General features: G+C 44.9%; 9 protein-coding genes, 2 long non-coding RNA genes and 2 pseudogenes across 70 annotated transcripts in view; 7 read left to right on the forward strand and 6 right to left on the reverse strand.

Annotated features, from left to right (window-relative positions):
* The first annotated feature begins 12,110 nt into the window (after positions 1-12,110).
* CCKBR (cholecystokinin B receptor) lies at positions 12,111-24,527 on the forward strand. Its single transcript, XM_009186736.4, has 5 exons — positions 12,111-12,572; positions 22,088-22,339; positions 22,506-22,755; positions 23,064-23,236; positions 23,426-24,527. The coding sequence occupies exons 1-5, from the start codon at positions 12,422-12,424 to the stop codon at positions 23,950-23,952; spliced, it is 1,353 nt and encodes a 450-aa protein (XP_009185000.1). The 5' UTR covers positions 12,111-12,421; the 3' UTR covers positions 23,953-24,527.
* Positions 24,528-73,816: 49,289 nt separating this feature from the next.
* CAVIN3 (caveolae associated protein 3) lies at positions 73,817-76,352 on the reverse strand. The gene is made up of 2 exons (XM_003910300.5): positions 75,803-76,352; positions 73,817-75,274 (listed from the first exon to the last, which is right to left on the reverse strand). Exons 1-2 carry the CDS (start codon positions 76,184-76,186, stop codon positions 74,867-74,869), a joined length of 792 nt encoding a protein of 263 aa, XP_003910349.1. The 5' UTR covers positions 76,187-76,352; the 3' UTR covers positions 73,817-74,866.
* LOC103877694 lies at positions 75,271-137,492 on the forward strand. 10 transcript variants are annotated; one of them, XR_001894965.2, is made up of 6 exons: positions 75,271-75,407; positions 79,338-79,444; positions 79,650-79,791; positions 133,142-133,306; positions 135,286-136,016; positions 137,002-137,492. It is a non-coding gene; the product is annotated as an uncharacterized LOC103877694 (long non-coding RNA). The 10 variants fall into 10 exon arrangements; XR_002517103.2 differs by lacking the exon at positions 137,002-137,492 and adding an exon at positions 100,467-100,558 and having other exon boundaries at positions 135,286-136,630; XR_002517104.2 differs by lacking the exon at positions 137,002-137,492 and adding an exon at positions 131,453-131,546 and having other exon boundaries at positions 135,286-136,630.
* LOC101013028 lies at positions 121,344-122,809 on the forward strand (annotated as a pseudogene). The gene has a single exon (XR_004177465.1). The product of XR_004177465.1 is annotated as a V-type proton ATPase subunit E 1 pseudogene (transcript).
* A 3,250-nt stretch (positions 137,493-140,742) lies between the features above and the next one.
* Positions 140,743-145,342, forward strand: LOC108581972. The gene is made up of 3 exons (XR_001894976.3): positions 140,743-141,281; positions 142,956-143,136; positions 144,758-145,342. It is a non-coding gene; the product is annotated as an uncharacterized LOC108581972 (long non-coding RNA).
* A 1,417-nt stretch (positions 145,343-146,759) lies between these two features.
* On the forward strand, positions 146,760-151,452 carry SMPD1 (sphingomyelin phosphodiesterase 1). Its single transcript, XM_003910298.2, has 6 exons — positions 146,760-147,364; positions 147,842-148,614; positions 149,675-149,846; positions 150,074-150,150; positions 150,353-150,498; positions 150,655-151,452. Exons 1-6 carry the CDS (start codon positions 147,059-147,061, stop codon positions 151,062-151,064), a joined length of 1,884 nt encoding a protein of 627 aa, XP_003910347.1. The 5' UTR covers positions 146,760-147,058; the 3' UTR covers positions 151,065-151,452.
* A 127-nt stretch (positions 151,453-151,579) lies between these two features.
* APBB1 (amyloid beta precursor protein binding family B member 1) lies at positions 151,580-175,877 on the reverse strand. Of its 9 annotated transcripts, none has more exons than XM_003910296.4 (15): positions 175,210-175,877; positions 166,505-167,236; positions 160,128-160,303; positions 159,972-160,028; positions 159,803-159,888; positions 159,629-159,692; positions 159,035-159,184; positions 158,543-158,670; positions 158,438-158,443; positions 158,038-158,152; positions 157,809-157,893; positions 157,452-157,535; positions 152,547-152,662; positions 152,236-152,412; positions 151,580-152,154 (listed from the first exon to the last, which is right to left on the reverse strand). In XM_003910296.4, exons 2-15 carry the CDS (start codon positions 167,220-167,222, stop codon positions 151,987-151,989), a joined length of 2,130 nt encoding a protein of 709 aa, XP_003910345.1. In that variant the 5' UTR covers positions 167,223-167,236; positions 175,210-175,877; the 3' UTR covers positions 151,580-151,986. The 9 variants fall into 9 exon arrangements, with proteins under 9 accessions (XP_003910345.1, XP_009184991.1, XP_009184992.1 ...); XM_009186727.4 differs by adding an exon at positions 169,683-169,732 and having other exon boundaries at positions 158,038-158,443; positions 175,210-175,282; XM_009186728.3 differs by lacking the exon at positions 158,438-158,443.
* An 11,042-nt stretch (positions 175,878-186,919) lies between these two features.
* Positions 186,920-196,686, reverse strand: HPX (hemopexin). 2 transcript variants are annotated; one of them, XM_003910295.2, is made up of 10 exons: positions 196,508-196,686; positions 196,299-196,357; positions 196,114-196,185; positions 195,812-195,933; positions 194,019-194,172; positions 193,100-193,312; positions 192,706-192,837; positions 187,644-187,774; positions 187,398-187,560; positions 186,920-187,258 (listed from the first exon to the last, which is right to left on the reverse strand). In XM_003910295.2, exons 1-10 carry the CDS (start codon positions 196,588-196,590, stop codon positions 186,999-187,001), a joined length of 1,389 nt encoding a protein of 462 aa, XP_003910344.1. In that variant the 5' UTR covers positions 196,591-196,686; the 3' UTR covers positions 186,920-186,998. The 2 variants fall into 2 exon arrangements, with proteins under 2 accessions (XP_003910344.1, XP_009184989.1); XM_009186725.3 differs by having other exon boundaries at positions 196,329-196,357; positions 196,508-196,672.
* Positions 196,687-204,294: 7,608 nt separating this feature from the next.
* On the reverse strand, positions 204,295-228,897 carry TRIM3 (tripartite motif containing 3). Of its 7 annotated transcripts, none has more exons than XM_003910286.1 (12): positions 228,701-228,897; positions 220,526-220,693; positions 213,709-213,940; positions 213,336-213,487; positions 212,949-213,129; positions 211,945-212,677; positions 211,720-211,823; positions 206,921-207,088; positions 206,541-206,709; positions 206,216-206,286; positions 204,996-205,136; positions 204,295-204,870 (listed from the first exon to the last, which is right to left on the reverse strand). In XM_003910286.1, the coding sequence occupies exons 2-12, from the start codon at positions 220,654-220,656 to the stop codon at positions 204,718-204,720; spliced, it is 2,235 nt and encodes a 744-aa protein (XP_003910335.1). In that variant the 5' UTR covers positions 220,657-220,693; positions 228,701-228,897; the 3' UTR covers positions 204,295-204,717. The 7 variants fall into 7 exon arrangements, with proteins under 7 accessions (XP_003910335.1, XP_009184982.1, XP_003910337.1 ...); XM_009186718.3 differs by having other exon boundaries at positions 213,714-213,940; positions 228,701-228,847; XM_003910288.4 differs by having other exon boundaries at positions 228,675-228,847.
* A 168-nt stretch (positions 228,898-229,065) lies between these two features.
* Positions 229,066-236,357, reverse strand: ARFIP2 (ADP ribosylation factor interacting protein 2). Of its 5 annotated transcripts, none has more exons than XM_017948684.3 (8): positions 236,113-236,219; positions 235,200-235,340; positions 234,853-234,949; positions 234,021-234,139; positions 233,619-233,840; positions 232,921-233,078; positions 232,598-232,772; positions 229,066-229,336 (listed from the first exon to the last, which is right to left on the reverse strand). In XM_017948684.3, the coding sequence occupies exons 2-8, from the start codon at positions 235,296-235,298 to the stop codon at positions 229,295-229,297; spliced, it is 912 nt and encodes a 303-aa protein (XP_017804173.1). In that variant the 5' UTR covers positions 235,299-235,340; positions 236,113-236,219; the 3' UTR covers positions 229,066-229,294. The 5 variants fall into 5 exon arrangements, with proteins under 5 accessions (XP_017804173.1, XP_003910340.1, XP_003910339.2 ...); XM_003910291.2 differs by lacking the exon at positions 229,066-229,336 and adding an exon at positions 231,402-232,151 and having other exon boundaries at positions 235,200-235,300; positions 236,113-236,357; XM_003910290.3 differs by lacking the exon at positions 229,066-229,336 and adding an exon at positions 231,402-232,151.
* Positions 236,321-253,407, forward strand: TIMM10B (translocase of inner mitochondrial membrane 10B). Of its 5 annotated transcripts, XR_002517102.2 has the most exons (5): positions 236,321-236,435; positions 236,637-236,732; positions 236,924-237,168; positions 252,753-252,835; positions 253,292-253,407. XR_002517102.2 is itself a non-coding variant. In XM_003910294.3 (3 exons), exons 1-3 carry the CDS (start codon positions 236,400-236,402, stop codon positions 237,098-237,100), a joined length of 309 nt encoding a protein of 102 aa, XP_003910343.1. In that variant the 5' UTR covers positions 236,321-236,399; the 3' UTR covers positions 237,101-237,934. The 5 variants fall into 5 exon arrangements, 3 of the variants coding, with proteins under 3 accessions (XP_003910343.1, XP_009184987.1, XP_009184988.1); XR_637504.2 differs by lacking the exons at positions 252,753-252,835; positions 253,292-253,407 and adding an exon at positions 237,716-237,934; XM_003910294.3 differs by lacking the exons at positions 252,753-252,835; positions 253,292-253,407 and having other exon boundaries at positions 236,924-237,934.
* The window catches only part of DNHD1 (dynein heavy chain domain 1), a 92,547-nt gene continuing 45,114 nt past the window's right edge, over positions 237,150-284,582 (forward strand). For 22 of the 26 annotated variants that reach the window (XR_002517100.2, XR_002517099.2, XR_002517101.2 and 19 more), the window contains exons 1-11: positions 252,858-253,012; positions 253,292-254,129; positions 257,952-258,125; positions 263,839-264,042; positions 264,121-264,231; positions 266,540-266,696; positions 274,849-275,103; positions 275,215-275,352; positions 275,488-275,539; positions 283,739-284,004; positions 284,095-284,338. Coding sequence is in view for 23 of the 26 variants with exons in the window: in XM_021926152.2 (XP_021781844.2) it covers positions 252,880-253,012; positions 253,292-254,129; positions 257,952-258,125; positions 263,839-264,042; positions 264,121-264,231; positions 266,540-266,696; positions 274,849-275,103; positions 275,215-275,352; positions 275,488-275,539; positions 283,739-284,004; positions 284,095-284,338 (2,572 nt within the window). In the remaining 3 variants the exon portion in view is untranslated. Of the gene's footprint in view, positions 237,169-251,904; positions 252,836-252,857; positions 254,130-257,951; positions 258,126-263,838; positions 264,043-264,120; positions 264,232-266,539; positions 266,697-274,848; positions 275,104-275,214; positions 276,115-280,317; positions 283,474-283,738; positions 284,005-284,094; positions 284,339-284,582 lie in introns of those variants that run through there. The other 4 variants (XM_031653261.1, XM_021926153.2, XM_021926172.2 and 1 more) reach the window with 4 other exon arrangements.
* Positions 242,468-245,439, reverse strand: LOC101010792 (annotated as a pseudogene). The gene is made up of 2 exons (XR_004177468.1): positions 243,499-245,439; positions 242,468-243,152 (listed from the first exon to the last, which is right to left on the reverse strand). The product of XR_004177468.1 is annotated as a voltage-dependent anion-selective channel protein 1-like (transcript).

Here is a 284,582-nt window from a genome sequence, read left to right on the forward strand (position 1 = left end):
CTCAAGAGATCTGCCTGACTCTGTTTCTCAAAGTGCTGGGATTAGAGGTGTGGGCCACCACGCTCAGCCAAGATTTTGTTTTTGAAAAATAGGGCTCCTAGGATTTCACAAATGATGTAGTTAGAGGTAAATTGTACCCAGTTGTCTGTGAGAGCTTAAGAAGAGTGTAAGGAGCAGAAGTTTCTTCTGTGGAGGGGAGATTCCCTAAGACAAGGGAAAGGAATGAGATTCTTGAGAGTTTTGTTGTTGTTGTTGTTGTTTTGTGTTTTTGTGGGGTTTTTTGTTTGTTTGTTTTGTGTGTGTGTGCACGTTGGTTTTTTTTTTTTTTTTCTGCTGCTATAACATATTACCACAAATTTAGCAGCTTAAAACAGTACCCATTTATTCTCACAGTTCTGTAAGTTAGAAATACAAGCACAGTGTCAGTCAACTAGACCTCTGTTCGGGGCCTCCCAATGCTGAAATCAAGGTTTCAGTTGGACTAGGCTGTTACCTGGAGACTGTAGGGAAGAATCTGCCTCCAAGTTCATTCAAGTTGTTAGCAGAATTCCATTGACTGTAGGACAAAGATCTCTGATTCCTTGACACATGGCCCCTTCATCTTCAAGTCAACAAAGGCATATTAAATCTTCCTCATTCTTCAAATCTCTCATTTCCCCCTTCTACTACCAGGCTGAGAAAGATCTCTCCTTTTTAGGGTTCATCCGATTAGAGTAGGTTCACCTAAATAATCCAGAATAATCTCCGTATTTTAAGATCAACTGATTATTAACTAACTTAATTACATTCTCAATGTCCCTTTTCCATAATCCTGGGAATAACATCAGAGGGCAAAATAATAGAAGTCAGAATTCCACCACAGGATTTCTAAGGAAAAAAGCAGCCTAGACTCCATTTTCTATGAGGGCCCAAAATAGGGAACACTAAGAGTTGAGTCTTTGGAAATAACTGGAGAATGATCACTATGCCAGAACAGGTACTGGAGACTCAGAGCAGCACCCCCTAGAAGTGTGCAGGCTTGAACAAGGCACATACCAGCATTACCCTAGAAGTGTGCAAGCTTGAACAAGGCACATACCAGCATTATCAGCATGCTCCAAAGACCAGAGGCCCTGCCCCAGATGTTCTGTTCAACATAAAAGCCCCAGAGACTTTTGTAAGGCCCTAAATTGGGAAAGAGAGTGGGAAGAAAGCCCAAAACACAACTGAGATTAAATCTCCCATATAGTGAAAACAGTATGAAGATTCCTTAAAGAACTGAAAGTGGAACTATCGTTTGATCCAGCAATCTCACTACTGGGTATCTACCCAAAGGAAAATAAGTCATTATATGAAAAAGACACATGCACACACATGTTTGTAGCAGCACAATTCACAATTGCAAAGATATGGAACTGACCTAGATGCCCATCAACCAATAAGTGGATAAAGAAAATGTGGTATGTAAGGCCAGGCAAGGTGGCTTACGGCTGTAATCCCAACTCTTTGGGAGGTGGAGGTGGACAGATTACTTGAGACCAGGAGTGTGAGACCAGCTTGGCCAACATGGTGAAACCCCATCTCTACTAAAAATAAAAAAAAAATAGCTGGGCATGGTGGCACACCTGTAATCCAAGATAATTGGAGGCTGAGGTGAGAACAGCTGAACTCCAGGGAGGCAGTGTGCTGCAGTGGCTGCGACACACCCACTGCAGACCCAGGCCTGGGCGGACAGAAGGGAGACTCTTGTCAAAAAAAAAAAAAAAAAAAAAAAAACAGAGAGAGAGAGAGAGAGAGAAAGAAAGAAAAAGAAAGAAAGAAAGAAAGAAAGAAAGAAAGAAAGAAAGAAAGAAAGAAAGAAAGAAAGAAAGAAAGAAAGAAAGAAAGAAAGAAAGAAAATGTGGTATGTATACACTATGGAAGATTACTCAGCCATAAAAAGGAATGAAATAATGTCTTTGGCAGCTTGGATGGAGCTGAAGACCATTATTCTAAATGAAATGACTCAGGAATAGAAAACTAAATATTGCATGTTCTCACAAGTGGAAGCTAAACTATGAGGATGCATAAAAGTGATATAATCAATTTTGGGGACTCAAGGGGAAGGTTGGGAGGGGGTAAGGGATAAAAGACTATATGTCGGATACAGTGTACACTGCTCAGGTGACGAGTGCACTAAAATCTCAGAAATCACCACTAAGGAACTTAACCATGTAACCAAAAACCTCTTGTACCCCCAAAACTATTGAAATTAAATGATAGGTAGGCAGATAGATAGTTAGATAGATAGATAGATAGATAGATAGATAGATAGATAGATCTTTCATAAAGTAAGTATTTAAAAGTTTAGATGAGAATTATCTGATTTAGAAAATCAAATGTCTAATTTTTTACACACTATTGTGGAATAATTCACAAACTGCTCTACATGTATTATCTGACTTGGTTCTTAAAACAGTGTGAGGAAATTTAAATTATTATATTAATACTATGATGATGATGATGATGCTCATCTTTCCAGATCAGGAATCTGAAGCCCACAGAGCCACTAAAGATATTAGATCTGATTTATTGAGAAGTTTCTTTATGCCAGATCCTGGGTTAAGTGCATTGTCTCAATCCTTACAACTGTATGAGAAAGATGTCATTGTTACCCCATTTTGAAATTAGGAAAGCAAGATTCTGGGATTAGATAACTTGCCCAATATCACAGGGTCCCTAAGTCACAAGGAATGAAGCCCAGGTCTGTCATATTGTTTCTTTTAGCAAAATAAGGAAAGGAATCACCTGATTTGAGGCCAGGGCCAAGCGAGCTCTTCCCTGCTTGAGAATGACTGTCAGGGGTAGTAACTGCAGTAACCAGGGGGAAGAAGCCAGCTGTGCCAGGGAAAGCTTGTGAGTCACTGGCAAGGCTGCCTGCCAGCAAAGATAAAGGACCATCAGCTACTCTGGATAAGAGCTCCCAATTCCAGCCGCAGGGTCTGCACAAAATACAGCTGTGAGAGGAGGGCAGGAGTTGGAGAGTCACTGCTAGATTTCTATAGAGGTGTCAAGACTGTTCTAGGACCTTCCTTCTGAGAGCCCCAGTGCTTCAGGCTTAGCTCTGTTCCCTCCTACAGGACCTGGGGCCTCACTTACTTCTTTCCTTGGGTCATGACCCTTAGGAAACCCCAGTCTGGCTAAGATTTGGGATGTAGACTCCTCCTTGGTGTTCCCAGTTAGCTACACTCCCACAGAATCTTCTTAGACCCACCACACCCCACCCTTTCTTTCTTGGGGTTTGGCTGCTAGCCTCATAAGACAGATGGAAATAAAGTATCAAGCTTGGGAGGAAATCAGATTCCTAGGGAAAGGGGCCTTTCAATCCAGTGGAGTGTTTACTCCTGGTGCAAACACTAGGAGTCAGAAGCAGGAGGCAGGGTGAGAGGATTCTAGTTTGGGCTAAGCTGGAGTTTGGCTTGAGGCTAGGATCAGAGGATGTGGTCAAGCTGGGTTAGAGCTGGGATCAGAGCCATGACCCAAGTCAGGGCAAATGTTAGGCTGGCCTTAAAGTACAACATATAGAAAACAGCATGCATTAGGTGCCAACCAGACTTGTATTTTAGTTCTGAAACATCACTTCCTAGCTGGGGGACTCTCAGCCTCTTCCTCAAAATCTTTCAGGGTTGTTTAGAGAAATGCTGAAGATTTAAAAATCTAAACAAGATAATGAATGTAAACTGCCTACTAGTGCCTAGAAGGTGATAATTTCATAATAATTAACAGTAGCTATGACTATTACTCGTGTCCCTCTAGCAGTTACTGTGTCTTTGAGGGCCCTGGGCACAGGTCCTGCTCTATTTGTTCCAGGCATCTGGCAGGGCCTCCAGGTTACGCAGGCAATACCAGGTCTGGCCAGCAGAGAGCAGAAGGCACTTCCTCCTTCCTTCCTTCCAGCTCCCTCCCAGATTTTAGGATTGCAATGCCTTGAAAACCTTGGAGAATTTCTCAGGGAGAAATGGAATCTTAGGGACAGGCAACAATGTTGGGGAATTATGATCTCAACTGCTCTTGTTTAAGCTTTTGTCACAATGACTGAAATATACCAGTGGTAATGCTGAGAGATGTTACTGAAGAGGATGTACTAATCAGAGCCTAAAGCAGCCCTGTCGCAGGCAGCACCACTGAATAAGTGACTGTGAACATTCAGACTGCCCTCCCCACAGACTGAAAAGTCTTTGTGCTTCTCACTACTAGCTCACATGAACCCTCTCTGTGTCTGTCTCCACCTTTTCAGTTCCCATACCTTGGCCTGTTGTCCTCAGCCTTTTCTTCACCAGTATGTCCAACAGACAGGGTCCCAGAGGCTATTAGCTTATATGCGTTCATGGAAGCTTTCTCTCAGAATGATCTTCTGTTGGCTCTTTTAACCTTTGAGTGAGGCCCTGACCTGGGAGATCTAGGCCTCTCTTGGCCTACCCGTGAGGGTCTACATCTGAAGTCAAGTATCCAGCCAGAGTCAGCCCCTGAATGGGTGCCTCTGCTCTTCCCCAACACAAGCCCCAAGCATCTGAAAGGCCAGTCCTTGTCCTGGTTTCTTTTGTCTGCTCAATAGCCCTGCCTGCTCTGGCTGTAGCCCATCTGCCTTCTCAGCTGGCTCCCTCTGTTTAATCATCCCAAGAGAAGGGCCTCCTGCATGGGCAGGGAATGTGTGGGCAGGAGCTCAGCACAGAAGAAAGTCTGCACATCATAGAAATGCAGAGAACAGAAGGCCTTGAAAGATATGAGGAGAAGGTGGCCTAATCAGACACAGAGGGAGGGCTGAGCCAATGGAGAAAAGGGCAAGCTGGGCACCCCAAAGACTGAACTGTAGCTGATTTCTCTCCTAGCACCAGGCCCTAGCTGTACGTGTGTGCGTCAGAACCAGGAGTGCTGGAGGCAGAGCCTATTACATGACCCTCACACTACTGGGAATGTAAACACTGGGTTTCCTGGTTAAAAGCACTGATATTTTGTGGACCTTGCAAGCTACCTAGAATAAGCAGTACCTTATAAAGCAGCTTATCTGGCACTGTGCATGAGGCACTATGTTCTGCTCTCTTCAGTTGTTTCCCATGAATATTTACTGAAGTTTTATTTAAATGTTCCCCTCTTATCTCAGTTATGATATAGAGTATTCAAAGAAGGATCATGTGCCCACATTTGGGCCAATGTGGCAGTACCATGGGAGATTGAGACTTCCCAAAAGGGAAAGTAAATTGTTCTAGCTACAAGAGTCAAACTAGGTGGCCCAAAATCCCCCTCTAAAAAACCAAAACCAAAACTAAAACCAAATAACGAACAACCTGGGCAGGTGAAGGCTTGAGTTAGAAAGACAGAGTCCCTCAGGATTGAGCCCAAGCCTACTTCAGGACCTCTTGCATGTGCTTCCTTGACCTCTTAGTTTTCTGACTTGTTCCTGGACAAGGGTCCAAGTCTCTTTCATATGGCTTTGCCCATATTGGCTTTGCAATTCCCTCCTTACTCTGATCTAAAGCATCCCTATTTTCCTGCCCTGAGATATCTCATTCTCTCCAAAATCCTGGCTTATCTCTAGCAAAGGAAGTATAGATGTAATTTCATGATTTCGAGAAAAGAGTTCTACCCTTTTAGCACTGCATTTTCATTCCTTTCCCCTCCATCCTCTGTCCCCCCTCCCTTCTTCACTATAGCTATTTCTTGTTTTTTATTTTCCCTTTTACAAAACATCTTGAAATCAATCTACACATGCCATCTCCTAGCCCTCACCTTCCATACCCATCTGCATTTACTTAGAGGGGAGAATATGAGCAAGATACAAAGATAATGAAAACATGGCATCCATAAGGAAAATATAAGATATTTGAGGCTCCTCAAGCCAAGTATGACCATCCAGCTAGAGCCAGTGTTTGGGTATGAGAGTAAAGAAAAGATAGAAAGTAAGTAATGACAGTAATATGGCGAGAAGTCTGAGAAACTGTTGGAGAAAGGGGCATGTATTAGTCAGCTCAGGCTACAAAAACAAGACACCACAGACTAGATGACTTAAACAACAGAAATTATTTTCTCACAGTTCTAGAGCCTAGAAAACCTAGATCAAGGTACCAACACATTCAATTTCTGGTGAGGGCCGCCTACAGACAGCATCCTCACATGGTCTTTCCTCTGTGTGTGGCTTGCAGGGGGAAGGGGTGGGAGGGGATGAGGGAAATGGTGGATGGGAAGATATCTGGTATCTCTTCCCCGTCTTGTAATGACAACAGTTCTAGCCCCACCCTTATAACCTTATTTAACTTTAATTACCTCTTTAAAGGCCCTATCTCCAAATGCAGTAACAAGGGCAGGAGCCAGACCCTTGGAATATAATTTTTTCTTCTCCATGTCCAGCTGAGATTTTATGACTCATTATTTCACACTTGTCCCTTTATTTTGCCATTCCGTTCATCTGGTAAAATTCCAACTTTGGATGAACTGAACCATGAACATTCTCCTTGCTTGCGTCCAACCAGCCGAGCTCTGCTGAGAAGTTGATCCCACTAGAAATTCGTAGTCATCAACCCTTAAGTGAGCCCTCAGTATTTTCCTATTATCTCACTACATTCCTCAGGTCTCCTTTCCCTTCTCCCATTATATATTGTTTTCTTAAACCATCTTGACTACTACAAATTTTCATCACACACACACACATGCACACACGGGCACACGCGCACACACACACACACACACACACACACCACTCTCTGATAACCAGATCTCCAACTTCATAGCAAAAATAAAAACTATCAGACAGCAGCTCCCTACCAAACCTACAAACAACTGTCTTGTTAAGATGTAGGTTAGGTTGCCATGACGGTAGAGAAAAAAATTGTAAGAACTTAAGACTGTAGTTTCTTTTTCATGCAGAAGAACCAGGGATGATAAAATGGATTGAGAGTATAGGAGACCCAGACTCCTTCCATTTTGTCATTCTGCCATCCCTAATATGTTACCCTTACTACAGGATTGAAGGTGGCTTGCTTTCCTATTTACATTCCTATTGCCCTCCCATAGGGGCAGAGAGGAAGAGAAGGTCCATTTCTCTCCTTTAAGGCCTTGATGTGGAAGCTGCATATATCACTTCTACCTACAGATACTACCTAGTCATAATGTGCATTTTTTGCACTTCCTACATCTAGGAAATGTAGCTGTTATTTTGTTGGCCATAGCTTATTTTCATCTATAATCATCTTCTACTAATTTCCTCTTACAGTTGAGTCTCTACTGCAATCAAAAGCTAGGATCCTCCACTTCCACTCTGGATTGCATACATCCCTGACTCCTCAGGAACCTTGCATTATTAATTAACCATTCTCTCTCTCCTGTATCTTCAGTCTTTTTATATATTGGAGTAATTCCATCTGCCAAAAAAAAAAAAAAAGAAAGAGAAAGAAAGAGAGAGAGAGAGAAAGAGAAAGAGAGAAAGTTAGTTCAAGTCCTCCCATCTTAAAAAAAAAAAATCTTTCATTTGACATCCTCCTGCAGCTCTATCCCCTTTCCTTAATAACTACATTTCTTAAAAACTTACCTAAAGTCATTTACTCCCCTTCCTCCCATCACATTCAGTTTTCAGGACACCTACCCTGCCTTCTGCCTCAACAACCTCACTAAAATGGCTCCAAGGTTGCCAAAGATCTCCAGGTCACTAATTTTGGACCACTTTTCTCATTCCTCATTTTGCTTACCCAGGAGCAGCATTTGAATGAGTTCACCAGTTTCTTTTTGCACCTCTTCTCTTTTAGCTTTTATGATGCTTCACTCTCTGGGTTTCCTCCTGTCCCTCTGTTTACTCTTTCTTGATGTATTTTGCAGGCTCATCTTTCTCTATCCAGTCTTTAAATAATGACCTCTGAAAGTCTGACTTGATACTTCACTTGTTCTTATTCTACACACTCTAATTCTGTGGTTTGCATTACTTCCTATACAATCTGTATATTTAGCTTCCTAATGGAATTCTACTTAGATATCTAATAGACATCTGAAACTTAATATGTCCAAAACAGAACAGATTTAATGGTGGGAGTTTCTCTCTGCTAGTTACTATTTTCTCTATGAAGTTGGAGTCTAGGTTCAGAGTGAATAATGCTGTGTGTGTGTGTGTGTGTGTGTGTATGTGTCAGGGTGGGAGAAGAAATCAGAGATTTTATGAGACAAGAAAATTTGAAAACAATATTGTGTAAAATGAGAGAAAGAAGGTAATCAGAGAAATCTGGTAAGACATCTACTCATCCTAAGCAGCACAGTATGAACAACTGAATTCTGATTTCCAAAATCCCTGACTTTGAATTCTGGCTCTTTCACCTAGTAGCTTTCTGGCTTTGGGCAGGTTACTTAAACTCTCTCTAAGCCACAGTTTTTTCATCTAAAATATTAATCAACAATATTGGACCTAAATTCATGGTTCTTCATGAGGATTAAATGTGCTTAAAGGTAATGTGCCTTGAACATAGTAGGTGATCATCAAATAGTTTATATTGAGTTACCAAAACCTTATTCATTTTTTATCTCATCCTTCTTTCTCACCCTCCACATGCAAATTATCTTTAAATTCTGTTTCTACCTCCTAAATAGGTCTTAGATCAATCTTTTCCACTACATCCATGACTTTAGGTTAAGCCACTACCATCTCTCACCCAAATTACTGTCATGGACTCCCAGTTGGTCCCACCTTTTAAGTTGCTCTCCACACTAGCTCCACTGCAATCTTTCCAAATCTTTCTAAATCTTAACAAATTTCCAATGCTCCCAGTTCTTCCTTGCATGGCTTGCAAGAATCTGCATTTGCTGCCTCATTAGATAAAAGGTGTATGATTTGTCTATTGCTGTTGTAATAAATTACCATGAATGTAGTGGCTAAAAACAACACCCATTTATTAGCTCACAGATCTATTGGCCAGAGGTCTACACAGTGTGGCTGGGTTCTCTGCTCAGGGTATCAAAAATCAAGGTTTCAGCCAGACTGAATTCTCTTCTACAGACTCGGGGGAGGGTTCAGGTCTCTGTTCTTTTGCTGGCTGTCAGCTAGAGACTGCTGTCAACTAGAGGTCACTCTCAGGACTTGCCCTGTGCCCTCCTTAACCCTCAGGCCAGAAAACAGCCACCTGCATTCCTTGCCCATTATCCGTCTTCAAGTTATCAACAGTGTGTTGAATTCCTCTCATTCTTCCAATCTCTTTGATTTCCTCTTCTGCTACTAGCCAGAAAAAAGAACCCTTGGCTTTTAAAGAACTCATGTGAGTTGGTTAGGATTAGCCAGATAATCTTTCTATCTTGAGATCAACTGATTAGTAGAATTAACTCCATCTGCAAAATCCCTTTTGCCATATAACGTAATTGTGGAAGTAGTATCTCATCATATGCACAGGTCCATCCACACACAAAAGATTATATAAGGGTGAGAGTCATTGGGGGTCATCTTCTAATTCTGCCTACCCAAAGAGAGGAAGTCAGGGGAAATATCCCTGAATAATTGTAGCTTGAGCTGAGATCAGATGGATGAGTAAGTGTTAATTAGGTAAGGAAGGAAAGAAGAAGCTTCCAGAGAGCATATGGAAAAGCTATGCAACTGGAGGACATATAGCAAAAATTAAAAATAAAAAAAGAAAAAGAAAAGAGAAAAAAAGAGGGAGTGACCAAAAAAGGCCAGTGTGTCTACAGTGGAGAGAAAAAGAATCAGTGACTCATAGTGATTTGAAATAATGTGGCTAGAGAGGTAAGTGGGAGCCAGGCCACATAGGCTTTCTAGATTCTGTTAAAATGTTTTCTCTATCCCAAAAGCAAAGGTCAAAAGAGTGGGGTAGTCAGATTTGTATTCTAAGCATAGTACATGGGCTAAAGATGAAGGATAGATGTAAAGAGGCATCAGTAAAATATGGTGGCCCACTTAGGAAGCTAGGAGTGTGGTTCAAGAGTAGGGTAATATCAGTGGACATATAAGCAGACAGATTCAAGGAACACTCAGTAGCTAAAATGAACAGGACTTTGTGATTGATTCAATATGGGAGGGATGTAGTTATGTTCCCCAGGAAGCAGACTCTCAAACAAAGATTACTGTGGAGGATGTTTACTAAGGAGTACTCTTGGAGTTAACACCTGTGCAAGAGAGAGGATGAAAATAGGATTGGGCAAAAGGAGAAGCTGAGCAGTAATTCAGACCCAGCAAAGACCTCAGTCAACCCTATGAAGAGCTCTGGGGATGTGAGCATCTTTCAGAGTTGTCCACCACTGGGTTGAGGGGACTAAACTTTTATACCTCTGCGCTGATTGGTCATTGGATATAGAATGCCCAAGAAAGGGAGCATAACCTTGGATGAGCTGGCTTTCTTCTGCTTAGGCAACTCCTGAAGGGTTCTGACAGCTGAGGGCCATCTTTTAGCAGCACTCTCCGCAACTGGAAAATAAATCCTTCATTTTTGAAGAGAGTTCTGGGCTTTGCATCACAGCATCCAGCACAGGGGTGAAGGATCATAGGGGAGTAAGGCATCAATAATAATTCCTAAATTTCTGATATGTACATCCCGATGGGTGCACTTAACGGCCGTACATTACAATCATTGGCTTACTTGGGAAAATCCCCACTAGAGTAGGTGCTACTCAGGGGCAAACTATATTGGACAACTAGTGCACACCCCTAGAACTGGCATAGTTTGCTAAATAAGTGAATGTTCATCTACTTCTATTTTCACTCCCCTCTCCCTTACGTCCTTTGCTCCCTTCACTCCTCATCGTACTGCCATCCAATGTGGGAAAACTTGAGCAGGTTATCTGAGGCCTCACCTGCGCTGGAGTTGAACAAATAGGAAATCAAGCTCGTCTGGTCCAGGCTCTCTGATGGGCAAGACAGGCAGTGCCAGGAGGAAGGGAAGGAGGGGCAGTTGACGACATCTCAGGCATAAACTGTCTTTCAACTCTCTCTCAATGCTTCAGCCCCTATAAACTCAGAGCTGGCTGAACCAGGTCCTCTCCAAAAGATTGATTGGATAAAGGCCTGCTGAATCCCCCATAAAGCCAGACTCCATTCTCTAATTTGCTCTTCCACTGATGCCCGCCCCCCACCTCTTACAGCTACTGCTGGGGGTCAAAAGACAGAATTTCACATCGTATTGGAGTTCATCTGGAATCTGAAGAATGGATAGGAATCTGGAGATAGGAATCTGGGGAAGAAAAGGAATGGATAGGAGAATGCATAAGGAGCAGGGCTGAAATAGTAGAAGAGGCAAATCCTGCCCTGAGAAGATGAACCCAGTTCAGTCCTGCACCCTTCAGCCCTGTTCCCGCTGCACCCCAGTGACCCAGTCCCCTTCCAGCCCCCACTCGTGGGAACCTGACACCCTACACAGGCAGCTCTGCCTGCACTGAGAGTAAACAGGGAGCCGTTAGCGTGTCGGGTGGGCGTGGGCGCTGCCTGGAGACGGTGGAGAAAGCCAACCGTCTCCCCCTCTTTTGTCTGCGCTGGGCCGGCGTTAGAATTATATCCCATCTTCACGTTACTCGGGTTTATCCTTGTCAGCTCTTGCCACCACCCCCAACTGCCCTCAACACCCAAGTCAGAAGCTGCCTCCCGGGAGCCCTTTCCCCTGGCAAGCCTCCCCTGGAGCCAAATCCCGGCCCCACCCCCACTCCCGCCCAGCTGTGGAGGGCTCCTTGGGAACCTTAAGTGGAAGCCTGAGTGTTGAGCCTCCGATAGGAGGTGAAGGTTGCGGAGACAGATGCAGGAGCTACCCTAGTCCCGCAGCGAGGAGCTGCAGGGAACTACGGTAGCAATAGTGTCACGGTCACTGCGGTCACTGCAACACAGTACCGTAAATGCGGCTCTAGGTGCAGACTAAAGCATCCGCGCCTCAGCAGGTGACGCACGCAGACCCGGTCTCCAACGCCACCTCCACGTTCCCTGATACACCAGAGAAAGATGTTGGATCCGTGGCAGCCGTCTCTACCCAACGCCTCCTACCCTCCCTTCCCCAAAACCTCCCGCTACGCTGCCAACACTCTTGTCTTCTCTCTCTCTCTCTCTCTCTCTCTCTCTCTCTGTCATTCCGGGGAATCGAGGGTGGGGGCGGGTGATAAAGAGAGGTGGGCAGGAGAGAAATCTCTAAGAGGAGACAGGACAGATCTAGGGAGGGGGCGAGCCTGGAGGACAGTCGCACAGGGAGGGGCAGAACTCCCGAGCCCGGGAGGGGGTGCACAGTCACCTGGTGGGACAGAGGCTGGCGGAGGGACGGGAACCGAGGCGGGGTGAGCCGCGGGAGAGTGGAAGGGCAGGCGCCTGGGCTGGGGGCGGAGACAGGCGGGGCAGGGAGGCGGGGAAGGAGGGCGGTGGGAGCCTGAGCCCATCGCAGCGTGAGCAGGTGGAGCCGCGGTGGGAGCCCGCCAGGCCGAGCAGAGCAAGGCGGCGGGCTCCGCGGGGGCCATGGAGCTGCTAAAGCTGAATCGGAGCGTGCAGGGAACCGGACCCGGGCCGGGGGCTTCCCTGTGCCGCCCGGCGGCGCCTCTCCTCAACAGCAGCAGTGTGGGCAACCTCAGCTGCGAGCCCCCTCGCATTCGCGGAGCCGGGACACGAGGTGGGTGCCCCACTCATCCCCCTCCACAAGCTCTTTCTCACTGTACCCCAGAACACTAATAGAGTCCCCCCACGAGCTCCACACTATCTCCTCAAACGCCCACACCGTGCCCCTCAGCCCCCAAACAGCTCCTCTCACGCCTTCACCCCCACAGCTCACAGGTTCATAGCTTCACACCACCTGGTCGGAACTCCTTCACATCCTGGTCCCCTGATTACACCCAGAGCCGCTGCTTGCCCCAAAGCACAGCCCCTTCCCCAACACGCAGCCCCTCCTAGACACCAGTTAGAAGGCGAGGAGCTCCTCTTGCCAACCCTGCAGATCTCCTTTTCCCTCTTACATCCAGTTCACAAAGCCACAACAGAGAAGGGAAGGAAGAAAGGAAGGCAGGATTGGGAAAAGAAGGGGGCTGGTTGAGGGAGGGAGCACTCTGGAAAGCTTGAATGGGAAACCGAAGATGTGATCACATCTGACACCTAAGCCCCCAGGCATCCCAAAAAAAGATCCTCAAATCTGATTTAGGCTGGACACTAGGAGATGCCCCTTAAAACTGCCTGTCTCCATTTCACTCCTCAAACCCCTCTGCCTCCCTAGTTGGAGCTTTCAAGGCTCTGTGCCCTCTCTCTTTGTCTGCAAGTAATGTCTCCAGCTATCTTCCAAGCTCCCTCTTCAGCCCTAGGCTAGGTGCTGGGGGTACAAGGCAAACTAGACCCAGTCTGGTCCCTCATGACCCATAGCCAAGTGCAGAGAGAAAAAAGCAAATGGAAAAATCACAGACACAGTGGAAATCCCATGAAAAGGTTTAAACTGTGGGCACCAAAAGAACTTCACAGAGGCTAGAATCTTGGAGCTGGGTCTTGAAGTTGAGTGGGCAGAAAAGGAAGGAGTGGGATTCTAGTGAAGGAAATAAATTTTTCTAAACTTGAGAAGGGAAAGTTGGAATAAATTGTAATCCAAGTATTTACCCCATGAAATAATCTATGCTTTCTCAGCCCATTTGTTACACACTCACACTTGGATTTGTCATTCAGCCAATATTTATTGAACCAGAGATTGTGCTAGGCAGTGGGAATGTAAGTTGAACAAAACTGACACAATTCCTACTTCACAGAGCTCAAAGCTTAATGGGTGAGACAGACAAGCAGGGGATAGAAGCACAAAGTGGAAGAGCCTTGATAGGGAAAAGATAGTGGGAACACAAGTGGAGCACCTCTAGCCCAGCCTAACCTCCGTGAGAATTAAGGTTGGCCTCTTAAGGAAATGAGATACAGAGTGAAAAAAATTAGGGAGATTGGCTCTAAGCTTCCTGTTGGAAAAAAAAAAGTATATATATATATATGTGTGTGTGTGTGTGTGTGTGTGTGTATGAGAGTCAGTCAAGTAAACAGGCAGAAGAGGCAGAAAGCATCCCAAATAAAAGATGTATAAAAAGCTCCAAGTTTGAATTCATGGCACTTTTATCCACTGTGACATAGTTTTGAGTGGCTACAACATATATCTTAAGAAGGGAATAATGAACAGGCTGGAGACCAGCCTAGAAAGTTTGCAGAGAGCCTACTAGACCTGACCATGGAATGTGGACTTTATCCTGAGGGCAATAGGAACTACTAAAAGATTCAGTAGCACTACCAGGATTAGTTCTATAATGTGGAGAATGGATTGGAAGACATGAGATGGAAGGCAGGGGGGTACTTTAGAAGGTTACTATATTACACTGGTTTAGGTGAAAGATGATGCTAGCTGAGACTACGGTAATGGCAAGGGGGACAGAGAGAGGTGTATAGATTTGAGAGCCTTTTCTGGAAATAGAATCAACAGATTAGAAGCAGAGAGGATGGAAGAGGTCAAGGGATGACATTCAGATTTCTAACTTGGACAATTGAATGGATATTGGTGCTATAGCAATTGTATACAATGAGCAAGATAACAAAACAGCAGAAATAGGTTTGGAAGAAGGAATTATGAATTCAGTTTGGAACCCATTGAGTCTAAATGTTAGTGGGACATCCAGGTGAGGTTACCTAGTAAGCTATTGAATCCAGGGGTCTGGAACTTACAGGAGAGGTCTGAGGTGGAAATACAGACTTGAAGGTATTTGCCTACAGGAGGTAGAAGCCATGAGAATAGTTAAAATCATAATATTTTGTATAGAACGAGAAGAAAATAAGTCCTGGGTCAAGACTCTGCATAAGACCATTATTTAAAACCCAGGCAGAGAAAGGAGAATTTATGAAGGAGATTCAGATGAAACCGTCAGAAAGGCAGGAGCTATGCCCTTCCAGAAAGCAAGAAAAAGAGAGTTTCAAGCAGGTTGGGGTAAGTGATGTCAAATGCTATTGATGTAAGTTAGATAAATAAAAAACAAGACAGTCAGAACAGCATCTTTCAGATTCAGTAACAAGAAAATATTTAGGAGTTGTAGGTATTGAGGCTTGACTATAGTAAGTTGAAGATTGGGCTGGTGGGAGAGGGAGTTATGAGAAGTGAACCAGGGTATATAGCCAAAACTTTCAAATGTTTGGTAAGAGAGAGAGAAAGAGAGAGAGAGAGAGAGAGAGAGAAAAGCAGGATATTGCCAAAAATAGCATGAGATTGAGGCAGCTGGGTTGGGGTAGGGGGGCGGGTATATGTGTAGGTTTGTTGTGTGTGTGCGCACACATTTTAAAACAAGAGCTTTTAAAAGTGTTTGATGTTGATTGGGCCAAGAGAGGAAGATTGAAGGTGCAGATAAGAAAGGGGATAGTCAATAGAGAAGAGTCCCTGTGAAAGCGGGATGTGAAGCAATTCAGAGCACAGGTGCAAAAATTCGCCTCACTTATCTAAATGCTTCTCACACATTCGGATGTTACCCAGCCAGTCAGATGTTACACACAGAGACCCTGTCAGCCACACTCACTCAGATATTACCCCACAGATGCATATGTTACCCAGGTTCACTCCAATGTTACCAATAGAAATTTGGATGTTACCACTTTATTCTTCTTATATAATCCATGCAGACTTGAGTATTACCCATGTTCACTCAGATAGTACCCACAGAAAGACAAATGTTACCACACTCACTTTAATATTGTCCAAAGTCATTTTGGTGTTACCCATCCATCAAACACTACTCACTTTCATTTTATTATTATCCACACACAATCAGATATTATCTATGCTCACTTAAGTAAGCTTTCCCCAGATACTACCCATAAAATTACAAATATTACTCTCACAGATAATATTACAGATAATACCCACAAAGGCTTAAATATTACTTACATTCACTCAGGTGCTCAGTTATTTCACTTATTCAGATTAACATCTTTTTTTTTTTTTTTTTTTTTTTTTTTGAGACAGTCTCCCTCTGTTGCCCAGGCTGGGGTGCAGTAGCATGATCATGGATCACTGCAGCCTTGACCTCCACAGGCTCAGGTGATCCTCCCACCTCAACCCCCTGAGTAGCTGGAACTACAGGCATGTGCCACCACAAGTGGCTAATTTTTTGTATTTTTTGTAGAGATAGGGTTTTTCCATGTTACCCAGGCTGGTCTCTAAATGCTTGACTTAACAGATCTGCCAACCTCAGCCTTCCAAAGTGCTGGGATTACAGATATGAGCCACCATGTCTGGCCCAGATTAACATCTTAATTTAGTTTAACATGCTAACATCTATCCATACTCAAATACTACCCATACATACTTGGATATTACTTCTGCTCAGTCAGCAATTTCTATCATTATCTGGATATTCCACTATTCACAAGTAGACCTCTGAATGTAATCTATGCTTCCTGAAGATGTTACCTACAAAATGTTATCTACAGAGAGTTGAATATTAACCTTTGCTCTTTCAAATGTTACTACACTTACTCGGATATTATCTAAACTTAAATGTAAGTCATATTCAATCGGATATTACCTATAAGCATGTAGCTGTTACCATTCTCCAGTTATTTCGTGACTTTCACCTACCCATATACTATTTCAAAGACTAAAGTATGCCCAACACTCACTCTGATATTACCTACACACCCTTGTATATTACTTCTGCCCCCTCAGTACCCACTATGTGGATTCCCCCATTCACCCAGCCACTACCCACAGTCAGTTGCATGTGATCCCTGCTTATCATAAAGACAAGGGTATTACTTTGATGCCTGTGTGCATGGGTGAACAGATCAAACATGCCAGTAGAATGCAGAATTTGAGGCATCAGCAGCTTCAGTGTTCTGTGGAGTTTTTCCTTAGAAAGGCTTGGTTTTCATTTTATGTCACATTGTCTGGATTTTTGTGCTCATACTTCTCTGCCATTATCTAGACAGAACAAATACCGATCTTCTAAACACCAGGAGAAGAACTGAACTGTCCCAGTCTTCTGAGTCCCCTGGTCTGATGCCAGTTTTCCTCTCATCCCCAGGAAGATGATGAGATGATGCTCATGGGTAGACTATCAAGGCACTTGTGGATGTACTCCAGTAGGTGCTATCTCCCATCCTTCTGCCCATGCCTGTTTTCTAGTCACTGAAGCCACTGTCATCACTCATATTCCACCATGCAAACACACATCAATACACACACACACACACACACACACACACACGCATGCAAGTCTAATTCTGATTTATTTTGTGCATGACTTTTTAAACTAATAGATTATTTTTAGAGCAGTTTTAAGTTTACAAAAAGTACAGAGTGCCCATACACACACAAACACACATATACACAGAATTTACCCCATTATTAACAGCTTACATTAGTGTGGTACATTTGTCACAATTTATAAGCCAATATCAATACATTATTCACTAAATTCTAGAGTTTACATTAGGGTTCACTTTTTTGTGTTGTATGGTTTTGACAAATGTATAATGGCATGTATCAACCATTACAGTATCATACAGAATAGTTTCACTGCCCTAAAAATCCCCTGTGCTTCACCTATTTATCCCTCGCTCTGTCTCCCCAAACTCCTGGCTCTAAAATTGCTTTAAATTAGAATTTTTCACATTTCCAAACTGTTCAACAGCAAAGACCTGTGGAGACAGTGGTGGCTGGAAATAAGATAATAGCTAGGAATGTCCGGTAAAACAGCAAAACACTGCACAGTTGCTGGTCATTTTTACCGGGACTTTGTCTTCTACATTTCAGGAGTCCCCAAGCATATTGCGAACTTTATAAGGGTGAGATTTAGCTACATCTTTATGGTCCATCACAATTAGCCAAGCTCAAGGGCACACACATGGGACATATCAGCTGGATGAATGAATGAGAAATTGCTTCTTATACTTCACAGTACTGTACCAATTAGAGGTGTGGCAATTGCATCAATAATTAGTTGAAGAAAGACATCCACAGGCAGATGTAAGCAAGATAATGGACCTAGAAAGATTAAAGAGGTGGAGGCTGGGGGTGGGAGGACAATAGATTTGGAGGAGAAACAGTGAGTCCAAGATAAACCACAGCTCTTTTCTGAGTCCAAGGACCTCCCTGACAGAGGCCTCCCTCCTAAAGGTGTTTTATTCTCCACCATACACACTTATTACCGTCAAATTTTGTCACCTATAAGCCTTCCATAATCCTGCCTTACAGAGAGAGGCCCAGCTTCTAAAGGAAATATAGATGGTTTGCATATAAAAAACAAAAGCTATGCATCTGAAATCATAGCCTCTCACTGACCCCCACAAGGACCTTCCAACATGTGTCTCCAAAAAGACAGAGGCAAAGAAGAAGAAGAGAGGGCATGCTGGAGCACCTCTGCAGAGATGAGAGATGGATGAGGAGGGGGAAAGCAGGTGCACGTCTGTCTTGAAAGACAGAATCATCCAAGATTCATTAACAAGTCATTGTGTTGACTGCCTCCTTTGTGCTAGGGATGACAAGTGCTAGGGATATACTGGAGAGTGAGATGGACCTTGCCCCTGTCCTCAAGAAGCTCCTAGTCTAGTGGGGAAGACAGAGAATTACATACATACTAATGCAGTGAGAAATGACATGGTTGAGTAGAGAGAGAGGGAAAAAGAGGCATTTAGACTGAGATTTGATTAAGAAGGAGGCAGTATGGGTTGGGTGCGGTGGCTTAAACCTGTAATCCCAGCACTTTGGGAGGCCAAGGCAGGCGATCACCTGAAGTCAGGAGTTTGAGACCAGCCCTACCAACATGGAGAAACTCATCTCTACTAAAAATACAAAATTAGCCGGGCGTGGTGGTACATGCCTGTAATTCCAGCTACTCAGGAGGCTGAGGCAGGAGAATCGCTTGAACCCAGGAGGCAGAGGTTGCGGTGAGCCGAGATCATGCCATTGCACTCCAGCCTGGGCAACAAGAGCAAAACTCTGTCTCAAAAACAAAAACAAACAAACAAACAAAAAAACAAGGAGGCAGTATGATGAATGACAGAGCACTGCAGGAACAAACAGTAGGAGGCAAAGCACTTTAGGGATCAGGGACTTGGCTTCTATTCTGATTCAGCCCCTTATCAGGTGTGTGGTCTTGAGCAAAGAATGTTACTGTGGAGCTCAGTTTGGAAGATTTTATAAATAGCATTTATTTGATGCCTACAATTTCTAAATAAATTGGTTTTTGTTATGAGAAAATACAGTCATGCATTAACTAATGATGGGGATACCTTCTGAGAAATGCATCATTAGGTGATTTCATTGTGTAAATATCACAGAGAGTACTCACACAAACCTAGATGGCATAACCTACTACATACCCAGGCTATATGGTATAGCCTATTGCTCCCAGGCTACAAACCTATACAGTATATTACTGTGCTGAATATTGTAGGGAAGAGTAACACAATATTATGTATTTGTGTATCTAAACATAGAAAAGGTACAGTGAAAATACAGTATAAAAGATAAACCATCATACCCCTGTATAGGGCACGTACCATAAATGGAACTTGCAGGAGTAGACGTTGCTCTGGGTAAGTCAGTGAGTGGGTGGCGAGTGAATGTAAAGGCCTAGGACATTACGGTACACTTCTGTAGACTTTATAAACACTGGATGCTTAGGCTGCACTAAATTTATTTTTCAAAATTTCCTTATTTAATAATAAATTAACCTTAGCACACTGTAACTTTGTACTTTATAAACTTTATGACTCTTTTGTAATAACACAGTGTAAAACAAAAAACACATTGTATGGCTATACAAAAATATTTTCTTTTTTTATACTCTTATCCTTTAAGCTTTTTTCTGTTTTTAACTTAAAAAAAAAAAAAAAAAAAAAAAAAAAAAACCTTTCTGTTAAAACCAAGACACAAACACACACATTGGCCTACACAGGGACAGGATAAATATTGCCATCTTCCACCTCCACATCTTGTCCCACTGGAAGGTCATCAGGGCAACACCACACATGGAGCTGTCATCTCCTATAGTAACAGTGCTTTATTCTGGAATACATCTTAAAGGACCTGCCTGAGGCTGTTTTATAGTTAACTTTTTAAAAAAATAAGTAAGAGTATACTCTAAAATAATGATTGAAAGTATAATGTAGTAAATACATCAACCAGTCACACAGTCATTTATTATCACTATCAAGTATCATGTACATCATTGTATGTGCTAGACTTTTACATGACTGACAGCACAGTAGGTTTGTTTATACCAGTATCCCCATAAGCACATACATAATGCATTATGCTGCAATGTTACAATAACATAGTTAGGTGACAGAAATTTTTCAGCTCCATCATAATCTTTTGTTATTGTTGTTTTGGGTTTTATCTGAGACAGAGTCTCACTTTGTTGTGCAGGCTGGAGTGCAGTGGCACTATTACGGCTCACTGCAGCCTCGAACTCCTGGATTCAAGCAATCTTTCTGCCTCAAACTCCTGAGTAGCTATGACTATAGGCATGTGTTACCACACCCAGCTAATTTTTTATGTTTTGTAGAGATGGGGTTTTGCTATGTTGCTCAGGCTGATCTCAAGCTCCTGGCCTCAAGTGATCCTCCCGCCTTGGCCTCCCAAAGTGCTGGGATTACAAATATGAGCCACTGCACTCAGCTATTCATTATAATCTTATGAGACCACCATCGTATACGAAATTTGTCATTTACCAAAACATCTTTATTCAGTGCATGGCTATAGTTTTCAATTTGGGAGCTAAAATGAGGGTCAAAGTATAGGGCTCTGGAAGAGAGGACTGCAGCTTTGAGCCCTTTCTTCTCTGCAATCTAGGAGGCTCTGTCCCCTGCCCTCTCTACCTTCGAGCTCTAATCCCTCTCATGCTGAGGTCATAGGTATGTGATTCAGTCCTTTTCAATCCAATTTGATTTTATCTAAATCTGCTTGGTTGTGACATAGTGGTCCAAAGATTAATCCATCTTTTAGTAGACAATGGCACAAAAGAATGGGGTCAGCCTCCCAGCTCCTCTGCCTCACACAGGTGTCCCTCCTATGAGCTCTGACAGCATATTTTATATCCTTCAGCCTCATTCCTTATCACATCTGTTTATGTATCTGAATTTACTTCCCCACTGTGAGTTCTCAAATGGCAGGGAGCTTGTCGTGTTCATCTCTTTGTCCCCAGTGCCTAGCACAAAGGGAGTCCTCTGTAAATGTTTATAGAGTGAGAATGAATGTTTGGAGAGAATTAAAATACAAGGCAGAAGTAAAACAGGCTTTAACAGTTGTGTAAGAAACAGGCATGGGTCAGAGAAAGGGGAGAGTAATACCAAATGAGGTATCCGGAAGGGCCTTACAGAAGAAGTAGCAGTCACTTTGAGTCTTGACCAACAAGGGATGAATAGGAATTCACCAGATACAGAAAATAAGCTTGTCATGAGGGGTGGAAATTGTGAGGAGGGTTGGTGAAAGAGTATTCCGGTCTGAGAAACTAGCTTGAGCAGGAAGAGAGTCACAAGTGCAAATGATGCATTCAAGAAACTGTGTCATCCAGTGGCTTGCTTAAATGGCTGCAGTGCAGGGAGGGGATAGGGGAGAAAGAGATCCCTTCTGGGAAGATCTTGATGACATTCTGAGGGGTTGCAGACAGTAGAGAATAAGCGAAGGATTTTTTTTGCTTTTGCCTTTAGAGAATAAAGACATGATCTGATGTGATTTAAAAGGCAGTGGGTTATCAACAGTGTAAAATACTCTAGAGAGGTCAAATAGAATAGGCTAAGAAAGGACCTTTGAATTTAGCAGTTAAAGATTAGTGTACTTGGGAAGAAGTATGCAGCGATAGGGTACAGAATATTGTATTGTAATAGATTGAAGAGCAAATGAGAAGACACAAATATCCTCTTAAGAAGTTTGGCTGCAAAGAGAAAGATTTGGAACAAACGTTGAGAAGAGGCAGGCTTTCTTAAGGAAGGGCAGAGTTGGGCCAATTTAACCAAACCTCAAGGGGTTAGAAGGCTAAAGGATTCAAGTTCACCATTTACTGAGCAGTTCCTGGGTGGGGAATGTAGGCATCTGGCTGGGTAATGAGGGTTGGGGATAAGAGGGAAGGAGGAGGGTTTGGCTGAATGAGGGCTGACCACCTACTGCCACCTCTCCCTTTTCTTACCCAGAATTGGAGCTGGCCATTAGAATCACTCTTTACGCAGTGATCTTCCTGATGAGCGTTGGAGGAAACGTGCTCATCATCGTGGTCCTGGGACTGAGCCGCCGCCTGAGGACCGTCACCAATGCCTTCCTACTCTCACTGGCAGTCAGCGACCTCCTGCTGGCTGTGGCTTGCATGCCCTTCACCCTCCTGCCCAATCTCATGGGCACATTCATCTTTGGCACAGTTATCTGCAAGGCGGTTTCCTACTTCATGGGTGGGTGAGACAACCACGCACCCCCATTTGCCATTCTCCCCTCCTAAAGCTCTTGTGGATGTAGGGGTCCTCCCCAGTTGGCAGGGAGGGGTGTGAGGAAGTCCCACTGATGGTTGTGCAGCGCAAGTTTCCTAGGTGACTCCCTCCTGTCTCTTCCCTTGCTTAGGGGTGTCTGTGAGCGTGTCCACGCTAAGCCTCGTGGCCATAGCACTGGAGCGGTACAGCGCCATCTGCCGACCACTGCAGGCACGAGTATGGCAGACGCGCTCCCACGCGGCTCGCGTGATCGTAGCCACGTGGCTGCTGTCCGGACTACTCATGGTGCCCTACCCCGTGTACACCGTCGTGCAACCAGTGGGCCCTCGTGTGCTACAGTGCGTGCATCGCTGGCCCAGTGCACGGGTCCGCCAGACCTGGTGAGCTTACCCACAAATTATCCTAGGAATTCCTTTGTCACCCCTATTAGATGATTACGACCATTGCCCAGAATCTTCCTCCAGCTGCCCGGAGAATTACCACGCCAATTCCTATTCCGCATCCACCACCCTGGAGTTCCAGTTTGGGTCTCTTCTGCAGTTCTCTCTCCCTTCCCAGTGGCACCCCCAAATCCTACTCCTATTTCAGGTACCTGGCCACAGCCCTAGAAACACCAGTCCTTGGCTTTTTCTCCATCTGTGATTATAGCTGGACAGAAACCCGAGTGATCTGTCTGTCTTGCCTTCAGGTCCGTACTGCTGCTCCTGCTCTTGTTCTTCATCCCGGGTGTGGTTATGGCCGTGGCCTATGGGCTTATCTCTCGCGAGCTCTACTTAGGGCTTCGCTTTGACGGTGACAGTGACAGCGGGAGCCAAAGCAGGGTCCGAAGCCAAGGCAGGCTGCCAGGTGGGGCTGGACCAGGTGAGCAAAATCTGGAAGAGGCGGAGCTTTGGAGGGCGACAGGGCCTGCTGGAGTGGGTGGGGCTAAAATGGAGGTGAGAAAAAAGCTGGAAATGGGGTTACGGCTGGGAGCGGAGGTCAGGTGGGGACTGGGCTGGAAACTGGGAGGACTCTTGCCTTTTTCTCTGACCGCCCACCCTCTGTGCTCAGGTGCTATTCACCAGAACGGGCGTTGCCGGTCTGAGACTGGCGCGGTTGGCGAAGACAGTGATGGCTGCTATGTGCAACTTCCGCGTTCCCGGCCTGCACTGGAGCTGTCGGCGCTGACGGCTCCTGGGCCCGGCTCCCGGCCCACCCAGGCCAAGCTGCTGGCTAAGAAGCGCGTGGTGCGAATGTTGCTGGTGATCGTTGTGCTTTTTTTTCTGTGTTGGTTGCCAGTTTATAGTGCCAACACGTGGCGCGCCTTTGATGGCCTGGGTGCACACAGAGCACTCTCAGGTGCTCCTATCTCCTTCATTCACTTGCTGAGCTATGCCTCGGCCTGTGTCAACCCCCTGGTCTACTGCTTCATGCACCGTCGCTTTCGCCAGGCCTGCCTGGAAACGTGCGCTCGCTGCTGCCCCCGGCCTCCACGAGCTCGCCCCAGGCCTCTTCCCGATGAGGACCCTCCCACTCCATCCATTGCTTCGCTGTCCAGGCTTAGCTACACTACCATCAGCACACTGGGCCCTGGATGAGGAGTAGAGGGGCCGTGGGGGCTGAGGCAGGGCAAATGACAAGTACTGACCCTTCCAGACACACAAAACACAAACCACAACTGACGCAGGAGACCGGCACCCAAAGCATGGACTAACCCCAAAGCACAGGAAAAGGTAGGTTATGTGACACAAAAGGAACAAGAATGGAGCAGTACACATGAAAGGAGGCATGCCTCTGATACAGGACTGAGCCTGGCCCATAGAAACATGACACTGACAGACACAGCGTCCCTAGCAGTGAACTATTTCTACACAGTGGGAACTCCGACAAGTGCTGACCTGCCTCTCACACACAGATTAATGGCACTGATTGTTTTAGAGACTATGGAGCCTGGCACAGGACTGACTCTGGGATGCTCCTAGTTTGAGCTCACAATGCCCTTTCCCAATCAGTACTGAAAATACCATCAGGCCTAATCTCATACCTCTGACCAACAGACCATTCTGCACTGAAAACGTTCTTCATTCCTTTCCAGTTAAGGACCATGGCCCTGCCCTCTCCTTCCTTACCCAAACTGTTCAAGAGATAATAAATTATTTGGCTTCCTCCTGAACTTCCTTTCTGGATTCTTTTGGGGCAGGTGAGGAGGCAAGGATTTTGCAGTATCCTTCTGTCAGTTCTCTCCCACTGTTGCACACCACTGTGCACAACCCCTTGCCAGAAAGCCCAGCCTCTGAGGCTCAATGTGACTGTGCATATTCTTTCTGGATTTTCATCCTCTACCTACATTCCAGTGTTGCAGTAACTGTGAATGGGGATGGAAAATGGCATATCCGTGACGTATCATGATTCCTGATCACATTATCCCAAAGTGGTGCCACTGTTAAGATACTATATTAATGGATACTTGTTAAATTTTTATGAAAAGATAAAAGAAGAAGCACTGTATAGTAAGACTAAGTTTATTCAGTGTGTGTGTAAAACACCAGAGATCAGACCATGACAAGTATACAGAAGTTAATTAAAGAGTAGGGATTTTTTACTGTACTCTTTTCTCCAGTGTCAAAATCTGGCCAAGATTCTGCCAAATGGAAGCACTCTTAGCAGCTACAACAAAAAAGAACTGAATAGGAGTCTGAGAACCTAGTCTCCCTTTTACTACAAGAATGATCTAGCCCGAGACAGGCAAAAACCAGCAATATCACCTCTCCACACACAATGACAAATGAGGAAGAACAGGAACTGAGGACCTCACTAAGGAGACATACATGGATAATCAGAGGCATAGTATATTGGAGGAGGGGTCTTTTGATGCTTCATCTTGTAACCGATAGGGGAAACTGAGGCCCAGAGCAGGAAGGTAAGCTGCCCAAGGTCATACAGTAAGTTAGAGCAAGATAAAATAATGGTGTTGAAGTAGACACTGGGCTGGAGATGGGAAAAAGACCCACCCATGAGGAGCAGAAACAAGTTTTGTGGGACCTAAAGTTTATAAAATTGGGTGCTCTTTTTTTAAGAAAGAAAAAGAACACAAAGTTACAGATACAAGATTACTGAGACCCTGACCAGGGCCTTGAAAGGGGCCTGTGCAAGTGATAAGCCCTCAGTTTTAGGCCTCATTCACTTCACAGCCAATATGCCCTAAAATACACCCACTAACTACCCTGGAGAAGGCTGCATGGAGTAGAGGACAGTGAGAAAGGAGAGTGGTTCTTCTGTTTATCAGTGCTGAGGTTGCTCCCATCCCTCATTTCTACAGGATTCTGGGCTGCAAGAGGCAGGAAGAAGGAAGAAAAGGAGGGAGAAGGCGTTCCAAGCTGTCAGCTATGACAGGGATGGTTAAAAATAGAATCCCAGCTGGTCTGTGGAGCCGCAGGCAGATATTGGGCCTTTCTCTCTCATGCCACCTTCTCTGTGAGGTGGGAGTAGGCTGGCCCATAGGCTCCCTAGCACTCCACCATCCATTCTAAAGACTGCCTGGGGCTGTTGCCCCCTCTAGCTGGAGCCTGGGCTCCAGATGACCACGAAATGTCAGCCGGGAGCTGGGTAGGGGAGGGCTGGGTCTACAGAATACTTGTACCTCCATCACCCCACTTCATGCCCTATTCAGCTGTCAGATATGGACTCTTAAGCTCCTTCCATCTATTTTCCATTTCTAGGAATCTGATAAAACATATCAGGTCTAGATTTAATATCACTGTCCCAATGAAGTCCTACTTTGTCATTCTGGCAAAGTTTGTATGCTCATATTGTACTTACTGCTTTCTCTCTTTTGCCATAGTCATGTGTGTTCCTACCTAATTTCTCCTATCAGCCTGGGAGCAGCATCGTGTAGTAGGAAGATGACTGAGCCTGGTTGGGTGATAGAGGAGGGTAGTGGTAAGATCTAATTCTATGTGATAGGCACTTTATATACACTGATTCATTTCATTCTCTGAATACTTCCACAGAACATTTCTCCTCATTCAAAAGACAAATAAAGTGAAGCTAAGAAAGCTTAAGGGAGTTATACGAGGTCCTACAGCCAGAATACAGCCAAGAATTGAGCTTCGGTATCTGACTTCAAAGCTTTTTCTCTTGCCATTATAGTGTGTTGCCCTCTTTCAAGTCTTTCCAGTCCTAGGTGTGTCTTTTAAAAGTTGTGTGATTTTTTGCACATTATCTAAATGAGTTTTAGGCTCAGGTGTAAAATGGTAATATTATATTAACCTTACACTGCCATTTTGAAAATTAAGTAAAATCATGCATACAAAGTGCTTATCATTGTATCAGGCACATAGCATAAAAAGAGTTAGTTGCATCAGGAGTGGGAGGAAGCAAAAGCACCAGGAAACAAGGCCTTCTGTAGACAGGTAGCCACCCATAATTGAATGGGACAGAACTCTGGGTACAAGGGGAGGCTCAGAGCTTGTTATGAGATGATATTAGAAAGTGATATGTGTAGGCAAATAAATGGTAGGAAAAAAAAAGAAAGTGTTGTACAGTGGAATAAAACTAGAAATCAAAAACAAGAAAAATTTTGGAAACTATACAAACACATGGAAATTAAATAATATGTTCCTGAATGACAGTTGATCAATGAAGAAATTAAGAAAAAAATGAAAACTTCCTTGAAACAAATGATGATGATAATGAAAATACAACATACCAAAACCTATAGCATACAGCAAAAGCAGTACTAACAGAGAAGTTTATAGCTTACCTAGTCAAAAAAGAAGAAAAACTTCAAATAGACAGCCTAATGATAATTTTAAAGAACTAGAAAAGCAAGAACAAATCAAACCCAAAATTAGCAGAAGAAAAGAAATAATAAATATCAGACCAGAACTAAGTGAATTTGAAATGAAGAAAAACATCAAAAGATCAATGAAACAAAAGGTTGGCCTTTTGAACTTTTTGAACTTTTGATAAACTTTTAACTAGAATAAGAAAAAAGAGAGAAGACCCAAATATATAAAAGCAGACATGAAAAAGGAACATTATGACTGATACTGCAGAAATTCAAAGAATCATTACTGACGACTGTGAACAACTATATGCCAATAAATTGGAAAATCTAGATGAAATAAATTCCTAGACACATAAAATCTACCAAGATTGAACCAGAAAGAAATCCAAAACCTGGCCGGGCACAGAGGCTCACGCCTGTAATCCCAGCACTTTGGGAGGCCGAGGCAGGCAGATCACCTGAGGTAGGGAGTTCAAGACCAGCCTAATCAACATGGAGAAACCCCATCTCTACTAAAAATACAAAAATTAGCCAGGCGTGGTGGTGCATGCCTGTAATCCTAGCTACTCGTGAGGCTGAGGCAGGAGAATCGCTTGAACCCGTGAAGCGGAGGTTGCAGTGAGCCAAGATCGTGCCATTGCACTCCAGCCTGGGCAACAAGAGCGAAACTCTGTCTCAAGAAAAATAAAATAAAATAAAATAAATCCAAAACCTGAATAGACTAAAAACGAGTAATTACATTGAAGCCATAATAAAAAGTCTCCCAGAAAAGAAAAGCACGAGACCCAATAGCTTCACTGCTTAATTCTACTACACATTTAAAGAATGAATACCAATTCTACTCAAACTATTCCAAAAAATAGAGGAGAGAATACTTCCAAACTCATTCTATGAGGCAAGTATTACCCCAATACCAAAACCAGACAAAGATACATCATAAAAGAAAACTTCCAACAGACACATGAAAAAATGCTCATCATCACCCACCATCAGAGAAATGCAAATCAAAACCACAATGGGATACTATCTCACACCAGTTAGAATGGCAATCATTAAAAAAATCAGGAAACAACAGGTACTGGAGAGGATGTGGAGAAATAGGAACACTTTTACACTGTTGGTGGGACTGTAAACTAGTTCAACCATTGTGGAAAACAGTGTGCCGATTCCTCAAGGATCTAGAACTAGAAATACCATTTGACCCAGCTATCCCATTACTGGGTATATACCCAAAGGATTATAAGTCATGCTGCTATAAAGACACATGCACACGTATGTTTATTGCGGCACTATTCACAATAGCAAAGACTTGGAACCAACCCAAGGCAGGGGACAAGGGATTAATAACCAGAATATATAAAGAGCTCAAACAACTTTATAGGAAAAAATCTAATAATCTGATCAAAAAATGGGTAAAAAATTTGAATAGACATTTCTCAAAATGTACACATGGCAAACAGGCACAAAAAAGGTGCTCAATATCACTGATCATCAGAGAAATGCAAATCAAAACTACAATGAGATATCATTTCACACCAGTTAAAATGGTTTTTATGCAAAAGATAGGCAATAACAAATGCTGGCGACAATGTCGAGGAAAGGGAACCCTCATACACTGTTGGTGGGAATGTAAATTAGTAAGTCACTGTGGATAACATTTTGGAGATTCCTCAAAAGACTGAAATAGAGCTACCACAGGATTCAACAATCTCACTCCTAGGTATGTACCCAAAAGAAATGAAATCAGAGGGGCCCAGCTCGGTGGCTCATGCCTGTAATCCCAGCACTTTGGGAGGCCAAGGCAGATGGATCACCTGAGGTCAGGAGTTCGAGACCACCCTGACCAACAAGGTGAAACCCCATCTCTACTAAAAATACAAAAATTAACCGGGCATGGTGGCGTGTGCCTGTAATCCCAGCTACTCAGGAGGCTGAGACAGGAGAATCGCTTCAACCTGGGAGGCAGAGGTTGCAGTGAGCCGAGATCACGCCACTGCACTCCAGCCTGGGCGAAGGAGCAAGACTTAGTCTCAAAAAAAAAAAAAAAGACATGAAATCAGAGATATCTGCACTCCCATGTTTATTGCAGCACTATTCACAGCTAAGATTTGGAAGCAACCTAAGTGTCCATCAACAGATGAATGGATAAAGAAAATGTAGTACATATACACAATAGAGTACTACTATTCAGCCATAAAAAGGAATGAGATCACGTGATGATCATGTCATTTACAACAACACTGATGGATGGTCATTATGTTGAGTGAAATAAACCAGGCACAGAAAGACAAACTTCGCATGGTCTCACTTATTTGTGGGAGCTAAAATTTAAAACAATTGAACTCATTGAGATAGAGAGTAGAAGGATGGTTACCAGAGGCTGCAAAGGGTAATGGGGGAGCGGAGGGGAAGTGAGAATGGTTAATAAGTACCAAAAAAATTTAGAATGAATAAGACACAGTATTTGGAGCACAACAGGGTGACTATAGTCAAAAATAATTTAATTATACATTTGAAAATAACTTAGAGTATTCAATCACTTGTAACAAAAAAGATAAATGCTTGAGGTGATAGATACCCCATTTATTCTTAAGTGATTATTACACATTGCATCCCTGTATCAAAATATATACACCTACTATGTACCCACAAAAATTAAAAATTAAAAAATTTTTAAGTGGTGGAGTCAGGATTTGAACCCAGGTCTGCCTAATCCCAAAGGCCGTGCTCTTTTCACTATATATTCTGACTCTGCCTAGAGTGATCATTCAGGGCTGGAAAGAAATGAACTGGTTTTGCTCAAGACTCTTCCCTCAGCCCAATGTAGAAGAAAAGAGGTTTAAGTCTATAACTCTGCAAACTTCAATCCCTCAGCAAACACCAGGTGTACCGTCCTGGCAGGGAAGTCCTCGTCTTGTTTATGGATTAACAAGACGGGGAGTAGCCATACTGGAAATCTCACTCACAACCTTCTAAGAAAGCAGGTTTCTTGCTAAGATTCAGAAACTCTGGGTGATATGGGGACAAACCAAAGAAAGGGAAGTGTCACAGTAAACATACACAGGATGAACCTTAGGCCAGAAGATGGCACCTCTCACAGACACCTCCAACAAGAGTCTTGAATGACCACACACTAATAGCTAATAACGGTTAGTTATTATATGTTTGACTAGTAGGGAACAAGAGACACTTTATGGAAAAACTTCGTTCCTTCAAGCTATCTATAGGAGAGAGCAGGTGGGAGGGAAGGCAAGAAAGTAGAAGGGGTGGGGAGAAACCAGGTACCATTTGGGGTCTAAACTTTGTTGCTGAGACACACTGCCTAGAGCTGGGACCTCCTAGAGACTGTAACCCGTACTACAGATGCTAGCCATCCTTTGACTGCTTCCTGCTCTCTGAGCCTCATTCACTGCCTCTCAACCCTAAGAAGCACTTGGTCAGCCAGACTCTTGTTTCATCACTAGCAACATGCACAAAGATTAGCACTTCCATCTCAATAGGGCCCAATCGTTTGGAAACAAAATGCTAACCCAGCCATATAGCCACATCTTCAGGGCAGGAAATAGTTAACCAATTAGGCCCATTGACGTAGTACCTTGTCTTAATCAGTTTTGGGCACCAGAACCCTAATTGGGCATATAAGCAGTGAGAGATAAGACATGGAGGGCTCTTGAAAAATGTACATTTGAATGATAAGGCTGGTTTGAGTGATAAGGCTATCCAATTTTCCAGGTTGAAATAAGCAGGCTTTGAGTAATGTGGGAGAGGCAGAAACCTGAGACATTCCCTGCTAGGATATGTGATCCCAAGTATAGTTCAAGAGACAGAGCTATAACACTGAATGTGGGCAAGTAGGAGTAGGTGGAAAGGCGCCATCTGAAGTGGGGCAGATCCCTCCAGGTGGAATCCAGCTTGTGGGAAGGGGGAGAAAATCTCTTTATTGCCTAAAACCAGAGATAAGTCCTTGGTCCTTACAAATTTAGCAGTATCAGTCCTCCCTGAAATAATGGGGTCGTGCTTTGGGGCATTTGAAGGCCAGCCCCCAGGTTGCCCAGATATGTGGACCTGCGGTTCAATTCAACCCAGAAAACGCAAGAACAAAAGCAATGGGGTGGTTGACTCAGGAAACTTTAAGCATGGAATTTTTAGCTACTACAGTTGGAGAGGTGGTGAACTCTCACATATGTCAGGAAGCAGCTGCACCCACCAACTTGGGAAGGTAATACATGTCACATCAAAACTAGACAGCAAATGTGGGGATCTGGCCAGAGGAAACCAATATGCAGCTACAGTGTAGGGAGCTAACACCAGTGTCAAGGTATGAACACTGGTCTGTCTCATTGGCAGAAGGCTCTAGGACCCAGTCTACTCCAATGCCACTTGCTAACTGTGGAAAGACTAGCTCTGACTGGTTATTTTTCCTTTCTTAGCCTCAGTTTCCCTCATCTGTCTGACATCTCTGGCCTGTAGACATTTCATGGCTTGCTATGTAGTTGTGAGGGTTATGGGAGATGGACTATCTGTCTCTCCTGGAAAATGTATAACCTTAGGAAGACTGGTAGAGACTCAAGCACTGAGACAATTCTGGCACCTACACCCATATGTAATTCAAAGTAAAAATGATACTGAAGTGTAACATCCATGCAATGAAGTTCAATAAACTTCTGCCTTTCCCATGATGAGTACTTCAGACTAATTTTCTGAAATTTCAAACACTGATTTACTTATTTTATTAGTCATAGATGCACATAGTTTAAAAAGTCTACTAGTTCTACAGTATTAAGACAAATAGTAGTCCCAGCCCCTTGCCTTATGCCTTGCTCTACCCCAATTCCTCTCTCCCAGAAGGAATCACTTTCCAACCTTTTATCCATTTTTTTAAAATTTATCTCCATGTATTTGTAAAACATGTGAATATTACTTCTCATTTGTTTCTATTTGGTATTAGTATCTATTGATTACACACCATGGAAGACGAAGGTTTAACTCTCATTCCTACCACCAGGCCACCACACATTTTACTATCCTCTTTCCTCCAAATTTAATCGTATTGTAACTTTTGTTATGTGACAACCAGGCACCCCAAGAGGGCCACCAATGAGTCTCCCACCTCCTTGTATTCATACCCCTATGTCATGCCATCCCACTTTAATAGGGCTGAGCTGTGTAATCAGTAAAATGTCTAAATATTTAATAAAGACAGAATTCAACCCTGCACTTGGATGACCTAGCCTCATTCAACTCACCTTAATCCCTGCCTGATATATCTTGTTTTTAATATTTTGATACTTTGTTTACCATGGATTTTTTGCATTACTTCCAATTTTTTAAGTATTCATTAAAATGTTCTTTATATTGATTACCAAGGATTTTTTTATGATCGTTAAATTGTGCACCCAAGGCAAACACCTAAATCACTTTGCCTTAGTCCAGCCCTAACAAATTCTAGTAGCTTCTTGAGAAAGGGTGCAAATTTACCTTCTCGAGAATGTAAATTTACCTTCTCGAGAAGGTAAATTTTTGATACCTTGCATGTCTGAATAGGTCTAACTCTACATTAGCACTGGATTCATAGTTCAGCTGACTATACAATTCCAGGGTGAAATATTTTCCCAATTTTGGATCTTGTGAGATCCAGAGTTATTTGACTTCTGATCCTTTGCTTTGCTTAACGACCAGTATACACTTGTAGTCAATTGTGAAATTTTGTTGGTTATACAGGTCAACCCTATTCAAAGTGGGATGGGGTAGTTTAACAATAGAAGACTAAAAGCTAATTGGAAGTTCTGACCAGTGACTGGAGCTTGTCAACTTGGAGCTTCATTATAGGGTGCTCTAGTTGGGCTGTTTGTTGGGTAACTCCAGATATATAGACCTTTAGGTCTTTCTTCTTGGACTGGTCAGATCTCCTAGGGAAAACTTCTCCAATTTCCTGTGTAGAGAATAAATGCCTTGGTTCTAGCATTTGGGGAGCAGTGGGAGAAGTAGACTGAGGAGTGGGGTTGACTGACCAGGCATTTAATGTGCATATGTGTACTTAAGCTTCTAGTTGGTTTATGGCATCCCTGCTCTCAACTATGCCTGCAGGGCCCTGTATTTTACCTTCTTCAGACAGGAGATCATCAGTTGTCTGTTTGTTGAAAGAAGCAGTAGAGAGTTAGGGCTAGGACCTTGAATTCTACCTTCTTCTCAAAAGCTTTCAAACAATCTCATTTTTCTTCCACTCCCATTTCCAGAAATACCTTGAACCACCAATTCCCAGGTCTCTTGAGGGATCTATCATTTAATCATGATCGTTCTTTGCTCATCCTATACTGTTAGGATTCTGTTTACATGGGACTACTAAGAAAGTAGCCACCTGCCCATCTATTTCTCAGTTCCCAAAATTTTATGATCTCTTCTTTTTCTCTCAGTATCTGAGAATTTATACCTCTAAAAAAATAGCCCCTTTAGCCTGGGTGCGGTGGCTCATACCTGTAATCCTAGCACTTTGGGAGGCCGAGGCAGGTGGATCACCTGAAGTCAGGAGTTTGAGACTAGCCTGGCCAACATGGTGAAACCCCGTCTTCCCTAAAACTACAAATCTTAGCCAGTTGTGGTGGCGCATGTCTATAATCCCAGCTACTCAGGAGGCTCAGGCAGGAGAATCGCTTGAACCCAGGAGGCAGAGGTTGTTGTGAGTCGAGATCCTGCCACTGCACTCTAACCCGGGAGACACAGCAAGACTCCCTCTTAAAAAAAAAATAAATAAATAAAATAAAACCAGTTGTTTTTTATAAAAAGAGAGCATGGGCAAGAAGGATACTCCCACAGATGGATACTGAATCTTGCCTGCTGGGTCCTTGCCTTGTCAGACTGCCTTCCAGTAAGTGTCTTAAGCATAGGGCCTGAAGGAAGGACCTACACAAGACAGATCAAGAGAAGATGCAAAGACGCAATGCACACCCAAGGAAGGCAGTTCAGTGCAAGATCCCGAGATGCGAGACATGCAAAACTTTGGGTTCCCGTGGGTACTGACCTATAGGTTGCCTTTCCTTGGCAAGCCCCAAGGAAGCCAAGGATGTTCCTTCTCAGGTCCCTCTCCACACCCCTGGAACCCCCATCCACATGCTGAAGGCTGTGCGCTGCTAAGAGCTTTGCACTTCTGGTGTCTGACTATGAGAATCTGAATGATGCATAGAAATGGCTAAGGCCAGCATCAGCTGAGAGGAGGGAAAGAGGCCAACATGCAGTAGTGTCTCAGGCTGAAATGGGCATTCAGGACAAGGAGGTGGGAGAGAGGAGAGGAATAAGTGCAAAGAAGAGTCTCTGGGCTAGGAGGAGGAAGGGCTGGGGGAAAGCCTGTCAGGGCAATGGGAGCAAGGAGGGGTAATGAGAGGAAGGGGACCAGGATGAGGGTAACGGGCAGTTTGAGTGAGTGATCAAAAGGGAGTGGGAAATAGATGGGCAAGAAAGAGAAAGAGGAAAATGAAATCGAAGATGAACATTTGTCTTGGGGAAAAGAAAGAACTTTGGAGGAAAACCAGTGTGCCCACTTACTCCAGCAGGGAGTAAGACATGGTGTTGCTGTGGAACCCAGAAGTAGCAGGTTGCCTGGGTAAGGCTTGATTCTAGTATGCATTAATGATGGGGTAGGGCTCTCAGCAGCCTGGCCGACATTACTGTAACTTTTGGGTTTCCCATGATCTGGCAAATGCAAGTAGCTATACTAATTCCATCTTCTAGTCAGATAACAACCTTTTTTTTTTTTTCTTTTTTCTTTTTCTGAGACTGAGTCTCCCCCTATCACCCAGGCTGGAGTGCAGTGGCACAATCTCAGCTCACTATACCCTCCGCCTCCCAGGCTCAAGCGATTCTCTTGACTCAGCCTCCAGAGTAGCTGGGATTACAGGCACCCGCCACCATGCCCAGATAAATTTTGTGTTTTCAGCAGAGACAGGGTTTCACCATGTTGGCCAAGAAGGTCTTGAACTCCTGACCTCAAGTGAGCCGCCCACCTCAGCCTTCCAAAGTGCTAGGATTAACAGGCGTGAGCCACTGCACCCAGCAGATAATAACATTTTCTAAGTGCTTTCCCTTGTTCTCATCTGGTCCCTGCAATACTTAACCAGTGTGATGAGATGGTCCTGTTATCCCCATTTTACAGGGAAAGAAATTAAGACTCAGGTGAAACAACTTGCTCAGAGTCATAGATCAAGTACGTGACTGAACAGAAACAACAGGTTGGTTGTGATTTTTATCAAAACCATTATTGACCAGTCTGGGATTATAGGCTGCGGTGGCTCAAGTCTGTAATCCCAGCACTTTGGGAGGCCAAGGCAGGCGGATCACCCGAGGAGAGGAGTTCAAGAGCAGCCTGGCAAACCTGGTGAAACCCCGTCTCTACTAAAAATACAAAAATTAACCGGGCATGGTGGCAGGAGTGTGTAATCTCGGCTGCTCGGGAGGCTGAGCCAGGACAATTACTTGAACCTGGAGGGCAGATGTTGCAGTGAGCCGGGGTCACACCACTGCACTCCAGCCTGGGCCACAGAGTGAGACTCTGTCTCAAAATAATAATAATTATTATTATAGCAGGAAGTGACTCAGTGACAAGAAGTAACACACAGGTGATGATGGGCTGAGCCCACCAAAAAATATCCCCACCCTCAAAAACCATTCCTTCTTTGTCCATACAGTCTACGAAGGCAGATGCTTCTCACCTTAGACCTCATGTCTTCAGGTCCCTCTGTAGCAGCTCTGAGAGTCCTCAGTGTAGAGCCCCATGTCAAGCATTCCCTCAGCGAAAATAACAATCAGTTTAGTAATTTGGGAGCCATCAGGAACTCATTCATGGCTTAGATGTCAAATATGTGCAAGTGAAATTACTGTTCCTTGTTCTTCGGGAGTGAGGTGGTATTACACACCTTTGTCCTATCTCTTAGGCTGCTTTGCTTGCCCTATTGTTTTAGAAGGTGATTCGCCTTTTTTCTGGTTGGTGTGCAAGACCCATATAACTTAGGTGGTCTTTTGAGCTATTGATTCTGAACACTAGGGATTCCAAAACTTTTGATTGGTGGGAAGGAGTCAGCTACCTGAAGGTCTAGGGGAAGAGTTTTCCAGGCAGATGGAACAGAGACAGAAAGGCTCTAGGGCAAGAGTAATCTTGCCCTAGAGTTCAGGAAACAAAAGTCTGGTGAGGCTGAAACACAGGGAGCAGTGGGAAAATGGCATGACAAGGCCGGATGCAGTGGCTTACACCTGTGATCTCAGCACTTTGGGAAGCTAAAGTGGGCAGATCACATGAGGCCAGAAGTTTCAGAGGAGGCTGGCCAACATGGTGAAATTCTGTCTCTCCTAAAAATAGAAAAATTAGCCAGGCATAGCGGCACCTTCTTGTAGTCTCGGCTACTTAGGAGGCTGAGGCACAAGAATCGCTTGAACCTGGGAGGTGGAGGTTGCAGTGAGCTGAGATGGTGTCACTGCATTCCAGCCTGGGTGCTCTGTCTCAAAAAAAAAAAAAAAATGAGGTCAGAGAGGAAGGTGGTGTTCAACTCTGGGGTCCTTGCAATGTAGGATATGAAATCTGGGCAGGGATGGGCTGCCAGAAGAAATGGGAATGTCCCCTTTGGAGTCCCCAATTTAATATTACAGAATGGCAGAGAAAGTGAGACTGAGGAAACCCATTCCAACCATGCTAAGCCTCCTAAACAAAGAAGGAATTAGGTGGGTGATAGGGAGGAAACACAAAGACCACCAGTGTGCAACACAAAACCCAAGTGGCCTAAATAACTTTGTTAAGCACCACACCAACTTCTCCAACTTAGAGAACAAGGGTGGTTTGAGAGGATATTTGAGACATAATCCTGATTTAAAGCTGCAGATTGTCCCAGGTGATTTCCCTCTAGAGGATGCCTCTGGAGCGGTACCTTCCCATTATTTTTGTATGTTTGTTTGTTTTGGGTTTTGTTTGTTTGTTTGTTTGGTTGGTTTGGTTTATTTTTGAGACGGAGTTTTGCTCTTGTTGCCCAGGCTGGAGTGCAGTGGCATGATCTCGGCTCACTGCAACCTCTGCCTCCTGGGTTCAAGCCATTCTCCTGCCTCAGCCTCCTGAGTATCTGGGATTATAGTCACCTGCCACCATGCACAGCTTATTTTTTTTGTATTTCTAGTAGAGATGGGGTTTCACCATGTTGGCCAGGCTGATCTCGAACTCCCAACCTCTGGTGATCCACCCACCTCAGCATCCCAAAGTGCTGGGATTACAGGCGTGAGCCACCATGACCAGCCGCATTGTTCTCTTAATAGAAAAATGGGAAACATTTTATTGGTGGCAGTACGTGAAAGTTTATTACACAGTAGCTCAGGACTTGTTCTCTAAAAACATGTAGCTAGAATATATAGGATTTTAACATGTTGCCTGATGGTAAGTATGGTTGAAACAAAGGCTAAAGTCCTGAAAGGCAAAACAAACAAACAAACAAAATACTGAAAGGTAACACTACCCTGTAGATCTCAGTTGTGTCACTTGAGAGAAAATGAGGATGTTAAACTCTTAGGTGTTTGTTTTTAGAGGGCTTATTTGAAAATTATTTATGTCTTCCTTCTGGGGTTTCTGTATACTGTTGCCACTTTAGATGAAGCCGCCATCATCTCTCAACTGTATTACTGTAATATTAATAACTAACTTATCTTTCTGCTTCCATGCTTGCATCCTTACATGTGTTCTCCAAACAGCAGTCTCAGTGAATCATCTAAAAACTACTAAACAAGTTTTTAGAACTTCTAAAGCCCTAAAATCAGGACTTCTTTTTCCTAGTAAGTGGTTAGCTAAGTTACTTAGATCAACTCTCCTGCTGAAAATAATTTTAAAAAGAAAAACTGGACAAAATATGAGAAATGTTTTCTTAAAATCAATAAGGAGATGACAAAAAAATAAGGAATTATCATTTCAAAAAGTGAAGGGAAAGCTTAGAGGGTTTGTAAACCATGGAAATCACTTTTGCCCTGAAGGCACTTGCATATTCTCCCATTTCTAATATTTGACACCATCACTCAGGGTCTCAGTGTACAGAAATCAAAGCCAGGGGCTGGCAAAGTAGGAAGTTTCATAGAAGACTGTGGTGGACAGGCTCTAAGCTCCCTCTACCTCAAGTGTCTGGAAAGGGACCAGTGACTTTCATGTCACTGACAGAAAGTGGCAAAGTGATGGGGTGTCACTCCCAGGGTAGTTATGTTATAAAAGACTGGGTCTTGTTAGTAAACTCTCTCTCCATTGCAAGCTGTGAAGAAGGAAGCTGTTGTAAAGTAAGTGGCCATATTGAAGCAGCCCACATGGCAAGGAACTTAGGGCAGCTTCTAGCAAGAAATTAAAGTTGCAGACTCAAGACACCCTATTGTCAGAGGCATTTGAACCAGAGCAACTCCATCTTGAATAGGAGCTGGGTAAAATAAGGCTGAGACCTGCTAGGCTGCATTCCCAGATGGTTAAGATATTCTAAGTCACAGGATGAGTTAGGAGGTTAGCACAAAACACAGGTCATAAAGACCTTGCTGATAAAACAGGTTGCAGTAAAGAAGCCAGCTAAAACCCACCAAAAGCAAAATAGTGACGAGAGTGACCTCTGGTCATCCTCACTGCTACACTCCCACCAGTACCATGAGTTTATAAATTACCCTATATGGTCTAAAAAGAGGAGGCATGGAAAATCTACCTCTTGTTATATCATCAAGAAATAACCATAAAAATGGCAACCCCCTGCCCTCAGGGCTGCTCTGTAGAGTAGCCATTCTTCGATTCTACTTTCCTAATCAACTTGCTTTCACTTTACTCTGTGGACTCGCCCTGAATTATTTCTTGTGCAAGATCCAAGAACCCTCTCTTGGGGTCTGAATCAGGACCCCTTTCCTGTAACATCTTTTCTGACAACCACAGAAGGGAATACAGTGTGGAAACCCCCAACCCAAAGGGTAACTTTGGGTAAGTGGTCGGGTCCTGTAGCATCTTTCTCATGAACTACAGAAGGTACGAAACTGAGGAGACCCACCAACCCAAAGGAAATAGAGCGCAGTACTGATTGGACGACTTTGGGTAAGTGGTAGAGTACTCAGGTAAAGAATGGGATTGGGTTAGAGGCCCAACTTAGGCTACTTAAAGTCTCTCCCAGAACAGAATGAGTTAGAGGCCCCTCTTAATAAAAGGCAAGGGTGCTTGACTGACCTTGGGTTAGAGGCCCAACTTAGGAGGGTTAGAGTCCCTCCTAAGATTTAGGGGGTTAGAGGCCCCTCTCAGTAAAGTCCCTCTCCTCTAAGAATGGGTTTGGTATTATGGGATATTAACTGCTATTTTCTTTGGATCAATCTGCCTTGCACTCTTTGCTGACGGCTGTGAGTGACAGAATTAGGCACATACAGGATTATGGGACATGGAGAGCTTTTTGCTTCCTAAAAGGGGAAACTTGAGAGCTGGTGGGACTGCTGGAAAAGATCTCTTCACTACCAACAAGCGGCTGCCTGAACTTTTCAGGGTCGCTGCAATGGGTGGGTCTTTCTCTGGCCTCCCTGAGAGCCTCGCCTTCCCCACCCTGCCACAAGCAATGCTTTCCTTTCTCTCCTTTCTCTTTATTTTCTATTACTCAGGGTGACCATCTTACCCAGAGAACACATGTTGAAACTCCTGGTCGGAAGTTGGATTTACAATGATAGGGGCAAGTTTGAGCCTTGCCAGTTTGCTACTGGGTGCTAAGCAGAGTGGTTAATGTCTATGTTTTGTCACACATATTTTGCTCAGACCAGAACGGAAAAAGATAATTTTCCTTTGTGTTGCATCTTGGTCCCCAGGGCTGTGGTGCAGCCAGACAGGTCACTAGGGACACTCAGAGAAAGGGAACCCAGAAACCTGGCATGCCAGCAAAAGGGTAAGAATTTTTTACCAGTCAGACTCCTGACCTCTCTCTATTTTTTGTTTGTTTGTTTGTTTTGGGTGTGTGTGTGTTTTCCCTCTGGTCAGTCATGTCCTTGGGAGCCTGACCTTGTAACCATGTGGCTGTGCTTTCCCTTTTCACAATGGTGGTCCAAGTTTAGGGTGCAATTCCTGGCTTAGGGATGACTCCTTTATCTTCTGTCTCTCTGTGTATTTGCATGTGTTGTGTGTGTGACATTTACATCTAAAAGAGCTTTGATTAATTGATTTAATAATAATAAAAGCTTAAATCAAATATTTTGTCAGAAAAGTAAAAAGTATAATGCCTTTTAGTTCATGTGACTTAAGTAATCTTCGGAAAATAGAGACTTTTTAAAGATTATTGGTAAAATAAAAATATCTTTAAAAATATAAACATTTGGTCTAAATTACACAGATTAGATATTAAGTTTGCTAAAGCCTTTAAGGTCATAAACTGCTTCTTTGACGTTTAAAAATTGTTCAATTTCAATGAGATCACTTGCACACAGGAAGGGGAACATCACACACCAGGGCCTCTTGTGGCAAGCGGGGAGGGAAGGGATAGCATTAGGAGATATACCTAATGTAAATGACGAGTTAATGGGTGCAGCACACCAACATTGCACATGTATACGTATGTAACAAACCTGCACGTTGTGCACATGTACCCTAGAACTTAAAGTATAATAATAATAATAATAATAATAATAATAATAATAATTGTTCAATTTACCTACCTTGGAGACATTAGATTCTAGGTAAGGCCTGAACACATGTAGAGTTAGCCATGTCCCCTAGCTATACTGGAGGGTCAGCTCTTAGCTGCACTTCTGCCTAGTGTGTCCTAGGCTAGGCTCCACACCTAGTACATCATTAAAATCCCAAACTTACCAAGGTTTTCACCAAAAATAAAAGTTGCCGAGAGTTAACACTATAACGTGTAATTGAGACTACTGAGGAAACAGTTCTACGTGCAAGGCATGTAAAAAAAAAAAAGTAAAAGGTGTTTTTGGTAAAAGATTATAAGAAGGCATAGGAATGTGGATTTTTGGCCTAAGTTTAAAGGGGCAAAGGATTGTTTTAAGTTAAATAGAATAAAGCTAACGGTTTGAAGAAGTTATGGAAAGTTTGTAAAGAATTAATTGTAAAATAAATTCTGTGTGTAAACTTGTTGGCTAAAGTTAAAGTGGCATTATTCAGTTTTTCTGTAAACTGAACATTGGAACAAAAGCACAACAGGTTTTTCTTAGAGCAAAAACCTGCTTATAATCTGCTCTTTAACAAAAATTTTTAAGGGTTAGTAAAGGTTTATGAGAATCTTACTTTATGGCCAAACATTAAAAATTGGTAGATTTGTCTGTAAGGTTTTATTAAGAACTGGGTTTGACATCAATAATGCCCTAATGCAGCAGTGACATTTGACTTTTTTGGCATAAAAATCATACAGGAAGCATTGTTAAATATAAAATAGTGTTTGGCTTTCTTTGGGCCGTGTTTGCATAAATGTGTTATTGGTATGTGTTCCAAAATTATTTTAAAACTCCTGTAATTCTTATAGGACTTAGCGTATGATTGTTACATAAAATCATTGTGTGCCACAAAGGTAATCAAAATTTCCTAGTCAATTTTGGCTTTAATAGTGGCTGTCCTAAAACTTTTTGTCATCCACAAAATAATTGTATTCTTGTTTTGTTCCTCTTAAGAAGGTGGTTTACAATCAGCTATAGAGCTATACAGGTGTTCTTAAATGTAGGTTTTCTGATAACTTCGGAGATTGTGACATCAGAACAGAGGGAAAAAACTTTCAGAACTCTCATAGAGAGCTGAAATGTTCATGAATATCAAAAAAAAGTTAACTGCATAGACTAAATTAGTCTGAAGTATCTTCTAAACTTTTTGCTTAAAACATTGCTAATCCTTTGTTTTGTTTTTCAGAGTCAAGAAAACTTTTCTTTTGAGCTATTTACAGCTTTTAGCAATTGAGTAAAGTATACTCCTCTGAACAAAATTTGGAGCATATTTGTTTCTCTCTACCTGATTTCTGCAAAATTTGAAAACTAGTTGTGAATATTCTTAAGTTATGGCAATATATGTATTTGCATAAGTGCAATAAGAATGTTTACTTTTGCAACAGGACACAATTGGAGAAATTGGTTATTTTACCAACACTTTGACTGAAATGGTGTGCTTTTCTTTAAGGAATCAGACCTGACTTGTAAAGCCAATAAACGCCCCTTGGGGAATTCGCCTCAGACCTTGCCTACAACAGTCCCCATACAGGGTTTCTGACCTGTGGTAAGTAAAGAATGTCACTTTCTAACAGGTCCAGAAGCACCAGGTTATCTTGCGACCCCAAGAGGAGAGGAATTTACTCAACTCATAGGTATTTGAGGGTACGAACCCATGGAAGGGCTCGGCTCTAAAAAAGTCTTATGTAAGATTCCTTCTATGGAACAGAGTTCCATCAAAGCCAGTGCAAAAATAGCTTATGTAAAAAACTAATTATTTTTGCTGCACTTTATACAAGTAATCAGGCCAAGCACAACAAAGCAAATTGGTCTTACCATAATTTATCTTTCATAAAAATGGGAAACTGGAGAGAGAAATTATGTTTCAGGAACTATGGTACACTGGTTATTAAATTCTAGTCTCATCAGTTGTTTTTAAGTTTGTTTCTGCAGTTTAGGCTAACCCTGCTTATTCCCGTGAACCAACCAATAATCTCTGACTGTTGCTCAGAAGAAACAAAAGGGATGGGTAATGTGAAAATCTGAATCAGTATTCTAATTCTGGGCATGTACTGGAACCATCTAGCAATTCTATATTAGCTTGGTTCCAAAAGTTGCGCAATTCATAGAAAGCCTTCTAATTTAGTTTACTTAGGATAGTTTTACTATTTTGCTTTACTGTTGTGGAATATCTTGCTGTTTTACTCTTTGTGTAGGAACGTAGGATAAGCTTACTGAACATTTTCTTAAACTAAATACTTATTAATCTGCGAGATATCACCTTTTCTCAGAACTCAAAGTTATGATTGGCCCTCGCCATACCAATGCTTTCTGATTGAGCTCCTCTCTACCCTAAACACAAGAGGCTGTAATAGCGAGGCAGGAATATCATCACCCCTATTCAGGTGAAGAAGTTACAAAAGATGGATCATCATCCCTCTGCAACCTTAGGATTAAGGGTTCATTTATAAAAGGGAAGAGGGACATGTCAGAGGCATGTGAATCAAAGCAACTCCATCTTGAATAGGAGCTGGGTAAAATAAGGCTGAGACCTACTAGACTGCATTCCCAGGCAGTTAAGGCATTCTAAGTCATAGGATGAGTTAGGAGGTTAGCACAAAATACAGGTCATAAAGACGTTGCTGATAAAACAGATTGCAGTAAAGAAGCCAGCTAAAACCCACCAAAAGCAAGATAGTGACGAGAGTGATCTCTGGTCATCCTCACTGCTACACTCCCACCAGCACCAATGACAGTTTACAAATGCCATGGCAACATGAGGAAGTTATGCTATATGGTCTAAAAAGGGAAGTCATGAATAATCCACCCCTTGTTTAGCATATCATCAAGAAATAACCATAAAAATGGGCAACCAGCAGCCCTGGGGCTTCTCTTTCTATGGAGTAGTCATTCTTTTATTCTTCTGTTTTCTTAATAAACTTACTTTCACTTTACTCTGTGGACTCACCCTGAATTATTTCTTGTGCGAGATCCAAGGACCTTCTCTTGGGGTCTGAATCAGGACCCCTTTTCTGTAACACTATGAATTCCAGCAAATACAAAAGAAATGCACACATAGAGCCATCATAGTGAAAATAAAGAAAACCAAAGAAAAAGAGAAAAACTTAAAAGCTGCTAGGGAAAAAATATAAATTATGTTTAAATAGAGGTATGTAACATGTGAGAGGCACTCTATTTGTTGAGTGAATAAAGAATCGCACTGCATTTGGGAACTTTTCTGCTTACTTGCCCTAAAACTCGTATCACTTGACCTCTTTGAAACTCAATCTCCTAATCTGCAAAATGCAAAAACAATACCTACTTTATGAGCACAATTGTGAGGATTAAATTTGTATCGAGTTTTATATAAAGCACCTAATAGTTCCTACTATAATTTAGGTACTCTTGATCTATGCAGATTCTTTCCCTAACAGGTTTTTGAGTTGTGCAAATTTACAGTCCAGTCTAGGTCTCCAGGCCAGGTTTCTTCTCAGTTCCAAACAGTCATCTTGAAATACCTACATATCTACCACATATTTCCTTCCAGTACAAAGGGCAGGAAGCTTCAGCAAAAGCAGTTTTATTGCAATAACAACTGCTCAGCCACAGCATGGGAAAAAAAAAGTCAATGAACAAATACCTAGCTTAGAGTACACCTGATAATTCCCTGACTTAAAATGTACTCAGCAGTACTTTAGAAATTTTTATTATGGTAAGAATTAACTGAGGGACTTGTTAGTAATACACTTTCTGATTCTCTTCTCTGAAGAATCTGATTCATTAGGTTTAAGGCAAAGCCCAGGAATCTGACTTTTTAACAAACATCCGAGTGACTCTTACCTTTGTGGAATATTGGGAATACGGTTAGGAGGTGAGGATTACAAAGTTGGTCACACCACTGATCAATCTGAGTGAACAAATATTCCCCACTATAGGAAAGGAGAGGAGAAACTGCAGGCAAGGGGCTAGATCTGGGAAGATGAATGTAACATGGTCCATACCTAGACAGGTTCACTCACTTTTGGAAGGCACAGATGTACAGGAAATAAAATTTTAAGTCAAGCCAACTATGATCTCCTTGTATGGGCAATAATGAGCAAAATAGAGGTTTTGACTGTGGGGGTCTGAGAAAGCTTTGTGGAGGAACTACCTTCTGAGCCAGACTGCTCTCTACAGCTCTAAAATTCTTTCCAGGTGAATATGAAAAGAGAGTCAAATTCCAGGAATGACAAGGAGCTCTGAGCAAAGGAAGAAAGGTAGAAAATGCCAGAGCTGGTTTGAGTAAAAACAAAAAAATAAATGAACTATTTCTTCCACACCCGAAGAGAAAATGCTATGCTAAGTGGATGGAGAGGTAGAAAAGGGCCAGGTGGAAATGAGTGGACAGTTTGAAAATTCGTTGCAGAGGTCTGACCATATTGCAGGAGAGAAGGGGTGGGTGAGAAGAGAACGTGGACCCTGAAAAATCTACTGAGACCAGGAGGCCCTGAGACAGGCGAAGCCCAAGGTCAGTTCCTGCCTCAGGAACCCCAAGCCCCACACTTTCAAGGGTCACTTTCTGACTGCATAACTGACCAACAAATTCTGAGACTTTAGCTTCAAAATGCCAAAATCCTCTGCTAATTCATTCCAGTAGTAGGGACCCTGTAAGTCCCCTCCCAAAACTTTCAACACTTCTCTGCCTGCTCTAACCCCTGCCTACTGATCCAGCATCTTGCACTTGTTCAAAAGTCCTGTTTGTTCTGTGGAAGGAAAAAATAGAACGGGAGGCAGGTTTTCCCAATGCAGTTCCCAGCTTGACTTTTCCCTTTGGCTTAGTGATTTGGGGGTCCCGAGATTTACTTTCCTTTTACAATTCCTACATCAGCAATGATTTCTCTCTTTTCATTAGCAATTTCTTCTTTTCCCCTCCTCTTCATTTGACTAATTTATTATACTCCTTTTTCAGGTCTCTGTTTAAATATTTCTTACTGAAAGAAGCCTTTCCTTCTCCTTTAGTCTAAACTGTCCTCCACCTGTTACCTGTTACGTCCTTCTAATTTTTCATCAGAGCATGTACAAATATTTAAGATTACATGCTTATTTTTGTTTGTGGCTCTCTCTTTTCACACAGTAAACTTTGGGACCTATCTGTGTCCTTCACCACCCTCTACTTGGTACCTAGCCCAGAGCCCACTCGCACCATTAATATTTGTTTTAAAGAGAGAGGAAGGAGGAAATTGTGACCTTAATAACTCTTAGCCCACAGCCTCGGCATACTCCCTTCTCAGGACCCTCTGAATTCTCAAGAGCCTCTTGCGTTTCCTGTCTTCTTCTCTAGAGTGTGTGCCTGGGTTCAAATCCTGGTGTTAATATTCACTAGCTGTGTTACACTGGATAAGTGGTCTATACTGTTTAAATCTCAGTTTTCTGAGGTAATAGCAGTTGCCTCGTAGGGTTATTCGGAGGATTATGAGAAAATCTATGTGAAACATCTAACAGAGTACCTGGAAAATTATTAATAAAGATTAGCTGCCATTATTATTGTTGTTAATAACTGGCAATCTCTAAGATTCAATGTACATATATATGAGAAAGTTCTCATTATATATATATAAATCTGTGTATCTTTATATATATATACACATATAATACATATACATATAATGCATATGTATATATACTTATGTATATAAAGAGTTCTTATAAATCAATAAGAAAATACAAGCACAATAGGAAAATGAGCAAACATTATAAACATGCAAATTCACAGAAAGAAATATGTTTAAAAATTGTAATGTTATTATCAAAGTAGAAAGAAGAGATGGAGTATAGTCTGACTCTCAGATACTCCCATCACTTTCCTCCTACAGTTCCTCCAACTAGTGTTGGGGAAGAAGGAAAAGAGAAAGGCAGTGTCCCCTTTCTTGGCCAGGTGATGCTGTGCTCCCTTCTCTGTGGGTGGTTACTGCTTCGCTGGCTAACACGGACTGGCGTGATGGCCTCTGCGAGGCAGGTGTCCAGATGCTGGCACTTCTGGAGCATATATGTGGTTATTTGGAGGTCAGGTATTTGTCTAATTCTTCTCATGCCCCTTTATAATACCTCCCACCAGAAATATATTTGTAGGAATCTTCAGTGATGTCTCTGTATGCCTTCCATGAGATCCCTTGTATGCGCTCCCTTGTATGCAGTCTCAGCAAGATCTCTGTTCCATTCCTTGGAGTACTTCAACTGCCCTGGGACACTGCTGTCACTACCACCAGGGTTTCACTACTCTAGAGCTGTGAAGTTTTCCTTCAAATGCAGAGGGAACACCCCTCCTCCCCCCAACTCTATACCACAGAGATTCAAAATAAACAAGGTGGTGCATTTATTGTAAGGGAATTCTGCAATAGACTCCTCCAAGGAGATTTGGTGGCTGAAGAATCTAAAGGTATTCTCCTGGAAGTAGTCCCAGAGCATGGCCCTGGGGGAGAGCACTGGAGCTTACATTGCTCAATTCCACCTTCATTCCCCTCTTTTTTTTTTTAAATCTTTTCCTCAATTTATTTCCTTCTTAAAAAGATTATTTAGCAGGGTGATCCCCTGGGAAGTTGTGAGAAATGAAGGCTCTCAAGCCCATCCCAGACCTTCTCAATCAGAGTCTGTACTTTAACAACACCCCTAGATCATTCCCGTACAGATTACAGTTTGAAAAGTACTGATATATAGGACAGAATTTTCGGATTCTCCCACCCCAGTTATTCATATTTAAGTTCATTTTTAGCCTCACGGCTCCATTTCCCTGCCTTTGGCCTATGGTCTTCACTGCCAGTAAGGACTCCTTGGCTAATCAGCTAGTCAGCCTATTGGGTCTACCACAGTAGTGCTGCAGGGAATCCATTTGGGCAGCATTATGTCTGTTCATTTTGAAGCAATGTTGCTATCATCTGCACCAGTAACTACATAATACCCTCTTCTTCAGGTGTGTTTTAAGATATTTCAGCTGGGTGCAGTGGCTCGTTCCTGTAATCCCAGCACTTTGGGAGGCCAAGACGGGCAAATCATAAGGTCAGGAAATCAAGACCATCCTGGCCAACATGATAAAACCCAGTCTCTACTAAAATACAAAAAGTTAGCCAGGAGTAGTGGCACATGCCTGTAGTCCCAGTTACTCAGGAGGCTGAGGCAGGGGAATCGCTTGAACCCGGGAGGCGGAGGTTGCAGTGAGCCAAGATTGTGCCTCTGCACTCCAGCCTGGTGACAGAACAAGACTCCATGTCAGAAAAAAAAAAGATATTTTAATATATTATACAGAAGGAATTGATTATTATGCACCTGCTTGTTAGCAAATGCACACAAACACTCACTGTACTTAGAAATAAAGAGCAAAGCTTACACTGAAATCACATATGCACATGGTCCTTAAACATAATTCTTTCATCAGCTCATAACTTATATCAAAGATTGGTAAGGACAGCACCACTCTCAGCAGAGAGGTGGGAAAGGGCTCTAGCTGGTGTCTACCTGCCACTCTAAGGTGCAAAGCCTCTAGAATTCACTCAGAGGTCCTTTGGCGTGCTTCCTAGGACATAACTCTCAGAAAATACAAAGACCTGCCTTGTAAGGTTTTAGAATTCATTGTTTCCTCTGTCTAGTTTGCTTTCTCTATGGTTTTGACCAGCTGAATGAGCCAGCATTGGGGTATTATTTTTCTCCTCTAAAAAGCCCTTATCTCCAGAACTTTCTGTCTGATAAATCCCATGATGTAGTAAAAATTTGAAGCCAATGCCTGTAATCCCAGCACTTTGAGAGGCCAAGGTGGGCAGATCACTTGAGGTCAGGAGCTCAAGATCAGCCTGGCCAATATGGTGAAACCCATCTCTACTAAAAATACAAAAACTAGCCAGGTGTGGCAGCACGTGCTTATAATCCCAGCTACTCAGGAGGCTGAGATGAGAGAATTGCTTGAACCCAGGAGGCAGTTGTTGCAGGGAGCTAAGCTTGCTCCATTGCATTCCAGCCTGGGAGACAGAGTGAGACTTCACATCAAAAAGAAAAAAAAATGAAGCCAATGTTAGAAAGCTCAAGTCAGAAAGTTATTTTGCAGCTTGATTGTTTTGTCCTTTGTAGTTGACAAATTTCTCAGAGACTGCAGGGTATTTTTCTGATTCAAATATCCTCAGGATAAAAGTTTCTCAAGTCCTGTTTAGTGACCTAAGAGGTATAGTAGTTTGTTCACTAGAGGTTAGGAAAGAGAGTCCGTTCTCTTTGGAGCAAACTTGTATAACCATATTATGTTAAAAGGGTAGTGCTATGGTCTGAGTGTGGCTCCCAAAAACGCATGAAGGAAACTTAATCACCATTGTGATAGATTAAGCGGTGGAATCTTCAAGAGATGATTAGGCCATAAAAGTTCTTCTCTTAAAGGTAGATTAACGCTGTTGTTGCAGGAGTGGGTTCCTTAGTTGGCCCTCATTTGCTCTCTCTCTCTCTCACCCTGTCTTTGCCCTTCCAACATGGGTTAACACAGCAAGAAGGCCCTCACCAGAAGCTGGCCCCTCGATCTTGGACTTTCCAGCCTCCCAAACTCTGAGCCAATAAATTTCTCTTCATTATAATTTACCCAGTCTGTGATATTCTGTTATAGCAGCACAAAAAAGACTAAAACAGGTGGCATTTGATAGGATGCAATCATAAGGCAACTTTATTTTTTAACCTGCTCCCTCTGCTCATGGGCTAGTTTCTTCCTTGCCTCTTAGTAAACCTCAGGTAGGTGGGTTCCTGTACCTTCTCCAGACACTCAGAAAAATTAAAAAGTCCTCCAGTCATTTTTAGTCATGAAACGGTCTCATTTCAGTAGCTGAAAGGTCCAGTCTCATATAATAGTCAAAACTCTGAACTTTATTTAAGACAAATTTTTCTTCTTTCTCTCCTTCCCCAGCCCAAGCCAATTCAGGCTGGAAGCTGAATTCACTCAAAGGTTCATTCAGGAAGCCTGAACTGAAGAGACAGAGGCAGGGCCAGGGGCAGGGGTCGGGGTGTGGGTAGGCATTGGCACAGCTAGCTTCTTTATTTTCCAACCTAATCCTTCTACTTCTCCTCCCCTACTCTCTCTAGGGTACGGATCTGATAGGGTTTGGGGTAGAGGCGGGAGAAGGCAACAGCGAGAAAGGAGAAAAGACCTTAGTTCAGGGGAACAGTAGTACTTGGTGGTAGTGTTCCATGATCTTCACGGATGCTTAGTGTGGACTCCTCACACCGGGCACTTATGTGCGGCCCTTGCAGATGACTCCACTGAACACATTGGTCTGTAACAGCCCCTCCTGCTGGCCACTTGTTCCATAGGTTTCTGCGTTTGATTCTAACCACCTGCTGCCTAGCACCCTTTAGGAGGAAGCCGACTTACTAAAGTGAGATCTGCTGGAAAACAACCTTCACGTTTATTTTTCCCCTTCCCCTTCTGGTTCACAAGAAATACACTCTCCAGCCCTACTTTTAATCTTTGCCTTTGCCTTTAATCTTCTCCAGCATGGGTCAAAGACCAGTCACTTTGGCCCTGTCAGTTCTACAGACATTGTTTTCCAGCTTTTCCAGCTGATCTTTTAAAGCCCCATCTCATGAGACTCAGGGTGAGGAGGATCTCACCACCTCCAGTCTACCACAAGGTGAGGAGGTGGAGGAAAAAGTGCCACAGTGCCTCAACTTTTTTTATCCAGAGTCTCTCTTCCGGAGTTCCTTTTTTTTTTTTTTTTGGACGGAATCTTGCTCTGTTGCCCAGGCTGGAGTGCAATGGCACAACCTCAGCTCATTGCAACCTCTGCTTCCCAGGTTCAAGCAATTCTCCTGCCTCAGCCTCCTGAGTAGTGGGATTACAGGCGCCTGCCATGACCCCCCGCTAATTTTTGTATTTTAATTAGTAGAGTCAGGGTTTCACCATGTTGGCCAGGCTCATCTCAAACTCTTGACCTCAAGTGATTCGCCTGCCTAGGCCTCCCAAAGTGCTGCGATTACAAGCATGAGCCACCGTGCCTGGCCACTTCATCAGTTCTTCAACCTCAAACCATGAGGGATTGAGGAATGGATGTTGACCCGTAGTTCACAAAACCTTTGCTGGTCTGGCGTTGGTGGTCCAACACTCCACCTTGAAGCAGGGGACTTGCCACCTTCATTATTTACTTTGCTTCTGGGCTTCAGCTGCATCTAAGACAGACAGAACTCATTTTAATGTCATGTCATACTTTCTATAGCTCCACATTGCACCCATAAAGGTTCATTTTAAAGCTCTCAGAGAAGGGAGCATCTCCACCTTTTCCAAGCACTATTTTAGACATGTGAATGATAGACTGCCTTCTTTTTTTCTTTCTGTCCTTATTAACAGTTTATTACAGTATTTTTATGATGATTTCTCTTTTCCTTTTTTTACATTGAGAAATAAAGTTGAACAATTCACCGTGACTCTGAGTCAGAAAAAAAATTTTATTTAGGAACTGCAGAGAAGTAGAAGCCTGCTGTTTTTCTTGTAGAAACAGTTCAAGAAAATCCCTTTAGATTTGTGAGTGGCTTTTTTGTTTTGTTTTGCTTTGCTTTGCTTTGCTTTTTACATTGGAAACTAAACTTAGGGAGATTTTAAACAAATTCATGTTTTAAAAAATTATTTTTAGTTCTTCACATCTGGATTTTAAAAACATGGAAAGAGGGTTGATTTTTTTCCCCATTTTGTGTGGCCTGACTGGTGATATTGTGAGTGCTAGGAAAGGGTGCCTGTCCTGATTGGATGAAAGTCGTGGGGCTGGTTGGGGTTGGAGAAGAGTTGTAAACAGAATCCTAGAGTAGTGTACTGGGGCTTGGAAGTGACTAGATTACAGGCAGGCCCAGTTAGGACCATATCTTTCTAACACTGAAAATGGCATCAGCATCCCAACCTTAATGATAACCTTATGTAGAGTAGATTTTAAGCTTCAATAAAGCCATGCATTGTCAATAGCCCACCCTTCCTATTATCTGTTTCTATGGGAACTCGTTTACAACTCTAGGCTGTAAATAACAGCAATGCAAAACACTATTCCCTCTTACCTCCCTAACCCAGCCCACCTCCAAATAAAAATGAGTCTGGGTTCAATTTACACATGCATCTTTGCTATTTTTGTAATTTTAATTTTTCTCTTTACTAATTTTGTGTTTTGGTTTTGGTTCATTTGTAGCCAATAATCATTAGCAGCAGCAATGATTGAGAATTGGGTTTCATAGTCTGACCATTTGATGATCTCTATAAATAGATGAATGACTTAGAGAGATATATTCTCTTTTGTGTGGGAGAAAATGGAGAATCTGGATTATTAGCTCTTTTTGTTTGTCTATTTGTCTACTTTGAGCCCAAATGAATTAAGAATCCTGGGCTCACTGGGAAGGAGAACAAATCTTTCATACTGAGACTGGTGAGTTTTGGGGTTTCTGTATTACCATTAACCCATGATGGAATTTTTAATAGAAGTATAAGCTTTCTTTATTTGTCTCTGTCTGTGTGTCCATAATTTAGAAAGATCTTTACCTTTCACTGCGTAAGTATGTGAAATTTTCCTACCTCTAGATAATACTAATGAATTAGATTATCAATCTCTTTTTAAAGAGGCTCTTTTCTGATTGGCTGATAGAGATAAATAAGCACTTATATAAAAAGAATATTCTTAAAATTCCCAGAAAATAATGGATTTGAACTTCTAATACTTTAAATATGCTGCATTTAAAAAATTTCCTTATCTCCTTTTTTAATATGCTTCATTACAGACACAATGACCAAGGTACATTTCTTGGTACTCTTCTGTGTCCAGGTGACTGCAATACAGCTAAACAGCTTTTCTGATGTGATAGCCTCTGCCAGTTTAGTTAGAAACTGTGCTATATGAATCAAGTCCATCTGTAGGAAACTATCTTCATACAGATGAAGCATTCCTAGTCCAGTTCTAAATAAAAATTTCTTCCTGTCTCTGCAAAACATCTCAGACTGGATAGAACAGATCAAGTAGAGTAGTGATTTATGATACAGTGTGAAGATCCTATCTATTAAGTATGTGTCTGGTGTAAGGCCATAAGACTTGAAGAAACAGCTTGAAGAAATTGCCTTCAGAGAATACTTCAAATGTTGCAAAATATCTTAACATGTTGCTGTGATCCACACAGAAGATCAACTAGCATGGCTTATTTATGAGACCTTTGCAAATGTAATGAAGGTATTGGTCTCTTCCAAATTGAGAATGAGCATTACCACAATGACATGCATCCTTGGACATAACTATCATCAGGCCTGTAACAAATATGCTGCTACCATACTATGTAAAATATCATGAAATGGCCGCTCTTCAAAAAGATGTAGGTAGAGAGATGGCAATGCATAGGATCCATCCAGCTTAATTCCAGACCAGCACCAGGATCACCAACGGGTACACCTTCTCTATCAGAGAGAATGGTGTGCTCAGAGAGAACTTGTTTCACCAGAGTTTTTTCACCACTCCTTTCCTCTTGAGAGGAATAGTTCATAAAGGTCAGGAATGATAATGCATTCATTCCCTACAGTTAGACTACAAATTTGCCCAGGAACACTAGGGGGCAACCTCTGCACCACAATTCACCTTTTCTCCTGCTATGCCTTATTTTTCACTGGTCCAAATACCACTGCAACTGGCAATATTCTCTTCCTGTTTAAATTACTTTTTTCTTCCTTTCCTTCTTTCTTTTTTTTCTTTCATTCTTTCTTTTTTTCTTCTTTGTTTTTTTTCTTTCTTTCCTTCTTTCTTTTTTCTTTCTTTCCTTCTCTCTCTCTCTTTCTTTCTTTTGACTGCTTTAATTTCCTGATTTTGAGACTGAGTCACAGTCCCACATTTTTGTTGGTGACCTAAAGCTTCTTCTAATGATTTGACAAGAAGATTTCCTTGGAGTGGGCAAAGATTTCTTAAACATAACATAAAAGCAGTAATCAGTCATATGATGGCTCATACCTGGAAATCAGAGTACAGGTAAAAATGGCTCAGATTCAAAATTCTTATGTCTTGAAGCCTGACATGGTGGTTTACAGGTCCTTCTGTTTGTGCTTCATATTCTTGCTAAATGATTTTTGAAACTTTTCTAAAGACAATCTCTGGGGTAAACTTTACCAAATAATTTGTTACCAGGAACACGAGGAGCAACTGGTGAGCCTCTTTTGTCCTTTTTGGAAAAGGTTTGAGATAAGCAGGGGCAGGTAGTGGTGGGCTCATCTCCAAACAGTTGTGAGAGTTAGCATTAAGGTAGTAAAAGCCGTGCCCGCCAACCTCACCCTACCTCATCCTCCCCAGTCCTCTCTGCCCAGGTGGCAGGGAGCGCACCCTCTGCTGACAAACACACCAGCGGTTCCAAGTCCCCAGTCTTTGGCATCAGTGGCCACCAGGCTACAGCTCTGTGAACAGCGACTGCAGAGGAGCTTCCTGCCAGCCCAGGGAAGCCATAGCCTGCACATGATCAGCCCTTTTTAGGGAACTAAGGTTGATTTGATGGAGCCAGTGCTGGCAAAGCTCTCCAAGGAAAAGTATCTTGGTACCTGGATTTATCCAGGATCCAGACTTGGTGGTGGTAAGGGAGGTCACTTTCGTGGCAGGCCAAGATCCCAGTGTTTTGGTACCAAGAGCTGGCCCCAGTGGCTCAGGCCACAATCCCAGCACTTGGGTGGCCGGGCGGGTGGATCACCTGAGGTCAAGAGTTAGAGACCAGCCTAGCCAACATGGCGAAACCCCATCTCACTGCACAAAACTATTCATGCAGAAGGAAATCTGTAATCCCCTGGGCTACTAGGAGACTGGAGACAGGAGAACTGTCAAAGCCCAGATGGAGGCTCTGAAATGAGAGACCACACCCACTACACTCCAGCCTGGGTGACAAGACCCACATCAAAACAGAAAGAAAGAGAAAAGAGAGAAAGAGAGAAAGAGAGAAGGGAAAGAAAGAAAGAAGGAAGGAAAGAAGGAAGGAAGGAAGGAAGGAAGGAAGGAAGGAAGGAAGGAAGGGAGGGAGGGAGGGAGGGAGGAAGAGAGATAGAAGGAGGAAGGAAGGAAGGAAGCAAGGAAGGGAGGGAGGGAGGAAGAGAGATAGAAAGGAAGGAAGGAAGGAAGAAAGAGAGAGAGAAAGAAAGAAAGAAAGAAAGAAAGAAAGAAAGAAAGAAAGAAAGAAAGAAAGAAAGAAAGAAAAAGAAAGAAAGAAAGAAAGAAAGAAAGAAAGAAAGAAAGAGATCCAAGAAGAAAGAAATTAGGCCAAAATGTATAGATACTACAGATGAAATCTTATGGAGAAATTTCCTTGGACTTACCTTCTTAGCTTCAGGATAGCAAATGAATAGAAGCTTGTAAAAGATCAAGCTGAAATTTCTTAGAGAACTTCCAGCGGAACAAACTTAAAGAAGGCCCAAAGGCCCATATGGTTAACATTCTTGCTGCACCTGTTTAAAGAACCAGGCCAAATCTAATAAGACCATACTCATTTTGTCATCAGAAGTCTTTGAGGTTCTTTGTAATAAAAAGTGGAAGGACTATAAGGAAAAAATTGTGCTTAAATTGAAAATTGTGTGTTGTCATTCCAGAGCACTCCTGACTTGTCCGATTCCAGTTCTGCGGGAGTTGTTTTGCAGCTCTATAAAGTGTAGATAACTGGCAGCAATGCTAAATCATTCTTGTCCATAGACACGCAAATGGATTCCGTCCAGTGAAAAAGCAACAACAACAAAAAAACCCATCTGGCTCTATTTGCACAGTCATTTTAATATTCCTGATCTATAAATGTGTCTGTCCTTGGGATTATCCTTTCACCTGGTTGTAATACTTCACTGGTTTCCTCGTGAATGCGTTAAATAAAACCTTTAACTCATGTTTATTCTCATATCTATAGAAGAGTACTGATCTTACCTGTTTATGAAAATTATCTTTTAATACCTACTTAGAACTAAATTATCATTTAATGGCTTGTCCCCATCTTTGCTTTAGCCACAGAGGCCTAGAGACTTTAAGACAAAGCATCAGAGACTTCTGAGGCAGCCCAATCTGGCGACCTTCCCAGCAACCTAGCGCAGAAACTTTCTAGAAGCTTTCTGATGACAGCCCTGTTCAGAAGCACTTGCTGTTTTTTCTGTTCTATTGACTGAAGTGTCCTGACACTTTTTTGGCAGACATTGTAACGTGCTGAGAAGTTGTACCTGGTATCTCATCATCAAAATGGAAATTTCAAAAGGCTGTCCTGAGTAGCCCCTGAGATTGTGCACCCCACTTTAGAGATGGCTAATATATCCTATTGTCAATGCATAGATGATGGTATGATAATGGCTTGCTGGAAAAATGCTGAGGATACTTGCCCAGTTCAGGAAAAAAGCCTGCCTCTTTCACCACGGCATATACCCTCCTGGGTCTTTATGGCTTGCTTGAATGTGTGTAGGACCATCGTCATTATTAAAACATGTATTCCTAACAGCCGAGAGTGAGACCTTTGCTTAGGACAGTTAATAAACAAACCCAGAAGTTAATGCTACCTTGGGAACATGTCAAGTTTCTGAGTCATAAAGCCCCAAGTTAGTAGCTGGAAAGTCCATCATCAAGGTTAAGGGCATTCCCCAGAATGCTGGAATGATTTTGACAATTTGAAAAACTTTGTTTAATTATTGCTCATGGAAGAAACATCCACGAACATCTTTGTTTAGCAGAGGACTTCCATGACAGGTGAGTCAAAGTAAGTAACAAGAACAAAACAAGCCAGGCGAGGTGGCTCACGCCTGTAAACCCAGCACTTTGGGAGGCTGAGACGGGCAGATCACCTGAGGTCAGGAGTTCGAGAACACCCTGGCCAACATGGCAATACCCCATCTCTATTAAAAATACAAAAAAATTAGCCAGGCCTGGTGGCACTTACCTGTAATCCCAGCTACTCGGGAGGCTGAGGCTCCAGAATCACTTGAACCCAGGAGGCGGAGGTTTCAGTGAGCTGAGATTGGCCACTGCACTCCAGCCTAGGTGACAGAGCAAGACTCTGACTCCAAAAAAAAAAAAAAAAAAAAAAAAAGAACAAAACAAATCAAAAAGTTTTACCACAAGTGTGTCATTGTTAACGGTTTGATATATAGCCTGTCATGACTCAGTCCTTTGTTTCTGGATCATCTAATTTAGGACAAAGCTATTTTGAGCTAGGGAAAAGAAATTTCTGGAAAATTGAGAAAATCCAGTGTTAGTAAAGGAAGGCTCCTTTGCAGTACATATTGTTTTCATGAGAAGGATTTTTCCCTAAATCCTCTGACCCTAGGTCTTATGCCTCTCAAGTGAGTTACCTGACTTGAAAGGGGAACTGGGTGTGTGTGGCCCAGCCCTGTCCTCCTGCCCTCTTTCTCTCCCTCTGGGAATCTTCCTATCTACAGAGCGGTAGTGCTGATGCCTGCTTGACTCTGGTTTTTCAGGTCAGACTATAACTTGGCAAATCTCTAATACCAGAGGAGTTCAGGATTGGGAATTCTACTGTTGCCACATACTTCTATTCCAGCTTTATTAGGGAACAGAGATAGCATCTAACTGTTCCCATTTAGGGAACAGTTAGATGCTGTCTAACACCTCAATATTTATTATCAGTGTTTCTGTGGAAAATTGGCTGGGGGCTTTTACTTCTGGCAGTCATCATACAGGGAGTTACAGTGTCACTTACAGGATATCAAATTAGAAAACAGCTGTGGAAAATTATGTGAAAACCCAATTTCCATGGACACTGTGGACATGGTGATTGTGGATGTGTAATGAACAGGGCCCATGATAAGAATGTAATTGAACAATGCTTTTCCATGTTCAACACATGCAGAATCTCAGAATCCTTTACATTATTCTCAATGTATCTTGCCAGAACAAGAGAAACCATATCATAAATGTGAATTCTAAATATATAGCTCTTTTTAAAATCTACCATGACTAATTATAACTGTTGGCTCAACAGATGTACCCCCATTCCATCACCCTTCTTTTTGGAAACAGAATACCACTAAGAGCCACTACAAGATATCCTTTTGATAGGTCTAAAAAGTCCTTCTGCTGACAAGTACCACCTGAGAATGAGTCTTCACACCTGCTTGGCAGGCTGTGCACATCTCAAATATTCAGGGAAGCACGGAGGAAGGGGTATGGCCCTCCAGGGTGCTGCTGTCAAGCACTGTAGCAGAGTAACCTACTGGAATTACTTGTAAAACCATCCCCACAAAAGCAAAAATCCATGTGCTGCTTCTTGTCATTTCAGAGGCAATAGTTAAGTTGTACACATAGAAAAGACCCATATTCAGGGATGTCGCTTCCTGACCATTTTTGTTCTTTTTTGCAACTGTGCTACCCAAATAAGCAATGAGCAATATACTAGAAACCTGAGGCTGTCCACATGGCGAGATCTGATCCGAGTTCCATTGCAATGTTGCTCAAAGGTGGTTTGTTTTGCAGGGTTGTAGTCTCTTACAGCCAGAGGGGGATGGAGGAGAACAACCACAACTCAAAGGCAGCCCTGGTTCCTTTGATCACTGCAAAGCCATCTAGGAAGTAGCTCCTGACAGACCCTTGCCTCCCTGGAAGGCATGGCCTGCTAGATAACCCCTCAACTGCGGGCCAAATAGCACAGTATTTGGATGGAGAGGAGGCTTCATTAGAGGGGTGATAGAGGCAGCTCTCTTTCTGGTAAAAATTAAAACTCATATAGGGCCATAAGGATGAATGGCAGCATAACATACTGAAAGAGTGAAATAAAACACAGCGTCTTGTGTTTTATTTTCCTTACCTGCTCAGGGTTGTTGTTTTGAGAGCTGGCCCAGGACCCACATAATGTTGGCTCAGAGCCATATTAAAAGATGTGAGGAGTCTCCCCTTATTTCCCAGAAAAGCCTTAGCTTTTGTAAGCTTCAGGGAAGATTAAAGAGTCCATGAAGTAGCTGTTTAAGGTTTTGCTCATATGCCCAACAGCTTCCCACTGTAGATCGTGTTAGCCACCTCTATCCCCAAACCCTGACCTCGGATAATCGAAGTCCACAGGACATGACATGTTGATACCCGTTACCTGACCAGAAAAATGCTTTCTTTGTCCTCTGTTTAACTCTATTCTTTGTTTTTTTCTTTTTCTTTTTTGAGATGGAGTCTTGCTCTAGCACCGAGGCTGGAGTGCAGTGGCATAATCTCGGCTCACTGCAACCTCTGCCTCCCAGGTTCAAGCGGCTCTCCTGCCTCAGTCTCCCAAGTAGCTGGGATTACAGGTGCCCACCACCTTGCCCAGCTAATTTTTGTATTTTTAGTAGAGATGTGGTTTCACCATGTTGGCCAGACTTGTCTCAAACCCCTGATCTCAGGTGATCCGCCCACCTCAGCCTCCCAAAATGCTGGATTTACAAGCATGAGCCACCGTGCCCAGCCTACCTCTATTCTTTCTAATAGTTCTTGTTAACTTTGATAACATGTCTGCAATAAGCTCTGAATTACTGTAATGTTTGAAATGTACACTGGGAAAGTTCCTATATACAACTCAACTGCCATCCATACCATGAGAATAGTGATTTGTTTGGCTCTTCTCCAACCCATTCGAGTTGAACAAAATATTCAAGACTTGCTTCTGGTTTTTTCAGGAGTCTCTGAATATCCCCTCTTGACCACCTTCTGGGGTATTAAATTAAACAGAAACAAAATTTATGGAAATATTCAACAGCCCTAATGATCTATAAGCATTTGCCAGTGCTTAATCTGTCCCAGAGGTATATCTGCCTCCTCAAATCATTCTTAAGAGGCTCCAGGTACCACCCAGCTTCTCCTAAGCATTTTAGTCCTTTTTCCTGTCACAGAAGCCTTCTCTGCCCCCTCCACTTTGTCCTGCCTGAGCTGAACAAATCACCAAACCAGGCACTATGGACTGCGACTTGGCTGTACAGGTGCCCTTTCCATAACAATGATGTTCTTGACAGGCATGACTCTTAAGTGGACATGAGTCTCCGGGACTTTAAATCCTCCTTGTTACTTTCAGACAAACTGCTGACAAGCCCGGTCAGCATGCACTGACCTGAATGCCCTTTTCTACATCATTAAACCCCTTTTTAACTTTCCGCTGTGGTGATGATGTGTATCTACACTGGATCCACACTATGTTTCTTCCCCCTTTCTGTTTAATCACACCTAAATCAAAAGCAGAAAATCATAGTTAAAGCTAATTTGTATGCATATTAAATATTAAAATCCATATTAAAATTAATGACATGTTGTTATGGTGAGACCCCTTAATAACACTACCATGTGACAATTTTCTATTTTCGCTTACTATTGCTACTAACTTCGTGTTGGTATCAGTTGTTCCTCCACAGGTGAAAAGTACATTTGATAGCAGCATGTATATGTAAATAATTTACAAATGACACAATTTTTATAATTATTTTTAAAAATTAAAAACCCTCTAAAAAACTAATTTTTAAGATATCTCTGAAAAATATGTATACCCTTACCCTTTTGTATCTTACCCAAAAAATTACTTTTTGCAAATAATCTTATATGCTTTCACTCCCCTTTATTTTGCTTTACTGGTGGCTCTGATGGTGTATGTTCACTGGTGCCTTTTTGGGGGAACACTCCAGAACCCTGTTCTACCACAGACACAGAAAGATGCTCTGATAATGAGTACTGGTATTTTGGAAAATAAAACAAAAAACAAAATCTCACCACACCCCTGTGAAAATATTTCTACACATTCCTGGAGTTTGTCTGATGTAATATCATTGGCAAGGTAGAAGGTCATCCTAAATTAACTTTGCATCTTTTTCCATTATGCACCATATGAAGAAGCATGAATTGTAGAGTCTTCACAACAGAAATAGCTTGTTCTATATTACAGGACTCCAGATTGAGGGATTCATCTTGACTAACAATATTGTTACATTAATGCTTCAACACAGTCTCTTATATTGAGTACTGTAGAGAAAAAGGCATAGAATAAGTTTATTACTAAGAAATAAATAATTATTACTAAGAAAAAAATAAGAAACCCAACTTTCTCTTTACCAAACAATTTACCTGGAATTACAACCTGTATCATTGCAGTGCTTTTACGAATTCTAGGCAATATCTTCTCTCTAACTTAAAAAATAAGTAAAACTTAAAAAGAAAGAAAGAAAGAAAAACAAGTGATAAAACTTAAAGCTTCCCCATCTCACCCTTCATCACATGCTAGGAGAATATCTTTCACCAATTCTTAACTATAGATACCCAAGTAAGAAATAGTCTGTTTAACGATCACATCAGGGATCAATCAAATGTTGAGGTATACCAACCTCGGCAATATTGACATTTTGGATAGGCTAATTATTTGTTGTAAGGTACTATCATGTGCATTGTAAGATGATTAATAGCATCCCTGATGTCCATCTACTAGGTGCCAGTTGTGACGCTAAAAAGTGTCTCCAGACATTGGTAAATGTCCCCCCTGGGGTGGGTGGTGGAGGGGATGCCTGCAGTTGAGAACAATTGGTCTAGAGAAAAGACGGCAATTGACCTAGTTTAGATGGAGTGCATAATGCTGGGTCAGTTAGCTGTGAATCAAGGAGCAAGGATTAGTAAAGTACAGCATAATTCTATTTGAATCTATGTGGCTGCTCCTTCAAGCAGTGCTGAAAAGTCAATCTGCTGAGTGTTCACTACACTGTGGAGATTCCCTCTAGGGTTTGGCTTTTGTAGCTTTGCTCTTTGTTGAAGTCATGCTATGGTCTGATTGTTTGTGTTGCCCTAAAACTCATATGTTGAAATCTTAACAGACAAGGTGATGATATTACAAGGTGGCACCTTTGGGAGGTGACTAGAGATTAGATCATGAGAATTAAAGGGATTAATGTCCTTATAAGAGAGGCCTAAGAGAGAGTCCGCAGCCCTTCTACCATGTGAAGACAGAGAGAAAAAGCACCATCTGTGAACCAGAGGGCAGACCCTTACCAGATGCTGGATCTGCCAGCATCTTGATTTTGGACTTCCCAGTCTCCAGAACTATAAGAAATAAATTTCTGTTGTTTATAAGCTACTCAGTTTATTGTATTTTCTTATAGTAGCCACAACAGACTAAAGCATGCTATTAAGCTTTTTAATTTATTATATTTATTTTTAATTTTTGTCTGTAGTTATTTCTTATTTGTTTTTGAAGTTTTTCCCCTGTTTTAGGTATTTCTATTATACTCACAGTTTTAGTATTCTGCCGTCTTCAAGTAAGCTTTAAGTTGATTTTTGTCCAATCTGAGTTAGAATGTTGTTTTTTTCTATTTAGCTCCCTCTCATTAGTATAACCTGAAATTTGCTAGGTAAAATGTGTGAGTTTTATTATGTCTGTATTTCAGGAAGAAATAAAAGGTGGATAGTCATGACTGTATATTTGAGGCTTACTTGTTTATAAACCTTGGAAGTCTGCAGCCAAGTTAGCAGCTAGTCGAAAAGGATTAGAAGAACAAACCCCTCACCATCATAAAGTTCAATGTATTTAACAGTCTGGCTGGGTAATTAATGCTTAAATGTCAAAATGAGTCTGCTTGAAGTATTCTTTTAGATACCCCAACCTACTGACCTAGAGAAAAGATCAAGATTTCAGCCTTTCCCTTGAGAGAAATGTTCCAAGCCGAGTTTGAGAAACTCAGAAGAGAAATCCTAAAACATGAGAAATTTCTTCTGAGATAGACTGCTTGAAAGAGCTGAGAGCTTTCAGAGACATTGTGAGATCAGCAAGATTTCCCCTTTGAAATCTTGCATTCATCCCCAAACCTAGTTGGAGCAAGGGCAGAGAGGCCGCACTCTGTAGCAGAATATCAAAGCACTGGCAATGGTAGAATGGGAGAAAGCTTGAAGAACACAGACTCCTAGTGACAGAGCAAATTGCTTCCAGGAAAGTAAGCAGAGCATTCTGGGTGGCAGTGACAGTGTGACAGCAGTCGTCTCAGAGTTGGGTGCAGTCAGGAACTTGCATCTATCAAAGTACATGAGGGACATCTACTTGTGCCTAGTAGAAAACAGTTCTTAGGCACCAATTCCCAACAAAAATGGAGGTACTAACACCTACCAGCAAACAGGCAATTATGAAAGAAGGATGATAAGCTCAGCCTGTTTTGGATGGACTGGGAATTAATGTATTTCCATCACTAATTGGTGATTTGGGGAGAAACAGAGGCTACAGAGGTAGATTTTATGGTTCAAAGAGGACACATCAATTCCATTTCTTTTACCTAAGGCATACTTTTGGAAGGAGCTTCTTCTTACTCAGAGAAGAGGAGAAGGGATGTTATGTTATATACCAAGGGCCCATTATGAAATGGAACAAGCATTTTATGACTTCTGAATATACATGTAGCATTGTGAAGTTCTGAAAGATAAACTCAATACGTCCTTACCCTCAGGGAGCTTACAATACAGTGAAGAATGGAACAATTGCACAAACACAGTATATAAAACACAGTATATAAAAAGTCATACAAGAATGCCACTTTGACTAAAAGGAAGAGAAGTTCATATGTTTTTAAAAATCAGGAATAGCATTCTGACCAACTGAGCATATAAAATAGATTCAAGTATAAACATTTAAGAGATAATTTCAAGAGCCCATATGAGAGTCAATGAGATTCTATGCTAGGATAGTGGCAATGAAACAGAAATGAAAGAATGGATTTGTGAAATGTATACCTAGTATCTTCAAGATTGGTTGACTAATTGCATATGGGAGATAATTGAGATGGGGAGAAAGGAAGCACTGGGAATTGGGGCAATGGAGATACGGTTAGCTGAAGTAAGGAAGAAAAAGGGAAATCAGATGGAAGATGGCAAGCTTGTTTTTGAGTTGCTGCTGTAAATACAAGACACCGAATATACAAAAAGCTGGTGATTATATAGGCTGGTACACTGCATGCATAAGAAGTTGGTGATTACATAGAGTGTTGTCACCTCACCTTATTTTCTCCTGGTTAGGACTCCTGTCTTTTGATTCTGTCTGTTCACAGTCACACCCCTGGTTTAAAGATACTCTGAGAAGCATAAGTATGTATGCCTTGAAAGCCAGTGCTTAGGACTCATGCCATCACCACTGCCTATACCCTGTCACCTCTTTATTTAGCCTTAGCTCCCTATGAGTAACTCAAACGCCTACGGTTTTATTTTCCTGCATGTGTTGGCGCTGATGTAATTGGGATGAGCCAGCTCAGCTGGAATGGAGGAGTACGCCATTACGAAGCTCTGTCAGGGGAGGAATGATTGACTGCAGCAACTCAGGAACTGTCTCTCTCTCTCTTTCTTTCTTTCTTTTTTTTTTTTTTTCCTTGCTTCTCAGCACAGTCCTGATGTGGATGCTGGAAGGATAAAATTTACAGTCTCAAGACACAATTCTCTATAAATCAAATGAAGGATTTTTACTAAATTGAGTCTCTTCAACTCTCTGAATTCTCCGTATGTCAGCATAGAATGTGCTTCAATCTTCCTTTCGCTACTACTTTATGCTCATAAATTTCATTTTCACTTCTGACAGCTTTTATTTGCTTGAGTCTATTTTTCAATGTTGCTGAACATTTTTGATGTTTCCTCTTCACTGTTTATAAAAGGAACATGTACTCATTGTAAACATAACTTGATTTGGAAGTTAAGAAAAAATATAAAGAAGAGAGTATGTGACCTAAACTCTCACCACTATTACCATTTTGATCCAGTCTTTTCCCTCTTATGTACATTTTAATTTTAAAACATAGTTGGAATCATACTATGTAAATTATTTTGTTTTCTGGTATTTGTAACCATTATATTATTAGAATTTTCTCACATTATTAAAATTAGTTTAAATCATTTTTGATAGCTGCATGAAATTTTATTATTGCAGATGTTGTATTTTTCTTTATGATATTAGCTCCTATGCTGATTGCCTAACTCTTTACGGTAAAAATTTCCTGGGCTATGCATGTGTCTATACATAGCAAAAAGAGAAAAATGAAACAGTGAAAACCAAAATGATACAAAGAAAAAAAGACATAATTTTTTTTTTTTTTGAGACAGAGCTTCACTCTTGTTGCCCAGGCTGGAGTGCAATGGTGCAACCTCTGCTCACTGCAACCTCCACCTCCCAGGTTCATGGGATTCTCCTGCCTCAGCCTCCAGAGGAGCTGAGACTACAGGCATGCACAACCATGCCAAGCTAATTTTTTAAAATATATTTTTAGTAGAGACAGAGTTTCACTATATTGGCCAGGCTGGTCTCAAACTCCTGACTTCAGGTGATCCACTCGCCTTGGCCTCCCAAAGTGCTGGGATTATAGGTGTGAGCTACCACATCCGTCATGTTCTATACATTTTAAAAACAAATTCTATCAAATTAAAGAAGTAATAGTTTCTACTTTATGTAAAATGTTCCTGCACATTTTACATAAAGTTGGCATGTAAAATGTCAACTTTAAAATGGAGAAGATCTGAAATAATGAGGAATCTTAATTTAGCAAAGAAATTGGATAGAAGACAAGATTTTGGATATGAAAGAGGGTGACAATGGAGATAGGTATATTCTCCAAATTCACCAACCATCTCTAAAGGAATGGCAAATAAAAGACTGGAAACAAGTCAAAACATTGAAATTGTAAGTATTTATTCCTTTGCTGGTTGTAAATTGATAATTTGAACTATGATATTCTGTTTGAAATGTAAATGTTTAATCTTTCCATCCATGGTGGAAAAGAATGTCTTCCAGAAGTGGGGAGTAAGGGGACAGGAGATGTATTCTGACCTCAAAATTATGTGACAGTGTTTCCAAAATATATTTGCTTGAACAGATGTCCTCTAAGCAAATGTTATAAAATACTCAATTGGGGACATGAAATTTCCATTCATAAGCATAAGAAACTTATTTTTGAAACTTATTTTTGCTTATTTCCATAGATTATTGGGGCACCAGTGGTGTTTTGTTACATGAGTAAGTTCTTTAGCAGTGATTTGTGAGATTTTGGTGCACCCATCACCCAAGTAGTATAAACTGCAACCTATTTGTAGTCTTTTTTCCCTCGTCCCCTTCCCTCCCTGTCCCTCTGAGTTCCCAAAGTTCATTGTGTCATTCTTAGGCCTTGCATCCTCATAGCTTACCTTCCACTTATAAGTGAGAAATACGATGTTTGATTTTCCATTCCTGAGTTACCTCACTTAGAATAATAGTCTCCAATCGCATCCAGATCTCTGCAAATGCCATTGACTCATTCATTTTTATGGCTGAGCAGTATTCCATCATATGTATATGTATATGTATATGTATATGTATATGTATATATGTGTGTGTGATATATATATATCACACAGTTTCTTTATCCACTTGTTGATTGATGGGCATTTGGGTTGGTGCCACGTTTTTGCAATTGCAAATTGTGCTGCTATAAACATGCATGTGGAAGTATCTTTTTTGTATAATGACTTCTTTTCCTCTGGGTAGATACCTAGTAGTGGAATTGATGAATCAAATGGTGGTTCTTTAAGGAATCACCACACTGTTTTCCATAGTGGTTGTACGTACTAGTTTACATTCCCACCAGTAATATAGATGTGTTCCCTGTTCACTGTATCCACACCAACATCTATTATTTTTTGATATTTTTATTATGGCCACTCTTGCAGGAGTAAGGTGGGATTGCATTGTGAAACTTATTTTTTGAAGAGCGTGTTTTGACCAGAATAAATACGCGAATTACACCTGTAAGAAGTTGAAAAATTATAAATCTTATCAGCTTCTGGTTAAATGTGTGATTTGTCTGTGAAGATATTTTTAAAAAAAAAACTATGAACTTTGTTTACTCCAGAATGATCTGTGGTTTTCAAGTATACTGAAGTAAGAAGGACTCTATTTGAGGAAAGTAAACTACCACCATGAGTTAAAACATGTCTAAAGCCACGGCTTTTTATTTTTTTTATTTTTTTCCAGAATGGATTTTCCAAGAAACTTCACTTTCAGGGATAAGTAAGATCTTGACAGGCTGAATTAAGCAACATATCAAGGAGGGAAAAAAGATACCTAAAATGAACTATATCACATATTGTTTCTAGTGGGAGAAATGAGCATAGAGGGAGTCTTTTGAGCCAGTTTTGCCTTGAGACAATGCTTCAGAATCAAGAAGGGGAAGAATCTATCACAGTTCCCATTTTAGTAAAGTTTCTGCATGAGATTTCTTAAGTTAATCTGTATAATTTTAAGTTTGGCAACTTTTATACTAAATGTTTTGTTTCAAATACAAAAATATAGCAGTAAAAGTATATAATGTAATATAATATGATATAATATAGTAAAAAACATAGTATCTCTCAGTTTGGACATTTCCTTATTAGATGCTGCTAATTAAAATAGAAAAATGTTTACTGGTGAAATAAGCTGTGTCTGGACCTTAATTTTTAAAGATGGCCACATGTTTTATCTCTGGCTTATATAATCATGCAAATTATTACAAAAAATGCATTTGGGGAATATGGGAAGGTCATATTTTAACCTATGCAAAGAGTGTTACCCTGGATGAGGTTATATTTTCCTTTAATTTTCAGAGAGATTTTTGTTATGCTCAGATGATGCTGAAACCCTGTTTGGATCTATATTCTATAAAATCAATTTTAAGTTTCTTAAACAATAGGAGGAGAGAAAATGATACATATTTATTATACTACACACAATATTTGCTATACCCATGCATTCTTATGCATTTTTACCATGTTATAGAATATATCAGTTCTCCCTAAAGCCCAAAATGGGTGTCCTTTTATAATATGCTTGGATAAAGTAAAATTACGTTTTTAAAAATGAAATAACAAGTTTCTAATGTTTTAAACAAGAATACAATAAGCAAATGGTTTGATCTGAGAATATCTAATATTGTCTTATCAAAGATTGTGAAAGGATGTTGTACTAAAGTAAACAATAGTTGCTCTGACAAAAGAAAAATAACTTGAAAGAGTTAAAGTAAGTAAGAATTTGAAGTTAAATAAAAACATCAGAATAAGGCTGGATGCGGTGGCTCACACCTGTAATCCCAACACTTTGGGAGGCCTAAGCAGGCAGATCTCTTGAGGGCAGGAGTTCAAGACCAGTCAATATGTAAAAACTTAGTCTCTACTAAAAATAAAAAAAACTAGCAGGGTGTCCTGGTAGGCACCTGTAATCCCAGCTACTTGGGAGGCTGAGGCAGGAGAACCGCTTGAACCTGGGAGGCGGAGGTTGCAATGAGCCGAGATCGTACCACTCCACTCCAGCCAGGGTGACAGAGTGAGACTCTGTCTCAATTAAAAAGAAAAAAAAATCAGAATAAACTCATGACTCTAATAGACTCTGATTGTCATAAGAACATTTCAAGCAGCTGTTGATGTCACCCTGCCTGCAAGGGAAGCATGGGAAACAATCTACTCGATAATCAGACTTGGGTCTCTTATACTGGTTTGTCACAGAAGGTATCACCAGATAAGTTGGGCCAAATATTAGAAAATCAAGGCAAGACTGGAATAGACTGTTGTAACAAGAAAAAAAGAATACCTTCACAGATGATTCAAGTATTTAAGAAAAAAACAGACAAAAAAGCTTAGTCTGTTTTGTGCTGCTATAACAGAATACCTGAGATTCAGTACTTTATAAAGAACAGAAATTTATTTCTCACAGTTCTGGAGTCTAGAAAGTCCAAGATCAAGGTTCTGGCATCTATTGAGGACCTTCTTGTTATGTCCCCACATGATGGAAGGCAGAAAGGGGTCAACCCACTCCCACAAGCACTTTTTATAGCAGCAAATCCATTCATGAGGACTGTGAAAATTGTCAAAATCAAAATGGAGTCACTTGTGTTAAAAACCCTGACAAAGAGGGCTGAGGAAGGCTATGAAGGAGGGATTCTTGTGCATGAATTCTTGATATCACAAAAGACTTTGCAAAACCACAGCCTGCACAAAAGCCATCACAACCTTACACATTTAAAAAAAAAAAAAAAAAATGCTTCTGGCCAGGCACGGTGGCTCATGCCTGTAATCCCAGCGCTTTGGGAGGCCGAGGCGAGCGGATCACCTGAGGTCAGGAGTTCGAGACCAGCCTGACCAACATGGAGAAATCCCATCCCTACTAAAAATACAAAATTAACTAGGCATGGTGGTGCATGCCTGTAATCCCAGCTACTCAGGAGGCTGAGGCAGAAGAATTGCTTGAACCCGGGAGGTGGAGGTTGCATGAGCTAAGATCGCACCATTGCACTCCAGTCTGGGCAAAAGGGCGAAACTCCATCTCAAAATAATAATAATAATAATAATGCTTCTGGGAGGACATCTGCCTAGCGACTCTCTGTCCAATCTTGGGCTGGCACCACCTTTGTTATTAATCCTTGTAGTCAAGAATAATTATCTCAAAACAATTATATAATCCTCCTCATTTTTCCTTTAAAAACCTTTGTCTTCCTTTATATCCCTGAATATACACATAATTTACTGTGGCAAACGTACATATTCCCATTGTAATGCCTATTCCCAAATAAACATCATTTTCTTCTAGAAAGTCTTCCTTTCCATTTGTCAAAAAAAAAAAAAACACGTTGAAAGGAGCTCCCATATACCAAGAAGTGACAGGTAAGCATAAGGAGAAAACCTACCAGCCAGCAATTGATACCAATTGAGTCTTTTAAAAGAGCCATAAATTCATAACTATTCTAAAAATGAGAGGTGGGAGAAGGGAAAACATACTAAAAAGTAAGATATGTATCTTTCAAATTAGCTTTATAAAATTATGAAATAATGATCAAGTTACCTGAATCAAACATTCAGAGCATTGGTCAACACAGATGTTAACAATTTCAAATGGCAAGCAAACATAATAAGAAGGGCACATTTATAATCTTTTCAGTTCAAGAGTATTAAAATACATTTTGACTAGCCAGATTTAGAGATATCTAAAAATTAGGGCAAAACAAGTAGACTGTTGGGTAAAGTGGGTAAAGAAATAAAGAATAAAACACGCATGTAAATACATAAATAATACAAGAAGTAATAATGATATCATAAAATTAATGCTACATTTAAAAAAAACCACATTACTTTAGAATGGTCTAGTCCTTGAGTCTCTGAGAAATAAAAGGAGTTGTTTAAATTGGGTTGGACTGCTCTGTCTTCATTCTGTGTTGGAGAGAGGAAGATCTATAGAGGTCTAGAAACAATATGACTCATAATATGGGATCATCTCAAACCTATCTTCTCTAATAAACCAGACTTCCTAACAAAATATCCATGCTTAAGACACAGGTGATGGATTAAATAAAATAGCTATCAGAATAATTAAGCTCAATCTTATAGGACTGGGGGTAGGGGAAGATTGTTGGACTCTTGTTTCAAAATGACTGAATAAAGACTGTGTTTTCCACCATCATGTTAAAAATAATTCTAAAACAGAAAAGAGGATCATGAATGCAAACTCTGTCTGTCTCTGATGAAACTAAGATACATCTGAAACCACAAGGATAGATGTCAAGACAGTACAGAACACTTTAGTGTTGGAAATGCTTGTGGAATAGACAGCATTCAAGTTCTATTCAATGCTGAGGTTGTATGAGTCCTCTGCTCACAATAAAGGAAAATCAAAAGGACCTCTAGTCCTTAACTAGGGAAGAAGTTTCTACCAGGAATGTATATATTTTTGCCCATGTAAGAGGCATGTCACAGCAAAAGGTGGGCATATTAGATTAGATTATCCTGCCCATTACTTTTATCCAGTTTCTACTATTCTATTGCATTATACATAGTTTAAGATCTTACTTTGGCTTCCCATGTAGACTTTGTTGAAGGATGACAAATGTTTTGAATAGCTAGCTAGACTATTCCAGTCACTTGGCCATTAGATTTCTTACGGAAATTAATGAATCCAGAAATCAAATTAATCAGTGTTTTCTGAGTGCAGTTATTGCAGATCAGTCTAATCTTGCTGGAATGCATGATAAATTTGTGTTTCTGGCCTGAAGAGTTGAGAGCCAAAGTGAATTTTAATGATCCACTAATGTGCCTTCTGCCTGCTTAAACAGCTGCCTAAATGCCACACATGCTGGATGACAAGTTGGTATTCTGTATCATTGTCTCTACTTCCTTTATTTTACTTTTTTAAAGGCAAAGTCTCATTCTGTCACCCAGGTTGGAGTATAGTGCCGCAATCATAACTCACTGCAACCTTAAAATCCTGGGCTCAAGCAATCTTCCCACCTCAGCCTCCCAAGTAGCTAGAACTACAGGTGTGCCCCCAAGCCCAGCTAGTTTTTTTTTTTTTTAAGTTTTCTGTAGAGACAGGGTTTCACCATGTTACCCAGGATGGTCTTGAACTCCTGGCCTAAAGCTATCCACCTACCTCAGCCTCCCAAAAGGCTAGGATTACAGGCATAAGTCACTGCACCTGGCCATTTATTTTTAACAATATTAATAATAATAACCAGCAGTGATCATGGAGAACACAATATAACAAAATGAGCTATTAAGAAATTTAACTAATTTTGTTTTAACTTGATTTTATTATTTGCTGCTATAGACAACTCAGGAAGAAATAAAAAGTAATATTCCCTTCCCTTGCGAAATTAGTCAAGCCTTTGGGTTTCTAGGGGTCAAGATGTTTTATATGGAAAATGCACATTTAGGTTCTTAATTCTGATTGTGGGTTGAACAGGGAAAATCGAGTAGACTTCCAGGAATTTTGAAAAAAAAGGATTTATTTTTCCTTGGGGACAGAGAACTGAGCCTGCTCATACCAGTCCCATTGAGACGGCCACACCTTGAAAGGGGCACAGTCTTGAGCACCAGGTTTGGGAGCCTGCAGGAGAAGTGCTAAATTTCCCCAGACCAAAGGGAGCTACTGCAGAGCCACCCTCCATGGAAGGACCCCTGCCCCCCACACCTTCTCTACCCCTAACTGTCCCCAACATATTGCTGGACAGGCTGACCTTGGGGTAATTAGACGAGGCACCAACTAGGACACTGGCTCCCCGACACTGACATCGTGTGGTCATAAGCAGCAAGGGCAGCAGAGATATGCAAAGGCTGAGAGATGGTGTGAGCCCCATAGTACTGCACAATCTCGAAAATGGGAAGACAACTAAAATTACTAATAATCAACTTCCCAACAGCATGGCAGGCAGGTGGGGGCTTAAACTCTTCTTATTGAATCCATGAAAATAAAAATGTGACACCACTTGAACTCAAGTGTCAAGGAGTAACTCATACATGTAACTCTGGTCCCAATATTAATCCCCAATGTCCTTATCTAAACAACACCCCCACAAACCCTTATCTGTATCCTTAGTCTGTTTTCTTTTTCTTCAGAGCTCAAAACCAGAACGCCCTTGTGGTTCATGTGTTTACTTGTTTTTATCTGGTTTACATGTTTACTTATTTATTACCTGTCTCTTCCTACTGGAATTTGACTCTATAGAGGTATGGATCTTGTCTTTTTTATGTGTCACTGTATCCTCAGATTTTATTTTATTTACTTTATTTGTTTATTATTTATTTTATTTTTTGAGACAGACTGTCACCCTCTTGCCCAGGGTGGAGTGCAGTGGTGCAATCTGCAGACTCTGCCCCCCAGACTTAATCAATTCTCATGCCTCAGCCTACCAAGTAGCTGAGACTACAGGTGTGCACCACCACACCTGGCTAACTACTTGTGTATTTTCAGTACAGACAGGGTTTCGCCATGTTGACCAGGCTGGTCTCAAACTCCTGGACTTAAGCAATCTGCCGGTCTCAGCCTCCCAGAGTGCTGGGATTACAGATGTGAGCCATCATGCCTGGTAGTATCCTTAGATTTAAAATAGTACCTGGAAGACCCTAAGAGTTCAGTAAGTACTTGTTGAATGAGTGGACAAATGAATTATATACCTGAAGCTTATGGAGCAAAAATGATACCTCAGCACTGCTATGCACTTGATTTATGTCACTTAATCTTTGCAACAGCCCAAGTAGGGGGCTATAATTATCTCATTTGATAGATAATAGAACAGAGAACCCAAACTACCCACCACTGAGCTCTACTGCCCCTCACCATTCCTGATTTCCATCTCACTATTTACCATTTCCAAGAACAATTCCTTATATATCTCCCACTTTTCCTCCTTCAGCTTGGGTCATGCCCCTTCCCCATTTGCTCTCAAAATAGCTTACATGTAACTATCATTCATTACAATTGGTGATGGTATCTCCCTCTAAATCCTGAGCTCCCTGAGGTGTTCATGAGACCTAGCATAGGGCCTCGAACAAAGTAGGTATTAAAAATGTTGTTATAAGATAGTGACTGAATGAAGGAGTATATGACCGTGCTCCTCATCCTTAACCAACCCAGTCCCACTTCTAGCTTTTTATTTTTTTCCTTCCTTTTTTTTTTTTTTTTTTTTTTGAAACGTGGTCTCGCTCTGTCGCCCAGGCTGGAGTGCAATGGCTTACCTGCAACCTCTGCCTCCTGGGCTCGAGTGATCCTCCCACCTCAGCCCCCCAAGTAGCTGGGACTACGAGCACAAGTCACCACATCCAGCTAAATTTTGTATTTTATGTAGAAATGGGGTTTCATCAACTTGCCAAGGGTGGATTCAAGCTCTGGAGGTCAAGTCCTCCACCCACCTTGGCCTCCCAAAGTGCTAAGATTACAGGCATGAGCCACCGCGCCCAGCCCCTTCTGTGATATTCTTGCTTTACTGCTGCAGGGAACTCTCCTCAGCCCCTCAAGAAGGTCTACCCTGTGCCAGACACAGTACTTAGTGTGGGAAATACAGAAATGAATAAAACTGTCCCTACTGCAAGGAAGCCACAATCTAGTAGAGTGGAGTGGGGGCATAACCACAAACCCTCACAATCAGTGCAGTTAGCACTAGAAGTGTGCAAGTGGTGCTTTGAGAGAAGGAAGAGAAACACCTGGCCCTGAAATAGGTGTGCTTCTCTAAGTTTGGCAGGACAGCAGGGATGAGAGTCAGAGCACAGAGCTCAGTGTGACTCAATGGTAGCATGAGGGGAAGTGGTGAGAGATGAGGCTACAAAAATAGGCAGGGACCAGATCACAAAGGGTCTTTATTCTGAAGATAATGGGGAAGCACTGAAATATTTGAATCAAGACAATGATGTGATGAGATTGGCAGTTCAAACACTGGTCAAGTGAAAGTCCTGAAATAAGGCAGCTGCTGTATTAGAAAAGTGGACAGATTGCAGAGGTAAAATCAATAGAATAGCTGTTTCCATGTGGGAGGGGGATGAGAGAAAGTCCTTGAGCCAACAAGGACTCCCAAGTTTCTCTGTGGATGACGGTACCATTCATTGGTAAAGAAAACACAAGAGGGGGAAATATTCTGAACCATACCTAGTAGGGCCTGCCACATAGTAGGTGTTCAATAAATGGCTATTGAATGAAATGGAATTTAAAAGGTAGAAGATACTTGCTACTTTTGAAGTACTTTTCAACTGCAGCTCAAGACAGGGGTATGGGGTGTATGCAGCTGGTAGGGGAGGCCTAGGCATGAATGTCAGCCGAAAAGTACCCAGAGTAAAAAAAGGGCCAAGAAAGGAATACTGGAAAACCCAAGTTTTAGGAGGTGCTAAAGGAAGAAAAGACTAAGAGGAAAACCATTAGTTGACACTTAGTAAGCAACTACAGAAAGGACTGTACTCGATGCTTTAAAAAAAAAAATTGCAACTGTGTGTTCCCATGAGGAAAGTTTAAAGAGCAAGCGGTCAGAAGGATATTTCTATATGTCACTGGAGTCTAGAACCCAGGACTCCGTGGAAACTGGAGAAATCGTACAATGATTCCAGGTTCCAACATTTGTCTTATTCCTTGTAAATGCCTTCCCACATCCAACTGCTTCCCCATCCCTTCTCACGGAGTCTGGTTCGGGTGAAATTACTTTTATTGATGGTGAGGGCAAGCAGGTGTGAGTGGCTGCACCTCTTTCAGAGGACACAGGACTGTGCTTAAGGAAGGGAGGGCCAGAGCGCCCGCCTTGGTGGATGCAGGATTCGCTCCTTATTAGGGCGTGAGTGCTACATTCTGAAAGGATTTATTTTAGGACAAGGCACAAGCACAGGGGAGACAGGCAACACCAGCCCTCAGGCTGCACTCTCTATTTGGAGCGGAACTTCTTTGGCAGCCCCAGGTCTCCTGGGATCTTCCTCGGTGTCCTGCGGAGGCTCTGGCTCCAGCACCAACATGGGCTCCAGCTCAGGCTGAGCTTCCAGCTGGGCTTCAGCGCTCCGGCCAGGCCCAAGACGAGGCGGCTTGACCGGGGTGGGCGGTGGCGCTGCAGGGCCTTTCCGGCCCGAAAGGGCCCTTCGGAGGCTCTGTACCTTCTGCAATCCGGTGCGCCGCAGCCGCTGGGCCCTGGACTCCACCGGCTCCTCGTCCGAGCTCTCTCCAACTTCGGCCTCCAGCTGCTCTGGGCCCAGCTCGGACTGGTCCTCCGGGCCCAAGGGCTCTGGTGCCTTCTGGAAAGCGCTGGCTGGGACTTCACCCTCCTCCTGCATATGACGGACACAGCACTGATCCTGGCAGCTCCTTACCCCCAGCAACCCGAAACTGACGCCTTAATTACACAAGGGAAACCTTTTAACTCTGCAGCCAGAGTCTGGGGGTAAAGGCAGGCGTGGGAAGGTAAGGGGAGGGAAAGCTGCGTGCGAACTGCAAAACTTTGTAAAGTAGGTGAGGCCTGGTGAGGGGCGAGAGGAGGATGGTGCCCACAGTCACGGAATGCCCTTTCAACCACCGTTATTTTAGGGATTGACTGGGACTTAGGCCAAATTCTGCGGACGTGGCCTGAGCTAGAGCTGGGCGGGCTTGGATTGGCCAGGCGGGGCTCAGGCGTGAGAGGGAGGGATGGGGCTGGGTCTTGGGAAATGGGTGCGGCTCTGCGAGTCTGTTCCACAGCAACAGACGGCGGGAGGGGTCAGGAATGTGGGTGTGGTAGGTGGATGGAAGCGGGGAGCCCCCAGCTGGTGGCCCAAAGGCCGGCAAAGGCCCCGGACTGGGGACCATTTGAGGTCACTGACCTTGAAGAGCAGAACGTGGAGCTTCCCGCGCGCCACCAGCAGCCCATGGTTGGCCTCCAGCCGCTGCACCTGGGCTGCGCGGCGCACCGCGCGCTCTTGGGCGGCGTTGGCGTGCGAGCTTACGCGCTCCGCCTTGGCCAGCAGCTGCGCCAAGGTGTTGCTGGTGGTGTCGTGGCTGCGACTCAAAGCGCCCAGGCCGCTCTGGATGCGGCGCACGGACCCTGCCAGGCCTCCCTGCCTTCGAGCCAGGCCTCCCTGCCGCTCCCGCAGCGTCTCCAGCATGGAGGCCAGCTTCTCCAGCAGGGTCACCACCGTCACGGCGTGCACGGGACCCCCAGCCGGCGCCTCGGGCACAGGCCCCGGCTCCAACGCACTCTCCCTCATGATCCCTGACCGCTCAGCTCCGTCTGCCTGAAACCGCTGGCTGCACTACAGTCTGGGGCTGCCTTTCCCTGGCTCCTCCCCAGCTCCAGCTGTGACTCAGGCAGGCGGAGTTGGCCTTCTGGGGCAGCGGGAGGGCGCAAGGGCGTGGGGATGTCGGCAGCGGGGTCTCTTGAAAGCGTTTCGCCTTCCGCTGCCCCGCCCCGGGGTACTGGGAAGCATGTTGGCCCCAAATCGGCCCCCTGCAAACCCTCTCACTGTGAGTTTGAGTTACCCTCCTCCGCTCCAGTTCCCTGGTGTGCCTGTTTCTGGTCTCTCCGCTGCAAAGGGCGAGTTACGGAAATTTTTATTTCATGCATAGTTTCTAGTGGGCGCAGAAACTATGTTGGCACGGCAAGAGGGGCCTCAGTCGCCGTCCACTTTCGGCCTCCCACACCGCTGAAGATTGTATTTTCGTGGCTCCCAGGCTGGACACAGGCGACAGGGAGGCCCTGGAACATTCTGCTTACAGATCGCGAACTGTCAAGGCCCGAGGCCCCGCTTTGTGACTGGACAGGCTGCTCATTGTGGGCTGGCGGGCGGGGCATCCTCTGGTGTTTCCCTAATAGTCATCACCAGGGTTTAGCCGCAGGCTTCGTTTCCTGCTTCTCTATTTCGTCCTCTTGGGTAGAATTATCCTGTTTCTTTTCTCTAGCTCTCTGCCCTCTCCTTCTTTAAATCTCAGCCGCCCCTCGCTCCAGCACCCAAGCTTGGGGGATAAGCAGGACACCTCCTCACCTCTTCTTTTAAAACCCTTAAAAGGGTTAGAGTGAGCACTGGTCTTTGCTTTGATAGAGGTTACTTGGGCTCCTGCCTGACTTTCTTTTTTTTTTTTTTTTTTTTTGGTTTGTTTCTTGTGTTCTGTGGAACTGCGGAGAGTAAAGATAAATTGCTGCTACAGAGAGGGAGAGAGTGGGCGTGGAGGATCCAGTTAATGATGTGGATTGTGAATTTCTAATGTCAGCAGTTCGAAAAATCCCATGCCTTAGCCAGACGCCCTGGCTCACGCCTGTAATTCCAGCATTTTGGGAGGGCGAGGGGTGAGGATCACGTGAGGCAAGGAGTTCGAGACCAGCCTAGGCAACATGGCAAAACCCGTCTCTACTAAAAATACAGAAATTAGCAGGGCGTTGTGACACACGCCTGTAATCCCAGCTACTCGGGAGGGCTGAGGCAGGAGAATCGTTTGAACCTGGGAGGCAGAGGTTGCAGTGAGCCGAGATCGCTCCACTGCTCTACAGCCTGGAGAACAGAGCAAGACTCCATCTCAAAAAAAAGGAAAAAAAGAAAGAAAAAAGAAAAGAAAATCCCATGCCTTGTTTGTAGCAATACTTGGCAAACCGTCTCACAAATGCAAGTAATCCATTAATCCTAATGATCTCTCTCCCTCTTCCTCTTCTCACTGAACCTGTGAGGGCCACTTGATAACAACTGTGGAAGAAACTTGTGTCACTCTGGAAATAGTTACATGGGCCTAAAGTGCCACAGACGGTGGGCAGCTAACGCCAGAAATCTGGTGATGCTAAGTTGATGGCTGGCTTCTACCAGGCCGTAAGCCTAAGTGCCCCCCCACCCCCGCCCGGCTTAATACAAGAGAAAATAAACTCTCTTGGGAATCTGATGGGAATCACCAATCACCATCTCTTCCAGTGAAACTACATTTACCCAGAGAGATCCATCAGGGATGTACCAGTTAAAATGCTTTCAGACTGAGGGAACAAAAACTCATTTCAAACAGTACTTAGTAACAGGAAACTCAATTCAAATATAATTGAAAAAGACCATTGGTAGAGTGGTGATTAAGTGTGAGTCATTCACAGCTCCAAATCTGGTTCTCTGCAGTTCTCTCAACTGCTCAACTATGAGCCCCATCCCGCACCTCTCACACTCCCCTATGTCCCCCACACACCCCCTACCCCTGTGTATGTGCCCACATACACACAGGTGTCAGCTTCATTCCAGGCCTCACAACTCTGCACAAGATCTAAAAGAAAAAGGGGACTATCTTAAATATTAGGACATTTATTTTCCAGAAGCCTCCCAGAATTTTTACACTTGCCTTCCATTGGGTTACATGGCTTTTCCAAATCCATATTCTATGGCTACAAAAATGACATGCATTGATAGGTTTAGATGTATGTTCCCTAACCAATCTCTGACAAGAAATCTAATAATTGCCTTTTGACAAGTTAGATCAATTCTGAAGTAGAGTAGATTCAGCTTTTCCAGGAGTATTAGGGTGGTATGGGAGGAAAAGTGGGTATCTGTACAAAAATCTGGGTACTACTAGGAATGGATATTAAATTACAGGACGCCTATGAAAGAATCACCAGCCTTGATGAGTGGGGCTAAGGAAGTTCAGTGCATTTGGAAGTAAGAAGTACTTGGATAGATACTTGGATAGATTGGGATAGTTTTTGTTTGTTTGTTTGTTTGTTTGTTTTCAGACCAAGTCTCGCTCTGTCGCCCAGGCTGGAGTGCAAAGGTGCGATCTTGGCTCACTGCAACCTCCACCTCCCGGGTTCAAGCAATTCCCCTGCCTCAGCCTCCTGAGTAGCTGGGATTACAGGCATGTGTGACCAGGCCCAACTAATTTTTGTATTTTTAGTAGAGACGGGATTTCACCATGTTGGTCAGGCTCTTCTTGAATTCCTGACCCCGTGATCCACCCATCTCGGCCTCCCAAAGTGCTGGGATTACAGGTGTAAGCCACCACACCCAGCGTAGATAGATATTTTTTTAAAACCTGGTAACAAAGTGGCATTGTTGTCTGGAGTAAATACCCAAGATTTGTTGTCTCACAGCTATGGAAAAGTAGGACATGGACACACAAAGAGTGAGGTTCAGTGCAGAAGTTGAACAGACAAAAGAAAAAGAAGAGCTCTCTGCAGCAGAGATGGGTCCCAGAGAAATGGGTTACTGGTTCCGCAGTGGAATGCAAGGGATTTTATAGGTGACTTTAAGGAGGCAGTATGTCATTTATATAGGGCACAAAAGATTGGTTGGACCAGGTGTGCCATTTGCATAGAGCACGAAAAACTGGTTAGGGCTAGGTATGCCATTTGTATAGGGCACAAAAAGATGACCATCCCCACCCTAATCTTTTATTTTGCAGATGGGTTCTCTACCTGGCCAGTACCATGTTGCCTGTTTCTTTTCTGTACATGTGGTGACAAAGAAAAGGGAAGATGAGCCTCCATGTTGAACATACCTGGCCCCCAGGTAACCCTTTTCTATTGATACAGGTGCCGGCATTCACTCCTGCAAGCTTCCAACTTGCTTATCTATGTTTGCAGCTTGATTTTTCAGGCTGTTCTTTGTTAGAAAATAAATGATTTGGGGGCTGTTTTTTGTTAAAAGGGAAATTTTGCTGAGGACTCTTTTACCCTCACTATCTGCCTAAATAATTTTTTTCCATCTCCTGTAGCACTAACTCCCTCTCTGGGTATGTGGAACAAGGACGACCTTAAACTTAACAATAGAACCAATGATGGTCTACCGGTCTCCCCAAAGCCCCAAGTTTAAAAGCCATATGAACTGGCTGATAGTGGAAAATGGAAGCCCATGAGGTAAGTAAAAATAACTTGGGGCCAGCTAGAAGAATGCCTGAGTCAATAAAGCAGAGATTGATAGAAATTGTAGTAGAGTGATCTTGATTATAGAGTATCAAAGGAAGAGCTGTATTACAGTTTCCAAAAAGGGTAAGAAAAGAAGAAAACAAAGATGTAGAATGATGCCCTCTGTTCAAAAATAAATTTAGGAACCTTAAAATTTTAAAGGGTTTATTTGAGCTAAGAACAATTCATAAATTAGGCAGCACTCAAGGCCAAAAGAGGTTTAGAGAGCTCAGCTGTAGCAGTGTGGGCAGTGAGCTTTTATAGGCTGAACATGGAAGTAAGACAAAGAAAATATATTTGATTCATTAATACGGAAATTCCTTAGTTAGAGGTTAGCTGGTGGTTTCTGATTGGTAAGGTCCCTAGTTTTCTTTTACTTTTTACATTGGGCTTTGGTTTGCTTATGTAGGAATCAAATGTGGTGGAGCCATCTCAGCCTGAGGGCCTCCCAATTGAAAATCTTTTTAACACCTCTAAGGCAGTTGTCTTAAAAATTTCTATTCTCAGCCAGGTGCAGTGGCTCGCACCTGTCATCCCAGCACTTTGGGAGGCCGGGGCGGGCGGATCACCTGAGGTCAGGAGTTTGAGACCAGCCTGACCAACATGGAGAAACCCCGTCTCTACTAAAAATACAAAATTAGCCAGAGATGGTGGCACATGCCTGCAATCCCAGCTACTCGGGAGGCTGAGGTGGGAGAATTGCTTGAACCTGGGAGGTAGAGGTTGTGGTGAGCCAAGATTTCACCATTGCACTCCAACCTGGGCAAAAGAGTGAAATGCTGCCTCAAAAAAAAAAAAAAAAAAAATTCTATTCTGTAAACTAGAGGTGTGGCTGGTGGCATCTACTCTCTCATACCCCATGGTATGGACATGAAAAGCAGAAGCTTATTGTCACAGGTTGCTTGTGTCCCCAAAAAGATATATTTAAGTCCTAACCCCTGGTGCCTATGAATATGACCTTACTTCGAAATAGAGTCTTGCAAATATAATTAAGATGAGGCCATAATGAAGTAGAATAGGCCCTTAATCCAATACAACTGGTGTCCTTATAAGAGAGGGAAGAAATATACAGGGAGAACACCATGTGACAACAGAGGCAGAGATGAGAGTTATGCTGCCACAAACCAAGGAATGTTCCAGAAACCAAAAGAGGCAAGGGAGGATCCTTCCCTAGGAGCTTCAGAAGGAACATGTGCCTGCCAACACCTTGATTTCAGGCTTCTGCCCTCCAAAACCATGATAGAATAAGTTTCTGGGGTTTTTGGTGGTGGTGGTGGTGGTGGTGGTGGTGGTGGTGGTGGTGGTGGTGGTGTTTGAGACAGAGTCTCACTCTTGTCACCCAGACTGCAGTGCAATGGCATGATCTCGGCTCACTGCAACCTCTACCTCCCGAGTTTGAGTGATTCTCCTGCCTTAGCCTCCTGAAGAGCTGGGACTACAGGTGCTCACTACCACACCCAGCTAGTTTTTGTATTTGTAGTAAAGACGAGATGGGGTTTCACCATGTTGACCAGGCTGATCTCAAACTCCTGACCTCCAGTGATCCACCTGCCTCGGCCTCCCAAAATGCTAGGATTACAGGTATAAGCCACTGCACCTGGCAAATTTCTGTTGTTTTAAGCCACCTAGTTTGTGACTTTTTTTGTTTTGGTAGCTCTGGAAAACTAATAACAACTTTGATTAATCAACATCAGTATTACAGTATCTCATTACCCAGGATGCCCCTGCAAATGACTTCTCCAATTATGTGAAAGTATTAGATTCTCTGTAGGAAATGTTAATAAAACCTGAACACTCCCAGTAGAACATAGACAATTAAACCAGTAGTTGGCCAGATATCTTGCAACAATTAGTGGAATACTATGGCAGTTGAGCTAACAACTGCTTTAAAAAACTAAAAGGTATTACCCATCCTGCTTGTCAAGGGTTCCATTTATATACTGGCCCACCCCGTCCCCAGAGCACAGCATACTATGAGGAAGAGTTGGCTGTACTAAGGAGAAAAAAATCCACTACACCTTTCATTAGACCTGGGGCTGCCTGAAATATATCTACCTAACAAACATCTGCTTAAGGGTGGCCCTCTGTCTCTACCTATTCAAGAACAACTTGGTGCTCCTTTTACTTTAAGGAAATCTCTGAAAAAGACAGATCAGATTGTAGTGTCTTAGATGGTATCATTCTGCATCTTTGTTTTCGTTCTTCTTTCAGTTGCCTGGTGCCCCACTATATGAAGTTGCCAAGATCCCCTAAAAACAAAAGTGACAAAGGCACTACCGTTCTTAACATCATACCCAAGAGGATGAGTCTGTGCCACTGGGTTCAGAGAGCATCCACCAGAAATCCAGCAGACAGGGATTACCTAGAATAGTAGTGCTTAAACTCACTCACGACAGGTAGTGAAACACGTGTAACACCTCCTGCTGCAACAAAGAAGAGGGAGGTGTTACAGTCAGCAAATGCTTCACCTTGGAATTTTCACACACTCTGTATCTTGGGTCATCCAAAAGGCTGCATACTTTCAATAGGATTGAGAGGAGCCTTGGTGACTAACCCTGGCAAGAAGCCACAGTATGGTCAATTCTAGCCTTTGGGTCCTATGATTCAGAAAGAAAAATGAGACCATGGAGTCTCTGTGATTTCTACCTCTTCCACCAAGATGATTTGTCAAGGAGGGAGGGGGGCAGATCCTATAAGGGAAAATATAGCATAAGTATTTAGGATGTTTGACTAAGGAATGCTTTTAGCAGCTGAGAATTACACTGCTTTTGAAAAACAATTGCTGGCTGATTACTGGAGGGGAGTAACAGTGCTAGTGAAGAGACTCAACAGAGGTCGGTGAGTGGTTTTGTGAGTTGGAACCCTTTGTCTCACATAGCAATGTAACTTAACAGTCTTTGATTATTAAATAGAAAAATCAAAATCTAAGAAAGGATGAGAGATATCTATGTGAGCTCATTATAAAAGACACATCCCTGACCAGGACCCTCACTTTCATTTGCCCGGAAAAACTGATGCATCCTCTGGGCACTAACCTTTAAATCAAAAGTAACAATGTGAGGCACAGATAGAACCACTCATTTAACAGGCAGTGGGCCTCAGTAGACAGGCACCACCTTCCACCCTTTGTCATAGACATCCTGTCTACGGAAGAGGTAAGGTTATTCCACACAATGAGGGAGCTCTGTGTCACTGGCAGTTACAATAGCTATAAGTTTGAGGCATCAGGAAGTGAATTTGTACTGACTCCAGAAATTAAAATATCCAAATGGATGGAAGATCTTGGAATGGTATATTATGACCAGTAGGCTTAGGGATGCCTTTTATAGCAAGAATCAGGCACATTATTCACTCAAATGACTATTTTTGTATCTCATATTTTAGTGTGTTGAATAGTGTCTTAGTCCATTTTCCGTTGCTATAAACTGAATACCATGGGCTGGGTAATTTATAAAGAACAGAGATTTATTTAGCTCATGGTTCTGGAGGCTGGGAAGTCTGACAGCTTGGTGCTGGCATCTGGTGAAAGCCTTTTTGCTTCATCATAGCATGGTGAAGGCATCATATGGCGAGAGGACAGGAGTGTGCATGTCAGCTCAGGCCTCTTCTTCTTATAAAGCCACCAGTCCTATTTTGGGAACCCCACCGTGTTGACTTTATCTAATCCTAAGTACCTCCCAAAGGCCCCACTTCCAATCAACATATGAATTTGGAGATTAAGTTTCCACCACATGAAATTTGGTGGACACATTTAAACAATAGCAAATAGTGTCCCCCCAAAAGATATGTCTAAGCCCTAACCCCTAGTACCTGTGAATATGACCTTTGCAGATATAACTATATCTTTGCAGATATAATTAAGTTAAGGATCTTGAGATGAGAGCATTCTAAATCAAATGCCTGGTGTACTTATAAGTAGAGGAGAAGCCACAGAGACACAAAAAAGATAATACTATGAAAATGAAGGAAGAGATTGGAGGGCAGCCACAAGCCAAGGAATACCAAGGATCAGAAACTAAGAGAGAGGCATAGAGTGGATTCTCCCTCAGAACCTTCCAGAGTGAGTGGCTCTACCATACTGATATTGTACTTCTGCCTTCTTGGGCTTTGACAAAATACACTTCTGTTGTTTTAAACCATTTAATTTGTAGTAACTTGTTATGGCAGACCTAGAAAACTAGAGCATATATAGACACCTACCAAAAAGATTAGGGATAGAAAAAACAATTTAAAAGCAAGTAAATCCATCAATATGTCATGGATGTTTGTTTTAGCCAAGGCACACTGGGTGCATCAGAGCACTAGACACCTGAGATGAGAACTAGGTTGGCTGAAGTTCACATTTTGAAGTATGTAATTACTGCTGGAGCCAATTGTCAGGATGTAGGAGTTTGGGCTCCTTCAGCAAAAATGCCCTGGGACATTCCAAGATGCAAAAAAAAAAAAAAAAAAAAAAAAAAGTCTGGAACTACTAAATAGACTCTATTGAATCTCTTTCTGTAATCTGAGGAATTCAATGGGCTCTGCCAGCAGGGAAGCCTTGCCTGGGTTTGAGTTTGCTTTCTTAGGCAAATCACTGAGAAGCCACCATCAAAGGACTGCAGCCCTCCACCTTGAGCTAATATGGTATTTCTCAACTAAAGCCTCTAATCCAGGAATATATTTTACCACCCATATGATAAAGGACAGGGCAGATCGTTGGGGGATGATGTGCCCTACCTCTCACCTGGATTGAGAGAGAGAGAATAAACCACTGAGGAGGGGCTTGGCCATAATTCCATATTCAGTAATTCCAGATGGGTAGTCACTTGCAGACTATTGTATATAACTAGAGCCCTGCAATTACTTTTATCTTAGCACAGACATCCCCCTTTGTATTTGGTGCTGAGTCCAAGGAAAAAGAAGTCATTTTTAGCCATCCAGTATCTACCACAACTGGGAAATAATTTAATTTTTATAAGATTTAGGCACTATATTAGTTAAATGGTATTTACTATGAGATTTTGTTTGAAGAATAACTATCATTTGTTTACTGTCTAAAGAATAGATAGTTGCTAATCAATTCAACAAAGGAAGGGAAAGAAGTGAGTCTACCCTAGGCAAAGAACAGCATTGTCTCTTCCACCCCATGCCACTTTAGGGCAATTGACATGGTTTAGCACTATCGCACAACACAATTTACCCTACCGAATATTTCTCATCTTCTTTGGATTCAGTGGATTTTAGAAGCAGGATAGAAAACTGCTCAGAACCAGACCATATGTACAACAATCCACTTACTAAGCCAGCCAGGGAGGGCAGTAGAGAAGAAAGAGTTAAAATGTTTTAATAGGTCTAAAAGCTTACTCACTTAATCAAAAGGTGAGAATGATTCCTGAGACTAGTAGACTTGTTCTTAAGAATGGTACTTCAACTTTTTGGCATTGAGACCCCCATCTGGTTAAGTGTGATCATATCACAATAATCCATTGAGTCGCCCAGAGATAGTATACTGTGCAAAATCAATATACTGCCTGCTATTCAACTTGCCTGTCTGTAGGAACTGCAGCTTAATCACGACTCCTTTTTATTGTGTGGATTTGGATGAAGGAAATATTAATTGTCATAGGTAGGATTAGGGTTTAAGATACTCTTTTTGTCACCAAGTGGCATTTAAGTCACATAATGAATGGGCTAAAAAGCAGTAAGCAAGGCATTCCTGCCCGTAAAGAATGCAGAAGACTGCTGTAGTGCCTGGACCTGGCAAAAGATACTAGAAGGGAAGAACTGACCTTGGAGTCAGGTCTCCAACCACGTAGATCTGTCAGAGATTGATTTGGTTGGGAAGCTAATGTAGGAGGAGGAGTGCTGTAAGTAGCTGAAACGATGTAATTGATGTGGGCTAAAGATGATTGAGACAACGAAGAAAGAAAGAGAAGGAAGAAAGGAAGGAAGGGAGGGAGGTGAGCAAGGAGAGGAAGGAGAGAGAGACAGAAAAGAGAAGAAAAAGAAAAGAAAGAAAAATTACTCATATATACTTCCACACGAAAACTTATAAAATATATTGAGGCGACCATATACTTATACAGCTCCATCTATAATGGGAAAATTTAGGAGACAGAAAATCATGGTGTTTGGATTGTACTGTACTTTCAAAGGCTGAAACGTGAATCCTCAAAGGAAAAATAGAAATTACTCTTGAACTTGTTGGGATTTGAAGTTTCCTCAGGAAATCAGATTAGAGGACTACCTGGTGAAGCCTGGAGGACCTATCAAAAAAAAAAGGAAGCTTGGATCTTTGCAAGGTTAGAAGAACAAATGGGATCCAGAAAAAAGACTGGTCATATTCAGTGGCTAAGAGCATTGGAGAAGGCCTGTGGAATCTCAGCAGGTCAGGTCCATGACTCATGAGTAGACACCTGTGTTTCTACTGCCTGGTGCCATAATCATAAACAATGTGAGCAGGGGCAAATAAGATCCTAGTTCAGTACTATTCACTATAAATATAATGTATGTAAGTTAAAATTTTCCAGTAGCCATATTAAAAAAAATTTTTAATGAAATTAACTTTTAAAAAATATTTTATTTAACTCAATATATCCATCATATTGCCATTTTAACATGTAATCATATTTTTAAGTATTAATTATGCATTTTATATTCTTTTAGGTCTCTGAAATCTGATGTATATTTTATATTTATAGAACATCTCAATTTGCATATTCAATGTTCATTAGAAATGATGGCTCTCTGTTTAGACTTTGATAAAAGAAAAACTTCAGCCAAATTAAGTTTAAAGGAGTTTAATTGAGCAATGAATGATTTGCGAATTAGGCAGGTGCCAGAATCACAGCAGATTCACAGAGACTCTAGGGGTGCCTCGTGGTCAGAAAAAAACTTATACACAAAAAGGGTAAAGTGACATACAGGAATCAGAAGTGAGGTACAGAACCAGTGAGATTGGTTACAGCTCGACATTTGCCTTATTTTAATGCCATTTGAATATTCAGTAGTCTATGAGTGGTTGAAGTATGGCCCCTGCGATTAGCCAACACTCAGCTATTGTTACAGGTGCACACCACTAAGTTAGGTTTTCAATTTTATCTATTAAGCTAGGTTACAGTTCATCTACAAAGACTCAAATATAGAAGTACAGAGTCCTTCTCAGGCCATATTTAGTTTGCTTAACAACTTCGTAAAATGAAAAAGTAGATTTACATACCCAAGTTGTTCCAATATACTTAAAAGTTTCCAATAACTGAATCAAGTATATGTTTCTAAATTTAAATTTAAACTAATTAAAATTGAATTATGTGGGATATGGGATGAGAGAGAAAATCAAGAGTTAATCTCTGCAGGAATCTGGGCCTAAGGTTCCCTTATTTGACTGATGTTTGTATTTTCTTATTTTGGTAAAAATTGACTCCCGTGTAGATAGTAGAGTGACAGAGGAGGAGCCCAATCCCACATAGATATAAAAGGTGGAAGCCGGCACGGTGTCTCATGCCTATAATCCCAGTACTTCGGGAAGCCAAGGAAGGTGGATCACCTAAGGTCAGGAGTTCAAGACCAACCTGGTCAACATGGTGAAACCCTGTCTCTACAAAAACACAAAAGTTAGCTGGTCATGATAGCAAGTGCCTGTAATCCCAGCTCCTCAGGAGGCTGAGGTGGGAAAATCACCTGAACCCAGGAGACAGAGGTTGCAGTGAGCAGAGATCATACCATTGCACTCCAGCCTGGGCAACAAAGCAAGACACCATCTCAAAAAAAAAAAAAAATAGAAAAGAAAAGAAAAAAAAGAAAAGGCGGAATTAATGTCCCAAGCCTCTAAATTTCTTTAGAAAAAAGAGATAGTGCTCCATCAAACTGAGCACATTGCTGCCTCAGGCAGCTGGGCACTGAGAAAGTGCTCTCTGGTCTAGAGTCACCAACTCACATCACAGAGCTTGAACCAGTTGCTAATCAGTTCTTGAAGGTGGGGGAGGAGATAAAACGTGACCCTGCAGTCACTCCCCTCACCATCCAGCCTAGCTTTCTGGACCTCTAGATCCTTTCACCCTCCTCTGTGCCACCTATTTGCTGATTCCACCTTTTTATATATGCAGTCGATCCTCATTATTCATGGATTCAGTATTTGCAAATTTGCCTACTTACAAAAATGTATTTGTAACCCCAAAATCAACACTCAGGAGTTTTTGTGGTCATTTGCAGACATACACAAAGGGGACAAAAATATGAGTTGCTCAACAGGGAACATTCCCAAATGACGTCCAGTAAGGCAACAAACCCTTCTTGTTTCAGCACTGGTATGGTAAATATTAATACATTTTTTTTTCACGATCTATGTAGTGCTATGTTTTCAATTTTTGTGCTTTTTGTTGGTAATTTCACTGTTTACAGTGGCCCCCAAGAGTAGTGTTGAAGTACTGTCTGTTGCACCTGAGCACAGGCTGTGGTGTCTTAACAGAGAAAATACATGGGTTAGGTAGGCTTTGTGCAGACATGAGCTATGATGCTGTCAGCTCGGAGTTCAATGTTAAAAACCCAATAATATATATTAAATAAGGTGTTTTTAAACAGAAACACACATAAAACAAGGTTATGTATTGATTGGTTGATGAAACTGTTGTGACTATGGCTTACAGGAACCTAACTCCGCATTTTCCCCAAAAGAAATGGTTCAGTGGTCACTAATTTGGTGTTCTCAGCAATTTTATAGATTATAACTACATCAGATAATGAAAATTGACTCTTTATATGTAATTCTATATATAGAGAGAAAATTTTATATATATACACTAAAATTTTATATATATATAGAATTACATACATATATATATAATTTTAGTATAATTTTCTGTTTTTTCGACTTATAACCCAAGTATTACCTAGGTCTCCCTTTGTTCCCTAGAAATCTAAGTTTGGACCCTACCAATTCTATTGCCTTTGAAAATCTAAAGTTCTCCAGGACAGGTAGAAGCTGCTCTACTTCTCCAGGAGAACAGCCAAGAGTGAGCCAAGATCACGCCACTGCACTCTAGCCTGGGTGACAAAGCAGGACCCTGTCAATGAATAAATAAATAAATAATCCTGGAGATATTTGCTAATTCCTGAACTCTATTTAAAAAATCTACTGCCTTCCACCTCCTTCTCACGCTGGCCCTGGAGGGTAGCTGCTCTAGTGATTTCTAACAGAATTTATTTTTGTTAGGCAATTGTAAGCCTTTCACGTGTATTAATTAAATTAATCCTCACAATGACCATCTGAGATAGGCAATATTACTATCCCACTTCACAGTGAGGAGATGGGGAAACAAAGAGATTAGATTACTTGCCAAGATCACACTACTGATAAATAGCAGGGCTGGAATCCAACCCCGGCATCTGCTCCTTAGGCAAACAAACCATGTTACCAAAAATATCACAGCAGCTAGAGAAGCAATCTGAATCCAGTGAATTTGGAATTGTTGAAAAAAAAACATTCACTACCACATAACTATTTGCATATAGCTTCACATACTCTTTGAATTTATTTCTTTCACTTGCTACCCAGTGAAGGAATCAGGAGGATCAGAAAGGAAGAGGAACGTGCACAAAGACCATAACTCTAAGTGGCAGCATCAGGGTTTGAGCCTGGTCCAAATTAAACTTCATCTCCATTTCCCATAGGAAGAAATGGAGGACAGGAGGGGCCAAACAAGTTACAGTTTCATCCCTCCAGAGGGCCAATAGAGTATTTTGCACGAAGTTGAAGCTAAACATGTATTATGTCCTGTCTCTGGACTGAATGACTAGATGCTACTCGGCTCCTCAACTAGAAGAAGCCTGGGACCTTGACCACACTAATGCTCATGACAGGGGATTTGCAGGTGACTAGAGGTACCAGATTTAACAAATAAAAATATAGGGTGTCCAGTTAAATTTTAGTGTAAGATAAGCAACGAATACCTTTTCTAGTATTAGTGTGTCCCATGCAATATACTAGAAATGCTATTCATTATTCATGTTAAATTTAATTTTAATGGGGCATCCTGTATTTTACGTGTCAATCCAACCCATGACCTCAGCAGACACTGTAGAAAAACAAAAGGAGAATTAAGGAGATAAGTGAAACAGAAGGTGAGCTGAAAAGAGGCACTGTGTGAATTTGAGGGTCCAGTAGGAGCTGACTTGTAGGTACTTGGTCTGTTTTGATGCCCACAACAACCTTGGGGAAGGGGCAGAATAGCAGAGGGGTAAGCTTTCTGCCCCTCCAGGTTCTGTAGGATACCAGGGCTTCTATCGGCACCCCTATGTTCAAATCCTGGCTGTACCCTCCATGGTTGTACACACTCTGGATAATTCACTTAATTTAAACCTTGCTGCTTTTATAAAACGGATAAACAAAAAGTTAATAGTGACATTCATCACACTGATGTCCCTCAATGAATTATCAATATGTTTTTCTTTCCCATCTATATTCTTTCTTTATTGAACTCTATTATTTTTGATCCTGGTTTAGAGTAAGCATTATGCCCTTACAAGAGTGAAATGAAATTTTTAAAAATAATTTTTTAATGTTTTCTGAGTGCTGAGTGTTTTCAACGATCATGCATGACTGGCAGCAAAGAGGAACTAGGATGGTTTCAATAAGGAGCAACAAGTCCTGAGCACACGCAGAGAACTGGCTGTGAATCCTGTTTCTGCCACTCACCATTTACTTGTTGGGTAACCTTAGCCACTTCATTTATCCTCTCTGATCTTCAGGCCTACCTCATTTCCTCCCCAAAGAGATGGTGGGTAAGAGAGAACTTCGCAAAATGCTGCCAGAGCATAAATAGGTCTTATGACTATGTAGCAGAAAAATGGGACCTCAAAGAGGAGAGAGACTTGCAGAGTGGGGTATTGCTGCCATTCTTTGAATAGCAGCTGAAAATATTTCCCCAAATTCTCCCCATCTGGTCAGGATACCCCACAGCCTTTTACTAAGATGGTGTCTTCATCTAGCCTCAGCCCAGCTGCAGTACCTTTGTGGAACTCCCACCACTGATGCTCAAGAGGAGAGTGTAAGTTCAAGAGGGGTAAGCTGTCTATCCACCCGCTCATCCGCAGTCCCTCAGACAAGCATGCAGATATATGCTTTGGTTGTTTGGTTGGTTGGTTTTGTTTTGCAACAGGGTCTTGCCCTGTTGCTCAACTGGAGTGCAGTGGTGCAATCACAGCTCACTGCAGCCTCAACCTCCCAGACTCAAGTGGTCCTCCCACCTCAGTCTCCCAAGTAGCTAGGACTACAGGCACATGCCACCACGCCTGGCTAATTTTTCAGTTTTTCGTACAGACAGGATCTTACTATGTTGCCTAGTCTGGTCTCTAACTCCTGGGCTCAAACAATCCTCCCACCTTGGCCTCCCAAAGTGCTGGGATTACAGGGGTGAGCCACCGCACCCAGCCCAAGCATGCTTTTAGATTGTGCTCTCTAAAAATTAATGTTTGTTCCTGGGAGCAATGGATGAGCTAATATAACAAGTCTATTAATCAAATGAACTGACATAATTCCTACTAACACATGTAGGAATATTGAAAAGGAAATTCAGCCAGGAAGATCTAAATCCACAACAAAGTGCAAGCTATTATATTATCACATTGAAAAACACAATCCAGCCACCTGAAACAAGCAGTGTAACCCAAAAGCCATTTTCTTAAATTTGTCTAAGGGTTTCTCCAGCCCTACACTGTCCAATATGATAGCCACTAGCCACATGTGGCTGTTTGGTTTTAAATTTTCATTAATTAGAATTAAATAAAATGTAAAACTTAATCCTCAGCTACATTATCCGTATTTCAAGTGCTTAGCAGACATATGTGGCAAGTGGCTACAATATTGGATGCATCCCTCTCCTCAGTACAATCCCACAGGGTGCGTGTGGTCCCCAAACTCCTTCCCAAACTTCCAAGATGCCAAGTATAAATACACAGGCTTCTCTGAGAGATGAGAAGAAAGAAATAAGGAAATCTTTCATTTAGCCAAAAAGCCATGTCTTGACAAGAAAAGATCAATATAAATAAAGTTACAGGGCAATTAATGGAGAAGTGATCTCTTCCATCAGCATTTGGACCATTTAAAGTCGATACAAAAGGATATAGAAGACTAGTTTCTGAAACAGCCCCATGTTTTAGGACCTGGATCAGGACTTTCAAAAATATATACTTTTTTTTTAACTTTTATTTTAAGTTCAGGGATACAAGTGCAGGTTTGTTACAAAGGTAAATTTGTGTCTGGGGGGTTTGTTGTACAGATTATTTCATTACCCAGGTATTAAGCCTAGTAACCATTAGTTATTTTTCCTAATCTTCTCCCTTCTCCCACCTTCCACTTTCTGAAAGGCCCCAGTGTCTGCTGTTCCCCTCTATGTGTTCATGTGTTCTTATCATTTAGCACCCACTTCGAACATGCAGTATTTGGTTTTTTATATCCTTAGGATGCGAAAGGATAATGGCCTCCAGTTCCATCCATGTCCCTGCAAAGGACATCATCTTGTTCTTTTTTATGGCTGCATAGTATTCCATGGTGTATATACCTTTTAATGTAGATTACCTTGATTACAGGAACAATATTGTTACAGATTTTATCATTTTTGAGAAAGTATAATGAAAATTGTGTCTAACAAAGTAATAAGATTCCTTTCTGTCTATACGGTGAAAATGCTCAGGATGTTCACTACAGCCTGCCTCACCCTGGAAAAGGGATGTGAGGATAATGAGAAAGATGAGTATGTTCAGTGTGGAGCATGCAAATTTGCATGAAAAGTAAATGTAACCTTGTGCCTAACTATGACTGGTTCCCAGAGATATTTTAGTTCTCAGTTTTAATAACGTGTCTAGCACAGAAAAGCCTAGAACATAAAAGAGTCCAATACAAATTTACTGATTTAAGAAAAAATAATGTTTGTTTTGCTAAGAAAGGTAAAGCACCAATAAGAAATGAATCATACTTGCAGTGAGATAGATAGATAGATAGATAGATAGATAGATAGATAGATAGATAGAAAAAATAAGTTAAATTTAAAGTCAAATAAAAATCCAATGTCAATTGGATAAGAAATTGATGTTTAAGTCTAAAAAGTAAAGCTTGTCTTTATTTTGTCCATATTTTATTTAATTTTATTTGTGATAGGGTCTTGCCTGCTCTGGAATCCAGATAGGAGTACAATGGTGCTACCATGTCTCACTGTAGCCTCAACCACCTGGGTTCAAGTGATTCTCCTGCCTCACCCTTCCAAGTAACTAGAATCACAGGCATGTGCCACTATGCCCAACTAATTTTTAAATTTTTTTTGTAGAGATGTGGCCTCTCCATGTTGCCCTGGGCTCAAGCGACCTTCCTGCTTCTGCCTCCCAAAGTTCTGGGACTACAGGCGTGAGCCACCTCACCTTGCCTGTCTTTCTCTTTTAATCCATTTCATGTTGTTTATGCTTTTTTTTTTTTTTTTTTCTGAGATGGAGTCTCACTGTGTCTCCCAGGCTGGAGTGCAGTGGCACAATCAGGGCTCACTGCAACCTCCGCCTCCCAGGTTCAAGTGATTGTCCTACCTCAGCCTCCCAAGTAGCTGGGATTACAGGTGTGTGCCACCATGCGTGGGTAATTTTTGCATTTTTAGTAGAGACAGGGTTTCACCATGTTGGCCAGGCTGGTCTCGAACTCCTGACTTCAGGTGATCCGCCCTCCTCGGCCTCCCAAAGTGCTGGGATTACAGGCATGGGCCACAGCGCCCAGCCTGTTTATGCTTTTAACCAGTATCTACACTGGTTACAGTTTCTTTACCAAGTGAACTGACTCAAACTTTCATTCATACCCAAAGAGTCTGAACCCTTCATGAATTAGCCTAGAATGGTGTCAGTGTTTTAATTAGCCTTTGCCACCAGGCATGGCAGTATAAGAAGTCATGCCACCAGCTCTCTCACTTTCTAATTATATTCCCCCAGGCCCCTATCATAATGGACCTTGGTCAGGTGCCACTTTTTTGCAATGAAAAAAAGTCTAGTCAAGCTAGCTAGGCCTTCCTGGGATGAGAGAATCTTCACCACTCTGGACCATGCCAAAATGCTGAGGACAGTAGCCACATTCTTTTGAGGCTCTATTGCTTGCAAACCTACTTCTCAAAATCCATTTATTTTCTAGACAGAGATCAGTTGGTTGCAAAGAATAGAAATTATCTCAGGTAACTTAAGTGAAGGAGGGTTTATTGTAAGAGAATTGGCGGCCACCCCAGCTCCCAAAGTAGACTGTTGAAACAATTTATTGAGTCTGGAGCCTTTCCTGAATTAACAAAAGGGAGGATCCATTAAAGGATAATACAGCTTATTTATTATTTCAATAGCTTCCCAGGCAAAGCAGGAAAGAAACCAGACCTCTTTTCTGAACAATAATGGCGCCTACTAACTCTGGGGAAAAGGTAAGATACCTTCTAATTGAGGAAATATATCCTTTTTCAATATGAGTCTAGATTGTACTCTTTAAAAATTAATGTTTGTTCCTGGGAGCAGTGCATGAGCTAATATAACAATTCTATTGATCAAATGAACTGACATAGTTCCTCCTCACACATGTGGGAATACTGAAAAGGAAATTCAGCCAGGAAGATCTAAATCCACAACAAACTGCAATCTTAGAGTCTTTTCTTCCTTCCCCACCCCCAGCCCACTTCTATACATAGAATTTTGCAAGGCTTGGATAAAAGTAGGCATCATTTTTATCTGGTTAAAGTCCTGGGGACCCTACCTCTAATTTGCACACTCAGACCAAGACACTTTGGTAAGGTAAGAATGGTAAATTTGGAGAGAAAGAAAGAGCCAAGAAGTGAGATCCCTCCTTGTGGATAGGTGTGGGGTTTTCCCAACCAAATCGATGGAGTTCCTAATAAATAAAATTTTAAAAGGAGGCCCATGGAGAAGGAAAAGTTGTGCATCTAAAGGCCAGAGAGCTTGTGAAGGATCTGGATACACAGGTAACATCTTGAAGTAAAGAGTCTAAGGAGTGTTTAATACCCTCTTTGTGGAATCCTCTTAGAATTGCCTCTTTGGTAGGAAGAGCCATGCATGAGACCATGCAGAAATGGAAAAAGATGTCCTGCTGTATCGGGATAATTAATCCTTTTAAAGGAATTAATTTTTTTAAGTTGACTAGCATGGAGAGGCCATCTCTACAAAAAAACATGCTATAAAGACACACATACTGCGTATATTTTGGCTGCAGCTTTCTTCACAATAGCAAAGACTTGGAATGAACCCAAATGCTCCATCAGTAGCCAGGCCTATGGATATTAGAAGAAAATGTACCACCATGGGAATACTACTACAGCCCATAAAAGAGGATGATTTGTATGTCTATGGGACGTATGGATGTTCCAGCTAGAACCATCATTCCTCAGCAAACCATCAGGAGCAGAAAACCAAACCTGCATGTTCTCTCCGGTAGGAACTGAACAATGAGATCACTTAGACTCAGGAGGAACACTCCACACACACACCCAGGGCCTATCTAACTGGGATTGCATTAGGAGTTACTCTGTTCTAAATGGCAAGTTGATGGAGTGCTGGCAGGTTGATTGCAGCATAACATGGCACAAGTATACATATAACAAACCTGCACATTTTGCATATACCCTAGAGACTTAAAGTATAATAAAATTTTAAAAATCTTAAAAAAAAAAATTTAAAACTAGACTAGGCATGATGGCATGCCTGTGATTCTAATGCTTAGCCCAGGTAGAGGCCAGGAATCCCATGGGCCCCAGGTAGTTAGAGGCTACAGTGGAACATAGGTAGCACCATTGTAGCCTCCTACTGGATTCCAGAACTAGAAATGAAGACCCTATCACAAATAGAATTAAAATAAAATATAGACCAAAATAAAAGAAGACAAACATTTTGCTTTTAGACTTAGGCTTATCAATTTCTTATCAATTGGCTGGATTTTCTTGACTAAGTTGCCTTATTTTCCTATCCTATCCTATCCTATCTATCTATATCTATCTATCTATCCTCACTGCAAGTAGTTCATTTCTTATTAGTTAGCTACCTTTTCTTAGCCAAAGAATAGACATTATTTTTTCTTAAAATCCAGTACATATTTGGACTCTTTTTATGACTTCTAGGCTTGCTGAATACGTTAATAAAACTGAACTAAAGATATCTCTGGGAACCAGTCACTTAGTTAGGCTGGGGTTACATTTGCTATTTTAGGTGCATGCTCCACACTAAGACATACTCATCACTCTCATTATCCTCCATCCACTTTTCAGGGTGGGGAGGCCCAGGCTGTAGTGAACATCCTAGGCATTTCACGTATAGACAGAGAGAAAGGGATATTGCTTTTATTTAGACCTGAATTTTCATTATACTTTCTCTGAGTAGTAAATCTATAGCAATGTATTTCACATGTAATCAAGGTAATCTACCATTCGAGTGCTTGCACCATGGGATGCTAACAGCCATAAAAGAACAAGATGATATCCTTTGGGGACATGGATGGAACTGGAGGCCATTATCAGCCTAGCAGCATGCAGTGAAACCCCATCTCTACACCTAAAAAGTACAAAATTCAGCCAGGTGGCAGGCATCCGTAATCCCAGCCTTAGCTACTTGGGAGGCTGGGCAGGAGGAGTCAGCAGAGCCAGGAGAGGCGGAGGAGTTGTAATGAGCCAAGATAGTGCCACTGCACTCAGCCTGGGGAGACAGAGAAGACTCAAATCTCAAAACAGAAACAAAGGAAACAAAAAATTAACAGTCAGCCTTGCTTCTCCAAGATTGGGTTAGAGCCAGAACCACTCTCCCACACCACGGCAAGCCCACTTGACTTGCAAATTATTCCTAGCAGCCTGCCTTGCTGTATAAGAGGCTGCCATAAATATAAATCCCTGGCTGGGTGGCTCCTTATATAATCAATAATAATTTAGAGGCCAGGCAGGAGAGTCCTTGAACCCAGGAGTTCTGGCAGACCAGCCCCTGAACAACATGTAGACCCTCATCTCTACTAGAAATTTTTAAAAGTTAAGCTGGGTGTGCTGGCATAGACCTAGTTCCAGCTAAGCAACCCAGGGCTGAGAGGAGGATGCACACCAGGACTGGAGTCAGGAGGAGGGCTGCAGTGGGCATGATCCGCCACTACCTCCAGCTGTAGAGTAAGACCCACCTCTAAAGGAATAAAAGAAGAAATAAGAGTAGAAAAAATGAATTGGCCCAAAAGAAAGAAATTTTCACCACATGTGGCCAGGCGGACTCAGACTCCTGGCCTCAGGTGATCCCGCCTGCCTCCAGCCTCCCAAAGTGCTGGGATTACAGGTGTGAGCCACCATACCTGGCCTCATAGTTTAATTCCTTGATCAATAAAGACAGGGAACATCTAACTGGTAGCCTTGGGTCAGATCTAATAAGCTATTGCCCAGGGGTAATGGACTGAGATGAAAGTGGTAGGTATAGTCCACTCTTACAGGATCTGTGGTCCAGGTAGGTGCAGAAGTTTGTCTAATCAAAGTAGCAAGCCTATTTATTCTCAGTGGTTGTGGGAGGATTTAAGGGCACTGATAAATAATACCCCAATTTCTTGTTCTAGTTCTCAACCAACTGAGAAATAAAGTAAAAGAATAAGGTAATAAGAGGCCAGGCACAGTGGAGGTTGCAATGAGCCAGGATCACGCCATTGCACTCCAGCCTGGGCAACAGAGCAAGACTGTCTCAAAAAAAAAAAATAAAATAAGGTAATAAGAGATCAAAACCACAATGTTACTGATAAAATTCATATTGACGAATGTGGCTATATCATTTAGCAAATGGGTCGCTTGATTCTGAATACCAGAATTAGGGAGACTAACCCACCCACTCACAGATGGTATACAAAAATTACAGCTTCCCCCTTGGTTTATGTAGAGGAATCAATATTGACCCTGAGTTGATTATTGTTAAAGTGGGTAATGGGTACGTGAATCTTTATACCATTGTCTCTTCTATTTAAGTACTCTGCATTTAATAACTTTTGGGAGTAAATCCAATCGTGCACTTATATCTTCCCCCAATGCTCTGAGAGAGAGATATCAGAAACATTCTTTTCTTTCTGCAAAGTGTAGAAATTTGCAATGATGCCACTTCAGTCATTAGGCCTTGTTGAAGGGATTTTTAATTCCCATCCAGCCTGCTCAAATTTTCCTATACAGTTCAATACACTGATTGAGCCCCAAGTTCTGGCATCCCAGTGTACCCCAGTGGTATGCCTGTTGTGTTGTAGCTTCCAAGACTATAGCGCTCTGATGCGTTGGGATGGCAGTAGGCAGCATTTTTCAGTCCTGTTACCTATGTGGCTGCTACCACTGCATCCTGTTAAATAATGTCTTCAACCCAAGAAACCTGCTTCCTAGAGAAATTTCTCTCTATCTCTGCATTTGTTCCCACTAGAGAATGACCACCACCAGATTCCTGAACTGAAAATGCTGTTGACACTTTGGAAACTCGGACCCCTATTAATAGGGTGACCAACTATCCTGGTTTACCTTAAATGCAGGATTTTCAATGCTAAAACCAGAAAAACCAGGATGGTTGGTCATCCACCTCAGGCCTAATAAATACCAGTCAATAATTCAGCCATGGGCTTCCTTAAGATACTGTCTTTTCTTGACTGTTGAATAGTCTAAGACTTGAGTAGCAGCTCTTTCTGCTACTGGACACTTGTTTTACTACCCTATTTCTCTAGATTTTATTTCATGGCTAGTAATTAAGACATAAAATCAATGGGTTCTGGTTATGCCAAAGCCCTCACTCTTCGAAAGTGCGCATCCAGAGTTGGATAATCCCACACAGAAGGTGTTCTCTCAACAGACCAGCATCCAACCTAAACCTAGAATGCATCATTTTTCTTCCTAGTCCCACATTAATACTTCTTATCTCTGCCTTGGCCGGTCCCTGATTTATAAATGCTAGACCCCTTGTGGCCTACCACTCTGGGACACAGAGTCGCCAAGCCTCCACATAGCAGAGATGCAGCCCTTCTAATGGCTGTTATCTAGAGCTCCTAGTGATGCATTTAGTACTTTACAATAATCTTTCTGGTCTTCCCCTCAACCCCATTAAGTGTTTCTTAACTGAAGCATATCTATGTCCCATCTTTAAGGAAAGTCCTATTTTGCTCATGCTGCAAGTTTCCCTCATGCTCTCCCTCCCTCCCTCCCTTTCTCTGTCTCTCTCTCCACCCCAATTTTGAGATGCTGCACCTTAATAGTTTTCTATACCTAGATCCTTTTTGAAGGAGTAATTTCAGCCAGCACTGAAATCTACACTTTTTTTATCTTGTTAGATTTACTTAGGACCTAATGACTGTTTCTGAGCTAATAATAATTCCATCAGCTTATATTTTCTGATACTCTCTTTAAGAGCAATTACATCTAGTTGCATCTCCTTTTCCTTTTTTATTCATGTATCTTAGTCTTCTCAAGATATAATGAGAGTAGCACTTGAGCCTGAGATAAGCCATAAGAATTCCAGGATAGTCTCTCCATAGTTCCCTTTCTTGGATAAAGTCATTTCAAAACATCTTAGTGGGTCAGATTTGGAGCAGCCTACTTACAATGGTGAATACCACAACTGATAAATAATTGTTCTGCATCCTGCCCACATCTAAAAGATTCAGGTGTCTTTTACAGATACAGGACTCTCCTTTCTCTTTGTTTCTCTTCTCTCTCTTCTCCTTGATTGAAGCATTACTTCAGCTGTCCCTGCTTACTAAGGCACTGCAGCTCACCAGCATCTTCATAGCCCTCACGTGGCTCATGCACATATCCTAGCTCTGATACCTTTGTAGTTCAAGAATAATCTACAGCACATTACACCCAAAGCTCTCACTTTTGCTATAGTTGTGCCTTTACAGAGCCATCCTCAAACCCTGCCCACAGTGGCATCTGGCTAAGGCCTACCCTTTTGAATATTAAGGACACCCACATGCACCTTGACAGAGACATTTTGGCTGAAGGCAGACAAGACCCATCTACTGCTCCCCTAAGTTCAGCCCAGAGCCTGGCTCATATTAAAAACAGATCCTCACCTGTGGATAAAGTTCCAAGACTTGTGAGGTCCCACCAAGGTGAAAGTCCCACCTGAGGTCAGGCATGGTGACTCATACCTGTAATCCCAGCACTTTGGGAGGCCGAGGAGGGTGGATCACTTGAGGTCAGGAGTTCGAGACCAACCTGACCAATATGGTGAAACCCTGTCTCTATTAAAAATACAAAAATTAGTCAGGCGTGATGGCACACACCTGTAGTCCCAGCTACTTGGGAGGCTGAGGCAGGAGAATTGCTTGAACTCAGGTGGAGGTTGCAGTGAGCCAAGATCGTGCCACTGCCCTCCAGCCTGGGCGACAGAGCCAGACTCCATCACAAAAAAAAAAAAAAAAAAGTTCCCCCCTGGCCAGCAATGAAAATCTGAAACTTCCTGCCCAGCTACAACTGATAAAAACCAATTACATCCATTAAAAGAGCCTTCTGGCTTACTAAAAGCTTCCACAAAACCACTGCAATCACAAATGTATGCTTGCTCAAGTCCAAACCCAAAACTGACTTCACCAAAAGCCTCTTAACGTATTAGCTGGGTCTCCAAATTTCACTCCCTGTTTATTTTTTAAGGCTCCTGGTCCAGTGAATGAGATGTTGAAGTTGTGTGGATCCTCAATAAACGGCACATCTTTCCCTCTCCTGAGTTCAACACCAGTTAAAAGGTAGAAGCCAATAATCATTTCTATGACTGACAAAGTTAATACTAGAAAGAGGGTTTATGTCACTGGATAAGATAACTTTCTAATAGTGAATCCCAGAAATAAAGAGAGGTTTGCCTACACGGCTGTAGATCATACTGGAAAACTGAGATCTACCAATGGGGCAAGCCCCTTTAGAATGTCCTTCGAAGTGCATGCTTTCCAGGTCAACCTGGATCCCAAAGAGACAGTTGGGAAAGCTGAAGCTTGTTCTTCCCAAATGTATCAGTTACCTAAGTCATTGACTTCTCTTCTGGAGAGGGAGGCTAGCATTGTTACTCTAAAGAGCTCCCTCCACATGAAATGAACAATTGAGAGAAGAAAAGCACTTTTCTCCAGTTGTAGTCAAAATTAACCATCCTAATGGATAAAGAAAATGTGGGATATATTCAGCCCTTATAAAGAAGGAAATCCTTTCATTTGTGACAATATGGAGAAACCTGGAAAACATCATGTGAAGTAAAACCAGCCAGAAAGACAAATACTGCATGATTTCAGAAATATGTAGAACCTTTAAAAAATCAAACTTATGGAAGCAGAGAGTAGAATAGAAGTTACCAGTGGCTGGGGCTGGGAGTTGGGGCGATGGGCGAGTAGAGATATTGGGGAGACACTGATCAAAAGGCACAAAAGTTTCCTCCAGTTAAACAGGAAGAATCAGCTCAGAAGATTTATTGTACAATATGATGGCCATAGTTAGTAACAACATATTATACATTTGAAAATTGCTAAGAGAGTAGATTATGCTTTCTCACCACAGAAAAAATGTAAGTACTTGAGTTAATTGATATATTAATTAGCTCAATTTAACCATTCTACAGTATATTCATGTATCAAAACATGTTGTACACTAAAAAATCTATACAATTTATATTAGTCAACTTAAAAATTAATTTTTTAAAAAGATTAATTATCCTAGATAACAGCAGGACATCTTTTTTCCATTTCTGCATGTGGCATGAGAAATGTGAAATGACCAGATTCCAATTTCCAATATAATGGGATCATTATTACAGACCCCTAGTGAAACTATCTCTCACCTTGCTTTGGTTTTGTTGTTTTGTTTTGTTTTGTTTTGTTTCTGTTTTTGTTTCACTTTGAACCCTAAGGTGCTAAATACTTTGGTAGTAAAAGAATCTTGGTTAGAGAAAGACAGCATTTTGAGAATGATTATTGAAGTATAATTATGAGTGGTGATGCTCCCATCTCCAACTCTTAATCCCTGGGCCTTTTTATTCTGACTTGGAGACATGAATATATGAATCCGGCAGAGAGCATAAATCATCAACAGCAAGACAAGATGCCTAACTCACAAGAAATTGTCCCCCAGCTAGAGTCAAAGCTGAACAGTCATTTCTCTGTAATGCCAGCAACTTCTGTCTGATGGGGTCTATATTAGCTTCCTAGAGCTGCCATAAGAACGTGCCACAAAATTAGTGACTTAAAACAACAGAAACATATTCATTTGTTATATCATGGTTCTAGAAGCTAGAAGCCCAAGGTCTCAGCAAGGCACTCTCTCCAAAGGCTTGGGAGAGAATCATTCTTTACCTCTGATAGCTCCCAGCAATCCTTGTCATTCCTTGGCATGTAACTGCACCACTTCAATCTCTGTCCTCATCTTCACAGGTCCTTCTTTCCTCTGTATCTGAGAGTTTTCAAATCTTTCTCTCTTTATAGAGACACCAATCATTGAGTTTAGGGTCCTCTGTAATCCAGTCTGACCTTATTTTAATTTGATTACACCTGCAAAGACCCTATTTTTAAATAAGGTCCTCTTCAAAGGTACCAGGGTTAGGACTTCAACATATCTTTTTGCAGAACACAATTCAACCCACTGTAGGTCCCATAATGAAATCAATGAATGGCATGGACATTGGTTCTTTGTCTTCTTTTTCTATGAAAAATTTCTTGACAGAGCTGTGATACATTAATTACAACAATGGGCCCTGGCTGAGTGCAGCGGCTCACACCTGTAATCCCAGCACTTTGGGAGGCTGAGGTGGGTGGATCACAAGATCAGGAGATCGAGACCATCCTGGCTAACATGGTGAAACCCCGTCTCTACTAAAAATAAAAAAAAAAATTAGCTGGACGTGGTGGTGGGCACCTGTAGTCCCAGCTGCTCAGGAGGCTGAGGCAGGAGAATGGCGTGAACCCGGGAGGCGGAGCTTGCAGTGAGCAGAGCTTGCGCCACTGTACTCCATCCTGGGCAACAGAGTGAGACTCAGTCTCAAAAAATAAAATAAAATAAAATAAAACATCCTATGCTTCCCCTGCCTCCCCTGTATCCATACTCTTTGAAATGTGACTTTTCAATCCTTCCATCAAGAAAGTCTATTTCCTCACACACTGAATCTAGACTGGTCTTATGGTTTGCTTTGGCCAATAGAATGCAGCAGAAGTGTCATCATGCTAGTTCTAAATGTAAGCTTCAAACTTCTGGTCTCTCTTTTGGAGCCCTGACCCTGCCATGTAAATAAGGCCAGGGTAGCTTGATACTTGATAAGACACATGTCCCAGTCTCCCATGTCACCCAGCCATCAGCCAGCCAACCACCAGACATGTGAATGAGGTCATCCTAGACCAGTCAACCTGCAGCTGATCAACCTGGCGACCCACAGATTCATGAGCAATAATATATGGTTACTGTTTTAAGCCACTATGTTTTGGGATGGTTTATTATGCAGCATTAAATAACTGATAACAGGATATAAAAGTATACATGATTCCATGACAATACATAAGACTTTCAGTAAGTTCACAGATGTCAGTGCTGGCAGGAGTGTGACAAAGGGAGAAGAAACACCCAAATTCAGAAAAAGTGTCTATTCCAATGAGGACAAATGTCTGTCACCTATGTAATAAAACATGTCTAAAAACAATCTAGCTGGTACCATTAGCTGGCTGATCCCATTAAATTATGGTCTCATAATATGGATTAAGAGTTTGTCACTGTTAATTGGCAATTTGCGTATTTGGCTGTGGCAGTAGCCAAATAAGACACAGCCAAGAGAATTCTATTATGAGCCAAAACCTAGTTAACATCCCTAATCTCACTGCCAGTTTATTCATTAATCCATTGGGCAAAAACTGGGAAGGTTAGGGAAGAAGACTTGATTGATGTATCAGATGCGTCCTTTGGTCCCAACCCACATCTTGGCTTATCTTTTTCTCCAGCTAGTTGATCAGGAAGCAGGATGGCAACTAACTTCCTGTAGAGGGAATCTGTCAGCAGTTGGACTCAGCTTCACCTTTTGCCTAGGGCACACTGCTGCATACACAACCTCAAAATGTGAGGCAGCTAACACCCCAGAGGTAACCCTTGACTAAGGAGGGGTAAGGCCAGGAGATACACAAATGCAGGCCAGGCATGGTGGCTGTGCCTATAATCCCAGGACTTTGGGAGGCAGAGGTAGGAGGATCACTTAAGTCTGGTAATTCAAAATTACAGTGAGCTATGGTCACTGCACTCCGGCCTAGGCGACAGAGCAGGAGGACTTTGTCTAAATAAATAAATAAATAAATAAATAAATAAATAAATAAATGGAACATCTTACACTTATTCTCAGAAGATCCAACAGATAGAGCTCAGTTGCTCACAAAAGTGATTAACTCCAATATATGCCTTGCATTAGCTCTTCGCAGTCTGACAAAATCACCAGACACCACCCAGAAATCAGTGTAAACCTGTCCCCAGGATATGTGTTATTCCAGGCAGTATGGAAGTTGGGCTCCCCTTCCCTCTGGCCATTTCTATCTGGTGGCTGTGTCCCATGCAGAGCTGTCTGCACATCAGGCTTGAGTCTTCTCTTCTGTCAACAGGGCCTGGCTGGAAATTGAGAGAGGGTGGCATGAGCTCTCATTCATTTTAGTGGCTGCATAATATTCCATTATAAGGAATATTTAATCACATTTTATGAACTAATTCATGGTATTTTTGTTGCTACAACAAAACTGCTATGAATACCCCTCAAGTAGCCCCTCCGTCACCTCAAAAAACGTATATAAGCCAGTGGAAGAAATTGACGTTAAGCTAGTAATTATGAAAATAGTGACTTAATTATAATTGTGATCTATGCTATGAAAGAAAAGTACTAAATGCTGTGACAGTACATTGTACATAGACCTAACCTCAAGGACTTGAGGGTGAGTCATAAAATCTACCCTAAGGAAACGACATTCGAAAGACAAGTATAAGTTAATAAGGTCAGTGGGTAGGAGGGAGGTGCAGATGAGGCGGAAGGAGCCAGCATGTGTGAAGGTGTCAGTTGGAATGTGCATCAGCAGGGCAGTACACATACAAGTGCACACAGGCAAGAAAGATTAGCCCTTTGGGGAGTTGTCAGCGGTGCAGCACGTATACAAGTGCACACAGACGAGAAAGGTTAGCCCCTTGGGGAGTTGTCAGCAGTGTACCACATATAAAAGTGCACACAGGCAGGAAAAGTTAGCCCTTTGGGGAGTTGCCAGCAGTCCTGCCTGCCTGATTTTTAGAATGAGGTGGAGAAAGGTTGATGCAACTGTGAAGTACACAATAGGGGGCCACTGGAGGATTTTAAGGAAGGATTTCCTAAATCTCACTCTGGAGGGGAAGCTGGAGACAGAAAAGGCTTAACATAGGAAAACCAGGCAGGGGACAGAACTAGCTGTGTGGCCTTAGACAAATCACGTAGCCTCTCTGAGCTCCAGTTGCCTCATCTGAAAACAGGGGTAATAATTCCTACCTTAGAGAGTGCTGTTACGATTATTGAGATAAAGTATTACAAATGTTAAATGTTTAGTAAACGTTAATATTTATTATTTTTCTACATTCCTCGTTCTCCCTTACTTTTCACATCTACTTTGACACAAAATCCTGCTCATCCTTCCTCCTAAACACCCCTCAGATCTGTTTTCTTTTCCGTAACATCCTTCTTTATTTAACTCTCATAAATTCTAACTTGGTTGCCTAGTTGGGTTTCTGCCTGCAGTCTATCCCTCCTCTAATTACAACTTGGCTACCAAAGTAATTAAACAGAAACCAGAATATTTCAGCTGCCTGTTGAAAATTCTCCTGATTCTTCATCTGTTTAAGGACTATGACCAAAGCCCTAAATACGGGTATAAGATTCTTAATGATCTTCCCCCATATCTATATGTCATTCCTCTTCCTCACCATCCTCCCAGCCCACCTCTATAGTGTTCTCTATTTCCTAGATGCTTTGGATCGCATGGAGATCCCTTGACACCCCAGGCTCTCTCACACACCTCACATCCTTACTCACACCTTTGCTCCTGCCCCAGATACTTCCCCTCATGTGTGCCTCACAAACAAAATCCCTGTTCATGCTTTGAGACCCTGTTTCAATGTTACCTCTTCCTCCTCACACGTTCACAACCTCCTCAAACTGCATATTCAGACCTTCCCTGGGCCTCCAAAGCATTGTGCATATCCTTGTTCTTCAGTCCTTATCACATTTATTGTAATTATTTTATGTATATTAATTTTCACCTCCGACACTATGAGCTTCTAAAAATAGTGACCTTGCTTAATCACCCTTGTATCCTCAGCACCTAACTCAAATTCTATCATATATTGGATGTACACTTGCTGAAAAAAAAAACAAAAAACATATGAATGAATCCAACATAAAAAGTAAGAGTGTATTTGGAACTAGTTGGTCTGTGATATCAGGACTTGGCCTCTAGGTGGCTGTGCTTATGGGATCTAAGCCACCAAGCCTGGTTCTCCAGGGAATCTGGTCAGAGGGGCAACTAATTTCCTCTCTCTCTGACGTCTCACCTGCTTGCACCTGGGCCCCATCTTGGGACCTAAGCCAGCTGCCCCCTCCACATGTGAGGTTGCAGTGCCATCTACTGGTATCTAGAAGACCTGCAGGTCAGACCGAAGGAGGAAGAGAAAGGAAGAATTAAGGACCACTGTGGTTTAACCCGGCCATGAAATCTCAGCTACCAGATCCCACATTGGGCAGTTTGTCCCACCTATGTGAGCCCATACTTGCTGGGGAAAGCACCTCATTTATACTTCCCGTTGACTGAATACCCTCAGTTGTCTCAGTGTCCAGAGCCCTTTCTTCAACCCTCTGAGAGCCAGGGCCCCCACCCTCAGTTTTGTCAGGAGTTGGTCACCCTAACTCAGTGACACAAACGTCCTCCTTGGCCTTCTCAGTAATAGAGTCTCTCACTCAGGAACCACTGATCAGGACCCTCTCCTTCAGGCTTTAGTGACCAGATGCCTCCACCCAGGCCCTTAGCAAGTAGGGCCCTTGACTCAGACCCCTCAGTGATCAGGTACTTTTCCACAGGTCCCCAATGACCAGAGCATCTTGTTTAGGCTCCTCGGGGACCAAAGCTCACCCTCACCCCAGTCAGTAACTAGGGACCTTCTCTGAGACACCTCAACAATGGTGCCCCAGCTCAGCCCCCTCAGTGACCAGGGGTCTCCTTCACAGGCCTCCCAGGGACCCTCACTCAGTCCCCTCAGTAACCAGGGTCCTCACTGAGCCCATCAATGATCGGGGTCCTCACTCTGCTTCTCCGTGAGCTAAGGACATGTTTCTCTAGTTTTCATTCAAGTTTCATTGACAGGAATCCTCCCTCAGACCCCTTATCAGGGATGGATTCTTCAATAAGCTGATAAGAAAGAGCTATGACATTATGAAAGCAGAAACCACAAAACAGGAAAAAAAAAGTTTTTTAAGAATTCAGGATTTGCAGCTGGGCACGGTGGCTCACCCTTGTAATCCCAGCACTTTGGGAGGCTGAGGTGGGCAGATCACAAGGTCAGGAGATCATGACCATCCTGGCTAACATGGTGAAACCCCATCTCTACTAAAAATACAAAATATTAGCCAGGCATGGTGGCACGCGCTCGTGGTCCCAGCTACTCGGGAGGCTGAGGCAGGAGAAAGGCGTGAACCCGGGAGGCAGAGGTTACAGTGAGCCAGGATCACGCCACTGCACTCCAGCCTGGGCGACAGAGCGAGACTTCGTCTCAAAAAAAAAAAAAAAAGAATTCAATATTTGCAAAAGACCATCAATATGACCATCGTAGGATACATTTTATTAACTGTCTTTGTACTTATTTTATGGCTTATACCATTTTGTTTTGAATAACATGTAGAAACCAAGCATAATCTTTAATGTGCTTAGACCTTTAACAGTCTTGATCAGCCTCATTCCTCAGGGACCCTGACCTAAGAGCTAAGAGCTGCATGACCAAAGGTCTTTAATTAAGGTCTAGTGAGCATAACAAGAACTGGGCAGGTTCCCTCAGGCCACGCAACTGTCTTCTGCTTCCCTCTGCTCCCCTGAGAAGCTGTTGGAGCCTCTCATCTCCAAGGCTCTGCCTTCTGCTCCATCCCTATGCCCTTTGTCCAGAGAGGGGCCACAACTGCGCCCGGGTCTCATGAGGAGGTGTGGGCCCTGCTGGGCTAATTGATGCAATCCCAGGGTTGTCCCCAAAAAGGCCGGCTTTGACCACCCCAGCCCCAGCCCACATACATCGGGGTGATTAGCAATAACCCTCCAAAATGTTTCTGCCACGCAGTAATCCACATGAACAGTGTAACATAAACAAACCAGCTTCCACTTTTACTCCACATCCTCTGGGAACTTAGTACAGGGTCTAAGGTAAATACAAATTACAGGAAAATTTGGTGGGCCAGATATAGGAAACTGTGATTCACCATCCCTATTCCTGTTCCCCCTATTCCCAGAGCCATTTTTTCCTCTTTGTTTTAACTCATGCTGGGCTCCCTGCACTTGATGGAGCTGCCCATGGAGTTCCTTTAAACATTAACCACTATTCTTGTTTACCAACTGCCCCTAAGGCCTGTTTTTCCCTCTACAAACAGAACCTTCAGCATTAAGGCCTTTTTTCAGAAAAAAAAACAAAACCCTCCCATTTATCAAAAGTATAACAAGTCAGCCAATGCGTTCATTCATTCATTCATTCATTCATTCACTCTTACCACACAACTTTATTGACCTCCGCTGTGTATTGAGCCTTGTGCAAAGTGTTGGGGAAACAACAGTGTATAAAATAGAATTCATCACTTTGCGAGGCCAGGGTGGGTAGCTCACAGGGTCAGCAGTTCAAGACCAGCCTGGCCAACATGGTGAAACTCCGTCTCTACTAAAAATGCAAAAAGTTGGCCAGGCGTGGTGGTGAACGCCTGTAACCCCAGCTACTTGGGAGGATGAGGCAGAGAATTGCTTGAACCCAGGAAGCAGAGGTTGCAGTGAGCCGAGATCATGCCACTGCACTCAAGCTTGGGCGACAGAGTGAGACTCTGTCTAAAAAAAATAGAATTCATGTCCTTGTGAAACTCACCTCCAATTAGGAGACACAGCTGTTAGACAAACTGTATGATTATTTATTTAATAGAAAATATGATACATAGCCAGACGCGGTGGCTCATGCCTATAATCCCAGCACTTTGGGAGGCCGAGGCGGATGGATCACCTGAAGTCAGGAGTTTGAGACCAGCCTGACCAACAAGGTGAAACCCCATCTCTACTAAAAATACAAAAAAAAAAAAAAATTAGCCAGGCATGGTGGCATGTGCCTATAGTCCCAGTTACTCAGGAGACTTAAGACAGGAGAGTTGCTTGAATCCCGGAGGCGGAGGTTGCGGTGAGTCAAGATTGTGCCACTGCACTCTACTGTAGCCTGGGCTATGGAACAAGACTGTGTCAAAAAAGAGAGAGAGAGAGAGAAAGAAAAGAAGAAAGAAAATGTGATATATACTACAAAGGAGATGGACTTACTATTTGTCTAGGCCTGCACTACGTGCTCTGGGTGCTATAAAATAAGTGGATAAGGCATAAATCTACTGTCAAATATTCAAAATCGACGTGGAGAGCCAACCCAGAGCTCCTGCTAGGGAAGGGAGAGTTAAGAGAAACCTCTCAGTCTCCAGTTCTTGAGACTATCTCAAAGACTCTTAAGGACTGGAAAAGACAAAAGTCTTGAGTAAAGACGTCCAGAAAACAGGGCCAAGGTGTCAGGGTTGACATATTGGACTAGCACAAACAGTTCAAACAAGAAGGCAAACTGTGTTTAGAAGATGTTGCAGAGTGCTGCTGGTGGGCTGGCCAGAGATTAGAAGACAGGAAAGGCAGAATTTCTTAGAGTCAGAGCAAGGGGCATACAAGCTTCACGGCAAAGTGGGCTTGTTCCCTCATTTGTTTAATCATTGATTAATGTCATTTGTTTAACCTCTTGATTAATGTCAGGCACTGTGCTGGACACTAAAGAGACAGTAATTAACAGAAAAGTTTATTTGTGAAAACAGACATAGGCAGGGCACAGTGGCTCACGCCTGTAATCCCAGCACTTTGGGAGGCTGAGGCAGGTGGATCATGAGGTCAGGAGATTGAGACCATCCTGGTTAACACGGTGAAACCCCATCTCTACTAAAAATTACAAAAAAAAAAATTAGCCGGGTGTGGTGGCAGGTGCCTATAGTCCCAGCTTCTCGGGAGGCTGAGGCAGGAGAATGGCGTGAACCCGGGAGGCGGAGCTTGCAGTGAGCCGAGATTGCACCACTGCACTCCAGCCTGGGCAACAGAGCAAGACCCCATCTCAAAAAAAAAAAAAAAAACCAGACGTGTAAACAGATACACAATAAGCCCCAATAACTGCAATTAAAAATAGATGCATGAGGCTTAACAGTGACACACTACTAAGTTACCCCTATAATAATGTCCCCCTCACTGGGGAGAAGAGGGAGTGGCATCACAACCAGCTCTCAGGAATTGCTTCTCCAAAACCTGTGCTACACATGCACCCAGCAGCGGTGGGAAGATTGCTAACACACCAATTGTCATGTCATTTTCAAGTCATTGTATTGCATTGAAATGTAATAGTTATTTTTGCCATTGGCTTTGATTTCCTGCCAAAATTCTTCCAGGGTTTCGATAAAATTGGGTTTAACCTTTGAGAGTGTGTATGAATATGGATGTCATCCATTGTGTGTGGGTGGTGGAGAAAAGATTGAGAATGGCCGCCATGCACGGCTGAGGATGAGTCACAATCTTTAGACCAGAAAGGGAGCTGAGTGGGAGGCCTGGCAGGAGAAAGTTGCAAGAGTGAATCGGGGCTTTTGGCCCTGAGGCAATAACGATGTCAAGACATCTCTCCAATGTGGCCTCCCAGTGAGATGTCCTGATCTAGCCAGGCCTGGAACCTAGTGGAGAGGCACCAGAAAGCCCAGTGCCAGGGTCTCCTTATTGTGTGATCCGAATCCTGTGCTTTGGAAATTTGACGTAGGTGAGCTATTTATATCTTATGTTTTCTCTTCCTCTGTTCTTCAGAAAAACTTTCATAAAATGCCATCTATATCAGTACTTTCTTCATTAACTATGTATTGCTTGTTTAATTTTTTAAAGCTATAGATTCACAGTAATACAGTATAAAGAAAAGACCCTAAAATGAAAATGCCAGTTCAAACTGTTCAGAGGAATCAAAGTTTTGTTCACATTCCTGGGAAAGCTGTTAAAAAGGAACAGCCCAACTCCAATTAGAGGTTGGGGACAAGGCTGGGCAAGCAGTTAGTTTTGAAGTCAGAAAACTCTCAGACTGCTGGGGAAAGAGGTGGGGATAGGGGTGGGAAGCTTAAGGCCCTTGCCCTGCTCCCCACTGCTGCAGAATCCTCCTTCCAGAACTCCCCTCTGCCAGACTTCCCTAAGTTCCACAGTGGTATGCTTCTATAAGTAAAGCTGCTTCCATTACTGAGAGATTATGGTGGCCCAGGAGACACTTAGAATCCAGTTCTAGGCCTCAGAAGCTCTGTAAAGTCAGGGAACACAGAGGAGGTCAGTAGGCAGGGGAGGCCCCACTAATGTGAGCATCTCTAGCCTCCGTCTCTTTAAAGTCTGTCTTCAAGAACAAGCCTACACTCTATCTCCCCTGCAAAATTCTCCCTGACTCTTTGGCCACCACTGACCTCTCCTTCTTGGAGTTCTTTAATTATGAAGATTAAGCACCATTTTATGTCTTTCTTCTTTTGGAAAATCATCTGATCATGTATTTTGCCTGCTATTCACTGCCTCAGTGTATTCTTTTGAAGTCAGTTTATGGGAGTTCTTGATGCAGCTGACTGCAAATATTTCCCTAGTTTGCCTTTTTTATTGTGCTTAACTTTTATTTTTTGACGTGCTAAAGTTTAAAATACTTCCATAGCCAAGTCAGTTAATCTTTTCCTTTGTGATCACTTCTACTGCTTCTAAGATGGAAACATTACTTCCTTCCAGAGATTTGATAAATATTTTGGTGTTTCTGGGAATTTTTTTTTTAAAGCTCTTTAGTTCATCTGGAAAGTACTTGGTATACAATGTGAGAAGAGGATCTAGGCTGATCTGATGGTAACCAGTTTTCCCAGAACTTTATATTGAATAAATTTCTTGGCCGGGTGCGGTGGTTCACACCTCTAATCCCAGCACTTTGGGAGTCTGAAGTGGACAGATCACCTGAGGTCAGGAATTCAAGATGAGCCGGGCCAACATGGTGAAACCCAGTCTCTACTAAAAATACAAAAAATTAGCCAGGCGTGGTGGCAAGTGCCTGTAATCCCAGCTATTTCAGAGGCTGAGGCAGGAGAATTGCTTGAACCCGGGAGGCAGAGGTTGCGGCGAGCCGAGGTCACACCATGGCACTCCAGCATGGGCAACAAGAGCGAAACTCCATTTCAAAAAAATGTTATTCTTTTCCAATGACTTTTTTTTTTTTTTTTTTTGACAGGATCTTGCTCTGTCACCCAGGGTAGAGAGGAGTGGCACAAACACCATTCATTGCAGCCTCAGCCTCCTCGAACTGAAGTAATCCTCCCATGTAGCTGGGACCACAAGTGCACACCCCCACACCCAGCTAATATATATTTTTTTTTTTTTGTAGAGATAGGGATCTCCCTGTGTTGCCCAGGCTGATCTCAAACTCGTGGACTCAAGCGATCCTCCCACCTTGGCCTCCCAAAGCATTGGGATTACAGGCGTGAGCCACTGCACCTGTCCCCCAAGGACTTTTTATTCCATTTTTATGGTATATTGAATTCATATATATCAGATCTATCTTTTTTCCAGGCAACCTATTCAGCTCCAAGAAAAGATTATTTGACACCTGACTGTGCATTGTTTATTACTGTCTGTTAACTACACTCAAAATATTTTAAAGAAAAAATCACATACTTTACTTCCAATTATTCATCCAACAACGGTTTACTGAATGTTGACTTTGGGCCAGACACTGGCTAGGTGCTGGAAATAGAGTGGAAAATAAGACATGCATGGTTTTTGCTGTTACTATACTCATAATCAAATAGCAATAATGATAGACTACAGAAAGTGTTTAGCAGCAAACGCATCTTAGAGGTGATGGGAGGGAAGTGTTGAGAAACCCACTGGAGGCTTCCATCTGACACCTGAAGGATGAGTGGCACTAATGCAAAGAGAAGGAAGCTGACAGAATCCAGGATGTGATGAGACCTAGGCCAGGCACCTCCTACTAGGACCTTGATTACAGCTTTATGAAACCAATGGAACCTGGAGGAAAAGAAGCAGTTAAAGATAAGAAAACTGATCACCCCACAAGGACTGCCCTGAGCAGAAAGGGGGAGCTCCTACTTCATGCCAGACATCATGCCAACACTTGCATATAACTCTCAGTTCATCCTCAGAATCCTCCTTGGGGTTACTTTATTTACTCCACTGTACAGTCACTGGGAGACTAAGACCAGAGTGTTTACCTTCTCCGCTTGCTGGAGTCCCAAATCATAATGTGGGCAGGATGAAGCCCTGAAGCATGAACACATCCACCTTGTCCTGTTCCCTTCCTCCCTCCTCGGGGGGAGTTTGCTATCCCTGAACCTTTGTGCTTCCGGATCTCATGTCGTGCAATCTTAGACGTAAGTCTAAAAGACAACGTTGACTCACCAGAGTCATTGGACTGGCAGGGGCCTAGGTCAGACTGTGGAATCTCCAGAGCCAACTTTGTCTTTTCAAATTATAAGTTCTCGGCACCTGGTTTCTGAGGTCACCCACTTGGCCCTCTTCCAAGTGTACTTCCCTACTTTTCTTTCCTTACTATTCTAAAGCTTTTTAATACACTTCCACTGCTGCTCTGAAATTTGCGTTGGTCCTTTATTCTGCCTTATGCTCCTCAGTCGAATTCTTTCTTCTTTCTTTCTTTCTTTCTTTCTTTCTTTTTTTTTTTTTTAGATACAGTTTTGCCTCTTGTTGCCCAGGCTGGAGTGCAATGGCGCAATCTCGGCTCACCTCAACCTCTGCCTCCTGGGTTCAAGCGATTCTCCTGCCTCGGCCTCCTGAGTAGCTGGGATTATAGGCATGCGCTACCATGCCCGGCTAATTTTGTATTTTTAGTAGAGATGGGGCATCTCCATTTTGATCAGGCTGGTCTCAAACTCCTGACCTAACATGGTCCTCCCACCTCAGTCTCCCAAAGTGTTGGGATTACAGGCGTGAGCCACCGTGCCTGGCTGAATTCTTTCTTCTACGGAGGCAAGAATTGAGGTTGCTGCAGACGGGTACAGATTCGCTGCCAGTAACTCAGATACCTGCCACTGCTAACATATTTGGTGCTGACTGGCTCAGATATGTTCCCTCGTGGTAAGAGATCTCTATGCCTCACCTTCTTCAGCTTGGAGGCATCTGATCCGTGTGTGTGGTTTTTCTTCTCCTCTCTAAAAATAAGAAAAGAAAAAGAAAAAAATTCTAAGTTCTCTACCCACATTTGTAGCTCAATGAGCTCATAAATAATCATCAGGACCTGCTGGTTGTTGCAGGTATTTACAACAAAACTTCAAAAAATGCACACAAATGCACACTTGCAGGATCACCATCTTACTAGGTATCTTTTGGGACTGCATTCCAAAAGCTTCCCATTTCCATTACTGTGTTCCATGGCTAAGACCCATCCACATGACCACCACCTTTGCTTCCTCCGCACCCCTGTGCTCTAGTTGTAAATGCCAGTTGCTTCCCACCCCTCACTTCCCTGCCACACCACCGTATATATGACAGGTAGCCATTTTATACCAGCACTACTCAAGGTGTGGCCTACAGGCCAGTATCCACCTACAAGTTATTTGTTCCCATGAGAAAGTAAGTTCAGAAATGGAGAGTAAGCATTTGAAATGTTTATAGCAATTTGACAGAATAATTATTTATCATTTAATCTAATAACAAAAAGTACACCTAATGCCATATGGTATCCTGAATTAGATTCTGAAACCAAAAAAGGACATTAGTGGAAAAACTGCTGAAATCTGAAGAGAGTCTGTAGTTTAGTGAATAGTACCATGCCATTGCTAATGTATTAGTTTTGATAAATGTACCACAGTTATCTAAGATAGTAACATTAGGGGAAATTGAATGAAGGGCACACAGTAACTGTCCACTCTCTGCAACTTTTCTGCAAATCTAAAATTATTGCAAAATAAAAAGTTTATTTTTACAAACTGGGTTCATATTTTGTGTCTTTTTAAATTTTTTTCTTTTATTTTTTTTTCTTTTTGAGACAAAGTCTCCCTCTTGTCCCTCAAACTGGAGTGCAATGGTGCGATCTCGGCTCACTGCAACCTCCGCCTCCCCGGTTCAAGCGATTCTCCTGCCTCAACCTCCTGAGTAGCTGGGATTACAGGCGCCCACCACCACACCTGGCTAATTTTTGTATTTTTAGTAGAGATGGGGCTTCATCATGTTGGCCAGGCTGGTCTCAAACTCCTGATCTCAGGTTATCCGCCCGCCTCGGCCTCCCAAAGTGCTGGGATTACAGGCATGAGCCACCACGCTGGCCAAATTTTGTTTTTCTAGCAATTTAATTGCATTTTACAAAAATGTCAATCTGCAATGGATTTGAAATGCAAATTTTTAGAATAAAATTGGTCTTGTCACTATGGATAGTTTGAGAATCACTGCTTTGTACACTCTGTATCCCCCACGGGGCTTGTCACCATAATTGCTTTGAATTCTGATCACTAATACTTGTTGATGACGGCCAGACCCGCAGGTGTGAGTTTTGGAATCAGTTACTGCACACTGTGGATAAAGTCACAGCCCAGGGCCCTGTCAACCCTCAATACAGGGACATTTCAGGACTCTGTTGTATACTCAATACTGCCATATCCCAGGGCCCTGTCACATCCTAGCTGTCACACACCAGATGCTATCACAGCTCAGGGCCAAGCAGGGGCTGTCACAAGCCCCTGGGAAGTGCCAGCATATAAAGATTGACAGGACAGGCCCTGGGTTGTTTTGTACATGGAGGTTCCTGGGACGTGCCATTATTTGAGGGATGCCAGAGCCCCACTCTGTGTCTATATCTGGGGTATGACAAGGCCCTGGACTGTGACATGGTTCTGGAATGTGGCCACACCCTGTGAGTGAGGTATTGAGTTCTGGGCTATGACAAGTTCTGACTGTGCCGGAGTGCAGACTCTTAATTCCTTCTGGAATACTGAGAGTGCCGGGAAATGACAGCTTAATGTTCAGGGTACATCTTAATTTGTCTTGGATCTGTGGTGTGACAGGGACAGCTGCATTCATCCTGGAGTGAAAGTGTATCTGGGTATGTTGGGCCACATTTGCATTAAAGTTTGTTCTGAGCTCTGGAGCTATTGACCAAGCCCGTCCTGCCTTCTGAGGTATGGAAGACACTGAGGCCTTCTAACCCATGGCACAGCATTCTCTGCTTTCAGGGGGTCTGCCTTGGGCCATCACCCCAGAGAGTTTGATCAAGGTCTGTCTTACCACACCCCCTCCCAAATTCTTGCAGCTCCCAAAGCTGCTGGAGGCAGCACCTGAGCTTGTCTCCACTGAGTTTATTCACACCAAGGACTGCCTGCAGCCTGCCCACTTCTCATCATGCGAGGCCACAGTGCCATCTGCTGGCTATTGCGAGCCATGCTGGTCAGGTTGGGAGGGCACAGGAGAATGCTGGGCTGACAAGGAGCACTGAGAAGCCCTCCCCACCTCAGTTCAGGAATAACAGGAGTGGCCTTTCCCTTAAGCCCCCACTGACCAGAGCCCCTCATTCAGGCTTCAGTCGCCAGAGCCCCCCGCTCAAGTCCTTTAGTGACCACAGCCTCTAGATCAGTCTCCTCAGGAATCAGGGCCCCTCATGTAGCCCCCAGTCCCACCCCCGAGTGACCAGGGCCCCTAGGTCATGCGCGCAGTGACCAGGGCCTCTCTCTAAGGCTCTGTAGTGACCAGAACCCCTCATTCAAGCTCACTTAGGCTTGGCTTCACAATCAGGTCATTCAATGACCGGGACCTACAGCTCTTGACTCCCAAAGACCAGAGCCTCTCTCAGACGCCCACGACCAAGTCCCTTCAGTGATCTACAGTCCTCTCCTTTAGGACCCTCTGTGCCTAGGTAACTAAAGACCATTACTCAGTGGACATAAGGAGTGGTGTTTGTGGGGGCTCTTTGATCCCCAAGAGCTGGATAGGTCCCATCTGTTTCCTCCGTTTATCGTCCCCCTCCCACTGGTCTCCAGAGAGGCCTCTGGTCATCGGGGCTTTGCATTTTGTTTTGCCTGTGCTCCTGGGTCCCCCTTCAGACATGGCCACAGCTGTGCCCAGGTCTCATAACAAAGGTGGTCTGTTGAGTTAATTAATCCCATCCCAGGAACTGTGGCCCGAGAAGACTAGATTCTATAGCATGACAGCCCACCTGTGCCTTGCATCTGCTGGTCCTCTAACAACAGACCACACACCCCTGTGCCATCTCGCCACCTCCCATAGGCAGGCCTCCCATCACATCTATCTCAGGCCATATTACTCAAAGGCCAAATGCTTCCAGTCCCAGCATCCCACCAGTCCCTGGCACCTGTCCCAGATACCAAGTGTGACTTTTCCCATTTTCCTTTTCTTCCAGACCCGAGCCCAATCCAGGTCCTACCCTTCTCAGCCCCCATCCCATTTGGGCTCATTTACTTATTCAAACAAATATCAAATGAGCATCTACATATTAGGATTCCAGATAGGGGTGTGGGGTCAGTGTGCAGGGATGGCAGCATAGAAGAGACATTTTGGTTGAGACTTGAAGGATGAATAGGCATTTGCCAAACAGTCAAAGGATAGGAAATTATTTGAGGAAGAAGAAACTGCATATACTTCACAAACGTACAGAGGACCCTGGTCACCCATGTGGTTGGAGCACAAAGTGAAAAGTGGGGAGAGTGGGAGAAGAGAGACTTGAATAGGGAAGCAGAGAACAACAGATGGAAGATCTTGTAGCTGAGCTAAGAAGTATGAATTTTTTCCCCCTAGGATGGAAAAACACAGAAGTTTTTTCAAACTTCCAAGTAGGAAGTTATGATTTCAAAAAAAAAAAGAAAACAAAAAAGAAAAGAAGCCTTTTTCTAATTAGAAAGGTCAGGTTAGTGGCATTGTGGAAGATGGATTGGGCAGGGGCAAAAGTAGACCCAGGGAAACTAGTCAGTCTAGCCAGTCAGCCAGCAAGCATTTCTTAAGTTCTGTAGCAGGTTAAATAGTTGCTTCTCCCACCCCAAAAGTTATGCCCACGTCCCAGAACCCGTGAATGTGACCTTATTTGGAAAATAGAATTTTGAAGATGTAATCAAGTTAAGGATCTCAGGGTCCTTGATTATCTGATGGGCCTTAAATCCAAAGGCAAATGTCCTTATAAGAAACACACGCAAGAGAAGGCCACTGAAGACAGAGGCAGAGATTGCAGTGATGCAGCCACAAGCCAAGGAATACCTGGAACTATCAGAAGCAGAAAGAGCAGATTCTCCCTTGAAGCCTTCAGAGGGAGTGTGGCCCTGCTGACATCTTAATTTCAAACCTCTGATCTCCAGAACTACGAGAATAAATTTATGTTGCCTTATGCCACGAAGTTTGTGGTAATTTTTTACAACAGCTCTAGGAAACTAATACACATGCCGACCAGGTACTGTGGTAGACACTGGGTGTATCATAATGAACACAGTATATATATTTCCTGCCCTCTTGAATCTTAACAGCAAGCAAATTTATTCATTAATTCGCTCAACAAATAATTATTTGGCACCTGTAATATTCCAACCACTGTTCTAGCTACTTGGGTTACACTGGTGAACAGTCTCTACTTTTGTGCAGTTCATTCCTAGTGGAAGAGACAGACAGCAAACAAGTAAAAAATAGAAGAGAAGAGAACAAATGAATAGAAACAGTAAAATAGAACAGAAGAGAGTAGAATAGAAACACTAGAACAGAAAAGAACTAAACAGAGCATATTAGAGTAGAACAAAATAGAATGGAATAGGAGTAGGGATAAGTGACCTAAAGAAAAATAAAACTGGGTAAGGACAGGGTGAGGTCCTGCTCCTCAGGTTTGCTTCCAGAGCTCCTCCTGCTTGGCTCTGAATTGTTGGGGAGCTGATCTCTGCAGGCTGCATTTCCCAGGCTCCTGTTAGCTGGTGGACTTTAACCATTCAGAGCAACTGGTAGGAGATTGGCAGTAAGAATCAAGCAGCCTGCCAGGATTTTTCACCACCTTGTCCTCTGCCTCCACTGTGACTGCATCTCATTTAAGCCTCCATTGCTGAATAGGTCACTTCTACACAGTGACCTTGTTCCTGGAAAAAAATCTCTTCTCTGTCCCTCCAACCTAGGGGTGGTCGCAACTTGTCTTGGTTACTAGTCTCTGGGTCGCCTCACTCTCCTGGTTGGAGTCTCTGCCTTTTCAATCACCCATGTAGCCAGTTCTTTGTATTAAACTTTATCTTATGAAAATGCACAGTGTAGTTCCTGTTTTCCTAGTAGGACCCTAATCAACACAGAAGGGAGGTAGGGTGCTATTTTCAAATCTGTGGTCAGAAAAGATCCATTGAGCAGAAGCATAAATAATGTGAAGGGGTGAGGCATGGGATAAAGATCTGGGAGGAAGAGGATTCCAGGGAGAGGGAAGAGCAAATGTGAAGGCCATAAAAGGGAAATATTTGAGTGTGTTCAAACAGCAATAAGCATGCATTCCACGTACCAGGGCAGGAACCAGAGGAGCTGGGGTTGGTGCGGTAGGCAGGGCCACCTCTCTGCTCAAGGCCTTCAGATCAGTCCCAGCAATGGCCTTCTCATTGACTGCCTGACTTCAGTCTCTCGTTGACTGCCTGACTTCAGTTCTTACTACTCCTTCCATTCCCCACTCCACTCCGGCCACTGTCATTTCCTTGCTCTTCCTCAGCACTGCCCAGATGTGCTCCCACCACAACACCTTGCACGTGTTGTTCCTTCTGTCTGGAATATTTTCTCTCAGATATCCACAAAGCTTACTTTCTCATCTCCTTCAAATCTTTGCCCAAATATAGTCTTCTTTTCCTTTTTTTTAGATGGAGTCTCACTCTGTCACCTAGACTGGAGTACAGTGGCATGATCTCGGCTCACTGCAACCTCCGCCTCCTGGGTTCAAGAAGTCCTCTGCCTCAAGCTCCCAAGTAGCTGGGATTACAAGCACCCACCACCACACCCGGGTAATTTTTTGTATTTTTAGTAGAGACGGGGCTTCACCATCTTGGGCAGGCTGGTCTTGAACTCCTGACCTTGTGATCCACCGGCCTCAGCCTCTCAAAGTGCTGGGATTACAGGTGTGAGCTACCGCACCTGGCCACCCAAATATAGTCTTCTTAATGAGACATCCCATAATCACCCTGCTTCAAATTGCACACCCACCCCAGCTCTCCCCAACCCCTTTCATTGTTAATTTTCCTTCATGGCACTGTTTGCTGTTTTGTAAACTCTATGACAGCAGGGATTTTTGAATACTTAGTTTCAAAACATTGATGTATCCCCATCACTAATGTATCCCTCAATACCTGGAACAGTGCCTGGAGCACTGTAGATCTCTATACTAATTTGTAGAATTAATTAATTAATTTTCATCAAGGGAATGAAGCAATCTGATATACAATTTCAAAAGAGAAGAGTGGGCTATGGGAAATCGACTGTGGGGTTGGGGGCAATGGTGAAAGCAGGGGAAACCAGTCAGGATAACTTGTAGAAATCTAAGATAGAGATGGTAGTAACTTAAGCTAAGACAATAGCTACAGAGGTGATCAGAGGTAAGATTTAGGATAGGTTTTAGAGAAGAAACAGACATGACTTGATAATTAATAAAATGTAGGGGTAAAGGGAGATGAAGTGTCAAAGATGACTCCAAGAGCTGGGTGCAGTGGTATGTGCCTGTAGTCCTAGCTACTCAGGAGGCTGAGGCAGGAGGATCCCTTGTGCCCAGGAGTTTGAGACCAGTCTGGGAAAGACAGCAAGACCCTACCTAACAAAAAAAAAAAAAAAGAAAAGAAAAAATGGTTTAAAGAAAAAAAAGAATTTAAAAAAAAAAAAAAAATTTTTTTTTTTTTAAATTTAATGACTCGGCCGGGCGCGGTGGCTCAAGCCTGTAATCCCAGCACTTTGGGAGGCCGAGGCGGGTGGATCACGAGGTCAGGAGATCGAGACCATCCTGGCTAACATGGTGAAACCCCGTCTCTACTAAAAATACAAAAAACTAGCCGGGCGTGGTGGCGGGCGACTGTAGTCCCAGCTACTCGGAGGCTGAGGCAGGAGAATGGCGTGAACCTGGGAGGCGGAGCTTGCAGTGAGCCGAGATCGCGCCACTGCACTCCAGCCTGGGTGACACAGCGCGAGACTCCGTCTCAAAAATAAATAAATAAATAAATAAATAAAAATAAATTTAATGACTCCAAGTGTCTGGTATGCCAAGGCACCTATCCCTAGTTAGGAAAGACTGGAGCAGTGTCAAAATCAGAATGAAAGATCGAAAGTTCCATTTTGGACATAGCTAAGTTAGAGATGTCTGAGCTCAGAAGAGAGGCATGAAATGAAAATATAAATCTGAAATTCATCAATATATTAAAAGTATCTGAGAAAGGAAACCGAGATCTGCACAGGGCTTCCCTTTGCCCATTCATCTCCCCTCACCCTTTAAACGTAAACTGGAGCCTGCTGCTCACCGACCTAGCATTGCTCTCGCCACGACTCTCAGCGATGCTGACGTGCAAAAGCAGATAAAGCATATGATGGCTTTCATTGAACAAGAAGCCAATGAGAAAGCAGAAGAAATAGATGCAAAGGCAGAAGAAGAGTTCAACATAGAGAAAGGTTGGCTTGTGCAAACCCAAAGACTAAAGATTATGGAATATTATGAGAAGAAAGAGAAACAGAATGAGCAGCAGAAGAAAATCCAGATGTCCAATTTGATGAATTAAGCGAGACTCAAAGTCCTCAGAGCGAGAGATGACCTTATCACAGACCTACTAAATGAAGCAAAACAGAGACTCAGCAAGGTGGTAAAAGATACAACCAGGTACCAAGCGCTCCTGGATGGACTGGTTCTCCAGGGTTTGTACCAGTTGCTGGAGCCCCGAACAATTGTTCATTGCAGGAAACAAGATTTCCCTCTCGTAAAGGCTGCAGTGCAGAAGGCAATCCCTATGTACAAAATTGCCACCAAAAACGATGTTGATGTCCAAATTGACCAGGAGTCCTACCTGCCTGAAGACATAGCTGGTGGAGTTGAGATCTATAATGGGGATCGTAAAATAAAGGTTTCCAACACCCTAGAAAGCCGGCTGGATCTCATAGCCCAGCAGATGATGCCAGAAGTCCGGGAAGCCTTGTTTGGTGCAAATGCCAACAGGAAGTTTTTGGACTAAGCCTTCAGGAGGTGGAGCTCATCCTCAGCTCTCCTGCTATGATGTGGAAGCTTCTGATATTTGAAGAAACACGAATGTCTCTGTAGCTTCCTCTTTACTGCCCCAGTATTGCTCTGTATTTATCAGTGATGCCCCTCTTGTCACTCATGCCTTGCCTAATTGTTCACAGTGGTGGAAAGCTTCATGTAATATGATCAGGACCCACCTCCAGTTCATCTGAAAGTAACACAGTGTCCAGTTGGTTCTCCAGCACTAGGGGAAGGGGCAGATGGTGGTCACATGGGCTTCCTGGGTCTCCACTCTCCGTCTGGCCTAGAGGTGATGTGTTTGGTGTTTGGCTCTGCAGTCCCCACTGTTGAGGCTTAAGGTGCGTGTGGCGCACCACTCCTTCCAGCAGTAGTCACTTTACTGTTACCTGTTTAGGCCTAGAAGTTTTCCCTCATCTGTAAATGTGATTTAAAATCTAAGCCATGAATATGCTTTATTTATTAAAAGAGTTACATGGAAAAAAAAAAAAAAAGTATCTGAGGCTGGGAGTGGCTATGGTCATCTGGCCCTAAGGAGATGTAAAGATGCCAGATTCTGTATTAAGTTGATCAGAAGATCCTCAAATGTGCAGCAGATATTCCTTGTCACTTTATGGACAACTGGATTCGTCTTAAGTTTTTTCTCTTGGTCAAAAGTGAATCGCAGCTGGGTGTGGTAGCTCACACCTGTAATCCCAGCACCTTAGGAGGCCAAGGCAGGCAGATCATTTGAACTCAGAATTCAAGACCAGCCTGGGCAACATGGTGAAGCCCTCTTTCTATTTAAAAAAAAAAAAAAAAAAATTATCTGGGCATGATGGCACATGCCTGTAATCCCAGCTACTCGGGAGGTTGAGATGGGAGGATGGCTTGAGCCTAGGAGGTGGAGGTTGCAGTGAGCCAAGATGATGCCACTGCACTCCAGCTTGGGCAACAGAGAGTCAGACCCTGTCTCAAAAAACAATAATAATAATTTAAAGTTTTTTTTTAAAAAAAAGTGAATCCCTGGCCAGGCAAGGAGGCTCATGCCTGTAATCCCAGCACTTTGGGAGGCCGAGGCGGGTGGATCACCTAAGGTTGGGAGTTCGAGACCAGCCTGACCAACATGGAGAAACCCCATCTCTACTAAAAATACAAAATTAGCTGGCACAGTGGTGCATGCCTGTAATCCCAGCTACTTGGGAGGCTGAGGCAGGAGAATCCCTTGAACCCGGGAGGCAGAGGTTGTGGTGAGCTGAGATCCTACCATTGCACTCTAGCCTGGGCAACAAGAGCATAACTCTGTCTCAAAAAAAGGAAAAAAAAAAAGTGAATCCCTACATTCCAGTGTGGCCCTTAGACCTTTCAAACAGGGTTTCTGCCCAGCCCCACCTCTGAGCAGATCCCTGCTCTGGAGTGACGTCTGCAACATTTTCTAAGAAATGATGCTTGGAACCAGCTGGGGCCAGCAGAGCTTCCCGGTGGGACACCTCAAGTCTGAATGAAGATCCATGTGAGCCACAATTTCTATTTTTTTTCTTCTTCAGAAGAAAGCACAGTTGGCTGGACACTGTGGCTCATGCCCATAATCCTAGCACTTTGGGAGGCCGAGGTGGGTGAACTGCCTGAGCTTAGGCATTCAAGACCAGCCTGGGCAACATGGCAAAACCCTGTCTCTACTAAAAATACAAAAATTAGTAGGACATGGTAACCCATGCCCGTAGTCCCAGCTACTTGGGAGGCTGAGACAAGAGAATCACTTGAACCTGGGAGCCAGAGGTTACAGTGAGCCGAGTTCATGCCACTGCACTCCAGCCTGGGTGACAGAGTGAGACCCTGTCTCAAAAAAATAAATAAATAAATAAATGAAGTAGAAGAAGAAAGCACAGGATTTTTCTCTTGGAGCATAGAAGGTCTTTCTAGGTATGACACAACACATAACCCATAAAAGGAAAAGTCAGGATTTTGACAATGTAAAATAAAAATTCCACATTGAATCTATAAATTACCTTGGGCAGTATGGCCATTTTCACGATATTGATTCTTCCTATCCATGAGCATGGTATGTTCTTCCATTTGTTTATGTCCTCTTTTATTTCACTGAGCAGTGGTTTGTAGTTCTCCTTGAAGAGGTCCTTTACATCCCTTGTAAGTTGGATCCTAGGTATTTTATTCTCTTTGAAGCAATTGTGAATGGAAGTTCATTCATGGTTTGGCTCTCTGTTTTTCTGTTACTGGTGTATAAGAATGCTTGTGATTTTTGCACATTAATTTTGTATCCTGAGACTTTGCTGAAATTTCTTATCAGCTTAAGGAGATTTGGGGCTGAGACAATGGGGTTTTCTAAATATACATAGATTCAATGCCATCCTCATCAAGCTAGCAATGAGTTTCTTCACAGAATTGGAAAAAAAACTGCTTTAACGTTCATATGGAACCAAAAAAGAGCCCACATCTCCAAGACAATCCTAAGTCAAAAGAACAAAGCTGGAGGCATCACGCTACCTGACTTCAAACTATACTACAAGGCTACAGTAACCAAAACAGCATGGTACTGCTACCAAAACAGAGATATAGACCAATGGAACAGAACAGAGCCCTCAGAAATAATACCACACATCTACAGCCATCTGATCTTTGATAAACCTGAGAAAAACAAGAAATGGGGAAAGGATTCCCTATTTAATAAATGGTGCTGGGAAAATTGGCTAGCCATAAGTAGAAAGCTGAAACTGGATCCTTTCCTCACTCCTTATACGAAAATTAATTCAAGATGGATTAGAGAATTAAATGTTAGACCTAATACCATAAAAACCCTAGAAGAAAATCTAGGTAATACCATTCAGGACATAGGCATGGGCAAGGACTTCAAGTCTAAAACACCAAAAGCAACGGCAACAAAAGCCAAAATTGACAAATGGGATCTAATTAAACTAAAGAGCTTCTGCACAGCAAAAGAAACTACCATCAGAGTGAATAGGCAACCTACAGAATGGGAGAAAATTTTTGCAATCTACTCATCTGACAAAGGGCTAATATCCAGAACCTACAAAGGACTCAAACAAATTTACAAGAAAAAAACAAACAACCCCATCAAAAAGTGGGCAAAGGATATGAGCAGACATTTCTTTTTTTTTTTTTTTTTTTTTTGAGACTGAGTCTGGCTCTGTCGCCCAGGCTGGAGTGCGGTGGCCGGATCTCAGCTCACTGCAAGCTCCGCCTCCCGGGTTCACGCCATTCTCCTGCCTCAGCCTCCCGAGTAGCTGGGACCACAGGCGCCCGCCACTTCGCCCGGCTAGTTTTTTTTGTATTTTTTAGTAGAGACGGGGTTTCACCGTGTTAGCCAGGATGGTCTCGATCTCCTGACCTCGTGATCCGCCCGTCTCGGCCTCCCAAAGTGCTGGGATTACAGGCTTGAGCCACCGCGCCCGGCTTGCAGACATTTCTTAAAAGAGGACATTCATACAGCCAACAGACACATGAAAAAATGTTCATCATCACTGGCCATCAGAGAAATGCAAATCAAAACCACAATGAGATACCATCTCACACCAGTTAGAATGGCAATCATTAAAAAGTCAGGAAACAACAGGTGCTGGAGAGGATGTGGAGAAATAGGAACACTTTTACACTGTTGGTGGGATTGTAAACTAGTTCAACCATTATGGAAAACAGTATGGCGATTCCTCAAGGATCTAGAACTAGAAGTACCATATGACCCAGCAATCCCATTACTGGGTATATACCCAAAGGATTATAAATCATGCTGCTATAAAGACAAATGCACATGTATGTTTATTGCGGCACTATTCACAATAGCAAAGACTTAGAATCAACCCAAATGTCCATCAGTGACAGACTGGATTAAGAAAATGTGGCACATATACACCATGGAATACTATGCAGCCATAAAAAAGGATGAGTTTGTGTCCTTTGTAGGGACATAGATGCAGCTGGAAACCATCATTCTCAGCAAACTATTGCAAGAACAGAAAACCAAACACCGCATGTTCTCGCTCATAGGTGGGAACTGAACAATGAGATCACTTGGACTCGGGAAGGGGAACATCACACACTGGGGCCTATCATGGGGAGGGGGGAGGGGAGAGGGATTGCACTGGGAGTTATACCTGATGTAAATGACGAGTTGATGGGTGCTGACGAGTTGATGGGTGCAGCACACCAACATGGCACAAGTATACATATGTAACAAACCTGCACGTTATGCACATGTACCCTAGAACTTAAAGTATTAAAAAAAAAAAAAAAATCCACATTACAAAACCTACCATAAGCAAAATGCAAAAGACAGAAAATCAAACTGGAAAAAAATTAAAACTCTTACTAGTGACAAATTTATGTTGTTGAAAGAAAAACTTCAGCCAAATTAAATTTAAAAGAGTGTAATTGAGCAATGAATGATTCATGAATCAGGCAGCCTCTAGAATCAAACAGATTCAGAGAGACTGTAGGGGTTCCTCATGGTCAGAACAAATTTATAGACAAAAAAAGTAAAGTAATATACAAAAATCGGAAATGAGGTACAGAAACAGCTGGATAGGTTACAGGTTGGCCTTTGCCTTATTTGAACACAGTCTGAACACTCAGCAGTCTATGAGTGGTTGAAGTATGACTGCTGGGATTGGCCAAGACTCAGCTATCATTACAGATGCATAGTCTTAAATTAGGTTTTCAATCTTGTGTGCCTATTAAGCTATGTTACGATTTGTCAATGATGATTCAAATATAGAAGTATGGAATCTTTCTCAGGCCATATTTAGTTTGCTTTAACAATCTAAAAACTAAGACTGAGATGTCGGAGAAACCAAGAGAAGAAAGTGTCAAAGACGATGAGAACAATCAAATGCATCCCATTCTGCTGACAGATCGAGAAGAAAGAGACTGAAAAGGGCCCCTTAGATATATTTATGTGGAAGTCATAAGGTGCCTCAGCCGTTTTAATAGATTGGTGGTGGTCAAAATGCAAGGAAATGGGAATAGCATGTGCAGGACATTCTTTCGAGATACTCTGTTAAACAGAGCAGAGAAACACTGGTAGTGAAGGATATTGGGTTAGGTCTAGTAAGAAGCTTGCATTTGTTTTGTGTTGATTTGCCTTATTTTGACTTTTAATGATAGAATCTTGATGGGATTTTCAAATTGAGCAAGAGAGGTTGAAAATGTCAGAAACAGTGTGGCTAAGACTGTCTTTGTCCTCTAATAGCCATTCTCTCATCTTCTATGGTAGTAGAGTCTGTGAATTTCAGCAGAGTAAATTACCTCCTGGAACAAAAATGACATTTCTTCACTTCCCTTGCAGTAGAATAATGTGTCCAAGTTCTAGCCATGGAAATAAAGGCAGAAATGTCTTGTGCAACTTCTAGGAAGTGTCCTTAAAGGCAAGGGCTCTCTTTTTCCTGCTGGCAAGAGTGTAGATATGATGGCTGGAGCATGAGCCAGAAGATGGAAGCCACATTTTGGGGATGGTGGAAGCCACATTTTGGGGATGGTGGGCAAGATCAAAGCAGCCTGGTTTCCTGCTGATCACAGTGTTGTCATGCAAGTCCTGCATGGGCTGTGTCTATGTGAGGGAGGAATAAATGTTGACCTCCTTTAAAGCTGCTGTTATTTTCAGTTTTTTGTCACTGATGACCTAATATTAACTAGGAGAGGGCCAGGCGAGGTGGCTCACGCCTGTAGTCTCAGCACTTTGGGAGGTCGAGGCAGGTGGATCACCTGAGGTCAGGAGTTTGAGACCAGCTTGACCAACATGGTGAAACCCCCGTCTGTACTAAAAATACAAAAATCAGCCAGGTGTAGTGGTGCGCACCTGTAGTCCCAGCTTCTCAGAAGGCTGAGGCAAGAGAATCGCGTGAGCCTGAGAGGTGGAGGTTGCAGTGAGCCGAGATTGTGGCACTGTACTCCATCCAGCCTGGGTGACAGAGCAAGACTCCATCTCAAAAAAAAAAAAAAAAATTCAACTAGGAGAGGGGGAATAACTAAGATAATCAGATCCCTGAGAGATAGAAGAATATAAATGTATCAGCCCTTTGTAAGAGGGATGTTTCATCAACTGGGACCTGGGCTCGACTACTTGCCAGCTGTGTGATCTTAGGCAAGCTATATAACTTCTCTGCACCTGTATTTCATCATCTGTAAAATATTAGGATATAAGAGAAGGGGAAAGGGAGAGGATGGCTACAGATGCAAGCAGGGTTTTAATCTGTTGTAACAAAGACAAGGGAATGTCTGTCTGGATGGCTTCTAAATTATCTCTAAAATAGAAGGCAAAATCAATAAGTCAAAGTGGGTGGTGTGAGGGCAGAGGATGCAGAGAATATTAAAAGATCTACAAAGTTATGAAAAAGTTATTGTAGAAAAAGAGCAAGCTGACTAGAGAAACATGGAAAAATTACCAGGCAGCACTGAGGAACCATGTGAGTCTGGGGATCATGAATTTATCATTATATCACTTTTTCTAGCTATAGAATTTACTGTAACAATTTTAGCTATTCTGGTTCAGAAGAAGAAAATAAAAGTGATTGGGATCATTTGAGATTGAAGTTCAGCCAGATGAAAATGACAGAGGAGAGGGGAACGCAGGAGCTGAGCGTATCTGCGAAGGAATTACTATAATGTTAGATTACAAAGTATTATTTTAAATGGCAGAAAGCCAGGAGCAGGTGGGTAAACAGAGAGAAAAGGAGGATAGATTGGATGCATTGATGAAGTCAGAGAGCTATTGCATTGGGGGGGGTGCCCATCCATCACACCACCCATGCACTCATGTGCACACAAATGTGCATGCACAACCACATATATTGGTTTCCTAGTTGAATTTCTATTTGGAAGCTGAAAAATATCCCCCCAAGGATTAGCTTCTTCATAGAATAGAGATGGGGTAAAATAAAATGTATAACTGTCTAGTTTTCAGGACTAGATTTCACCCTTGTTCAGCCTACCCAAGAACGGGGCTGAGACACTTCCTTCCACATTACACTCCCCTTCCTGTGTGTCAAAGATCTGATGGCTTCAGTGGAGCTTACAAGTATCCTAAGTCATTTTAAATGAATTTCCACATGAGACAGTGTGATTGGAGTGTGGCAAGATCTCAGGACACAGATAGGTGACCTTCATCCTATGTAAGATGTAGGCAGCTGCGATGGAGAGCCTTCTCCCAGGAATGACTGGAAGATCATCTGTCAACACTGGTGACATTGGGTGTTCATGTGACTGTTGACAGGAGGTCTGCAGGGGACAGCTTCTGTGCTGCTTCCTCATGCTGGCTGATGGGGGGAGGCAAGTATGTTATTCTTGCCCCTATCCTCTCCTGAGCTGGAGTCTCCTGTAGGGCAGGGCCTTTCCTACTAACAGGTATATCCCCAGCTTCTTGGTCTGAGCCTGACACAGAACAGTGTGTGTGTTGGCAGGGGTGGGTGGGAATAAATGGATGATTCCCTGACTATAGATAGAGCTAAGTTATTGTCATTAAGTAAATACTCCCTACATCTTCCACAGGGCAGGGTGGTGAGGGGCAGTTTTTAAAATTTAACTTTTCCTTCGGCCTCCACCTCACTGTAACCATAGATTTCCTCTCTCCTGACAATGGACAGTGTGGACAAGGCATGGAACACTGGGGAAGTTATCAGCTAGACCTCATTAAATCAATGATAGTCAATACAGATAAAGCATCTACTATGTGTAAGACTGTAGATACTGTATAGTTGGTGATGAAATATAAGATGCAACTTTAAAAGTTTGCCTCAGGGCCGGGCGCGGTGGCTCAAGCCTGTAATCCCAGCACTTTGGGAGGCCGAGACAGGCGGATCACGAGGTCAGGAGATCGAGACTAGCCTGGCTAACACGGTGAAACCCCGTCTCTATTAAAAAAATACAAAAAACTAGCCGGGCGAGGTGGCGGGCGCCTGTAGTCCCAGCTACTGGGGAGGCTGAGGCAGGAGAATGGCGTAGACCTGGGAGGCGGAGCTTGCAGTGAGCTGAGATCCGGCCACTGCACTCCAGCCTGGGCGACAGAGCGAGACTCCGTCTCAAAAAAAAAAAAAAAAAAGAAAAAAGTTTGCCTCAGGTACTAAAAGTCTTCCTCTGTCTTATCTGTTGATCTAAGTACTATCTCATTGTATCTTCACAACCTTATATTATCTCTTATCTCCATGTCACACAGAAAGAAATTGAAGCTCAAAAACTGATGTGCTTTGTCCAGGTCACACAACTAATAAGTGGCAGAACAAGGATTCTAATCCAGATAGCTTGAGTTTAAATTGCAGCCCCTTGGCTGGGCGTGGTGTCTCATGCCTGTAATCCCAGCACTTTGGGAGGCTGAGGCAGGTGGATCACCTGAGGTCAGGAGTTTGAGACAAACCTGGCTAACACAGTGAAACTCTGTCTCTACTAAAAATACAAAAAATTAGCCAGGCGTGGTGGTGGACGCCTGTAATCCCAGCTACTCCGGAGGCTGAGGCAGGAGAATGGTGTGAACCCAGGAGGTGGAGCTTGCAGTGAGCCGAGATTGCACCACTGCACTCCAGCCTGGGCGACAGAGTGAGACTCCATCTCGATAAATAAATAAATAAATAAATAAATAAATAAATAAATAAATAAATATAAACAAATAAATTGCAGCCCCTACTATTGGGGGTTCTACATACACTGCGTTGGAATTGCCTGACAAGAGAAAATTTCTTCCGGATTTCGGCTCTTAAATGTATAGATTACTAGCTTTCCAGTAATCCCTAAAATTTCCACAAGAGGGAGACCTTTCCCCATCAGTGCTAGACTGCTGTCTGGAATTTCGAATTCCATTTGCAGTTTCACAGCTCAAGAATTGGCTGGCCACTTGTACAGATTATTTGTACAGGTTTCCTGACACAACAAAATGTAGATACCCTAAGCGAATGCCTGTTTAAATTACTCCAAATTAACTAGGAAGTTCTCTGTCCCAACCAGGCAGCCCGTTTTTTCCCTCTGCCAGTCACTCTCCAAGCCAGGCACTCAGTTCGCCACAGAGGCAGGGCCTATATAAGCTTTAGATCTTTAAATACCTTTCCCTCCCCAAGTTCTAGTCATTATCCAATAGCCTAGAAGCCTCCACAATAGGTTTCAGAAGTTCTAAAACGTTGTCTCACCTTTCCCACTACCAGCCCTGCAGAAAACTTTGTTCATAATGAATTTTTCCACCTCCTGGACCTCAACCATCACTACTATCCAAGGGCTTACAGAGTGTCTGAGCAACAGGTATGGAATCCTATCATGTCATACCAGGAACCACTTCTCAGCAAAAGAGGTCTAAAGTGGGCATATGACTATTGTATCCACTGGTCACATTACAGCAGACCACCTAGAAACTGCCAGCCTAACACAGTGATAGAATCAGCTGGTAGATGCACAGCTGAAGCACAAACATGGAAGTAATTCCTAGAGAGGAGGAGGTGCCATCTTCTAGCATGCAGTATACACTTTAAACCAACAACCTGGTGTTCTGTTCCCAAAAGGTAAAACATAAGGGTTCAGAACCAAAGAGAGAAAGCAGGTATGGCCCTGTTCACCATCACTCCTAGTAATCTACGTGGGAAATTTGTGATTTCTGCCCCTACAACTCTAGGCTCTGCTGCTTTATAGGCTCTGATTCCCAATGGGGAAATGTATCCAGCAGGGGAATGGGTTATGGTTGTTGCCTAGGAACTGTGGGTTCCTGCGTGCAGAGGCCAGCAGGCAAGAAGAGGCATGATCATAGTGGCTGTAGAGTTGATCCTGATTTGACAATCAGGATCCTGATTGTTGATCCTGATAATACAACTGTTAGAAAATGGAGACATGGGGGATATGCTTGGCAGCCAGCTGGCCCACTTGGGTGCCTCTTGGTAGTCCCTGCCCTATTTTGATGGTAAAAAGACAAGTGCAGCAGCATGGCTTGAGAACAGCATGGATACTGGGGCTCAGACCCCCCAGGGAGAAAGTTTGCATCACACCATCAGGTAAGCCACTGAAATCAGCAGAGATGCTCACTAAGGGTGAAGGAAAGCTAAAATGAATAAAAGAAGAAAATGATGAGTATCAGTTGCTGTCCTGAGAGAGGCTTCAGAGAGCTATAATTCTTTCCACTATCTTTCTTCTAACTTCCACCATGAAGAGAGACTCATTAGCATGCTAGAGGAGCTGTTCCAGACTTCTGTGAAATGAATCCAAGTGGCACAAGAGGTAGTCTGTGGTGGACACTGTGATGTGCCACATGACCTCCCTTCAGGAACAAAGGGCTTATTGCCCCATGTAAACCAAAAATAAAAATCTAAGCCCCCTGACCGACTGATAGACTCCCCTGTCTGCCAAAGACATTCCAATCTAAACCAGAAAATCTAGTTCAGGCCATGATCGAAAGTGGGGATTGGACATGCCTCATCATACTCTCCTCTCTTCAGAATTGGGAACAAGTGACCAGCATTAACATTTAAAAAGATCTGGCCAGGTGCAGTGGCTCACGCCTGTAATCCCAGCACTTTGGGAGGCCGAGGTAGGTGGATCACGAGGTCAGGAGTTCAAGACCAGCCTGGCCAACATGGTGAAACCCCATCTCTACTAAAAATACAAAAATTAGCTGGGCGTTGTGGCGGATGCCTGTAATCCCAGCCACTTGGGAGGCCGAGGCAGAGAATTGCTTGAACCCGGGAGGCGAAGGTTGCAGTGAGCCGAGATCACACCACTGTACTCCAGCCTGGGCAACAGAGCAAGACTCCATCTCAAAAAATAAAATATAAAATAATAAATAATAAATAAATAAAAGATCTTAATGGGGAAAACCTACATTCTGTCGACAATCCTTTTTTTTCCTCCAGGTCTCTCCTCTGATCCAGAAGAAAATTAAGAGTCTGACACCTGTTTAAGTCCGATAACAGCTCTGATGCCTGCTACATGGAGGTTTCATCTGCAAGATAAAATCTTGGTCTCCAGGTCGGGCTTGGTGGCTCATGCCTGTAATCCCAGAACTTTGGGAGGCTGAGGTAGGTGGATCACCTGAGGTCGGGGGCTCGAGACTGGCCTGGCCAACATGGCGAAACCCTGTCTTTACTAAAAATACAAAAATTAGCCAGATGTGGTGGCAGGCGCCTGTAATCCCAGCTACAGGAGAATTGCTTGAACCCAGGAGGCGGAGGTTGCAGTAAGCCAAGATCGTACTACTGCACTCCACCGAGCAAGACTCTGTCTCAAAAAACAAAACAGAACAAGAACAAACAAACAAACAAAAATCTTGGTCTCCACAACACCTCCTTATCTTAACCTAGACATGCTTTTCATTTTTTATTTTTTTATTTTTTTTTTTTGAGATGGAGTTTTGCTCTTGTCACCCAGGCTGGAGTGCAATGGCCTGACCTTGGCTCACTGCAACCTCCACCTCCCGGGTTCAAGCGATTCCCCTTCCTCAGACTCCTGAGTAGCTGGGATTACAGGCAGCTGCCACCATGCCTGGCTAATTTTTTGTATTTTTAGTAGAGACGGGGCTTTACCATGTTGGCCAGGCCAGTCTCGAACTCTTGACCTCAGGTGATCCACCTGCCTCAGCCTCCCAAAGTGCTGGGATTACAGGCGTGAGCTGCCATACCCTGCCGACATTCCTTTCTATTGATTCCAGCTCTTTAGATAATAACTCTTTTCAACCAACTGCCCATCAGAAAATCTTTAAATCTATCTATGGCCGGGCGCGGTGGCTCAAGCCTGTAATCCCAGCACTTTGGGAGGCCGAGATGGGCGGATCACGAGGTCAGGAGATCGAGACCATCCTGGCGAACACGGTGAAACCCCGTCTCTACTAAAAAATACAAAAAAACTAGCCGGGCGAGGTGGCGGGCGCCTGTAGTCCCAGCTACTCCGGAGGCTGAGGCAGGAGAATGGCGGGAACCCGGGAGGCGGAGCTTGCAGTGAGCTGAGATCCGGCCACAGCACTCCAGCCTGGGTGACAGAGCAAGACTCCGTCTCACCAAAAAAAAAAAAAAAAAAAAAAAAAAAAAAATCTATCTATGACCTGGAGGCTCCTCTCCCCGACTCCCCCAACCTCCACTGCTTCCAGTTGTCTCGCTTTTCTGGACCAAACCAATGTACATTTTACATGTATTGATTGGCCTCTTACGTCTCCCTAAAAGATGTAAAACCAAGCTGTAACCTGACCACCTTGGGCACATGCTGTGCGTGTGCTCTCAGGGTCTCCTGGGGCTGTATCACAGGCCATTAGTCGCTCACTTTTGGCTCAGAATAAATCTCTTCAAGTATTTTACAAAGTTTGCCTCTTTTCATCAACATCCAGCTGTGCAACTGCCTTTTCAAACATTATAGCTGAGGAAATTATGACAGTAAAAGAGATCTGACCTAACTGACTCCACCTTGCTTCTAACCTCCAAGCTGCCCTTGTTCATTCCGGGGCGTAAACCGAACTAACCTTGGGAAGGAATTTAGTTTATAGCTTAATTTTTTTTTTTTCAGATGGAGTTTTGCCCAGGGTGGAATGCAATAGCTTAATCTTGGCTCTCTGCAACCTCCACCTCCCGGGTTCAGGTGATTCTCCTGCCTCCGCCTCCTGAGTAGCTGGGATTACAGGCACCTGCCACCACACACAGCTGATTTTTGTATTTTTAGTAGAGAAGGGGTTTCACCATGTTGGCCAGGCTGGTCTTGAACTCCTGACTTCAGGTGATCCAACCACCTCCACCTCCCATATAGTGCTGGGATTATAGGCGTGAGAGCCACCACACCAGGCCTTATAGCTTAACTTTTAAACAAAGATGGTAATAGCCTTTTCCTGAAATAAGGCCCCTTCTTGCCTGAACCAAACTGCCTTTGTAGGACTAACAAATTAGCTACAAGATTAGAAATTACAGTTTAGGAGCCAGGCAGCGTTCAGCTGCAAGAGTCTGACCCTCCCCAAATTGCTCCTGGAAATAATATCACTGTTGTAAAACCTAAGATTAGTGCTTGAGATATTTTCCAGATCCTGCATTCTGAGGCACCAGCTGATACCACCCAGACCAGTAACCTGGCTCAGCCAACTCTGCAATCCCAACTAGGAACAGAAGACAGCAAGAAAAACTCACTTTGACACCCTATGATTTCATCTCCAACCTGACGAATCAGCACTTCCCACTTCATGAGCCCCTACCCACCAAATTATCCTAAAACACTCTGATCCCTGAGTTCTTGGGGAGACTGATTTGAGTAATAATAAAACTCCAGTTCCTGGTACAGCCGGCTAATTACTCTCTCTATTGCAATTCTTATCTTGATAGATTGGTTCTGTCTCTGCAGCAGACAAGGAGAACCTGTTGGGCAATTACAGCTGCTCAGAATGGTCTCAACAGAAAGTCATCAGCCCCCTACAGGGATTTTCCTAAATGAAACAAACTCTCTCATCCCATTTCAGGACAACTCTGAAGGGTCATCCCAACTTCAGTGCTCCTATGGGGTCCAACAAGACCTCTCTGAGACAGCATCACAGATCGACTTGCCCATTTACCCAAGTCTGCTTTCTTCCCTTTCCTTTCATAGGTGTTCATTTCAAGAGCACTTTCTAATACAATTCTCTCACATTAATCTCTGTCTTAGAACCTGATTCCTAGAGAACAGTGTCATTCATGTTGAGGGAAAAGGGACTTTTGATCATCTATCCAGAAGGATAAGGGCGTGTGATATGGCAGCAAGTGATGGTTCCATCAAAAACAACAGGTATGAAAACATTGTATAAAAGAGGATGTGATCAAGAAAGATGTTATTGTTATTGGGTATGTGCTAAGGTCTTGGAGATCAATAAAATTTGGACCCTGGGGTCATCAGTGTCCTCCATAAGGAAGGACAGACAGAGTGAATCTCTGTCCTGAATCTACTGTCCTGAATGGACAGTAACATTGAAGGAGAATGAGGCAACTTGAAATCCCTGACAGGGAAATGGGAGATTATGTTTCATAGCAAATTTACCAGGCTCTTTCATGCCTTGTATTTTGTTCTTGACATCCCTCCTCCCTCTTTTTCCTACTGCCAAAATTCGAATGCTTGAAGATTATAGATCCAAGCCTACAGTTGTGAAAAAGAAGTAGCTATCAGGAAGGAAAAGCCTTTTCCTCTATCCTTTTAGGTTCAGTGGCTGGGGCCTGTAAATTAAATTGACAAAAGACAAATTTACAGGAGAAAAGGGTTTATTCGTATGCACAGGGGAACCACAAAAGAAGTAGCTGGCTCATCAAATGGTTGAAATTAGCCGGGTGTAGTGGTTTATGCCTGTAATCCCAGCTACTTGGAAGGCTGAGGCAGGACAATCACTTGAACCCAGGAGGCAGAGGTTGCAGTGAACTGAGATCACACCATTGCACTCCAACCTGACTGAACAAGAGTGAAACTCTGTCTCAAAAAAGAAGGAAGGAAGGAAGGAAGGAAGGAAGGAAGGAAGGAAGGAAGGAAGGAAGGAAGGAAGGAAGGAAGGGCAGGCTTACACATCTAACTTAGTAGGAGAAGTGGAAAGGGGAGAAAGTTCTAGGGGAGAAAAAGGTTTCTTAAGGAAAGACAAAAGAGTTTTTAAAAGAACAAACGTCAGACCAGAAAGTGTGTGATACTGTGGTCTATGCCAGCATGAGTGGTCTTTCTGTCTTCTTCAGAGTCATTAAACTCCCCCGGAAAGGGTATTTATGTTGAGTTTACTCTTGGTCTCCCTCCTCAGAGTGGAAGCCTTGCTGAAGAGGACATGTATGGCAGTCTTCATTTCTGATAAAAGAAAAATAGCTCAGACCACTCTGAACTATTTGAGGTATGCAAAATTTATCAGGCCCAGAGAGACATGAGTATGGGACTTCAGTCATACACTCCACCCCTTACCCCCACGCTTGTTCCCACAAAACCAAGAATTGGGGTGCAATTGTTTGTTCTTAGTCAGACATGCCTCACCCTTTATCTTCACATTCCTGGGATTTGTGATACAAAGAACAAGGTATAGTCAATCAATAGCTTATGTTATTTTTATGTAAATTCTTGGTGAACAACTTAGTGTCTAGGAAAAGAGTGAAACTCTGTAAAATATTTGAAGAGATTTATTTTGAGGCAAATGAGTGAACACGGCCCGTGACACAGCCCACAGGAGGTCCTGAGAACATGTGCCCAAGGTGATCAGGGTGCAGTTTGGTTTTATACATTTTAGGGATGTATGAGACACATCAATCAAATAAATTTGAGAAATACACTGGTTTGGTCCAGAAAGGTGGGACAATTTGAAGTGGTGAGGTGGGGGAGGGGGGGCTTCCAGGCTATAGGGAAATTTAAACATTTTCTGGTTGACAATTGGTTGAGTTTGTCTGAAGACCTGGGATCAATAGAAAGGAAATGTTCAGGTTAAGATAAAAGATTGTGGAGACCAAGGTTCTTTGAAGTCTCACAGTGGCTGCCCTTAGAGACAACAGTTGATAATGTTTCCTATTCAGATCTTTAAAAGGTGCTAGACTCTCAGTTAATCTCTTCAGGATTGGGAGGGCCCGGAAGAAAAAGATCTATCTGTGTTATTAGACATTCTTTACAGATGTAAATTTTCCCCCATTAAGGACAACTTTGCAGGGCCATTTCAAAGTGGCCAGGGGAGGTGGCTCATTCCTGTAATCCTAGCACTTTGGGAGGCCAAGGCAGGCGGATTACCTGAGGTCAGTAGTTCGAGACCAGCCTGGCCAACATGGCAAAACCCCATCTTTATTAACAATACAAAACTTAGCCGGCTGTGGTGGTGGGTGCCTATAAACCCAGCTATTTGGGAGGCTGAGGCAGGAGAATCCCTTCAACCCAGGAGGGGTAGGTTGCAGGAAGCCGAGATCACCCCATTGCACTCCAGCCTGGGCAACAAGAGTGAAACTCCATCCCGCCCCATGACCAAAAAAAAAAAAAAATATATATATATATATATATATATATATATATATATATATGGCAAAGAAACAAGTTTTGGGGTAAATATTTTTATTTTCTTCTTTGTCATGTAATTTTATGCTACAGTCAGACTGAAAAGTCAGTCACAATATATAGGGTCAAATAAAACCCATCTGATGAGAATTTATGGTTTGTAGGGCATGACTACTCAGACCCTTTCAATAGCAATTTGGGCAAGATAAGAAAAAATCAGAGGTTAGTCCTCATTAGGAATTGCCTCTTCTTTAAAAACCCACTTGTGACTTCTGCTAATTGGGAGCATATACTCAGGGCAACTTGAATCTTCGCTTCCAAGTGCAGTCTTCAAACTTGGCCCAAATAAACTCTCTACAAATAAGGGAGGAGACCACCCCTCATATTCTCTTATGCCCAGTTTCTGCCTCCAAAGAAAGAAGAAGTAAAAACTAAAAGGCAGAAACGAAATCCACAAGCAGACAGCCCAGCACCACACCCTGGGCCTGGTAGTTAAAGATCACCCCTGACCTAATCAGTTATGTTATCTATAGATTACAGACATTGCATAGAAAAGCACTGTGAAAATCCCTGTCCTGTTCTGTTCCATTCTAATTACCAATGCAGGCAGCCCCCAGTCACGAACCCCCTGCTTGCTCAATCGATCACGACCCTCTCAAGTAGAGCCCTTTAGAGTTGTGAGCCCTTAAAAGGGACAGGAATTGCTCACTCCGGGAGCTTGGTTGTTGGAGATGTGAGTCTTGCCAAAGTTCCCAACTGAATAAAGCCCTTCCTTCTTTAACTCGGTGTCTGAGGGGTTTTGTCTGCGGCTTGTCCTGCTACACTTACATTAAGTTTGCCTTAGATTTTTCCCTTTAGGTCGACATTTCCCAGAAGTTTTAATCAGATGAAGAAAGCTCTCAGAAGGTTTATTTCTGCATCTATTGAATCTGAAATATCTTCAGCTTAAAATAATTGTTATACCAACTCTGGTGTTCTGAATGGATCCCCACACAGCAAAGAATAGAGCCAGAATGTTGCATTTGTGAAAGGAAAATAAAAACTCAGGACCCCAGTTCACTATGCCAAAAGGAAAAAAATAAACTGAAAACTGAATAATGTAAAAAGCTGCCTTTCCTTTTGTTCCTAAGCAGATAGCTATAGAAAAAAAGTTAAATATTTACAAAATTAGCTGGGTATGGTGGCACATGCCTGTAATCCCAGCTACTCAGGAGGCTAAGTCAGGAGAACCACTTGAACCCGGGAGGCGGAGGTTGTGGTGAGCCGAGATTGCACCATTGCACTCCAGCCTGGGCAACAACAGTGAAAACTGTGTCTCAAACAAAACAAAACAACAAAAACAAAAAACAAAAGGTTAAATGTCTCCACATCATATTTACTTTATCTTATGTAAAGTGCCAGACAAATACATAATTGAGTATTTCCCTACCTGCTCCTTTTCTCTTGAGACATGTGGATTACCATACCCTTCCTCTTTCCCTCCAGTTCACTTTTCCCCTTTAAATATTGAAGCCCTCAAAATCATCTTTGGAGAAAGCCATAGGCCACAGACTGTTTCTGTGATTCCGTGTTTATTTCTTCCAGCCATGTCCTTAACCTTGGCAAAATAAACTTCTAAATTGAGACCTGTCTCAGACATGTTTTGATTGACACATTCAAATTCCAGTTCCAGCATTTACTAGCTAGCTGTGGGATCTTGAGCCACTTACTTAATCTTACTTTCCTTCTCTGTAAAATGGGGATAATTATACTCCCGACTTTGTTGTTAGGATTAAGTTAATGCAGAGTCCTCAGAAAAGTACCTGTAGAGGGTTATTTGGGCCAAGGGCCAAGGTTGAGGACTGCAACCCAGGGCACACTTGCAAGTTGTCTCAGGGGAGTGCTCTGGACAACAAAAGAGGGGCTCACATTTGTAAAGAATAAAAAGATGAATTAGGAAAGGAAGTGATTACAAAAGTTGTTCATCAGGAATTCTCATTGTTTACAGAAATAACACTGGTTATACATTGGTTAGTGCTTGGCTATACATTGTTGAACTATCAGGTGTATGGCATTTGATGGCTACTTAGCATAGCAGGTGGTTTCAAAAGATAATTACTTAGCTCAAAGAAGAGGGAGAGTGACTGTTGTTACATTTTAAATGCGTCTCTGGGCCTGATAGTTTAAAGGGGCTCATCTTCCTCAGATAAAATGGTTTTTGTTTTGTTTTGTTTTTTACATAGTACATAATCTTCAAAATGCATGGTAATGATTACTGTGAGTACTCTATCTGAGATGATGTCCCCAAAACTGGGGGGAAAAAAACACTTGTAGAAAATTATCAAAGGAAAGAACTGACAGGACTTGATAGCTCTGAGGATCCCTCAGAAGCACTTGCCAAACAACTTAGGGTTTAATTGCTGTTCTGCCACTTAACTTCTTTGTGCTTCATCCTATCTGTAAGAAGGGGTAATAATAGTAGTTGTAGTTGTTAGGCAGGAATCTAGACCCAACATGGCGGCATTACCTGGTGTAGCAGGCCTTTTGTTAAAGACTCCCTTCACCCTTGTACACACCCGCAGACTTACATGCGTCAGAGTTCCGGCTGGGCAGTCACACTCCTCCATGACCTGCAGCTCACCTGCATTCCACAAGTTGGTAAACAGCCGTTTCGGTTGACAGTTTCCAAAGACCCCTTCCTCATGACCCTTACTCAACTCCTGCCCTAGTAGTTTCAAGACCCCCCAGGCCCTGTTTGCACAACCAGCTTCCCTACCTCTCAGGCTATAAGAAGCCCCTACCCTCCTCCCTCAGTGCGACTTCCTCGGCCCGCACCTTTGGACCGAGGAACCTCACCCACGAGTCCTAATAAAGGCCATTCTCACTGCCATTTGCCTTTTGTCTTCGTTTCCGGTTTGGCTCCAGCCTCAGTTTACCTTTACATTTGGTGCCGAAACCCGGGAGGAGACCCCCTCCCCGGACCCCTGCCGGGTCGGGCAGGCTCTCCTCTCCCCGAGCCGGGATCCCCTCCTCAAGCCTGGAGCCGTCTCACCAAATTTGACTCAATCCGATCACTGCTGGGTAAGTTTTTCCCCCGTCCTGAAGGCTCCCTCCAGGAGTCCCTGTCCGAAATGCGCGGCCACGTCAGGGGCTCTCTCCGGTCAGCTGTGACCTCAGTATTGGGGACTAGGAGACGTCCAACCTCCCCGGAAGCCACCGTACCCCGCACTCTGCGTGGCAGTGGGAGGACGTGCCCATTGCCTCCGGACTGCCCGCCTTGAGACCATGGGAACTACCCAGTCCAAACCAAACCGAAAATCTCCTCTGGGGTGCCTCTTGGCGAATCTCCAGACTTTAAGTCTCAGCCAAGACATAAAACGAAAGCAGCTCATTTTCGTCTGTACAATAGCATGGCCACAATATAAACTGGATAATCAGTCTCAGTGGCCTGCAGAAGGCACTCTAGACTTTAACATTCTCACAGATCTGACCAACTTCTGCAAGAGACTAAGCAAATGGTACAAGATACCCTATGTTCAGGCATTTTGGGACTTGTGTTCTCGCCCAGATCTCTGCGCCCAGTGCTCGTTAGCTCAAGTTCTGCTCACAAAGTCTCTTCCCTCAAGCAAGGAGAGGGATGATTCCTCCTCTTTTTCTGAGCCTCCTGACACCCTATCCCGGCCACCCCTCCGGTCTCCTGCCCAACCTCCTCCTTACCCTGACCCACTGTTATCCCCATCCTCGTCAACACTTCCCCACCCTTCTCCCCTTCCTGTGCCCTTACCAAACCCGACAGATTCTGTCTCCCCTACCTCCACCTCCTCCTCTTCCTCGCCTGTATCAGCCCATACTCGGTCCAGGACCTACCTCCTGTGTCCCTTATGAGAAGTGGCAGGCGCCAAAGGAATAGTCTTGGTCCATGTGCCGTTTTCATTGGCAGACTTGTCTAAGGTTGAGGAGCATGCAGGCTCCTTTTCGGCCAATCCTACTCATTATATCAAAGAGTTTAGGTATCTATGCCAGGCATATGATCTCACCCAGCACGACCTTCATGTCGTTATGACTTCAACCCTGTCTCCTGAGGAGCAGGAATGCATCCTAGCGGCAGCCAGGCAGCATGGTAACCAGGTTCATTTAATTGACCCTGCCATGCCAGTCGGCACCGAGGCAGTGCCCTCGGCTGAGCCCAACTGGGACTACCAGGTAGGGCAGGCAGGATGCCGCCACTGAGACATGATGGTTCAGTGCCTTCTTGCTGGCATGCAGGCAGCCTCTAACAAATCAGTCAACATTAAAAAACTAAAGGAGGTAGTCCAAGGCGCAGATGAAAATCCGGCTGTTTTTCTTAACCAGCTGACTGAGGCACTTATTCAGTACACCCACCTTGACCCTGCCTCCCCTGCAGGAGGAACCATCTTGGCCTCATATTTCATTTCTCAGTCGGCCCCTGATATCCAAGCAGAGGAAGGCCCTCAAACTCCCATCCAGGGCTTAGTCAAACTGGCCTTCAAGGTCTACAACTCCAGGGAGGAAGCAGCTGAGGCCCAATGACAGGCCACGCTAAAACAGAAGGTACAGCTCCAAACCCAGGCCTTGGTAGCAGCCCTGAGACCGGCCGGCTCCAGGAGCTCCCAGAAAGGAGGTACTACCCAAGCGCCACCTGGTGCCTGCTTCAAGTGTGGCAACGATGGCCACTGGGCCAGGCAGTTCCCTAACCCAAAGGAGCCAACTCGCCCCTGTCCAAACTGTTGGCAGATGGGCCACTGGAAGTCAGACTGCCCCGACCTAAGGACGGTAGCTGTGCCTCCACGTGACGACCCTCCTCCAGGTATTGGAGGCGCCTTCCAGCTTCTCAACACCGATGAAGATTGAAGAGGCCCAGACTTGGGGACCCCTCGCACTCTCACTGAGCCCAGGGTTATGCTCCAGGTAGCAGGTAAGTCCATATCCTTCCTTATGGACGCGGAGGCTACCTACTCTGTTTTGCCTTCCTTCAGTGGCCCCAGCCATCCCTCCACTGTCACAGTCATGGGAATTGACGGCACTCCCTCCACCTACCGCCAGACTCCTCCTCTGTCTTGCCACCTGGATGGCTCCCTCTTCTCGCACTCATTTCTTATCATTCCTTCATGCCCAGTCCCCTTGTTAGGACGAGATCTCCTCTCCAAGCTAGGGGCCTCAGTTCACTTCCGACCCAACCCCTCCCCACACCTCACATTCCTCTTCCCCCTTCTCTCACCTGACAAACCCTGCCAGGCTGACCCCCCACTCCCGTTTCCAGTCCCCATTAACCCTAAGGCGCAGGACACCTCCACCCCGATCATTGCTCAGCACCACACTCTGGTCCGCATCCGGCTAAAAGACCCTTCCAAGTTCCCCTCTAGACCCCAGTTCCCTATCTCCCTTGAACACCGACAGGGACTAAAACCTATCATTACACGCCTGCTCTGACAACACATTCTAGTTCCCACCAACTCACCATGCAATACTCCTATCCTGCCTGTATGGAAAAGCTCTGGGGCCTATCGCCTCATGCAGGACCTACGCCTCATCAATGAAGCAGTAGTCCCTACCTTTCCAGTTGATCCTAATCTATATACACTCCTCTCGCGCATTCCCCCTGACACCACTCATTTCACTGTTTTTGACCTGAAAGCTGCCTTCTTTACCATCCCTCTACACCCAGACTGCCACTTTCTGTTTGCCTTCACATGGGAGGACCCAGACACTCATATTTCTTCCCAGTTGACCTGGACTGTCTTGCCTCAAGGGTTCTGAGATAGCCCCCAATTTTTCGGACAGGCACTGGCACAGGACATCCTCCTCTGCCCCCTAACCCATAGCACCATTCTACAATACATAGATGATCTATTACTATGTAGTCCTTCCTGGGAGTGCTCCCTTGCAGACACTACTACACTTCTAAATTTTCTAGGCGACTGAGTTTATCGGGTTACCCCGGCTAAGGCTCAACTTTGCACCCCTTCTGTCACCTACCTAGGCATACTACTCACACCCACTACAAAAAGCCTTACAGCAGATAGAATAAGCCTCATTAAAACTCTCCAGCCTCCTCAGGATGCGGAAGAGATCTTGTCCTTCCTAGGACTGGTAGGGTATTTCAGGCATTGGATTCCCAACTTCGGGATCCTAGCCAAGCCCCTCTACCAGGCTGCCAGGGAGACACCCACCAGACCACTGTCCGACCCCTCCTTGGTTGCCAACTCTTTCAAGAAGCTTCAGGATTGTCTCCTTTCTGCCCCTGCTCTCTCTCTCCCCAACCCCCTTCAGCCCTTTCATCTATTCACCGAGGAGCGCCAGAAGGTAGCCACTGGGCTCCTAGCCCAGCCGGTTGGATCCACATACCAGGCTGTGGCCTATCTCTCCAAGCAGTTAGATCCCACAGTCCAGGGCTGGCAACCTTGTCTGCAAGCCCTGGCGGCTGCCACAGAACTTACCCAAGAGGCCCTCACTTAGGTGGTGGCAGTCGTCTGTGGCCGGTTAAGTCCTACCCTTTCTAAGCCCCTTACTAATCATTGGCTTCTTGCTACTCATAGCTCCCTGTGTCCTCCACTTCATCCAGGACCACATGAAAGAAGTCTCCCAGGTCACTTTCAATCAGATGCTGCTCCACCCCTATACCCGAGTTCCGACCTCCGAAAAACCCCACGACGACCCATACCAGCAGGAAGCAGCCAGATGAACACGTCGCCTCACTTTCTTATTAGAAAGAGGTCGGAATGTTAGGCAGGAATCTAGACTCAACATGGCAGCATTACCCGGTGTAGCAGGCCTTTTGTTAAAGACTCCCTTCACCCTTGTACACACCCGCAGACTTACATGCGTCAGAGTTCCGGCTGGGCAGTCACACTCCTCCATGACCTGCAGCTCACTTGCATTCCACAAGTTGGTAAACAGCCGTTTCGGTTGACAGTTTCCAAAGACCCCTTCCTCATGACCCTTACTCAACTCCTGCCCTAGTAGTTTCAAGACCCCCCAGGCCCTGTTTGCACAACCAGCTTCCCTACCTCTCAGGTTATAAGAAGCCCCTACCCTCCTCCCTCAGCGTGACTTCCTCGGCCCGCACCTTTGGACCGAGGAACCTCACCCACGAGTCCTAATAAAGGCTATTCTCACTGCCATTTGCCTTGTGTCTTCGTTCTTGGTTCGGCTCCAGCCTCAGTTTACCCTTACAGTAGTGACCAAGGGAAACTTCCCCTTCGCCCTCTGAAATTCTGCTGAAAAATCAACCCACAAAAAACGGATTAATTGAAGAAAAGGCATACAAATTTTATTAATGTGTCCACGGGCAACCACAGAGTGACTACCCACTTCCCACCTGAGTTCAGAAGCTTATGTGCCATCCAGGCAAAGCAGGTTATGGGAGTGAGGGGAAGAGGAATTCTGCTGAGGGAGAAGGAATGGATCAGGGAACACATTAACTAGTAGGTGGTCATGTGAAAGGGTCTGTTCAGGTGTGATTATATTTTTGATTTTATTTATTTTATTTTTTTATTTTTTTATTTTTTGAGACGGAGTCTCGCTCTGTCGCCCAGGCTGGAGTGCAGTGGCCGGATCTCAGCTCACGGCAAGCTCCGCCTCCCGGGTTTACGCCATTCTCCTGCCTCAGCCTCCCGAGTAGCTGGGACTACAGGCACCCGCCACCTCACCCGGCTAGTTTTTTGTATTTTTTTTAGTAGAGAGGGGGTTTCACCGTGTTAGCCAGGATGGTCTCGATCTCCTGACCTCGTGATCCACCCATCTCGGCCTCCCAAAGTGCTGGGATTACAGGCTTGAGCCACCGCGCCCGGCCCATATTTTTGGTTTTATAGGGAGGGGAAGAAAAAAACAATTGTTCCTTTTGATGGGTCTGGACGCTAGGTAAAGGCTTTGGGAGAAAGGGGGCGGGTGTAGGAATGTCAGAGAGACCTTGAGGCTTAACTTAGTAAGTCAAACCACCACATTTTGGGTATGGATTTCTGGGCCCCAATATAATAGGTACTTCTTAGCGCTGTTGTGAGAATTGAAGATTATTAATTATAAAGTGCCTAGATTGGTGCTTGGCACATCGTAAACAACTCCATAAATGCTCGCTTTTACCGTCATGGATACACGGAGGTGGGAGACCCAACTGGGTTCCAGCTCATGTTATTGGTCCCCATGGCTATATGGTCTTTACGGCTTCCTAGTCTCTTCACCATCTCTAAGGTTTGGTTTCCTCATCTGAATCAAAGGTGAATGATTCTCAGGGTGACTCAAGGGTGCTGGTGCCAGTGGCAGAGCATGGGAAATCGAGGGAAGGCACCTTCCTGTCAGAGGCAACACACCCAGTGGGAGGATCCTGCCGGCCCTGCTCTCTCCTACCCTCCTTACCCCAGCTAAATGCCGGGGTCGGTCTGGCAGCTATTCTGGGAATCTGAGCGTGGATTCGGACAAAGGAGGCGTCTTTCACCAACCACATCACATGGAGCCCCAAAGCACAAGCACGGCCTCCCCCGGCTGTGACCTCAAGGCCGAGCCCCTGGTGACCTCAGGGAGAGTCCCCACCCCCACCGCCCTTGCGCCCTGGGGCAGGGCGGGGGGCGTGGAGAGGGGGCGGAATCGGGGCGGTCCCGGGAGCGCCCAGCCCGCTCCGCCTCCGCAGCGTTGACAGCTGCCCGCCGCCGGGAGATCAGCTGTTGGAGATCAGAGGAAGAGGAAGGGGCGGAGCTGCTTTGCGGCCGGCCGCGAAGCAGTCAGCCGACTACAGAGAAGGGTAATGGGGTGTCCTCAGCGCCGCCTGGGGCCCTGAGGGCCAGCTAGGGTCCAGGCCGGTGGGGACGGGACAAACGAACTAGCCCCGTGTAGGAAGCCTGACAATGCCCCGCTACGGAGCATCACCGCGCCAGAGTCGCCCCAGGTCCGGCCGGGAGCAGGGACAAGACAGAACCTTCGGAGCCCCCCGACTCCTTTGGATGGGCCTAGTACTGGTGCTGGCGCTGGCTCTGGCTCTGTCTGACTCTCTGGTTCTCTGGGCGCCGGCAGAGGCTCATCCTCTTCCTCCCCAAGGCCATCCTGCCAGGTTACATCGCATAGTGCCCCGTCTCCGAGATGTCTTTGGGTGGGGGAACCTCACCTGCCCAGTCTGCAAAGGTCTATTCACCGCCATCAACCTTGGGCTGAAGGTGAGCGCTGAAGGGGTTGCAGTGGAGGAGGCCGAAGGGAGTGCTGGGGCTGGGGGCTGGGGCTGATGCTGGTGCCCTGGGGTCAGAATGCATCCCTGATGGAGAGGGTGGCATCTACAATCCGTCACTGAGTTTGCTCCCCTTTGGGGACACCTATGGCTACATGCCACCACCACCCCATTGTGACCTTTGTGAAGTAAGAAAATACTGCAGACAGTGCCTGAGAAAGTCAGCTTGTCAAGCAAAGGCCTCATGCCACAGGCTGCTGAGCTAAAGAGGAAGTGATGGCCTGGTGCTGCCTGAGTTAGAGGGTAATATCTGGAAGGCAAAGGTGTGCACTGAGCTTTCTTCACCATGGTGCACTGAGTCCTGCCCAGCCCCAGTTTGGAAATGGAAGCCCAAGGGGTGTTGGCCAGGGGTTGGCCTGGTTCCTCTGCTCTGCCTCTGATTTCTCACCATGTGCTCCTCCCACTGCAGAAGGAACCCAATGTGGCTCGCGTGGGTTCCATGGCCATCAAGCTGTGCAATCTGCTGAAGATAGCACCACCTGCCGTGTGCCAATCCATTGTCCAGCTCTTTGAGGATGACATGGTGGAGGTGTGGAGACGCTCAGTGCTGAGCCCATCTGAGGCCTGCGGCCTGCTCCTGGGCTCCACCTGTGGGCACTGGGACATTTTCTCATCTTGGAACATCTCTTTGCCTACTGTGCCGAAGCCGCCCCCCAAACCCCCTAGCCCCCCAGCCCCAGGTGCCCCTGTCAGCCGCGTCCTCTTCCTCACTGACCTGCACTGGGATCATGACTACCTGGAGGGCATGGACCCTGACTGTGCCGACCCACTGTGTTGCCGCCAGGGTTCTGGCCTGCCGCCCGCGTCCCGGCCAGGTGCTGGATACTGGGGCGAATACAGCAAGTGTGACCTGCCCCTGAGGACCCTGGAAAGCCTGTTGAGTGGGCTGGGCCCAGCCGGCCCTTTTGATATGGTGTACTGGACAGGAGACATCCCTGCACATGATGTCTGGCACCAGACTCGTCAGGACCAGCTGCGGGCCCTGACCACCGTCACAGCACTTGTGAGGAAGTTCCTGGGGCCAGTGCCAGTGTACCCTGCTGTGGGCAACCACGAGAGCACACCCGTCAATAGCTTCCCTCCCCCCTTCATTGAGGGCAACCACTCCTCCCGCTGGCTCTACGAAGCGATGGCCAAGGCTTGGGAGCCCTGGCTGCCTGCTGAAGCCCTGCGCACCCTCAGGTACTTATCATCCCTGGAAACCCAGGAAGGGAAAAAAGGGTGAATGAAAGTGAAGGGAGAAGGGAACCTGGGGCATTGTCTCTGATTGCTCTAGCATGAGTCCTTAGTGCTCTTCACTCAGCTCCCCTAATCTGACTCCATCTTCCCTTTCTACTCTTTTGCCACACCAGGCTACTTTTTTTTTTTTTATAGTTTAGTTTTTGTAGAGACAAGATCTTGCTATGTTGCCCAGGCTGGTCTCAAACACCTAACCTCAAGCAATCCTCCCGCCTCGGCCTCCCAAAGTGCTGGGACTACAGACGTCAGCTACTGCTCCCGGCCCTCCTTTTTTTTGGGGGGGAGCAGGGATGGAGTCTTGCTCTGTCACCCACGCTGGAGTGCAGTGGCACGATCTCAACTCACTACACCCTCCACCTCCCAGGTTCAAGCAATTCTCCTGCCTCAGCCTCCCAAGTACCTGAGACTACAGGTGCGTGCCACCACGCCCTAATTTTCGTATTTTTAGTAGAGATGGGGTTTCACCATGTTGGCCAGGATGGTTGTGATCTCCTGACCTCGTGATCTGCCCACCTCAGCCTCCCAAAGTGCTGGGATTACAGGCATGAACCACCGCACCCAGCCTTCCAGCCCTCCCTTTCTACTCTTATCTCTAGCCACCCTCCTTCAAAGGTCCCTCCTTCAAAGGTCTGGCAGCATAACCTCTCCATGCCTCAGCTGCGTCTTTGCTCATGTTGGCCCTCTGGAATTGATTTCCCCTTTATTAACTGCTGCAATTTTTCTCACCTTATCCATCTCATGTCATCTTCCCTCTGTGTGGCCCTTGCTTCCCATTCTAGCTCACTCTTATCCCTCCACCATACTCCTGGAGTCCTCTGCCCTCGGAGCCTTTCTTTTGTGTCACACAGACCCAATAATTAGAACTGTTTGGTCTCCAGCTAGACTGTGAGCTCTTTGCAGGTGGGGAAGATGTCATGTATGCTTTTACCCTCCACCCAAATGCCCAGCACAGGAGGAACAGGATTGGAACAAATGTTGACCTCTCATGTTTACTTTGTTTCAGAATTGGGGGGTTCTATGCTCTTTCCCCATACCCCGGTCTCCGCCTCATCTCTCTCAATATGAATTTTTGTTCCCGTGAGAACTTCTGGCTCTTGATCAACTCCACGGATCCCGCAGGACAGCTCCAGTGGCTGGTGGGGGAGCTTCAGGCTGCTGAGGATCGAGGAGACAAAGTGAGGGGGAGTGGTGGGAACACAGTGGTGCTGGGGGACAAGCAGGCTTCTGTCGAGCTGGAGCACCTCTGGGCAGAGAAGTTTGATTTTCCTGGCATTCCCAACAAGTGTTCCCTGGGGGTTCAGCTCATGGTCACTGTTGAAAGCCTTCATTCAGTCCCCCTCTCTAGCCAGGGCTGCCTGGACCCCTGGATGCCCTGATTACCATCCTTAACTCTCCCTGCTAGGTGCATATAATTGGCCACATTCCCCCAGGGCACTGTCTGAAGAGCTGGAGCTGGAATTATTACCGAATTGTAGCCAGGTAGGAGGGAGATGAGGGTGGGAGTAGGGACAGGGTGAGTGTCTGAAGGCTGAAGATTCCCTTGAGCATCTCACCATCCCTGTTGTCCCATGGAGTGGGGAGACTCCTTCCTAGAACAGGTTGGAGAAAGAGGGCATCCTATCTCCCCAGATCTCTTCCTACCCCTCCCTAGAATCTTCTGAATGTAGTATTTTCTGGCCAGGTATGAGAACACCCTGGCTGCTCAGTTCTTTGGCCACACTCATGTGGATGAATTTGAGGTCTTCTATGATGAAGAGACTCTGAGCCGGCCGCTGGCTGTAGCCTTCCTAGCACCCAGTGCAACTACCTACATCGGCCTTAATCCTGGTGAGTGAGGCAGAAGGGAGCCTCCTTTATCCTGGAGTTGGTGGGATAGAGGAAGGAGGTTGGAGCCAGAGCCTGCAAAGCATGGGCAGGATGTGTGGCCCCTCCCTGGAGTTGCCCTTGCTCCTTTCCCCTCCAGTCAGTCCCGCTTCCTTGCAGGTTACCGTGTGTACCAAATAGATGGAAACTACTCCGGGAGCTCTCACATAGTCTTGGACCATGAGACTTACATCCTGAATCTGACCCAGGCGAACACACCGGGAGCTATACCGCACTGGCAGCTTCTCTACAGGGCTCGAGAAACCTATGGGCTGCCCAACACACTGCCTACCGCTTGGCACAACCTGGTATATCGCATGCGGGGCGACATGCAACTCTTCCAGACCTTCTGGTTTCTCTACCATAAGGGCCACCCGCCCTCAGAGCCCTGTGGCACGCCCTGCCGTCTGGCTACTCTTTGTGCCCAGCTCTCTGCCCGTGCTGACAGCCCTGCTCTGTGCCGCCACCTGATGCTAGATGGGAGCCTCCCAGAGGCCCAGAGCCTGTGGCCAAGGCCACTGTTTTGCTAGGGCCCCAGGGCCCACATTTGGGAAAGTTCTTGATGTAGGAAAGGATGAAAAAGCCCAAATGCTGCTGTGGTTCAACCAAGCAAGGTCATCCAGTGGAAGAACCAGTCCCTGGGCCCCAAGGATGCCGGGGAAACAGGACCTTATCCTTTCTTGGAGCTGGTTTAGCTGGATATGGGAGGGGGTTTGGCTGCCTGTGCCCAGGAGCTAAACTGCCTTGAGGCTGCTGTCCTTTCACAGCCATGGAATAGAGGCCTAAGTTGACACCGCCCTGGCAGGCAAGACAGGAACTGTTGCCCCAGGCCTGTGCTGCCCAGCCAGGAACCCTGTACTGCTGCTGCGACCTGATCCCGCCAGTCTGTTAAAATAAAGATAAGAGACTTGGACTCTAGACCCCTGTGTGACTGTACCAATTTCTTCCTTCAAGCAGGCAGGGCAAGGAGATCTTTGGGGCAAGATCATAACTGAGGCACAGGGTAATGGGGTTGATGGTGTGGTACAGGCATAGATGGCACACAGCAGTGCAGACAGACTTTATTAGTGATATCAATACAGTAGAGGTGCCCACGGAGCAAAGGGAAGGGACCCATGCCTGGACCAGTCCCTTCCTCCTGCCCCTGCTGGGTCCCAGGAGTATGAGGCCTGGCCTGGGCCAGTTCCTCCTGTTCCACCTGAAACACATGGGGATGGAGAGCCAGGGCTGGCCTTGCTTCCTGCTCCTCTTGTTACCACACCAGTGTTATGACTTCCTTGAAGGGATTAGATCTCTCCCTCCCCAGCTCCTAGGCAGGGAACCCTAGCTACTGGGGAGGGGCATATTTGGGAGGCCTAAGGCCTAGGAATAGCCTCTAGACCCCTACCTGACCCACACCCTGTAGTTCCCTGGGGCCCGACACAAGCAGGTGGAGGGAAGGCAGAGGCTTCTTCATGGGGTATGGGTCCCCAGCCGTTTGGGCTTCAGGGAGCCCCACAGCGACTGAACACCCCTGCGGACAGTCCACCCTACACGCCGTGCCACGGACTCAGCAGGGGGTGCTGGGAGGCAGGAAGTGGAGGCCTGGGAACGGGCATCCAGACACTTCTGGTAGCGAAGCTGTGGAGGCAAGCGGGGCAGTCACTCTCCAGCCTGCCTCACATGGGGCCACGCCACCACCACACCACCCTACCGGCTTACCATGCACGCAGCCTGCACAGCCTCTGAGAGGCTGGCAGCATTGGGCTCGCACCAAAACATGTGGCAGCAGAAGGAGGCTGGGCCGGCAGCCATGATGAATGCAAATGTGTGGACATCTCTGCCCACGGCCAGGAAGGAGAGGAAACGCACCCGACACTCTCCCAGCACTGCCTCTGTCTGCATGGAGGGAACTCAGTTAAAAAGGAACACCACCCCACACTGTGTTCCACATCCATCTTAGCAGCTCTTCCCTTCACCCCGTCTCCCCTCCATGGCAAGGCAAAGCCACGACTTCTACCCCAGCTCTTTACCTGCTGGTGCAAGATGGTGAGGGTAGCAGGAGCCACACTGACATGACTTGGGGTCCACTGCTCACGGCTGCTGGAGGACAGGACTGACTCGAGGGCCCCATTAATCACATCTACCCCTAGAACATATGGACACAAGACATCACTAACGGTAGAGAGAGGATACCCCAGCTCTACCCTAGAACTCTAGTTCCACCCAGTCAAACCCAGGGCCTTTGCCCCATCCCCACTTTGCCAGCCTACATCTTGGACAATGCTGTCCAAGTATCCCTTCCCTGGGTCCCCTGGGCTCAGTAACTGGACATTTTCCTACTTTTTAAAATCTTGAATCCTAGGCTGGTTATTTTCACTGGCTCTGCCTATTCCTCCACACTTGTGAACCGACTGACCTCCCAAAGTTCTGACTTCCCCAAATCGTGCTCTCTCAGCGCTCATCACACTCAGACACCACATTGCTTCACACCACAATAACTCCCAAGTCAGCCCCTACAGGCCAGTCCTCTCCCAAGACCCAATTATTTTTTAAGATAATCTATTTGAGGAGTGATTACTCTGTATCACACTGTGCTAAGTCATCACAGTGTATTACCTCATTTGTGCCCGCACAACAACTTCACAACAGATTTCCATTTTACAAATAAGGAAACGGTAGAGATAGGCAACATGCCTTAGGTCACATCAAGGAATGGAGACCTGAGCTCAGGCAGTCTGATTCCAGAGCCTGGGTTCTTAGCCATGCCTTTCTCCTACCTCTTCTCTATATTACTAGTTTTCAGAACTACAAGGGCTTTCAAGATCTTAGGTTCTACTCAAGAATGTCTATAATGTGCTCAAGGGCCAAGGAACCCAAAGTTCCTGACTTTTAGATCAATCAGGTTTCCCTTATAATGCATGTTCTCCCCCACCTCAAACTGCTGTTAAACATTTCCCCTCATGGATCCCACTTTTGCTTGCACTCAGCAAAGCACCAAGGCAGGAGCACATGGTGTGGTGAAGGCATCAGTTCTAGTCCCCACACTTATAAGCTGCCCATGTGATCTACTGTCTCTGCACAATGCCAGTGCAAAAGGCATATGCCTCTGTGGTCCAGTCCCAGGCCCTCTGCCCCTTTTAGTGCCTCTCAGCTCCCACTAGGAGCGGACCATGTGGACTCTTTGTGGGCAGAGGACAAATGTCTTCCTTGAATGTCTTCTCCCATCTTGGCCTTGCTCATCTTACTTCTGGCTGCAGCAAGGCCAAACTGCTCCCAAAAGCATGCGAGTCTTCCAAAAACTGGCCTCTCCAGAGCTGTCAAGCCTCATATTTTACTGCTCCCTGAGCTTCAGATGATTTGTGTAGCATTACTATTAACAACCAATCTTGGCAAATGGCCTGTAAGGCAGATGGGGAATACAAAACAAGAGAAGAGAATGTCCTTGAGGGACACAGACTGCAACTGAGGGAAAAGCCTCTGTCTTGACTGCCCTTTCCCCGCTGGACTGAGAAACTCCAGACTGTCATCCTTCAGGGCTCCGACTAGGTGTTCTCTAGGAAGCCATCCCTGCTGCAGGGCAGGGAGAAGACAACTCTGAGACAACTCTTACCACAACATCTTGTAACTGCTGGCAAACTTTTTTCCACACTGGGCTTTGGCCATCTCAAGAACAGAAATGGAATTTAATTAATCCCTCTGTCCCCAATTCTAACACAGCGCTTATCTGCTGAAGAAATTCCAGATGCATGAGCAAGTCACTCTCAAGGCAACATGAGCAAATGCACCCAAACTGGTAAAACCAAGTGTCACAGAAGTGGATGGGCCAGGTCATATTGCAGAGCGCTTCAAAAGCCAGGCAGAGGGGTGTGATGTTTATGACATTTAGGCCAGGGCAACTGGAAATCTCAAAGTTCAGTTGTGTGAAAGGGACATCAAAGTCAAACTGCTGAGTAGATGGGGCTGTGGGAAGTGGAGCCCGGCCTCAGAGTCTTAGGAGGTTTGGCAGGGAAGCAGTGAAAGCAGTGGAGCAAGGTATGGAAAAAGGCGGTCAGATTTGATAGCAACACAGGACTAAAACCTACACCGTGACCTTGACCTCCAGCCCCACATGCAATCCCCCTTATCCTGGTGTGCTTTTCTTTTTTCTTTTCTTTTTTTTTGTATCAGTTGTTGCCTTCTAATATACTCCATGGTTTACTCATTTTATTGTCTGTCTCTCCTTGCTAGAATGTAAGCTAAATAAAAGCAGGGATCTTTGTCACTTTTGTTCATCAATGTATGGCAAGAAGCTAGAATAGTGCCTGACACACATCAGGCACTCATTACCACTTGTTGAATGAATGAATGATTAATGAACGAATACTGCAGCTTCTGGAGGGGCTAATGTTAAAAAAGGAGGTTAAAAAGGAGCATAAGATAAAGCAGGAAGTAAGTTTAGAGGCCACTTGTCCAAAAGTGTGGAGCTGATGGAGCAGTCAAGGGTCACAGGCAGTTGATCTGGCATAGGGAGGACCTGAGTCAAGTGGTAGATGCAAAGAAGCACATATGGGAATGGGGGTAACAACCGGAAGAGCCAACAAGGGTTTAGAAGTTGAGGATGAGAAGGAGGAAAGCAAAGGCATAAGGGTCAGCATGCTTTTCTCAACTCTAGCTCCAAGTCTTTGGCAGTGCCACTGAATCCAAATGAAATATCCACTCCACTCTGCAAATCCAAGCCTTCCTTCAAAACCTCAGTTCAATCCCCACCTTTTCTAAGAAGGGTCCCCTCTTTCAATGTAAGATTTTGGACATGAAAGTCAGCACGGTATGAGGGAAAGTGCAGAGAATTAAAGATGACCGGGGTTTGACTCCTAGGTCTAGCTTTCCTGGCCATGTAATCTGAAGCTAGTCTCATTTATTCATTAATTCATTTTTTAAATTCATTCATCAAAAATCTGTTGAGTTCCTCCTATGTGTCTTTTGACATGATACGCCACCACTTCTTCAAGTAGTCTCTTTTCTTCTTCCTGCCTCTCTCCTGTTGTCACTATCATTGGCAGTTTCATCCTCCACCCATCCACTGAATGTTGGAGGGCCTCAAGGCTATGACTAGCCTCATTTCCCTTCTCACTTCAGGATGCCGACTTTCCAGGGTCAAGCTACTCTACATCCATGGCTTTGATTACCTCTACAACCCAATAATGCCAAAACTTCTATCTCCAGCCCAGACCTCTCCTCTCAGCTCCAGATCTGTGAATCTAGCTGCCAACCTGACTTTGCCTCAGTTTCCCCAAAGGCACCTCAAACTCAGCATGTCCAAACGTTAGCTTACAATCTCCACACTCAAATTGGCCTCTTCTAACATCTGCCACCTTGAAAGAAAGAATCCACTATCCAGAAGGTCCAACAGCTAGGAACCTAGCAGTCACCCTTAATGCCTCTGTCCCTCACCCACACTGAACCAATCACCGAGGCCTGTTGACTATACCTGTCTAAACAGCTCTGGAATCCACGCACTCCTCCTCAGCTCCATTGTTGTCCAAGATACTCTCATTACTGGCCAGGACTACTGCAACGGCCTCCTAACTGAGCTGCTCACATCCACCTCCACCCGCCTAACAGTCCCCTCCATGAAATAGCCAAAGTGAGCTTTCAAAATTCAAATCTGATTAAGGCAAGTGCACTCTTGAAGACTTCAATAACTCCTTGCTGCTCTTAGGATGAAGAAAAAATCATTAACATAATCCCTGAGATCCCTGACCTGGCAGCCTGGCCACTGCCCGGCTCTCAGCCTCATCTTGCATTGGCTTTCTTTCAGTACCTTGGAAGTGCCAGAGTGCCACCCACTGTAGATCCTGATCTTCCCCCATCCTACCCCCACCTCCATTCCACTTGACTGCATTCACTTCTATTCATTTTTTGGATTTCAGTTCAAACGTCACTTTCACAGGGAAGTCTTTTATGACCCCAGACTAGATGAAATTCCTCTGTTCTATCTTGCTACTTTCTCTCAATGAATAACTCACAATTTGTGTGATTATTTTATTAATTCCTGGTTTTTTTCTACCACAACCTTCTATAACCTCTATGAAAATGGGACTGTGGCCACTGTTCTCCCAGCGCCTAGTCCAGGGCCTGCCACATGGTAAGCTTCAAAGGTATTTGTTAAGTGAATGAACAAATAAATAGCAGATACTATGACAGCACTGAAATATAAGAGTTAACCAGATCAGGCCAGGCACAGTGGCTCAAGTCTGTAATCCCAGCACTCTCAGAAGCCGAGGTGGGCGGATCACTTGAGGTCAGGAGTTCAAGACCAGCCCTGGCCAACACAGTGAAACCCTATCTCCACTAAACATACAAAAATTAACCAGGCCTGGTGGCGGGAGCCTGTAATTCCAGCTACTCAGGAGGCTGAGGCAGAAGAATTGCTTGAACCCGGGAGGCGGAGGTTGCAGTGAGCTGAGATCATGCCACTGCACTCCAACCTGGGGGACAGAGCAAGACTTGTCTTTAAAAAAAAAAAAAATTATTTGCAACAATAACGTATGTGACAATTATGCTCACTGTTTCCTTCTCCTGATACTTCCAGCCCACAGCTCGTGCTATAACACTTAATCCAGCTACAGGCTGCTGTCTGGTGTTTCCAGTCATCTAATAGCTGCCTCCCAATCCCACCAAAGCTTTTCCATGGGATGAAGGAGTGGGGTCTCCCTCTGTGCCTGGTTCAGCACCACTCATGTGGCTGATGCTCAGCGAAGGCATGCTGACTGCTGCTATAAGCAGGACAGTGAATATAGCTAGGACAGAAGTACAGGGAGGTGGGATGCATTTTAAAGGGTAGGGAGACATGAAGCATGAGGAAGGTCTGGTAGAAGAAGTATTGGAAGGCAGAGGGTAGGGGCAGAGCTTTAGGATCAAGGTAGCAGCCCCTGGGTACAGAAGGACACACATACCAACAGGTTTAGCAACAGGTACATTCCCCAGGTAATAGACTTGGAACTTCTGGACCAACTCATTCTTAGGCGCTGGGAATTCCACTATGGGAAAGAACAGAAGGTTGATCATGGTGGGAGACCTTGCTCACCCCCAGTCCCCACCAGCAGGGCATAAGCTAGACACTTGCCCAGCCGAGGTCCTACTTCCATCTCGTCCCTTGCCTCCCTTTAACCGGAGTCCCTCCACTTATTGGAGTATTCAGTCTTCATGTGTTCATTTTTCTATCAGCGCTGTCCAGGAGCTCATGCCTTTCCTTGAGTCGCCCACCTTTGCCAACAAATCTGAGCTAGACCTAGAGGGGTTTTGACACTGACCTTGGAAAGGGACATCCACAAGTTTAGAGTGGTCCAGGGAGAGTCCATTTACCAAGCAGCGGGCATTACGCCGTTCGGCCATGATCTGAGGAAGGAAGGGAGGCGAGGAGCCAGGGAGAATCTATTAGAGCCTCATTGCCCTGGGGCACCCCCACCCTACTCAGTAACCCCACCCACACCCTTGTAGAGTGAAGGTGGCAGCTAGTCCAGGGAGTGGAGGGGGCCGTGCCTTAGAGCAGATCTCATGCAGGCTGGTGGCGATGTTCTTGGCGGGTGCCTCACAGCGAAACACGTGGCACTTGAGCATCTGGGTCAGCTTATCACGAGCTACGTAGGCAAAGTCCCTGTTGGGGGAGGGGCACCTCAGTGTCTCCCAGTACCATCCAGTGCCAAGCCTGGTCCCCACCCCACCCACGTCCTCCCTGCCCGTCACAGCTCCTCCAGGGCTTCTGCCCACAGCTGGTCCCCCATAGGTGCTGTCTTCTGGAGGGAGGGTAGACAGGCAAGCATGCTGAGGTGGAAGGTAATGGTGGAGCATAGCAGGTTGGAAGGGGCAGGGCAGAAGAGGGGAGCTTGGGTGCTTCCAGGCATCTGGTCCAGGTGCAGGAGGGGGAAAATAGGCATAGTACCTCTCTCTGGGTCCAGCAGCACAAGAGAGGCAAAGAACAGAGTTAGAGAGGAGGACTCTGATGCTAGATGAACTCCCACCCTGGAATCCCAGGCCCTGTTCCCACCTTCCACTGTCCCGCCCAACGCCCCACACACGGATGCTGATGATGGGTTGGGCGTGCAGCAGTGCCTGGCTCTGTGGCTCCACTAGCTTTAGCGTCTCGTCCTCCAGCTGTAGTAGCAGATCCTTTCCCTGCAGGCCCAGAAGCAGGCACTCAGTGGGACTCCAGCCGGGAAGGTAGCTGATCTCTGACTCCTGCAGCTCAGGGGATGTTACCCACAGCTCTGGGGCCCCTGCTTTGGTGTCAGACCACCCGCCCTGCAGGCCTCACTCTAGTGGAGGTCACGTGTCATCTCTCACATCGACTCCACTGTTGTTAGGCTACCATCTCGCAAGGTCCTAGCCTGGGGTCACTCATCCATCCCACAGGGCTGCCACTTACGGAGGGCCAATATGCCCCTTTCCCAGCCTGCTTGTGGGCAGGTCAGACCTCCCATCTCTCATAATTCCCTTCACACTCTCTCATAGTACCACCCCTGCTGGCTCAGGTCCTTACTTCCCCCCAGCCCCCAGACATGGGGTCATGCAGGTTGTTTTTGTGGTAAGAGAGCTGACGGATGCAATTGTTGACTGCCACACTGCTGCGTCCAGGGGCCAGCTCCTCCTCGGTCATCTCTACCCAGCCTAGGGAGCGCACGGCGAAACACTGCCAGACACAGAAGAGGGGCAGGAGGCAGAGGATCGGAGTCAAAACTGGAGAGCCCTCAGCACAGGACACACCAGAGTTCCTGAATACAGAGTATGGCAGGAGGCAGGGTGTTCTGAACTAAGACGGAGAAGCTCCCCAAACAGGATGTGGTTAGGGAGAGGGGGATGTGGTGAGGGTGAGGGAGATGTCATATGAGACCCTGGCTAGTACAAAAAAGCACCTGAACCAAGACTACGAGGGCCCCCAACCTGTCTGTTGGGCTGGTTGATTTAAAAATTGGAAGTGCCTCCAGCTCACTCACAGGGCTCTTTGCTGAGACTGGAAGAATTCCTAACTCAGGACCTGGGGGACTGCACTGAGACCCCTCAGAGCACAATATTAGCAGCTGTCCTACACACAAGAGGGCCCTGGTCTCAGAATGGGTGTCAGTCTTGAACAAACCTTTATCCCTGGGTTGGTAGTCCGTGGGGGTAGCTTCTCCTCCTCTTGGGGCAATGGCTCTGGGCTGGAGGCAGATGGTAATACTTGGCACAGGGCCCCCATAAATGGAGCTGTCCCAAGGCCCCTTCCAGACAGATCTATCCCACTGCCAGCCCACTGCATCTGGCAGCTCACCTGAGGCTCTGAGCTGGGAAGGTCAATGTCCCCTCTTCAGGTTCCTTCAGTCCCAGCTCCATTGGGGTCTCATCACTGGGTTCATCCTTGGGAAGGGGATTGAGGAATCAGGATCAAAGTGATGCACCTCCTCCAGCTATCCCATGGTAAAGCAGGTCCCCTTACTCACCTTCCAAAACTCTCCATCCTCAAAGCCTTCTCCGTGAGCAAAACCTGTCCAGGTGAGCTAGGAGGAGGGAAGGGAGTAGTGAGCGAGTGTCCTATCCTACTCCAGCAGCACATACTCCCTCCCCTGGCCCAAAACCAACAGGCCTGTGAGCCTCACCTGGGACTCCTCGTGGGGGCTGCTCCCTTGTGAGGGGGAGGCCCGGCCTGGGGGTTCCCACTGGGTGGTCCCTGTTGGGATGTGCCAGTAATAGGTCCCTGAGGTGTCCTGGACCCTCATCCATCCAGCCGGCAGGTCGGAATCCGTCTCGAAGGCGTTAGGGTTCCAGAAGGAATCTGCCAGGTGGGAGGCTTGGTGAGGGTCAGCCTTCCTAAAGAGCAGACAGTTGGTGCCTATGCCCGGTCCCCTCTGAGACTCCATGGTTGAGAAGGGGTGGAGGAAAAGCTGTACCACAACACAATTCCTGCTTCTGCCTAGAGCCTATAGTCTGGAGTCACCACATGTGGGGCCACCAGTAGGGGACATGGCTCAGGTCTCCTCCTGGGCCCTGTTGGTGGCTAATGTGGCCACACTGTGGAAAGGAGGAAGGCAGGGAAGGAGGAAGGAACGGAGCAAGGAAGGTTGGGTGACCCCAATTAACCTCCTTTCATACATATCTCTATCTCAGTGAACACAAAGGGGAACACTTTTTAGCTCCTGCACACATACATGTACACACAGACACACAACACATACAAGCCCTACCACACACCTGTGCAGCCACAAACACCAGGGTATGCAACACAGAAAATGCCAGCACAGATGGCAGGTATCACACACAGGTGCACATGTACGTGCATGGGCAAACAGACACACCAACCTTAGCCATACACTTATGCTGACACCACAGAGGCATGCACATGCAGCTAAACATATGAGCCCCTGCCACACAAGTGTGCAGATACCACACCACAGTGGCACCTGACACATGTGTGGGTACCATACATACAGGTGGACCCACACTCAGACACACGGCATACATCAAACCCTGCCAAATGTGTGCAGACACCACAGACGCTCACTTCCTGACCCTTGCTGCACACAGTTGCAAGCAAACATGTCATGCACATACACACATACCTCGCATCTGTGTCATACACCCTTGTCTGCCAACAGAGCCACACCACTCCATCCCTGTAACCCGCTCATGCGTCCTCTAACTCTTCTTTCCCTGTCAGCCCCACCCCACATGATGCCCAACCTCGTGCTGCCCCTCACCTGGGCTGCTGTCCTGCAGGATGATGGCCAGGAAAAAGTCCTGGGAGAACGTGGCGCTCATTCCCGGCCCCTCCTGCCTCCACCCTCCCTCCTCAAAGCCCCTCCAGCCCAGCCAGCTGGGGCTCACAGCCTGGTGCTGGGCTGCAGAGAAAAACTCATCCCGCCCCCTTCTCACCAGGGCAGAGCGTCTGCCAGGCAAGATCCTCCCCCGCTTGAAGCTTGCTAGGGAGGGGCCAGGACCACCATGCTAGGGAATCTCCTTGAGGGGGTGGGGAAGGGAGGAGAAAGGGAGGTTCATGAGACCCCAGCCCCTCCTGCTCACACCTCTTCTTCCTCACCCTGGCTCCCCTCCCCCAATCCTGAACCTCCATCCCATCCTCCAGTGGTTATCTCAGTGCCTAAGCCAAGCCCAGTCTTAGGGATACCAGGAGACTCAGCCCCTCAGGAATACCCCAGCTGCCTGGGGCCCTGCAGAGCCTATAGCTCTCAGCATAAATAGGGTGTGGTTTCAAGGCCTTCGGGGATCCTGCCCCTGTCCAGAACCTGCACAGCAGTTTGAACCCAAGGGTGGGCTTTGAGCTCCTGAGCCCCAGCAAGCTTGAGGCTGGGCTTGGGGCTTCCCAGCACCACCCCCCACCCCTCACCTGCCAGGGCCCAGCTAGGCTGCAGCGTCTCCTCGGCAACCGCAGCACCAGGACCGGCTGGGAGCGCCCAGACTGCTGACGTGCTTCCCGTTACCAGGGAAACCAGGAATCCTGACTGGTCCAAGAGGCAGCACTAAGGGACAGGCAGTCCCAAGACCCCGGCTGCTGGGCAACCAGACACAGCAGGGCTGGAAGTGGGCGTGGTTACTCCAAGGTGGCTGCACACCTGATGAGTTATTCAGGCAGGGTGCTTCACCATCCTCAGCTTCCAAATGACGTGGGCCCACAGACACCCAAAGAGGAGTGGCTCTTGCCCATCCACCTTCTAGGCAGCCATCACCGCCTCTCCCCGCCCCCACTTCCCCCTAACTCACACCCTATGGAATAAGGTTTTCAATAGGCACCTGAAACTTAACTGAGGCTCAGGGAATACCTGCTGTTCCCCAGAGACCCTCCATTGCCTCGGGACTCTCCTGCTAAAACCTTCCAGAAACACCACACCTAAGGCCTCCATGCCCTCCACAGCCACAGTCTGCTTCAGGAGGGCTGGACACTTCTGGAATCTGGGGACCAGTTCACCATCTCCTGACTGAGTGACACACACCAATCCATCTGCCATCCCTGACAGCCTGCACCTTCCTGCTTCAAAGAGCTTCATCCTTCCGATCTGTCCTGGAAGGGCAGCTTCTCCCCGCTTGGCCATCTGGGAGGCCCTTCTGGAGCTTGGCACATCTCCCTCCAAGCACAGCCCACCCAGGCCTTTGCTTTCACATACATGCATTTATTCCAGAACGTACACCTTCACTCCTGCATCGATTCATGCAGACACTTACACATAAAATATATTAAATGTTCACATATCATTCCTTCCTTCCTTCATTCATTCATCCACAAATGCCTTTAGTGGCAAAGCCAGGTGTACTCACTTGCTCAGGAATCAGTGATTGACTTAATGCTCTCCCCTTCTCTCCACCCCACATAACTAACATAGCCCAGGCTACTAGCATTTTTTTACCTGGATCATTGCAAAAACATCATTAACTGGTCTTTCTCTTCCTGTCTGGTCTCCTCCAATCTCAGCTGCACACTACAGCCCAAATGATTCTTCTGAGATGCTAAACTAATCAAGTAATTTTCCAACTTAATCCTCTTAATTGTTTTGCACTGCCCTCAGGATAAAGTCCAAATTCCTCCCCAGGTTTTATGTGTTGTCATGAACCCCTGTCTGCCTCTCAGCCTTACCTCTGGCCACTCCCCTTCTCTCTCTTGGCTTGGGACACGCCCCTTGTCCTCTTCCAGCCCACCTCCCTTTCTCTCGATTTTCACCTGGCTATCACCTACCTCTCCTTCAGACATCAGTATACAGGTCCCTTTAAAACTTACCCATTGCCCTCTCCCCCACCACTCTCACAGGCAGGGTCAGGGGCCCCTCCTGGACTTCCCCAGCCCCAGAGAGCTCATCGCACTGAACATAACCTCCTGTTTCTTTCTTTGTCTCCTCACCAGGCTGTGAAGGCCAGGAGGGCAAAAACATCTTTGCCTCACAGTATACATTTCCAGCATTTAGGACAAGGCCTGGAGCAGAGTATGAATTCAACACAGGTAGTAAAGTTTATTCATTTATCATTCATTTAATTCATGAATTCATGCATTTATGCATTCAATCCATAGCTCTATGAATATCCTACAATACGAAGGAGAAAATAATTTTTGCTCAATTCTAGCCTCATTTCTGCAGAAGCACAAACCTTTTCTGCAGCCCTCTTGGTCACAGCAACACAGTCATAAAAGAGTAATCAGTGAGTTGGCCCCTTTCCTGGGCTGGCCCCCACCTCTATCCTCAATTCACAAAGTCTCCACCAGTGCAAGATCCTTGAGAATCCTCTTGCCCCTCCAACATCCTTGCCGAGGTCACTGCCCAGCAAACCCATCCCAGCTCTTCAGCAATACTATCCTCCTATTCCTAGAAGCTTCATAGGTTATTCATAGTTGCAGCCACTACAGTGACCATCCCAGGGGCGACTGAGCAACTAGGCCTCTATCTGGTCACTGACTCATACCTCCTAGTCTTGCAAACTTGCAACCTACAACCTGCAGACTGATGCAAGCCTCAGACAGATTGTGTGTGGCCTGCACCATGCTTTTTAAAAAATAGAATTTGTCGTTAACATTTAGAAATTGGGCTATTTTACACCAATATCTAGTTTTCAGTTCCCCTTTAACTGGCTGCATTGAGACTACATTTTTCCTCACCCCAATACCACATGTAATCAGCTGGAGTGCAGGAGGGGCTGTTCCTTTTAAAAGGAGTTGAGGCAATGACTGCCAAAGGCCACTAACATCATGAAAAGAGAGGCAATCAGACTTTGCCTTTGGTAGAAGTCTTTAAAATACCACCTATGAAATATTCTTGCAAAAGCAAAACACAAAAATGCTCAAATCTGAATCTGATCAAGGCTCTAGAACTAACTACCAATTTACAGGAAATCCAGGGGAAGAGGAGCATGGTAAATACCACCACAGGAGAGAGTCTGAAAAATCCAGACCATAGAAAACCCAGGACAAACAACATGATTCTTCAGTTAAAAAACAAAAGCAAAACTGCAAGCAAAAAACAAATAGACAGGGGGAACTTGATCAAACGAAACTTTAAGAGATAAATCAGGCCAGACATGGTGGCTCACGCCTGTAAGCCTCGTGCTTTGGGAAGCCAAGGTAGGAGGATTGTTTGAGAACAGGAGCTCACAACCAGCCTGGGCAACACAGTGAGACACTGCCTCTACTTTTTTTTTTTTTTTTTTTTGAGATGGAGTCTCACTCTTATTGCCCAGGCTGGAGTGTAATGGCTCAATCTCGGCTCACCATGACCTCCGCCTCCCATGTTCAAGTGACTCTCCTGCCTCAGCCTCCCGAGTAGCTGGGATTACAGGCGCCTGCCACCATGCCCAGCTAATTTTGTATTTTTAGTAGAGATGGGGTTTCACCATGTTGGCCAGGCTGGTTGTGAACTCCTGGGCTCAAGCAATCTGCCCACCTGAGCCTTCCAAAGTGCTGGGATTACAGGTGTGAGCCACTGTGCCCAGCCTCAATCCAGCCTTTTTAAAAACATAAATATCAACTGGATATTTAATGATACTAAGAGATTATTATTAAATTTCTGTAGGTACATTGATATTATGGTGGGTTTTTCTTAAGAGTTTTATCTTTCAGAAATGCAAAAGTAAACTTTGTTGTTGTTGTTGTTGAAAAAGGGTCTCTGCCATCCAGGCTGGAGTGCAGTGGCACAACCATGGCTCACTGTAGCCTCGACTTTCTCGGGCTCGGGTGATCCTCTCAGGTCAGTCACCTGAGGAGCTGAGACCACAGCTGCTGATGCCACCACTCCCAGCTAACTTCTTTGTATTTTTTATAGAGGCGGGGTTTTGCCATGTTGCCCAGACTGGTCCTGAACTGTTGGGCTTAAGCAATCTGACCATTTTAGCCTTCCAATATGCTGGGTTACAGGTGTGAGCCACTGCACCCAGCTGTAAACATTTATAAATAAAAGTATTTGCTTCAGAATAACCTACGCTAGGCCTAGGAATGGAAGACAGCATGTAGGTAGCAAGATTAGTTATGTATTGATAATTGGTAAAACTGGGTCATGGGTAAATCAGGCTCATTATTCTTTTCTCTCTACTTTTGTATATGTTTGAAAATGTCCAGAATGAGTTTTTCGAACGGGGATGGTGTGCAGCCCTAGGCTCATTTGAACTGCATGTTCTCTACAAAGATTGCACAGTTTGGGGTATGGGTATGGTGTTCGCTGCCTGGTGAGGATGGGGATCTTTCCTAATCTTTCTTAGACCCCCATCTACAGAACTCCAGGGTTGTGACTATAGCCCATTATCTCCATCCTTTGTTCCTCAGCTTTTCCTGTATTCTCTACATGACATTAGAAAATGTGGAGACTCGGCTGATTTAAATGGGACATATTTAATTATTAAGCCCTGGAATCCTAGTATCTACTCTCCTCCCCCTACCCAAAGGGTTTTCTTTTCTAACTTTTAGTCAATATCCTACTCCTGACAGCAGCTCCCCACAGACGTGACCTGTTAAAACGGGGCAGACTGTCCCAAGTGCACCTAAGTGCACTGTGCTCTGTGCTGTGGTGGCAGTGTAACACAGGGCCAAGGGCTCAGACCTGGACTCAGACCTGGTCTAGATCTCAGCTCTATTGTAATCTCAGCCTGTCTGTGGTCTTGAGAAAGCTACTAAACCTCTCTGGGTCTCTTTTTTGTTATCTGTAATATGGGGATAATCATAGTATTTACCTCACAGCTTTACTGTGAGGATAAAGCCTGAAAATGCTGAGTAGAGGGCCAGTTACCTAGTCAGTGCCCAGTAAACAAATTAGTCCACTTATCAACCATGGTGGCATGCATAATGAACAGATCCATCCATCCAGGCATGCATGATGGTCAGATCTACCAGAATGTCCAAGCACTCTCTGAACGAGAAAGCCTGGACATGGCCTGTTGTGGCCTCAGGACATGGGCTTTCAGCTCACATCAGGCTGGCACTGGCCTCTATATGAGAGGCCTAACCTCTGCCCTCACACCCTCCCACATGCCCATGTCAAGCTCCACAAGGTACCTGTGTCCTCTGGGGAGCCATAGGAGGGGCTGCCCTGGGATAAGGTAGCCCAGCTTGAGTCCTCGTCACTGGCCGCACTGTTCCGCATGCCAAACAGCAGGCTGGCACTCTTGCTGTGTTCCCGGGGGCCATCTGTAAGGGTTTGGGGCCTGGGAGGGGCCTCCACACTCTCCAGGGGCTCAGGCAGCCCAGGGGGAGAAGATAAGTCCTCCTCCTCCTCTTCATCATCATCCTCCTCCTCCTCCTCAGCCTCCCCTGCCGCCTTCTCCTCTCCCTCATCTGGCCCCTGCTCTTGAGTGCTGATGATCAGGCCAGGTCCTCGTAGGCCTCGGTTGGCCGCGTTGTGGGCTGAGAGCTCCAGCTCAGAGTACAGGTGTATCAGGCCTTTGGGGCCCAAGGGTGCCATCTCAGGCTCCTGGCTGGCCTCCTCTGCCAAGGTCAAGGTCACATTGCGGTTCTGGTCACGGTGGGCCGTGGCGGCCCGCCGGAGTTGGTTCTGGCCCTCTTTTAGCCACTTGGCATTGGCAGGGCCTGGTTCAGGCCCACCACCCTCCCCCATGGCGCTACGCAGGTCCTTGGGTCCCACAGCTGTGGCCTGCAGCTTGGCGTTGAGTAGCTGGTTATGGGCAGCGTGCAGAGGCAGGGGTAGGCTCAGTGTGGGGCCTCCGTGGCTGTTGGCATTAATGGCCGACTGGCTCAGTGATGATGGAACAGACATGGCCTTGGCAGCTCCTGTGGGGTGGGGAAGGGAGATGCTGTTGAGCCTCTGGTCCAGAACAGCAGCATCACTGCTTCTGCCCCAGGGCTACGCCCTGTGCCTCCTCATCTCCCTGCACTAAGCAGGCTAGCACCCATGGCTCTCTATCCTATGAGAATGACTGGGCTCATCTTCTGTCCCAGCACTATCGTCCCCATCACAGGCCAGGCCCAGGTCTGAGGCTCAACCCATCCCTATATCCCCTGCCCTGAGCTTTCTGGGATGGCACAGCTGGTGCCTGCTCCGCCCTCGATCCCACCAGCAGGGCCTCCACACAATGGCTCTCTGTGCCTCCCCACCCCCCAGCTCATCCACCCGGGGCTTACTGTGCCAGGAACACCACTAGAGTGGGACTGGCTCGTGTGTTTTGGACACTGATCACTGACTGCCCCTCTCCTGCTGCACTTCCATCCCAAGCCCCACCACTGTAAGCTCCTCCGGCTGTGTTCCTATTCCCATAAGTCACTCAGCTCAACCAGGCCCCAAGCCCACCCCATACTAGGGACTGTGAGGACAGGAGGAAATAAGCTGCAGAACCAGCCCTACAGGGCATGGCACAGGAAGGCAGGTCACAGAGGGAGGGTGCTCGGCTGCAATTCACGGCTCCGCTGGCCAGATGAAGCTACATCTTGGTGACAATTTCCATGAAGTAGCTCCCCTTGGGCACCGGTCCCTCTGCCAGCCCTTATAATGCCCTGTCCTGGATCACTATGGGAGCCTTTCCCCTGGGCCCTTCAGCCTTTCAGATCTTTGCTTTTTGGGGTTTTTGTTTGTTTGTTTGTTTTTGTTTTTGAGATGGAGTCTTGCTTTTGTCACCCAGGCTGGAGTGCAATGGCAGGATCTCAGCTCACTGCAACCTCTGCCTCCCGGGTTCAAGTGATTCTCCTGCCTCAGCCTCCTGAGTAGCTGTGATTACAGGTGCCGACCACCACGCCCAGCTAATTTTTGTATTTTCAGTAGAGATGGGGTTTCACCATGTTGGTCAGGCTGATCTCAAACTCTGACCTCGTGATCCGCCCGCCTCGGCCTCCCAAAGTGCTGGGATTACAGGCGTGCGCCACTGCGCCCGGCCCAGCCTTTCAGATCTTTGACCAAATGTCACAGCCTCAGTGAAGCCTTCCCTGAACACTCATTTTAAAACCACAGGCTACCTCAGTCCCTCCTCAGCAATCCCTAACTCTTCCCCAGCGCCTGTCACCATCTGACAAGCCAATTTGTTATTTACTTTGTCTAATGATTGTCTCCTCAAGACTACAATTTATAATCTCCGTGTTGGTGAGGATTTTGCCTTTTTGGTTAAATACAGTATGCCTAGTGCCTAGTGTAGTCTTGGCACAGAGCAGGACCTCTATTAATATTTGTTGAATGAATGTATGAATCAGTCCCCATTTCCTCCAGGCTTCGCTTTGGCCTCTCCTCTGCCAGTGTCAGAAAACACTTTGGTTATGTTACTGAGCCTCATGGTGCCCCACACAAACTCCACCTGCCTTTCAGGGAAGTGGACGCCCTGTTCTACAAGGCCAGCTCCCCTCCCGACACCTCCCTCTGCCTCCTCACAGCCCTTTGTGGCTCAGCTTCTCGCAATCGTTTGAGTTCCAACTATCCTTCCAGCCTGCCGCCCAGGGACCCACCCTTGGCCCCATTCCATCCTCCCCACTCTCCCTGACCTTCCAGCTGCTCTGCTGCTCTCCTTCCCGGACCCCCACAAGAAAGTACTCTCACCCTGGAACCTCACCAGCCCCCGATTTCAGTTATTTCTCCCTGACCAACCACTGCCCACTTCTCTCTCATCCTGAGCCCTCCATGCAAGCCGTCCTTCAGACAGCCCCTACCACATTACTCTCTCCTCCCTCGATGGCCTCACTGATTCTCTCTTCCTACCCGACCCTTCCACCAACACACAATTCTCCCTCACTGACTGTCCCAACAAACACTGCACCGCGCTCTTTCTAATTCCCACTGTACAGACCTTTCTCCTTGATGTCTTATCTGAGAGTTCCCTATCTCCCTGTTCCTCCACTAAGGAGTTCTTTCTTTCCCCGACTCCCCACTACCTCCCTTCCCTCTGTGTCCTCAGCACTGAGCAGAGGTGTTGCAGCTGCCTGAGCAAGGCTTGCCCATCTCTCCAGGCGCAGTGCGCCCAGGCTGGAGTGCAATGGCATGGTCTTGGCTCACTGCAACCTCTGCCTCCTGGGTTCAAGTGATTCTCCTGCCTCAGCCTCCTGGGTAGCTGGGATTACAGGTGCCCACCACCACGCCCAGCTAATTTCTGTATTTTTTTTTTTTTTATAGTAGAGATAGGGTTTCACCATGTTGGCCAGGCTAGTCTCAAACTCCTGACCTCAGGTGATCCACCCGCCTCAGTCTCCCAAAGTGCTAGGATTACAGGCTTGAGACACTAAGCCCAGCCCCATAGCTCACCTTTCTATGTCTCTAGTTCCTCAGACCCTAGTGCGATGCTGCCCATACATCTGTAAAATGAAAAAGGTTTATGTGCATGTGTCTGCCTCACGTGTAGCTGTTGATCTGCTCAGTGTGACTCCTCCTGGCCAATGAGAAAACTCATGGCCACTGGAATAAATGAAGAAAAAAATAGACAGCTCTGCCTCCTCCCAGAACCACAGTAATCTTCCAAAAATGGAAACCAGATTGTGTCACTCCCTGGTTCAGAAAATTAGAGGGCTCACCACTGCCTTTCGGATAATGTCTGCACTCGTTAGCAGAACACCCAGGAGCCCCCTTGAGCCAACCTCTATAACCTGTCAGACCTCTCCCCACCTCCTACCTCCTTTATACCTTATACTCCAGCCACAGGCAGTGTGGCAGATTCTGGAACATGTCGCACACTCTTAAAGCCCTGGGTCTTTGTTTATACTGCTCCCTCGGCCTGGAATTCTGTCTCCCCTTGTGAAAACCTCTGCTTGTATTTCAAAACTAACCTCAGCAGTCACAGCTCCTAAGCAGTCTTTCCTGTTCTCTCCCCACCATCAAGTGACTATTCTCTCCTTCGTGTCTCACAACATCCAGGACCACATTCGATCAGAATATCTGAGACGGTGTCTTATTCTATTTCACATTCCCATTATCAAAGAGAGTGTGCTGTGTGCCGCCACAGACTGGGCTGTCGCGCAGAAGGAACGAAAGGATGAATGGGACAGACACAGGGGCTGAGAGGATCTAGGAAGCTCAGAACTGGCTGGGAATAAATACCTAGAAAGGCTGTGGGGCCCAATGGGCTGGAGAGGAGCAAAGGGGCGTTTGGGAGGGTGTCAGATAATGCCAAAGGGTCCCTGAGAGGGAAGTAAGATGGGACAGGAATCCCGGAGAGGTGAGGGCTGAGATCTAGGAAAAGGGAGTGAGGCAGGTAGCTTAAACCAACATCTTGGCTCAGACACTGTTCAAGAGTGGCATCTCCATGGGTTTCAGGAAGTAGAAGACTCCATGACTCTGCCATGCTCGGAGGACCTTAAGGATGGCAAACTCTTCTCTGAAGCAGTGGTGTACAGAGCCAGGTTTCTCAAAGGTCAGGCAGAGACTGACCTCCTTGGCATTAGGAGTTATGATCTGAAAAGGGTGCGTGCGCTGTAAGGCTGAAACAGTGAAGAGCCAAGTTGACTTCAGGGCAGCCCTGCCAATCTGGTCACCAGGCCAGGAAGTATTAGAGGAGGAACGGGGAAACTGTTTAAGTGCTGAAGCTTTAGCATCTAGCCTGAGGTGGTGTGGTCACCAACACCCCACTGCTCGAGGTCAAAAAGATGACCTCAGTCCAATTTTTTTAGAGAAGGAACATAACCTAATATCTCCCCTCTCATTGGAGTTACCAAAGGATGCAAAGAGCCAAATGGGTTCTGGCTCAAGGCAGGGAGCTGGGCCGGGGCCTCAGGGCAGGAACTGAAAGAAGTAGCCACTAAGCCTGAAGATCCTGGTATCAGACCACAGGGGTTGGGGTTAAGTCTTGCTCCAAATCAGAAGTTGTTCAATCTGACAGCTTACCATATGCCAGGCACTGTGCTAGACACAGGGGAGAGTGATGAATAAAAAAGAAATAGTTCTTCCTCTGGAGGAGTTCTCAGTTTAGGGGGAAACAGTCATTGAACAACTTGTTACAACGCAGTGTAATGGCAACATCTAGAACAGTGCCTGGCACCCATAGCATTCCCTATTTGTTGACTGAATATCACGAAGGAGGAAGAGGAGGGCATTACAGGAACCTGGGGCTTGCTATAGCCAAGACATCAGCGAAGGCCTGCCTGAGACTAGGACATAACTCTCTGTGGGCCACCCCTCTCAGAGGATGATCTCCCCTCTTAATTCACAGAGGAAAGGGAAGCCATCCAACTGGGGAACATCCTCAAACATAAAAACCTAACCAAACTTCAGCACCTATCCCTTTCTTTCCTTCCCAAAACCAACTGCTTCACCTATCATTTGGATTCTTCCTATGATACCTTTCCAGGAATTTTATACCACTGTTTATCTATTTTCTCCTCTATATAATCAACCTCTCCTTCTCAATAGGATCCACTATCTCCCAACTTGACCTGACGTTCCTCCAGAGCCACTCACTGCTCTTTCCTCCCTCATACAGGCAAACTTCCTGATAGAGTTGTCTCTACTCACTGTTGCTACTTCCTCACCTCCCACTCACTCCTCAACCCTTTCCAAACCTGCTTCCAGTCCCAACACGACTCAGAAACAGCTCCAAGGTCAACATGACCCCTGTGTCATTCAATCCAACAGACACAGTCCTCATCTTGGTTGTCCTCCCAGCAGCATCTGACCCCATGAATCTCTCATCCAGCCTCTATCCGTGGCCTCCACACTCTCATCTCCACACTCCTCATCTCATCTCATCTTTTACACTTCTTGTTATTGTTTGCTGGGTTCCTAGACTCTTCTGCTGGCTCATCTTCCTCTATTGGCCATTACATGCTGGAGTTTCTTATGGCTTATTCTCATGCCCTTTCCTCTTTCTTATCCTATAATCAGTATAAATATTCATTCATGCCCACAGGTTCAGTTATACACTGATGATTTCCCAAGTCAAATCTCCATTTCAGACCCCTCACCTGAGCTCCAGACAAGTACATTAAACTTTCTACTCAACATCTCCACTTGGATGTCTCAAGCTAATATACCCACTCGTGTTTCCCACTCCCACACACTAACTGGTCATCTTTCAGGATCCTGGCTCATGGAATGATACAATCCATCCTATTCTGTGAATCTGAAGTAGGGGTACATCTTGACATGTCCTTCTCTAGCACTTGCTATGTTCAGTCCATCCCTAAGTACTGATGATTGCCTCTCTGAGAAAAATTTCTGAACTGCATCAACTCTCCCCATCCACTACAACCAAGGACAAAGACCTTAAGACAAAATTCTTCTTTTTTTTTTTTTTTTTTTTTTTTTGAGGTGGAATCCTGCTGTGTCACCTAGGCTATAGTGCAGTGGCAAGATCTCAGTTCACTGCAACCTCTGCCTCCCGGGTTCAAGCGATTCTCCTGCCTCAGCCTCCTGAGTAGCTGGGATTACAGGCACACACCACTATGCCCAGCTAATTTTTGTGTACTTTTAGTAGAGATGGGGTTTCGCCATGTTGGCCAGGCTGGTCTTGAACCTGACCTCAGGTGATCTGCCCGCCCCGGCCTCCTAAAGTGCTGGGATTACAGGCGTGAGCCATCGTGCCTGGCCCTTAAGACAAAATTCTTTTTTTTTTTTTTTTTTTTGAGACGGAGTCTGGCTCTGTCCCCCAGGTTGGAGTGCAGTGGCACGATCTCGGCTCACTGCAAGCTCTGCCTCGCGGGTTCACGCCATTCTCCTGCCTCAGCCTCCTGAGTAGCTGGGACTACAGGCGCCCGCCAACACACCCCGCTAATTTTTTGTATTTTTAGTAGAGACGGGGTTTCACCGTGGTCTGGATCTCCTGACCTTGTGATCCGCCCACCTCGGCCTCCCAAAGTGCTGGGATTACAGGCGTGAGCCACCGCACCCAGCCAAGACAAAATTCTTAAATGGCCTAAATTTCCTGCTCAGTCTGGCGCCTGCCTTCCTCCTCCCTGCCCCTGGCTTTGGTCACTCTGCTCTGCAGCCTCAGTAACCTTCTTCTGATTCCTGAAAGACATCATGTGTTTTCCTTCTACAAGGTGTTTGCACATGATTTCCATGCTGCCTGGGACCTCTTCTCCTACTCTCTAAGCTGAATCAACTTCTACTCACCCACTATATTTTAGTTTAAACATCACATTCTCAGAGAAGCTGACCTCAACCCTCTCTCCTTATCCTCATGACCAGTTTAGCTGCTGCTCTTGTGCGTTCTCAAGGCACCATACTGCTTTTCTTCATGGTATATATTACATTCATAATGTTATTCTTATTTGATTTTTCTCCTAGATTGTCAGCTCCAAGGACTCAGTCTCTTTTGCTCACAGTTGTATCTTCAGGACGTACGTAACACAGTGCCTGGCATATATTAGGTGCCCAAATCATATGTGTTGCATGAATAAGTGAGTGGAAGCATTTTTTAAAGGATCACTCTGGGTGCTGTGTTGAGAATAGTTAAAGGGAGGTAGGCAAGAGGGTATGCTATTAAAGTAGTCAAGGAAAAAAAAAAGGTGGTGGCCCAGATTAACTTTGGTGGCAGTGGGGAAAGAATGAAATGAATGGATTTGAGAAATATTCAGGCAGTGGTGACAGAACTTGGTGAAATGAGATGCAGAGGGTGAGAGAGGGGTTAATCTCAAGTCTTGCTCATGACTCCACATTGGCAAATAGCCATTTCTGAGATATGAAGAAAGAACAGATTTGGAAGTAGGGTACAGAGAAAACCAGGGAAGATAATTTAGCTTGGAATCTATAGGTTTGGAATTCCTGTTTGTCTTTCAAGGAGATGTCAAGAGAGCAGCTGAATATATGAGTCTGGATTTCAGGAAAGAAGTCTGGGCTGGATATATAAATTTGAGAATCGTTAGCATATATATGAAATTTGAAGCTTTGAGAGTGAATAAAATATCTGGGGAGAAAGAACAGAGAATGAGAGAAGACAGCTCAGGACAGAGCCAAGAGCCTCACCAGCATCTAAAGAGAGTAGGAGAGGAAGCAAATGAGATTGAGAAGAGCAGACAATGCTGTAGGGCAGAAAGCAGGAAAACGCTTCAATGAGAGTGAGTTGACATACCCCACCGAACACTACTCAAAGGTAAATGAGATAACAGTGTCTACTGGAGTTCTCCACAAGGAGGTCTCCGGTGACCTTGTCCTGGACAGTTTCAGTAGGTGTCAGGGACACAGAGTGGAGTGATTTTAAGAATGAATGGGAAGTAAGGAAGACAGCAAGCGTAGACTCTGAAGGGTGGAGAGAGCTGAGACTATAGCTGGAGGGGCTCAGAATGCAAGAGATACACAGGCGGATACAAAACAGGTTAGGAATTGGCAGTGGGAAAACTGCTCCTACTGAGTATTCCTGCCAGTGCTAGGCCTCCTGGTTGAGCTGTGGACACAGCCGCCCCAGGGCACACCCCTCGGTCGCCGAGGGCAACAGAATGCGGCTTGACAGATCCAGGGCCCGGGACCCCTGCTGGAATCGGCGCGGCCTGCCAGCCCACTCCACTCCACGTCCCCTTCCCGGCCCTGGGCCTCCCCTCCCCCAATCCCCACCGCCCCTGGTTTCTCGTCCTCCATACCCGCCCCTAGTCACCCTGAGGGGCAGGAGGTAAAGGGCAGCGGAGGGGGCAGTGTGAGGGCCCGAGTGGACCCTGCAATGGTGGGTATGAGGGGACGCTCCGCAGGCGCGCGGTGAGACGGCAGCCCGGGGATGGGGGATGGGGGATGGGGGATGGGGCCGGCCGGGGGACCCGGGCTACCGCGGGGTAGGGGCTGCACGGTCCGCCGGCCGCTGGGGATGGGGACGCAGCGACCCGGGCTGGGCCGGGGCAGGGACAGCTCCTACCTGCGCGGCGAGGCCCGGGCCCAGATGACGAAGGTGGCTCAGGCTGCAGGGTTCGGGCTCCGCCGCGGCTTCTCCATCACAACATCCCCCGCCCAGGAGCGCGCGGGCCGCGGGGCCGCGCCCCGAGCGGCGGAGGCGCGCGCGGGGGGATGGGGAGGGGCGCCATCTTGGGGCGGGCGCGGGAGCTAGCTCGGCGGGCGCGGCACTTGCCGCAGCTTCCTGGGGGCCTCACCCTGTAGGAGACCCTAGGACCTCGGCGAGCCCCGCGTTCCAGCCCTTCCAGCAGACATCCCTGCAGCCGATTTCCTGGGACCCCCGCCTAGCGCGGCGCCATCCTCCACTACGATTCCACAGACTCACCCTGAGCGCCCCGCAGGGCCCTGGCCCCGCACCCCCGCCGGGAGACGCGCAGACTGGGCTGGAGCCCGAATGGCGGTGGCGGTGGCGGTGCGGGGCCGCTGCCGCGCCGGGAGGGATTCCGGGGAGGCAGCCTGCTCCGCTCCTGCTGCACCGCTACCCGACGTCCTGGTGGGCAGGCTCTGAGGACACAGCGTTGCTGATAATAATAGCTCGTATTTATTGACCACTTACGCCGTGCGGGTCTCGGTGTTAAACCGTTGACGCGCGTTAATCTTCACATCAGCCCTGTAAAATCACCAGAATTATTATCCTCATTTTTCAGAGGCTGATGCTAAGATTAAGACAGGTAAAGCGATTTGCCCGCAGTAACAATTAGTGATGAATTTGGACTGTAACTCCGATGTTTCTTGACACTGAAATACCTCTGCTGCTGAACATAAAGCTGATATCAAGGCCTGGAAAATATCAAGAATACATTGCTCCCCCGTAGAAATTCACAAGGAAGGGGATATTGTGAATGAAAAGTGTAAAGATGTAAGGAAAAATGGTGGGGTACTATATTTACTACAGGCCCTCCCTGGATAGTGGGATATATCCCAGTGGTCAGATCAGTGACCCAGAGGCCATCAAGGATAATGAGAGGTTATATTACCATCCAGAAAGCCCTACATGCTAATCCCTCTAAGGTGCCTAAAACTAAAGATGTCCAAATCTGAGTTCGTTCTTTTTCTTTCTTTCAAGGCAGGGTCTCACTCTATCACCCAGTGGCAAGATCATGGCTCTCTGAAGCCTCAACCTCCAGGGTTCATGTGATCCTCCCACCCCAGCCCCCAGAGTACCTGGACCACAGGCATGTGCCACCGCGCCTGGCTTTTTGTATTTTAGTAGAGATGGGGGTCTCACTATGTTCCCCAGGCTGGTCTGGAACTCCTGTGCTCAAGCGATCCTCCCACCTCGGCCTCCCAAAATGCTGAGTTTACAGGCGTCAGACACCGTACCTAGCGTGAATTCATTGTTTCATCCCCCTTCGTTAGTCTTCTAAGGAGTTTCACTGGGGTGAAAAAGAACCCTCTTCAACACACACACACACGACACAACACACATCCCACACTGGACACAGCTCCATTCCATCCATTCCAATGAATGACACCAACTACTGGTGGCTTCCCAAGCCGGAAGCTTCAAAGTAATCTTTGAATATACTTTTATTTTACTTGAGGTAAATATAAATGTTTTAACTTTTTATTCTGGAAAATTTCCAATGTATACTAAAGTAGACAGAACAATATAATGAACCCTCATATACCTATCGTTCAGTTTCAACAATTATCAACTCACAGCCAATAGTTTATAATGATTTGACAAATGCCTATGATATATGAACTGTGTATCAGGTCCCAAGCCAGGCACTAGGGATCCAAAGACGAATCAGATTTGACTGCATCTCACCTGGAGGAGATGACATCTGACCTGAGTTGTTGTAAGATGAAGAATTACCCAGAAAAACAAAGGTGTCTTCATTCATTCATTCATTTTCTTCCAGCAAATAATTACTATGTGTGAGGTACTGTCCTTGGTGCTAGCAACCGGTCAAGAAACAAGATAGTTCCGTCTCTCATATAGCTTGAAATTTAACAGGGGAAAGAGACATTAAACATGTAATTAGGAATGTGATGAGTATCTTGAAGGAGATGTACAGGGAGCTATGTGAGTGGGTTTAATTTGGCCTGGGAAGTTTAGGAGGCTATCATAGGAAGTGACAATTCAGTGAGGGAAAGGGATGAAGGGTCAGCCAGGAGAAGAGAAAAGTATTCCAAGTAGCAGGAGAAGTACAGGAAGGTCAGTATGGGTGTTGATATAGTTTGGATATTTGCCCCTGATCAAATCTCATGTTGAATTATAATCCCTAGTGCTGGAGGTGGGGCCTGGTGGGAGGTGTTCAGGTCATAGGGGCAGACCACTCATGGCTTGGTGCTGTCTTCCCCATGATGAGTGAGTTCCTGTGAGATCTGTTATCTAAAAGCGTGTGGCATGTCCAGGCGCGGTGGTTCAGGCCTGTAATCCCAGAACTTTGGGAGGCCAAGGAGGGCGGATCAACTGAGGTCAGGAGTTCGAGACCATCCTGGTCAACATGGTGAAACCCCATCTCTACTAAAAACACAAAAAAATTAGCCAGGCATGGTGGCGGGCACCTGTAGTCCCAGCTACTTGGGAGGCTGAGGCAGGAGAATTACTTTAACCCAGGAGGCGGAGGTTACAGTGAACTGAGATAACACCACTGCACTCCAGTCTGGGCATCTCAAATAAATGAATAGTGTATGGCACCTCTACCCTCACACTCTGTTGCTTCTGATCAGCCCATGTGGGATGCCTGTTCCCACTTTGCTTTCTGCCATGAGTAAAAACTCCCCTGGAAGCCGAGCAGATGCTGGTGCCATGTTTCCTGTATAACCTGCAGAACTGTGAGCTGATTAAACCTCTTTTCTTTATAAATTACCCAGTCTCAGGTATTTCTTTATAGCAACACAAGAACAGCCTAATGCAGGTGTGATAGTGGAGAATGGCATAAGATGAAATAGGAAGGTGGGAAAGTACCAGATCAAGGAGGGCCTTGTATGCTGGGCTAAGGGTTTGACCTTTATTTTAAGGGCAATGGAAAATCATGGAAGGGTTTGAAGCAGGAGAGGGGCATGTTCACACTCGCATTTTAGAAGATCGCTTTCAGCTCCTGAGGAAGAATAGACAGGAGGAAAGCAAAATTGAAAGAATGTAGACCAGTTAGGAAGCAAGAGACCAGGTTAAAGATGATGATGGCTTGGACTCTAGTGGTGGGACTAGGGATGGAGAAAATTGCATAGGTTTAATAAATATTCAAGAGGTAGAATTCCCAGAAATCAGTGATCAATTGGTTGATTAGCTATGGAATTGTAGAGAAAAAAATGATATCCAGATTTATTTTTGATAAAATAAAAAAAAATCCAGAAGTATCACCCGTTTACAGATAGCATGCCAAAATATTTGTCTTCCCAATCTCATTGAGCAGGAAGGCTGCAGTATTCAGGGAAATCTCTTCAGGTAAGAAGGACACAGATTGCATGATGAGGTTGAAGGGAGGAGTCTAATTAGCTAGGGATGCCCATGTGCAGTTCACATGGGCATCTTCTTCCTTATGTATTTGACCCACAGGCAGTCTTACTGAATTCTTGATCTCCTCTGAGGTCTGCAAAGTCTCCTGACCAATGGGGAATCAACCTGTGCCTTTCACCCATCCTTTCTCTACTATAATCTCTTCCCTGTTCTGATGCTTTCTGTGGTGTGGGAGCAACCAATGAATAGCCTGTGAGCCACTTCAGATGCTGCATATAGTTCTGACCAATGTGGGTTCCTCTGAGGCAGCAGTTTTGAAAATTATTACTTTGGACCTATCAGGAAAAAATTGAATTATAAGCAAATCCATCTAGAGTCACTTACCAAGAGTAGTGGCTTTATGCTATTTGGTTTGGTAGTCTAGCTAAGTAGCATTACTAGACAGTTGGCACCCAAGTCACCTATATGAAAGTATAGAGCTTTCATCTCTATTAAAAGTAAAGACACTTCTGGAATGAAGGCAGCGTTATCCTCCACTATATATAAATACTGCTTTGGTATTGTAATTTTTCTTATGATTGATCTGACACACCTCTTTTCTTCTTGATGGTGGTTTTCATTTGGAACATGTATAAGGAATAAAGTCTTCCCAAATCCTACATGAAGTGGAATTCCTCAGTCAAATTCAAGACCTGGCAAAAATTTTCTCAATCCAATACCCTTCTTCATCAGAACTATTCTTTTGTTTGTTTGTTATGAAGAGATGGAGGTCTCACTGTGTTGCCCCAGCAGGTCAGGAACTCCTGCACTCAAGCAATCCTCCCACTGTGGTCTCACAAAGTGCTGGGATTACAGGGGTGAGCAACCAAGCCTGGTTCAACAGGACTATTCCAACAACTACCTAGAAGAGTATAGAGTGAGAAGAGAAAAGGACTGAGAACTGAATTCTGGAATGCCAGTGTTTAGGAGCCAGCACAGAAAAAGACAGTCAAAAAGAAACCTGAGAATTAGCAGAAGGGTAAAAGAAGAATCAGGAAAGAGTAATGTCATGGGAGAAATCCAAGAGAGGAAAGATTTTCAAGGGTGAAGAAGTGGTCAACAACATCAAATGCAGAAAATATTTCCAATAAGGTCAAGGCAAAAAAAAAAAGGTATCCTTTGAATTTGGCAACATGGAGGTTATGGATCCCCATGATTTGATCTGTATTAGCAGAAAATGGAGGCAGAAGCCACAATGCAATGAATTGAGCAAATGGAAAATGAGAAAGTAGAACAAATAAGTGCAGAGCCCCCTTTTGAGAAATTTGGAAGAAAGAATAGACAGTAGTTGCAAAGGGATGTGAGATTCTCCTACATGAATCCTTGAAACAAAAAAAAGATTCAGTTTTTGCAGTGTGGACGTTCCTCAAAAAACTAAAAATAGAGCTACTATATGATCCAGCAATCCCACTGGTGGGTATATATCCAAAGGAACTGAAATCAGTATGTTGAAGGGATATCTGCATGCTCATGTTTATTGTAGCATTATTTACAATATCCAAGACATGGTATCAACTTAAGTGTCCATCAATGGATGAATGGATAAAGAAAATGTGATTATAGACACAATGGAATACTATTCCATCCTTTAAAAGTGGGGATATCCTGTATTTGTGACAACATGGATAAACTTGGAGGACATTATATTAAATGAAATAATCTAGACACAGAAAGACAAATGCTACATGATCTCATTTATATGTGGAATCTAATGAAGTTGAACTCATAGAAGTAGACAGTAGAATAGTGGTTGCCAGGGGCGTGGGGGTGTGGGAGGGGCAGGGGTGGAAGGGAATGGGGAGCTGTTGATTAAAGGGTACAATGTTCCAGGTAGACAGGAGGAATAAGTTTCGAGATCTATTGAACAACAAAAAGGCTAAAGTCAATAGCAATGTATTGTATATTTCAAAATAACAAGAGAATAAATTTCGAATGTCTCACCATAAAATATTGTAGGTAGGTGAGGTGAAGGATATGTTAATTAGCTTAATTAATCATTCCACATTGCATACATATATCAAAACATCACATTGTACCCCATAAATATATATTATGATTTCCAATCAAAAATAGTATTGATAATAAAAAAAGGAAATTGAAAAATAAAATGAAATTTTCTAGTAAAATGAATCTCTCAGGTAAAAGAAAATATTCCGTTTTGTCTTTTTAATAAAAAGATAGTAGAGACTTGAACATTGGGTGTAAACTACTAAAAGATATCAGTAGATATGATGAATCTGAAAAAAAAGAAAAAGATGAGAGATCAGGGGATCCTGGAGGAGATGAGAGAGGGTAGGATCAAGGGCTCACGTAGGAGAATTGGACACCTTACCTTCACAGACTGAAGGGAGAGGGGTGAGCATAGGGGTGCATGTAGGGCAAAAGGTGGGAGTAGCAGAGGTTGAGGTATTTAATACCTAGCGATATCTCTTTTTTTTTTTGAGACAGAGTCTCACCCTTTCACCGAGGTTGGAGTGCAGTGCACAGCCCTGGTTCACTGCAATCTCTGCCTCCCAGGTTCAAACGATTTTCCTGCCTCAGCCTCCTGAGTAGCTGGGATTACAGGTGCCTGCCAGCACGCCTGGCTAATTTTTGTATTTTTAGTAGAGACAGGGTTTCACCGTGTTGATCAGGCTGGTCTCAAACTGCTGACCTTGTGATCCGCCCATCTTGGCCTCCCAAAGTGCTGGGATTACAGGCGTGAGCCACCACACCAGGCTGATATCAATACTTTTAAACTCTTTAGCTGAGGAGGAGAAGGAGGGTTGGAAGGGGAACAAGAAAACCTTCACAAGGTAAGTATTATCCCATCATGAACATCTGTTGTTGCCATTATTATCTGCCCAGTAACCCTTCCCCCTTTTACTGGTAATAGCACATCTGTTGTCTTTGGAGACCCATCCCCTCCCCACTCTTTGTCCATGTGGTTCAGATGGGAATCATTGCAGTCCCACAACCCACTTCAGTGGTACATTCCTAACCCAGGATTGGCCTATCTAAGTTAAAGTGATCAATTCAGAGATAGGCACATGACAAAATTTGAGCCAGTGAAAAATCAGATCCAGGAATTTTCCTGGAACTATTCGGCAAGAGGTGCTGATAGAACATAAGCCTGAGGGACAACTTGTCACAAGGAAGGATGAACTTTCCTAAGAATGAAGCTAACTCAAAGAAAGCAAAGCAAGGGATGGAGACAGGTGCCTAACAGTATCAATTTAACCTGTAGATTTACCTTTTCCATGAAGTCGAAATCTGCCCATAGATTTTTTTTAGCTCTTTAAATCAATAGAGCAATTTTTGCTTACATCACTTTAAGTTGGATTTTTTTTTTTTTTTTTTTTAACAGCGTCTCGCCTTGTCGGCCAGGCTGGAATGCAGTGGCGCAATCTAGGCTCACTGCAACCTCTGCCTTCTAGGTTCAACTGATTCTCCTGCCTCAGTTACCCAAGTAGCTGGGATTACAGATGCCTGCACTACACCCAGCTAATTTTTTGTATTTTTAGTAGAGACAGGGTTTCATCATGTTGGCCAGGTTGGTCTCCAACTCCTGACCTCAAGTAATCCACCCGCCTTGGCCTCCCAAGGTACAGGGATTACAGGCATGAGCCACTGCGCCCGGCCTAAGTTGGGTTTTATTACATGCAACCAAGAGTTATAATGCATGTGAATACACATAGCAGATATTGTCTATTGGTGCTCATTCCCACGGAAGATTTTCTATAATCTTCTCCGCACCGCCAGGGCTGGAAATCTGAAAAACACATTTCTCAGACTCCCTTGTCAGCTTGGCTCCAATTAGGTCTGAAGGGAAGAGAAAGGAAAAAGCCCTTCTGTTTCTGGCAATGCCTCTGGCACCATCAGCAGCAGTGGTTCCTGCCTAGCGAAAGTGGAGGTGGTTGCGTAGCATCAGCAATACAAACCCCAATAGCATCAGTAGCTGGTGCAGATTCATGGGCTCCAGCTTCTGGATCTTTGGATGATAACTTTTCTCCTATTTGCTCCTCTAAATCCAGATTGGTAGTAGCTTCCAGATTTTGGGGTAACTGCTTTCCCTGGTTATGGTCTCCAAACCTTCTTACAACTTTGTAACAAACTCCTTGCATTAAATCTTTCTCTACTTAGATTTTTAGAGCGGTTTCTGTATTCTTATTGAACACTGATTGATACAACATACATTCTTATTTGCATACTCATATATATCACACACACACAAGAAGCTGAGTGGTTAAAGTTCTCAAATCTAAGCAGTAAGTGGCTTGGCTGGGATTGGAGCTCAGACATGTCTGATTCTAAAGTTCTCAAACTTTCTCTGACCTACAGTTGGTTTTTGTTGTTGATTTCTTTTTTTTTTTTTTTTTTAATAGCTAGATGAAATAGAGGTTAAAGGGGGAAAAGAAATAAAAGTATTGTCAAGAAAGTTGTTCAAATAATTATAATTGTTTTTAATAGAGACAGTTTTCCTCTGTCACCCGGGCTGGAATGCAGTGATGCAATCGTAGCTCACTGTGGCCTCAAACTCCTGGGTTCAAGTGATCCTCCTGCCTCAGCCTCCTAAGTAGCTGGGACTACAGGCACATACTACCACACCCTGCGAATTATTTTTACTGTTTGTAGAGACCAGAGTCTTGCTTTGTTTCCCAGGCTGGTCTCAAACTCCTGGCCTCAAGTGATCCTCCCAATTTGGTCTCCCAGAGCATTGGGATTAGGCATAAGCCACTGCACCTGGCCCAGATAATCAATGTTGATGTCTAATTTGGGTAGGAGAAAAATAGCTTTTAGGGAATGGAAGACTGTGAGAGTAACAAAGTCAAAGAGCAGGAATGTGGGAGTGAAGTGAGGGAGGCACAAGGATAAGGGGCTGCACTCACAAGAGAGATATTGGAATTTAACGAATTTCTTCAACAGGTGGAGCAATTGTGAGTGATGAATAGGGTTAAAGTTGTGGCTGTAGTAATTGGGTAGCTGGTGTGGGGACATCAGTCTGCAAAGCCTTCAGCAACTGAGAGAACACAGGAGGCTTGTAGATGATGGCCATTGGAATAGTAGGGAGAATGATATGGCTTGTATCCAAGAAGCTGAAGGAGAAGGAATTTGACAGCACAAAAAGGGGGAAAATGGTGCAGATGTGCTAATACAGCTTCCCATCTACTGGGGCAGCTACAGGGGAAGAAAGAGGGGCCCTGGGGTACAACCTTTTCTCAAGGCTGGAGGTAAAGACATAGAGATGTTTGTACCCATGGAGTATGTAAAGGACATAGGGAAGCTTGTTAGGTATGGAGTATGACTCTGAAAAAGTACCATGGAAAATCAGGGAAGAAGAGGCATGATGATGAGCCGGGAAAAGGGGCCATAGAGCAGTTTGGAAATGAGGTTCTGCTCTCTCTCACCTTCATATCCAATCCATTGGCAAGTCCTATAGATTGTGTCTTCTAAATATTTTTGATCTGCCCACTACTCTTCACCATTGCCATGTGTCCAGGCCCCATGATCTACCAGATTAGCCATAGCACCAACCTCCACAATGGTCTGCCCGTATCTGCTGGGGTCTTTTTTCACCCAGTATCCACTCTGCAGCAATCAGAGATATCTTTCTCAAATGTAACTCTCATCACCTCACCTTCTTCCTTCTTGTCTAAAATCCCTCAGTAGGTCTCTATTGCTCCCAAAATAGACAATATCCACGCTTCCTAGACTGCCATGGAAGGCCTCCTGTGAACTGGCATGTTCCTGCCTCCCTCTTCAGTCTCATCTCACCAGTCCCTCACACATCCCCTGTACTCCAGCCCTGTGGGGCGGGTTGCAGTTTGCACTCCTTGTTGTCCCTTCTCTCCTTTCCTCTGCTCACAATGCTCCCTGGTATGGTAATGCATAGTAGGCAGTGAATATATATTTGCTAAAGGAATTGCATAAATTTTACTCATCTTTAAAAATTAAACTAAGTGTTTATCACATATGAAGCCTTTCTCCTTTCCTAACCCCTTCTTCATCCTAAGTATTGCTGGCTCCACTCTCCTTTGTATATTGAGTCTTCCATCTTAGTGTCTATCTCACTTTATTGCATTTACTCGATGCTTTGTCTGTGTTCCCCTCCTGACTGTGATAGAGTGGCAGATTATTGATGGTAGAATGGCACAATGCTCTGCACATAGGAGATGCTAAATGAGTGAATGAAAGAAGTATAAGTTGGACCTTTTTATGGTCTGAATATTGGCATATCCCCCAAATTCATATGTTGGAACCAAATGTCACTAATGTGATAGCATTAGGAGGGGGAGACTTTGGGAAGTGATTAAGTCACATGGGTTTCAACCTCATGAAAGGGATTAGTGTCCTTATAAAAGAGCCCAAAGGGAGCTGCTTGTCCCTTTTCCACCATGTGAGAATACAGCAAAAAGGTGCCATCTTTGAAGCAGAACAAGCACTCAACAGACACTGAACCTGCTGGAGCCTTGATCTTGGACTTTCCAGCCTCTAGAATTGTGAACAATAAATTCCTATTGCTGATAGATTATCCACTCTAAGGTACTCTGTCATAGCAGCCTAAATTGACTCAAACAAACCATTTCTGGGAGTTCTCTGGAGAGAAGCTAGAGGATTCCCTGCAAGAGAACAGGTGGGAGGAGAGGAGAAAGGGGAGACTTAGTACTCCTGCCTCCATAAACAAAAGGAAGTTAATCTTGGGTATCAGAGTTGCTGGATAACTGTTTAGACACCTCTAGGCTCCCTGGCATGATGCAGCAGTGGCCCCAAGTGCAGTACATGAACTTGATAAGGCCCAGACCTGAAACTCTGGCCTTGTCTCCACCCCTTAGACTAGCAGCCAACCCCATGAGGGTAGCCATCCAAGACACCATTAGGAAAGAAAAGTAAAGCTCAAGATGCTCCTAAGGAGTAGACCCACAACTCAGCTGCTTGGCCCCTAACCTCTGTTCTCAGCTCCAGTCAATTTCCTAGTCAGACCTAATCTGAGACACTGTCCCCCAGCTCCCAGCCCTTCAGGCTGGAGCCACTCTATAGCCTGGCCTCCCAGTACAAAGCCTTGTGTAACAGTCAGAGCTTGTTAGCTTCTACTCTACCCACCAAAGTCCTACAGAGCAAAGGGCTGACAGGTTGGGAGGGGCTGACCCTAGATCACATGAGGCCATGAGCCACAGTCTAGGTCTACGTCCAGAGCCCCTTCCCAAGAGAGTTCAAGGGATGGGTTTGAGTCTATATTCATTGTCACTGGAAGGTGGGTGGCATTCTATCTATTTTATAGGAAAGGAAAATGAGGCTAGGACATGGAAGCTCAGAGTAAGGGCCCTCTGCTGGAATCTCAGGCTAATATTTGAGCCTGAAACAAGCCAGCCTCCAACCTCAGCTGGGTTGTAAAGGCAGTGGAGGAATAGGGTCTTGTCTGAGACATAGCTACCTATAGTCTAGGCCCAATCCCCAGTTAAATCGTTGTCAGCAAATTTGGAACCCAAAGCCTTCACCAGTTTATGACCAGAAAATAACCAAGCACTGCAACCTCCTTGCAGGTGACATTTGCTGGTCTAGATGGTGCAGATACCCAGGAGGCTAATTGGGTAGGCCAGATTCTCTGTGCCAGCAAAGCTCCTGAGGCTCCAGCAAGACTCCCAGGGGCCGTGCTCTGCAAATGTGCTTCATGGTGCCAGGTCCCTAAATCATTATTTCTCCTCTCTCTCCAGCTTGCCTCTGACACACAGCTGGTGTATTTCTGTTTCCCCGCTTCAACTTCATTCCACTTGTCATCCCTAACTCATGGCAACCCAAGCCATGAGTGGTGTTACTTGAATCACCTAGAACTACAATTTGAGGTCCCCCAGATTGGAGCTCCTCCCCTACAACTATGAGCCAATCCTCTTTGCACATGCTTAGTTGCCCCAGGCCCTGTTGTTTCTGATGCCTTGCAGCTGGGTTGTGGTCATCTATTAGCAAGCTGAGTCAGAGTCCTAGCTCCACCTCTTACTTGCTGTATAAACTCAGCTGTTCCTCCTCCTACTCTGGTTCTCTTTCCTCCCACTATGTGTAGATAGTCTGCAAAAAGCCAGTTTATGATCCGGACCTAAGAATCATCTGTGCAGAGATGAGGTTTGCCCTTTAGTCCTCCCCTTCCTTGTTTCTCACAACCTTGTTTGAGCTCAAGAGCCTCAAAGGAGAAGTTGCTAACTTTTCAACTCAAAGAAAGACGTAAGATTGTTTCACAACCAAGGTCCCTTGATTCAAGCGAAGAAGCAATCTGTCTTTATTATGAGGAACTGGGGAGGTGAGGCCAGGCCAGATTCATGTCAGAAGGCCCCTCAGTGAGTGCAGCCCAGGAGACTGGTCACTTTCTGGGGCTGCGGAGGGGACTTGGCTGCATTCAGTTTCTCCACATCACTGTAACAGTACAAATTGGGACCATGGATGAGGTACAAGCCGGGACCATTGGCAGAACATGAGTTAGGGCCAAGGGACTTTTCCACACACAAGGCTCCGTCCACCTTCTCATGGGGCCAAGGAAGCTCTGTCCACGTGGCTTGAGCTCCTGACTTCAGGTCCAGCCACCACAGCCGCCGTCCTGGGGAGAAGGCACCAAACATAGCATGGCTTCCATGTCATGGGGATCCTGACCTAGGCCTTCTCATGCCCTGGTGGGGATCTATGCCACAGACAGGTAGCAGAACAAGCTGCCCCCTAAGCACCCAGAAGCCCCTCACCTGCCATGATATGGAGCCGAGAAGACCCAGGGCAGACAAAGGCGGCATCCACAGAGTCCAGGATAATCCCATGAGGACTCCCGACTTCCTTCTCCAGCCGCTTTGGATAACCGCTTACTAGGGTATAGCCTCCCTTTGTCAGGAAGACATATACCTGAGTGCCCTGGAGGACAAAGGACAGTAATCGATACAGAGTTGGATATGCTTGTCCCAGTCTCCACCTCAAGCCTCTCCCCCAATACACACCTGGACCAGATAGAGTTTTTCTTCCCAGGAAAAGGCAGCATCCACTGTTGAAGGACCCTGGGGCCACTGATGAGCAATGGGCCAGCTATGCCAGCCATCCCGGCTGGTGTCCAGACGCCAGTAGTGGGTCCCTGTAGAATACCATAGGTTGCTCTAGGGCAGCTGGCAGAAGCCCAGGCAGAGAAGAGGCTAGTGATGATTGCAGAAATGAGTCATGAGAGGGAGAGAATGCATCCAGAGACCAAGATGGAAGAGGCCAGGTAAGAAGGAGAAATAGAGCAAGACTTGGTCAGTAATGTTGGGCACTGTGGCCTGGTTGGAACTGGAATCAGCAGGTACCTGAAAGAAAGGCAAGTGTGAAGAACAGTGGCTAAGTTTCCAGGTAAGGCCAACATCATGGGGTTGGCGGGCACTCCCTAAGGATCTCAGGTGTCCATGTGCAGAGATGCGGTTATAGATAATGAGATACAGTATCCAAAAGTTAAAAAGGAAGCACTGCTTCTGCTGAATGTTCTCACTCTGGCTGTGTTCTCCAGTCCCTCCCTGTGAGGTGGTGGGAGAGTGAGGGAGTAGCTGGGCTAGCACCCCATTTTTCTACTCCTCTTTCACAACAACGTATTAAGGAATTATCTAGGCTCCCATTTATCTTTTTTCCTCAATCCTCTTCTATTACACTTCCGTTTCCCTCAACCATTGAAATTGTTCTTGTCCAGGTTGCTAGTATTCTCCAGTTTGCCAGATCTCATGGTCAATTCTCTGTTTTCATCTGACCCCACCTCTCAGGAGCACTTGACTGCTCACTACTTCCTTCTCCTGTAAATGTCTTTTTCTGGAACTTGGCTTCTATGACACCAGGCTCTCCCAGTATCCCTCTTATCTTTTTTGACTACTCTTTTCTTCAACCTGATATCTAAATATTGCAATCCCCTAGTTTGGGCCTCTTCTCTTCTCTCTCTACCCTCACTTCCTTGGCAATCTCACCTAGTCCAGGGGCTTTAAATGCCATCTATGTGCTGATGACTTCCAATCTGTTCTTACCAGCTCTGACTGACCTCCCCTTTGAGCTTTAGGTTCCAAATCAGTGCCAATAGGCACCCAAAACCTAATATGTCCAAACTGATTTCTGCTCCCAACACACACACTCCCTAGTCCTCCCCAATTTTAGAAAACAAAGCCACCAACCTCTCAGTTGCCGAGTCTGCAAAAGCTGAGTCATTCTTGAAACGTCTTTTCCCTTCCCTACTCTGACTGATATCATTTATTTATTTATTTATTTAGAGACAGAGTTTCGCTCTTGTCCCCAGGCTAGAGTGCAATGGCGCAATCTTGACTCACTGCAACCTCCACCTCCCAAGTTCAAGCGATTCTCCTGCCTCAGCCTCCCAAGTAGGCTGAGATTACAGGCATGTGCCACCATTCCCAGCTAATTTTGTATTTTTAGTAGAGATGAGGTTTCACCATGTTGTTCAGGCTGGTCTCGAACTCCTGACCTCAGGTGATCCACTCGCCTTGGCCTCCCAAAGTGCTAGGATTACAGGCGTGAGCCACTGCACCTGGCCTATCCTATCTATTAGTTAATGCTGTCAGCTCTACCTCCAAAATATATCATGCTGACTCCTCACTACCTCTGTTGCTATCATCCTAGTCTAAGCTGTCATCACCTCTAATTTGGACAACTGCAGGAATTGCTAGCTGGATTCCTTGCTTACATGATTGTACCTTTATCGCTTATATTCGGCAAAAAGTTAGAGTGATCTATTATAAAAAATGAGTTAGAATATGCCACAGCCCTGTTCAAGACCTTCTGATGATGCCCTTTTATGGTTGAAAACCCTTACCAGGTCTAGGTAACCTGGCCACTGCCTTCCCTGCTCTTTCAAGTCACCCACCTGTTCTTTCTCTGTGTTCCAGCTTCACCAGGCTTCCGTCTTGCTTCCTTGAAGTATGTGCTGCTCACCCTCCCTAAAATGCTTTTCCTCCAGCACATTGTGTGGCTAATTCCTTCTCATCACTGAAGTCTCAGCTCAAAAATTATTTCTTCAGAAGAGGGCCCTCATTCTCCTCACCTCTATGCCACTATCCTGTCTTATTTTCTTTACAATCCTTAATATTACCTAAAAGTATTCTCTTTCTTCCTTTCTCTTTGTTATTGTCCTCTCACTTTAGCAGACCCTATCAGGGCAGGCATCTCATCTGCCATGTTGACTACTGTATCTCAGTGCCTAGGACAATGCCCACTACTTACCAGATACTCAACAATATTTGTTGAGTAAACACCTAGCGTTCTTGCTGCAACCACAAGTTCTCTTATTAGCTGTGTACTGAGTATATAGTGTTGACTGACATATCCACCTCCCCTGGGAGGTTTCCCACTGAAATTACCCTGCTCAGGAACTGTATTTATTTTATTTTATTTTATTTTATTTTATTTTGAGACAGGGTCTCAATCTGTCACCCGGGCTGGATTGCAGAGGCGCAGTCATGGTTCACTGCAATCTCTGCCTCCCACACTCAAGCAATCCTCCTACCTCAGCCTGCTGAATAGCTGGGACTACCATACATGCCACCACACCTGGCTAATTTTTTGTATTTTTAGTAGAGATGAGATTTCACCATGTTGCCCAGGCTGGTCTAGAACTCCTGGACTCAAGTGATCTGCCTGCCTCGGTCTCCCACAGTGCTGGAATTATAGGCGTGAGCCACCACACCTGGCCCAGGGGCCCTATTTTGAGAACCAGAGCTATGCTGCTTTGTGCAGTGAAGTAAGTGATGAGTCCCCAATCCATTAATGTAGCCAATACATAGGCTGGCAATCAACCACTTTAATGTGGTGTGGTCTGAAAATATGGACTGGGCCATTCAGATTCCCTTTCTGGAAATCTTACTAGGAAAAAAGACAACTGAGGGAGGTATCAGTTGGATCTGAGACTGAAAGATCATGAAGTAGTGAGAAGGTGGAAAGAACATGATGGTCCATGTGCAAGCCAAAGTTGTGAAGAAGCAAAGAGAATACATAAATACCTATGAGGGGCCAGGCACGGTTACTTATGCCTGTAATCTTAGCACTGTGGAAGGCCGAGGCAGGCGGATCACCTGAGGTCAGGAGTTCGAGACCAGCCTGACCAACACAGTGAAACCCCATCTCTACTAAAAATGCAAAAATTAGCTGGGATGGAGGTACGCGCCTGTAGTCCCAGCTATTTGGGAGGCTGAGGCAGTAGAATCGCTTGAATCCAGGAGGCAGAGGTTGCAGTGAACCAAGATTGTGCCATTGCACTCCAGTCTGGGCGACAGAGTGAGACTCCATCTCAAACAACAGCAACAACTACAACTACAACAACAACAACAACAACAACAAAACTATGAGGCAGAGAAAGAAAAAAGATTTACCATGCTGTAGCTGGGTCATGTTCGTGTTTTTACCAAGATAGTGCATTCTCACCTCAGGTAGGAATATATATATATATATATGGATTTTTTTGTTTTGTTTTTGTTTTGTTTTGTTTTTTGAGACAGGGTCTCACTCTGTCACACAGCCTGGAGTGCAGTAGCACGATCATGGCTCACTGAAGCCTCGAAGTGGATGGGACTATAGGAACGCACTACCACACCCAACTAATTTTTATATTTTTTGTAGAGATGAGGTTTTGCCATGTTGCCCAGGCTGGTCTCGAACTCCTAAGCTCAAGTCGCTCAAGCGATCCACTCACCTCAGCCTCCCAAAGTGCTAGGATTACAGGCGTAAGCCACCATGCCCGGCCTGGGTATATTTAATATAAGGTGTTCTCTCTATGCTGTGTGTTCTCTCAACAGCAATGGAACATACATGACATTTTTCATTTAGGAGTTCGATAGCATTCTCATTATGGCCACATGGCCTTGAAGTTCTGTGATCTCTAAATGGCTTGGTGTCTCTCTCTATTTCTGTGTGTTTCCTGTGGCCCTGCTTTCACAAGCTCTCACTCACTCTCTCTCTTTCTGAATTTCACGTTGTCGGTGTGTCCTCCCGATGGGTTCTCACCATGGCTGCATGTTCTCTTGATACTTATATGTTCTTACTATGGCATATGTTCTCAGTTTAATGTTGTATTTTCACTACAGGTGTGTGTTTCACCTTAGCTGTATGTTCTTATTATAGTGTGCAATCCTGCTGTGGAGATTTATTTGCTCTCCATGTGGTTATGTATTTTTCAACAGAACTTGATAGTCGTAACTGATCAAATTTGTCCAAGGGTCAGAGGCCAGAAAATTTTTGTGTGAAAAAATATTTTCACTATTTTATATTTTTACCACTGTCCTAATTATACATACATCTTAGGTTGGATATTAATGTGCTTGCTCACTCCTCTTGGGGATATTCTCAACTGTGCAGCATCACTATTTACAGCCTGACTGAACTCAGAACAACCCCTAGGTATTATTAGATGGTTTTTACCATCTAATACCATTGATGCCACAAGTCAAGGGAGGGGTATCTCCATTGGCTACTCAGAGGAGAAACCTCCACAGGCTAGTGAAGCCAGCTTCTAAAGGTCTAAAGTACCCAACACTTATCAGCTGGTTCTCAGCAAGGAGAACATCTCATCCCCAGGCAGTGAGATGCCCAGGGGTCTGGACATAGGAACCAGGAACCTGGAACAAGATGCAGTTCTGAAGATAAACAGGGGGAGTCAGAGGACTCAGAAAGATATGCAAGAACAAAGGGAGGCAAGGAGGTACAGAGACACATAGAAGTCCAGGGAGCAAGGGAGAGCCAGAAGGCTTAGCAGGGCATTGAGCAAGGAGAACACAAGGAGTCACAGGGGCCCAGAGAGGTCCACAGACGGCACAGCCATAGGAGGAGATGGTAGACAGGTGGATGAAGTTAGGGGCTTGGGCAATGACAGAAATGATTGAGAAATATGCCTCAGAGATAAGGGATACAGAAGGGCATGCAGAAGGATGGGGACAGAGGGGACAAAATAAGTGACACAGTGATGACAATGGAGAAATGTGTCAAGGATGGGAGATACAAGTAAAAGAGATGTGAGAGCACACTGGGAGAGTTGGGGGCATCTCTCACCACTGAAGGCATAGGTGGCACCATGGTTGTCAGACATCAGTGCAGACAAGACTAGATGTGGGCTACAGCGCATATATTCAGGGCTATGGTGGGTACCATTCCCATGGCCAGTCCCATTCCTGTGTCCATGGCCTGGAGAGAGAAATGGGTGAGGAGAACACAGAAGGAGGCCAGAGGTCAGAGTGAGGTCTAAGGTGGAAGAGATGGCTGGGGTTAGTGGGGTGTGGGTTTCCCCATATGAGGGCAATGGGAAAATCCAGAATGGAAATGGGGCTGCATTAAGGGTCAAGGTGTTGCAACATGGAGTTAAGGTGAGAGCTAGGACACATGAGATCCACAAGCTCAGGGAAGGTGGATGAATTCTGACAGGTCTCAAGTGCTAGGACTTTCTCACCTCTGCCAGGGCAGGGCATGAAGTAGTCTCGGACATCCAGCGGGTACCTGGGAGGCACCTCTCCCGTGACAGGGTTGAAGCGCAGGAATTGGTTACCCTGGAAGCAGTAGTAGCGGCCCAGCCATCTCAGGGCAGAGGAGCAGTTCCCAACAGCTGACCAGTAACGCTTCTTCATAGTTCCCGTAGCCAAGTCCCAGAACCACTTGTGGTCACCTTTGTCCAATCAATCAACAGGCATTCGGTAAGACCGGGTTATACCCTCCTTTGTGCTTTCTCTGGGTCCCAGGATGGGCCAGATAATGGTACTGACCACATGGACCTTACAACCATCAGAGAGACAGCTAAAGGAGGGTGATCATACACCAAAATTCAGCAGCAAAGCGCACAGGATCAGTTCAGCAAAGGCAGTGGGGAGACTCAGGGAAAAGTTCCCAGGGAAGATGATACTTCAACTGAAATCTGAAATAGGAGTTAAAAGGCATACAACAAGGAGAGATGGAACCCCAGAGAGAGGAAAGATTCCAAAGCAGGAAGGAAACTGAGTGTACAGAAAATAGCGTAGGGTTTCTGGAGCTTAGTGTTAAGATAAAGGTATGATAAAAGTCAAAGCTGAAGGGCCAGTAGGGATTTGGCCATGGAGAGCCTTGTATGTAAGACTAAGGAGGGTAGATTTGTCTTAAGGGTCATGGGGAACCACGAGGGACTATTCACACAGAATTACACCCAGTTACCTTCACCAGAATGACTTCCTCTCCTTCCCTCACTTGACCTCTAGACCATAGGTGGCGTCTCTATTTCCCTTCCTTAAAAAGCCACATAGTGGCTCCACTACCACCATCACTACCACCATCACCATCACTACTGGCATCGCTACCAACCCACCACTACTCCAGGTTCTTGGATTCCAGCCTGGACTAACCTTGGAAGAAGAGGATGCCTTCAGCTTGACATTCTCCACGGTGACATTCCACAGCTGCATCCAGTGGGGATGGGATTCCAGGAAATTTATCTTGGAGCAACTTTGGGTATCCTTTCTCCTTCTTTTCAGGAGGGTATACCCAGACTTTGTCCCCCTGCATTCAAAAGTACTTTTTGACTGTATATCCCCAGACACTGCCACTCTGCATGTACATACATTTTTTATGTATTGTGCTTATACAATATCCTCCTGTGGCCCCACACATTCTCAGTCCATCTGTGGACAGCAATGTTCTGTCCTTTTGCACAATACACACCCTCAGTTTGTGCAAATCCAGTCACTATTACTATAACACACACACCTCTAGCTCTGTACCCAGATACTCCTGTGGCACATTTATCTGCAACACCATCAGTGTTGACAAACATATCCACAAATGTTCATCCCGCAATCATCTATACATTAGTACATTCATTTCTTCATTCATTCATTCATTCATTCAAGAAACAGTCACTGAATAACTACTATATGCCAGGCATTGTGAGAGGCACTGAGGATGACAAGACTCTGTCTTTCACTTCGGGAAGTTCACTGTACAAAAGCAGAAAGGACTTCTACAATCCTAGCCATGCAACGACCAAGGTGTAGTGTAAAGAGCGCACTGAGAATATAAAGGGAGTGCCTAAGTCTGCCTAGAGAACTTGTGGAAGGTTTCACACCACAGAGGAAGCATTGGGCCCAAGAGCTGAAAAATCAGCAGGAATTTTCCAGGTTGACAAGTGAGGAAAGGGTGTTACCAGCAGAGGGAGCAGCATGCAGAGCCCAAACATGAGGAAGCAATGTGCTCCAACTTCATGTAGATTTGTATGGCTGGCACACAGTGAATGTGGCCGGGGAAGAGATAAACCTGAGAAGATAACCAAGGCCCAGATCATGAGACCCTGTGTGCACTTGGTTTGTAGTAATCAGGCACATTTTGGGGTCATTTACTGAAACAGAAAACACAGGAGGAAAGGTTGGTTTGTAAAGAAGATGCAAAGCTTCGTTTGGGGGATGCTGAATTTTAGGTGCCTGTGGAACATATAATTGGAAAGAGATGTCTGGAGTTCAGAAGGTAGATCTAGATCCAGTGTCCATAGCATAGATATTCCTCAGAGCCATGGTGATGATTGAGATCACTGAGGGAAGGTATATGGAAAGGCTAGGATGGATCCCCAAGGAACATTAGGGAACTGGCTGAGAAAGAATGAGACATTTGAAAAGAGAGAGAAAAGAGGCAGAAGGGAAAACAAAGCCAACAGTCAGGACTTCCCCAACCACATAGCACCTTTGGCAAGGTAGGAGAAGGCACCCCTTCCTCTGAGCAGACACAGCCTGAGTCACATGGGACTTCGCGAGTACAGCAGACTGGATTTCATGCTCCATATGCTCTTCTGGCCAGGTGCCATTGTGTTGGGAACAATTTGCCCTGCCCTTTGAAGAGGACTTGATACAGGGTCATGGAAGGCAAGGGAAGAAATTGCCAGGGAAAAAAGGATGGCCAGCAGTGTGAAGTACAGCAGAGTGGTGTAGAACTAAGACTAGGACTGAAGAATAGCCACTGGATGGTGTAACTGCCAAGCCCACATGCATGCACACTCCCTTAGCCTGAGCTTTTACAGGAAAGGAGGGCACATGGGAAAGAAATCTGCTACCTATTGCTATGGGCTCCATGCCAAGGCCATTTGGGGGAAGGGTCCCCAGTGTCGATTCTAGCCCTCTCCAGCCTGGCCCTGATTTTGGCCCAGCAGTACCTTGATCAGAAAGACACTCTTGTGACCATGACGGAATGCAGCATCCACAGGGCTGGTGAAATTCTTCCATGTCTCTGAGATTAACTCGCGGGCCCATTTGTGACTCTTCCACACAAACTCCCCTGAAAAAACCCACACTCACTGAAGGGCCCAGTGAGAAAACTTTGACCTACTGAGATAGCTTGAGAGAAGCTGTCAGTGATACCCTCAGATAATTCCTAAGACCTCCCACAGACAGGGACACCCTTCATGAAGGAGAATAAGTCTAAGATCCTAAATACCCCAACCTCAGTCCCTCCTACCTTTAAAAAACAGCATGGTTCCATTGTCATCCAGGGTGGTAGCATCAAAGCTCCAGCCATCTGAGCAGCGTTCTGGGGCGGAGGTAGGGAGATGGCAAAGTAAAAAACAAACAAACAAACAGAAGGTGATAAAATGCAGAGACACAACCAAACAGATAGATAGACTTTGGGAGTCAGGGCCTCACCAGTCACGTCTGGGTCTGGCTTGGTCTCACCTTCAGCAACATTCCCATGGGCACTAGTCCTAGGGAGAACAAGATAGATATATGGGTCCATTGGGATTGATTCCTTTCCCATAGCTCCTGACCCTAAATTTGACTGAGGCCTAAAAACTGGCCCTACCTTACCCCAGCCCAGAACTCAATCCTTCACTTCTAGTCCCAGCTTTACTCACGGAGGAAGAGGGTTGGCAATGGCCAGAGACCAGCACAGGCTCCACAACCCCAGTGCAACGGGTGCTCCCAGTGCCCTAGCCATGCTGAGCTGCAGAGGCCACAGGACAGCTCTGGGTGACCAGTTGAATTCTCTATATAGAGTTGGCAGCAGCACCACCCCCACCTCCAACTCCACTGGGAATGAGCTGTCTCCCAGGACTAAGCCAATATTGGCTGATTACATCACTGCAAATAAGGTCAGGGTCTGGACAGAAATCTGAATCCAATACTCCCTTTTCCCGGCAGCTACCCCCCAACCCCCTTCAGCAACTTTCAAGCAGTGACTGGGTTACACTGCTGATGTCCAGCTGTGACTCTCACACTGGCAATGGGTCCAGGTGCCCATAAGAAGCGAGTAGACTGAGGATCACCTTTTATGACTGAGTTTATCTCCACAATGGGGGAGGTGAGAAAAGGAGGGAACTAATGTTTCTCTGTACTGTGTCAAGCCCTGCTCTAAGGCAGCTAGAGACAGCAATACTTACTACATTTAGTAACCATACACACAGATAAACTCACTTAGAAATACTCAGAGAACAACTTTTTCCAAGCTTCATCAGGGGCCTTTCTGGGGCATGCTCAAGCCTCTTCAGCTTTACCCTTGGGCTAGTGAGTCTGGGGACAATAATGTCTCACTGTTGTCTAATGTCCAAGCCCCATGCCCAGCCTCTCACCTTCCCTGACTGGCAAAGAGCTTTGCAAAAAGTGCCTGGAAGTGAAGCGTTGACAGTAATGAGACAGGAAGAGGAGGTGTCTCTCTTCCAGAGAGTACCACCACTACTAGTAATTAGTCTTTCTTGGTAGTTTCCACCTTGGGGGAAAACACTTTATTTACTCAACACAGAACAAATAGAACTGTAACTGGGGTTTCACAATATTTATAACTGACTCCTGCTTAAATGCTACCTTCTCAATGAAGCCTTTCTTGATCACGTTATCTAGCCATTTCAGACCCTTGCTTGTTTTATTTCACTTACTAAAACTTGAAATTCTTTCATCTGTCTACTTATCTGGTGATGGTTTTTGTTGCTTTGCTTTGTTTTGCCTGTCTTGTTTACCATTATATATCCCTGACTCCTAAAATAGTGCCTGGCATATAATAGTTGTTCCAGAAATATTTGTTGAATGAAAAAAATGCAAAAATGCATTTCAAGTACTGAGTAGTGTTGCTAGTGTTACAGTCAAATTTCTGACAATTTTCCCCCGTCTAGGGTAGGAGAATATTAGGAATTGGGGGTAGGTTATGGTAGTAGGCATAATGAGATCTAAGAGTCACAGACGCCCTTTATCTGACAGTCATGTTTCTCTCTCCAGTGTCTCAGCCCCACATCCATCTCTTCCTGGGATCTCACCTGCTATCCTCAGTACTTCCTGGGCCCACTCCCAAAGCTGACCCATTTCTATGTGAGATTTGCCTACTGAGTCAGAAAAGAATTATGGGCAGACTCAGCTATGGGTCAGGATGAGGTTCCAGGACCCCTGCTCCCTAGCCAAGGCTTAAAGAGCCCTGATCCCTCACAAATGGCTCCATACCCCTGACAGTCCCATATATAATCTTACCAAAAGTCTCAGATCCCTTTTCTACTCTGCAAAGTTTCCTTCCAACAGGAAAACAAGGATTCCGGCACCTCTGGAACAACATGTCACCAGGCCTCTACCATTAGGCTCGATGTCCTCTCATGACTTACGAATGAAAATGTGCTGTGAACATCATTCCCTCCTCATAGGTCAGTGGGCAAGGCTGGACTCTCTGAGTCCTTGGCAGCCTGGGCAATGCCATCATTGCTACAGCCAATGTCTCACACTCACCTTCTCCCCATTGCAGGGTATGTCTTGTTTCTGGGTGTTAGGCAATGGGAGCCACTATTCCAAGACTCCCCCTTACCTTTTCTTTCCCTCTCAGCCTCTGAAACCTTATATTCTCCCTCCTGAGCACTCCGTAACCCTCCATCAGGAATTTTCTCAACAACTTGTCTCCAGCTGTCAGAACCCTGCCTGAATCCTACAGATTTTGCTGGGCCTGCCTGGGGAGAGGGAAGCTTTCACCCCAAGAAACAAACACCCCACAGAAAACCCATAGTGAGAGACTTCAATAGTCCTATTAGCAGGGTCTTGCACTGACTTGCCAGTCCAGGGGTGCAGTCTCCTTCTGGCCTAACAGGGCTGGTCTGAGGGCATATAGCACATATACTGGATAATCATTTTTCAGCTTGACCCCTTCCCCACATGGCCCTGGTCCCTCTCACAGCACGCCTGGTCCATCTATCCCAGAATACTACTTTATGGTCCCTTTTCGCTGCTGCTTCCTAATTCACCTGTGTACCCCAGAATGGCTTAGATACCATTACTGGAACTTCCTGCTCCACCCAGGGACTAGGCCAGCAGAGTCATCTGCACTGCAGGCAATCCAGGTTGAAGTTCAACTTTTGGGCAGGAGTTGAAAGTAGAAGATCGAACGCATGTGGGAACCCAGAGCTGTGAATATGTTGGCTACCCCGGTGTTGGTCACAGGGTACAAGCCAAGACTTCTCGGGGTACTCAAGACTCAGCAGCCTTGCTTCTCTTCCCTTCACTACAGGAGGCCCCTTCTGTGGGTCCTGAGTCCTTCCCAGGCTTCCTGCCTGGGCTGAGGAAACAAGCTTGTGGGTACTTGGGTCTGAGCACCCCCTGGAGGCCACAGGAATCAGTGCACTCCCGCCCTTCAACTAGAGCCCAGAGCCCAGGAGTTTTTCCTCTCTGAAACTGGCCTCCATAGCCTTCGTCCCTCACTCCTCTCAGCCCTGTCTGTGCAGCCTTAGTGGCATGCACCCTTCTATGCTTCTTTCCCTTCCTCTGCAAACCTTGCTTCCCAGAATGGATTTGGGGACCCTAATGTCTTGCTTCTCTGGGAACTCGAGCCCAGAGAAATTCAACCATCTCTTTTCCTGTGTAGTCTTCTCAATCCTCCTAACCAGCAGCTTTTTGACTTCTCCCAGAAGGGGTCTGAACATGAATCTGCAAATGTCTTCATGGACAGAGCTTCCTCCTGCGTTGCCAAGAGCCATAAGCTGGACACTGACCTACTATCCCTTGGAATGGCTATGTCCGTGTCCAGCCTGCTCTGCTGTTGATGAGTTCTATGACCTTAGCCATTTCTCCTGGGTCCACTGAGTGCTAGGTGTGCTGGGCCTGAAGCCTGTGAGTGTATACTCCAGGGAGCAGGAATTGAATGTCCTCTTTCCTCAGTGGTAGGAGGCTTAGGGATAAAGCTCCAGGCAGCCAAAGAGCTTGCTAATCCCAGCTGACCCCTCCAACATAAACATTTCCTCTTGCTCAGTCTATAATGGGCCTTCTGAATAGTCCATTCTTGCTTCTCTATCAATAAATAGTAATAATTTGCTCATATCTATTGGATACACATGTCTGGCATTTGATATGAATGATATCATATAATTCATATCATAGCTATTGGTTTGAATGTTTTTGTCCCCTCCAAATTCATGTGTTGGAAGCTTAATTCCCAATGTGCCAGTGTTTGGAGGTGGCGACTCATGAGAGGTGTTTAGGTCATGAGAGCTTTGCCTGATTAATGGATTAATGCTGCTATAAAAAGGGCTTTCAGAAGTGGATTCTCTCTCTTCTGCTTTTCTGCCACGTGATGAACAGCATTTGTCTCCTCCAGAGGATGCAGCATTCAAAATGCCATCGTAGAAACAGAGACCAGGCCCTCACCACACACCAAACCTGCTGGGCACTTCGATCTTGGAATTCCCAGCCTCCAGAACTGTGAGAAATACATTTTTGTTCACTTTAAATCACCAGTCATGGGCATTTTGTTATAGCAGCACAAACAGACAAAGGTCATACTATTAGTCCCATTTTATGAACAAGGAAGCCAATATTAGGTATCTTAGCCACATCACATTGCTAGCAATTGGCAGAGCCATGATTTAAACCCTGGGTGCCTGACTCCTAGGGGTGTGTTCCTACAAGGATAGGGTGTTCTTAGCAAGGGGTTTGCTGGTAAATATTTAACAACTGCTCTCTAGAGGGGAAAAAGCACTGATTTGTAACATTTGCTGATTTTTGTGATATAAATACTCCTACCATGGCCAACTTTAAGCTACCAACAAGACATCACCAAATGTAGAGTTGGGAAGGGATGTACAGTAACACACTGCATGCAATATTCCTACCATATAGATATAAATAATCATAAGAGCACAGGGGATAGTAAAATAATTAGGAAGTAATTAGTTTTAAGTACCGATTATCCTCGGTTTTAATAGAATGTATTTCAGTGTATATAGTTTGATTTTAAATAATAGCTGTGTTTTAACAACCAGCTCTCAAAATTCTAAATTTGACAATCAGCTCTCATAAGCCAGCTCCAGCACCCCAGTCTACCATGCTGCCTTTGTGTACAGGACAAGGATCCTACCTGCTTTAGTCACTGCTATATCTTCCGCACTGCGAACAATGCCTGAAATACTGTATGTATTTAATAAATATTTAATCCTGTTATTCCTACTTCCTAATTATACATAAAATCTGTCCATTTCTCTCTGCCTCTTTAGTAATACGAACACCATCTTTTCTTGTCTGACAATTGAAATAGCTCTTCTACAACACATTCTTTATAACAACCACAGTGATCTTTAAAACTGTATCTGAAATCACCTTATGCTCCTGCTGAAAATGTTTTCTTGAAGTCAGTTGTAATTTTTTTTTTTTTTTTTTTTTTTTTTTTTGAGACAGAGTCTTGCTCTGTCACCCAGGCTGGAGTATAGTGGCACAATCTCGGCTCACTGCAACCACTGTCTCCTGGGTTCAGGCAATTCTCCTGCTTCAGCCTCCCAAGTAGCTGGGACTATAGGCGCATGCCACCACACCTGGCTAATTTTTTGTAGAGATGGGGTTTCACTGTATTAGCCAGGATGGTCTTGATCTCCTGACCTTGTGATCTGCCCATCTTGGCCTCCCAAAGTGCTGGGATTACAGGCGTGAGCCACTATACCCGGCCTAAGTCAGTTGTAATTCTAATGTATACACAGTCTTCAAGAGGAACAGTTTAGAGATGCTGTTTTCTGATTTTCATTCTCAATTCTCTTCCTACCCCACAGAATCACTGTCCAGTTTAAAGTTTGTTTCACAGGGCATCCCTTTCATCCTTATCACTTAAACTTTTTGGTGGTTTACTGTTATACTCCAAACCAAATCCAAGCTCTTTACCTTAAATGATCCAAGGCAGGCCTAGTTCTCCAAACTTGTTCCTTTCCTCTCTCCCTCCAACCTCCTTCCTCTCTAGCCACTCCTGGCCTCCTTTCAGATTCTCAAACACATCAAGATCTCAACCCCTCAGGACCTTTGTACCTGTTTTTCCTTTGTCTGAAAATCTCTATCACCTCTTCTTAACACAGCTAGTTCCCTACCCACCCGCTCCAGCCCTACAGGTCACTGCTTAAAGAGGCCTTCCTTATTCACTCTACTTAACACTATATTCTCTATCATTGTATTCTATTCATTTCCTTCACAGCTTGAACTCAAATTGTTATTACACATTTAGTTCCTTGTTGCTTACTTGTCTCTCTTCTCCACTAAGAGTATAAGCTTAATAAGGGCAGGGACCATTTCTCTGTATTCCCAAGGCCCATTACTCTGACTAATAGTAAGTACTCAACAAATACTTGTTCAATAAATAAATGAACCTGCAGACCACAAATGGCCATAGGGCTGTTCTGATCACCAGACAGCCCTAAATGAGCAAAGTGTGAACGCTTGCAGGACTACAACATTCTGACAGCAGGGGCTTTGCTGTGCCCCCCAAATCTGTGACAATCATTCAAGACCTGGCCTCCACTGTCAGGCACTACTTTCATCTACTTGGCCCCAAGGCCTGAATTGGAAAGAAAATGCCCACCACGGCTGGATTTAGAAGGAACATAATGACTCCACCTTGATGTACCTTTTCCATGGCATAGGAAGACTACCTAATCTGAATCTATGGAAATCAGCCCTAGCAGCCTGTTCTTAGGCTAGTAGAAAAGCCATTTGTAGCATCCCACCCAAGGAAGGTCACCCTTACCGCCTTTTTATTCCCCTGCTACTTTTAGGTGTTCACAATGTAAACATGTGAGAGGTTGAGAGCTGGAAGCTTTGAGTTTCCATTCTGTATTACTGCTGGTGCCTTGCTCAAGATAGGGGTGCAGAAAAATAGAGCATCACCTGAGAGCTCTCGGGGAGGACTCCACTGGTGCTGAGCGACTGATAATTGAGCACACCATCTCTGCTGGCCAGGGCATGGGCTTAGGCAATTCCACTCATAATCAGAGCCAGAAGGGCAGACTCCATCAGAGCACCTGCACTAAATTCTTCAGGGAGCTCATCTGTCCCTCCACCTATCTATCAGGTTTCTTTCGTGTGTGTGTGTGTGTGTGTGTGTGTGTGTGTGTGTGTGTTTTGAGGTAGAGTTTTGCTCTTGTTGCCCAGGCTGAAGTACAGTGGCATGGTCTCAGCTCACTGTAACCTATGCCTCCCAGGTTCAAGCGATTCTCCTGCCTCAGCCTCCCAAGTAGCTGGGATTACAGGCACCCACCACCACGCCTGGCTAATTCTTATATTTTTAGTAGAGACGGGGTTTCACCATGTTGGCCAGGCTGGTCGCCAACTCCTGACCTCAGGTGATCCATCCACTTCAGCCTCCCAGAGTGCTGGGATTACAGGTGTGAGCCACTGTGCCTGGCCTATGTATCAGGTTTCAGCTAGTGGGGCAGAGAGGACCAGGGAAGTAAATATAACCAAGATTTCCATATAGTCCAAATGGGACCCCCTTGATCTCTACAAAGCCCCCATGGTCTTAGACAGATCCATGGATAGTCCCTCTTATCCTAGCCCCAGGAATTGTGCTATGCCAGATCGATGTCTTGATCTTTTCCATGACCTCTCATGATCTACCTTCCCAGATCCAACATTCCCCAAATCTTGTTGAGTGCTTTCTCTGCCAGCCATCATGCTAGGTACAAGGGGCACAAGGGTGAACAAGGTGCTATAACTTACCAGTTAGGAGTATGACAGCTACAGATTCAAATCTGGGCTCTGCTCTTCATCAACAGTATGACCTATTTCTGTGAGCTTCAGTCTTTTGTAGAGAGAAATCATAGTACCTACTTGCCAAATCATCACTGACTGCTGCTTTCAATTCTCTCCAGAGATGGCAGCAAAACCCTGGCAGACTAGAGCTCAGGGGAGAATGTGAGGACCCTCATTCCACTGCAGGGAAGGGGCAGCAATCTTGGAAAGGTGAGAAAGCGGATACATCAGGGCTCCAGGGATTCAGGGATGACTTTTAAAATTAGCCATGGAGTCTCCTACACATAGCTACACCTGGGCTAACCTCAATTCCCTTACCCAGACTTGGACTTCAAAGTTGCTTTCATACCGTGAAACTGTTCTCTCTGCACTTACTGGCTGTGTGCTGGGCAGAGGTCATTCCCTCCCCCTACAACCCCACAATTCCTCCCAGCCCCAGGGCAGACAGGCAAAGGACTTGCCTACTTCTGTAGGGCCTGGGGATGGGGATATGGCAGGTGGCTCAGGGTCCCATGGGTTCACCCTTTCTTGCTCCTCTCTATGCAAGTTTCAAAACATCAGAATCTGCTTGGGAAGCTGGGTCCCTTGCCTGCCTGCTTGCCCACCTTTTAGTCCAGAGCTAGTCCCACCATCCCATCTCTTCACTGCAGCCCTGCCCCACAAGAACCCAGCAAAAACATCTTGGTGAAGACATTTATTTAATATGGGGGCGGGTGGGGTATTGCTGTCTCTGTCAGTGTGTATAGGGTGGTAGGGAGACAACTAGAGGGACTTCTGTCCTGGAGTAGGAGGCTGTTCTGGCCCCAGGCTGGGGGATGGGGAGCAGACTGAGAGGGGAGGGGAGGTGTGTAAGAAAGGTAGGGTGAAGCTCTGCACACATCCCCGGGACCACAGTCCCGGCTCACCCAGTCACCAAAGCAAGAACCGAATAAATAAAGTGCAACCGTGGGGCTGGGGGTAGGAGAGGGAGGGCACCGGGCGCACCCACGCCCACAGCCCACATTCAGTGCTGCCAGGTCTGGCCCACCTCCCAGCCAGACCCTCTTTTGTCCAATCACCCCAGTGTCTGTCCCTCCACAAGCCAGGCAGGGCCTCTGTGCAGCTACTGGAGGTAGCGATAGGCTTTAAAGCAGTGGTTGCCAGCATCAGCCACCACCACGTGGCCATCCGAGGTCAGTGCCAGGCCCTGTGGACCATACAGTGGTTCTGCAGATGTGTTGATATAGGACAGGAAGGAGCCAGAGCTGTCGAATACCTGGGGAAGGAGTGGAGAACGGAGGGAGAGGCAAGATCAGGCAGATGAGAGTCTGTTTTGGGGGAATGGGCATATGGGACACAGCAGGAAACCTCCCCCTCATGTCATTCCCAGGCCTTACTCACCTGGATGCGGCTGTTGCCCCAGTCAGCCACAATGATGTTTCCATTGGAGTCCACAGCTACTCCTGTGGGGGCGTTGAACTGCCCATTGCCTTCGCCATGGGAGCCAAACTTGAAGAGGAACTCTCCATCGGCACTGTACACCTGGCGGGGGAAGGGGCTAGGGACTGGGGACCTGGCCTCAGGCCTTGGAGGAGGACAGGGTGAAGTCCCAGGGCTGAGGACCCCCACCCAGATCTACAGCTAAGCCCAAATCTGCTTCATAGACTTCACATCCATGTGCCCTACTGCCTACTGGACAACTCTTGCTGATGTCTGTTGGGAATATCAAATCTAACAGCTCATTTTCTCTGGGAAATCAGTTCTCTCAGTTCTCTATCTCAATGACTCGTGCCACCCAGCTGGCCATGAGTCACTCTTGACTCCAATTTCCTCTCTGCTTGATAAGCCAATGAATTAACACAACCCTTAATTCCATCTCAAATCCCCCTCTCAAATCTACACCCTACGCATACACTGTCACGTCTTTCTCATGGTCCAGGCTCACATCATTTCTCATCTGGATCACTGCAAAAGATTGATCTTCCTGCCTCAGTCTTGCCTCAGCCTGAGTGATCTAAGACACCCAGGACTGCATCACTCCCCTGCCTGCAATACTGTGACTCCCCATAGCTCTTGGGAGGAAAGCAAGCCCCTTAAGGGGGCACACAAGCCTCACCCTCAGCTTTCACGGTCCGCTCCTCAAGTTGAGTCTGAACTACTTGTGATTTCTCAAACACACTATCAAGGTTCCCACCTCCATTCTTGGCTCTTCCTGTGTCTCAAACACTCTCGTCCTCCTCTGCCTTCCATTTAATTCCCACTTGTGCTTGAGGTCCTCCTCAGATAGTCTTTCCTGAATCATACATTTCAGTATCCCTTCCCACAGTTCCCTGTACCTTCCTATCACAGAATCTGTTACATCATATTGTAACTTTTTGGTTACCTTTTTCTCTTCCCTACTAGACTATACTCAAGAAGACACAGAATACATTTGCTTTGTGCATCACTGTATCTCCAGCTTCTAGCATACTGCCTGGGACAAAGCAGCCATGCCATAAATGTGTAAATGTGTATTGTTTGAGTGAATGATCTCAAGGGGAAAAGGAGGAGGTAAAATAGGAGTCTTGTGGAAGAGAAAAGGATGTTGGGACAGTGGTCACGGAGGGAGGGAGGACACTGACCTTCACTGAATGGTTATGGAAGTCCGTTACTACAATCTCATTCTTGTTGTTCACAGCCACAAAATGGGGCCCTGAAAATACAAAGTGGTCTTCAGGGCAGTAAGCTGGGACACCGAGTGGGATGGGGAAGAGTATCTGGGAAGATAAAGCTAGGGTGTTAGGAGAGGGGTGCGGTCTCTAGGACTGAGATGACAGGGCTAAAGTATAGGGAAGTGGGATCTCCAGAGCCAAGATATAAGAGGAGAGGGCCTTTAGAACTGGAGTATCTAGTGGAGGTCTCTGGAACAGGGGTATCAGCATAAATCTTGGAGCTGTCCCCCCTTACCTGCAAAGTGGCGGTCAGTGGCCCCACGGCCCCCAAAACGGCCAACTAGTTTGCCATTGGGCTGGAAGGTAAAGACGCAGCAAGACTTGTTGTCGACCACAATGATATGTCCATTCCGGTCTACGGCCACTCCCTTGGGGCCCATGAGGCGGCCAGCTCCAATCTTGGTCTGGAGGAAGAGAATATCCATAAGAGGTTTTATTCTGACTAGTGGGGATAGTAGTCCTAACCCAGCATCAAAGCAGAACCTTGGGCTGGGGAAAGAACAGTGAGGAGGAGGAGGTAGGTTTGGATCAGTCCAGACCCTGACCACCAAGAGGCACTAGACTGGTCAGTTCAGCTGGACACCAGGGTAAGTAAAGTGACAGCAGGCCTCTCACCTTGAACTTGCCCTCAGGGGAGAAGATGCTGACCCAACGGTTGTCATAGTCTGCCACAATAATGTCTCCATTGGTGTCCACTGCCACACCTGTTGGGCGCTGCAGCTGCCCAGGTGAGCGTCCTCGGACCCCAAAACGGAACTTGAACTGGCCCTCATTGGAGAAAACCTGGAGCAGAGGAGCAAGGGAAGGGAGCAGGTAGGAGGGGTGACACTGTGGGCACAGACAGAAGGGAGCAGGATCTTGAGGGAGGAGACCCCCCCACCACCATTTATTCAGTCATTCAACAAGCACTTACTGACAAAAATCAAACATGGCAGCAGGTCTGGGGGAATGCAACAGAGATGTGAATGGGGTTGTGAGAACATGAAGGGATGAAGGGGAATGGTGAAAAAAGGCTCCAAGAGAAGAAGATATCTCAACAAATAGCCTAATAAGGATGCCACATAAACCAAATTCGGCCAGAAAAGGAAAAGGAAAGGCATTCGAGCAGAGTGAGCAGATTGTAAAAGGCACAAAGTCAAGTATGAGCACCACTTGAGGACCTGTCCAGTGTGGCTGGACTGCAGGGAGGACCCAGGTGAACAAAAGAAGGAATTATGTTTTATCCTGGGTGTAATGAGGAGTCTCTAAACATTTCCAGGCATAGCAGTGACAAGATCAATTTTGCTTTTAAGAAAGAACATTCTGGCTGTAGGGAGGAGTCAAGCTGCCCAGTCAGAGGCTGTTGCAGTATTCCAGTTGAGAAATGATGATGGCTTGGACCAAGGAAATTGGCTGGAGGGAAGCAGATGGACTCAAGACACATGTAGGAGGTAGACTCATGAGACTTAGTAGCAGACTGGAATGGGGTAGGTGAGAGAGGAGAATGTATACAAGAATTAGTTCATTCAGGCTATGAGGCTGACAAGGAAATCTTCCTCCTAGACAGAGTGAACCTTTCAACCTCTCCCTTCTCCAACCTTCTCCACTTTAGCTGCCCAATATGCTCGGGTCTCCCTGTCCCAAAAGCACCTCCTTTAATCCTCCTTCCCGCTTTAGCTAAGCTTTCTGGCTTTTCCTTCATAGTCAAAACATTACTTACTACGTAAGTCTCATACACTATGCTTTGTTATAGGCTCTGGGGACACAAGATGAACGAGAGCCAGGAGCGGCCTTGGAGAACTCAAGTTCTGGGCATTGGCCTTGCTCTTGGATTCAAACCTGTGCCTTCCTTAATGGACTGGTCTCCCCGTCCCTGCCCCAGCCCAACCCCGTGTCTTAGTCCTGCAGGGCTGTTTAAACTGGTACCACCAACATGCGTCCCTTTCTTCTAATGTGGGTCTTCTACTAAGCTCTTCTCTGGCTGACCAGCACAGCTCTTGGGTTCTGCAGTGGTCCCCTGTGGCAGGACAGCACTCATCAGTATGAGAAGGGAGATACCAAGAGCTCCACAAGCTAAATAGAAGTGAGGGGGACTAAAAGGTACAGGTTCAGCAGTGAGGTAATGCCCCTCCAGTTTGAGCAGCTCAGGTTCTGGCCCAGTACTGATGAGGCTTGGGGATGTCTTGTTCTTCCAGTCCAATTCTATCCCACCCCTGACACCTGGCCAACTCTTACTCATCTTTCCATTCTTAGAATTTCCAGGTCACTTGTTCAGAGAAGACTTTAATGACCACCCTCCACCCTACCAAATCAATATGCACACATCAACTTAGGTCACCTTTACAGCTCTCTTCATAATAATTATCATTTTGCAGCTAAATAACTGTTAAATATCAGTGTCCCCTTCTAAGGATGTAAGCCTCGCATGGCATAGGGACTGCATCTGTTTTGTTTGCTGCTGCATTTGCAGTACTGATATGGCATTTGGCACATAGTAGACATTCAACAATGAATGAACTCCCCAGCTCAATCTCAGACCTGAACTGGACATCTCCACTTGAATGTTGCATAGCTATCTCAAACATCTGCAAAAGCGAATTCATCAACTTAAACCTGGGCCTGCTCCTGAACCGCAACACCATCTACCCAGTCCACAAAGTCCTGCCATTCTTGATATTTGACGACTCAGCAAAATCTGCCATTCTTGCTTCCTTAATATCTCTAGAATCTGCTGGTGTCCTAGTTTGGTCCTTAACATCTCTCTCCTATACCAAGGTATCTGAAAGTAGATCCCTGACTTCAGGGATCTCACAGTCTAGTGGGGGAGAAAGACTTAAACCAAAAAAAAAACAAAACAAAATCAGACAAAAACAAAAACAAACCAGTGATTCCAATAAAGTATGAAAAGTACAGCAGCAAAAGTCTGAGGGAACTGAGAAGAATGTGATTTAACATTCTGCCTAAGGGAATGAGGGAATTTTCACAGAAGAGCTGATAAAACTGGGAGCTTACACAATTACACAAGGACATAATATATACAAATCAAATCATTCACTCAGAATCACAAAATGTTTTTTGTCTTCTGTCAGCTGATGCTGTTTCCACTCAATGAGGGGGTCTGCCTCATCCTCCAACATAGAAGGGTCCAAAAGAGAAAACGGTCATGTCGTGAGGATCCCAATCCCCATGTACTGAGAGGAGGGGGGGCGGGGGTCAGACCTCATCAGGGAGCCCAGCCCATGCCAGCCCTAAGGACTCCAGAGTAAGAGAAGCAGAAACTCAACTTAGAAATCTGAGCCAGGCTCCTAGCAGTGGCGACACAGAGGACAGGTGGAAGTAGAAGCAAGAGGAGGACTGCCATAGAAGTAGCAGGTGTTTGGAAGAGAGTGGAGCTATACCAGGTGTTCCCTCTCGATTCCCCACTCTGAAACAATGGGGAGGCCAGGTGCAGTGGCTCATGCCTGTAATCCCAGCACTTTCAGACACCAAGGCAGGAGGATAGCTTGAGCCTAGGAGCTCCAGATCAGCCCAAACAATATAGTGAGACCCTGTCTCTACTAAAAATAAAAATAAAATAAAATAAATTAGCCAGGTATAGTGGCATGCGCCTGTAGTCCCAGCTGCTTCGGAGGCTGAGGTAGGAGGATCACTTGAGCACAGGAGGTCAAGGCTACAGTGAGCTGTAATCATAGCACTGCACTCTAGCCTGGGCAACAGAGACCCTGTCTCAAACAAACAAACAAACAAAAAATAATGAGGAAGCTCAGCCCCCTCACCAGGACAGACAAAGTGGCACTTATCTGTGCATGTGAGCAGGGAGCACACCTGTGTGTGTGCACAACAGAGAAGGGGTCCCAAATCTCAACTTTTATGCCAGGAAGCATTCCTAGGGAGTTGGAAAGGAGCTGGAAGGTGTCACTGAGTAGGGACTCAGCACCACCTCATTACTCCCCTGCAATCCCCTCCTCACTATTCAGGCTGGACCCAAATGCCTTTTGTGCTGCACAGGGCCTCACCATTCCTCTGCTCTTAGAAATAGGGTAGGAGTAAAGGCAGACTGGACAGAACTGGCAATATGGCCACAGAAGAGTCCCTGGCACTTTTAGACTGTTAGGTGAAAAGCAGGGGTCAGGGAGTAGCCATCACTGAGGGAAAGGACCTTAGTACAGCTGAATCAGTGATATGAGTACTCAAGCAGGGTCAGAAAGTTTAAACGTATAGGTGTTGAGAAGTAAGGATCTTCAGCGAAAAGTTTTGCTACCCAGTAAAATGTTTCGAAGAAGTAAAGTGCATGGTAGTTAGAAACAATCCCCTATAGGATAAAATAAAAATTCCACACTCCATCTCCAAAACCATTTACAATCTGACCTCAGCTACCCCCGGCTTCTAATAGTAATCTACCTCTAAGCCTGCTGGGCTCCTTCCAGTTCCCTGAACCACCTCCTCCAGCTCTTTCCCACCTGCTTGCCTTTGTTTACAGCCTCCACCTGGATGATGATCTTTTTAACAATAGCTAACATCAGAAGTTTCACTAGATGTCAAGTACAGTACATCATTTAACACTCCCCACAACCCTATCAGATATACTTTTCCTAATTTTACACATGAGTTAACTGAAGCTCAAAGAGGTCATGTGACTTGTTAGTATGTGACACAGCTAGATTTCAAGCTCAGGTGTCTGGTTTCAAAACCTGAGCTTTTAACTGCTCTGCTGTGTCAACTACCCTGGTACCCACTGTACTAGGCTCTGAGTTTTTACTACAAGAAACAGAGAGAGAAAAAGGCACATTTCTTGGCTTTGAAAAGGAGCTCACAGTGCAGCAGAAACCATGTCCATTCGGTGTGATGTATGCTATAATCAGCTGTATGAGGTTATGGGAGAGGCAGTGGGAGGAACACCTGTGAGGTTATGCTACAACTTCTAGCCACTGAAAGATACCCGCTTTGGCCAAGATACCCCCATGTGACTGTCTAGCCAACCTGATAAGTGCAGAGACTCCAGACAGACTACATACATTCAGGAGTCAGGTAAGCATGTTGGAAGACAGCAAGGGAGGGCAGGCCTGCATCCTGGCCACCAGGAGAAAAAGGGAGAAAGTAAGAGGCTCAAGGAGAGGCAGAAGGGAAGGAGGAATGAGCCAGATCTTTGCAGTCCAGGAGCTGACCTGGCCTAAGCCATGGCCTACAAAGGTGAGGCTACAAGCATAGTAAACTCTGGTTTCTGACTGAAGGTGCTGGTTACAGTTGTGGCCTATGGGAACGGGGTGGCCGGTGGGTGCATAAGGGGTGATCCTTTGATTCACCGCTGTTAAGGAATGGTACTATCTGCAGGGTTCCATCTTTCCAGGAGGTGACCTGTACATTCCATCTTTTCAGGAGGCTGTAGCTTGAAAACCCTTATTTTGGTGGTGGAGTCGAGCAGTAAAGGTGCTTACCTGAATACACTGGTTGTTGCTGTCTGCTACCACGATGCGGCCGCTGCTGGCTGCGGACACACCTTGTAAATTGGTGAATTCACCTTTCTCCCTTCCACGACTGCCTGTGGGAAGGGATGGGAGTGAAAACAAAAGAATTCACTCAGACGTCATTTTGAACCTCCCTTCCCTCCCCACCCACTACCTGAGCCTGGCCCATCTGGCTCTGCCCTGGGCTGTCTGTACCAACACGGAAGACGAGCTCATCCTCAATTGGGTTGTCCTTTCGTTTGCCGCCTGTGCTGTACATGGAACTGGGCCTACGCACTGCCTTCTGGCGCACATGGCTGCCGGGGCCGCCAGGGGACTTGACACGGCGCTTCACATCGTCGGGGGAAGGTGGCAGGTCCCCAGGACGTAGGGCACGCACGCGGAAGGGGCTGCCGCGCACTGGCTGCCCGTAGAGCAGCACTGAGAGGAGCAGCTCGCCTTCCGTGCGCGCTGTGTACACTAGCTCATATGTGCCATTCTTGTGGTCCACCACTGGCACCGGAAGGCGCGTGCCGTCCGGACCGGTGATCTCTGCGCGCAGCTCAGCGCTGCCTGTGCGCACCAACCGCCCGTCCTTGTCTTTGGTAGTGACAGTGAGCGAGGCAGGCTGGCCCACTAGCGCCTGGCGCAGGCCCTCTCCGGTGGCCACCGTCTCGTGTGCAGTGGCGCTCGTGGTGAGCAGTGCGCCCAGATTGAGCACGGATCGCCTCAGCCCGTCCACCTCAAGGACCAGTTCCAGCTGTGCATTCTCGTGTGGCCGCTCCGGGAAGGCCTGTGCCGCCAATGCCGCCAGCCGCTCTCTCATGTGCTTGCGCACCAGCAACACCTCCGGGGCCGAGCCCAGGCGCAGTGCCTGCTCTGCGAAGCTGCAGCTACTGCCGATGTGTTCCTGACCCTGGCGCAGAGTGTCCAGCTGGGTTTGCAACACCTGAGGAGGGGTAGAGGGAGGAGTGGGTGAGCAGACTGGCACAGGGGGAGTCTCTGTGATTACTGAAGTTGTAGCACTGTGGCATAAAAGAAATACAAGAGGGTGCCTGTGGACAGAGGACACAGATGCCCATAGCACCTACTGAGGGCATGTGAGGAGGCAGAATATCTAGGCTGGGGAATGGGGAGCTGGTGTGGAAGACAGAGGAACAATGGAGGCAATAAAACCATCACAAAGGACGATGGTAGGAAAGGGTGAACACAAGACACACCTTCTGTTTGGCCCCACAAATGGTCTCCAGATCTCTGACCAGAGCCTGCTTGCGCTGCTGCAGTGCTTGCTCCAGGTCTTCGAAGGCTGCACCGATCTGGGCCAGGGCCTCTGCCTTGCGCTCCTGCAGCTGCTGGCTGATGCCCCCAACTAAGGCAATTGCTGCAGACAGCTGTGGCAATCTGGAGGGGGAACATCTCATGCCAGAGTTGCTGAGGGTGGCTTTGCAGAAGTTTCCCTTCTCCCTGGGGACCCTATTGCTGCCCTCGTGGAGATCTCCTTCCTGAGACCTCTCTGAGACTTCTATGTCTGCCCTTCCCAGACCCTTTATTCCCCTCCCACACCATCCCTGTGGCCCCACCAGCCCAGGACCCTGCCCAGTGCCTACCGGCCACGCACAGCCTCAAGCTGGCGCTGCAGGGCTGCCTTGTGCTGCTCCACCACATCCCTCAGCAGCACTGTGCCATGCTCACGATGCTCCCCAGCACGGCACTCACCACACATGGCCGTCTCACAGGCCTCACAGTAAAACTCCATCGTCTGTGGTACAAGGACTCCAGTTGGGTAATGGCTAGACATCACATTTCTTTGTCCCCTCCCCTCCCCACCTGCCCTCCCTGCCCCTTACTTTCTAAGTGTACCCCCTACCTGGACCACTCATCCAGAGCAGTACCCTTTCACCCAGCCACTCGGCACCCCCCAATGCCTCTCCTCTCCTCCCACCCCAAGTCCCGGCCTCACTGGGCCTCGCTTGGGCCCACCTTGCCTTCATGGTTGGGGCAGGAGAGAGGGCGGCCAGCCACTGCACTGAGGGGGTGGGGGTCCTCCGGGTCGTGGGCCCCATCAGATGCCTGCTGCATTGCCTCCATGAGGCTACTGATGAAGAAGTTGTTCTGCAGTGCCGAGACACCCTGCTCTGGGAGGATGGACGTCTGCCGGCATACTGGACAGGATAGTGTCAGGCTCTGGGCAGGGATATAGTTTTGGAGACACCTGTCCAGGAAGAAGGAGAGTCGAAGACCAGAGTGAATGGGGTAGCATAAGTGCACCCTTCCTTATACTTCCCATGGGTGCCGACCCCTTCCCTCACAGGTGTGCCATTATACTTCATTTTAAAACCTCTCTGCTTGACACATCTCATCTGCTAGCAGGTGTAATGGCCTTGCCTCTTACAACTGAGGAACACATCCCTGACCCCTCTCAGAAGAGCAGACTATCCACATTCCTCACAGTGTGCACACAGGCTCACCTTTCACAGGTGTTCACAAATGCTTCTCATAGGAATATGCAACTAGGCACCCCCTGCCCAACTTCTTTAACTCATTAAACATTTACTATCTACTCTTGCCAAATTTATGCCAAGCTCTGGGGACAAAAAGATAAAGCACATTGCCTACCCTTAAAATACTTCCCATCTACAGAGAAAAAAGTCACAGGAATAGTACAGAAGTAAATAGCATGATGACTAAGGGAATGGGTCCTGGAGCTAGGCTGCCCAGGGCAACACCCCATCGGTCACCTGTTATACTGTGTGACCCCTGACAAGTTACATAACTTTGGCAAGTGAAGGACTCTTCCTTTGTAAGATGGAGAAATACAGACTTCACGGAGTGTTAGAGGATTACATGTAAAGTACATATTTATATTTGAAGAGAATTAAATGTAAAATGCCTGATTCACAATAGCACTATATATGGTAGGCTACTTGTATTACTTATTGTTAATATAAGGAATGACAGATACAGTGATAAGGAAATGCATCTGGCTCAGGTAGGTGGAGAGGGTGTCCAGGAAAGTCTTCAGAGAAGTTGATGTAAACTAAATCTTCAAGGATAAATAGTTGTTAGCCTGACCAAAGAAAGGTGCAGGCAGAGGGGGAAGGGTAGTCCAGATACAGAAGGCAGCAAGAAGCAGCATAGTATGAATAGGGAACTGTGAACAGTTTGATGTGGCTGGCTAGAGACAAAGTCCAAGGCAAGGAATGGTGAGAGAAATCAAGGAGCTTAGAAGTTATCCCACCAGCAATAGGAAGCTGCCAGAGAGTGGTATAGCCAGGTATACATTTTACCAAGCTCCTCTTCACCACCTCTGTGTGGAGAGTGAATTTAAAGGGAATGAGACAGCAGATGGGGTGGAGGGGGGCAGGGGGGAGGGCGGCGAGGGCAGTGGCATTAGCTAGTTACCATTTATTAAGTGCATATGTGCCAGGTGCCATGCTCTCTGATTTGTGTTTCTGTTAGCAGGAGGAAGGGCAAGTGGCCCAAGGTAACAACAGCAGTGGGTGCTGAAGCCTGTCTTCAAATGCAAAGTATGTGTTTAACCAGTATACTCTTAATCTAGGCAGGAAGTGAGGAAGACCTGGATTTAGGCAGTAGTAATGTAGACTATGAGGTGGAAACAAATCTGAGAAGTGTTTAAGAAAGAGGGAAGGTGGGAGGTGTTTTCTGATTAGATATGGGGAAAAGGGAGGTGATGAGTCTTCATTGACTTCCAGCTTCCTAGCTTAGATAACTGAGTGGATAGTGGTGACATTCACTACAATGAGAAACATAGAAAGAGGAGTAGCTGTAGGAAAGTTCAGCCTTGTCCTGGTTGAATTTACTGTAACAATAAACATCCAGGTTGAGGTTACCAGTAGACAGTTAGGAGAATGAAGATTAGAGACAAGAGATGGGCATGCCATCAACATTTAGATGGCTTTGGTAGCACTGGGAGAGGATGAGATCAGCCAAGAAAGCATAGATGGTGATAAGAGAGAGGGACAGAGCACTCAGCAAAAACTGAATGAGGACAACAAAGACCAGGCCGCGAGGCAGGAGGAGCAGCAGTGTTAGAGCAGAAAAGTGAGTGGTACATTTCCAGGAGGGAATGAGTAGTCACCAGTGTCAAAAGCAGCTGAGGAGTTGGGTAAGGTAAGGACAGGAAAATGTCTACTGAATTTGGCAAATGCGAGGGTACTTTGTCTGTAGGGAAAACAGGGAGGGAGTGGCAGAAGAAGGAAAGCTTGACTGCTGGAAGTTAAGTGAAGGGGAGCTTGAAAGTTCGAATGAGAAGGAGGTTGAGGGGTTGGATGGTGCTAGAAAGGGACAAGGTGACAAAGAGTTTTTATCTGTTTGGCATGGGAGTTTTGAGCTTGCTTATGAATGGAAGAGTCAGGAGAGAAGGAGAAGGGGAAGAGACTAGAAAACTGAGAGGACAAGATCTTGAGGATTGGGGAGTGCAGAGGATTAGGGAGTGCCTCGGATTGGCCTGAAGAGGAGGACTGGATGTCAGTCTCTGAATGGAGGGAAGGAGGAAAGGAGAGGAGGATGTAGAGGGGTACAGGGGACATAGGAGAGTGAACGATGGAGGATTCAGGGGCCTGATGATGGCTCAGATTAGTCACTGATGGGAGGGCAGAGGACCCTTACTAGAAACAGATATGAGAACTGAAGGCAGCTGTATTTGGGGACCTCAAATTTGTGGAGTGAAGATCTGCATTGTGCAAACTCTCCCATATCCTCAATCTCATGCCTTAATGTTTCCTATAACTTAGGATCTTAATTAAAATCTGACAAACACCATGTGCCAGGCATGATTCTAAGTGCTTCACAAGTGTTCACGTATTTAATTTTTTTTGTTTTTTTGTTTTTCTGGTGTTTTTTTGTTTTGTTTTGTTTTGTTTTGAGATGCAGTCCTGCTCTGTCACCCAGGTGGGAGTGCAGTAGCACAATCTTGGCTCACTGCAACCTCTACCTCCCGGGTTCAAGCCATTCTCTTACCTCAGCCTCCCAAGTAGCTGGGATTATAGGCACATGCCATCATGCCTGGCTAATTTTTGTATTTTTAGTAGAGATGGGGTTTCACCATGTTGTGATTTCTTAATTCCTTGACCTTCTCATCCCCAATGATCTTTTCCCCCTTCCCATGCTCCCACTAACACCCATTTCTCATCAACTATCACTGCATTTCAACAATTCCACTCTATTCTTCAGCAGCTTTCTTCCCAGCTCACTGAATCTAGTGTTTCCCCATGCAAAATACCTTCTAATTCAGCAATATCCCTTTCCTATTTGTCAAGTGTACCTGGCTCACGATAGCTTCCTAACTGGTCTCCGTTTCCACTCTTGCTCCTTTATAATCCATTCTCTCCATAATAGCTAGGGTGAACTTTTTACATCAGATTATTTCCCTGTATGGGGGTATGTATATATATATGTGTGTGTGTGTGTGTGTGTGTGTGTGTGTGTGTGTGTGTGTGTGTATATGTTTTTTAACTCCAATGGTTTCCCATTGCACTTAGAATAAAATCCAAACACTTTCCGAAAACCTACAAGCTCCCCCTTAAACTGCCCTTATTCTCTCCAATTTCACCTCATCCCACTTTCCTCCTCACTTGGCCACACTGGTTTCTTTTCTGGTATCTGAACATGTCCTGTCTACTTCTTCCTCAAGAACTTTGCACAGATTTTTCTATTGCCTGGAAAAGTCTGTCTCCTTCTTATCCTCAGAACTCAGGTCAAATGTCACCTCCTCAGAGAAGCCTTCCTTGATGACTATATAGAATAGTTCTTGCCCCAAACACCCCTACTTCTCTCTGTTTATATCCTGCAAAACATTAATACAAGCTGCAGCTCTCGTTTTCTTGATTGCTTACTGTCAGTGACTGCCCACTAGAACATACTCTGAGAGCAGAGACCAAGGGATACAGTGAGAGCTCTGCAGTGAAAACTGGATTCAGACCTCAGCCATTTACTTGCTGTGTAGCCTTGGAAATATTTCTTTTATTTTTTTATTTGTTTATTTATTTAATTTGAGATAGAGCTTCTCTCTGTCACCCAGGCTAGAGTGCAGTGATGTGATCACAGCTCACTGCAGCCTCCACCTCCCAGGCTCAAATGATCCTCCCACCTCAGCCTCCCAAGTAGCTAGGACTACAGGGGCATGCCACTGCACCCAGCTAATTTTTAAATTCTTTTGTAGAGACCACATCTCACTATGTTGTTTCCCAGGCTACTCTGGAACTCCTGGGCTCAAGTGAACCTCCCACCTTGGCCTCCCAAAGTGCTGGGATTACAGGCATGAGCAACTGCGCCTGGCCAGAGATATTTCTTAATTACCTACTGACTTTGAACCTTAGTTTCCTCCTCTCTAATATGGGGATACCTGGGTGTGGTGGCCTGCACCTGTAATCCCAGCTACTCAGAAGGCTGAGGCAGGAGGATCACTTGAGCCCAGGAGTTCAAGTCCACCTTGGGCAATACAGCAAGACCCTCATCTCTAATAAAATAAAATTAAATTAAAAAATTAAAACAAACAAACAAAAAAATTAAAACAAGCTGGGCACGGTGGGCCTGTAATCCCAGAACTTTGGGAGGCTGAGGTGGGCGGATCGCAAGGTCAGGAGTTCAAGACCAGCCTGGCCAACATGGTGAAACCCTGTCTCTACTAAAAATACAAAAATTAGCCAGGCATGGTGGCATGTGCCTGTAATCCCAGCTACTTGAGAGGCTGAGGCAGGAGAATCACTTGAAACCGGGAGGCACAGGTTGCAGTGAGCCAAGATGGCACCACTGTACTCCAGCGTGGGTGACAGAGAGAGACTATGTCTCAAAAAAAAAAAACCAAAAATCAAACAAACAAACAAAATTAAAATAAAATAATAAAATGAAGTTAATAAAGTATCTGTTGCAGGGATTAAGGAAATCAGTATGTATAAATCACTTAGCCAGTCTCTGGCAAACGGTAAGCAATCAATACGTGGTAGCTATTGTTATTAAAATTTCTCAGCCACTGATTTTCTCCAGGAGTGCTCAGTGATCTGGGCACAGGAGAAAGTGCAGAGACATCCAATTTCGGCTCTGATCCAACATTGAGCTTCTATTGCATGGGCTTTGCAAAGGATAAAGATGTGAAAGAACTGCAGGGGAGCCAGTCAGTCAGCCACAGGGTCCAGGATGGGCAGGAAAGAACGGGAGGCCAGCATGCAGTTGGTGACTGGGAAAAGAGGGAGCAGTCAAAGGGGCTAGACATTTATATTGTATCAAAAGTGGTGTAATGGGAGTGGGGTAATGGGAGCCAGGAGTGGAACGTTGGAGTTTATGACTACAGATAAGATTCTGGATTCAGGGCATGGTTGGGAGGGAGTGTTAAGTGAGGTGGAATGGGGGACAACCCTGAAGAAATAGTTAAGAACCAACAGGCACAAGAGGGTGGTTGTCCCCAGGTTGACAGAAGAACTTGAATGGACAAGAAAACTGAGGCCATTTCCAGTTGATAAAGGAGAGTGGGCGGTGGAGCTGGAATCTCAAAGAGCAGGGCTGGCAGGGAAGCAGTATCCCTTGTGCAGAGCCAGGTTTCAGTTGGGGCAGAAGACAGAGGAAAAGTGTGGATAGAGGCAATGGTGAGAAGACCCAGGGACCAGGCCATCCAAGAAAGAACAATGAGAGATGAGGGACCGAGAGAATACTGTCAAAATACAGATGCGATCACATATAAAACCCTGCAAAGGCTTCATGTGGCTCTCAGGGTAAAGGCGAAATTCCCTAACAGGTCTACAAAGCCCTAGGTGGTCTGGCCTCCACCTACCTCTCCAGCTTCATCCCATGCTACTCTCAGTCACACTCACTCTGCTCTAGCCCCACCAGGCTTCCTCCAGGCCTCTTACCTGACATATTTTCTCATGTCACATGGGTTTTTCCAATGGTCTTCCTTCTGCGTAGAATGCTCTTCCAACTCCCTTTACCTACTTAACTCCTATTCATTCTCTGAATTGCTCCTCAGGGAAACCTTCCCTGATTCTCCAAACCATAACAGATTCCATATGACAATCTCTCATAGCTCAGCACTTTATTTGCAGCACTTACTAAAAGTTCTATTTATCTATAATCTGGCTATATGATTATTTGATGACTATCTTTCTCTTTCACTAGACTGTTAGCTCTTTAAGAGTAAGCATTATAAGTGTTGGGTACCTTAAACACTCTACTTGATTGTTACCCATTCTATGCTTGTAACAATATATCACATGTTCCCCGTAAATATGTAAACTATTGTGTATCCGTTTTTAAAAAGAGTAAGGATCATATCTGTTTTTGCTCATCACTGCATACCCAATGCCTAGGACAGGGTCTGGCACATAGTTGTTCAATAAATGAATATTTGTTAAATGAATAAATGATTGATAGAAGCCTAGAGGCTGGGATGGGTTGCCATTCACTCAGTACCTGAGGACAACAATGAGGACAAGCAGGGAAGGACAGACCTAGCTTCAAATATCCTCCTACTAGTCATAAATTGCTGATGCCAAAGCTGGTTGAGTCTCAACACTGTTTGATTTATCAGGTGGTGTCAAAAGCCGCCTTGAGGTTTGGGAAAGGGCAGAGAAGGCCCTATTCTGGACAGGAACCATGGCCCAGTATTACAAGCTTATGGTTCTCTCACAGGTTCTTGCCCCCAAAACCTCATTTCCTGCAGATTGGGGTTCACCTGCTCTCCTCCCAAGTAAGCATGTTGCCCTCACCTACTACAGGTTTACACATGCTCCCTCAGGAGAGCCCACAGGATCCTCATCCCTCCCCAGTACACACATCCCCTCACCTCTCACAGAAGGTGTGCAGGCAAGGAAGAACCTTGGGGCACTGGTACCGATCCAGGCAGATGCTGCATACCAGGAACTGCTTGTCCATCGGCTGGACCTCTGGGCCAGGGCTGTCCTCCCTCTTTGCCATGGCGCCCACAGTTGGCTCCTGCCACTCACACCAGCCTCTGTACAGAGAGATGGTCAGCACCAGGGAGTCCAGCACTTCTTCTCCCCACCCAATCCCCGCCACTCAAATCCCCTGCAGAGAACTTGCCCCCACCTCTTCCCTGCTAGGGGCAAGACAGGGCAGTGACTGGAAGGATCAGGGTGATGTGACCCCTGAGCCTGGTGTTCTGTTTAAGAGCACAGATGTAGGATTAGACTGGGTTTCAAACCTGGCTCAGTCTCTCACCAGCTGTGTGAGCTTGGACAATTCATATAACTTATCTGAGCCTCAGTGTCTTAATTTGTAATTACAAGAATAATAATTTGAAAGTGTGACATAGTGTATATTGAGTGCATGGTACACAGATGTCCATTTTCACTGACACACTTATCCTTCATCTCCTCTGCCTCCCCCAAATCCTCCTCCAAGAGACCTGAATGGAGTGTCTCCCTTTGACTACCTGTAGCTCTTCCATTTATCCCCTGACCCACCTCTTAGTACAACTACCTGAAACTGCACTCTTTTTCACACCCAGTTAGTATCAAGTTCAGGATTGCTTCCTGAATATCTTAAACCATTCTCTCCAATCCCACAGCTACTCCCCCCCTCCAATTCAGGCGACCATCAGTTCTCTCCTGGAATACAGCAATAGCCTCTTAACTGGTGTTCTTGTCTCCTCACTGACACCTTTCCATCTATCTTCCTCGCAGCCAGAATGTTTTTAAAACACAGATTTGATCTTGTCACTACTCTGTTTAAATTCCTTCAATGGTTCTCCATTGTCCAAAGTCCTTAAATTGGCCAATGAGGCTTAACTTTGCCCCGTACCTTTTCTACAACCTCATGTCTCATGAGTCTACGATCAATCATTCTTGCTGGTTTTTTGTTTTGTTTTTTTTTGTTTGTTTGTTTGTTTTCCCAGTTCCTGGAAAACTCCTTGTTCTCTTTTGCTTCTGGGAGATTACCCATTCGTTCTCTCTGTCCTGAGATCCTCCTCCTGGCCCCTTTTCCTGGCTGATGTGACACCTACGCATCTTTCAGGTCCCCATATAAATGTCACCTCCTTTAGAAGACCTTCCATGACTACCCAGAGTCTGGCGTGGGTGCTCTACCTCTGTGTCCCTCAGCACCCTGTATTTACTCCATCCTAACTCTTAAAAGCTATGCTGTGATTTTCTTGTTACTTCTCTGCTTTCTCCACTCCATGCAGTGTTCTTGAGGGCAGGCATTTTATTTATGTATTTACATTTTATTTTATGTTTTCATTCTTAGCACTTAGCACAGAGTCTGACATAAAGATTGACCTATACTTATTGAACTGATTTCAGGAATTCAATAAATATTTACTGCCTACTTTGCACAGGTGTTAGGAATGGAATGATAAAAGAGATATGGTCACTGTCCCTGTGGTGGGGAGGTGGTGGCAGATATTCTAAAAGTAAACAATGGTGGCAGGGAAGTGATATAAAGGAAAAATGGATGCTGTGAGAAAGAACACTTTTGATTGGGCCACCAGGGAAGACTCTCCAAGGAGGTAACTTTTAAGCAGAATTCTGGGTGGATGGGAGAAAAATGGTATGGGTGAGGGTGAGAAACAACAGGGAATCAGGAAGGGAAATCATTCTAGGCTCATCACTGCATACCCAATGCCTAGGACAGGGTCCTATAAATAAAAAGCTTCTTTTATTGGAGCCAAGTCAATAAAAGCAAGAGGTGAGTTTGGGAAGATAGGTGGAGATGAGATCATGAAGGACCTTATAACCGCCATTAAGAATGTGATTTTGGCTGAGTGCAGTGGCTCATGCCTGTAATACTAGCACTTTCAGAGGCCAAGGCAGGAAGATCGTTGAGCCCAGGAATTGGAGACCAGCCTGGGTAACATAATGAGACCAATATCTACAAAAAATTTAAAAATTATCTGGGCATGGTGGTACACACCTGTAGTCCCAGCTACTTGGGAGGCTGAGCTGGGAGGATTGCTTGAGCCCAGGAGGTGGAGGCTGCAGTGAGCCATAATCGTGCCACTGCACTCTAGCCTGGGATGAGACAAAGTGAGATTCTGTCTCAAAAAAAAGTGATTTTATCCTAAGTTGGAGGGGGGGATGATGTGGTTTATAAATCAGTGAAAATAAATTAGAAAGCTACTCTGGCAGCTGTGAGAATTGAAGACAAAGAGAAACAAGAGTGGAATCAGAGAAACCAGTTAGGAAGCTACCAAAGTTCTTTGGGTAAGATAATGCAGGGTATCATCTGAGCTACAAGCAAAAAGCTGGACTGATTTGAGAAATATTCATTGGCCAGGCAAGATGGCTCACATCTGTAATCCCAGCACTTTGAGAGGATGAGGAAGAAGGTTCACTTGAGCTCAGGAGTTGGAGATCAGTCTGGGCAACATAATGAGACTCCATCTCTATAAAAATAAAATAAATAAAAGAGAAATCAAAAGGACATCAAGATGAACTGGGTGTGAGAGGGATGTCAATTATGACTCCTAGCTTTATCATTTTAGCAAATGATGGGCCATGAATGGAGACAGTGAGAGCTGAAGTGGAGCTGATTTGGGGCATTCTGTTCTATGTATGGTAAGTACGATGTGTCTCTGTGATGTCCAGGTAAAGCTGTCAAGTGAGAAACAGAATACAGGAGCTCAAAAGTCTGGGCTGGTTACTGATTTGGGATCACTGACATATAAATGGCACTTACAGCAATGAAAACACATGAGACCACCTAGGGACAGAGGGCAGACATGATAAGAAAAGGGCCTGGCACAAGGGAGGGGAGCTAGCAAAGGTGACTGAGAAAGAGATCCTGAGAAATGGTAGGAAAACCAAGAGAGTGTGAAACCAAAGAAATCAACAGAACAGTGCAAGAAAAAGAAGGGGTGAAATAAGAAACAGACTGAAGAGTGTCCACTAGATTTGGCTGTGGTGGAGTGGCAGGGGCAGAAGCCACATCAGAGTGACTGAAGAGTAAACGGGAGATGAAGTTAACACAGCAGATGAGACAATGCATGGCAGGGATTTGGTCATGAAGGGTGGCAGAACAATAGCTGAATTACTCCAAAATAGGCAGTGACTAGGACCAGGTCACCATTGTCTATGCTGTTAGATGCATTACGAGCCTTTTTCTGAAGACTGTGAATGAATGAATGAATGAATGAATGAATGAATGAATGAATGCAGGAGGGAGTCTAGATTTGGGGAGGGATAGAAGGGCTGAGTTGCTGTGCCTTTTGTTTGTGTAAGAGTGGGCCTGGGTAGAGTGGGAAGGGCATGCCTGAAAGTACCCTCTCCTGATGTGGGCACTGGCATCCTGATGTTCCCTCTACAGTTGTAATGGGTTCTGGAGTCTGAAGACTTAATACCAGGAAAACATAGCAGGAGGGAGGACAGATTGAAGGTTGGCAGAAGGACCAGGAGGCGGGAGACAAGCTGAAGCTTCTGTCTGGTGAAGGGAAAGGCTGGGAGGAAGAGTGGGAGTGGTCTGCTGGGTCCTGCTGGGGTAGCTGGATGCCAGGCTCCACCTCTCTCCAAGCCTAGGGGCTCTCCCAGACTGTCACACAGGGGCGGGGATTGGGCTACCTCCAAGGACTAATAGCTCCTCCCCACCTCCTCCCCTTCCTGCTTCAGTTCGCCTCCCAGACTTACTGGGCATGCAGCCGCTGAGGCCATACCCCTGCCTGAATCTGAGATTCTCTTCCTCCCGTGGGGTCCTAGCTCTTCCATCCCACTGTGCTCTAGAGATTTGCCCCCAAGATCCTATAGGTGGTGGTTCAAGTGGACTGTTTATCACAGCAGACACTTATAAGGCCTTGGTCTCAGAGCTGGACTTCACTCTCCTTCCTCAGACTGCCTTCTGCTATCCCTGCATTGGTTATTCCCACCATCCTTTATGGCTTAGTTCTCAAGGCACCTCATTCCCTCATTCAGCATTCACTTGACACTGCTGCTAGGCCTGGGGACACAAAGACAAATAGTCACAGCTCAGCCTTCATGGATTCCACAATCTAATAAATAGGTTACTGCAATGCAAAGTGGTGAAGACCATAATGAGGAAGCACCAATTGTTCCAGGAGTACAAAGGTTACCTAACCTAGATCTGGAGCAGGGATGGGTCCAGAGGTTGGAAGCCAACCTTTCTTCTAAAGAAAGTAACTTTAGTAACTCCTAAAGAAAGTTACTTTCTCCTAAAGAAAGGACAGACACTGTGATGGGAGGGCTAAGAAACAAGATGGAGAGGTAGGCAAAAGACACATGATGCAATGCTTTGTTGGGCTTATTAAGGAGTTGAGACTTTACCCTTACCTGCTAGGGGATGAAGGATTTATCCAAAAAGCAAAGGAAAACCTTGGTAGTGGTGAGGGCTATTATGTATAGAGTGACAAAAGTACATTTTTGGCTGCTGTGTGGAAAATAGTTTAAAGGGCAAGGATGGAAAATTAAGAAACTGCCTTGATTAGGAGAATAGCAAAGGGAGGCCAAGATAAATGAATTTTGCAGGGGGATAGCAACAGAACTTGGTGGCTGAGTATACATATGAAGAGTTAGGGGAGAAGAAGGAATTAACAGACGATTCTTTGGAAACTCTCAAAGAAGAGCAGTTTGGATGAGAGGATGATAAATTCGGTGTTTATCTTTTAAGGTTTTTTCATTTTTGTTTTTAAGAGACAGGGTCTTACTCTGTTGTCCAGGCTGGAATGTGGTGTTATGATCATAGCTCACTGCAGCCTCAAACTCCTGGGCTCAACTAATCCTCCTGCCTTGGCCTGCCAAAGTGTGGGGATTGCAGGCATGAGCCACAGCACCCAGCTAGAGTTCAGTGTTTAATGTGATGAATCTGAGGTGCCTATGGGATGTAATTCAAGTGGAGAGGTCCAGTTGGCAGTTGGCAAGATACGCTGAAGCCTAAGAGAGACGTCTGGCCTGGAGACATGAATTTGGATGTTGGTGTAGAGATGGTTCCTGAAGCCATGGAAGTGGATGACATTACCCAGAGAGGGTAAAGTGAGAAAGGAGGGCCTATCACCAAGCCCCAAGGAACCTCAATTTTTAAGAGATAGGCCCAGGAAGCAGAGTCTGCAAAGAAGATTGAGAAGGCACAGTCAGAGAAGCAAGAGAATCAGGAAACAGAGATGTCATGAATGCCAAGGGAGAAGAGAACTTCATGAACAAGGGAGTGAAATGCTGCAGAGGTCCCATTATTTAAGCCCCAAAGAGGCTCTCATTAACCTCAGAGCGTGTGGTTTTCAGGGGATGGAGGACAGGAAGCCAGATCCAGGGAGTCAAGCAAGAAGCTGATTGTGAACAAATGAAGACAGCCAGTGCTGACTCCACTAGATCCTGGACATCTGCAAAGCATGTGTTTCAAGGCTTTTCAGTTTCTCCAAATTCTCAAACAGCATTAATTTCCCCCAGGACTTCCTCCTACACTCTCACAGGATTCCCAGTATACATGAATTACACAGCTGTGAATGGAGGTAACCAAGGCATTGTTGAAAATGGATGTGAGAGGCCAGCTAGGCTCACTTGCTTGCTAAAATAACTCACGTCTACTCACTAGCTTCCAGGTTTATCTGATCATTTGAGACCTCAAAAAAATGACAAATGACTGCAGGTTACAGTCTTTGGGCTTTCTCCGAAACAAATGAAGCCTTGGATGAGGCAAAGTCCTTAAAGCCAATGAATCCTTTAAATAAGATTGGCAGGGAAGCAAAGCAATGAAATTCATGGCCATCTCCCCCAACACTGCCAGACTGAGTAAAGTGAATGAACCATTCAATCAGACTTCTCTGGGCACATTGTGGGCCAGGTCCTTCAGCTGAGAAATGGAGACACAAAGCTGAATCAGACACACTCCCTGTCTTTCACAAGTTTTTAGACTAATGTGAGAAACAGAAATGGAAACATGTAACTACAATGTGATAAGTACCATGATATTGACATGTTCAAATTGCTACAGCAGCAAACTGGAGGAAGTACCTAACTCTGAGGGTGGTATAGAATAAAGAAGGCTTCCAGAGGAAGGGGTATTTGAGCTGTCTTGAGGGACAAATAGGGCATGGATATGTACATTGGGGAAACAATGAGTAAAGAAACAGAAACAAGAGAAACTAAGAAATATGGACCAGATGGACAGACTGCAAATCTCAAAAAGGCGAGGTTATACATGATGCTTTTACATCCTAAAAGCATAAAAATAAATAAATCTAAATAAATAAATAAAAGACACCGCCACTCACCTACCCTCACAAGCCAGAACCCTGGCAGTCTTATCAATTATGCCTTTTCATTCACCTTTCAGATACAAGCTATGACTACATCCTCAATTCTGCCTCTGAAAACGTGGCTAGGTTTAAAAAGTGAGGAGATCTAGGATCTAGTCTTGACACTGTAGCTAACACCACTAACACAAGGTGAAACTCTAGGCAAGTTCTGACCCCATTCCCTTACTTGTAAATTGGGAGAAGAAGGGTGTTTTCTCAAAATCTGAGACCCCCAAGGTTCCCTCTCAAGCCAAGAGTCTCTACAGATCATACCATGAGCCCATGATTAAATCTCATCTTGTACTACCTCGATGATTTGACTTCTAGTTTTCACTGTTAGGCTAAATGTGTTAGAGGATGGTCTTAGTTCCCTCCCCTCCACACTCCCCCCCCCCACACTCCCCACCCTGCCCCCTGGTAAATAAATGTTTGCTGAGTTTTAAGTCACCTGTGACACTCTACGAATGCTCTCTATTCTAACCATAGGGTTTTTCTGCTTTTTCTGAACCTGGGCTATACTATCTCAACTACGGACTTTTTGCTCAAGTTCTCTCAGCAAGAATGCCATTGTCTCCTAAGTGGCTGTGGCAGTACTTGGCATGCAGGAAGTACTCAGTATATGTTGGTTACAGGAGAGCCCTGTTTACATCTCTGCAGTTCCCTTTCATCAGAGAGAGAGATGCAAAAGTAATGGCAGTAACAAGACAGTGAATAAAGTCCCAAGAAGAGAGACCTCTGCTTATATAAGGAAGCTTTTCCACAGCAGAAGGTAGCAAGTGCTCTGTCACTGGAGGCATACAAGCCCAAAGAAGCAGGGCTCCTGTCAGGCCTGCAGCTCTGATTCCAATTCTGCAGCAAATCATCCCCTGCTTAGGGGATGAATGGGCACCAGTGGGCTAGACAGACTGGCCAGGAGAGACCTGTGGTATTTTCTGCACCTGCTCTGACCTCCCAGATGTGATCTTCCTGCTAGGGCCAGTCCTGAGTTTCTGTTGTCCACATCAGAGAACCCCCACACCAAGAACAAACCCAGGGCCTGCCCTCAGTCGAACTGACCTCCCTGGGGTGCAGCCTGCCCCTCCAACCTGCAACCATCTGTCCCTGCAGGTTTGCAGCCCAGGATCTGAAGCCAATTCCAGAAGGGAGGAGGTCAGAACCAGGGAGGGGCCTGGGGTCCTCCAGGCAGGGCTCAGGCTACAGGAGAACCAGAGGGGTCCTTTCCCACAAAAAAACAGCCTCCACATGAGGCTTCCTGTCCACAGAGCAGTGCATGGGGAGGAAAGGGTGTCCTCCATCCTGACTGGTGGGCCTGTGGGTGCCAGAGGATGGAAGGGGCGGGGGGGGGGGGGGGGGGGGGGGGGGGGGAGCAAGGGGTGGAGGTGTCTGCACCAGGGAGAAAAGAGCCCTTCAGACAAGCTGGGCCACAATATTCCAGAGTCCCACTCAGCACCCACCACCACCACCACCCTCGGCCGCAGCGTTCAGCACCCTCCGCCAACACACACAAGCTCCCAAACCCCGCGCTCCTCCAAGGAACCATCACCCATCCACCCGCGCCTCTCCGCCTCAAAACAGGGACCTCACGTGAGCAGCCACAGCCCGAAGAATCCCCCTGCTGCTCTCACGGACATGGACACGCCTCACGTGGGCAGAGAGAAGCACAGCTTTTGAAAATCATCCGTGCCCCCACCCACAGACGCTCGGACCCAGACCCGGGCTGACAGGAATACAAACGCACCTTTGGGGCCCGCCCGTCGCACTCACCGCGTTGGAGCAGGATGCGAGGGCAAAGCCTGGACTGCGCCCACTCTGAGGGGCCCGCGGCGCTGCTACTGCTGCCAGCGCCCGTCCGCCCGGCCCTGCCCGCGCCTCAGCCTGTCCCCGCGCCGGCGCCGCCGCCGGACTAGCAGCACAGGCCGGAGGGAGGGGCCGGGGCGGGGCTGCGGACCGGCCGGGGGAGGGGGCGACTCCAGCAGGGAAGACCCACCCACGCCCCGCCCACCGCCACGGAGGCCCCGCCCACCCCTACCGCATCGGCACGCCCCTCCCCAACGCCCCAACCTCCTGGGCACTTTGCCTCTTTGGTGCTGCTGGGGAGCCGGCGGGCCGGATCCCGGATCTCGGATCCCGGATCTCCGCCAGCTGCCTCCGGCTCCGGGAAGGGCGGTGTAGTCGGTCTCAGGGACTGAGATGAGACTCCGTCAAGAAAAGGCAGCTGGGGCAGCAGGGATTTCGGACTCTGGGTGCCTGTCCGGGCCGCCTGCCTCCTGGAGGCGTCCTTTCCGGCTTCCTTGGAGTGCTCCTATGTAATATGCTGGTCTATCGCCTGACCAGGAATACGCAGAAACCGTCTGTACCTTAGCACGATCTCTGGGCGGCAGAAGGGCAGTACCCAGAACTCTGGGAGAAGGAGTTAAGGGGTAGAAAGGTGGGGGATTTGATTAGGCTTTGGTTCAGACCATCCAGCGACTCCCCTTCCTCACACCAAAGACACTGGGCAATTCTCAGAATCATCGCCTTGTGCAAAAAGCAGCCCCAAGTGGAAAATAATTACAACAGTTTACAGGGACTGCGTGGTTATTATGTTCCAGACACAGAACTAGCCACTTTACATATATTATTCAATAGTCAGTAGGTAGCATCTTTTATTGGCCTTATTTTACAATGGAAAAAATAGGGATCTGGCTCCCCAGACATTAGCCCTCATCACTCAGCTAGAAAGTGGGCAGAACCTGGAGTTGAGCCCTGTTTTTAGGCCCTACAACCAGCATTTGGAGTACCTTACATGTTGAAAAATCCCCAGTGGCCCGTGAAGTGGCAGCTCATATGAGGACCACCTTCTTTGCCCCAAAAATCAAGCTCTAGTCAGATGACTGCAGACTGACCAAAGCCCAGAAGACTGCCTGGGAGCTGCAATATCCGTGACAAAGGGCAAACTCAGGCCTGTGAGGATCCCTGCCCTATGGGAATCTGCTGAGTGGGTCATCCCCTTCCTCCAACCTTCCAAAGTTGGGGAGAATCCTGAAAAATTCTAGTTTCCTTGGCCAAAGGGTATTCAGGTGATGACACCTGAGCCCTGACTAAACCAAAGTGCTGTTAGGGAGCTTTCTTGTGACCTCTCCACAAGGTTCAGATTTAGGCTCAACACCTGAGTGCAGCAGGAGCTTTGGGAACTGGCTCAACCTCTTATCCACCTGAGTTCAGCACATAGCACAGGATGCTCCAGTGCTTGTGAAGGAACCCCAGACGGGGATCATGCTTGCAGTTTTGGGCGGGGGCTACTAGACTACCCAAAATGAGGGAACTGGAGTCTATATGACACTATCTTTGGGCGGGGGCTACTACACTACCCAAGATGAGGGAACTGGAGTCTATATGATACTATCTTAAGCCTTAGAGGACTACTTTTCTCAACCCTATACTTCTCCCATGCAGTCAAATTTCTGCTCAAAATAATTCTCAGCTCCTTCTCCAGAGGGCAAAAGTCCTTAACCAGCCTGCAGTCTTCATCTAGCCACTCCCTCTTCATTTTTCATTCCAAGCAGTTCCTCCTAGTTCCTATTCAGAGCCTTCACTATATGCTGGCCTCTCTGCCTGGGATGCTCTTCCCTTTACCCTGCCTGTTTGTCATCTACTCATCCTTCAGGTCTCAGCTTTTTTTTTTTTTTTTTTTTTGAGACAGAGTCCTGCTCTGTTGCCCAGGCTGGAGTGCAGTGGCACAATCTCAGCTCACTGCAAGCTCCACCTCCTGGGTTCACACCATTCTCCTGCCTCAGCTTCCCAAGTAGCTGGAACTACAGGCGCCCACCACCATGCCCAGCTAATTTTTGTATTTTTAGTAGAGATTAGCCAGGATGGTCTCGATCTCCTGACCTCGTGATCCACCCGTCTCGGCCTCCCAAAGTGTTGGGATTACAGGCGTGAGCCACTGCGCACGGCCTGGTCTCAGCTTTCAAACTGACATCCTCATTTCCACCCCAGTCTATGCCAGATGCTCCTCCTTGGTGCTCCCATAGCACTCTGTACTTCTGTATCCTAATGCTTATCACTGTTTTGTAGTTGCCTGGTTACTTGTCTCTTTCACCCAATAGGCCCTAGGCGCTTGGGCAGGGACCGTGTTTTATTCACTGATGTTTCCCCAGGGTCTAACGCAGTGCCTGGCAAATGAAAGCACTCGGTAAATATTTGCTGTATGAATCAATGCATTATGGTCAGCAAACCCAACCCCCTCTGGATCTGGTGCTCTTAAGATCCATAGCTATCTTGGTGCTGGCTAAAGGACAAATAAAACTTTGGCTCCAACTGGGGCTGGGAGAGACGACTGGGCCTTCAAACCATCTCTGAAACCTGTGACTTCAGCTGCCTGGCCCCAGCTCTTGATAGGGTTCTGGTGTATGATTAGACTGAGCATGTTTCCACCCAGGCCACCCTCCTAGAGTCCCCCACAAATTGACCTCGCTGGGCCTGCTTTTATGAAAGGTTTATTCCTAGTGCTAGATCCCAATCTTCTTGGGCTCTAAGCACAATTAAACTGGGTGGGTGGGTGAGGGTAGGCCTATTCAGATGCAAGGCCAGCAATGGGGCTCCCCATTATCCCCACCCCTTTGGTCCCAGTCCCCTTCTCTGCAATGGGCACGCATAGAGGAGAGACAAAGGGTATTAGACGCAACATCATTGGCCCAGGGGAGTCTGAGAAGAGCTGCCATTGGCTGACAGGGCATTTTGAGGCTCTGTCATTGGTCAGGGGGCACACCCCAGTCTGAAGAGTGATGCCATTGGCCAGGGAGTGGTTTTGTCATAGCCGTTGGCTGTGGAGTGGAAGGAAAAGATCTGGGAATGAAGCCCTGTGGCCAGGAAGATAGACAGGGCAACAGCTTCTGGGCCTCCAGGCCCTCTTCCCACCATAGCAATGTGGGCAAAACTGGTGTCAGGCCCCAGCCAGAAAAAGGAGCCCAAACCAGAGGGCAAGTGACAAGGGATGTCCCATGTCCAATCTCCTACACCCTGGGGCTGCCCTTCCCAATGTCCTTCTTGATAGCCAAGGTGGGCTGGGAGCAGCTCACTGCTCCTCTAGCCAGGAGGGTTTCTCAGCTCCTGGAGGCCGAAGCTTGATGTTGAACTGCTGCAGGGTCTGCTCCAGCTGTTTCTGGTTCCCAGCAAAGTAGGCGGACACGGCATTGTGGAAGAGCAGCAGCTGCTTGTGCATCACCTTGATCTGGAGGTCCAGCAGGGTCAGCTAAGGCTGGACTCAGGCGCCCTTTTTGAGGGTCTATGAGCCTGAGCCCAGGCACAGACCAGGGGCACAAGGACTCTGCTCTGATGGTGCTTTTGGGGTAGGGGCTGAACTCTACCCAGGGAGTCAGAGAAGGGTCAGTCTGATGGAAGAGACCTCACTGGATTTGTTGGGCCTAGGGTTTTGGTATCCCAGCTCAGGGGGAGATTTTTCCCAGTTATGTTCCTGGGACCAGCAGCCAAATCCTCCAACAGGAAAGGGCCAGGAATTGGAGGGAGGGTGATCTGGAAAGGCCCAGGGGTTGAGGGGGTAACATTCTACTCCCTAGCTAGGCTGCATTTTGTCATTCAATAATGGGGAGGGTCTGAGGGGAAGGTTAGTGTCACAGATGAAAAGGTGGGCTAGGGTCAAGGGGGTGGGGTAGGCACCTTGTTTTCTTCCAGGAACTTGAGCTTGATGGCCACATCTCCCCGCAGCTTCTCATACTTGTCCCGATGGGCCTGGAAAGTGGCCTGGGCACTCTCGAGTCGACCACGTGTCCCTGCATCCCGGGGGCCTAGGCTCAGCTCCTCTAAGTCTGTTCGGTAGGCATCATATTCCAGCCTGGGAAGGGGGTGATAAAGGCTGGTCTCCACCCCTTTATCCTCAAGACATACTCTCCTTTCCTTCCTGAATTCTTATGCCCCTAATGCCCAAATTTCAACCCATGCCAGCCAACTCCCCAAACCCTAAGCCCTGCCAGTGCCCACACCTGGCAGCCTCATACTGTTTCACAGTCATGAGCGTGTCTTCCATGGTCTTGGTGACCAGTGTGTTGATGCTAGAGACAAAGAAGTTCACAGCTCCTAGCAGTGTTTCCCCATTCTTGCATAGCAGTTTCTGTGTTTCTGCATTGTAGCCAAACTCCTCCTGAGGGCAGAAGGGAGGAACAGACCTTGAATAATACTACCTACCTGACTGGAGCTGTAGAGCCCTTCATTCCCCTCCTCCCTGGGGAGGAAACAGCCAGCAAAACTGGAAGAACCAAGGACTGCCTCCAGCAAAGCTCTTTTAGCTAAAAAGTCAGTGGGGTCACCCTGGGGATACCTGGGGTAGGAATGTGGGTGGTGGGCATTCTTGGATAAGTTCACAAGACTGGAACAGTCTAAGAGCTAGTGTGGCAAGCAGGGCAGGGGCTCTGATTAGGCTTAGCACTGAAGGCATTCTCCCCAATGCAGAGAGGGGTTATTTGTGAAGCACCTAGTGTGCCCCCTCCCCCACCCCCTCCAACTTCTGGACCTCTGTACAAACCCTTAGGCTGCCTCCACAGGTGAGTGCTGCTGGGGGTAGGGCTGGGCCCACCCTGAAGGGGTTCTCCCTGTGGGCTGCAGGAGGGAGGGAGGATGACGAATGACTGCCTGGGAGGGCCCATGCCCAGTTCCCCCACCCTCTTTGGTCTGGGTGAGGCACCTGAAGCTCTGGGGACTTCTGGCTGAGGTCAGCAAAGGCATCACCTAGTGCATGCTGGGTCTGCAGCAGGCTGTAGAGGTGGGCTGTCAGTGCCCGGCCCAGCTGCAGGACACTCTCATACTTGCGCTTCGTCTCACGCAGCAACTCAATCTGCAGCTCTAGCTCCAGGTCCACAGTCCGTGAGCCTCGACCAAATCGTTCTGATAACAGTTGCTTTGTGCACTGATTGGGAAACGGGGCAATAGATCAGAGACCCTGATAGCCTCCTGACACAACAGGTATCTACCCCAACGCCACCCAGGCTCCTACTCTCAGCCACAGATGGGATATTACGATCATGAGGAAAGGGGAAAAAGGTACCCATAATGCGTTTTGGGGAAGTGAGAGGTGCTCAAATCCTACCTTATAGGTGTTGATGCCCCATTTCTTGACGATGTCAAACTTTTCTCCAGCAATGCCCCGAGCCACCTCATCTCCAGGGCCAGCAGGAGTGGTGCTGTGAGATGGATGGCGGCCAGACCCTAAAGGATCAAGTTCTCTGACACCAGCCTCTCTCAGATACACCAGACACCTCTGTGGCCCCACCCATGCTTCTCTCCCAGCACATGAAATTGACTTCCCTGAAGGAGATGCTAGAGACAACTGGATTCTCCTGTTTACTAGGAGGAACTCGGACCTTGCACAGTGATAACCAAATCCTGATATACATATGGCCTCCTTGGAGGCCAGAGGAGGGGTTTGCAGGGAGTTGTTGGTGTATAGGGGCAGAGGAAACAGAAGAAAATACACTGAGTTTGGGGGCAGCAGGAGTCAAGGATGGTGGGTCATGATAACAAGAAACCTGGTTGCATTCTCATGTGGAATCTTAGTGTGAGATTCAGGGCTGTTTGTTCCTCTAAACTTTAGAATCTAAAAATTCTGAAAAGCCTCACAAAGTTCCAACTCAGCCTCAAGCTGTAGAGCGGGGGCATTCCTGTGAAGTAGGTCTTAACTTGACTCAGGTGGTGGCAGGGAAAGGACGAATGAGCCATTTCAGGGGCCAAGTGGCAAAAGGGAAATGGATGGACAATGCTGGGAGTTGCTTTTGGGCTGAGGAGAGTCCATGGGATTCCTACAAGCATAAGTTCCTAAGATCTCCAGACATAATTCAAGCTTTCCTAGACATATCCTATGCTTCCCCAAACCATTCCTGTCCCCTCCTCCACCCAAGCTTCCTGTTTCTGAACATTCATACCTGTGGGGATGAGTCCATCACCAGAGCCCCCATAGCCACCAGACACAATGCTGGTTTCATTGAGGTTGGGTCCTGACACCATCACTTGCTGGAGGTCCTATAGGCCAGAGAAGAGGGGTTGCTTCAGGAACATAGGGACTGCAGAAGCATTTTGGAGGTGGGAACAAGTTTGGATTCAAGCATCATAAAGACACTACACAAGGGAAGTCTGCACAGAATCAAAATGATATGTAAAATTAAGGGAGTCAGATAAGTCAGGGGAAGGCTACTGGAATGGAGGGTGAGAACCCAGGATTTATAAATTGGATTCCTAAATTGAAACAATTAGAAGAATCAAACAGAAGCACCTGCTCCAGCCCATCATCTTCAGGAAGCTGCCTGGCTTCACCGTTCCCGTGGATAGGGATCTCCATTGTGGCTGCCTTCCCTAGGATCCCGTCCGTCATGGCTAGGAAAGGTATTGGAGTAAAACTCTCCACCCCAGCACCCTGCAAAGCCCAACACAGAAGTTCTGGGCACTGGCCAGCACTCTAGAAGAAGGAAGCCTCCTCTGTCATTTCTTTAAAGGCTGTCCCAGGGTTTGAGTGTCCCAGCGTTTGGTCATCATTCCTTTCTTCAGGTATATGTATTTCTCCCCTCCAAAATGCACATTTGTACACAGGCACACCAAAGCACGGTGTCTTCTCACAAGCCCCCAACCTCACCAGGCCTCTGGTGATTATTCTACACTCATTCAGTCATTCAGCAGACATTTAGTGAGTGCCTACTCTGTGTCGGCACTATTTGTGACAATGAAAATACAACAGTGAAGAGGGAAAGTATGCTCTCTTAGAACTTATCTCCATGCAGGCGTGTTTATGCTGAGCAGGAGATGGACCCTTTCCAGGGCTCAGGTCTTCACCCCCCATTCAGGTTTGTTCTCCATTGCTTGGCCTTTCTCACTCCTTTAGTGTTTCTTCCCCCTTCCTTCAGGGGGTCTCCCCTCCTCCGTCTCATACAACTCCTCTTCCTCGGGCCCTCCCCACCAGGCCTTAGTTAGATCAGTTGGTGTATGTTCCCAGTCTCTGGCAAAAGCCTGTCTTTACCAGCATATCGGTGATCCCTTCCACAGTCAGTCTCCCAGGTATGTGAGTCCCCGCCCCCACCCCCATACACCTGGACATCAGGTGTGTCCTCATTCTTCCCCAGGGCTCGGGGCATCTTGCCCTCTGGACAGGTTTGTGCGTTCAACTTCCCGTCGCCCAAGCATGTCCCTCTCACCTCGGGCCGGGCCGCTCTTCCCCTCAGGGCGCCAGGCCCGGGCCGCGCGGGGACCTCGGGCTCCAGTTCCCGTCGCGATCCTAGCAGCAGGTCAGGGACTCGGCGGAAGTGACGTCCTCCCCGGGCAGAAGAAGCCGGCCACGTCGCAGATTATAAGGGCGGAAGTGACGTCGCAGCCGGGGCAAGGCGATACTCTAGCTTGGTTCTCGAGAGCAGCGAGAGGTTACTTCCGGGGCGGCACCGAGAAGCTGAAACGGAAGTGGCGTAGAGCATGCGCCGGTGGCGTGATGGAGCAGCAGCAGCAGCAACAGCAACTCAGAAACGTGAGTGAGAACTAAGTCGTTTCGGGGCCAGACGTTCAGCTCGCATTCCTGCACACATCGCGGAAACCCCATAGAGCCAGGGATCTGAGGGCTGGAAACTTCGGGTTATGGTGCGCGGGCCTGGGAAACTTTGGGCGGCGCGACCTTGAGTAGAAGTGTGGGGCACATATCGCTGAGTTCGTGGTCCCGGTTTTCTCCCAGCTGCGTGACTTCTTGTTGGTCTACAATCGGATGACAGAACTCTGCTTCCAGCGTTGTGTGCCCAGCTTGCACCACCGAGCTCTGGACGCTGAGGAGGTGGGGAACTGTGTAAGGAGGTTACGCTGCAAACAGAGTTTAGCGGTAGACTGCTTCCCTCCTCACCCCACTTCCCCTACCTCTGGTCCTGGCCTTCCCAGACCCTCACCCCTAGGCTGTGCATGGGGAAGGAAGGAGGCGGGCCCGACAGGACACCTTTGTCCTCCGCTTAAACCCTATCTTCCTTCTAGGAGGCCTGTCTGCACAGCTGTGCTGGGAAGCTGATCCATTCCAACCACCGCCTCATGGCCGCTTACGTGCAGCTCATGCCTGCCCTGGTACAGCGCCGCATCGCAGACTACGAGGCTGTCTCGGCTGTGCCAGGCGTTGCTGCTGAGCAGCCTGGGGTCTCTCCATCAGGCAGCTAGCCATCCCCAACCCCAGGAGGGAAGGCCCTGGATGGACCCTCAGATTGAAGGACCCAGTGGACCGTAGGGTTGGTGAATCCTAAACGGAGATAATTCGAGGTTGCCTGAAAACTGGCTGTCCTTGCTCCTTTTCCTGGAGCCAATATACTCGCTTTTTACTCTGTTTGATTTATATTCCGGGCAAGGAAGCTTTGCATACTTTATTGGCATAATCCTTTGTTCTGTCATTTAGCCATATCTGCTGGCTTCAGCCCTGGCAGCTGATAAGTTGTCTTCTATATGTAGAAGGAAAACCTGAGTATTTGCAGGCATCTGGTTAAAGCAGGGTCTGTGTGTACAATTTTAAAATGAGTAATATGTCAGGCTTTATCTTAGTTTACAACAAAACTACGAGTAAGTGGTATTAGCCTCACTAAATAGATGAGGAAGCAAGATTCCAGAATGTACCAGAAGGCCATTTGATACAACAGGAGAGTGGTTCCTGCCCATATGACAGAAAATGGGAGCTCTGTCTAGTTGTCCTTAAGTCTGACTGACTTCAATGGCTTATAACCGTGAACCAAGTATTTGTTGGTTCATAACTGTTGTTTTGTGAACTATGTCTTATATGTCTAGAATTCTGCTGGATCTAGGGAAAGGAGAAGCTGTCGAAGTACAACGGATCAAAAAACCACAGGGCTTTTGGGCACTGTCTCCTTGAGAAGTTAGTGGCCACAGAAGAGAGATGAAACCTGTAAGAAGTCTGGAGTCTTGGAACTTCAGCCATTTCCCCAGGTTGTTACTTTCTTAGTATGTACAGTCTTCTCAGGATGAGCAGTAAAACCTTTGAACCAAGGTCTGTGTGCTTGTCTTACGGGCAATCGGGAAGGGAGAAAGTTGGGGACCGTATTCTGCAATACAGCCAAATCTGAGGAAGAGAAACTGAAGGGAGAAGTAGATGGCAATGGTTATGATAAAAAGGATAAAACGAAATCTTCGGGACATCCTTAATGCTACCTTAATGTTTCACTGCTTGTCTAGAATCTCCTAATTCCAGCTTTCCATCATCTGCCCCACATTGGTCTCATTGAGTACATTCTGTGATTTCTAATTCCAGCCTCTCCGTTCTTTTCTCATTATTGCCTCCCCCGCCCCCCAACTTTGTGTAATTTACTTCTGTATTCAGCAACCTGAATAGCATATCATTCCATCACCCCATTTTCTTGCCACCCTTGGCCATCTTTTTGTATCATTCCACTTATTCTGTCTTTGCTATTTCTGCTAGAAAAAAAACAGTTGTGTAATGAATGCCACTAAATATTCAAGGCCTCCAACCTCGACCTAGTCCTCACACCAGCACGCACCTTTATGGGTTCCTGGTCCATTTCCTTCTCTAATTACCATGACAGTTATTTTACACCTTCACAGCTGTCTTTAATCCCATACCCCTCATCAGGTGACCCTGTTTCCTGTTTTAGAGGAATTGAAGCTCTTAGACATTGGTTTCCACAGTAATAATTTTAAAACTTCTTACAACTACCCACAAAGCAGATGTTCTATCCTATCTACAGAGCAGAAAATTGAAATTCTCAAGTAGGGTATTAAAGTGCAAATCTGACTTTAAAGTCCATGTTCATTTTAACACACCAGGCTGCCTCTTAAGATAGTATTTATTGAGCACCCACTTTGTGTAGGTTCTGATTTTGGTAGATGTCATGCTTTATCTTAATCTTTACCACAACTATAAGTAAGAGGTATTAGCCTCACTTAACAGATCAGGAAGCAAGAATTCAGAATGTGCCAGAAGGCCCTTTTATACACAGTTTCTTTTTTTTTGAGACAGTCTCGCTCTGTTGCCTAGGCTGGAGTGCATTGGCGCGATCTAGGCTCACCACGACCTCTGCCACCCGGGTTCAAGCAATTCTCCTGCCTCAGCCTCCCAAGTAGCTGGGATTACAGGCATGTGCCACCACTAATTTTTTTGTATTTTTAGTAGAGATGGGGTTTCACTATATTGGTCAGGCTGGTCTTGAACTCCTGACCTTATGATCCGCCCACCTCAGCCTCCCAAAGTGCTGGGATTACAGGCATGAGCCACTGCTGCCGGCCTATACAAATTGTCTTATTGAGAAAAGTGGTTCCAATCATGTTTTTTGCCCCATTTAGCTGCCATCTCTTGAACAGAGATGTTAGGAAGGTAAAAGTTGCTGACCAGGACCTTACCCACTGAGTGGCATTCTGTCCTTGGGAAATATAAATGCAAGTAAAACAGGTTTGAACTTCTTAACTTCCAGAAGACAGGAGGATGGGACCTGTGATACTGTGCTGCTGGTGAGAGCCCTTCCACATCAACATGTGTGTGTATCCTTGGAATCAACTTCCATTGTGAATTATCTGTGCTCTTGTCCTTCCATGTCACATAATAGTAATTGCTAAAAAAGAGCTAGGAGCATAGATCTGTCTGACTCTAAAGCCTTTGCTCTTTGAACTTTGAGAGCTTCTGTCTGTACTTAACCTGCCTCTAGGCATGAAAAAACAAGTGTCCCTCAGTCTGACCTCTCTCTTAATCCCTTTCTTAAAATGTCAATCTCTTGCCCTGGTTCTTTCCTGTTTCTAAAAATGTTTAATGTTCAGGAGAAAAACTTTATTCCTACCACTCTGCCTTCCATAACCTGGTCCTCAGGTCTTGCCATAAAGTGATAGCCATTGGCATAATGGGAGCAATGTGATATTCCAAGCACAGCACTAAAGAATAGATGTTGACAAGTTTTATCATATTATCATAAACATAAACATTGGAGATACTTTGGTGTTCTTGCCATTGTGACTTCAGAACTGCCCACTCCTTTGCAAAGCCTCATTCTTTTGAGGCTGTTCATCCATACAACCCTCTCATTACTTGTCTGCCACTCTCATTTAGTACTACTCTGCTGCTACTTTACTCTAAATAGCTAGCCCTTGGTCTTCCTATCCACTCCTTGATATTTTAACATTTACATAGACACTTTATTTGGTGTTTTGTCTCTTAGTTATTTGGCCCAATCTCTGATGATTTCCACTCTGTCTTGGCCACTCACTCCGTTTGTCATGTCTTGGCCATTATCATCACCACAAACTGCTCTATCTTCAAAATACTTGCACCTTATTTATTGACCATATTCCTTCCACTTGGTTTATTGAACTATTCCATCATTCTCTGATTTCACTGCAACCAATGCTTCTACTTTGCATTAGTACCTTCCTTCTTTAGATTGCTGTATAGCTTAAACTAGTGGTTTTCGTGCAATAGGTTGAATTTCCTTGCCTTTCATCTCTTTTTGAACCCTTAAATAAAGGGAAACTTATCTCTGCCTGCATTTGGACAGCTAAATGCCACCCAAGGAAACAACTGTGGAGAAATTTATATCACTATGAATCCATGGTTATCAGCTTCAAATGTAGTCTCAGCCCCATAGTCCTAGATTTTTCTAGTCATTTTAACTTTTCCCTGCAATAACTGTCTCAAACCAACATTCTTAAATCTCTTGTCACTCCCCTGCACCATTATCTTCACGTTATGCAAGTAACTGTTTCTTACCTCATAGACAAAAGTAGAAGGTATCGGTAATTCTCTCAACATCCTCCAACTTACTTACCCACACATATGCATCATTGTTTCTCTTGTCTAAACAAGGCAAGCATACCTCTGTCTAAGGCCAGTGCTTATTCCTGTTCTCAGAATCTTAGTCCTTCCCTCTTGGTGGATCTTTGACTTCCACTTTACTGAATTCTTCTCATCAGTGTTTAAACATGCTAAAGACTCCCCTGTTAATAAACCACTTCATATCTCATTTCCCCTCCAGTTATGCTTCCATCTTTTCTACTTTACAGTTAAACTTCTCAAAACAGATAGTTTGGGCCTCTCCATATTACGAGTCATTTTCCATTTGCATTCCTCAACCCAGTCCATTTTGACTTCTACAACCCTCATTCTATTGAAATGGTTCTTACCAAGGTCACCTTGGTGATCACCTTCCTATCGGTGAATCCAGTGGTTATTTCCCAGTCCTCACTACCTCACTTTTCAGTAGCATTTGGTATAATTTTCTAGTTTCTTATCATTGGTACTCTTCCACTGGTGTCTTATTGTACTGTCATGGTTTTACTACTACCTCTTTGACCACAGCTGCCTAGCCTCCTTTGCAGGCTCATCCTCCTCCCAGCCTTTAAATCTAAAAGTTTTTCTAGGTCCTGTTCTTCTCAGTCTAATTTTCCTAGGACAGTTTCTTCCCCACTCTGAACTTCAGTTACTGGTAACTTCCAGATCTCCTCCAAGCTGTTTGACATCTCCACTTAAGTATCTCAAAAACATCCCAAATTCAACATATTTCCTAATAAACTATCCTATGCCTGGTACTTATCCAGTTGGAGAAGATAGAAGGCATTTCCCTTTTTCTCCTATCACTCAATTGCCAAATCTTATGAGTTTACATTTCTAAATATCCCTGGATTCTCACTACCTCTCTCCACCCTCACCGTAATCTCCCACCAGGATTACTGCAGTTGCTGCGCTTCCGATACATACTTTGTATCCCTTCAATCTTTTCTTCACTCAAGCCATACAATAAAAACTAATGCTTAATCTTTGTAATAGCTTCCCATTCTTAGGATAAAAACTGAGATTCTAAATATGACCTACAAAGGCCTACATGATCCAGCCTCTGTCTACTTCCAGCTTTATCTTATCAGTAACAATGGACTGTCAATACTATTGCTGAATTTATTTAAATCACACTTCACTCTTTCCTTCTGTGCTGTAGCCACACTGGCCTTCTTTCGCTTCCTCTAAATTGTCATATGCTGTTTCATCTCAAGGCCTTTGTATGTGCTGTTTCCTGGCTTACAATGCTTTCTGCCTTTATCTACTCATTCTTGAGATCCTAGTTACTATTTCCTCAGATAACTCTTCCCCAGACTCCAGCTCCCATAATTCCTCATGCTTTTGGTATATCACACTTTTTTCAATATATTTTTCAAATTTTACTTTGAATGATGTTAATTACAGCATTTGAAGGGGAGGATCTAAATTCACACAAAATGGAAGACTCTAAAATACACCCATTAAACTGCTAAAAAATAAATTGAGTGGTGAGAATACAACAGAAGTCCAATTTAGATTCTGAGTGTTATCACCATGTGATTCTTCCAAGCTTATATCTGGAACTCGTGGAAGCTATTTCATATTCTGGTGGAAGGGCACAAAACCACGGCATGGGAAGGAATTAAGTCCTGAATTATTGGCTTCATCACATCTACCCTCTTTACCCCAGAATGGCACAAAACAAACAGTTACCACACCCTGCAGACATTTTGGTGTAAAAGAGGTGATGATTAACTGGGGTGGAAAGATCACGAAGATCTGTCTAAAAGAGTCTCTTTCAAGTGAGTTTGCACACACCATCAAGCAACAAGCCTATCATTAATTAGGGTTAGGAAACCAAGGTTCAATTCTCAGGAAGTCACAATTTCATTCATTTACTCAATATGAATTTACAAAATGCCTACATATTACCAACTTCCACGTACAGTCATTTCTAGATAAAAAAGAAAACTGGCTTCTGAGGAGGGGCCACCAAGTTGCCTCTCCAAGTCTATAGCTGAAAGGACGTTTTTTGGAATTGGGTTTCTTCTCTATCTCTGAAAGGGTAACATTTTAAAACTGAATTATCTTTAGCCTGGAAATCTAACATACTTAGCCTGGAAGTCTAACATTTAGCAATGCTTGCATCCCAAGCATACAGTAAAAGATACACTAAATTCTAAAGGTAGCTCTGCTGCAAAATAATGTAAAAATAAATAATTGTACAGTATTTATGCTCGAAATTTCAGTTCCAGACCTAGTGTGTAACCACCGGCATTGTTATTCTTGCCATTCAGGACAGCTGACAGTGTCATTTTGATACCTAGCTTTAGGGTCTCAGTGTATTCTAAACCTATTAGGCGAGAGTTGTTCACTTAGCCAAGAAGGAGGTGTCAGAGTTGATCAGATACTTGGGTATTCCAAAGTGAGTGTTTGTATTAGTCCGTTTTCACACTGCTGGTAAAGATATACCTGAGAATGGGTATTTTATAAAGAAAAAGATTTAATGGGCTCACAGTTCCACGTGGCTGGAGAGGCCTCACCATTGTGGTGGAAGGCAAAAGTCACATCTTACATGGTGGTAGGCAGGAGAGAAAATGAGAGCCAAGTGAGAGGAGTTTCCCCTAATAAAACCATCAGATCTCGTGAGACATTCACTACCATGAGAACGGTATGGGGAAACTGCCCCCATGATTCAGTTATCTCCCACCAGGTCCCTCCCACAACACATGGGAATTATGGGAACCATAATTCAAGATTAGATTTGGGTGGGGACACAGACAAACTGTATCAGTGTTACTGTTTCCTGCTGTCCAGGTAAAATTGACAGTGATCTCCAACTTGTTATTTACCTTCTGGTAAATGGAGCCACCAAACTGTCCCATTTTCACATTAGTATGAAGTTGGAGTTCATCAGACTTGTAGCCAACCGCAAAGTTGCTCTGGGTCACTCAGGATTTTGCAGCCTCAAAATTTATCTGGTAGCTAGCCAGCCACCCTTGTAACCCAGCACCAGAGCGCCCCAGATTGAAGGCCGAGCGATGTCAAAATCCAGGTTACAGTCCAGGTTGATGTGCTCCTGCTTGTACCTGGTGTTGATGTTAGCATTTTCCCCCAGTGTTAGGTGACAAGGATGAATCGAGGGTCAGCTTCAGTCCACTTGCAAGATGATCTTCCACAGTAATCTCAGTCCTAGTGTTGTGTGTTTCACTTCATGAACATCAGGCCATATTCAGTCCATCTGTACTTGGTCTTCAGACTGCCTTGGTGAATTTCAGTGTTGGTTGAGCCTAAGCTTACAAATTCCAATGCATTCTCAGATTTTGTTTTCAAATCAAGTTTTATTAGGCCATATCCATAGCCCTTAGTGAAGACATTCCTGGCAGATTTGCCAAGATTGGCATACTTGGGTGGCACAGTCATCTTCTGCTCAGAGGTGGTGGTGGCAGGCTTGGCGGCAGCTATGACAGGGGCTTCATTGGGGAGGCATGGAGCAAAGCAAGCAGCCGGTGTGTAGTGCTTTTAATGGTGTTTCATTATATACCTCATAAAGTCAGAGTCCATGACTGTATTGCTCACCATTGTATCCTTATCACAGTGCTTGGCATATAATGTGTGCTCAACAAATATTTGTTGAATGAACATCTTTGAATCTCCTCCCAGCTCAATTTACTATTAATATAACTAAGAGAAAGGCTTTTTATCAGAAGAGACAGAAGTGAACCTGCACATCTAACCTTTGATGTTATGTCAATGATTTAAAGATGTTTTACACCCAAAATCTCGGTAGGTGGTATCTTCTACACTTAATAAAGTCACAGATCAGTCAACATCTAAAAGACCCCATCTGGAGCAAATCACTCTGCCATTCTAGTTTCCATAGTTTCCATCTAATTTCTAAGTCCTATAGTTCTGCTTAAATATCTCTTGAACCCTTTTCCTTCTCTCCATCTTCATTGTTATTACCTTAACCAAAGTTTTATCAGCTCTTCTTTTTTTTTTTTTTTAGGTGGAGTCTCGCTCTGCCCAGGCTAGTGTGCAATGATGCTATCTTAGCTCACTGCAACCTCTGCCTCGCCTTGCAAGTCTCCTGCCTCAGCCTCCCAAGCAGCTGGGATTACAGGTGCCCATCATCACACCCAGCTACTTTTTGTATTTTTAGTAGAGATGGGGTTTCACCATGTTAGTCAGGCTGGTCTCAAACTCCTGACAGGTTATCCACCTGCCTCGGCTTCCCAAAGTGCTGGGATTACAGGTGTGAGCCACTGCACCTGGCCCCTTAAAATTTTATCAGCTCTTACACAGATTACAGCAGCAGTCTCCTAACAGCTTTTGTTGTTGTTACACTTTAACATTTTTTTAATTTAATTTTTAAAAAAGGAGTCCCTCCAGCTCCAGCACAGAGATACAGGCTCAACAGAGTGCTTCCTAATAGCTTTTTGTCTTGAGTCTGGACCCCTTTTGATTAGTTAGGAATTAGCTTAGTTACATGTAATAGAGATTCTATTTTTCCTTTTCTGGGTATGCCCCACATTCATCATATATTCACATATTCCATAGATATTTGAGTGACTGGTTTTACCAGTTTTAGCATAAGCCCTGCAGATACAGAGCTGAACAAGAACATTCAATCCGTGTTCTCTTGGAACTTAACGTAGTTATGTGAAGGTTAATATAGGACCAGTAATCACAACTGTGATGAATGTTATAAAGAAGAAATGTATCTTGTAATGGAAACATACAGTAGTGCAAACTTTTTCTGTTTGAGGGATGAAGGAGAGCTTCACTGGAAGTGATTTTGAAGCTGAAACCCAAAGGATGAATTAAAATTAACCAGACAGGCCTGTCATGGTGACTCACACCTATAATCCCAGCACTTTGGGAGGCCAAGGCGGGAGGATTGCTTGAGCCCAGGAGTTTGAGAGCAGCCTGGGGAACATAGACCCCATATCTACAAAAAAAAAAAAAAAATTACAAAACCCAAAATATACTGGGCATGGTGGCACATGCCTCTAGTCCCAGCTACTTAGGAGACTGAGGTGTGAGGATTGCTTGACCTCGGGAGATTTGAGGCTACAGTGAGCCGTGGTCACCTCACTGCCCTCCAGCCTGGATGGCAGAGCAAGACCCTGTCTCAAAATAATAAAACAAACCAGACAAAAGACAGGGAGAAGGTCTGTCTTCCTTTCCTTCAAGTCTTTGCTCAGATGTCACCTTTTTATTAAGGCTTACTCTGATTATCCTATTTAAATGGTAGCCCATACTCCCCTTAGACATTCCTGATTCCCTTTGCTTTGTTTTTTTCCATAGCACATATCACTTCTCACATGCTATGTAAGTTTATTCATTTTATTCTTTTTTTTTTTTTTTTTTTTTTTGAGATGAAGTCTCGCTCTGTTGCCCAGACTGGAGTACAGTGGCTTGATCTCGGCTCACTACAACCTCCATCTCCCAGGTTCAAGCGATTCTCCTGCCTTAGCCTCCCAAGTAGCTGGGACTACAGGCACCCATCACCACACCCAGCTAGTTTTTTGTATTTTTAGCAGAGATGAGGTTTCACCATGTTAGCCAGAATGGTCTCAATCTCCTGACCTTGTGATCTGCCTGCCTCAGCCTTCCAAAGTGTCATTTTATTCTTTATTATCTGTCTCTCCCACTGGAATGTAAGCTCTGTAACTCAGGAATTTTTGTCACTGTTTCTGTTTTGTACACTGATATAACTGAACATTGTTTTGTACACTGATATAACCAAACACTGAAAACAGTGCCTGATGCAGTTGATACTTAGTAAGTATTTGTTGAGTGAAAGGAAGCAAGAAAGAATAGTCCCAGAACAAATGTATAGAACTTGCCTTTAGAGAGAAAAAAAGCATCTCTAATTGGTAACAGGAAGGAGGGAGGAATGGATAAGAGCAGATCTAAATGTTTTTAAAATTTGGCATTTGGAGATTGCGAGAATTCCTTTTATTTTATTTTATTTATTTTATTTAATCTTATTATTTTATTTTATTTTATTTTATTTTATTTTATTTTATTTTGAGACAGAATCTCACTCTGTCGCCCAGGCTGGAGCGCAGTGGCGCCATCTCTGCTCACTGCAAGCTCCGCCTCCCAGGTTCACACCATTCTCCTGCCTCAGCCTCCTGAGTAGCTAGAACTACAGGCACCGGCCACCATGCCCGGCTAATTTTTTGTATTTTTAGTAGAGATGGGGTTTCACTGTGTTAGCCAGGATGGTCTCGATCTCCTGACCTCATGATCCGCCTGCCTCGGCCTCCCAAAGTGCTGGGATTACAGGTGTGAGCCACCACACCCGGCCCTGAGAATTCCTTTTAAATAGCATGTGATGGTTAGTTTTGTGTGTCAACTTGGCTAGGCTATAGTACCCAGTTATTTAATCAAACACTAATTTGGGTGTTACTGTGAAGGCATTTTTATAGGTATGGCTAACATCTACACTTAGTTGACTTTAAATAAAGGAGATTACTCTTGATAATGTGGGTCAGTTGAAAGCCTTCAGAGTAAAACTGAGGTTTCCCAGAGAAGAAGAAATTCTGCCTCAAGACTCCAGCATCAGGCCAGGTGCAGTGGTTCACACTTGTAATCCGAATGCTTTGGGAGGCCAAGATGGAAAGATTGCTTGAGTTCAGGAGTTCAAGGTTTCACTGAGCTATGATCTGCACTCCGGCCTGGGCAACAGAGTGAGGTTTTGTCTCTAAAAAAGTAAAAATTTAAAAAAATTAAGAGGAAAAAATAAGGCTGCATCATTAACTTCTGCATGAGTTTCTATCATGCCAGCCTGCCCTACAGATTTTGGACACTTACCAGCCCCCACACATGTGTTAGCCAATTTCTTAAAATATATCTCTTTATATGAATGCATATTATTGATTCTGCTTCTCTGGAGAATGCTGATTGATAATACAGCATCTCCTTTTTTCAAATAGAAGATAAAGTCATCATCTGAGAATAAAGCAGAAGGAAATGGAAGATGAGAGAGTACAAGAGGTTTGAAATACTCATTGCCCAGAATGGAGGAGTGAACTGACAAAAGAAACAGAGTTTTAGGCAGTGTTGAGGGTTCAGCAGAGCTTACTGAACAGAAATCCTTTCTGTCTTTGTCTGAAGAGCTTTGATTTTGTTTTGTTGTTGTTGTTTTTGTTTTTTGAGACAGGGTCTTGCCCTGTCGCTCAGGCTGGAGTGCAGTGGTGTGATCACGGCTCACTGCAGCTTTAACCTCCTGGGCTCAAGTGATCCTTCTACCTCAGTCTCCCAAAGTTTTGGGATTACAGGAATGAGCCACTGCACCCACCTTTTTCTTGTTTCAGGCCTATTGTGACTCAGGTACTCCTCCTTGCCCTTTTATGAAAGAGTTGTCCATGCTCTTTATTCATGCCCTCACTGAATCCTTTGTCTTGTTCACGGTTATGTCAAAATGAATAACAATCAAACACTTAACAATTATATCAAATGTCAACTACTTACCAGGCTCTATTCTAAAGCATTTTGTGTGCATTAATTCACTTAATCCTCACAACAATACTATAAGGTAGACATTATTATCTTCATTTTCAAAAAGTGAAACTGAGGTAAAATATCCCATGACTAGTAAGTGATGAAGTTAGGATTTCAATCCAGGCAGTCTGATTCCAGAGCCTATCTTCTTACTCACAAATGAAGATTGTTATACATTCATGTATTTTTTTCCACGAATATTTTCTGATCACGTACTCATGGTGCCTAGTATAGGAGCTGGGGATAGAGTAGGCAGCAATCAGAATCTCTGCTACCATGGAGCTTATGTTTCTAGTTAGGGGAAATAGGAAATAAATAAGTGTTTATATGAAATGGTAATAAGTGCTATGGAGAGAAGTAATGCAGATAAAGAGGATAAGAATGTTGGGGAGAGAGTTGCTATTTTCTGTTGGGCAGTTAGGGAAGAACTCACTAATAAGGTGACATTTGAGCAGAGAATTAAAATGAAAGAGTAAGCCTTGAGAGCATCTTGAAGAAGTGTTCACTCTTCTACTGTTCAACTAGTTGTGTAAGCCACTAGTGGTCCCCTAGTATCCACTGTCTCCCTCTTTCTTTACGAAAAGAACCTCTAAATTTTCTTTTGGCATATGACCACTGAAAATAAAGATTAGATTTTGTAGCTTTCCTTACAGCTAGGTTTGGTCATGTGATTGATGTATGCAGTTGCCAGGCTGTGCCCTTAAAAGAAAGGGTATGCCTTCTCCTTTCCTTTTCTCTCCATCTCACTAGTTGGGATGGGACCCGGCACATGGTGGTAAATTACTTTGGACTTTAAAGATGAGAACTACTTCCTTCGAGAAGGCAGAACAACTAAAGGCTACCATGTTAGCCTCAGAGTATTTATATTTGGATGGTTATATGAGAGAAAAAACCTATCATGTTTAAGCCATGATATTTTGGGTCTTTTTATTACAGCATTTGTGTGGTAGGTAGAAGTTTTAGATCGGTGTCCCCAACCCCCAGGCCACAGACTGGTACCAGTCATGGCCTGTTTGGAACCAGGCTACATAGCAGGAGGTGAGTGGTGGGTGAGCAAATGAAGCTTCATCTGTATTTACAGCCACTCTCCATCACTCACATTATTACCTGAGCTCTGCCTCTTGTCAGATCAGTGGTGGCATTAGATTCTCATAGGAGCATGAACCCTATTGTGAATGGCACATGCTAGGTGGCATGCTCCTTATGAGAATCTAATGCCTGATGATCTGTCACTGTCTCCCATCACCCCCAGATGGGATTATCTAGTTGCAGGAAAACAAGCTCAGGGCTCCCAATGATTCTATATTATGGTGAGTTGTATAATTATTATATATTACAATGCAATAATAAAATAAGTAAAGCTCACAATAAATGTAATGCATTTGAATCATCCCAAAACCATTAACCCCTCCCCTGGTCTGTGGAAAAATTGTCTTCCACTACACTGGTCCATGGTGCCAAAAAGGTTGGGGACCACTGTCTCTGAGATTTCCTGCTCTCTAGTATATATCTCCCTAGTATATCCTGCATATTCCATGGGACTGTGAATATGACAAATTTTACTTACGTGATTAGATTATAATATATGGCATAGTTGACTGTAAGAGCGATTGTCTGGGTGGGCCTGATCTAATCACATGAGCCACATGAGCCCTTTAAAAGCAGAGTGTTTTCTTTATGGTTACAGAAGGGGACATCAGAAAAGTGTGAAGCATAAGAAGGGTTTGAGGCACTATTGTTGGCTTGAAAATGGAGGAACCACATGTCAAGGAAGACAGGTGGCCCCTAGGACCTGAGAGTGGCTCCTGGCTAATGGCCATGAAGAAAACAGGGACATCAGTCTTACAACTGCAAGGAACCGAATCTTGCCAACAACCATAAGAGCTTGGAAGGGGATACCCCCACACCCCCCACCCGCTAGAGCCACCAGATGAGTAGCCCGGTCAACATCTTGACTTCAGGCTTATGATACCCTGAGCAGAGAATCCAGTCAAGTCATGCTGGACATCTGATCTACAGAACTGTGAGATACTAAGTAGCTGTTGTTTTTAAGCTGCTTAGTTTGTTATAACTTGTTACGCAGCTCCAGAAAACTTGTGTATTAGTGAGGGTTCTCCAGAGAAACAGAACTGATAGGCTGAGAAGTCCCACAATCTGCTGTCTACAAACTAGAGAACCAGGAAATCTGGTGGTGTAATTCAGTCCAAGTTTGAAGGCCTGAGAAGCAGGAGCACTGATGTCCATGGACTGAAGGTGAATGTCTCAGCTAAAACAGCAAATCCACCAGCTGTCTGTTTAAATTCTGTTTAGGCAACAGATTGTACAATGTCCATCCACATTGGTGAGGATGATCTTTACTTAGTCTACCTATTCAAATATTAATCTCTTCCAGGAATACCCTCAAAGACACACCCAGAAATAATGCTTTACCAGCTATCTGAGCATCTCTTAGCTCAGTCAAGTTGACAAATAAAATGAACCATCACGGCCAGGCATGATAGCTCGCACCTGTAATCCCAGCACTTTAGGGGGCTGAGGTGGGAGGATTGCTAGAGGCCAGGGCTCGAGACCAGCCTGGGCAACATAGTGAGACCCTGTCTCTACAAAAAAATAACAATCATAACTTGTGTATCTCCAAACTGATACATAAGCAGACAGCACAGCATGTGTGTAGTCTGTGAGGTGGGAGTATGTCTGGTGTGATGCAGGCACAGCGGTAGTAGAGTGTGAATATGGAGAGAGAAGGCTATAGAGGTAGCAGGCAGTTATCAGCAATTTGTAGGCCATGATAGGACTTTGGCCTTCAGTTGAAGGAATTAGATAAGGGGGCATTAGTGAGCTTTGAGCAGAGGAGTCATAGGATCGGCCTATATTTGAAAAGGATCACTGGCTGCTCTAAAAAGAATAGATTATAGGGGCAATGATGAGAAGCATGAGAAGGGTTTGAGGCAAGGAGAACAGTTCGAAGGCTGTGGAAAACCCAGGTGAGAAATGATAGCAGCATAGACCAAGGTTGTCATACTTAAGATGGTGGGAAATAGTTGGATTCTGGATATATTCCGAAGGTACAACCAACAGAATTTCCTGAAGGATTACTTATGTGGGGGGAGAGAGAGAGAGAGAGAGAGAGAGAGAGAGAGAGAGAGAGAGAGAGAGAAAGAAAGAGAAAGAGGGGTAGAGAAGGGGTTTGGAAGAGGTCTCAAAGCTGACTCCAGGGTTTTGATGTAAGAAACCAGAAAGGATGGATTTGCCATTGACTGAGGTGGGAAAGACAGTGAAAGAAGCAGCATTTCTTTGGTGGGGAGAGGGTGGTTAGGAGCCTGCTTTTGGACATTTTAAGTTTGAGATACCTATAAGCTCTCAAGTGGAGACATTAAGTAGGCAGTTGGATATACTAATCTGGATTTCAGAGGAGAGGTGGGGCTGAATTTGTTTTTTTTTATTTTAATCATTCACTTTTTTTTTTTTTTTTTTTTTTTTTGAGACGGAGTCTCACTCAGTTGCTCAGGCTGGAGTGCAGTGGGGCAATCTCACCTTCCGGGTTCACGCCATTCTCCTGCCTCAGCCTCCCGGAGTAACTGGGACTATAGGTGCCCGCCACCACGCCCGGCTAATTTTTTTGTATTTTTAGTGGAGATGGGGTTTCACCGTGTTAGCCAGGATGGTCTCGATCTCCTGACCTCGTGATCCACCCGCCTCGGCCTCCCGGAGTGCTGGGATTACAGGTGTGAGCCACCGCGCCCGGCCTCATTCAACTTAATTTTTAAAAATCAGCCCCTCCATAAGCTCTCCCCCCAAAAATCCCTCCCCCTGTGCCAAATAGATGTTGAACTCCTTGAGATCAAGAATTTTGTTTTATTCGGGCTTCTTGTGGGGAGGTGGGATAGGGTAGATGGATACGTTGGGGGTGAGGATGGGGAAGTACCAAAGACATACCAAAGACCTGGCACTAGTTTAGACACTGTATAGATATAAACACCTGCTTATGACACCCTCTGGATTGCTAGTCTCCTGAGTCAGTTGTGCTGCACGTTCAGACCCGGCCTGGTCCCCTGCAGGTCCCTGTCCCAGGCAAGCCTCAGCCCACAGGTTCGGCCTGATTCGGCCCCTCCTGGCTCGGGCTCTCCCCTTTCGGCCCCGCCCATATCGGACCCTGGCCCCTCCTCTTTCTGGCTTCCCCGGATGCTCCTGGTAAAGACTCAGTCCTTCTGGGATCTTGTAACGGTTCTAACTGCTGGGTGCGGGTGGAGTTGCGGGGTGAGTCCTCGGCTCGGGATCCGTTTCTCTTTGTTCCCCAGGATCCGCTCTCGCCCCTGCGCTCAGGACCCCCTCCCACAGAGTCCGCCTCGTCTTCCCCGCCTTCCCAGCCCCCCTCCTTTGCCCCTTCTTAACGTCTTCCCCTACCCGCATCCTGACCGTCATTTGCCGTGCCTGCTCCTTGGCTTTCTGTCTTCACGACCTCCTTAGCCTGTGGGCGAAGACGTCATGGGACTGGGGCTTTGCTGCCTCTGAGTGACGACCTGTTAACCCGTTTTTCAGGCGATCGCCAGCTGGAGTGCAGATTTCCTGCTGTGACTGAGGTTCAGAGTGAGCTCTGTCGGTGTGTCAGTTTGCCTTTTCAGGTGATTGCACGTGTGTGTGCCAGTCTCTCCGTGTATGGGTGGCTATGATTAGGGTGAGCCTCGGACTGGAACTCAAGTCTAAGTTCATTCACTGCTTCAGCAGGCACTCTTCCATGAAACCTCATCAGAAGATCGGGCTCTCTTCCCTTGCCTTGCCTCCTAAATCCCCTAGGCCAGGTGAGGGGGACAGGGTATTGGGAGGTAAGAAGGAGCTCTTCTGCCAGGAGGGTTCTCACCTCTTTCTTAGGCCTGCTCCTTACCAGAGTCTTTGGGGAAGCAGTAGGGAGGGCCTGAGGGTCTCAGGAAAGGCTCTCTGCTGGTCTGGCTCTGCTCTGTAGCTCCATCTATTTCCCTGTCCCAGGTCTTTTCTTCCTCCTAACCCCATTGACTCTGACCATCCCCTGCCCAGAACCTGAGGTCCCTTCTCTGGCCCCTCTCCTGGGCTGGCCCATGCAGGTGAGGCCCGGCATCTGGCATCCTGGAACTGGCAGTTGGAGCCTGAGCTGTGGGCAAGGTCACTTCGGCAGCAGTTGAATGCCCAGCTCCTCATGGTCCCAGAGGAGAAGAGGGTAGGTTTGTCTTCTGATGAGACATCATCTGATGCCCTTAAGTCTTGGCACTCCATATGTGTCTTGGACAGCAAAGAAGAGCCCTTGGCCCGTCAGCAGAAACAGAGGCAGTTCGTGAAGCCAGCGACTGAGTCAGAGCAGCCCACAGTGCTGGAACTCCTGCTAGCTGAGCTCCGAACTCTGTTCTCAGCTGTGTTGCAGGACAGTAGCCCTGCAGCTTGGCACTATCTGCATGCAGTACTGGGTCTGCTGCCTCCATATCGTGAGTTGCTAGTTGGCCACCTTGATTTGCTGCCCTTCCTGGAGCAGCTGTACTGCTGGGCACCCTGGGTCCAAACCCACCTCCATCTGGACCTGCTAGGTGCCATTAACCAAGCCTTTCCTCCAGACAGCTCTTTGTTAGACAGTGCTTCCCATGCTGACTGCTGTCCCCAGAAGCAGAGGCTCCATCACAGGCCCCCATGCCCAGCTTGCCCTTTTGTGCAGGCCCGGTGGAGTAGGCAGCAAGTAAAGGAGGAGCTGGCCACCTGGCTACGACCATTGACACTACCCGAGCTACAGCACTGCCTGGGCATTGTTGGTGCTCAGGTGGCCCTAGAAGAGGCTGTGTGGCTGGATGGACTTAGTCTCCTTCCCTTGGCACTGGCAACGGACATCCCTGTACAGTATGAAAGCAGTGACACTGACAATGCAGAGGAGGAGCCTGTTGGAAGAAAAGAGACCAGGTAAGTGAGGGACTCAGTCTAGGGCTTTGAGCAGAGGAGAAAAAGGAGCTGTTTTATGGGTGCCTGTAGGGTGACTTGGAAATTTAGATCCAGCTCTCTGTTGATCATAGGGATTAACCCAACTCCACGCAAAGCTAGTGTGAGGCTACTTTCCTCTTCCTTTTTCTCTGCAAAATAAACCCAGTGGTGTTAGTGTTAATCCCCATGGAGAAATACAGAAATTAATGAAAATCAGAAGTCAGCTATGAGGCAGCCAAAGCTTTAGAATAACAGCTTCACTTTTCAGTTTCCAGGCTTCTTTCTTAGATGATGCCAGAAGTCTCCTTAATTCTTTTTCTGTAATTCATTCATAATCACTTAACATTGCCCAGGCCTACCGTGAGTTGATTCCTGGATGCTGGGTCTTTCCCTCAAGGTACCCCTAGGGAATGCATGTCTGAGTGTCCTTACCACATGTATGTGAGTTAAAACAGCTCCAAGGCAGAGTGGAGTTGGCAGCACTACTGGATAGAATTTCATTTTGACCCTTCCAGAGTCTTCTTGTCCTGCCAATGTGGGCACCCTGGCCCCTTGAGTGATATTTTTTTCTTTTGTTTCTTTTTTTTTTTTGAGATGGAGTCTCACTCTGTTGCCCAGGCTGGTGTGCAATGGTGTGGTCTCGGCTCACTGCAACCTCCACCTCCCGGGTTCAAGTGATTCTCCTGCCTCAGCCTCCTGAATAGCTGGGACTACAGGCATGTGCCACCATACTCAGCTAATTTTTGTATTTTTAGTAGAGACGGAGTTTCACTATGTTGGCCAGGCTGGTCTCGAATTCCTGACCTCATAATCCGCCCACCTCTGCCTCCCAAAGTGCTGGGATTACAGGCGTAAGTCACTGCGCCCAGCCCTGTTTTTTTCTTTTTAAAAATATCTGGCTGGCAGAGCTCTCTACAGGATTTCAGAATGCTTACAGAGACCTTCTCTTCTCAGCATTCTTTAACTGTAGATTTTTTTTTTTTTTGAAACAGTCTCACTCTGTCGCCCAGGCTAGAGTGCAGTGGCCTGATCTTGGCTCACTGCAACCTCTGCCTCACAGGTTCAAGTGATTCTTTTGCCTCAGCCTCCCGAGTAGCTGGGATTACAGGCTCATGCCACCATGCCCAGCTAATTTTTGTATTTTGGGTAGAGACAGTGTTTCGCCATGTTGGCCAGGCTAGGTTTCCAACTCCTGGTCTCAAGTGATCTGCCCACCTTGGCCTCCCAAAATGCTGGGATTACAGGCATAAGCCACCGCGCCCAAGAGAGTTCTTTAACTTTAGTCTTGGAATTCTTCTTGTCCTCTGACCTCATTTTCTAGACAATGCTTTGCAGCTGTCTGTGGCACATTTACTGTTTGGGAAGAAGGCTAGTTTTACCTTTAATTAAGCTTGACTTCCGCAGTTTTTGCTGTAAGTTTATGGCTGGGTGAAGTCTTTCCATTAAAGCCTAATGTTGGATAGATAGGTAGGCTCCTGAGGTGCTGATGGAAGGTGGCCAATGCCACAAATTTATGGTAGGCCTATCAGAATCTTTTCCTTTTTCAAAGAGCTGCCCTGTGCCCTGAGTACAAGTTTCGTTTCCTAGGGGAACTTAACTGAATTGGCATGGGCTGAGATGTTGGGAAGGGATCAAGTTCTTTGTCCTACCTTTGAACCTGGCAGTAAACCTCTAAGGTCTAGCTAATATGGCTTCATTTGCATTATGTTCTCCAGGAGTGGCTTCCCAGGCATTCATTCATTTAATAAGTGTTGGATAGCTACATTTATTAGGAACTGTAAGATTCTAGGGATACAGAAGTGAATGAGACAGACTCAATCCCTTCCCTTGAGGTATTACAGTTTAGTTAGGGAGAGATAGTTAAGTTGATAACAAGTAAAATATAATTACAAATTGTAATAAGTGCTATAAAACAAAAGAATACTGTCTTTTGCCTGGCTGCTCCTCTAGGGGTGGGGTGGGGTGGGGGAGAGAGAGAGAGAAAGAGAGAGAGAGAGAGAGAGAGAGAATGTGTGTGTAGTTAGGGGAAAGTACCTGTGGGAAGTGTTCAGGTCTAGATTAGATTAACAAAAACATTGTCACAGGTTAGAAGGTGAAACAGAGTTTCAAGGAGGAGGGAGCAGTCAGTAGTATTACATGTTAAATGAGACAAGTAAGAAGAATGAAAATGTTCATTGGCTGTAGTAACAAGGAAGAGGTTAAGTTTTGTGGGGAGGAAGCTAGATTGTGGTGCATTGAGGAGTGAATGGAAGATGAAGTGGAAATCGCATTTTACAATTTTTTTGTGAAGCTTAGCTTGAAGGAAAAAGACAAATAGCAGGGCAGCAGCTTGAAAGAATTTTGGTGTCTGGGTAGGAACTTTTTTTTTTTTTTTTTATGGAGAGATGTTGATAGCCCTTAACATAGTGCTTGAAAAGTAGGTGCTCAGTAAATATTCATAGACTAAACGAATAAATTAAGGTAACAAGAAGAGTAGATTAAAAATATATCATAGAGAATAAGGGATCCAGAGCACTGATGGAGGAATCAATCTTACAGAGAAGAAAGGATACCTCTTCCTCTGAAATTGGGGGACAGATAAGTGTGTGGGAAGGCAACTGAAGTTGAGGGAATTGGCTAATGGCTAAAAACTTCAGCTTTCTCCAGGCAGGGAAGGAGACAGAGAATGGGATGGAACTGGGAGCTCAGCAGGGCTTGCATGGGGTTAGGGATAGCAGTTTGAGAGGCCTGAAAGAGGTAGCTGCCTGAGGACTTGTGTGAAGACATCAGAGCAGAATGAGCCCACAACTGATTGGACACCAGGAACCTGTAGAGGAGCAAATGTCCTTGGTTTTGTGATCTTCTGAATATACCATATCATATAGGACTTTGCTGAGAAAATGAACCTATAAGAGCAATTATACCATTTAAGATGTCCTGATCTAACACAACAGTTCATCAAGGACATATTTATAAAGGTTATAAACCATATTGTTGATATGAATTCTAGAATAGGATTGCAGTGTTATCCCTGGGGAAATTTGTGTTGATCTAAGTTTGGGTCAGTTAATGATACTGGTATATTCTGACTGGCTAAGTCTAAGTTAAATCATTCCCGAGTTTTTTTGTGTGCGCTCTCAGGTCACCCCGACTAAAAATTATTAGTCATTCCCTTTTGAGTTATTGGTAACTAATTTCCATACCAATTTTCTTGACCAGAATGCAGAAGAGTAAGAGGATGAGCGTATTGGTGCAGGCTTGAGGGGGCCACCATTAGATCTTGGCAGGAAAGGAAAGAATATGAAGCTAGAGGTTGGGTGATGGTGGGGGAAGAGCAGAAAATGTAACAGGCATGGAGATCATTCAGGGTTGGAAAGCATGTATAATGGAATCAAAGATAGAATATTAGATATGAAAGGCTAAGAAGGTTGAGCTGGGAGGGGAAGTCCAGTACTGTGGACTTACATAGCAATGAGTTGCAAAAATAAAGTCTTCCCATTATTTGTACACAGTATTGTGTAATACTGACTTCACGGTAATTACAATCAATCCAGAATGATTATTTGTTTATCAGAAAGGGAGAGTTTGCTCACACACATGTTTGTGTCAATATTGTTACCTAACTGTGTTGCATAATACACTATATTTGCCCAGTATGTGGTATCTTTGAATATAGATGGTAGTCAGGCTCTGACAATGCCATGTCAGGTCTCCTCAGGCACCTGATCTAGCTCCTCCTTTCACTAGTCAACAGTGGCAAGGCCTCCCTCTAAGGTACTTGACCTTTTTGCTCTGCCTTTTCTCTCCTGACTTTTTGTCATACAGGTCTCAGCTTGACTATGAAGTTCCCAGGGAAAAGACCCTCCAAAAGAGCAGCACTGGCTTCTCACCTGAGACTTCCTTCCTGGGTAGCCAGGTGATGACTGCTCTGAAGACAGAGAGATACCTGAAGAAGATCCATTTCCTCTATCTCAATGTGGCTCCCAGCCGGTACTTTAGGTGAGAGCCTATGTCCAGGCCCCTTCTCCTCCCACTGCCTGGTTTCCTTCTGTGCTATCTTCCGCCTCCTCTTTCTCCGCGTGTGCACCCCTCTCCCTGTCCTTTCTCCACATACTCCTCCTCTGACTCCAGTGTCCCTCTCTCTTCCCTTCTCCTCAGCCTCCTCCTCCTTTCCACTCTCTACCTCCCCTTCACTCCCCTTTGCTTTTGCAGACTTTTGTCTTACACATCCTTTTCTCATATTTTGCTCTTCTTTATTCTATCCTAGAATGATAGAAACATTTGTTCATAGCCTCAGAAGTAAATTTTATGGTGATCTCTTCCAACTCCAATGGAAGAATCATGTGTTTGTTTAAATCTTTGCAGTGTCAGGAAAATTTTTTTCCAGGCATCTTGTTCCTTAGACTGAATCAAAGTCTGTGTTCTTTTAACTTCTACCTCCTGGTTCTAATTTATCTATGTGGCTGTAAAAACAGGTCTCCTCCTTCCCCATGACTCAAGAGGCATTTATTCACTTCCTCTCATTAGATCCAAATCACACCTACTTTTAAAAATTTATTCTTCTTGTTATTATTTTGAAGCAAGGGTTCACTCTGTCACCCAGGCTGGAGTGCAGTGGCGCAATCATGGCTCACTGCAGTCTCAATCTCTCTGGCTCAAGCAATCCTTTCACTCAGCCTCCTGAGTAGCTGAGATTATAGGCATGAGTCACCACACTCGGCCAGTTTTCTAAAATTTATTTTTTGTAGAATGAGGTCTCACTATGTTGTCAGGCTGGTCTGAAACTCCTGGGTTCAAGCCTCAGCCTCCCAAATTGCCAGAATTACAGGCATGAGCCACCATGCCCAGCTCAAATCTCACCTATTTTTAAAAGCCCTATTCAAGTCCATCTGCTCCCTGAAATAATTGTAGTAATTGCCTTTAACCAGGCTCTTCAATATATTAGGCACTGTGCTAATAAACTCATGACATGGGTTACCTAATCTTCATCTACCAGGTAGGTGCTATTATTATTTCGGTATATGAGATGAGTGGACTGATACATAAGAGAGGTTGAGTAATTTATCCAAAGCTACATAATAAGTGGTGTAACTAGGATTTAAACCTAGGACTATCTTAATCCAAAAGTTTATGCTCTTAAGCAGTATCTAATACAGTCTCCCAAAGAACCTTATTTCCTGCACACACTGATCTCTTGAACTTAGGTAGCACTAATGATCAATATCATTCATTCATTTACTGATCAATTCATTTAATAAATGTTCACTGAGAGCATCTGTCAGTTATTAATTGATTGTCTGTTGATTCTAATTCTCCTCCCTCTCTGCTTTGTGATACTGAGGCTGAGATTCTGTAAACTTTTTCTCTTTTTTCAGCTGGCCTCCTATTAGGTTTGATTAATGGAGAGTACTAGGAGACTAGACAGCAAGATAAGAGGGGAAGGGACTTGCTGCTTCGTTTGCTTGCTCTTTCTGCCATCATCGCCTCAGCAATGGTCTTTCACCCTGGCATCAGCACTTTCTTTTTTCTTTTTTGAGACAGAGTTTACTCTTGTTGCCCAGGCTGGAGTGCAATGGCACGATCTCAGCTCACAGCAACCTCTACCTCCCTGGTTCAAGCGATTCTCCTGCCTCGGCCTCTGAAGTAGCTGGGATTACAGTCATGTGCTACCACACCTGGCTAATTTTGTATTTTTAGTAGAGACAGGATTTCATCATGTTGGTCAGGCTGGTCTTGAATTCTTGACCTCAAGTGATCCACCCGCCTCAGCCTCTCAAAGTGCTGGGATTACAGGTGTGAGCCACCGTGCCTGGCCGAGCCAGCACTGTCTGAATCAGCCTTTTCATAATGCTGAGAGGTACCAACACCAGCTGGTAGCCCCTTTCCTTCAGAGTTCTTTTTGTTGTTGTTGTTTTCTTTTTTTAGACAGTCTTGCTCTGTTGCCCCGGCTGGAGTGCAGTGGCAGGAACACAGCTTGCTGCAGCCTCCATCTTCTGGGCTCAAGTGATCCTCCCACCTCAGCCTCCCATGTGACTGGGACCACAGGTGCCCACCACCATGCCTGGCTAATTTTTAAATTTTTTGTAGATATGGGATCTCACTTTGTTGCTCAGGCTGGTCTCGAACTCCTGAGTTCAAGCTATCCTCCCTTCTCAGTCTCCCAAAGTGCTGGGATTACAGGCATGAGCCATTGCACCCAGCCGCATTCAGAGTTTTGAGTCTCAACTCTGCAAGGCCCTTCCTCCAATCTCATAGCTTCTAATAACCCAAACCTCTTCCATTTGTTCCTCTAGTTCTGGAGCTGTTTTTTTTGTTTGTTTGTTTGTTTGTTTGTTTTTTTAAATGGAGTCTCGCTCTGTCGCCTAGGCTGGAGTGCCATGGCGATCTTGGCTCACTTTAATCTCCACCTCCCAAGTTCAAGTGATTCTCCTGCCACAGCCTCCCAAGTAGCTGGGATTACAGGCACCTGCTAATATGCCTGGCTAATTTGTGTATTTTTAGTAGAGTCAGGGTTTCACCATATTGGCCAAGCTGGTCTCAAACTCCTGGCTTCAAGTGATCCACCCACCTTGGCCTCCCAAAGTGCTGAGATTACAGGTATGACCCACCGTGCCTGGCTTCGACATCTTTTCAAAAACACATTCTCTTTATTAAATTCACTTTGTTGAAATGCCTAGTATGGTTTCTGTTTTACTGCCTGGACCGTGGCTAACACGGTATCTGGTATTATGAGTGGCCCCAGGAAACTAGCCTCTAATATAGGATCTTCTTTGATTTGGTAATGTCCTTGCCCTAAAACAGTATTGAATTCCTTGCTAATGGGAAATAGGATACTAGTAATCCATGACACATAGTGGCATCACAATTAATTAAATTATCACTTGTGGTTGAATGTGATGCACCTAGTGGCTGCTACACTTGACTGTCATGGCTCTAATGATAGTAATGGTGACAGTGTGGGATGGAATGCCTACAAACCATAGTGGAGAGCTTACAGAAAGGAAATGACAAGCATAGGGCTTTAAACTATTAGCATCTTTTATAATCAGAGAAGCATCACGATCAAAGACAATTAGGCACATAAAGAGACAAGAAACTATTGACAAGAGAACTAAAAAGGCAATGGATGATTACAGGGCCAGGATCTGCCAAAGAAGGAAACCCATTACATTGAGTTCAGCATTTGGTGCTGCTTTTCCCCAGACAGAGGCTCCTCTCAATTCCTCTCAATATCAAGGTAGTTAAATGTCAATTTTACTATACATTCCTGAGATACTGAAAAGAGGAGCCAAGCTTTCAACAGACTCAGGGAACTAAATGAGCAAAAGTTGTAGTTCAGGCCCCATACCAAGGAGGAGGTATATTTCTGGTTCCACTTTACTCATGTGTTGTAGCCATTTGGGGTCTCAACCTGAAGCCTGGGGGATTACATTTTTGGGTTCTCTGATGTGTTATACAGATATTATATTTCATGTATTATCCAGTTTCATATGTTATCCAGATAGTTGGCCTAGTTTTTCTAGTTGTTCTCAAGTGGGAATGTTGGTCCAAATTTCTAGTGCACCATCAATAGAAATAACTTTTTCAGTTGTTTCATTTTATTTCTTTATTTGCTATGTAATAGGTTTTTTAAATGTGTTTGAATTTATCAAAATTTTAATTGCATTTTCTCCAGTGTTTGATTTACATTTAGGAATTTATTCCTTCACCTCCTTTATTCCTTGAGTCTTTGCTCAGCTGTCACTTCCCCACCCTTACCCACCCCATTTAAAATTACACTTCTCCCCTGGCACCGCCAATCTCCCTTTGCCTGCTGTTTTCCCCCCTCCCTGTTGTTAATGATGTTTATCATCTTCTCTAGTAGAATGAGAGCTCCATCGGGGAGGGATTTGGGTTTGTTGTGTTTAATGATGTATCCTCAGGGCTTAGAACAGTCTGGCATAGAGTAGATACTCAGTAATATTTGTTGAATGAATGAGTGAACTAATTGCCCAGATTAGGGAAAGATTTGGTGGGAGTAGATACTGAGTTTAGTACAGAACTTGGTGAGTTTCAGATGCAAGCAAGACGGAGTTTGAGATGTTGTGGAAGCAGCTGAATGTTTGGATCTGGGACTCAGGAAGATACTGATTTCCCCCATCTGCTCTCTAGTATCATGTCATATGCCAGTTGATTCTGAGCCCTTCGAGGACAAGGACTATATAGAAGTCATCTTTACGTCCCCATCGCTGACCACAATACTTGAACAGAGGTACAACTTGATAAATGGTTTAACTAAGTTCCATAAAGGCAGGGAGTGAATTTTTCTTGAACACTGATGTATCCTCAGTGGCTTACACACTGCTTGCCTTATTAAACATTTGTAGAATGAGTGAATTTCCTCCAAAGGAGTAGTGGCCATTGCGAATGAGAAGGGTACTCCGTAACTCCTGGCCCTACACAGAAACAGCAGCCTCCATTAAGTAGGTCATAGGAAAAGGAAATACCTCTTGGGAAGAGCCAGGGCTCAGTTAACATAGGCAGCCTCACTGTGGGAAGCTAAATGGCCCACTGATTAAAGAGGGGCATGAGTCAGGTAACTTTGGTTTTAAATCCTGTATTGTTCCCTTAACTGTCTTGGGCAAAGCTTTAACTTCTCTTTGTTTCAGTTTTCCTAACTGTAATTTGGGGATATTAGTACTATACTTGAGACACTTTAGTAACTTTGTCAAAAACAAAGCAAGGTTTTAATATGACTTGACTTAGTGTGTCCATTCTGGTATCTATCTAAAATGTTCTTAAGTCACTTGCTTAACAATGTTTTCTAGAAAGTTGAGAGAGATAAGAGATAGAGGAGGGCTATTTTATCTCTTAGGCATTATAGGACCTATGATACAGCTTTTAAAGTGCTAAAAATATATGTAATACTTAAAAATATTGCTGGCTCTGAGTTATATAAAGAAAACAGAAAAATAAAAATAAATGCTTTATTAAATGTATCTAAACATAGCATTATGCTAACTGGCCTACTGTAACTAGATACACCTATTATATCACTACATATATATTGCATTTAATGTGGGATATAGGTGCATTTTGCTGAAGTAAGAGAACCCAAGACCAACTAAGATTTTTAAGATGGCTCTAAAGGTACTTGTCTAGGTAACTAGGTTGCAATTTTCCTCTTTATTTGCCTGTTTCTAATTTTCTAGTCTTCCTCTGCTTTTCTCCAATCTCGGTTACTCCACCAAATAACATTCTGATTATCTCTTCATGTCTTTCAGTACCCAAGTATGTATGTATTTTATCATTTCTAGAAATGAGAATTTTTCACATTTATCATCTCTAAAATTGTGATGCATCTTACAAATTGATGGAATATCTTATTAGAAGCATTTTTATCTTAGCATTTCATAAGATAATGCTGCAGCTTATGGTGGACAGTGTCTTAGATTTGATGGGATGTAAGATATCTGCGTGTGAAGATATTAATTTCTTGGAACTGGCTAGGTGCCTTTTTCTTTCTTCCTATCTACCTTTGGCTTCAGTTTCTTAATAATATTTGTTTCATCTTTCTAGTTTAAAAATCATTCTGTTCTCTTTCCCCCTTTTTCTCCTTTCTTCTGCCTGCCTTCCTGTTTCCCTTTTTCATCTCCTCTATCCTCCTTTGGTCTCTTAAAGTCTGACCAAGTTACCAGGGCCTTCACTGATCAGAGCTCTTTTTTTTTTAAAGGCCTTACAGCCTGATGGTGGTGCCACCCGACAAGGTGAATGCCGAGCACTACATCTTCTCTCCCTTTGGGATCTTGCACGTACATCCTGTAGAAGGTAGCGAGACGATGACACTGGGTACCTGGCACCATCACTGTGTTCTCTGGCAACAGCTCCAGTTCATTCCATTCTTTAAGTATTGCCTCTTACGCAAGTCCTTTACCTGGTAGGTAATGACAGATATGTGATTTGGTAGGAAATGGATGACAGCAACAGTATATTATCACTGACCTCTAATTTCTAGTTGGAAGAAGAATGTGAGATTGCAGGGGCTGCATCGACTCCGGAATTTCCTAGAGAATCATCTGCTCTTGGCTGTGCCCCACTTTGGAGCTGGGCTACTCCATATTAGTAGGTGAGGTATTAAAAACACAACTTCATTGAGTTTTTTAAAATTAGTTTTACTAAAGGTAATAGTATGTTTGTTGTAGAAAATCTGACAGATACAAAAAAGCACAAAGAAAAAAAACCTTTAATCCTTCCAACCACTATGAACATTTCGTTGCATATCTTTCTAGTCTCTTTTCTATCACGTATACAAAATGTGATCATATCTTACATACTGTTAAATAACCAGTTTTTTGTTTGAATATATATTCTGAATATATATTCTGAAAAGGTTATATTCTATTTCATGAATAGAATATATTCTCTATGGAGAATATATGCAATATTCTCCAGGTAATTATATATCTTAAACCACTTGCTCTCACGTAATTATGTGTAATGTCAGATCTGGGGGTTGTTTGAATCCAAACTCTCTGTTCTTTCCAAGATATTACTTGGATACTTTTTTTTTTTGGAAAATGTTGGTTATTCCTATTTTCAATATTTCCTTGCTTTCCCTACGCGACTCCTCAGCTACTCTTAGGTATATTCTGTGATAAGAGTTGCAAATTCAGATGCCTAAAGGGCCTAAGCAGGAAGTATTGAAGGAATGCAGTGGTTTAGGTGGAAGACATTAGGGAGCATGGGAAGTGCAATCTGGAGACTGCATCTAAAGAGGATAGTCACTACTCAGTTCCAACTAATTGTTGCCATTTGGGAATATAGGTCCAGTGTGATCAGCCACCTTAAATTTCAGGATTTCCTAGAAGTCCACATGTTGTTGTGAAATTTCTCACTTTTTTTTTTTTTTTTTTTTTTGAGACGGAGTCTCGCTCTGTCGCCCAGGCTGGAGTGCAGTGGCCCTATCTCAGCTCACTGCAAGCTCCGCCTCCCGGGTTTACGCCATTCTCCTGCCTCAGCCTCCTGAATAGCTGGGACTACAGGCGCCCGCCACCTCGCCCAGCTAGTTTTTTGTATTTTTTAGTAGAGACGGGGTTTCACCGTGTTCGCCAGGATGGTCTCAATCTCCTGACCTCGTGGTCCGCCCGTCTCGGCCTCCCAAAGTGCTGGGATTACAGGCTTGAGCCACCGCGCCCGGCCCAAAATTTCTCATTTTTAACTCAAATTTCAACCAAATTTTAACTCAATTTTTTTTTTTTTTTAAAAACAGAGTTTCGCTCTTGTCACCCAGGCTGGAGTGCAATGGCATGATTTTGGCTCACTGCAACCTCTGCCTCCTGGGTTCCAGCAATTCTCCCACCTCAGCCTCCCGAGTAGCTGGGATTACAGGCATGCACCACCACGCCTGGCTAATTTTTTTTATTTTTAATAGAGGCAGAGTTTTGCCACGTTGGCCAGACTGGTCTTGAACTCCTGACCTCAGGTGATCCACCTGCCTCGACCTCCCAAAGTGCTGGGATTACAGGCATGAGCCACCACACCAGGCCTTCAAAGTTTTATTAAAATACTGTATGCTAGCCAACTCTTAGTGACTCATTTTGAAAAACTTTTCCACTGAATTTAACCCAGTTTGCAACTTCTGCTCTAGGGGGTTTCATCCTCCAGTCTAGCCTAATCATCATGGTGTAATTAAGAGCATAAGGGCTTGGGAGGCTGGACAAATCTTATTTAGACCTTGAGTACTAGCAAGGGACTTTAGTATTTGAGCCTCAGTTTCCTGATCTTAAAACTCAGATAAAGATTTCTACATTTAATTCTGTAATGAGAATTAAACGAGACTGTGAATACGAAGTGCCACATTCAGTATCTCTCAGTAGACACTGAATAAGTGATGCCCATTGTGACCATCCTGTCTGATTATTAGGAGTCTTTTATCTTTTTCAAGGATGTTTACAGATGTGGCGTTCTCTGGGGCTTGGGAGGTATGGATAACAGGATTGAGCTTCCTCAGGGATGGGCAGCCCATAGAGAAGTTCCAGTTTCATCACATTTGATCCTAAAATTTACCTGTCCACCTAGACTTTTAGGACCCTTAGTTTTCTCTATTCCAAGGAAGAAGCCTCTGCTGTCTCTCCTTCTAAGTCAGATCTTGGTACTTATTTGACCCTCTCTTCTAGCAGAGAAATCACTAGGTATAAGCACTTGCACATACCCCAAGCCTTTCCTCAGCTTGTATAGCTGAGAAAGCAGCTTTCTGGGCTTATACTCTTTCAGAGAACTCTCGAGAGGGAGCTGTCACTATTGGTCACTGTTGGTAATGTTACAAGCTCTGTAACTATTTGTGCACTCTGAGGTAAGTTAGGCTGAGAAGAGGTCAAAGGTATCTAAGGAAGGATTGGGATGCCAGCTCTGACCAGCTTACTCCTTGATTCTAGGCTTCTGCAGGAGCTACACTCTGTATCCTGGCTACCCCGGGAACTGGATCGGTGCTATGAGCTGCTGGACCTGCAGAAAGCTCTAGCCAAGGAGAAGCATAAGGCTCTACGACTGCTCCATCGTTGCCTGAACCTCTGCACATCCATTCTTCGACTGGTAAGAGGCTCTAGTTTATTGTAGACCTTTTCTCCAAGTTGAGCTCCCCAGAGTTTCAGCCTCCTTTCATTAAGTTTCTCCTGGAATCCACTGTGAGACCTGGACTCTGCAGTTGAATCAGAGCCATTTTCCTGCCCAGCAACAGCAGTTTCTACTCTCGGATGGACGAATCAATAACAGGTGTGCAGAGGCTTGGACTCGACCTTTCCCTGCGAGTTGATCTTGACCTAGGAGCAGGGAGGAGAAGGAATATATCAATGTTTATTTTGTCTGTTGTTTATGCCGACCTTTGGGAATTAGGGAATTTGAGAACAGGAATCCTGGTCTCTTATGCTGCTGAGCTTATCTTTGAACCTATCTTGAACTTTTGGAAGGCCACTGTGGTTAGTGGAAGGATGCAATGATGGAATCCTTCCTAATTATGTGTATGTTGCATCTGCAATGCACACCCCCTGCCTGGAATTCTGGGAGGCCCTCCTGTATACTTGCCTCTTGCCATGGCCTGTTATCATGGTTTGTTGTTAGGTGGGGCTGGATATTCACACAGGACTATGGCTAATTACCATGTATAGATAGTCCAGTTCTGAGAGAGGAGGCCCACCCAGGTTTTGTGAAAATAACTAATTAATGTGAAGGAGGTATACCTTGCCTGGCTTGAGCCAGGTTTTGGGTTCTACCTGTTGCTCTAAACTCCATCAGAGCAGGTTAATCACAAAGGACAGAATTCTGAAGTCCAAAAATGGCCTCAACTGCAAGGAATTTCTTTCTTTTTTTTTTTTTTGAGATGGAGTCTTGCTCTGTCGCCCAGGCTGGAGTGCAGTGGCACGATCTTGGCTCACTGCAAGCTCTGCCTCCCGGCTTCACATCATTCTCCTGCCTCAGCCTCCCAAGTAGCTGGGACTACAGGCGCCCGACACCACGCCTGGCTAATTTTTTTGTATTTTTAGTAGAGACGGGGTTTCACCGTGTTAGCCAGGATGGTCTCCATCTCCTGACCTTGTGATCTGCTCGCCTTGGCCTCCCAAAGTGCTGGGATTACAGGTGTGAGCCACTGCACCCGGCCGACTGCAAGGAATTTCTATTCCTAGGAGGAAGCAATAACTTCTGTTGATTGCTCTTGGATGAAATCTTAAATGTTTAAAAATACCTATAATAAAACATTTTCACAAAATTTTGAATAGTCAAATTCCTTCCCCTTCTAAGAATTACCTATCTTCCTTATCCTACTCTGTTTTCCTTTTTCTGTCTTCCTTCTCACCTTTAAAAATACTATATAATTTGCTTACTATTTTTACTAATGTCTCATGATAGATTGTAACCTCCACAAGGGTAGAGATCTTTGTTTCATTCATTGATGTATCCCAGGAACCTAGGGATATTATTGAACGTCTTTGCACAAAGACGTTCAATAACAGCTCCACAGAGTTTAAAACCTTGGATTTAACAGAACCTCTGCGTATTTTACAAGTTTGTATTGATTGGACTCTTCAGTGATATCTTCTTTGGATGTTTTAGAAGTGTGGCTAAAAAGGAAATTCATAGTCAGTCTTCAGGAGGTTTAGAGGAAAGGGGCTAAAGGCATCAGCAATGTCAGGATCATAAAGCCAAGGTGCAGGAGTGAAAAGGAGACAGCGGCCTTTAGCCTTCAGGCAATAAATGCTGGACCTGCCCTTGTACCAATCTGAATGAGGCAGGAGATGGGGGGTGAGCTGCTCCACAGCCTTTTTCTACCTCTCAGTTCCTCAATCCTACCTTTAATGTTACAAAAATAGTTATAAATTTTTGAAATCCAGCAGTCAATTTTTTATATGAAGGTATAATTCATATACAGTAGACAAATTTTAACTGTACAGTTGTTGAATTTTTTGCATTTGTATTTGTATTGCTATATATTTGTATACCCGGATCATGATAGAGAACATTTCCAGCACCCCAGCAAGCTCCCTGGTACCTTTTTCATTGATAACCCCGCAGAGGTAACCAGTACTTTGACCTGTGTCACCACAGGTTAATTTTGTCTCATTTTGAATTTCATATAACTAGAATTGGACAGTGTGTGCTCCTTTTTGCCTGACTTTTTTTCAGTCAACATTATGTTTGTGAGATTTATCCATAATGTTGTAGGTATCAGTGGTTCACACTTTTTGTATAGCTATGTAGTATTTCACTGTATGAATGACCACAATTTATATATTCATTCTCCTATTGTGGACATTTGGGTTGGTTCCAGTTTTTTGCTATTATGAATAATACTGCTATGAACATTCTTGTACATGCATACCTTTTGGTGAACATAAGCATTTATTTTTTGGGGATATATATTCCAGGAGTGGAGTTGCTAGAATAGAATATATGTATGTTTTACACTGCCAAACAGTTTTCCAGAGTGGTTGTACCAGTTTACATTTCCATCAATGATGTTGATTTCCAGCTGCCTTTCTTTCTTTCTTTCTTTCTTTTTTTTTTTTTTTTTGAGACAGGGTCTCACTCTGTCACCCAGGCTGTAGTGCAGTGGTGCGATCTCGGCTCACTTCAAGCTCTGCCTCCCAGATTCACACCATTCTCCTGCCTCAGCCTCCTGAGCAGCTGGGACTACAGGTGCCTGCCACCACGCCCAGCTAATTTTTTTTGTATTTTTAGTAGAGACAGGGTTTCACCGTGTTAGCCAGGGTGGCCTTGATCTCCTGACCTCATGATCCACCTGCCTTGACCTCTCAAAGTGCTGGGATTACAGGTGTGAGTCTGGCTGTGTCTCCCAGGCTGGAGTGCAGTGGTGTGATCTCAGCTCACTGCAACCTCCACCTCCCGTGTTCAAGTGATTCTTCTGCATCAGCCTCCAAGTAGCTGGGATTACAGGTGTGAGCCACAACGCCCAGCTAATTTTTATATTTTTAATGGAGACAGGGTTTCACCATCTCAGCCATACTGGTCTTGAACTCCTGATCTCAAGTGATCCACCTGCCTTGGCTTCCCAAAGTGCTAGGATTACAGGTGTGAGCCACTGCACCTGGCCTCAGTTGCCTTTCGTTCTTACCAACACTTATTTTTTTCTTTTCCCTCCCTCTGTCTCTCTTCTCCATCCTTTCCTTTCCTTTTTCCTTTCCTTTCCTTTCTCCCTCCCTCCCTTCTTTCCTCCCTTCCTCCCTTTTTACCTTCTTTCCTTCCTTCCTTCCTTCCTTCTGTGATTTTGTATTTTGACACAATTTCAAACTTATTAGAATTGTAAGGATAGTAAGATAAACTCTCACATATCCTTTATATAGATTATTTTTCCCATTCGCTTTATCATTTATGCTCTTTCTTTTTGTCTAAACATGTACACATTATTTTCTAAATCATTTGAGAGTAAATTGCAGGTATCAGCTCCCTTACCCTGTCTTAGTTTGTTTTCTGTTGCTATAATAGAATACCAAAGACTGGGTAATTTATAAAGAATAAAAGTTTATTTGGTTCATGGTTCTGGAGGCTGGGAAGTCCAAGAGCATCTGGCAAGTCTCATCCCATGGTGGAGGGTATCACATAGTGATGAGACATGAATATGAGACAGAGAGAGGAGAGGGGAAATCAGGCCAAACTCATCCTTTTTATCAGTAATCCATTCCCATGATAACTAACCCACTCCCATGATCAAAACATTGATCCTTTCATGTGGGTTGAGCCCTCTTGGCTAATTACCTCTTAAAGACCCCATCTCTTAAAACTGTTACCATGGCAATTAAGTTTCCAACACATTAACTTTTGGGAGACACATTCAAATCATTCAAATCATAGCAACTCCTATATATGTCAGTATGTTTTTTCTGTGAACGAGGACATTTTCTTTTATAACTATAGTACAATGATCAAAGATTAGGAAATTTCACTTTGATACAACTCTGTTATCTAATCTCCAATCTTTATTCAAAGTTTGGCAATTATTCTAATAATGTCCTTTATTACTATATTTTTTCGTTCTTCAGGATCCAAACCAGAATTATGTATTGAATTCAGTGCTTACTTTAGTCTCTCTCATAAGGAACAGTTCCTCAGCCTTTTTTTTCCTTACTTGCTTCAAGGCGTGACAACTCTACAATACGACTAGAACATTCCAAAGCCTCCTTCCCCACTCCAGATCAGATCAAAAATAGAATTTAGCTGAGATCTTGCTGGGTACTTTCCCCTTCTCTTTTCTGCCTTGTTTACTCCCTTAGAGGCTCTTGTTTCCCTGAAGATCATTCCTTTAATAAATCACATTTCTCCAAATCCCTGTCTCAGGGTCTGCTTCTAGGAAACCCAACCTAAAAGAATATGTGTTAGGCCAAGCTCATTCATTGTTGTATTCAAATATTCTATAGACACAATTTTTTTTTTTTTTTTTTTTTTTTGAGTCAGGGTCTCACTCTGTCACCCAGGCTGGAGTGCAGTGGCATGATTTTGGCTTACTGCAACCTCCACCCCCTTGGGCTCAAGCCATCTTCTCACCTCAGCCTGCTGGGTAACTGGGACTACAGACATGGGCCACCATACCTGGCTAATTTTTGTATTTCTTTTGTAGAGGCAGGGTTTTACCATGTTGCCCAGGCTGGTCTCAAACTCCAAGCTCAAGTGATCCTCCCACCTTGACCTCCCAAAGTGCTGGGATTATAGGCATGAGCCACCACACCCAGTCAAGACACAGTGATTTTTTAACCTCCTTTGTCTTTCAATTTCTGAGAGATATATGTTAAATATCCCTTCCTACCTACAACTATAGATTTGTTCATTTCTGCTTGCTGTTCTTTCAGTTTTTGTAACATGTATTTTTAAATAATGTTTTAAAATCATTTTAAAATACATGTTTTCACTCTCTTTTGTTTTGTCATAGTACTCCAATCACTCTGTTTGTGTGTGTGTTTTGTTTTTTTTGAGACGGAGTTTCATTCTTGTCACCTAGGCTGGAGTGCAGTGGCACGATCTTGGCTCACTGCAACCTCTGCCTCCAGGGTTCAAGCAATTCTCCTGCCTCAGCCTCCTGAGTAGCTAGGATTACAGGTGCCCGCCACCACACCCGGCTAGTTTTTGTATTTTTAGTAGACATAGGGTTTCGCCACATGGGCCAGGCTCGTCTCAAACCCCTAATCTCATGTGATCCGCCCACCTCAGCCTCCCAAAGTGCTGGGATTACAAGCGTGAGCCACCTCACCCCGCCAATACTAATCACTTTTTTATGTACACCATAAATTATGTATTTATTATGTTTGCTGTCTCCCTCCTCCTGGAGGGGCAAGGACTTAAGTACTCATTCACTAATATATCTCTAGTGCTTACTGTAGGGTATGCCATTTAGTAGGTGCTCAGTGAGTATTTGTTGAGTGAATGAATGACAAGTATGAATTTTTATCCATGTCGTTCCCAAGAGGAATAAGAACCTTGGCATTATCGTACTTTTCTTTCCCTTCTCTCTTCCTCCCATTACTCTTATATTGACATCTCCTGGAATTTACTTCAAGATTGTTATGAACATTCTTGTTTTATAACCTACTCATTTGCCTTAGTCCACTCAGGCCTCTATAACAAAATACCATAATCTCGGTGGCTTTCAAACAACAAACATTTATTCTTGGAAGCTGGGAAGTCCAACATCAAGGTGATGACAGATTCAGAGTCTGGCAAGGGCTCAGTCCTCATAGGTGGCACCTTCTTGCTGCAGAAGGGACTAGCCAGCTCTCTGGGGCCTTTTAAAAGTAAAATTAACAAATAAAAATTGAATATATTCAAGGTGTAAAATGTGATGACTTGATAGATGTATACATTGTGTAATGATTACCACAATCAAATTAATTAACACATCCATTACCACACAGGCGGTACCTTAGATTCCCAGAACTTGTTCATCTTACAACTAAAAGTTTGAACCCTTTGAATAGAACTATCATATGATCCAGCAATCCCACTTCTGTGTATATGCCCAAAGGAAATGAAATCAGTATCTCAAGGAGATATCTATACTCCCATTTTTATTGCAGGATTATTCACAATAGCCAAGATATAGAAACATCGATGTGTCCATTGATGGATGGATGGTTAAATAAATTGTGATGTTAATACATATATACAATAAAATATTATTCAGTCACAAAAAGAAGGAAATAATGCCATTAATGACAACACATATGAACCTGGGGACATTATGCTAAGTGAAATAAGCCAGACGAAGAAAGACAAATACTGTATGATCTGGGACCTTTTTTTTTTTTTTTTTAAGGGCACTAATCCTATTCCTGAGACTGGAGACCTCATGACCTAATCACCTCCCCAAAGACTCCACCTCATAATACCATCACCTTATGGGTTCAGATTTCAAAATATGAATTTTGGAGGGACACAAACACACAGGCCATAGCACTATTTAAAATTAACAATATATCTCACAGATTTCTTTACCCACCAAATCTTTTGTAGAATACTTTATCCTCTTGGATTCATTTTCCTCTGCCCGGAATATATTAATACTATTCCTTATTTTTTTTAAGGGAGAATCTGTGGATGGAAAATTTTCTGAGTCTTTGTATATCTAAAAAGTGTTTTTATTTATCCTCAAACTTCAATGATACTCTAACTAGGCATAGAATTCCAGGATTTTTATTATTTTTGAGACAGAATCTCACTCTGTTGCCCATGCTGGAGTGCAGTGGCATGATCAGGGATCATTGCAGCCTCGACTTCCCGGGCTCAGGTGATCCTCCCACCTCAGCTTCTCGAGTAGCTGGGACTGCAGCAGTTGATACCACCACACCCGACTAATTTTTTGTATTTTCTGCAGAGATCAGGTTTCACCATGTTGCCCAGGCTGGTCTCAAACTTCTGAACTTAAGTGATCCACCCTCCTTGGCCTTCCAAAGTGCTGGGATTACAAGCATGAGCCACTGTGCCCGTCCTAAACATTTTTTTCTTATAATTTGTACGTTATCACCCCTAGTATTGGTGCTTTAAAAATGTATACTGATTATGTTCTATGGTATTAGCAATTATTATTGTTGTCATTGGTATGGTTTTATCCTAATAGCACTCAGTAGGCTCTTTCAATGTGAGATTATACATTCTTTTTACAAACATTTACTGTGGAACTACACCATGCCAGGCCCTGTGTTAAGCAATAGAGAAATGAAATAAGGTGTAATAAGATCGCCTCCTAAAGGAGCTTACAGTGTAGTCGATGAGTTATATAAATAACAAAATCATGGTACACTAGACTAAGGGTTATGAAGTGGGAAGCACTGGGTATTGGGGAGTATTGTTAGAACATGGAAGAGAACACTTCACTTAGTCTCATATACAAAATCATCATACGCATAGGGCATGTATGTATTTGATGTCCCATGCTTAGGACTTAACTGTCTTACGCTTGGGTCTGAGAAGATTGGGGCTTGAGCTCATGGATACCAGAAGTACAATTCACAGACACCAATCAGTTCTAATCACAAGCTCTAGGGAGCATCAAAAGGGACAGGAGAGCATGGAAGACAAAGGATCCATCTGGCCAAGCATAGCTTTCTGGTACCTCTTCTCTGTTCCTCAACAGTGAAAGCCCAGAGTGTTGGCAATTGTCAGCAGCCTTTATAGGCTGGGGAACCTCCCAGATCTGAAAGAACCCACAAAAAGACTCCCAGGCTCTTATTCCACATTCCCTCTCCTCTAATAGAAAGTCTATATCAGTGCCCAGAAACAGCTTCTATTGTAACATAAAGCAATATCATTCTACTCAGCAGGCCACATCACCTGGCCTAATTATTACCCAGAGTCCATATCCTGAAATGATTATTTAGCCTTATTCATCCCGTCTTTTTTTTTTTTTTTTTGTCTCTTCTATGCATTGTGAACGCTTACATTTACATATACACAAATTTTCTATTTGAGTTTCACCCTGGGGGTTTTCAGTAGACAGGCCTGGCCTACTGTATTAGCACATTGTGACCTCTCAATATGTGTTCTCTATTTCATATCTTCTCTGGTCACTTAAAAATTGAGGGGGTCAGGTGGGGTGGGGGTAAACTCTGCTAAAAAGGAGCTCTCCATGTGTATATCTAGGTTCTAGGTCCCAGACTCCAGGACCTGAGAGTTTGCACAGACTAGTGGGTGGCTGGTTTGCTCTCCATCACCCTATCTCTGGTGAGTTTCTACTCTATGCTTACAGGTTCACGAGGACACATACCACATGCAACAGGGCCTACAGGAGCGAGTGCAAAACTGCAACAGGATCAGGGCAGGCCAAGGCTCCATATACCTTCAGAGGGTACAGCGCAAACAACTGGAGCAGAAGCTGAAGCAAGCAGAGGCCTGGTGGCTGCAGCTGGGAAAGTTTGCCCGCCTGGTCGACTACATGATTTGTCAGAGCCTCATTTCTATCTTGGAAGAGCAGATAACCTCTTTTGTGGCCAACATCCTTCAAGTGAGGTGGTGGGTGGCATATGTGGAGGTGGCAGGCAGTCCAGGGCCAGATGCTGAGGAATGTATACTGACATCTAGCCCCTCGACCTTTCCTGACCCTTTTTTTTAACAGGCCCCAAGGCAGAAACCCTTTCTCTCATCACAGCTGGTCTTTGATGATCATGACCAACTGTCTCATGTGCCCTGTGTTGAAAATATGATTCAGATTCTAACTGGAGGCCTACAGTCTGTCAAGACCTCTGCCTTACAGGTATTCTGGATTGAGCAGAGAGCTGGCTGTGGGAATTCCCAGTTCCTATCCTCTGAGTAATCAGACTCTCACAACCTGGTTTAAATCCCTCATTGTTTTCCCATTTCTGCCCCTTCTCCATATCCTGGCATGAAGGTAGTACAGTCTGCAGACCTGAAGACCTCTTCGGATTCCCTGTATTCTGAAGGTATTTAGGGAGACCTAGGCAGGGGGTAGGAAGGCCGAAGGAGGGTAAGGGCACAAGTACGAATGGCATGGGAAGAAGGCAGGAGTTCCAGGCTATAGAGTCAGGCATTGGGTGTGGATGGAACAGCTCTAACCTGGGTACTGCACATGTGTGTTGTGGGTAGAAAGGTCAGGGAGTGTTTTTGCTCACAAATTCACGTGCTTCTGTGTATGTGTGTGCAATGAGAGGGTGTATGAAAGAGTGTGAGTATATTGTCCTTCCAAACCTGGTTCATCCAAAACTGTGTGAGGTTTTTCTCCAGTGCCATAATTGCATTTCATTTACTACTGAACTTTATTGCTAAGTAAATTTGTACTTGTTTGAAGAGCTCTGCTTGCTCAACACTTGCTTTATGTCATATAGCTCTCTTTCATTTCATATGGATTAATTCATCGGTATTATTGAAACATTTCATGGTTACTAATTATTATTGATTATCAATCTTCACACTTATTAACCATCAGGGTGGAAATATATCTTCACATTTCTCTTATTTAGGATACTAATGCTGTCACAAATAAAATCATTAAATGCAATCAGTCACATCTGACTCATCAATACTTTTTAATTTCCTCATTCAACTTCTATCAGAAGAATTAAAGACATAGCATTAATTTTAGGAAATAGGTGACAAGGAGGAAAAAGGTTCATTGCAAGGATTCTGCGTCTTTTACAAATTATACACCAGTTGGGGCACGTTATTTTCCTCAAATAAATTTAGGTTAATTGATAGAGACTATTGATATTTGTTTTACATGGTGCTGTGGAAAGAAGTAAGGCTCTGGAGTCAGACTCATTAGTTTACTAGTCTGCAAAGTGGGAATAACAAACATACCTAACCTGAAGAATTATTTTAAAGATTAAAAGAGGTCATGTGTCTAGTATGGTGCTCAGCACATAGAAATACGTGCTACAGATGTGCCTTCTTACTTTATTAGCATTAAAGATGTAGATAAATCAGACATTTCACAATATTTTCTCACCATATGCGGTACTAATTCATGTTATAAATATGCTGTAGTATTTTTTGAATGGTTAAAAGGAGCAAAAAAAAACCTCTTGCATTTTCAATCTAATTTCCAGTGAAACTGAAAATATTCACGTTAGGTTGTCCCTTCTGCTTTTAAAAAAGCACACAGCTGGTATGTTTAGGGGTGAAATGTCATGATGCTTGTATCTTACCTTCAGAATGTTTAGGGGAATGAAAAGATAGAAGGAAAAACAAATAATGCAATGTGACAAAATGTTAATTGTTTAATCTAAATGGATGAATAAGGGTATTCATAGTACCATTTTTTGAACTTTTCTACAAAATTTGAAGAAAAAAGGGATCTGAATGGAAAATCAGATTAATAGAATGGAGTAATCAAAACCAAAGTTCTTTTTGTTGTTAGTTTGTTTTTGAGACAGGGTCTCACTCTGTCACCTGGGCTGGAGTGCAGTGGTACAGCCTCAACCTCCTGGGCTCAAGTCATCTTTTTGCCTCAGCCTCCCAAGTAGCTGCAACTGCAGGCACATACCACCATGCCTGGCTAATTTTTAAGTTTTTTGTAGAGATGGAGTCTTGCTATGTTGCCCAGGCTAGTCGTGAACTCCTATCCTCAAGCAGTCCTCCTATCTTGGCCTTGCAAAGTGCTGGGATTATAAGCATGAGCCACCGTGCCCAGCCAGAACCAAAGTTCTGTTGTCCTTAAATTCTTTAAAAAAATGAAAAAGTTTTGATTTGCATTTCTCTAATGATCGATGATATTGAGCTTTTTGTTCATATGCTTGTTGGCCACATGTATGTCTTCTTTTGAAAAATGTCTGTTCATGTCCTTTGCCCACTTTTTAATGGGGCCATTTTTTTTTTCCTGTAAGTTTGTTTAAGTTCCTTATAGATGCTAGATATTGGACCTTTGCCAGATGCATAGTTTGCAAATATTTTCTCCCCTTCTGTAGGTTGTCTGTTTACTCTGTTGACAGTTTCTTTTGCTATGCAGAAGCTCTTAAATTTAATTGGATCCCATTTGTCAATTTTGGTTTTGTTGTGACTCCCACTTATAAGTGGGAGCTAAATGATGAGAACTCATGGACACAAAGAGGGGAACAACAGACACTGGAGCCTACTTGAGGGTGGAGGGTGAGCAGAAGGAGAGGAATGGAAAAAAACAATTATTGGGTACTAGGATTAGTACTGTGACAAAATAATCTGTACAAAAAACTCCTGTGACACGAGTTTACCTATATAACAAACCTGCACATGTACCCCGGAATCTAAAATAAAAGTTTAAAAAGTGGAGTACATTTTGAATAAACGCAAAGAAGTAGCAGTTAAAACACTACTAGTAGTCTTTAAGAAAGGTGCATCCAACTGAGAAAACTTTTACTTAAATGAGCCAAAATTTGTATGGCCTTTTAACTAAATTACAAAATAATTTCAGTAGCCCCACTTACACACAAAAGTATGAAAATTAACTCCTTTTCAATAGAAATGTATACATTGACTAGATTCTAATCACTAAAAGAATACTCAGTGTATTATTAATAAAATAGTTGCAACATATTCTCCAGTCTTAAACTGTGTTCTCCAATATTTTTCCACAGAACATTTTACAACTAAACAAGAGAGTATTACTATTACTATCTGACGTCCTTACAATCTTATCAGATGTTTTCTGCAGTTCAAAACTCAGAAAGCGCAATCAGATAATCACTTTTCTCATCTGTCAGATGTCAAATTCAAAAACCTTAAACTTTAATATGGCAATATCCTATTAAGATTGGAATAACTTTTTGATATTTGCGGTAAGATAAATCTGTTACACTGAAAAGAGACGAAGAATTGCCTAATTTTAATTATATAATCTCTTGATATTACATTTTGGTTGGGATAGCCGAAATTAGCTTGGAGATGTAATGTAAAAAATGAAAACTGATTTTTTGCAAGGGGACTGCACAGGGAAGCTCTCTTTGGAGTATGAGGTATGAACAGTAGGACCAGGAAGAGGAAATATAGAGGGAAGCAGTGTGACTGTGAGTAGACTTATAGATGAGAGAGAAGGAAAGATTTCTTTTTTTTCCTTGCCGCTCTGTGAGAAAGAAACCCTGGAGATATGAGGAGTCGTATAAATATGTTTAACTAGAAGCTTTGCTCTGTGTGGAATGTCTGAGTCACTCATTCAAGGAAACCTATATTAAAGATCTATATCATTGAAGCCTTTCAAGTTGGATTGATATTTTAAAATTCAACTCCATGTTGACTTATATGTATTATATCAATACATATGAATTTTCAGTTGAAGTCCCAAATCCCTTAGAAATGGCAGGTAAATTACATTTCTTTGATTTAGTTGATTTCAAATTTCTTCTTATGGCCAGGCACAGTGGCTCACACCTGTAATCCCAGCACTTTGGGAGGCCGAAGCGGGAGTGTTACTTGAGGCCAGGAGTTCGAGACCAGTGTGAGCAACATAGTGAGACCCTGTTTCTACAAAAAATTTACAAATTAGCCAGGCATGATGGTGTGCAGCTATAGTCCTAGCTACTCAGGAGGCTGAGGTGGAAGGATTGCTTGATCTCAGGAGTTTGAGGCTGCAGTGAGGCATGATCACACCGCTGCATTCCAGCCTGGGTGACAGAGATACCATATCTAAAATTAAAAAGAAAAAAATTCTCATTATAAGCAAAGTTTATTTCATTCTTACCTTGGCTATGAAGTTAGTGATTTTTGTTTTGTTTTGTTGGTATGTTATTTTGCCAAATTCCATTAAAAATAGACTAGCTTTTCTTTCCATTGCTTGGAATCACAATTGACTTTGTATAGCACCATATTGCCTGAGCACTCTCATAGGTCTTGGCACCTTGAATCACTGCTCTTCAAGCTTGTCTTATATTTTGGAGCTCATGAAACAGACAGTTACTAAATTCAAAGGTACAGAAGAAGTAACAGCACCCATCTTCACAGAATTTGAAACTAGAATATCAGGAAGAGAACCCCTGTCTCTCAAATTTCTGATTATTCTTTTTTCATCTCTGTGCATCTTTCCAGTTCCCCTGTCCCGATTCCTGAGACCAGTTATCTCTGCTTCCTTTGGGCTTTCTGCTCCCTTATAACTACTTCTTTCAAATAACTTAAACTTTTTATGGCACCAACTCCATACTTGACTTTATGTGATCTTTAAGTTTTCCTGTCCATGAGACTGATTTAGTTCCAATTTCAAGACAAGGAGTATGATTGATTCAGCCTCTCCTGTAGATTGCATGATTTATTCATAAGCTATGGCAAGGGGATGTGTCATGGTGCGAAATAACTGGCTTTTAGCTACAGGCAAGGGCAGATCCTCTTAGAAGGTTGTGTATCATGGGGGAGGTTGCAGTCTTCAGCTGTGCTTGTGTTTGGCTATAAACATCTATTATATGGGCCTGAGTATGGGGGTTGATTTTGGATTAAGTAATCTTAACTCAAAACTACACACCTATAACTAGAAAATTCATGATGCAGCTAGATTCAGCCACAGTGGCCTAAACAACAACAACAACAACAAAACAAAACAGGAAGTCTTGAAGTAGGTGCTTCCAGAGCTTGTTCAGTGGCTTAAAAGTGATCATCAAGTACCAGGTTCTTTGTATCTTTCCATCACTCTTTCCTGCTTTTAGCTATATTTAAGAACCAATTCTGTAAGAGAGGTATGTGTGGCAGAGGAGGCCGCAATGAAGTGGTTTTTGTTTTTTTGTTTTTTTGTTTTTTTCATTCTCAGGCTTGTTGCCTCATAGTTGCAAGACAAGCTGCAATGTCGAGCATCCCATTCTCAAGCAAAATCAGGCAGAAAAGGAGAGGCAAGATTAACAAGAGAGCTCTGTGTCTGATTCTCACTTTTTGCCAGGAAAAGGAACCTTTTCCGGAAACTCCTCGTCAGACTCACTTTTACATCTCACCATCAAAATCTGCGTCATGTGTCTACCTCTAGCTGTAAGAAAGGCTGGGAAATAAATGACTGACATTCTCAGTGTCTCGTGGAAGGCAGTTCTCCAACCATAGAGGAAGGGAGAAGGGAATAGCTATTGGGCAATCAACCAATGTGCCTTCAGAGTTCCATTCTTCAGGTAGTCTCTGTCCACCTGGCAAGCAAGAGAATCACCAGCAATCTCTACATCGTCATTTCATACTATACTCTTTCCCTTCTATCCCTCACTTAATCTTAGTTCAATATCTTTAAGCCCGCCAGCAGTCCTTGTGTTGAGGTATTTCTAGTGATTTTGTTTGTCCGAAGGTCACTTTTTACTACATTTCTCAGGAAGGGCTTGTAGGAACAAAATTCTGAAGTCCTTCTATGTTGATAACAATTTGTACCTTTTGAAAGTTAGTGTTGCTGAATATAAAGTTGTTGGTTTATACTTTTTTCCTTTGCATATCTTAAATATGTTATTCTGTTTTCTTAGGATATTATGAGTTGCTATCAAAAAGCCTCTGATAATGTAATTTTATTTTCTTTACAAAATCACTTGTTCTTTTTGCCTAGATTTTTTTTCTTTTTTATTGAAATCTAGTTATTTTAGTTAGAATATGTGTTGGTATTGAACATTCTGGGGAAGAATTCTCAGGTATGTTCTTTCAAAATGTGGCTTTATGTCTTTTTTAAATTTCAGCATAATTTTTCTGAATTACAGTTTTTAATATTTGTTCTCTTCCCTTGCTTTGTTTTCTTCTTCGGGGAATCCTGTTACTGATACATTAGATCCTTTTCACCCATCCCCAGTATTTCTCCCTTTCTCTTGAAATCTTCTAAAATTTTTTAATTTCCTTTTTAGTTGTATAGTTACCTTATTTTGCCCTCTATTTTTCTTAAGAAATTATCCTTTGAGTTTGTTTGCTCTTATGTCCCATTTTAGTTAAATTTCCATTATGAAATTGTTTCTTCTTTCATTTCTAATTCTTTCCATAGTTCTGTCGCATAATTTCTGAGTTTTTCTAATTCTGATATGTGTCCTCTCATGACTTCTATCATGTTTCTAGTGTCTTTTAGCTTGTTTTGAAATGGGCTATAGTTTTGCTCTGGTTTTTGACATGCTTTCATTGTCTCTAGGGATTTATTCTACACCTTGCTTTGTTTTTTTCTTATAAAAGCTTGGTATGGGGTTTGATGTTGATACTTTTCTGCTGTTCATAGAAAACTGGAAATTTTAGCATTTCTTAACTTTCTAAAGAAGACTTGTTTCAAAATAGTTCCCTGACCTCTGAGTTTCACTTTCTATTGTTTTTCTGTATTAAAAAAAAAAATGATGGCTTACTTTTTGAGGTTTTCTGGTTTCCCTCCCCTACCTTCATCTAGACTTTTCCTTTTTCACTATGGCTGCTCAATCTTTATTCTATTCCCAGGATTTTCTCCATGACAAGCTCTGTCCCAAAAGGGAGCCCTGAGTGTTTGGTTTCAAGAGTACACAGGGCATAGATTACTTAAGCTTCTGTAGACCTTACCTCACCTGTTCCTGGAGGGGGTAAAACCCCTTTCCAGTTTTACCTGCTGTTCTCAAATGGGCCCTCTGCCTCCCAGTAAATGCTTGATGGCTGTTTGGGGGTTTTCTTATTCTTAGGTCCATCTGTTGCTTCATTGTTTCCCTCTGCATCATTCATCACAAATGGTGATGCCATGTGTATTTTGAGGTTGCAGGTGGTTTGACCCTACCTACTTGTATTTTAGGATTTATGAGGATCCCTTGTCCTCATTTGTTAAAAAATGTTAACCTTGCATTTTTGGTTTTACTATCTAATTGTTCTATCATTTTTATGTGGGCATTTGGGGGAGATTTCAAAATGATGCTGCCATTGCCATCATCTTCTCAGAATCTCTTCTGGCGTTTTTTTTAAAGGATCATTCTTGTTCTTATATGGAGCAGAGACTGCAAGGTGTAGGAGGCAAGGGCCAATGCAGGGAGAAAAGTTAGAAGGCTTTTGCAATAATGCTGTAAGAGATGATGGTGACTTGGGATGGGGGAGAAGGGCAGGTGGTGGTAAATGTGAGAATTGGTGGATTCTGGATATATTTTAAAAGTAGAGACAACAGGATTTTTAAATGGGGGGATGTGTTGTATGTGAAAAAGAGTCAAAGGTGACTATAAAGATTTCAGTTGGAGAAACTGGAAGAACAGAGTTTCCATTTACTGAAATTGGAAGACTGCAGTTTTGGCGGGGAGGAATTAGAGTTCATTTTGGCTCTGTTAAATTTGAGGTGCATGTTAGACACCCAGATAGAGAAGTGAAGTAGGCAGTTATTTAAATGGGATTGGAGTTAAGTGAGAGATGTGGGCTGCAGATAAATTTGGGAGCAAATAGATAGTATTTACAGTCATAAAGCTGGATGAGATTTCCTCGAGAGTGAGTACAGTTGGAGAAGAGAAGAGATCAGCTAAGAGTACTACAGGGCTTGGGTGTGGATAGTATGGCTCTTATTTCTGGACATTTTAATTCTTTCCTTTCTTTTGTGTCAAGTTTTAACACAAATACTAAACTTGTCAATTAACCTGTTCCTAAAGAGTTAATGAGTGGCTAGGTTCAAGAATATTCCTTAAGACAGGTAACTGAGGACTGGCATGTTCAATATTCCTTCCCACCAACTCCTATGTTCTGCAGATGCCGGAGACTACAAACTACACTTCCCAGACTCGCCTGCAGCTAGGTGTCATATACAATTTAGGATCCACCAGTTAGATCTACAAAAGACTTTGATTCAGAATTGAATTAAGTGGGGGAAAGTCAGGGCATATGCCATCCATTCTGTGGATCATAGTAGAGGCAGTGTGTTTTGTAGTTGACGGTGTGACAGTGACATCCCATTTTGCCAGGCAGCATGCAGTGCTAGATGCTCAACCTACAGTGGTTTTGTATCTTAGCTCTTCTAATTATTCTGCAAGCCATTTAATATTCTGTAATAAGTCCCTCCCTGCTTAGACTAGCTAGAGTAAATTATGTAATTTGCACATGAACCCTAACTAATAAATCCCCTCCATGGGTCTGGTATTTTACATTTGTGATATAGATGTATGTGTTAACTCACTCATGAGCAGAGAATGGGTGTGTGTGTGTGTGTGTGTGTGTGTGTACACACTGAGGGCAAAGACAAGGGAAGGTTGTCTGTGGGCTCTGGAGGGTACTCACAGACAATTATGGCATGTGCTCCATAGAAGAAGATGAAGAGGAGGACTCAAAAACCGAATTTCTGATGCCCAAGTTCCAGGGCCAGCCCAGCGATGCTGTGAGCATCTTCTGTGGCCCGAATGTAGGATTGGTGTGGCCCTGGAAGTCTCACCCAATTGCTGGTATCTTGGAGGTCCACGGGTATCGGCTGCGGGGCCAGTACTTCCCCCGCAATTATAAGCAGCTGGAGGAAGATCTGAACAACAACCCTCAGATCCAGCAGGCACTGAATATACAACAGGTGCTGCTGGAGGTGAGAACAGTGGTTTAAGGGATAGGGTACTGCCCACCAATTCCCATTATAGCCACCTGCCTCTGCCCTAAACACCTTGTCTGCCCTTAGGGTGTGCTGTGGGAGGTGCAGGAATTCTGCAGGGAACATCATTGGATAACAGGCATTTATGAATTCCTGCAATCCTGGGTGCCTCAGAAGCTGGAAGACATGAGAGGTGGTCCCATCAAGAACTACGTGACACTGGTGAGCCGCCTAAATGTTTGGCAGGCCCGTGTCTCCAGTATGCCTGTCGAGTTGCTCACAAAAGGCAAGTTGCTGCTACTTAGCTGCCGTGATGTACAGACAGAGATGGGTAAGCACTACTTCTCTTCCCTCTCCTCCTTCCCTTTTCTGTACGTCTATTCACATGGCCTGCCTTGGTCCTGGAATGTCCTCCAGAGACCTTTCGGTGCGGGCCTCTTATTGGACCTATGAAGCCTTCCAAAGCCCGATGGCCCTTTCCTTTGCCATCAAAGGTATGCTCACTGCAGAGGCCAGCCTCTCTGTTTTGTCTCTGCTCATACCCTGTATTCCTTAGGAATCATGTTCCTGTGCTT

Source organism: Papio anubis, chromosome 12, assembly GCF_008728515.1.
Source record: "Papio anubis isolate 15944 chromosome 12, Panubis1.0, whole genome shotgun sequence".
Taxonomy (NCBI): domain Eukaryota; kingdom Metazoa; phylum Chordata; class Mammalia; order Primates; family Cercopithecidae; genus Papio; species Papio anubis.

Coding starts and splice junctions, on each gene's coding strand:
- CCKBR (XM_009186736.4), top strand. CDS start 12,422: ATGGAGCTGCTAAAGCTGAATCGGAGCGTGCAGGGAACCGGACCCGGG. Junction 12,573..22,087: donor TCGCGGAGCCGGGACACGAG/GTGGGTGCCCCA, acceptor TTTCTTACCCAG/AATTGGAGCTGGCCATTAGA. Junction 23,237..23,425: donor GCCAGGTGGGGCTGGACCAG/GTGAGCAAAATC, acceptor CTCTGTGCTCAG/GTGCTATTCACCAGAACGGG.
- CAVIN3 (XM_003910300.5), bottom strand. CDS start 76,186: ATGAGGGAGAGTGCGTTGGAGCCGGGGCCTGTGCCCGAGGCGCCGGCT. Junction 75,275..75,802: donor TCCACGTTCTGCTCTTCAAG/GTCAGTGACCTC, acceptor CGTCATATGCAG/GAGGAGGGTGAAGTCCCAGC.
- SMPD1 (XM_003910298.2), top strand. CDS start 147,059: ATGCCCCGCTACGGAGCATCACCGCGCCAGAGTCGCCCCAGGTCCGGC. Junction 149,847..150,073: donor CTGAGGATCGAGGAGACAAA/GTGAGGGGGAGT, acceptor TCTCCCTGCTAG/GTGCATATAATTGGCCACAT. Junction 150,151..150,352: donor TATTACCGAATTGTAGCCAG/GTAGGAGGGAGA, acceptor TTTTCTGGCCAG/GTATGAGAACACCCTGGCTG.
- APBB1 (XM_009186726.3), bottom strand. CDS start 167,222: ATGTCTGTTCCATCATCACTGAGCCAGTCGGCCATTAATGCCAACAGC. Junction 159,185..159,628: donor CTACCAACCCAGGGATAAAG/GTTTGTTCAAGA, acceptor TGTGTCTGGCAG/TGTTTCGCCGTGCGCTCCCT. Junction 157,536..157,808: donor TGTGGATGTCCCTTTCCAAG/GTCAGTGTCAAA, acceptor TCTTTCCCATAG/TGGAATTCCCAGCGCCTAAG.
- HPX (XM_003910295.2), bottom strand. CDS start 196,590: ATGGCTAGGGCACTGGGAGCACCCGTTGCACTGGGGTTGTGGAGCCTG. Junction 193,313..194,018: donor AGGCATCCTCTTCTTCCAAG/GTTAGTCCAGGC, acceptor GATTGGACAAAG/GTGACCACAAGTGGTTCTGG. Junction 192,838..193,099: donor CATGCCCTGCCCTGGCAGAG/GTGAGAAAGTCC, acceptor TTCTCTCTCCAG/GCCATGGACACAGGAATGGG.
- TRIM3 (XM_009186715.4), bottom strand. CDS start 228,180: ATGTGGAGGCTGTTTTTTTGTGGGAAAGGACCCCTCTGGTTCTCCTGT. Junction 211,824..211,944: donor TGAGCTCGTCTTCCGTGTTG/GTACAGACAGCC, acceptor CCCTTCCCACAG/GCAGTCGTGGAAGGGAGAAA. Junction 206,287..206,540: donor CACTGACCGCCACTTTGCAG/GTAAGGGGGGAC, acceptor TTGTATTTTCAG/GGCCCCATTTTGTGGCTGTG.
- ARFIP2 (XM_003910291.2), bottom strand. CDS start 235,298: ATGACGGACGGGATCCTAGGGAAGGCAGCCACAATGGAGATCCCTATC. Junction 234,950..235,199: donor AAGATGATGGGCTGGAGCAG/GTGCTTCTGTTT, acceptor TCTGGCCTATAG/GACCTCCAGCAAGTGATGGT. Junction 233,079..233,618: donor AGAAGTCCCCAGAGCTTCAG/GTGCCTCACCCA, acceptor TTCTGCCCTCAG/GAGGAGTTTGGCTACAATGC.
- TIMM10B (XM_009186723.3), top strand. CDS start 236,400: ATGGAGCAGCAGCAGCAGCAACAGCAACTCAGAAAC. Junction 236,436..236,636: donor AGCAACAGCAACTCAGAAAC/GTGAGTGAGAAC, acceptor GTTTTCTCCCAG/CTGCGTGACTTCTTGTTGGT. Junction 236,745..236,923: donor CTGAGGAGGTGGGGAACTGT/GTAAGGAGGTTA, acceptor TCTTCCTTCTAG/GAGGCCTGTCTGCACAGCTG.